Genomic DNA, 266608 nt, shown 5'->3' with positions numbered 1-266608 from the left:
CGGTTCCTGGCACGTACTGAGTACTTCCAAAGTATTAGCTGTTTTTATTATTAAATCTAATACATTATCATCATCATTGTCAATCATCATCCATCTAGATCTACCAAGCACTATGCTGAACCTGGCTTGGGGCTGTGGGGTTATAGGTAGCTTGGCTGAGGGAAGACGGCAAACTGGTCTTAACCCAGCCCCTTTGTCAGAGGGAAGATCTTGTAGAGGAGGTGGGAGTTGGGTATTGAAGGAAGGGGGTATGAACAGATGAAAACAGAGGGAGACCTTCAAGGCAGGAGGGTCCCTTAGAGACACACAGCCAGAGGAACAAGTATGGGGCCAGGGGCGGAGACTGGTCTGATGGGGACACGTGATGGGGGTGCAGTGACTGGGAAGGCCCAGCAGAGATGGAGGCAGACAGTGCTGGGCTGAGGCTCTCCTTGGATAACGGGCTTGAAATTATTCATTCTCTCATTTAGAACAACAGATAATAGCAATGCCAATTAAGGTTTGTATGACAGATGGTAACATGCAAAGCTCTTTCACAAACATTTTCTCATTTAATCCTTATAACAACCCCATGAAGGAGGTATTAATAACCTCACTTTACAGATGAGAAAGCTGAGCTCAGAAGCCGATCCTTTGTCCAAGGTCACACAGCTGTCTTTGGCACAGGATGCGTTGCAACCTGATGTCCGCAGCTCCTGCTCCAGATATTTCCCAGGGTACCACTGAAAGGTGAACTGAGCCGAGACCCCCAGGGAGCTGGGATGCCACCCAGGATGCCTTGACTCCAGGAAAATGGTGTTCTAGTCTTTCCATTTTTCTTTTCCCAGTGGATGGATAAAGGGAGGAGCAGAGACAAGCCCAGGACAGAGTTCGGTAGTGACAGCAGGCAGGGGTGGGCCACTCAGCCACAGAGGGCTCCTTGGATGACCTACAGGATTCTCCTTCTCTACTCAAGTCTGAGTCTGTATCAATAGTGGGCAAATGTGCTTACCCGGGGCACAACGACCATATTTTTGCATTTACTAAGTGTGGTTGAGAGGGCCACTGAAGGTGCTTATTTTTAAGAAAACTCTGAGAGGTTGACACCCTGGGAATGTCCTGGAAGTGAAAACTGATCAAAGGTGCCAGCCAGATGTGCAGAGTCTGAAGGAAAGGCCTTTACAGAGAAATAGCATCCCTCTAGCCTAGACCCGTCATTCTCAATCTGGTGCTTCTGCCCCCAGAGAACGTTTAGCAATGTCTAGAGACATTTCTGGTTGCAACAATGAGGGAAGAGTGGGTAGAGGTTAGTAATACCACTAAACATCCCATAATGCACAGGGCAGCCTCCTCAGCAAAGAGTTACCTGTTTCAACATATCCGTAGTGCTGAGGTTGAGGCACCATGACCTAGCTAGGGCAATAAATCGGTACCATGGACAGCAGAAATCCAGGCTTTCCATGGGGCTTTGATGCAAACCTAGATTTTCTATTCTACCTGCAAATCACGGAAAATCAAGAGCTCTCCACTCTACATGTCCTGAACACCATCATTTCCAAAACACAGAGGCCTCAGGGAAGCCACTAGGGTAACACCAATGTGGGGGTGTCCTGCTGGTAGTTGGTAGAGCCAGGACTTGAGGACCCTGGGGTCTTCTATGAACATTCCTCATTCCCCCCTCCCCCAAGGCAAGCACTCAGCCCTCCCCCTCCTCCCTTTGTATAGATATAGTTTGTCCCTTTTCTGCTGGTCTGGTTGGTAGGTGCTATTGTTTCCCTTTTCCAGGTGGGCACACTGAAGTCTAGAGGTTAAATACACAGTGTGCCTGTCTGTGTCTCCGAATTGCTGCGAGCTGCTCCTGTAGGGCAGAGACTGCTTCCCATTCATCTCAGCGGTCCCAGCCTCTGGGACCAGTCCTGGTCTCAGCAGATGCCAAGTGAAATGTTTGCAGTTCATTTTACCAGTGGATTCAACCCCAGGCTCCTGCCTCCAGGGCTGCGCACTCTGTAGGCACCCATCCTCTTCTGGATCTTTCTCATCACCAGTGAAGCACCTCCCCACTTCTGATGTTTGGCCTCACCCAGCCATGGATGGGACCCGCCCCCCCCCCCCCCAAATAAGCAGTTACAGCTTTTAAAAAAAATATATGTTTTTATTGATTTCAGAGAGGAAGGGAGAGGGAGGGAGAGATAGAAACATCAATGATGAGAGAGAATAATTGATTGGCTGCCTCCTGCATGCCCCACACTGGGGATCGAGCCTACAACCCGGGCATGTGCCCTGATCAGGAATCGAACCCAGACCTCCTGGTTCATAGGTCAATGCTCAACCACTGAGCCTCAGCCCAGTCTTTTCACTCTTTCCTTCCTCTTCCCTCTGGCATTCAAAAAGACTCAGGGCCGAATGAATTCTCCCTCCAGATTCCTGGCAATGTCTTCACTGCCCCCAGAGAAGCCATGCAAACTGGCACCCCTGAACTTCACTGCCACTTACAATTCACAGATCAAGACAAAGAGAGACAGAGACACATCAACCAGCAGCAATTTAAAGAAACCCAAACACCAAACCTGTAAATAAACAGTTGGAAATATGAATTATGATTAGATATTTAAAAGTGTGATGATGGCATTGCGGTGACGTATTTAAAATGAGTCCTCACCTTTTAGAGACACAAACTGAATGTTTACCGATGAAGTGACGTGGTGCTGGGATTTGCTTTGACATAATATGGGAAGGGGGGAAGAGAGTAGGAATATCAATGAAAGAAGATTGGCCATGACTTGTTAACTGAATCTGGGTGATGGGTACATGGGGGTTTATGGTAACATTTTATCTATTATTGTGCATTTAAAAATTCATAGCATATGAATGCTGCCTGGACCACTTAGGAAGCACATAGGCCAGGGTTTTATTGTATGTGAGACCCCAAGGTTCCAAAGAGACACCTCAGGGATTGAAGCTAGAGGTGGAGGAGGACATAGTGATGAGGAGACTGAGGAGGGAGCTCTGGTTTGTGTGAACCAGTTTTACAGATTGGAGTTCTAGAGAAGCTCTCATTTTGGGATCTCATCTTCCAGAAGAGGAAGCAATTTTTCCAAGAGCAGGTGGGTAGACTCTGCACTGCACTGAACTGCCTTCCTCAGGCCTAGCAAGGCCCTGCAGTCACTGCAAGACTCAGTGGACCTGAGGCCTAGGTCCCATGAGCCACAGTGGGGTTGGGGACTGGGCCGTGCTATCCCTGCCTTGAAGTGCCTGTGGATATGCTGCCTCCCATGGGCCACTCATTGCCTAATTTCCAAAGCCAGGCCTGTGGCTCAGAGCCAGCTTTGCCCGCTGCCATCTGGTCAGCCCCCAGTGGCTCAGCTGGATGGGGGCCAGCACCTCTAGGCATGCCTGAGCCGTAGAAGTGCTGACCAGGCTCGGCCCACTGGCCACAGACCGGCAGCTCATTTCAGAAGAGGAAGGCCTCATGCTTGCCCCTTCCTGAGTCCCTTCTGCATGACAAGACAGGTCTGAGACTGGCCACATGGCTCCATCCCCATGTGGTCGGGCAAGGGGGTGACAAGGGCTGAAGTTATGAGTCCCACCTGCAGGCCTGGTTGGGGAGGAGCACAGAGGGCCCCTGGGTCATGGGGCAGAGGAGGGGAGAGAGAGGGGGAATACCTGTGAGACAGTTGGGGGATCCATTCGCAGGATATCGAGCCTAGTAACACTCATGAGGGCACAAGGGAGAGAGGCATGTCATTAATGAAGGAGGTCATTATGGCTGTGTAGGGGACCTCCCATTTGCCCTCCACATCTACCCTCCATCTTTCCCTACCTGCTCTGTGCCCCAGGGCTGACCTGTGTGATTGCACGAATGGGCTTCCTCACCCTCCCACTTCCTGTCCAGCCAATAGGAAGACCCAGCTGTAGATCAGCAGAAGGGAGGAGAGTGAGTTGGGGAACTTATCCCACCAGCTCTTTCTCTTTCTCTCTGAGGGGTGGCCATGGGCTGGCTGTGTCCCTGATGCTCTCATGGCAACCTCTCTCCATGACTGTCCTTCAGGGTTTTGCTAACTTCCTTCTCCCTGGTCCCCTTGGCTCTAAAAACAGCTTCCACTGGCCTCAGAATACTGCATGACACCTTGTGGTCTCCTCAGTCTGTATAAACCTTTATAAACAGTCCCTTTAGTAAACCCTTCTCAAATGATTGGATTCAAGTGGGCCATCTGTTTCCTGTGAAGACCTTGGTTGATGCAGGCTGCTCAGAGCTGAGCTTACAAATGCGAGTACACAATGAATCTTTTCTTGCGTGTGACCCCAGTGAACTAGAGGGACATGAGGCCTCCCCAGGGAGCCTGGCTAAACAGACAGGACAAGGGGTGAAGGCAGGATGCGAGGCAACCCGAAACAAATGAGCAGAGACCCCGACGGAGGGCAGCCTGCTAGACCCATGGCTGGTAGAGGTGTCAGGAGGACCCCTGGGGGTCTCCCCAAACCTCACTAGAAGGATACGGTTATGGGGCAGGGGAGAGCAGGAGGCAGAGGGCTCCAAGGCAAAGCAGCAATGCCAAGCTCTGCCTGCGCCTCTCCAGCTATGAACTGCATGACTCCAGGGGTGCCCTGGGGCCTTGACCTGTGGCTGCTAAGCTCCCAAGGATGGGCTCCATTGGCTGGACAAGAACCTCCTGCCAACATACCTTGCCTGCCTTTCTCTGTGTTCTCTGTGTAAACATCCGGTGGAAGCCAGAATGAGTCCTGGACACCCCCAGCTCCTTGCCATGGAGCCTTCCTGCAGCTCTGCCGGCTGCCTGGTGCCTGCCCTTCTCCAAAGCAGCTAGACCCCCTCTCTGGACTCCAGGCCCACTTCTTCCCTGCATCAGGCCCCACCTTATGTAGGGCTGTGTCCCCAAACCTGCCTTCCAGTCCTGGCCCAGCTGTCCACTCCCTGTGTGACTTTGGGCAGGTTGCATCTTCTCTCCATCTCAGTTATTCCATCTGTGAAATGGTAGTGGTGGTGGGTGACATATCAGGGAACTCTCCCGTCCCTTTTAGATGTGCATAAATTCACGGACCTCTGTCCTTTGTCCCACTGATAGATGATGCAAGAGAAGATAGCATGCTTCATTCATTCATCTTGTATTCCCCACGGCACCTGGCAGAGGGCCCCACCATAAGGGCTGGCTGGCTGGCTGGCTGGCTGGCTGGCTGGGTGGGTGGGTAGGTGGGTGGGTGGGTGATAAATCTCCCTGGAATGGAGAAAGGCAATTGATTCCATGGCCCTACGTTGATAGAAATGTCCCCTGGGAACTGCCCAGTGTCCGCCCACTTCCTGACTAATCCCGAATATCCTCATTTATAACCTGGTCTCCTGAGCAGACTATGCCCTGAAAGGTGCACCAGGAGCCAGCAATAACAGTTCTCCTTAAAGGAACAGAGAAACCATCGACCACAGTTACCTCCGGCTGTGAGCCTGCAGGCTCAGGAGCAAGAGCAAGTGTTCATTGTATTTCTTTTGTTGTCTTTGGATTTTTTTTCACATAAGTTACTTTTATAATATAAAGAAGTCTTTTTGGGGAAGAAGTCGTAATTCTTTTATAACAAAACATTTTTAAAGTCATGATATTTACTTATTTATTCCAAGAAAGGGAACATAAAGGACACTCCCTTGTCAATTTATATCCTTTGATGCATTTGGAATTTTGCACCATGGGAGTTCATCATCTATTACAAAATAAATGCAAATGTAAGACATCACTAACCGGTGTATAGATATTCTTATAGAGAAATGAGGCACTTTTACATGCAGTAGCTCACTTCATCCTCATCACAACCCTCAGGAGTGACGATGATCCCGATTCTCAGAGGAGGAAAGCAAGACTCATAGAGGAATAAAGGTTTGCTCCAGGTCCCTTCACTGGTGTGACGTGGCATTGAGATCCACACCCAGGGTTTCTAATCCTGAAGCAAGTTGCCAAATACGCTTCCATTAGAGAAAAGCAAATTGGCATTTTGATGTATGACTCAGTCTCTGGAAGGTTGGTTTATTGTGAGTCAGCGTTGCCGAGCTCCATCCCATTGGAGGCAGCTGGAATAACATAATTCCCGATGCTGCAGAGCTGGGGCCGAGACACCCCGCCCCCCCAGCCCCCCGAACTGCAGACACGAGGGCTCCTCGCCTGGACCCTAGACGCCTCAACTTTGTCTTTGGAAATTTTACCTTAAATCTCACTTCCTCTAGGAAGCCTTCAACAGTGCCTCAGGTGGCCCTGTGGGCTTCCCCTTGCCACTCGAAACAGCCTGCCCAAAGTCTGCTTTCCCCGCTACACGCTAAGCACGGTGTCTTGTTCACCACTGCAATCCAGCACACCTGGCCCTGAGCCTGGCACATAGCAGGAGCTCGATAGATACTTAGCAAATGAATAAATAAACCGATGCCCAGGCTCCTGCTCCTGCCAGGACACCCTACTTGTACTCCTGGTGACATCCTGCATCTGTGCCAATCACGGTGCACAGGGGGTGCGTGTAGGGGGTACCTATCAGGGATGGCCAACCTGAGGAGTCTGTGCTTGCCAACTCCAAGTCCCTCTCATCTGACGACATGCTGTGGGCAAAGTAGCTGCTCATCTTGTCCCCCCAGGCTGCCCACCCCCAGTTCTAATTTCCCACATGGGGGTTCTGGTGGGCAGAGGAGACACTGTCCCTCTCTGAGGTGCCGCTCCCAGGGGGGAGTGGAGGTGGCAGTGGAGGGGAGAGGGCTGTGGAGGCCCCAAGTGGCTTCCGGCCTCCCCTGAGCAGCGTGGCGTCTGGCATTAACTCGCAGAGCTATGTCCACTTTGCTCATTGCTACGCTTCCACCATCTCTCACCTCTCCCTGTGCACATCCCTGCCTCACCCCGCCCACCTCCTGAGCTGCTTCTCCCAGAATGACAGGAGGAGACCAAAGGACACCCCGGTTCCATTCTCTCTGGAGCTTGTTCAGATTTTCAGTGAGCTGCAGCCCTACTCACCCCCTGAGCCCCACCCCAGGCACCGCTGCCCCTGCCCGCCTTCCCTCCAACATCCCCTCCCTGACAGCCCCACCTCTCTTCCACCATCCCTCATTCTTCCTCTGCCCCTCCCCCCACTCAGCAGCAGGATTTTTGCTCCACTGGCAATTTCAGCATTTCTAAACCCTGGGAAAGCCCGGGCCCACTAATGAGCTACAGCAGGGTCTCCAGGCCGTGGTGCTGCATTTATTAATCTTTCACTCTGGCAGGTCCGTCATTGACTTCCCAAACCCTTTCTCATCATCATTTCGGCAATCCGATGGAGCCATTTATTGGGCCCCCGTGTGGGCCAGGCTTCACGGGAGGGGTGGTGGTGCTGGGGATGTGGCCCTTTTTGTGTGGAGCTGTAATCTTGCAAGAGCAGCTGCAATGTAAAGGTCTCCAGGTATGAGAGGAGAGGTGGCTACTGTGTAGCCAGCACAGCTGGAGAACGGTCTGGGTCATGCCACCAGCCAGCTGTGTGACCTTGGGCTAGTGCCTCCGTCTCTCTGGACCTTGGTACTTGTATTTGAAAAATAAGGGGTTGAATGAGGTCAGCATTTTCCAAACTGCAGTTTTATAATCCATTACAAGATGGTGAAATGGGTTTAGTGAGTCAGAAGCAGAATTCAGAAAAGCCACAGATCAGAATCAGCGCACTGCACACAGGAGAGGTGAGACAGTATTACATAGACAAACTTCTTCCAGTTGTGGGGACATGTGTACATGTGTGTTTGCATGTGGGTGCACATGTAGATAGAGTCCTGTGTGTGGTTGAGTGTGTATGTGTATGCATGTGTGTTTATGTGTGTTTTATGCATCTGTGTGTCTCTTTGTGTGTGTGGGGGGGGTCACAATATAGAGTGGATTTCTTACCAGGGGTCACAGTCAAATATTTTGGGAAACGCTGGTGTAGATGGTCCCGACGGCTCTTCTGGCTTTGACGCTGCGTGATTCCAAATGCTGTGAGACGAGGGGAGGGACCCTGAGGGACTCATTCTAGCCACGGGAGAGGAGAGGCTTCACAAATAGACAGTGGAATTTGTGCTTTCAAAGATGAGTAGAATTTCAACCAACAGAGAAACGTGGCGTGGGGACGGAGCAGGGAAGGGGAAACTGCATTCCAGACAGAGGCACCCCTGAGCGAAGGACCGGAGATGGGACTGTGCTTGGTCTGCTCGGAGAACAGCGAGTCCTGCGAGCCTGGAGCAGGACATGCCGGGAGGTTCGGAGGCTGGAAAGGTGGGCAGGGCCACAGTTTATGGGGGCCCTTGACTTCCACGTGGGGGCTCCTCATAGGGGTGGTAGGGAGCCAGGTAAGGCTTTCAACACCCTAACATAGTAGGCCCCTCATGAGGGACCCTAGACTCCATGCTCCTCCACCTCCAGGAAAGGGCTTTGTAGTCTCATTTATACTAAGGTGTGGCTGACTGGCAAGACTTCACGAACGACCTGTTTTATAGGAATGGTTGGTGTTTTGCTGTTGGAAAGTGGCTCTAAAATAGGAATTTTGGAATTTTTCGAGCTGGACTGGACCTTAAAAATAACTTAAAAGTGATTTTTTTCCAGGGGAATAATTAGCACTTAGGATCTGACACAGGATTGCGGCTCTGGATGTGCTGTCTGATGGTCCGTGAGGAGGGGTTGTGCATTCATGTGTTGGCATTTCAGGGACCTTGATGTGTGTGAGGACATTTGGGACAAAATACTGGAAGTTGAGTCCACATGTCTGAGAATCTAATACATAAACAGATGGACTCATGGATGGCTCCTTCTGCAGACGAGGAAGCTATAAACCAGGGAGAAGTGACCAGCCCAAGGTGACAAGTGGGCTGGCACCCATTCCTAGCCCATTGTACTCCCGAATGATGGTGTGCTGCTGGGGGGTCGGTGGGAGAAGGGATGGTATTCTGGGAGACCAGCCAGAGAGATCGCTGGAAGGTGGCTTCCTGCTCAAAAAACAGGTAGGATTAAAATAAAACAGTTCAGCCTGGCTCCCCTCCCCCACAGAAGGCAGCCCCACTCCACGCTGCTGGATAATCCCTTGACTGTCTTATTAATTAAAGCTAGGTTAACCCTGACATTCACCCCAGCACCCAGGCAGGACCTGGACCCCAGACTCATTTCCTTCCCGGCACCAGCGGAGACTGGACGCTGAGCAGGGAGAGGTGAACCCAACTATTTTTAGCCCAAGAATTGGTTGCCAGGGATATAAGCTAGTTCCCTGCCTGATATCAGGGACGTGCCCGTGATGCTGTTTGCAGGGCCTAATTGTGGGGTTTGTTGTAAAAGGCAACTTGTCAGCACTGCCAGGCCGGGGTTCAGTCACCCTGTCATCGGAATTGAGCTATCTGCCAATTCCTTGACGCAGGGGAAGGGAGTGGGGTGGAGAGGGGTGGGCCCTGTGCCCTGGGGCTGTGCACTATCCCCCTGACATTGCATTGAGAGTCCTTGAGCCCTGGATGGGGGCAGAGAGGATAAGAGGGCTGGAGGCTGGACTGAGGACCTAGCAGGAGGGGCTGGAGCTGCTGGGCCCACAGTTTTCAAGACTTTCTTGTGTCGGGAAGATGGAGGAAGCTTCTGGTATCCCGGGAAAGGGGTTGGGGAAGGATGGCTTGGACTCGTGGCATCTTAGGGGAAGGCTGGACTCAGGCCTACTTTCCTTATTTAGAAACCTGGAGTAATGATGCAGAACCACCTTATGGGAATGCTAAATGAGCAAAGGAAGGTTGAATGCCGCCGGCCATGGGTTCAACTTTCCTGAGACGAGCTAAAATCGGCTTGATCGTTAAAGCAAAACTCTGTGATCAGGCACCTAGGTCTATGTTATCCTTTACAATTATTTTTTTAAGTTATATTTATATATTTTTAATAGATGCCACAGAACTTGCACATGATGCAAAAGTCAAAAAGGGCTCAGGATACATCCTGAAAACGTCCCTCCCTGCCCTGCTCTCACCGCCTCATTCCTCTCTCCAGAGGCTCCAAGGTTGTCTGTTTCTTGGTGCCCTCCCAGAGTCTGTTTAGTCACATAAACAAGCCATCTTGGCTGCATATTCTTTTTGTTTTGTACAAACATGCTTATATAATCGATGGCTACTCTCCCCTCCAGGACACTAGTAGTCAACTCCCAACACAAAAGAACAACAGGAAACACAGTCCTCTACCCACCAGGCTCAGGGCAGGACCCTGGTCTGGGGCATCAGCCCTTTCACCAAACCTGCAGCCATCAGTGACATCAACAAGGTGGTCAGGTGGGAACAGAAGTGACCACCCTGACATCTGCTGAGCCAAAGGGATGGATTAGCTATGGCCTCTCGCCACCTGAGCCCTTTCCCTGCTTGACTGTGAACACAAATGCAGAGAGAAAACCCAGCACTCATGACAACTGGCGTGGTGTTGAGGAAGAGACAGAGGACAGGTTCAGGGGGACCTGGAAGCCTGGTGACACCCTCCCACCCGGACAAGCCCAGCTGCTGAACACTGGGCAGGGCCCCTCCCTAGATCCCAGCTTACTTCTCTGTAAAATGAAGGTGCTGTACTAAATTCCGTTGGTGAATGTGCACTGAGCACTTATTACATGCCACGTGGTAGGGAAACGAACTTGAGCAACACAAGGTTCCTGCCCTCAAGGAGCTACCTGTGTAGCGGGACACAGGCACAACCAACTCCACGCAGACAGGACAGAATAGAGTGGTGTGTGAGGTCCACGGGGCAGATGAACAACTGGTTAATTCTCCCTGAGGCGGGTAGGGAAACACCACGGAGAGCCTGAGGGCATCTGAAGTGGGCTTCAAAGGATGGGTAGGAGTTTTCAGAGGGAACTCGGTGACCCTGCCAGTATCTCCAGTGCCGAAATTCTATTCCCTCATCCATCTCGGCATTTCCAAACTGCATCCTACAACACACTCTAGTATCCTCAAGATGTGAATTAAATGCCCTCAAGAAAAAGTTTGCCTGATGGAAGAGGTTTGGGAAGCAATGAGTTCAAATGAAACAGGTTTCCTTGCTGCAGGACTCCGCAGAGCCTCACTGTGCTCATTGCATTGTGAATGTCTAGGAAGGGGCCAGACACTAAGGGTCTCCCTTCCTCCCTCTTCTCATCTTGAAGAGTTCAGAGGAGTCTAGCTGAGAAAGGCTCTCCGGGGGCAGGTCTAGGTGAGTGCGGGCTCTGGCATCTCCACAAAGGCCTGGGCTGCCTCCCAGCTCCCTGCCTGCCAGGCAGCTGCAGCAGCTGACTATCCATCCACCCAGGAGGCCTATAGGAGCCCAGTGATCCCTAGAGGGCTCTTGTCCTGCTTCCCTCCCACCTATACCCAGGCTGGAGGCCCCAGGCATGCCAAACAGACCTGCCCCTCAGCAAGGCCCAGGCTGGAGAGCTGGGGGCTAGATGGAAACCCCAGGAAGGTGAATGCGTCTTTCATTCTGGCCATATGTAGCTGCCTGCGTCAGGACAGGCTGCCTCTGCTGTCCCTGCCCCCATGCTGCACCTGCCAGGGTGGGCATTTGTGGGCAGCCCGGATGGGGCCTCTGCAACCAAGGTTCTTACCTGGAAGCCCCATCGCACCTCAAGAGAGAGCAGAGTTGGACAGGAAGGGAAGTCCAGACCAGGGAACCTAGACTGACGCCTCATTTCCCTCCCTTCCTTCTTTCTCTCCCCCGTACTCCTCTCCTCTCCCTTCCCCTCCCTCCCTCCCTGTCTGTTCCCACCTTCCTTGGACATGCACCAAGTGCTCATTACATACAGAATTCCGCTCTGTCCCTCCAGACTGGAACGTGATGCCCACCACACTGGATGCACTAGTAGAGGAGAGAGGGGCAGGCTGCTCTGCTCCTAGGATAAACTAGCTGGCATTTAAGTGCCCAGAGAGGAGGCATGAAGGAGCAGGGCCCAGGTGGGCCCAGAGAACGGAAGCAAACATTACTCAGAGCTTACTAGCACTGCGCATGTGCTAGGGGCTGTTACATGCACTACGTAATTTCCTTGGCCCCAAAATGCAGTGAACGTAGTGTCATTATCCACGTTTTTACCCACAAGGGACCCGAGGCTCAGAGGGGTTATGCAGGGTGCCCAGGGTCACACGGGAGTGAGAGGAGACCAGAGGCTTTTGATCCAAAGTGCCTGCTTGGAGGAGAGACATGGGAACAGGTGTTGAAGGAACTCATGGGCCTGCCTGCGAGAGAGGCTGGTGAACTGGGGCTGAGGGGCAAGAGGGAGTCTGTGGGCACTGGCCTGGTTGGAGCTGGCAGAGGTGAACTGGGAGGAGAGAAGGGGTGCTGAGCAAAGCTGCTGGCAAGAGGAGAGTGTGGGACTGGCTTCCCAGAAGTGGCTCCTCAAAGACCCCATGACAGAAAGATTTCTGGCCACGGGAGTGGAAGGGACGCTGAGGAATCCTTAAAAAAGGCACTGAGACCACAAGCTTCTCTGATTTATCTGCTGCACGTTATGTAGTGGGTATTGATTTTTTTCTTAATACAATTTCATTCTGATGTTTTAAAAAAGAAAGATGAGAACAAATGTGTGTGGAGACAGGGAGCTCAGCAGCAAAAGGTTCTCCCGGGCCACCCAGGGGTCGCTCCTGGAGGAGGGGGTAGGGCCTGCACTGGGGGCGGGAGGGGGCTGGGCATGAGGAAGATATGGTGTTAGAAAGTTCCCCATCTGTCCCCGCCTGCTCCCTTCCCTCCCATAATCCCCTCTGGGTTGGAGCAGACACCACTTCCATCGGGCGTGCCTCTGCTCAGACACCTGCACCCACGTTCCACTTGACCTTGGAGGCCTTTCCTGCACTTCCTGACCACTGACTGCCTGGGTTTCCACATCACCTCTCTGAGGCTCAGCTTTACTGCAAACGGGATGATGCCACTCTGTGAATGCTCTGCCTACTCCACCTGAACGCTGTGATTACAGAAAGCAAAAGCACTTTGCAAAACCTAGAAGTTCCGCCCCGCCCCCCGCCCCCGCAAAGGCAAGGGGGGGCTGTTGATTCCCAGCCCTCTGCTGGGCAGGCCTTCTCCCCAGTCGCATGCCTCCCTCACTTGCACTGTCCTGTTCCCCTGCCCACATCTTCCCCATTTTCTGTTCCTGAAATCAGGTGGCATCAGGGAGGCAGGTGCCCTGGAGATTGGTTTCTCTTTGACCACATGTCCCCAAGTCAGATAGCTGTCCCCACAGCGCCTACGTCAGAAGGGGAGTTGATTTCTCAGGAACTGCCACACTCGGGACATTTCTATTTTATAAAAAAATTTAAATTGTGGTAATAGATACATAACAAAATTTGCCATCTAACTACCTTTAAGTGTACAGCTTAGTAGTAATAAATACATTCATGATGTTGTGCAACCATCACCACCATCCACTCCGGAACCCTTTTTCATCTTACAAAACTGAAGTTCTGTCCCCATTAAGCAATAACTCCCCATTCCGCTCCTCCCCATGCCCCCCTACCCCCAACCCAGGCACTGGCAACCACTATTCTACTTTCTGTCTTTTTGAATTTGATTACTCGAGGTTGCTCTTAAGAGTTGAATCAGACAATTTTTGTTTTTGTGTGACTGGCTTATTTCACTTTGCATATTGTCCTTGAGGTCTATCCGTTCTATTGTATCTGTTAACACTGCATTTGTACCAGGATAGTCCCAATAGTCATTTCTGTTGTTCCTTGACTTGACCTTCCTAGAGTTGAAGGTCTTCATTCATTTGACAAAATTGTGATACAGGATTAACACATGCTGACGAGAATGCCAGGTGCTGGGATGGGGGCTTGGGGCAAGGACACAGTTTATGCTCCTCTCTGCCCTACAATGCCTTTCCAGGGCAGTGGTAGTTCATACTCTGCTTAATAAGTAGTTATTCAGTGATCGAAGAGTCATGCTAGTCTACCATCTTCAGTGTTCTAATTTGTGAACACCCCACCAATCACCCAGCCCACCTTCTCTCATGCCTTTCACCTGGCTGGCTTCCAACTGCAGACACTTTGTCCCCAAGCCCCTCCTGTGTCCCCTGAAAGGCCTTTCACTCAGTTTGTTCTCAACCCTGTTTTCTTGCTGTTCTGCACTGCAGGAGGAAGACAAGAGCTGGAGAAGGGGGGTCAGGGTTCGGCTTTTGGCTCTTGATTGGGGTTGGGAAAGGATAGGTGAGGGTGGGGGTGGGGATCAGAGAGTCAGATGTGCTATTCTGGGAGACCTCCTTTCCACCAAACCACCTCCTCTCTGCCTTCTGCTCCTGAAGACTGAGTGTACTCCTATAGAAAGTGTACCTAAATATACCTGGCCGTGTCTCTGAATCTCCTAAGGGAACCTGTTAAAGTAGAAATATTATTGATGGCAAGTAAATCATGTTTGTAGCATTTTTATCATATAGTAGATTCCATCCATTCACTATACTTTTCTAACTTAGTTGTCCTACATGCAAGTACATGTTTTTAATATTGTCTGTCTTCTGTGCTGTTCCTGTAAGTTTGCTATTAAAATACATTAAACTAAAAAAAAAAAAAATAGAAATAAACTTTAAAAAACACACAGATTCCTGGTCCCCTCCCCCCCCCCCCCAAATTTACAGAATCAGAATTTCTAAGGATGAGGAATCAGAACTCTTAATTGTTAATAAGCTCCCCTGATAATTCTGATATAACTAGCTTGGAGCTGGGGACCACCAGCATAAAGAGGAAAAAGTCCATGGAGGTGGACAGCCCTAGATCTAATGTCAGTTCTACCACTTATTTACTGTGCAACCTTACAAAATTAATTAACCTCTCTGAGCCTCATATCAACACCTACCTTATAAGGTGGTGGTAAGAAATACATAAAATGGGGGCACTGTGCCTGGAATTCCCAGGACCCTAATAAATGGGGAGTTGATTTTACAGCTACTATTAGATAATTAATTTGTTATTGTTGTTATTGTTATTGCTACTCAAACACCTCGCAAGCCCAGGCTGAAGTTCTAAAGAGTGCTGTTGCCAGGCAAGGCCCCTGGAGAGAGTGTCTCTAGTTGAAAGCCAAACAGATAAAAGGCAGCAATGGAGCTATTTGCTAGATGCTGGGCTCAATGACAGTAAAAGCTCCAGGGAGAGCAGAGAGATGAAAGGAAGGGACTCGCCATGTTGGTGATATTACCCTGTGCAGTGACATCTGCCAAGTGCACTCACCCCAGGTAACTCTAGGCGCTGCTACCCAGCAGCTTTTGTGGCAGCAGCAGAGGCTTCGAGAAGCTTCAGGGCAGGAGAATCACTTGGGGGACGTTCGTCTGGGCCGGAGCAGGGTGCAGCTGGCACCACTCCAGAGCCCCTGCTCCTGGCAGGGAAAGGAGGGAGTCTTGGAGCAAAGCCCATGGTGACAGAAGGACAGGAGGCCATACCGGACTGAAGAGAGATTTTTAAGTACAAGTCTCAAGACTTGGCTGCCAATGTAGCCTCTTCCAGACCGGGCTTAGGGCTTCCCCACGTTTCCATCTCTGTTGCAGCATTTACCACTCTGCTCTGATTGTTGGCTTGTTTGCCTCTCCCACGGGGTGGGAGTGACTTGTCAAACCTCATCTTGCATTGTTGTCGCTTCAGGCCTGCACTCCTGCTGCACTGGCCTCCTTTCTGTTCCTCAAACCCACTGAGCTGCTTCTAGCCCCAGGGCATTTGCACTTGCTATGCTCTCTCTCTTCAGTCTCCAGGTCCTAGAGGGCCCTCCCTACTACCCCGTATCCGCAGTAGGCCACCCAGCTGCTCTGCATGACAACACCTGCATATTTTCTTTAGAGCACCTATAAATCTAGAATCATCTTGCTTATTGACTACGTACTTGATTATTGTCTATCTCCTGTGGAGGGGAACATATAAGCTCTGTGGAGGTAGGACTATCTGCCCTATTCACTCTTGATGTCCAGAATCCAGACCCCAGTGCCTGATACAGAGTGGAAGGTCGATGCATATTGTTGAATAGTCTCATTATCTAGTTGAATAGTCTCATTGCAAGTCTTAACACCTAGCACAGTGCCAGGAACCAAGAGCTGCCTAACAAATGATCGCTAAATAAATAGATGACACCCTCAGCCGTTTCTGAATTGGATTATTACCAAGAATTCTTCTAGGAGTGATCCTAGGACTAGAAATCTACTTATTCAACAGTGTTTATTGAACAATTACTATATACCAGGCACTGAGCTAGGCTCAGGGGACACAGCAGAAATCAGAATCCCTTAATGGTCTACCTTATAGAGGAGAGGAGGTAAGTTGGGGAGAGGGATTTTCTGGGAGGTGCACAGAGATGCTCTCAATATTCACGTTTCTTCCCATCCTTATATCTGCCTCCTGGGATGTTCCAACATGCCAACACCATTGTGATTTGCTTTGCAGCTTGGGGTTTGCTGGATTTAAGTGGTGGAGAAGCAGGATTCGTAGGCAGGGTCAAAGCAGCCAAAGCTCAGCCACAGAGCTTCTCCCCTCCCCCTGTCCCTGTCTCTCTGCTTCAGCCCATCTACAACCTAGACAGCCTGCAATCAGGCACCTTCACTATGAAGACTGATGGTACACGAAAGGGGATGGAGAAAGCTTCTGCTATGCCTGACTCTTGTGGTAGGAATTTAGAGCCCTCGGTAACTAGATCAGCACAGCTCTGTTACGCTACGCCCATCAGCCAGGCTGAGGCAAAGACTCCTAGGAGGGCCTGGAGTGGGTCCTGGGGGCCTAGGACAGCCAGCTGGATGAGGTGCCCCGGAGCCCTAGGGGTGGGCTTTCCAGCCAACGTGCTGTTGTTGAAATTGGGTTTTCCAGGTTCTCACTTTATATTCTACACTGTGCCCAGCACACGGGAGGTGCTCAGTATAGACTGGCTGAAGGACTGAAGGACTCAATGAATGGATGAATGGATTGATGGGTTGTTTTATATATTTGGAGGGGAAAAAACAAAGACATCCTCCTGATTTCCTGTGGTGTGGTTAGTTTCACAGATCAGACCTCAGAAATTTATTAATAAACCAAATGATCAATAAGACACCACCCAGAAGTACATAACACACTACCGAGCAGTGACCAAATTGGCTTTGGGAACAGCAAACTGTACCAGACAAATTTAATTTCCTCTGCAGTGATAGAGTGACAGGCCTCATTGGTGAGGGTGAGAAGGAGCTGTCATCTGTCTTGATTTCAGGGCAGCTGTTGGTTCAATCTTACATGACATTCCCGTCAACTTGCCAAGGAAACACTGCCTGTTTCAGCTCCCCCCGGGGGTGGACAACCAGCCTGAGGCTTCCCGCCCAAGGCCCTGTCCCCACGTCAACTCCACATGGGCTCTGGGCTATGCATGTCTTTACACAGGAGACCTTCCCGGGTGCTCACACACTGAAAACATAGAGAGGTTCAGATGCAGACATGCATGCACACGTACGTGGGTAAGAACGTATGTGCACAAGGCCACATGAATACACACATGTACTTGCAAGCATGCGTGTATCATATGGAGATCAGCATGCCAGGTATGGGTCATATGTAAGCCTCAGCACTTGAGTCTGAGAACAGGGTGGGCTGAATTGTCAATCATGTGTTAGATGACTGATCTACCTAAGTGCTGCCTGATAGAAACAGAATTCAAGCCACATACATAATTTTAAATGTTCTAGCAGCCACATCTAAAAAGTAAAAGAAACAAATGAAATTGATTTTAGACATATTTTTGCTCATGGCTGTCTGTATTAACTCAGTATATCCTAAACATGGTCATTTCAACATGTAATCAATAAAAACTTATTGAGATATTTCATTCTTTTTTATTTTGTACAAAGTCTTCAAAATCCAGTGTGTGCTTAACACTTACAGCACATCTCAATGTGGATGTTAAATTCAGACACAAGTATTTTTCATGGAAAAAGGTAGATTCACATATCCAAATGGTCCCAAGCATATTTAAAAGTTTTCAATAATTGAATTGAGTGTCAGTGCCACATTCCAAGTGCTCCATAGCCATGGGGGCAATTGGCTACCAGGCTGGATAGCAGGCTTGAAGCCCCAGCAAGCTTAGGAGCAGCAAAGGTGGTTCGGGGTAGGGGGGAGCATGAGTCTCCAGGATGTGAGCAGGGCTGTTGAGGACAAGGACATGGTGGACTCATTCATAGGGTCGCCAGGAGTTGGAGCCAATTCAATGGCACTTAACACCGAGGTAATGGCTCATCTCTGCTCCAGGATGTTTGTGGCTGCGGTTCAGATGACTACGGTGGCTGGGAGCTGAAACCGATTGGAGGGTAGCCTGGCATGTCTCTCTCTGCTCAGTCTCTCCACGTGGCACCTTGGGCTTCCTGATGGCATGATAGCCCCAGGGTAGTTGTCTCACATGGCAGCTGAAGGGCCCACGGCCCTAGGCTCAGGAACTGCAAGGTTGTTGTGATCTTGCCTTAGAAGTCCCAAGCATTGCTTCAGTCACATTTTACAAGTCAAGCAAATTCACTTAGGAAAGCTCAGATTCAAGGGGAGGGAGGGACGGAGTTTATCTCTCTATGGGAGAAGAGTGTGCGTTCATAGAAAAGGAGGGAGTGGACAGCAGTCCCCTTGGGATCAAGCTAACCCTGCCCACCACCTGGGGCCAGCAGCTGTGTGTTTTATCAGCTCTCCCACGTTTGTCAGCCCAACAACCTTTCCTTCTGCAGAGGCCACAGCCTCAGTGACATGCTGAAATGCTTGTCTTACCTATTTAGCCAGAACAAAAACCCCTCAAGAGTTGAGACTATCTCTCTTATGCCTCATGCCCCGGGCCTTGACATTTTGGGTTCTTAGTTTCCTAAATCGGTGGCCCTCACCTGATTCCATTGACCTTCCACTGCTGGCCACCCACTGCTCCTAGAAACATCTTGATTGAGTATCCTGGTCCCTGGGGTAGAAAGATAACTCATGGACTCACCGCCACAGCTCGAGTGCTGAGACAGACAGAAGAGGAAGACGATGTGTGGGGTGGACAGAGTGGGAGGAGAATGACTGTGGGAAATGTGACCATGGTAGGTCTGAGCTGCTGGTGGCCATCTGAATTTATGCTCTTGACGCGGACACTTGCCATCTCTGCCTACAAGGCCCCAATTCCTGCATTTCCATTCAATGTTGCCCTTGCCTTACAATACAAACTGTGTTAGAGAATTACATTGCTCCTGGGAAGTGTGTGTGTGTGTGTGGGGGGGGGGGGGGGGGGGCAGAGAGGGAGAGATAAACAACATAAATGGAGATGGAAATAGCAGTATCTTTAGAGAAACTATTTGTCAAAATATTTCTAAATAACGATGGCTGGAATAGGTCTACGTTCAAGTCCTTGTGTAGAAATACAGGCCCTTGTGCTGAGAAGGCGATGTATCCGATGTATTCTTCTGGCCCCTGGCGGAATGCAGAGGCACAATGAGACTGGCCATGCAGAGCAGAAACTGCTGATGGAAAAGACGATTTCTGCTCGGGAGGGCAGGGGCTTGCCTCTATCTGGATCTCTTTCATTGCTCCACAAAGAGCCCTTTCTTCTTCCCAGGCCGCACCAAATAATCACAGCCAGGGACTTCTTCTCGCCCGTTTCTGAGCCTCTTCAAGTGTCACCTGGTTAGTAATAAAATTCATACCTGGAATAGTGTCTTTGACCTTGGCCCAGCCTGCACGTTGCCTGCATTTTGGTGGGATTCTGGGAGGAATAGCTTGGTTTGGAAATGTGATGGAGATTGAGGGCTCCCTGAAATGTTGGCAGGCCGTACCTAGAGGTTGGATTTTTGTAATGTGTGTAGTTTTTACTATCAGGTGTTGTTAGATTGGGAAAGTGTATTGTCCAGAAGGAATTGCATAAGCTCCCCTCCCTGCACATCCACCCACCACCGTGTTTCTCTGGCATTTCTCGCTTCCACCATCAGAACCGTACCCTGGGGAGCGAGTTTGCTTGGGGTTCTGCCTGCCCGTCTCCCCACTGCCAGGTCTTGGGTCCCCAGGGCCGTTTGCCTTGTTCTTGGTCTCTGTGTTCATCTGAGTATGCCTCGCTGCCCTGGCCTTGACATTTTGGGTCCTTTGCTTCTAGAATCAGCGCTCCTGCCCTGGTCCCCATCAGCCTTTGGCCACCCATTGCCCGAGTGACGCCGTGTCTCACAGAGCGGGTGGTGAAAAGATCCCAGCAAGCTTGGGAATGGGGGCTGGATTCAAATCCAGGCTCCATCACTCAGTAGATATGGGACCGGGCAGGGTATTTAAGAAGCTAGAACTTGTGTTTCCTCATCTCTGAAACAGGATTCAGAAAACCTCCTTGCAAGGTTAATGTGAGGATTACCACTTTTGCAGGCCCAGGGTCTGGCCTTGGGAAAGCATTCAATCAGCGGCAGCTCCCGTTACCCCCTCACCTTTACTGCTGATGGTGGCCGTGGGGAGTCGCTCCGTGTGCCTTAGCTGTGGGCTGCTGGCCAAGGCCTTGTAAACGAGCTCACTCAGCCGTACAACCCGAGGGAGCCGACCGAGAGGGGTCTGGGAGAAGCCATCTAAGTTATGGAGCTCCTACCACCTTTGGGAATTTTGCTGGGAACTCACTGAATCCTCAGAGATGCCTGGGAGGGAGGCCCGATTATGGTGCTCATTTTACAGAAGATGGAGTAGGGACTCAGGCAGAAGGAAGGTGTAGGCTAAAAAGCTGGGACCCACACCCACGACTGGGCCTGGGCCCAGGTAAAGGCTGGATTCCCACAGAACCAAGAAGATAACAGGTGACTTGATGCTGAATCTATAAACCCCTGAAATCCTCAGCCTGGGAACAGATCAGAAGCAGAGTCTGGGGAGGGGACGACCCTGCAGGTGGAGGCTGCCCAGCGCCCCCTGTCGGGTAGGGAAGCATCAGGGGTGCAGAGAGATGGGCAGGCCTATTTCACTGTGACTGGCACAAGTCTCGATACACATCAACACGTTACCCCACCTGCCAACTCAGCACGGGTTCCCTGAACAGGGCACCCAGGCAGGAGAAGGGAGCGGAAGACAGTGGTGCAGGCCAGTAGAAAGGGGCCCTCGGCCTCTAAGAACAGCACACTGGAGTCTGTCCAGTCTCTCAGCACCTGCTTCCCAACCCCCCTTCCTTCTTCCTTCCACTTGCAGCCACCTCCCCAGTAACTCTGACTTCTCTCATTAACTCTCAGTGTCCTCATCTTCTGAAATCACTCCTTCCCTCCTTCCACTGGGATCCAAGACCCAGAGGGGTGACTCATTGTCCTGGGCACCCACAGCAAGTCCACTGCCAGGCCCTGTCTCCGGCATCCTGAGTTCTGTTCCCTGCCCCACCATGCTGGTCGGGCTGCTGACTCCTCCGTCTGAGGGCAGGAGTCAAGGACTGTTCTTTCCCCTCCCCCAGAGGGGAGATGGTAGCCCCTTAAATGACAATGTTTGTCCTCCCAGTTTTAGGCAAGAGTCCCATGACTGGCTTTCATAGGACCTTTCACAGCCCGGCCACTCAGGGGAATGCGCACTATCTCCAATCTCCCCGAGCTGTGAAACCAAAATACAGAAACAAAGGCCCGTCCTCAGGGGCCCTTAATCTCTCGGCCAATCATGGTCAAGGAACCCTCTTTCCCTGATCACACATGCCAGGCTCAGGTTTAAAGCTGAGGGCACAGCAGACAAAGAGGGCAGCAGAGCAGGTGGAGACAGAGCTATTGTGTTGCCTATTTAGTCTTGCGGTCCCAGCCCGGCCTGCTGGGAGGGGCAGGGGGCCTATTTTACTGGGGTTGGCAGAAGTTCTACACATCCAGACTTGTTAATCCACCAGCCAACTCAGCCCGGGTCTCCCAGGCCAGGGGCACCCATGCTAGGAGGAAGGAGCAGGAGACAGTGGAGGTGGTGGGAGGGTAACACAACAGAATAACAGAGGGGTAAACATCCGGGTTTCACACCCAATGATACCTCCCCCATATCCTGAGATGGTGGTGGGGCTAGGTGATGGGTAGAGATGCCATAGTCTCTGCCCCCTGCTCCACAAAAGCAGACCCCAAGCCCTGGCTCTCCCGTCCCACTGCCCTGTGACTGGGCAGGCTGCTCAGGGAGACCCCTGGGAGTTCCCTGGTGAGCACCTGGTCTCCTGGTTTGGGATTAGGTGCTCTGCTCTGACATTTGCTGTTGACGAGGATGTCACCATAGGAGACCCATCCTTGGTGCTGAATAAGTCTCAGACATGATGACACTCACTCATCACCCTCATTAACCAGTGACACCTGGTCTCATGCAGCTGCATGTGACAATATGCTGGGTACACCCACCCAAACCCCTGGACAAGGAGCTTCCGTGGGGAAGAGGAGAGGGAGAGGCCAGACTTCTGGCAGAACGAGGTCTCATCCAGCCCTGCCGTCCCTCTTGGCCAGCAGTTGCTAGAAGAACAGGTAGAGAGACAATATAACTGACAGGCTGACACTGGGCTTTCGTATTGGGTGACTTTGGGTTCAAATCCTGGCTCTGCCACTTGCTGCGGCTAACCTGACCCCTCTGAGCTGCCACATCTCTGTCTGTAGGAAGGTGAGAATAAGAACGGGGTCATAGAGTTTTCAGTAGATCAAGTGAGGTCCAGCCGAACAGCCATCACACAGGGATGTAACAGGGTATTACTAAGTGGGAATTACTAAGAAGGCACATGGGGCGGAGCACAGAGAGTGTCAGGCAAATGCTGCCTCGTGAGGATGAGAACATTCTGGGCTGATGGCACTGCTTCCGACAACCAGGGAAGCCTCTCCCTTCATTGCTGTCCTTGGAAAGACCCTCAGAGTGTCTCTGGAGTTGCGGGCACCTCACCTGCCTGCAGAGAAAGGGAGCCGGGGAAGGGACTTGCTCATGCGCCCAGGACCCGGCTCCCAGCAGGCCCCCAGCAGCAGCAGTGCAGTCCCCTGCTGTGCCCAAGGCAGGACACGTTCCCTCGGAGGAGCTGGAAACTGCTGGGTGCCTCTCCCAGACTCTGTAATGACGTCTGGAGCAGATGGCAGGGGTGGGTGTTCCTGGCTGGGCTGACAGAGCCTCGTTTGCCTGGAAATTCCCTCCAGTTCCAGGGAATCCCTTCCAGATGTTCTCACCCACAGCCCTGCTGAGCAGGAGCAGTGGGGAGGTGAAGAGTCAGAGATGGAAAGCTGAGCCGGGCTATACATAGACAAAGAAATAAGCCACCATAGGGCCAGTCCAATAGCCTTATTGCGCTCAAGTACCTGCTCACCACCACTTATACTAATCCATGGCTCCACTATTAGTAGCCATTCCTTTGGATGAGTCATTCCATCTCAGGGAGTTCTCTTTCAGACCGTAATTTCCCTGGGAGGGACAACACATAAACCTTCACCACTCAAACTGTGGTCCAGCAACACCAGCATCACTTACTAGATTCTCAGCCCCCCCCCCCCCCCCCACGTCTAATAAATGAGAACCTGCACTTTAACAAGATGCTGCACTAAATCACTGTTGCCCCTTAATTTCTAGAATAGCTGCATGAGGGCAGGGGCTTCTGTTTGCTTTGTTCACTACTCTGTCATCAGTGCTTAAATAGTTGAGTTCTTTCCCAGAAGGTTGGTGTGAAGTTCTGGCACAGAACTCATTAAAAGCTTTTTGAATAAATGAATTAACACTAATTAGAGCCTAGTTCCTTACAGCCCCGAGGGAAAGCAAGGAACACAGGAGAGGCAAGCTTTGATATGGGAGGAAGGAGAACACTACCAGGGCCCAAAGTAATCAGAGGAGAGGAGGGCTGGGAAGGAGGAGAGGGTGTGCAAAAAGTGTGGTGGCCCCAAAATAAGCTGTATAGTTACTCCCTGAATTAGAAGTGAACGGGACTTGGGAGGAGATGAGACAAGGCCCTTCTCTGAGAGGTCCTCTTCCTCTCCTTCCAACCTGACCCCTCCTTCAGCAGCCCCCTCACATCCCTGGTGCCTCGGATGCCTGCAGGGCCCCTGAGCTGCATGCGTTCTCTCTGCTTGTTTGGCCCCCTACCCCAAGATACAGGCTGCTCCCGCCATGTCCTCCACAGGGGGCTTGGGCTTGGCTAATGCGGGTGAGTCCTTGGAGGTGGCAGGCCCAGGCACTGACCATGTTCCTTCCCAGACCACTTGGGCTTCTGGCCAGCCCCACTCCCAGCAGAGCATTCAGTCAAGCAGGCAGGCCCAGGTCTCCGTGGCTCGGGTCACCTGGAGCCACAGGTGACTGCTCGAGTTGTACCCCGGTCTCTACCCAGTGGCTCAGCAGGAGAATCATAGCGATTGTCAAGCTGATCCCTCCAACAACAGTTGGAGAAACTAAGGCCCAAAGAGATAAAGGAACACAGCCAAGTTCACACAGGTGGGAATGGCAGCCAATGCCCAAGGCTCCGTCTCTTGCACTGGTTGGCGTCCTCTCCATCCCCCCCCTGTGGACAGCTCACATGTTCCTCCTCTGGGTGCCCTAGCATCTGTGCCTGGCAACTAGTAGGTAGAATCACTGTGGAATGAATGAGTGAGAAGCAGAGAGCCCCACGGGCACCAAGAGAATGACAAGGGGAGTAAAGGCCACCATTTCTCCAGCTCTTCCTCCCTGCGAGGCGCTGGGCTGGGCACTTTTCACTGGTTATTTCTTTTCATCTTTACATCAACCCTATGGGAAAGGCTCTACAGTCATCCCCGTTTACAGATGAAGAAACCGGGGCTCAGTGTGACTAAGAAATAAACCTTAGTTCTGCTGGAGCGGGGATCTCAACACACTTCTGCCTGAACCTCGAAAGCCCCCGTGCCCAGCAGGGTGCTTCGCTGCTCTTTTCTTTGAAAGAGGCCTCTGCTGCCCAGATGAGTCTGGCACAGGCTCCGAGCCAGGTGAGTTTTTAATTCACTTCGATGGCAAGCAGAGTGTGTCCGCACTGGCTCATGGAGGAGCCTGAGACTTCAAGGAATTCTCTCCGAATCCTCCTCCCCACCTGGGATGCCCCAGGTCCCCTGGTTTACTCTCAGTGGCAGCTTCTATGCAAATGCCAGCTCTTCTGCAGGGCTCGGTGGACCCTCCAGTCCCTCTCCATCCTCTCTCCTGCTTTGTTTTTCTCCATAGCAGAAAGGATTGCCTGACATTATGGTACAGCTGTGAGCTGTGTTTGCTCTTCAATGTCTCCCGCTAGGATGTGATCTTCATGAGAGCAGGGACCCTGGCTAGTTTCCTGCTCCGCCCGCAGGGCCCAGCACGGAGTAGGTACTCGGTGCATATTGGCAGAATGAATGGATCCTCACAATGTGGTGCCTAAAACAGAGTTTTTCTAAATCACTACCTACAAGTTCATAGCATTTCAGTGACAGATGTGCCTCTAGGAATTTGTTAATGAGAGTAAAAGGTCAACATTTGTCAGAGGTTTACTTTATTTTTATTTTATAAATCGTTATTGTTGAAAGTCTTACATATGTCCCCTATTCCTCCCATTGACCCCCTCGGGCCTGCCCCCGCCCCCCACTTCAAGCCTTCACCACCCTATTGTCTGTGTCCATACAAGGACATACATGCATACAAGGTCTTTGGTTGATTACCTCCCAGCCACCCACCCTCCCCCGCCTTCCCTCGGAGATTCTGCACTCTGTCCCATGCTCCCATGTCTGTCAGAGGTTTACTTGAAAGAATTCACAGTGGATCCATTGCTCATCTGTGGACCACTTACTAAGCCCCTTCCTGGGTGCTAGGTAGTATGCTAGGTCCCGGGCTTACATCAGATGAGCCATGCCTCACCCCATCCCAGGAGTTGTATTTAGTAAGGGGAGATAGACACTAAATAATTACCACAAATAAATACTGAGACTGCATTGTAAACTGATCAGGGCCATGACCTGGTCTGCTGGGGTGAGCGCAGATTTGAGGATTGTCCCCTGGCAAAGGTCACTCGCATTTATCTGCATTCTTGTGGGTCTTCCTGGGTGGCAGTGAGGGGGGTGGGCTTAGCAAGGACAACATCTATCAAGTCAGCTCCGGGGAGAGCAGGCTAGTAAGTGCTGACCGGGTGACTTCCTCTGGGGAAGGATGGACCCCACCCCCTGGGCTGGAGGCTCAGCCTCACAGCATTAGGGGGTTTTATTAGTCACTTAAAAGGCCCCTCTGATTCCCAGCTCCAGGAGCCTTCTGCTCCAACTCTAAACATGATAACAAGACCTGCTTGCCTGTAGGTGAAGGACTGAGCAAGAAGTCACATGTGAGCGATGCAGGTCAGCGCCTGGCATGCAGGAGTGACCTGTGAGGGTCTTGAAATGTGGGACAAGGCGGAGATTCCTGGAGGAGGGGGTGCAGTGAAGGCCACATAGGGGAAAGCACAGATAGAGACTGGGATTGTCCCATCTGGAGGGCAGATGGCTCAGGTGCCTCCGTTTTCAATCTATAAAAGGGGTCACTGGCTCGTCGTTTTCACACGAAGGGCTGGACAAGGAGAAATGGGCTTCAAATAAAGCAGAGAGATTTGCAATCAGGCAGGAAGAAGAACTTCTTGAGTCCCAGAGCAAATAAATAATGGACTAAGCCAGTGAGAGGGAGGAGTAAACTGTGTTAGAAACAGGGCTACTCCACCACAGGACAACCACCGAGGTTTCTCTGGCAGCAGGGACCTCGGCTCCCTTCCCTGGGATGAGGGGGATTCCACCCCTTCTTTCACTCCGATTTTCCCTGACAGAGGTGAACAGTCAGTTCGTATTCTCTCTCCCCCTCTCTCTCCTGGCTGTACATGAACCGTGCGGCCAGGCAGAAAGGATGCGCCCTCCAGGCTCAGAGGCGTGACTCCTCTGGGACTCACCCTCTGGCTTCCTCGATAGCCTCTGGCTTCTTACTGACTGCTGGACTTGTGGTCCAAAGGAGCCAGTTGGCTCCCTGGGACAAGGAAAGGCACAAGGACGCTCGGCAACAGGGCAACAGTAGCAACATCAGGCCAAACCGATGACGTGTGTTCGAGAGACGCGGTAGAACACTGCACAGCAGATAACAAGGTGACCTACTTAGATCTCTAACATAAAATCTTGGGTTCAAAAAAAAGCTTTTTGCTGAATGTTGGGTTACTGTGATACCCTTTATGTCACAGCAACCTAGCATTACTATATACACACTCACAAAATGCTATATCTTTTTCAAAGACCCATGCATGTATGTGAAAACAATATTTAAGTGTGGACAGATGACATCAACTTCATGTAACAGTTGTTACTTCTGAAAGCGAGGTGGGTGTGACTGTGTAACAATTTAGAAGGAGAATGGCCCGTGTGGTTTAAAATAAAGCGCAGGGCCGAAACCGGTTTGGCTCAGTGGATAGAGCGTCGGCCTGTGGACTGAAAGGTCCCAGGTTCGATTCCGGTCAAGGGCATGTACCTGGGTTGCGGGCACATCCCCAGTGGGAGATGTGCAGGAGGCAGCTGATCGATGTTTCTCTCCCATCGATGTTTCTGACTATCTATCTCTCTCCCTTCCTCTCTGTGAAAAATCAATAAAATATATTTAAAAAATAAAAATAAAATAAAATAAAATAAAATAAAGCGCAGGCACTCCAACTGTAGGGCAGAAAAGCAAGGCCAACCTCCTCCTGCCGGGGCGCCCTTGGTGCCCACTCCCACCTGACTGCACAGCTCGCTGCAGGTGGCAAGCACTGCCCCCTCCCTCATCTTCGGTGTTGCCCACGTAATGCCGTGACGGGCAGGGCAGGTGTGATTATTATCCTCATTTTGCAGAGGCCACAGGATTAAAAAGGTTAAGGGACTTGCCCATGGTCGCAAAGCCAAGAATCGGCAAACTGGGACCCTTTGGCCTTCCAAACTGACCAAGCACAGTGGGGTGGATGGCCAGGGTCCAGGCGGCCATCTATTCCCCAGGAGCTCGTCAGAGTTGGCAGGGTTTGCATATGGTGTTCTTCTGGGCAGACAGCTTCTCCTCAGCCTGCTCCGAGTTTCCAAGCAGACATGGGATATGCTCCTTATTCCCTTCCTTTGCTCTCACCTTCTCCTCCTGAACCCCAGAGGTGATGCCCTTCTAACTGTCTCATGGTACTAGATGCCGCACCCAGACAGCAGTAACCCAAGTGCTTTGGCTTCTCTTCTCAGAGCTTTCTCTTCCTGGGCTGCCAGCCCGGCTGTCTCCCTGTCCATCCAGCCTCAATCTTCCTTTTCCCTCACCCGATGAATCTCAGTCCTGCTGCACCTGCTTCTCTCTCTCTTTTTTAAAAATATTTCATTGATTTTTTACAGAGAGGAAGGGAGAGGGATAGAGAGTCAGAAACATCAATGAGAGAGAAACATCGATCAGCTGCCTCCTGCACACCCCCTACTGGGGATGTGCCCGCAACCAAGGTACATGCCCCGGACCGGAATCGAACCTGGGATCCTTGAGTACGCAGGTCGACACTCTATCCACTGAGCCAAACCGGTCAGGGCTGCTCCTGCTTCTCTTAATTGGTCTCCCCGATCACTGATTGGCTCCCCCTTTCGGACTCCTCCCACATCTCTGGACCCTCCTACCCAACTTCCGCCAGAGGCTGCCTCAGGTTGTCCTTAGCAAACTTCTAGGTCATGGTTCTCCAGATGTCAGCGCTCTGCTGATGACACAAAAACCCTCCTGAGGAGCCCGTTAAACACCCAGATGCCAGGGCCCCGGCCCAGAGATGCTGATTCAGTAGGCCTGTGGTGGGGCCTAGGAATTGGTAGTTTATGAAAACAAGTCTTAGGTGATGCTGATATTCAGCGAAATTTGAAAATCACTCGAGTCTAAACCTTTGAGTCAAAAATCAGGAAAACCAAGGCCCAAAGAGGCCAAGTTACATGTCCAAGGTCACACAGTTAATAAGCTGAAAGCAAATATTTCGAAGCTGCTGGTCCCCACCCCCACCCCCACCCCCGTGACACGCTCCCTATGCTGAAGACACGCATGACACAGAGGCACACACACCCCCCACATACACCCTCCTGAGCTAACTCTAGGCTCCCTGGGGTTGACTACAATCTGGCCCCTTTGCTTCTAGGCCACAGAGCCTGGTCTGGGACAGAGTAGTCCCTGTGGAGTGGGGGAAGGACGGCTGTTCCTTGATGAAAGCTAGTGCCCCGCCGGGGCCAGGGCCTGGCATCATTCTGCTGCCCAGTCAGAGCCCAGGTCACACACCAGGCGGTGATGCAACTTGAGCTGCCCCTCCCTGTCCCAGCTGTCCCAGGAGGTTCCAGGGGCCTGGCCTCACAGCCACCCTCCCCAAGATTCAGGTGTCACACAGCTGGGCACCACGCCAGGCTCCTGGTTCCCAGGCTCCCTCTCCCTCCCTCGAGGCTGTGGGAATCCCAGGAGATTGCAGGTGTCTCTCATGGAAGGCTCGGACGGCTGTGAGGGGTGCTGAGGCAGTGGGGCCTCCTCTGGTCCCTGAGAGACCCTTTCTCTCTACGAGCAAGCCCTGAGTGGGCAGGCCAGGTCTTCCAGGCCCTGCCATTCTGGATGGCCTGCCATCCCCAGGCTCTTCGCTGCCAACCCTGTGCCCCTTCTGCCTCTGCCCTTGTCCTGATTCATCTTGACACATCTGCTGACAGTCACCCCTTCCTAAAAACTGCAGTTCTGAAGTTTCTAGTATCCAGGGGAATTCTGGGAGCCAGTCCCTCTGCTTCTGATTGGGATCACATCCCCACTTCACTGGTACCCACGGGGGAGTGGTGAGGGAGGATCAACAGAGATAGAAATGAGGGCATTTCTGACACTCACACCAAGAAGAATGGATAAAATACCAAGCACTGGCTGAGGGAAGCAACTGGAACTCACCTGCATTGCTTCTTGGGAATGCAAAAGGGTTTGGCCACTTTAGAAAAACGGTTTGGCCAAAAAGTCATCAGGGGCTATAACGAAGCTCGGAAACCCTGCATGCTGGAGAAGAGGCTGGGGAAGCAATAGGACAGGCCACAGCAGAGGTATCATTAGTCCAGTTACAGAGGAGGCCATTGAGGCTCACGGAAGTTGCTCAAGGTGACACAGTGGTAAGAGACAGAGCCTGGGTTGGGACTCTAGTATTTCTGACTTGCTAGTAGTTTCTCTCTAATTTGCCCCACTATGTGATAGGAGCACAAGGACTTCTCTCTTAGCAAGTCTCATCTGCTTAGATAAAGCTTTTTATGGTCTCAGACATCTCCTTTGCTCTGCACCTCAAAACCATGGGGGTACTGATAGCCTTAGGGGTTCAGATTTGCTGTCAGACGGATGTGGGACAGCGTCCAGGCTGGAGAGGGGACCCTGGGACTGTTACTCTATCTCCCTGAATCTCAGTTTCCCCATCTTCCATGTGAGTTGATAATGGTAACGATCTCCTAGGGTTGTTTGTGTGGATTACACGAGACGATGAATGGAAGGTGCTTAGTGTATAGCAGGGGCTCTGGCAGAACTCAGGGAGCAACCTCCGATCTTGATGAAAGACGAACCCAGGGCCAGGCATCTTCTGTCACCATGTCAGCCGTCTGATGTCCCCAATCTCCCAGGCTCTGACCTTCTCCCTCCTCCCAAGCTCAGTTCTGCCCACGCCATTCTTGTCTAAACTTTCGCAAATGTCACTCTTTGGTGGTTGTTTTTTCAGGCTCTGTGTCTTTATCTAGGTGACATTTTTCTTTCCTTCCACAGGGACTGTTATGAGAACAGGAGTGAAAATAACAACAGGGCCTCTGGTCAGGCTTCCCCGAAAAGCAGGAGGATGTTTTGGCCTAGAGGCACCCAGAGGGAGACCTACCTGGATAGAGGGTTAGGGAGGGGGAGGGATTGAGCTATGGCCAGTTCTGCAGCTGAGTCAAAGGAGGCCTCCCTCTCTAGGAAGAACTCCACTGAGTTTTGAATCTCACATGCGATGAGTCAATGAAACCCAGCTCTGGTACTCCTGACAAATCCCAAGCCTTCCACATAGGAACTCGGGGAGCAGGTTAAAACACCTTCTAGCATTTTGTGTCCACATGGGCCTGTGCTGACAGACTCAGTCAGATCAACCCTAAGCATCCGCTGGCTGGGTGAAGAGACCAACCACCAAGCTGACAGCAAAGGGTCCCCCCACAGCCAGGCTCTCCTGAGGCTCCAGGCCCTCAGCCTTGCGTTGCTGTGGTTGGTGGGCTCGCTTGTCTTCACAAGGCCTGTGGGGATTGTCTCCATGGAACCTGGTGCCTGTGATACATCAATTAGTGCCTTAGTGAGGGTCGAGTGAAGGGACAGAGACCCCTGCTCTCTTGAGAAATGAAGGGTAGGACTTCTGAGAGGAGGTGAGATGAGGGCAGAAGACATCTCTATTTAAAACTTGACTCCCCCAGTCTGCCCAGCTCACCACACCCTCCCCGTTCTCCAGGAACTGGCCATCACCAGGCATGCGCACCAGGGTGCTCCCAGCTCACCTCCCCCCCCCCCCCGACACCCACCCCCCCATCAGTGAACTGGAGCAAAGAGCACCTGTTAGCCAGTCAGATTCTTTCTGCCAGGAATTTGAACTTTTTACCTGAGAGAACAGCAGGTGAGAGGAAAAGTGGTGACCTGTCTTTTTACACTGTCCACAGTGAGTCCTCAGGGGGCTCAGTTTCCAGTTATCCTCCCCACAAGGCCTGGGATGATAGAACAGCCACTCTCTGGGAAATGGCCAGTGGGTTGGTCAGTGGGTTGTCATGACAGTGGAAGGGGGAACAAGGCTGTCCAGAAACAGACCCAGAAACAATGGTGCAAGAGCAAATAGTTTACCCAGGAGGTGCAGGGTAAGGAGTGGGTAAATGCAACAGGGAAGGAAGGCAGGTGATAACGGATGCGTCTTATGCCAGCTGCCTCTGGGAGGAGGAACGCAATCCTACAGGAAGTCCCAGTGAACTGGTGGGGAAGACCTGAGGGGTGAGAGAGCTGGGGTATTAATATCTCAACTCCCCAGTAATTGATGAGGGCCGATGGGATGATGGTGTGCCACTCCCTGCCATGTCTAGCCTGTCTTTTGTGGTCTGGAAAAGTGCTCAGGGACAGAAATGCAGACACTGTAGGTAGAAGTGAGCCCGGAAGATCGAAGGGGATAGGTGGGCACTGACGGAGTCCACCCAGTGGTGGGTCACACACGGCTCTTCAGGCTTCCACTTGGAAGTGACCTTGTCACTTCCACTCACATGTCACTGGCCAAAGCAATTCATAGCTGCCGTGTACCTAGATAGGGAGACACTAGAATACTTGTGCACAGCCCACTGCCAGCCACAGGGACCCAGTCCAGACTCTCACTGCTCATGTAGAGAGCAGCTGAACTGAACCTAACATGAGACACCACAAATCTTGTCCCCTGGCCACATCTGGTCTCCTCCGGAAACACTTCTAGCTCCTTCCCTCCCCTCACTTCTCCTGTGGTCCATTTTGGGTTTCCTCTCTCTTCTCTCTCTCTTCTCAGTAACAGTCATTTCCCAGTGTACCCTCAGCCTCCCATCATAGCTGCCCCGGGGGGGTTCCTTAGTTATTCTTGTTCACCTCTCAGTCTAAATAACTGAACACTTTGTCATTTGCTAACTGCACAGGCAGCTGTCAGTTCTTCTCACTTCATGTGATGGGCACTCTCTTCAGTTCCACAGATGAGGAAACTGAGGCACAGAGGAAATAGATGGCCTGCTCAAGGATTCACAGTTCATGGCAGACCTGGGATTTGAAAGTCAGGTCTCCTGGCTCTGAGTCCAGTGCTCAATCTTCCCCAACATGTGGCTTTTCTGAGGTCGACTCCCGGCTCGACCCTACCATCCTAGGGCCACCAATGCCACCTCCCTCTCACCAGCTTAACTGGCAAACACTGTTATTTCACAACTCCACGCCTTTGCATGAGCTGCTCTGTCTTCCTTGAAAGCCCTCCTCCATCTCCACCAGCCAGAGGGCCCCCCAGAAGCTGTCCCTCTTCACCAGGCAGGAAGTGTTGGCCGGTGAATGTCCTCTACCTGTGGCTGCAGTCACTTAGATGCCAATTCCATGGCTCACCGCCTAAAATGCAGCCTAAACCTCCTTCCTTCTCCCCATCAGCTCACTCCATTAGTTCCAGTACCTGCACCGGTGAAGCTCCACGTGGCTGTCAATGCTGGCAGCTGGCAGCCAACTGAAGGAGGCAGGCTCCTCCCTGGAACCCCCACATCTAGCTGGCAGATGGGGAAAGAGTAGGGAGAAGGCACACCCTCTCAACTGCCTCAGCCTGGGATGACAGTCACCTCCGCTACTACTCCACTGGCAAGAACCAGTGGTATCCTCCCCCCCCCCCCCCATGCAGGAATGCTACAGCAGTGAGCCAGGGACCAAGAGGAGGTTTTAGGAAGCGCTCTGCCATGCGGCTCAGTGAGGCACTTGGGTTTTATTCTAGAAGTGACTAGATAAGAAGCTACTGGAAAGGTTGAAAACAGAGAAGTGAAATGATCTGTGGCTTCAGAAAGGAGAGGCTAGGGGTGGGGCTAGAGGGAAGAATCACCCAATCACTGGGCTAGTTCAGTGCTACAGGTGGAATTTGAGCTCAACCGGTCTGACGCCAGAGTGTCACCCCTGGGACTGCCGCCTCCTGAAGGCATCACGGATGTCAGCCCTGACCCGACAATGAAGTGGGCACCTGCCCACCCATCTCCTGGCCTCCTGGAGACAGTACAGCAACGGAGGCAGAGAACAGGCTTCAGAGTAAGTCAGGCCTGGGGTTGAACCCTGGCTCTGCACTTAGCCTCAGTTTCCTACAAAATGGTGATAATCGTGTCACGTAGCTCGTAGAGTGGCGTGAGCCTTCCACGAGACACTGCATATGAAGTGTGGGGTTGGGGCACAGTGACTCTCTGCACTGGAGAATCCAGGAGCATCCTGCTAGGTGTAGTTCTAGTTGCCTTGGGAAGGGGATCCCTGATCCCTACTGTTTGGCTTTCCTTTTCCTAGAGGTCTGGGATCCTGTCTCCTGGGCTTAAGGCTTTGCTTCCTGAGACCATGCAGAGTCCCCTAAGAGAGGCAGCACGTTTCACAGTCCCTGTCAATGCCCTCTGGGGAAAGAGCTTCAGTGAACCCTCCCCAGAGCCCTGCTTGAATGAGGGTCTCAGGGCCCAGTCCACCGGGAGAGGACTGCCAACCAGAAGAAAAATTACTGTCAAATGAGGGCCAAAGACCCTTTTCCCTTCTTGGACAATTGTGCTGCTCTTCCAGCCCAGAATCCTCTCACATTCCTTAAGTCCAGTTGGGAAGGAGAAGTTGGCCAAAATCTGGCCCTTCCGAGCTCACATTTGGAGCTCCCAGGCTAGGACCTGGCCAATGTGAGGAGCTGGGAGTGAAGGCTTGGCATTGACGTTTGAATCTCTGAGGATCAAAACTTTAGAGTTTTCCTGATGCCAGTGTTCACATTGATTCCAAGGTGGAAAGCTCCAAAGAGGGTATACAAAGCTCTGACCTAAACCTGCTCCTGGCGGAGCACATTTTGACAGGTTGAAGAGTGATGGGTTGAAGGGCTCTGAAAGAAGAAAGAGGGATCGTGACAAATCTGTGCAGGAGATCGTGACAGATCTGTGCCTGGGGTGCAGACTTGGGGGTAGAGTGCCTGGGGTTGCTCACTGGCCACATAAAGGGCTGGAACTAGAGAACCAAAGGGAGGAGCTGGGGAGGGTCCACCTGAAGGGTCCAGTGAAGGAAACTTGCAGAATGTTCCCTCAGCCTCCATTTCCTCCAAAGTGGTGATAATCGTGTCACGTGTCACGTAGCTTATAGAGTGGTTGTGAGCTTTACATGAGGTGCTTTGTTACGCGAAGCTCACAGTTGAGATCTAGTAGATAAGTGTGGCTTCAGTGTGGAGAGGAGTGAACTAGGGGGAAGACAAGAGAGAAGGGGAGAAAGAGGGGGAGGAGAAGGGGTTAAAAAAGATGTGAAAGACATGGGGTTTCAAAGTCCACTGGCCATCCTGAACCCTCTCCCACTACATAAATAACACCTGGAAATCCTGGGCAAAATACAACAAACACCCTTCCAATGAAGCACTGAATTCTCGGGCAGGTGAGGGCAATCCTCAGGGGCCCCAGATGAAGAGAGAACCAAGAATGCTAAGATGATATTGAGGGTGGCAGATTCTCTCAGGGTATCAGCCTACCTCATTAACATAGGATCTTAAGTTGTAAAATCCACCCAAGCAAGATAGGAAGTTGGAATTGAGATCCAAGCATAAAACCTAGATCCCTGAAGGCTAAATCTGGAGTGAAAAGATGGCCCATCAGCTAAGAGATGGAAAGAAACACATCTGTCTTGGCCTGCGCTCTGTGTTGAAAAAAGTCAGTCTCTCCTAAGAACTTGGAATCAATGGCTCCTCCCATCTGCCGGTTGGGGTTCAAGTGTACACAGCTTATGTGGTTTGGAAAACCCCAAACCAAGAAATGTATTTAAAGTGAGGCCAGATTCTTAGCACCTCGGGTACTAATGCTAATCCTCTTTGGAGCTGACACTCTTAACCCAGGCCTCACAGGATTCCCACAGATAAGGAAAATCAACTTTTGGGTTGACAGTTTTCAAAGACTAGAGACTGCTCGTGATCCATCAAATTTTATATCTCCTCCTTTCTCAGTAGTAATAAAGTTGAATCTGAATTCATGAGAGCCTATCTGGGGATCACATTAACCAGGCTCCCTTGCAGTGAGCTCCTGCCGCCTTCTTTGGTCTAGAGAATTTACAACTTCTAATAAAACTGCAACACCCCCTCGATGTGCTTCTGGTTGTAGCCCAGAATGCACAGCCACAGCCAAGCTCTCCAGACAGGCTTCTGATTCCTGTCCATGAGCATATTACTCACTTAATCACAGCAGTCAAGTCAAAACCCATGGTTCCCCTGGAAGGAGGGACCCTTTGTCACCAAAAGGAATAGGAAATGGGCCCTGTGGGACCCAGCTGGCCCCGGAGAGGGTCATTGGTGTTTCTGCCTGTGGTTCTATTTCTGCCTGTCTTCGCTCAGCTGGGGCAGCTCCTCACCGAAGTCCTGCAGACATGAGTCAGGCTAACCGCCTCTCTAACCACGGCATCTTTCATCAATTCCAGGCCTCCCAGCTGGCCTCCACCTCCTCACCCACCCACTCCTTTCCAATCTCTGGAAGGAAACCTCCCTGTAGCTTTGATATTGGCTCCTCTTCCTAAAAGCCTCATCTCGCTGTCTTTTCTGTTCCGGAGAGTGGAGTCTTTAATCCTCGCTGCCAGGAGGACTCTGGTTTTCCTTGCTCCGAGATTCTCGTCCACCTGTCCTTTTCCTCTGGCTCCTTCTCCCCCTTCTCTGCCTTCTTCACCCCCTCTTCTTCCTCTTCCAGAAAGCCCTTGATTAAGGGGGAGTGGAGGGAGAACATCCCTGCCCAGCACCATCTTGCCTTCTCGTCTTCTCTGCTGGACCAAAGAAGGCAAGCAGTGTGTCCCGCCCATGCATGCCACCCCCAACACGTCTTTCTTTTTGGAATTAGTCAAGCTCATTCCAAAGTTCAGAGAGAAAAATAACCAAGCAAGAAGAGGCAAAAACCTAAAAAGGAATAGCAAGGGATCCCAGAGTTACCGGATATTTAAAATAGTAGAAAGCTATGGCGATTAAAACAACAGGAATAGACAGTTCAGTGGAACAGGAAAAACAACAACCCTCTGGAATGAAAACAAAGAGCAACAGCAATTCAGTATGTGGTAATATCGTGTTTCAAATCACTGGTGATAAGGTGGGTTGTTTATTAAATGGCATGAAACACCTGGAGAAAAGTTGGAGCCCTGTCTCACAGCTTACACGAAAATAAATCTCAGAAGCATCAAAAATGAAGCCATACAAATACGATGAAAAGATTTTAAAAGTTAATTTGGAGATAGGAAGACCTTTTAAAATCTGATACAAAACATAGAAGTCATAAAAAAAAGTTAATAAATTTTACTACATATAAGTCAAGGTTCTCTCCATGGAAAAAATACCCCAAGCAAACAATAAACTGGCATCTCTTAGCACGGGCAAAGGGGTTGTTTTCTTAATATGTAAAGATTCCTCCAGATCCGTAAGAAACAGGAACAATCCAGATGCAAAACTAGCAAGAAGATGAGCAGACAGTCCCGAGGCAAGAAGAACAAATGGTTCTCAGACACGTGAAAAGACACTCAGCCTCTCTCATAGAAGAAATGTAAAGTAGGCTACAAGGAGATGGTACTTTTTCACCTACCACATCAGCAAAAATAAGAAAATAATGGCTAACAACTTTTATGTATTGTTGGTGAGAGCGTAAATTGGTCCCATCTCTGAAGAAAGCAATTTGGTCCTATCGAAATAAAAAAATTCATATGCCCTCTGGTCCAGAAATGTTACTCCTAGATATTTATCCTACAGATTAAGCAGAAAAGTGCATACTTGCAGGCCTATTGTATTGAAACAACTCTTCTAAAAAGGTTGGGAAATGACCTAAATGGCAAATAGAGGATGAACGGAATGCATTGTTCGAAAAATGAAATACCAACAATTGTCTAAAAAATGGGCCTACTCTCTTTGTGCTGATATGGAAAGATCTTCAAGTAAGTAAAGTGGGAAAATTCAGGGGAAAGTGTATGTGTAGTATGTTACCTTTTCGGGGAAAACAAAAGTGTGTATTTATCGACACAGACTGTCCCTGGAAGGATCTGTGAGAAGGTTAGTGGTTGCCTCATTTATAGATGAGAAAACTGAGATTCAGAGAGGTAATTTGTCCAAGTTCACACAGAGGTGCTGGGACCCAAACCCAGAACCAGATCACTTAACCACCACCCTTAGTGTCACACCTAGCACAAATGAACGCTCAGCCAATCCCAGCTGTCAGTACGATCCTGCCACTGTTCTCAGAACAGAGAGCAAAGTCCAGGCCAAAAGGATCCAGGCAAAGCACGGCAGGGGAGAGCACATTCTTGCCCCCAGGAGTCTGATGCAGGTCACTGTGGCCCAGTTACTGATGGAAAAATAGGAGGTCTGTGCTAAAAAAGAAGAAAAAATGGTGTGGTCCTTACTGCAGCCAAATGCTGAGGCCTTGTTTTTCCCCTGCCTGGTGGGATCTTATTTCTAGTTCCACTATGAGGAGTCACTTAGGTGAGAGCCTGGCCACATTAGGAACACCAGGTGTTGACAGGCTGACCAGCCTGGCCTTGGGTAGTGCAGGCAAGTGTGAAACTGACAGAGGCCTGAGAAATCCAGACTGTCACTCAAGGTCTTGCACTAATTGGTTTAATTAAGGTGCAAGCCTGTAGGTCACAGGAGCACATGATCACGTTCAAGGAGTGTAAACAGGATCTTAAATGAATTTGTGATTAGGTCTTCTCTGTTACTGACGTCAGCTGTCAGGTCTTTAGCTTGTGATAAATACATTCCTGGGCAAGAGCTTTCTCCTAAAGGGGGCTCCTGAGCAGAGCGGGGGCCTTGGGAAAGCTGTTTGGAGAAGATGTGACTTGCATATGGTCATGAAAAAAGATAAGTGGGGATAGTGGAGAAGAAAGAAAGGGGAAAACTGTTTTTATTGCCAACTGTGCACTATGTTCAATCACCCTCAGAACTCTGGATCACCCCCCACAATGCTTTGAGATAAGAATTGTGCTCCCATTCTGTAGATGAGGAAACTGAGGCTGAGAGTCAGCTCTAAATCAGGGCTGAGGTCACAGCTAAGTAAGCAGCAAAGACAGAACAGAAAGAAGGCTAAGATTAGCCAAACGCTTTCCACGTATGGCAGGTGCTTACCATTCGTGTTTTTACTTTGATACTGCTCAAAACCCAGTAGCTTAAGTGTGTTTATCATCATTTTATAGAAGAGAAAACTGAGGTCCAGAGAGCTTAACTGGCTTGCTGGCGAGTGGTCTGTCTTACAACATGATTCATGCTCTTTCTCCCCAGTACCTCAGAGTCTTGCATGGCAAGGAATCCTCACATCGGTAGTGAATCAAACAAACAGTGATGGCATACATACCAGATGTTTTACGATTGTGTGCTGCTTTCCAAATGTTCGTCCACTGCTGCTATATTGGTTAAAATATACATTACAATATATCAGTGTTAAAGGGTAATTAATTCATAGTTACTTTTAAAAAATATTGTGTCCCTCCCCACAACCTGGTCCCAATCAATGGCTACAAAATACAACCATTGAACCTCAGGGGTCTGAGACTTGGGTCAAGGCTGTAAAAGGGCTTTCATCATGAAAAAAGTTGGGGAAGCTTGCTCTCCCTCCCTGGTGGAAGCAGGTTTGGGAGGAAAGTGGGTACTTTTCAAAGGGAATGAGTTTGACCATGGCAAGGTGGAGGGAGGGTCTGGCTAAGGAGGCTTCTCCAATAAGGTTCAGAGGCAGAAAGGACCAGGAGGGGATAGTCACTTTTCTGTGATGATGCTGTGTGGCAAAAGAGCCCCAAACCTCGGTGTCTTATAACGATGAGCTCACGAGTCTGCAGTGGGCTGTGGTGACTGCTCCTGGCTGTGGGTGGGACTTAAGCTCTGTCCCCATGTCTGTCATCCCTGGACCCAGGTTGAAGGAGCAGTGGCTACACAGGCCCGCTCTTCTCAGGGTGCAAGGCTGGAGCTCAAGAGGCCCAGCCATCCACACAAGCACGATGGGCTGTAAGTCATGTCTACTTCCATTCCACTAGCAAAGCCAAAGTCAGCGGGGCAGGACAGTATCCCCTGCTACACAGCAAGGAGAGGAGAATGCATATTTGCTGAACAGTAACAAATCTACCACCGAGGCTGCCTGCAGCCACCTGGGCCTAGAGGACCACTCTAGGGGAGTAGGTCCCCAAAGGCCCAGATTTAAAACCTACCGTAGCCTTAGACCTGGGCACACATGGCCATCACCTAACAAGCATCAGCAACGGAGGCCCTTCAAAGCCCTTTGCTGAGTCTGATTCTGCACCCGCTCGGCTCGGCCCAGTATACATACCCTTAGGCAGTGGTTCTCAACCTTCTGGCCCTTTAAATACAGTTCCTCATGTTGTGACCCAACCATAAAATTATTTTTGTTGCTACTTCATAACTGTAATGTTGCTACTGTCATGAATCGTCATGTAAATATCTGATATGCAGGATGGTCTTAGGCGACCCCTGTGAAAGGGTCGTTCGACCGCCAAAGGTGTTGTGACCCACAGGTTGAGAACCACTGCCTTAGAGCTACGGTAGCTTTAGGACAGTTGAGTCAGCCCCAATGCAAGGCTCTCTCCTGCCTCCCCAGCAGCCACCCCTGCCCATCTCAGGCGATCGCTCCCCCACTAACTCATAAAACATTCACTTCTCCTAATTCAAATATTTTCACCCTTTAGAAGACTTGTTAATACTGTATTTTAAGAAGCATTTTAAAAAATCATTGTCTGCTCTGGCTGGAACAGTAGCTCATAAATGATTGATTTCTGCTGGCAGGAGATGAGGATTCTCTTTCTTTTGGAGCAGAAAAGACACGGCCCTGGCTGGGATCTCAGAAGGACAGGCAAGTGTCAGGGACCGGGGTGGGGGGAGCGTAGGAAGAGGGTCTTCACCCACCCAGGGCAAGAGGAGAAGAAACAGGGCCCCCTTTTGTCCACCCCTAAATGGGGTTCCTATTCCTGGGCTTCCTCACCCTGGTTGGGACCATGGGCCCAGTGGAATTCCTGCTCTGCCTCCTGCCAGCTGGGTTACCCTAGGCCAGTTGCTTGGTCTCTCTGAGTTGCAGTCTCTGTGCCTATAAATCAAGTAGTGCTGTTGGGAAGTGAAGAATAAATGAGATGATGACTGAAGAACCATCACCTACCAGGTTCAATAAGTGGTCATTTTCCTCTGTTTTCAAATTCCTTCAGAACAGGGCACCCTGAACCTGCATTCAGACTCTGAACTTAGTGCTGGAATGGGCCTCGGGCAAGAAGAACTTCCATCCCGGGTTCCCGGGGAGGCCCTCTGTGCTTCCTGGAGGACCCTGGAGGGCAATCCAGCGGTGCCCTTGAGCCCAACTTGTCCCCTGGAGGCAGGAGTGACCTAGATCAGAGAGGCTCAGTGGCGTCTCGGAGCCACCGCAGGCCGCAGTGCTCAGTGCTCCGTGCTCCGGTGGGAGCTGCCAATGCAATCTGCCTTCCCAGTGCCAGCCTCATCCCCAGGGGATCTATTAGCATCTCACACTTGTGCACAGCTTGGTAAATCAGCCTCCTTGTGCAGGGTATTCTGTGTGGCAGTATTCACTGGAGATACAGAGAAAGGGACTCGGAGGTGTGGAAAAGGCTGCTCAGAGCCCCAGGGAGCGGGGCCGGGGTGCACCAAGCCGGAGCTGCCTAAGCCCATTGAGGATTTGACCCGCTTTCCCAGCCATATCTGGTGTCCATGGGAGGGGAGGTGGTGATGGGGGCCACAGCAGCCCCTGATCACTGAGGGGCAGGGATGCTGGGTACCCCATCCTGACTCCGCTTTGCCTCCCGCTGTGCTTGAGTCCGTAGGCACACCCAGAAACCCAGAACCAGGACAGCCCCTGAGCGGAGGGCCATGAGGAGGCTGGAGTTTTCTCAGGACAGTGACCCAGGTGCTGGTTCATCCCTAAACAGCAAGTGCAAAAGCTTTGAGTTTTTTTCTATAACTAAGGTGCAAGGGTATGACTGCACTGGCATGCTTGTCATTGTTCTGATGAAGTTTTTGGAAAGTGAGGATAAGGCCCTGGCTGGTTTGGCTCAGTGGATAGATCATCAGCCTGCAGACTGAAGGATCCTGCGTTCGATTCTGGTCAGGGGTATATGTCCAGGTTGCGGGCTCTGTCCCCAGTGGGGGATGTGCGGAAGGCGGCCAATCGGTGATTCTCTCATCATTGATGTTTGTATCTCTCTCTCTCCCTTCCTCTCTGAAATAAATTTTAAAAATATTTTAAAAAAAGAAAGCGAGGATAAGGGTTTTCATGATCGCAGCCCCTGGAGTGGTGCTGAAGAGACTGTGGAGGGGCGAGCATGTGCACGAATGAATGGAAAAAAATAGTCTGAGTCATTGATGGGGTGTAACCTTCACCACTGAGTAAAGAAATTCAGAAAAGATAAAAGCTTAGCTAAAATAAAAAAGCCAGTTAGGGTGATGCCTGAACCAGGGCTCAAATCCCAATTCAGTTTCTTTTCTTTTTCCACATTTTCTCCACAGCCACTTAGCCACTGTGGGTCGCACTCTTCCCACCTGCAAAATGGGGGTAATCATACATCCCATCCCACCCGCCAGGTCTTCCTGGGAGCTCTCCACAGGGAGCATATGAAACAGGTGAAACTGAACAGGGTCACTGCTGGGCCCGAGCCCCTAGGCCAGTGATGGCGAACCTTTTGAGCTCAGCGTGTCAGCATTTTGAAAAATCCTAACTTAACTCTGGTGCCGTGTCACATCTAGAAATTTTTTGATATTTGCAACCATAGTAAAACAAAGATTTATATTTTTGATATTTATTTTATATATTTAAATGCCATTTAACAGAGAAAAATCAACCCAAAAAAATGAGTTCACGTGTCACCTCTGACACGCGTGTCATAGGTTTGCCATCACTGCCCTAGGCTGCAATCCCCAGGCCCTGAAGCTCAGACCTCCCCGGGAGCTGGGAGAGCTCAGCCCCCACGCAGCCTGCTGTTTGTCAGCTTAACCTGCTTCTGCCTCACAGAGCAGCAGAACCTTGAGAATACACATTTCACTGCAACTTATTCTCCCTAGCTCCCCGGTCTGGGTTTTATTCAGCTCACCTGTCAGTCGGGAAACACACGTGTGGCCATGGCCAGAGCCAGGTTGAGAAAGAGGTGGACTCGTAAGCCCTCTTCAGCCCATCTCTCAGGGGTCTGCATTTTACAAAGGAAATGGGGAAATACCTGTCCCCAAAGGTACAGAGGACAGTTGAGGTACCAGCTTCTTGGCTCCTGTGGGCAGGAGTGGGGTTCGGGTGTCTCTGCACCAGCCCAGGTGGGCAGCCACTTTCTCCCTGATGCATGAGGCCTCCCTACCTGCCACTGGCCACCTTGAGTTTGGTTTACCTTGTAGTCTTGTGATACCAACTTCACAGCCACGGTCCCTTTCTTCTTCTCCTTCTCTCCTGGGCAAAGAGCCAAGAGACCTGAGTTCCAATCCTAGCTCTGACCCTGACTATGTGATTTGGGGCAAAACATTCTTATTCTCTGGACATCATTTTCCTCATCTCAAAAATGGGGAGGTTTGACCGGAGGATGGTTAAAACCCTTCAGCCCTGAAGGTAAATGACTGTGTTGTTCTCTGAGGATCTGTGTGCCCAGCAAAAGCCCGGGGGGTGCCTGATGTTTGTGCTGTTGGCAATTGGAAAGACAAGGCATGAAAAGTTACCAGAACTAAACAGCAATCCGAGACAACCTTACAAAGTCCATCTGTCACCAGAAAGTTCACACTAAGGGCTAATTGGGCTGGGGATGACCTTGAAGAAATGTAAGAAAGAGAGGTTGGCAAGGAGGGAGAGATCAAGGGACTGACATGGTTAAGGAAGTATTCTGGCAGGGAATGGTGGGGCAGAGCTGAGCTCAAAAGGATGGGTGGGGTTTGAGTCAATGGAGAAGAGCCAGGCAGGGAGACAGCATGGGCACAGGTGGGCACTGGGGGTTGGTGAGTGAGTTGAAGGGACAATGAAGGTGAAGTTAAAGTTCAGGCAGGGTCACTATGGGTGGGAACAGCCCTTCTTCTTTCTCAGAATCCACCCTGGGAGCCCCAGCCTACAAGATAGTATTGAAAACTTGAACTCAACCACATTTGGCTTTCCCAACTGCCTTTCTAGATCCATCTTCCCTGCCCCCGCCCCCTCCCCAGCCTAAAGGGCGAATCCTTGTACCTTCCTACCATGTGCCATGCGATTTTGTCCCCCTCCAGGCTACATGGGCCTGGATGAGAGGTGGGCAAGTGACTGCTCCATTCATAGACCGATTCAAGGGCATCAGAAATGCTCTCTTGAGAATGTCACTAATACACACAGAAACTATAGTCCTCAATGGGGACTGAAACCAAAAGCTGTAACATGGAGAAGCAGGGGCAGCTAAGTTGGTCCTTGTGCAAAGTGAGTCCCTGACTTTTCAAGAGAAGGGCCGGAGTCCCTGACCTTCCAGCTCCAGCCCCTGAGGCCCCCTGTACTTCCCTGAGGCCAACCAACAACCAGGGCTATGCAGTGGGACCCAGTGCCTGGTAACAAGCATGCCTTACGTAGAACACAGCACAGCCCGGGCAACTAGCCTGAGAAGTCCTGGTCACAGCCCTGGTCCCTATGTCTTTAACTAACATCAGAAATGATATTTTCAGATGTCTGTTGGCCATGTGTATGTCTTCTTTAAGAGATGTATTTTCATGTTCTCTGCCCATTTTTAAATTTTTTTTTTAAAAAAACACCAATTCTAAAAGAAATAGTTACCCCTATGTTCACTGCAACATAAGTTACAATAGTCAAGATATGGAAGTAACCTAAGTGTCCATCAATAGATGAATAGATAAAGAAGCTGTGGAATATATGTGTGTGTGTGTGTGTGTGTGTGTGTGTGTGTAATACGTGGCCATAAAATAAAAGGAAATATTGCCATTTGCAACATGGATGGACCTTGAGGATATTATGCTAAATAAAATAAGTCAGAGAAAGATTAAAAAAAAAAAAAGGCCCAGTCTCTCAACACAACCACTCCCACGCCAAGGCCCCCGAGTTTCCATATTTCCTTGGGCAGGTAAAGATGGACAAACCTCTTGCCTTCGCCCACATTGTATTCCCTTCACTGATTCATATTCTCTCTGTCATCTACTCCCACTCTGAGTGACTCACTCATTCAACAGACCCAACATCTTTCCTACCCTTCCCCAGGCTCCCAAGACTGATTCCTGGTGCAGATGGGGATAGCGGGGGCAGCGAGTGATAAACTCCAGCAATTTTGCTTCCGTGTTGATGCTACTGGGGAGGGAGCGGCAGGGGAGGCCCTGAAAGAAAAGGCACTTGGATTTCTGCTAAAGGCAATATAACATCTGGAAAGGAAGGAAGACATGGGGCTGGAGGGAAGGGTTGAGAGATGTCTGGATCCACATGGCTGGTGCAGTCCCACTGCCCATCCAGATATGGCTGAACATCCTTCTGAAGAGGGCCCCAGACTCTCCCCTAGGTACTGCCTGCCTCCGCCTCCCAAATACCCTCTCCTGTCCCAGCCCTGCCAGATGTGCCAGAATGTTCAGGGTTGTGCGGGGGATGGAGGATCCACTGGGACAGCAATAGAGAATAATAAAATTGATGGACGGAACAGAAAAAAAATCATTTCTCTTCCTCAACCCAGTATTTACCACACATTGAAGCCTTGTTCTCCCTTCTCCTAGCAGGGAAGCGATTACACAACCTGACAGCCAGTCCCTGGGGCCCGGGCTGCGTTGGAGCTAATTACCAATTACTAATAAACATTGAATTAACACTCTGGACCAAATTAAAACTAATTTGGATCAAACTATAATGACCCAGATGAATTCCATTTCTATTGTCTCCTCCACACATATTCACACACTCCCACTAATTTATATCTGAGCCTAAAGTCTCCTCAAGTTTGGGAGTCCCAGGACAAAAACCCAACCCACAGAGACCCACCATCAGGACCACCAACTCTCTTGTTCAAATTGAAGCAACTCTAGATTCCAACGTGCAAGGCCCTGGTCATCTTCCCACTCCACAGTCTGACATCTCACCAAACGCATCTCACACTCCCTTCACCTGGCCCCCTGGCGCCCACTGAGCTCTGCTGCTCCCCAAGCACATTCGACTTGCCAATTATTGCTTCTGTCTTTACAACACATTGTTACTCCCATCTCTGCAAATTCAGACTCAATGCCTCTTCTAAAAGCTTCTCTGGAGAAACCTTCTTGGGTAATCTTTATCACACACAGAATTGGGGATTATGTCTTATCCCCACTTTCCCATCTGTACCAAACTCCTCTAGGTATCACACAGCCCTTCCTGAAGCCTTGAGAGCGAAGCCTTTAAAAGTCTATCCTTTCTTCTCACTTTTTATTTCTCCTTCCAAGGTGGTGAGGCTTTGGGCTGGTCATGCCCCCTGCCTTTTCTCTTGAGAGTTATGAAAAGTAAAGAAGGTGCTTGCTAATGAGGCTGGCTCTGGTTAAGGTCTCAGGGAAGAGACGGATGAAGGGTTTCTTAAGGGTCCATGTGATCTAGTCCAGCTCCATGGACAGGAAACCAAATAAAACAAAGCAGCTGTCCCACATGAGAATGAAGAATGTGCCCACGGATGGAGAATTCCCTGAGGATTAGCTCTCAGGGAATTCAGACCAGGAAGTGAGGAGATGGATGGGGTGCACATGTGCCCATGGTAAATAAGGACCCAGCCATTACCTTCTGACTCAAACAGAAGGAACCCATCCAGTCAACTCCTCTTGTTTTAAAGGAGAAACTGAGACCAATAGAGAGGTGCCCTGCCCCTCATACAGCAGGTGAGTCAGGGATCAGTGCATTGGTCTGATGAAATATTAATTTTTCCAGTTCCGATGCTAGAGCTGAAGCAGTTCCTTTCCTCTGTGAGTATGGACCTTCACAAAGATACAGCCTGAATAAAGGTGCAGGCAAGCTGCCTCCTCCTGTCCCTTCTGGGACCCAGTGGGCAAGGCAGGGAGGTTCTCCTTAGCTAAACAGGGAGTCCACGGCTGTAGCCTCTCCCCTTTCAAGGTAAGGAAGGGCTCGTGCTGAGAGTGGAGACGGGAAGTGGGCAGAGTCTCAACAGGCTCAGGTCCTGCGAATGCTGAGGGCAGAAGAGGAGCTGAGGAGGGACAGCGCTCCCTCAGCTGGGAGCCTCCGGGCCTCCCGCCTACAGGGTCAGCTGGGTGTGACTGTAACAAGCAGGGGCTGAGAGACCAGGGCCTATGGCTGGGGATAGGCACGCAGACGAAAATGACTCGCCAATCCTTTTAAGAGGCGTAACTAAAAAGCCAACCACATGCTTACATTTCAAACATAACACCAGCACCGAAATTTAAGTGACTGCACTGCTGCAATTACATGGACTAGTTTTACATCCAAGACTTTGAGGCTTTAAACACTCTATGGAATGGTATGGTGACTAAAGAAAGAACATTTCATTACGAAGTGGTTTTTTTTTTTTCTTTAAAGGGCAGAGACCCTAAAATGTGGCTTTCCTCAGGGACCCTTTCTCCAGTTAGCCGGAGCCCTTCCCCGCCCTCCCTGGGCTGCTTTCTGAGACCAGTCATTATGTGAACTGCTTAGGATTCTTCCCACGTGTTCACACGTGGGTGTTTTACTGTCTCTGGATTGATTAAATGACCTTTTATGACTGGAACTGGGTTTCCTTTGGGCTCTTCAAAGTGCATGGCCAAGTGCTGAGCCTGGATTAGAAACGCAGCAACTGGGTAATTCTGAGATTGTTGTTCAGCACCGTGGACAAGACCTCTTCTCTGTCTCCTCCCAGGCTGCTTTCTATTTCTCATGTCTCCCTTCTAATTTCCTTCAAGAAGCATCCAGCTGTTTCACTAAGGGCTCAGATCCACTCACATCTGTCTTTCTCCCGGGGTGACTGCGCTGGGAGCCAGAAGCCACACCATGTCAGGTGGGAGCAGAGATGAAGGACCCTGGAAAGGACACCATTTGTACTCCAGATCAGGAAGATTGGCATAAAGAGGAAGAGGCATTGGCCTGCAGAAGCCTCTCCCCACAGCTTTTCTTGCTGTGCTTAGACCCCCTCATTGTGCCCCAACCAGAACCATAGTCCACAACTTCCCCCAAGAGCTTCAGATACCCTTCCCAATGATGCTGAACTTGGTCTGTGGTCAGGGGGTTTAAGACTTGCAGAACACCTGGCCACCTGGGGCAATGCTGAGATCCCCTGTAATGAGCAAAGCCTAGCACCTACCTGGTCCAGAGAAGATGGGGATATGTTGGGGGTGGAGGTTGGGAGGAGGCATGTGTGTTAATAAATGCATGCAGGATTGAATTGGTGTTTTTTTTTTTCAAGCAGTTATCATGTGTAGACATGGCCTTTGTGCTGAGTATACATGACTTAACCTGATGAGCAAATCCCCTGGTTCTTAATTAACCTTTTCATTTGAACCCCTTGACCAAGCAGCAAATGGAGGCTGGTGAATTAGAAGTGATAGCCTTACCTCCCTGGTGCCCCAGCCCAGCCAGCCACCTAGGCTGGTAATTACCTCAGCGAAGGCTGGGAACTTTGCACAGGCTGATGGGCAAATAATCTCCACTAATAGCTGTGGTGACCACAGAGCCCACTTCACCCCTCATCTCCTTCCTGATTACCTTCTGTGAAACCAGAGGGCAGGTTGTGATAACATTCTTCTCTCTCTCCCTCCGTTTACTAAAAAGGACACCATTTGGACTAAAGATCGGGAAATTGGCATAAGGCGGAAGAGGCATTGGCTTGCAGAAGCCTCTCCCCCCAGGACAAGCCAGATGCTCTGACCATGTCCTTTAGCAGACCTGGTGGACAGCTGATATTTCTGGAACGTGCTCCTCAGCGGATGTCAAAGCAATTTAGAAGGCTGGCTCTTGGCCCACAGGCACATGGAGGAGGTGTGGAGGTGTCAGCAAAGTCTTTAGCCCCCAGGGCTCCCAGCTGAGCTGAGTAAGGAGCAGCAGAGAAGAAAGGGAACAATTAATGGGACAAAAGGGAGAGGAATAGGAGGATGGGAGAAGGATGCAGGAGAAGAAGCAAAGACTGCTTTCTGTGAATTTGCTACTTGTGGTAGTCTAGCTTATCCCAGTATTTGCTGTCCTCTTCTTGAAAAACAGCTTCTTAGTTTTAGCTGGGCGCATGGCCACTCAAGACTAAGACTGATTTTCATAGCTTTCTTTGCTGCCAGGTATGGAGCCAGTTTCTAAGAAACTTTCTTAAAAGGCTGCTGGTGTGTGTCCTTTAGCCCCCTCTTCCTTCCTCCTTTCACATGCCTGGAATGTAGATAGAATGGCTGGAGGTTTAGCAGCCATTTTGGACCTTGAAATGACCTTGTGGAATGAGAGCTACATGCAAGGATGATGGAGCGAAGGAGAAGTATAGAGTGTCCCAAAATTCACGCAAGATTTGAATTTTGCGTGAGCATTAACAACAACAACAAAAAAAGCCTAATTTTACTTCGTTTATTGAATCAGATTCTAATATCTGTTGCCCTTTGATTTCAATCCCTTCAATTTGATAAGCATTACCAAGTACCAATTATGGCCCAGGAGCAGGGACAATGAAGACCACGGCTTTGCATATGTGCCAGCAAAGCCATGGAGGCCATTTACCCGATGTCCTAGTCCATATATAACCCTATACTATATATTTTATGAATCAATAAAAAAATTTACAATTTTTAATTATAAACCTGTGTTTTCTATCAAAATTACTTCTTGCGTGAATTTTGGGACACCCTATAGCTTGCTTGCTTAGCATGTAAGACTACCCTGCAAGTTCTGGATTGTATACCTTCGCGTTTTGAATGAGAGAGAGAGACATGCTTCTATCTTGTTTAGGACACTATTACTTTGGGTTTCCTGTAGGAAGCAGCCAAACCTAATCCTAATTGATACGCCACCTAAATTGTTCACGGGTTAACACTGGTGAAAGCACCCGGCATAGTAACTCCCATATGACAACATCTCAATCAATCTCTCTTCTCTCCTAACATAGGACATGCTCCTAATGAGCTCTGGTATTATAGCTTTATACAGTCTTTATACTGTCAGTTACCTATTCATGGTTATGCATAACCCCACCTCTCTAAATATAGCTCCTATTATATATGCTTTTCAAGATTATTTTACTCCTAAGCTTATTTAATTCTACAAAAAATAATGCATTATTGTCCCCATTTTATAGATGTGGTTCTGCAGGCTCCTAGGGGACGAAAGTACGCCAGGTACCCAGGGCTTCTTGCTCCAGGTCCACACTGTTCCTCCTACCTCCCACCCACAGCAAGTAGAACCAAGCGTCTTGATTTATCTTCATGTTCTTTCCATTGTAAACAGCATGAATGTTCTTTGGCATGAAAGCCTGCACACAGTAGGCGCTCAATGAATACATTACATGAAGTTAAGCATTCATCCAAGCTACTCTTCAAGATACACCTAGACCAGGGATTGACAAAATACGGTCCACGGTCCATGTTTGTATAACCCATGAGCATAGAATGGTTTTTATATTTTCAAATGGTTATGGAAGAAGGAGAAGGAGACAAAGAAGAGGAAAGAGAACGGGGAGGGGAAGGATAGGGCGATGTGACAAAAGCCTAAAATTATCCGTCCCTTAACAAGGAAAGTTTGCAGCCCTGGGTTAGACCATCCTCATGCAGGTGTGTGTTTAATCCGCCAGCAATGCCTTCACCAGCTGCTGTCCCCTAAGAGAGCACTGGCTGATCCCCAGAGAGCTTGGGGATCCTGCCGCTGAAGGCCTGCAGGCTTGATCTGCCCTCTTGCTCCAGACCCCAGGGGAGTCCCCAGACCCTCACTCCCTGTGGCACTTCTTCTGGGCAGATGGACATGAATATTTCTATCCCCGTATCCGCCACCATCCTATGACTTAGAAGCCTTTCTGAGTCACTGGCCAAATAATCAAGCTCAATTTGATTAAAAATTCATTGGCTTTTTTCCCTGTAAAAAAAGAATAAATAAGTGAGCAAACATCAGTGGCTGAGGCTGTAAACTGAAGTGTGAAAGCCCAAACAGGCTGAAGCCATGACCAGAAAAGCCATCAGCTCCAGGGCATTTTTATTTCCTCAAATACCTCCCAGAGGAGAGGCTGAGTGGGTTCCCCTGTCCAGTGCCGCTGACAGCATGTCCCCCCATAGGCGCTCTGTTATTCACTCGGTGGATATTTGAGTAATTATGGGAATGGGGTTTAAAGTCAGACTGAATTTTACCAGCCGTGTGTCCTTAGCTGAAGCACTTAACCTCTCTGAGCTCAGTTTCCCCATCTGCAAAATAAAAAAATTAAGATTTACCTTGTAGGATATGCACAGTGCTCAGCACAGTGCCCAGCCCTGAAGTGCTCACTAAATGGAAGATATATATTTGGTATTATTATACTGGCCAGCCTTCTTTTTCCCCTCCTCTTTTTGTCTTCTTTTTTTCCTCCCTCTTAATCGCTCTTCAGTTGCTCACTAAACCACATCCTTGAAGCAGTCCAACCCACCTCTAACTTGGCTCTCTCCTTTCTGGCCAAGCCACTCAGCATTGCCATCAAATCTCCCTCGAGGGGAGTTGCCGAGGAGTGACACTGCCATCTGGTAAGGCCACAAGGAGGGTCTGGGCCTCCCATGTGTTGACCCCAGAGCTGGGGAGGCAGGAAGTACCTCCTCTCAGAGCTGAAGACCCAGAAGGGCCTGACCCTGCCAGGACACTCCTGTGCGCCCCAGTACTGCCCCTTCCCTCACTCAGAGCCTCAGGGCCAGTCTTCCTACTGGAGGAGGGAGTGGCCAGTTAAACTTCAGGTTTGGGAGTAACAAGTAACATAACGGAAAGCGAGGCGAAGGGAGCAGAGCAGGCTGGGGTGACAGAGCATATTTTAAAGGAAGGTGGTTTAGCCCTTTCACACCTTCAATAAGCACCCAGTGCTAAAATGATGATGATGATGATGATGATGATGATGATGATGACTAATATTGATTGAGTGAGCATTTACTATCTGCCAGGCATCATACTGAGCATTTACATGTACTGACTTACTTAATCTTCACTAAGATCCTAGGAGGCAGGGACTCTGTTAATCCCATTTTACAGATGAGAAGATTGAGGCAGAGACATTTCAAGTAATTTGCCCAAGGTTGCCCAGCTAGAAATGACTGAACAGGATTTGAACCCTGCAGTCGGGCTCTACTGCCTGTGTGCTTATCTACTCTGTTAGACGGTGTGTAAACCCTACAGGCTGCACACAATGGAAGGCCAAGGTTATTACTAAGACTTCTTCATTCCCTCTGCCCCTGCTCAGGAAATAGGTCTCAAACTTCACCAACCATCAGAGCCATCTGGGAGGCATGTGAAAAATACGGAGTCCTGGGCTCCACCAAGCCTGGGAGGCCCAGGAATCTCCATTTGTGACCAGTATCCAAGGCTGTTCAGAACATACTTGGAGACACTTGGCCTCCCTGAGTCAAGACCCAACTTCTGGGCCTGGCCAACTGGATCTGCCCCATGAGGTGGACTCTCCCTGCTCAGTCCACACCACACTTACCCCGACTCACTGTCCTAATCCAAGAAACGCCTGCACACCCCCTCGCCCCCTTTAAAGGCCCAGTGTAGTTCTGAATAGTCTCTTATGCCCTCCACAGGACTAGCAGTCCACTCTGGTTTTCACGTTTCTAAACCCCATGCCCTCGTAGAGAAGCCGCTCTGCTTCAGAACCTCATTATAAGCTGCCTGGTATTCCTACATCCATGTCCTGTGGCTGCAGTCCTTTTCTGAGGAACTTAAATGTAGAAGCTTTCTTTTCTGTTCCCCATGTATGTCCCCCACAGCTCATGGTAGGTTAGCATTCAATGGAGACCTGTGGATTTGGTTGCAGACCTCACGTGCCAACACCCCTATTTCAGTGATCCACTTGGCCACTATGCACAACTGGCCTATTCAGTGTCTGCTGCCCACGGGTACAGTCCAAGGGTCTGGGGTCTTCCTCCACAGAATGCCGGTGCCTTCTCTATGCGAGGCACCGTTCCAGCACGGAGGGTCCAGAGGATGACCCTCTCTGAGGGCTGACACCCAGATAGCTCATTCCAATGCAGTGTCCTTGGGTGCAGTTTTGCCCTCCAGGGGACATTTGACAATGACCGGAGACATTTTCAGTTGTCACAGCTGGGAGGATGGGAGCCACTGGCGTCCAGTGGGTAGAGGTGAGGGATGCTGCTACACCTCCTGCCACGCACAGGACAGCCCCCTCCCCAACAGCAAAGCAGCACCCAGACCCAAACCACAGCTGCAAGGTGGAGAAAGCCTGCTCCAGTGGAATGTGCTGAGACTTCTAGTGACAACCGGTGACAGTGACAGAATGGTTAATAACCCCCGGGGAGTAGGGGCTTGGTGAACAGGATTCGCAGGGGAGATGCTTAATACGTATGAGCTGATAGATGAATGACAGGAAGGAAGGGTTTTCCCCGCAGAGGCAGGGGAGGAAAGAGGAGGTGTTCCTGGCCCCGAGGTGTGAGTCCCCCACAGCTCATGGTAGGTTAGCTTGGCAGGTTTGGGAAGCTAGTGCTGGGTACCATTTGGCCGGACAGCCTAGTGTTTGTTGTTCTCATTCATTCAACACGTCTGCTGCCATCTTATTTTCATCACTCATTTGATCAGCAAACTCTGTCACCGGGCGGAGTGGCCTGGTCAGCTCTGGCTCTGGGTGAATCAACCCCAATTCAGAATTGTTGATCTCTGAACAAACGAGGCTTACTTCATTCCGGGGGCCCGGGGGGTGGGGGGGGTGGGTGTCATACAGGATTAAGCTGAATGTGATCATCAGGAAAGTGCAAAGCTTTGAGAGACCCCTCCCCCACCCCGTACTTTACAGGTTTTCAGTGGCACCTTTGGGGAAAGGCACCACACCAGGCGAGATGTCTTCCTTCCCAGGACTAACTGAGGGGTCTTCTGCCAGCCAATAAGGAGGGTGTGTGTCTCAAAGATAGATAGGAACGAACCCGCATTACAAAGTAATTCTGAAAAAAAGAGGCAATTCTGGCAATGTTCGTCTCTTGGAATAAAAACAACCAACCTTGATGGCCCGTTGTTTATTATTTTAAATCGCTATTTTCCTGGATGAGCTCAGTCTTTGCCCGCCTCCTCCTACCCGTCCTTGCATGTCTCTTCCACTTGCTCTGGCCTCTCCATGTCCATCTCTCTTCACATGGAGTGTCTGTGTCTGTGTTGTGTGTGAGTGCTTCTCCTTTATGTCTCCTTTTCTGTGTTTCTTTGATGGTGGATCGGTTGCTCGCATTCTCTCTCTCTCTCTCTCCCTCTCCCCCCACCCCCACCTTTATTTTTTCCTCACTTCTAGTCGCCTGTTTCTGAGTCTGCTTCTCTCCCTCTCCCCCATTCCTTGAACCTCTCCCCGCCCCCCTTCTACCCGTCTCTCTTCAATAACTGGCCACAATATATGGCTGAAGTGAATTTTTATTACTGGTTGTCCTTCCCAAATAGAATTACATGGTCCCCATACTTGATTTTTAAAAGCTGAAACATTTTCTATTTCTCTCACCCTACAGCTCCCTGAATGAAGCTGCACTTTATTTTCATCTCCCTCCATTGATTGATTTTTCCATTCTGTGGGTCATGTCCTTGAAAGAAAACAAATAAGTTCTCCGGCCTCATTTTACTGTATTTCAGAGAAGAGCTGGCCCAGGGGGTGTGCAGGGCGCCGTGGCCACTCGTGCTGCTGGAGGCTGCCGCTCGGCTCTGGGGTGGGCGACCCCAGCGTTCTGCCATCGAGGACTTTTCTTGGTTCATCTGATTTCAGCAGAGCCAAGACCTGCTTGGGGTTTAACATGCAGCTCTGGAGAAATAGCTATAGATTCCTAATTCATCACCACAGATTCCCTCCCTTCAATGCGGCCTGTAGTGGCTGGAAAGAAACAGAAAATGATTGAAGACAAGTCTCAGGGAGCAAATTTTTTACCTCCTAAAAGGAGAGCGATTTTCAGCCTGGCAGGAACATTCCCGTAGACTCGGGGCTCTCAAAGCTTTGCACTTGCCTGATTTTGCTTGAGCCTTTGCTATGCCGGCTGCAGTTAGCTCGGTTAGCAGGTCCAGTATCTTAATCTCTTGCGGGAGTTGACTCTCCATCTTTTGGCCTTGGTCCTCATCTTGCTACTCTTAGGCCTGCCAGGAGTCATTATAAACAGAGTCATAGGACCTGGGGCACTGGGGATAAAAAGGTCCAATGAAATTGCCTCATCTGATAGAGGAGCAAATGAATCTCAGAGGGTGGAAGTGATTTGCCCAAAAGCACAAGGCTACCTGGAAGGGCATGTCCCCAGTCCCCCCTTCAAGCCCGTCTGCACATCGATGAAAGGTAATGCTACCTGGCCAGGGTCTGTGGGCTAGATCCCTATCTCTGCTGATAAGTCTAGGATCTGGGACACAGGGCAGCCTGGCAGCCCTCAGGGACCATCCCATGGCACATATGACGCACATCCCCAGATCACAGATGACCGCCTGCCAGAGTGAAAGGGAACGAGGAGGAGAAGCTCCCGAAGCAATCACACCTGTGTCTACATTCAGCCTCATTGAATTCAACATCATTTATTAGCTACCTAGTTGTAAGCAGGCCCTTTGCTAGAACTGGGGGTACAGCATGAAGTTTAGAGCCTTAACATTTAATACTGAGGTATGTATAGAGTGGCAAAGGGGCAGAGAACCAACCCTCCCTTGCAACTAGCCTGGTGGGGGGGAAGGTCCAGGAAGGCTTCCTGGAGGAGGTGATATCACGAGAAACACTAATGTTCTGTTGAATGTTTCCTCAGTAAGCTCCCAGTCAGGAGCCTCTGAGGAATGCCATTAGAATAAAATGCATTTTAATATATTAGCAATTCTGATCAAAGCACTTTGTGTTTCAGTCTTGGCCTCTACACTCACTCACTAGCTGTGTGACTATAGGCAAGTCACAAGACCTTCTGAGTCTTCCATGCATGCTCAGGGGGCTGGGGTGAGTGTCCAGGAGGATGTGATCTGGAAGTGCATTTTGCACATTTTAAAGTGCTCCGACATTGTGGCCCATTATAACCCTTAGGGTTCCATTGAAATCCTCTGACCGTGGAGTGCAGCTGAAACCAAAGCCATATCTCCTCCCTAGAGGGTGCAGCAAAGGAGCAAAGAAGTAGGGCCTCAGAACTGTGTCCTCTGACTCTCCCTGAGCCTCTCCGGGCTGAGTTTCCTGACCTGAGAAACGAGAGTGTTGGCCTATTCCTCTAAGTTTTCCTCCTGCCTGTGATTGTAGGACAGCAGCCAAAAGGCAGAGGCTGGGCCCTCGAATGGCCAGTGCTCTGCTCGAGCAGGCGCTGTCTTTGCCTGGCCCCAGGCAGGGGCCTGCACCACCTCTGACCCGGCTACCACCTCAAGATAAACCTCTAGCTCTGTCACTCTGGGCCACTACCCTTAAAATTGGGGCCCTGCTCCACACAAGAACCCAGATGCTGGAAATGAGCTCCATCCCAAATAAGAGGGAGCTGAGGGAAAAAGAGATCTGCCATCTTCCTCAAAATAAAAACAGAAGCAGATGGCTGGGAGGGTTTCCATGGTTAATTAAACATGCTTTAAGTCTCTAAGTTAATTATAAAATGATTCCTGTAGGGGGAAGCTCTGCTTTGCATGCAGTGGGTTCAGGTAAATATCACAGGGAGGCCGCAGGGCCCTCCCCCTTTGCATTGCTCACACGCAGTCCAGGCCTCAGAGGCAGCAAAGGCCACCCCCTTGGGGCTGAGGGAGGGGGGTTGCGGGGATGGACAGGAGCCACTCACCTCCTCAGGCAACTGCGAGGAGAGAGGTAGCACACCGCGGATCTGAGACTCTGTAATTTCCCTTCTGAGAATTTCTCCTACGGAAATTATCAGAAACCCAGATAAAGATTTCCTGGACAAGAATATTCACTGCAGCATCATTTATAATCATGAAAAATAGGAAACTGCCTAGATGCCTGCAAATAGGGAACTGGCTAAGTAAATTCTGGTACAACCAGACAATGAAATATTATATAGTCATTAAAATGGTGCTTTTGAAAACCAACTAATGACCTGGGGAAATGCTCCAGTTGTTTAAAGTGAAAAAAGCAAGAAGCAAAAGCCTGTGTAAAGCACAACTAATTTTATAAACAGTGTGCACAGAGAAAAATTGGGGACACATTCAAATGCTAATAATTATTTCTGAGAGGTCAGATTCTGGGAGATTTTCTTTCTATGTGCCTTTCTGTATCTTATTAATCCTTTGCAATGAATATGTTTACTCATTAATCAAGAAAATAATAAATAAATATAACTGCCAGAACCCCACATAATGGATTTCTGAGTAGGCCTGAATAATTTGAGTACACCTTCTTTGAAGTAAATTAACTTGACTAAAATAGGAGCTTCTGGGATTGATAAAGGTAGGCAGTAGCTTACTTTCTAGAACTCTGGAGTTAAGGTACTTTCAAAGGGAAGCACTGAGCATGTTATGTCCACTCCCACTGGTGCCGTGTGACATGGCAGCTTGCTCTGTCAGCTGTGACACCCACACTGGACTCTGGGAGAGAGTAGGTGGCATGGGTACCTGGGACCACCTAATCTGAGAACTTGATGAGACCTTAACGAGAGATGTGAGGACACAGCGAAGTCTTCCAAAGTCGGAGAAACCCTATAGCCTGGAGAAACAATGGGATGACAAGATCAATGGTGAGATCCCAGTCTAGCCAGGACCACAGGACTAGACAGACTCTCCTTGGTCTCTGGAGCTCCTTGGAGTCTCCGGAATCGTGCAGGACAGTGGCTGCCAGGCTGACCTGTAGAAAGTTAGAAGGCATTCTTGACCTCCCATGCTCACTGGCTTGACCGGAGTAAGGGATGGAATAGAAAAAAAATTCACAAATGTTTATATGATCAAAACACTACAGGACATGATAACAGGCTTCATCTCTTATCAATGTAGCAAGCTCCATCACCAAAACAGCCCACATCCCAAAATTAAAAAGCAGTGGGGCCATAGCCGGGTTGAATCAGTGGATAGAGAATCGGCCTGTGGACTGAAGGGTCCCAGGTTCGATTCTGGTCAAGGGCACATGCCTGAGTTGCGGGCTAGGTCCCTGGTAGGGGGCATGCAGGAGGCAGCCGATCAATGACTCTCATCATTGATGTTTCTATCTCTCTCTCCCTCTCCCTTCCTCTCTGAAAGCAATAAAAATATATATTTTTTAAAAAATAATAATAAAAAGCAGTGGGCATAACCATGAGAGAAGGAAGGAATTCAGTGTTTTGTCCTTAGGAAGTGCTATCTGGTGATGGTACCCCTCCCCCTGGGGCCCTTGGTTGCTTCTATATACAGGCCATCTAACTGTCAATGTGTGAAAGTTTGCCCCATCAGCACCAGGCCTCTCTGTGTTTTACCAGTAGTGTCAGACATGCTGCCCAGACATCAAACAAAGAACAGTAACAAGATTACATAAGCCCTCATTGCAAAGAGAGGGAGAAACTCCAACCCTGCCTAACCCACCCCAATCACAAAAGGAGATAAAAAAAAAGTGTGGGCTAAAGAAATGGAGATGTTAGTGAGAGTTATTAGCTGTAATGTAAGACACTCTCCAAGAGAACAGAAGAGGGAAGGGGTCCAGGCAGCCGTGAGGAAGCAGCCTTGAGTATCAGCCGTTCCTTGGAACCTCTGAAGCAGAGTACACACCAGAACTCCCCATAATTCCACTTAAGAACCCCCCCCTTTTCAAGCTTCTGCTACAGGAAGGAACCGCAATTATTCCAAGTGCTCTCAAATCTCTCTTACCACATGACATAGACCTGGCCCTATCACCAAAACTTTTCAAAGCCATTCATTTTCTTGTGGAAGACCAGCTTAATTTCATAATAGAATTTTAAAAATATTTATGACTCATGAAGGGTTGCTTTATAGCCAGCTCTCTTGGAATGGGCCCGCTATTAAAGTGAAGGATGCCTGTGTCCAACTTCATGGTGACAAATTGTCCTTTCAACAAGCAGTTCATGACTTGAACCCAGAAATATGTCCCAGCCTCAGTGGTCTTTGGCTTTCAAGCCAAAGTGTATGGCTGAAAGACCTCTCTGTACCTCAAGAGAGGTCTTTTACCACCATCACCACCACCATCATACATTGGTCGTTGGCACTCCTACATTGATTTTCCTCCACCAAATGTGGACTTTTGCACAACCACTGGCAAACATGTTGAGGCGCCACAAGACTACAGTCCCGTTCTTGAGGTATTGCCATTCCATTTGGCCTGTACCATGCAACATGTTGGTGCAACTGGTTTGAATACGTTGTTGTGTTTATTGATATAAAAAAAAATGAGCAAAAACAGGAAGATAAAAGTGCAGCTATTTCTAATAAATGAAAGTTTTACAAACTTAATACAATGGAAACTAAGATGAAAATCGTTAGGATGCTAAAGGCAGCAAATCTTTGGCTTCAATCAAGTGTTCGTTGGCTTTGAGCCACTTGACCAGATTCATTCACGAGGGAAAGAAAACAAAGTCTCAGAAATAGATTTTCACTCATTGTGTCTTAGAGGCAAAATATAATTCGGGAGTCAATTATTCTCTTCAGTTCCCTGCATCTAGAATCCACCTTAAACCGTACAATGGTCATTAAATAATGCTGTAGATATCTTAAAACACTTAATTTTCATGAGAATCCTATGAGGTAGTTACTATAATAAAACCCATTTTCGCTGAAACCGGTTTGGCTCAGTGGATAGAGCATCGGCCTGCGGACTGAAAGGTCCCAGGTTCCATTCCAGTCAAGGGCATGTACCTTGGTTGCGGGCATATCCCCAGTAGGAGATGTGCAAGAGGCAGCTGATCGATGTTTCTCTCTCATCGATGTTTCTAACTCTCTATCTCTCTCCCTTCCTCTCTGTAAGAAATCAATAAAATATATTTTTAAAAAACCCATTTTCAAAAACTTGAGGTACAGAGAGGTCTTTCAGCCATACACCAAGAAGTGGCAGGTTTATATCCATGCCACCAGGGTCATTGTCCATACTCTTAACCACCAGGCAACACTGCCTCTTGCATGGCGTAAGATCATCATCCCACTTTGATTCATTTGATCGTCAGAGATAGTTTTAGCATCTTATTACTTGTGAAGAGATAAGGTCAGGGTCTACTGGGACAGGGCAATCCTGAGGGAACCTCCTCCTTTGCTGCTCTTGCCTTTCATGAGTGAGCTGTGGTCAGCTTTCAGACTCAGGTTAAAGCAGGGTTGAGGAGGAATTTAGACAAGACCGAGACAGAAGTCATTTTTGACACGATCAAGGCCATTAGCACGTGAACAACCCTGTGTGTACTTTATGTTAAGAATCCAAGTCCACATAGTGTAAGACTCACAGAAAAACTCCTTTCCAAGACAGAAACCCATGCATTTAAATTAAAAATTTGAAAAGCCTTTGGGAAGGGGCCGCTGAAAGCAGATGTCTGCGTGGGCCGAATGATTTCCCTGTCTCTGGGAACGTCACCTGTAGCCTGGAGTGTGGCTGTCCACGGGGCTGGTCCACTTTTAGGTGCAAGGAAGCTGAGGTCTGCCTGGGAGAAAGGAAAGGACAGAGGATGCACCTTTGGGCAGGTCTCGTCTCAAACCTCCCGAGGCAGGTTCAGTGTTAGGGTTTCAAAGTGAAGAGGCGAGCACTTCCAGGGAGCTTCCTCGAAGCCTTTGAATTTGGGAACCAGATTTTTTGGGAGTAAGTAAGCATCCCTGTGAGCCCAGTCTGTACAACCTGTTATTCCCTTTTATGGGTCCCAGACCCCTTTGAGAAGCTGCAGACACTCCAGGGAAGAGCAATGTACGTGTACACAAACCCACATGATTTGACATACACAGTACATTCAAGAGCCCCTTCCAGACAAATCCATGTCCCCTCCCCAGATTACAGAGTGCCTGCCGAGTGCAGGGGCATTTGGGATGTAAGCCAGAGGCTAAAAGAGCAGAGCACCTTAGGTCACATGACCTGTCCTCTGGTTCAGTGCCAGGTCCAGAAGGTTACAAAAGGTCTCTTCACCAGTGCCCTTCAGAGCCCCTCGCAAGCTGTTCTCATTCACACTCTCAGCATCTCTGCGAGAGGCATGGGGCGGCGACCTTATCCCTCCCGTGGCCATTCAGGAGAGGGGAAAGCTGGATGTCGTGCCCATCTGTCCATCCTAGGGCCTGCCCTATTTGCCTGTCCCCACACCCTGCCCCTCAAGCTGTGCAGACACCCCTATTCCATCTGCCTCTCTTTCTAGTGTGGGAGATGGTGCAGGGCGGGGGGGCGTGTCCACAGAAGGGGCTGTTGAAGGGGACAGTGCCGTACATGGCCCAGGGAAGAGCTTGGAGGCCTTGAGTCACAAGAGAAGAAGACCTGGAATGAATGGCTTCTTGGGGTTCCTTCAGCTCTAGACCGGGGCAGAGAGGAGGTAAGAGAGAGATTTCAGCAAACTCCTTGGGGGACAGAGATTGTTGTTAAGGCAGGTCAAGCAGGCATGCCCGTCTGTCCCTTGGGTGCTGAGATTCATCTGAGAAGTTGATGTCATGGGGCCCCCTGGGGCTGCCCACCCACTCTGCAGCTTTGGCAGGGAAAAGCGTGTCAGCTGGGTTTAGCAACTTTCCCAACACCAACCCAAGATGGCTCAGAACAGAAATACAGGCTGCCTTCTCACTCCGGAGGATGGGTTCTCCTACTCCCTGTGACTCAGCCACACACATGCAAGCTTAGAATATGCCGGGTGAACAGATGGAGGAAAGATGAGAGGAGAACCCAAACCAGGCCGTGGGGCAAACCATGACCCTTGGGCCAAATCCAGTCTCTGGCCTATATTTGTAAATAAAGTTTTATTGAAACAGAGCCACGCCCATTCATTGGCATATGGTCGATGGCTGTTTTCTGATACAACGGAGTTGCATAGGAAGGACAGAGACACATGCCTGGCATACTCTAAAATGCTCACTATCTGGCTCTTTACAGAAAAAGTTTTCCAACCCTACAGCATGGGGAGGGAAAGGAACTGGGCTTCACTGAAGGGACCTGTGAAGACACAGAGGGTAGGACCCTGTTCCCCTGACTAACTCCCTGCAGCAGAGCTTTCCTACTGGCCTAGGGCTGTTATATGAGAATGAAATAAACATCAGCATTCTTTCATATATATATGATTGACTTCAGAGAGGAAGGGAGAGAGAGAGATAGAAACATCAATGATAAGAGAGAATCATTGATCGGCTGCCTCCTGCATGCCCCCTACTGGGAACCTGGCCATGTGCCCTAACAGGGAATTGAACCTCGACCTCCTGGTTCATACATAGGCTGATGCTCCACCACTGAGCCATGCCAGCTGGGTAACATCAGCATTCTTTAAGCCACCGTATGTTGAGACTTTATTATAGTAGCTCAGCTTTAGCTACATTTTAAATCCTGGCTCCAGCACTTCCCAGCTTTAGGTAACCCCTCTGAGCCTCAGTTTCTCCATCTGTAAAATATAAGTAGACCTTATAGGTTATTGGAAGGATTAAATAAAATATAAAACCCTGTCACTGAGTAGGGGCTCAAGAGATCTTAGCTCTCTTCCTCACTCCCCTCTTTGGGTGCCCACAGTTTGAGGAAGAACATCATTTCTGCCCCTTAAGAATGCCATCTGCCCAGGGAAAGCAGTTCACGATCTGACATGCCAGAAGAAGTTGCTAAGACGTCTAGATGCTTATTTTTCTTAAAACAAAACACTTCCATTTCCCCGCTCCCACCCCCTGCTGCACATGACCACAGTTTTCTTTAATTTGGAGGCTGGCCCAGCTGTTCACTTGCAGAGTATCCTCCTCAACTCCAATGAGCCGGTCTTAGAGCTACTTTGCAATAACCATCTCTCCAGGTGGAGAACCCTCTGGCTGGGCTGGAGGCTGCGGAGACTGGCTTAAGTGGCCACCCACGGCTCGGAGGGGCTGAACAGGAGCACTTCACACCAAGGCCAGCAATTACAGGGTTTCTACTTGGCTTCATTTAGTGCCAGCTGTGGAGTGGGGCTGCCTCTCCCCCCTACTGGCAAAGAGTAGTTCAGAAGCATGTCTGGGTCATCTGCTGAATGTTGGATACTGTGCTGAGGAGCTGGGGAGGAAGGAGGAGAGTGGACACAATGAATAACGGACTAAGAAATGCCACCAGCAGCAGCACTTTGTAGGGCTCAGCTACAAGCCTGGAGATAACCAGCTCTGAAGGTTCAGGGCTGCCAGGGGCCCTGCATTAAAGCCCTTTCCACAGCTGGCCGGTCACCTAGTCACCTGGGGAGTTTTTACATATACAGGGCCCACTGCAGCAGATTCCCAGGGTGGGGACTCAGCACTCTGTATTTTCAGCATATTCCCCGAGTAACTCTGGGGGGTACCTGCCTGGCACTAGTCTAAGGATAGAGTTTGAGCAAACACGACTATGAGTAATAAGAGGAAGGACTGTGGTGCCCACAAATCTGGGTTCAAATTCTACGTCCAAGGCACGAAAAAAAACTAAGCATAAAAGAAAACAGTGGTACGTTGAACAATATCAAAATGAAAAACTTCTGCTCTTCAAGAGATACTATTATGAAAATGAAGAGACAAGCCACAGATTTACAGAAAATACCCGCCAAGCATACATCTGATAAAGGACGGGTATCCAGAACATAAAAGAGCCCTCAGAACTCAATAACAAAGCAATAAAAAACAGTTCACCCAACAGACAGTGAATTTTTTTAAATGGACAAAAAATGCACCAAAGAGGAGATACAGGTGGCAATCCGACAGGCCATGTGGACCACGCCACAGGATTGACCCCTGAAGGACAGGAGGTTGAAGTGGTTGAGCATTGCCCCTTCCCTGCCCCTACCTTTCCAGGCTGCCCCACGCAGGAGCTGAGCCTGCTTCCCAGGCTTCAAGGCCTGGTGGCAGCCACTGGAGATGGAGGGAACTGTTCAACACGGCTGCGGCTGAAGTGGGTCAAAGGGATGAGATGGGCCAAAGGGATGAGAGGGGAGGCACAAGGACATGCGCTCTGGAGGCCAGGAGAGCAACATCTGGTCAATGAAGAAGGGGTTGGGAAGGCTTTAGGGGCAGATCCAATCCATTTCCCCACTGTCTAGCACATCCCTCCACCAACAGTTACAATACAGCAAATAAGATGATAGTGCAAGGTAACCGGAGGGAGAGCTCTGCCTGGGTGCAGGGCCACTCAGATTGCCCTTACAGAGCTAGTGCCCAGGCCAGGGTCAGCGCAACCCAAATCACATTCAGAACCTCTCCTCAAAACACTCCACCCCTACCTGCCCCTCCTCCCACCACCCCTCCAGCAGCTGCCTGACTAGTTAGTGTCTCCTCACCTTCAGCTGCCTGCGCCCAGGAGGCGAGGGTTTCCCCATGAGCTCTGAGGCCCCCTGTGCATTCTGCCATCAGCACAAGCATCCCATGTTTAGTCTCTGCCATGCTTCCCAAGGGGAGGGGGTGCCATTTCTGGATCTCCAGGCACAGGGCCTCGCACAGGGCTGGAGCAGTGACTGAGCTGACCAGATGTGCTGAGAGTCAGGGGTGGCAAAGAGGAGACCACCCAGCTCAAATAGAGGATGAACCAAGAGGTGCCATTCATGGTGGAGGGGGCTGGAGGATGCATATGAGTCAGCTGGGGGGGGGGGGGGGGAGGTCAGGCCCCTAATGGCCGTCCTGATTCAGATCAAAGTCAAGTGCCTCTGGGGAGTGGAAGGGGCCCTGAGACCTGTCACCCGTGAGTCTGGCTCCAGATACAGGCCCTGTCTGCTCAGATGAGAATCCCCTCACAGCAAGCCAACAGATGTCTCCTCGAGGAGACAAATTGCAGAGAGATTACAACCCCTTGTTGTGATTTCTCCCAGGCACTAAAAACAGCACATCAGCCCCACGCTCTCTGTATCCAGATGGATCCCACAGCTTCTCCACCCCAAGGGGGTCTGAGGGTGGAGCAGAGTAGCCTGGGAACGAGGCCTTGGGGGAGGGCAAGCCTCAAAGCTGGAGAATGAGTGGGACCTCCAGGCTGGGTTGCAGCCCTGCAGATAAAACCCACAGTGTGCTCCCTGTGCCACCCCTACGACACCCCAATCCCAGGGAGAGCCAGGAGGCAGGGGCCCCTCTGCCCCTTTACCTCGCTGGGGAAGGTCAAGCAGGGTAGATTAGGGCACGGCGGCACCAGCTGAAAGCCAACACCTTTCCCCCAGGAGGCCCACCCAGGAAAAGATGCCTGCGCCCTGAGGAAGGAGGCAGAGAGGCTAAGAGCACGGCTTGAGAAGCCTAACTGGATATGCCCCTGGGAGGCACTTTGTCAGCACTATGACGCTTCCTTATTACAGATGGAAAGGCTGGCATCAGGGCCCTGAATGCAGATTCTGTGGCCTAGATGGGTGGACCCCAACGCGACTGCACCCAGTCTCTTTCTTCACCCACTGGCTCTCCCATTGCCGAGACCAACATGCAAGGACACCGAGAAGCCCTTGCCTCTCCCTAGCCTGTCCCTCCTCCTCACCCCCTCCCTGGGCCGCGGGCAGGCTGCCCAGCATCTGTCAGGCAGAGTAGAGTGGCTGCCACACGCTCAGACACCTTAGGCCCAGGGTTGACAGTAGGGGGAAGATGGATTGCAAGCTCTGGGAATATGCTGCTGCGTGCAAGATCACGTGGGAGGGTGACAGTGATGGCCAGGGGAGCACTCCCATCCCAGCCACACTGAGACACCGCTCCTCCCAGAGCAGCTGGCCTCCGGGCAGAGCAGTGCAGGGTTCCCAGGAACCCCTAGGAGGCCCTTATTCACAAGCCCCAGCTTAGCCTTCCTGCCATGCCCCCCACCCCGACCCCTGCCCTGTCTCTCTTACTTGAGTGTTTATTAGAAGTCACTTTCTTTCCAGCCTGACTGGCTGTACCTATTGTGTGCCACCCGGGGTCCGAGGCATCTTGGAGGTTGCCAACCTAGACGGCATGCCTGCCCTCAGACTAAGGCTGTTTTCCCCAAACCAACAGGATGCATTGAAAACTACGGGCAGAGGAGCAGAGCCCAGGAGCCGGGGTAGGGGAGAGGTTCTGGGAGGCAGAGTCTGGAGATGGGCAGATGTGGTAACATTTGAGTGGGTCTTCATCACAGCTCAGTCCTTCCCACCTCAGGGCCTTTCCTCCACCATTCCCTGTGCCTAGAATGCCCTCTATCTTCCAGTTGGGTTCCTGCCTCTCCCTTTGCTAAGCGTGCCACGCAGAACACTGTGGGAGACACAGAAGCGGATCTAATATCAGAATGCAAGAGAAAGACTGTAATAGCTTCTGCTTCATAGAACTAATTCTGTGCCAGGAATAATGCTAAACATTTCATATGCATAATCTCTTCTAATTCTTACAACACTCGCACGAGACAGGTATTAGTGTCCCTATTCTTAGAAATGAAGAAACTGAGTCTCAGATAGGGTAACTCGCTCAAAGTCACCCAGCTAGTAAATGGCGCTCTGATGCTCTCTGAAGCCTGCATTGACAGCTGCCCTCTATGCTGCCTCCAAATGGGTAAGCCCCCAAATCTGCCCTTCCACAGGGCCCCGAGGGTGCCCTCAGCAGCAGGTCCTCAGCTTAGCTCATAGAGCAGGCCACCTACATCTTAATGGGGGGTGAGGGGGAGGGAAAATCACCTGTTGGAAGGAAAGAGCATTACAGACAAAGATGACAGACAGCAGGCACCTTCCTTCCAGCTTCGAGAGGACGCTTGGGTCATGGGTAGAGGGCTGGCTAGAGTTAAACAATCAGATCCGATGCCACTTTGCCACCTTGGATGAGTCTCAAACTCTGACTGTGTGAACTTGGAGAACTTGTTTACAGCCCTGGGCTCCAGTTCCCTGGTGTATAAAAGGATGCAGTTGGATTGGGCCAGTGGTTCTCAATCCAGATTGCTCATTGGAACCACCTAGGGAACTTGAATAACTACTTAGGCCCCACCCCCAGAAAGTCTGATGAAATTGGATTGCGGTGGAGCCCAGACATGGGTATTGTTGAAAAACTTCTCCAGTGATTTTAGCATGTGCAGCCATGGCTGAAAACCACTGGAATCCGAGGCCCTTCCCAGCTCTGCGCTTCTCCAGGAGTCTGCCCCCAGCTGGCCTGATTTTGTCAATATAGTTATATTAGAACACAGCCACGCACATTATTTACATATGTCTGGGACTGCTCTCAGGCTACACTGGCAGAGTTGAGTAGTATTTGAGACCTCAGGGTTCTCGAGCTTAAAATATTACTATCTGGCTCTTTATAGTTGCAACAGCAATGCCAGTTCTCCTTTCCCAGCAGGGAAAGGAGGGAGCAGGAAGGCCCAGGATCTGCTGGCTGGGAGAGCCAGGTCTTTCTTACTGCTGTTTCCTCAGTGCCTGGTACAGTGTCTGGTACACAGGAGACTCACAAAGTATCTGTTCAATGAACAGATGGGTGGGTGGATAAATAATGCGAGGGTGGGTGAGTAGAAGGATGAATGGATGAATGGATGAATGGATGGGTGGGTGAATAGATGGGTGGGTAGGTGGATAGATGATAGGTGGGTGGGTGGATGAATGCACTCAGATCAACCTTACCTGGAACAACTCATCTGCAGAACCATCCTAGTCATTCCTCTGCTCAGAGCAACCAGAAGCACAGCACAGAAGGCTGAGTAGAAGCAAGACTGCCTCGCCTTGGCTGGTTTGGCTCAGTGGATAGAGCGTTGGCCTGTGGACTGAGAGGTCCCGGGTTCGGTTCCAACCAAGGGCGCATGCCTGGGTTGGGGGCTCGATCCCCAGACGGGATGTGCAGCCGATCAATGATTCTCTCTCATTATTGATGTTTCGCTCTCTCTCTTCCTCTCCCTTCCTCTCTGAAATCAATAAAGAAATTAAAAGAAAAAAAAAGACTGCCTCACTCCCTGTTGAGGCCCAGGACCTAGCAAGGTACTTCAACCTCCAGGTCCTCCTCCCTCCAGTCCCCAGCATCCCTCACTCCCAGCAGCCCTTTCTGCAAAAGCATGAAAATGTGAGCAATTCTCCCAACCAGGCATTTCCCTCTGCCCCCTGATACCTTTGGGACTGCACTGCAGGCCGCCTGTTTCTCCCTTGCCTGGCACTCCCTTCCCACACGATCCTGTCACACCACTCTCTTTCTTCCTTCCTCCCCTTGAGCACTTGCAGTGCCTCTAGAGTGGCCATGGTCCCACAATTTATGGCACGCCACAGGAGGTGCTCCCAACTCCGTAATACATTCCAGCCGGAGACGCCTCCAGTGGTGGCTTCAGGGTCTGTAAAATGATTTAGAGGCCTCCCTCTCTCACACTGTAAATCCAGAAGCCTGTGCATCACCTATCCCGGAACAAGGACAGGTGTACCACAGCCTGATCACACATTGCCCCATCTGCCCACCCCAACCCCCTCACTTGATCATCAGTACCCACAAATGTTGAAATTGCTGATCATCAAATAAAGAACTGCTGAGTCATTGAATCCACCCGCTGCTGGACCATTAAAAGCGAGTCTCTCCAAGTCACAGCGCAGAAGCATTGCTGAGTCGGCACAAAGGACCCTCCTGAGCCATGCCTCTGCTCATGCAGGTCCTAGATCTTCCTGGAAGCCAAATCCCACTTTCACATCCCATCCATGATGTGCTGTGTGAACGGGATTTTAGCTGACTCTCCCAACAACTCTATGAATAGTTATCATTATATTGTACCAAAAAGGAGACTGAGGTACTCAAGGGTCTCATAGCCTGGACTCACACCCCAGTCTTTTTGACCAAAAGGCCCATAAATACACCCTCTGGGACTGAGCCAATCTTTTCTCTATCCCAGACCTTCCCTTTACCTTCCTTTATAGCACAGATCACTTGGTATTGGAATCTCTCTGGGCACCTAATCCCCTAGAGTAGGAATTCCACAGACTGATAAGAACTGTGTCAAATCTCCCTCATGTCCCCTGCACCCAGCACAGTGCCAGTCCCACCTGGGGTGCCAAATGGGGGCTTTGAATGCGTCCATCCATAAAAGCTTCTCACTACTTGTCAGGGAGCGTGGCCACCACAGGGGCAGATCTCATGAAGGCAAATGCGCTCTGAGGGTTCCATTTTCCATTTTCCTTTGGGTGTCTAACTCACTCTAAAGTTAGGAATGGCCCACGTTCCCCATCCTCCCAATGATTTCGCTGGTGTCACGTGCTGCCCGCCTTATCCTGCCCCCAGCATGGTCTAGAGCAGAGAATTTTTGTTCTGGGTCCTGAACCCATCAGAGAATCACATGGAAACTCAGGCCCTTCTTCCCAGGGACACTGAAGCCCGGGCACATGAAGTTTTTTTTTACACATATCAATGAATTTGATATCTCCTGAAGTCCATCTATAAAACCCCCAAAGGCAGTTAGACCCCACATTAGAGGATGGTCTGAGAAGTTTGGGAAGCTACTAGTGTAAATAGCAGAGAGCAGGGAACAGAGGTTTCTGGGTAGGAATGGAGTCACAGTGAACACCAGAGAGGAGGCCAGACCAGCCCTCCCAGGCTTTCTCTGGCCACACTGGCTCCCTTGGCACACCTTCTCTGGCCGAGAAAGCCTCCGTCCTCCCTGCCAATCGTGCTCTGCCAAGGAGGTTTATCCAACGTGAGTTGTTTTGCATTTGCTTCATTAGAAAGCCTCTTAAAATTCATCTTCAGGTCTGTGTGTTCAGTACAATGTGTGTCTATGAAAAAATTTTCAAACAAATCACTTTAAGGAGGTTGGTTTTTTTATTCCTTCCGCCCGGGCTTGCCACCCCCAGACAGTGCAAGCCCTGGGAGACCATCCTAAACCATAAAGCAAAGTCAGGGCTTTCAAGACCCCAGTCCTGCCTAATTCTCCCCATTGCACCTGATTGGTTGGGACCCCTGGCTAGTACCTGTGTAGCTGTGTCCTCTCCCACTCTGACCCATCCCATGTTGACCTTGACCACAGAGACAAAAAGTCACCCTTCATAGGGGTTATTTTCTCAGTTTTCCAGATGAGGGAAAAGAAGCCCAGCAAGATGAAGGTGTCCTGCAAAGTCCCCCAGCGGATCCGCGGCCTGGTCTTCCGACCAGACGAGGGATGAGAGGGCCTCGGAAACCTCTGCAGGTTTGTGATCTGCTGCTGCTTAAAAATTCTAGGAGAAAAGAAAGCTGTCAGAGGTGGGATCCAGGACCTAGCATTGGTCTGGAGGTTCCCAGACACTGCAGTTCAATCAGCTCCAAAAGGCCCAGACGGTGCTGGGGACAACGGTGGGGACAAGGTTGACAGCTGGGCTCCAGACCAAGTATTCAAGTGCAAGCTGCTGACTCTGCATAATGACACTACACCAGCCCCAGGAGAGGAGCGATGTGTCTGACAGAGGGACCGCAGCAAACAGCAGAGCCTTCTGCTCCCCAGCAGGCTCCTGAGGCCTCTGTGCAGTCTCTGCAGGAAGACAGAGAGCAGCATGGATTTGTCCTCTGAGCACAGGAGCCTGACGCCCACAGACGACCACCTGTGTCTTCAGGTCACACCTGGCCCTGTGCTCCCCTCTGGCTTCCTATTCCCATTCTCCCTCTCCTTCGCCCTGACGCTGCCTATATGGGCTCAGGAGCTGCCGGGTCAGGACCACTGCTCCCTGGTCTGATACCCACCTTAGCCGGTGACATGGTAGCCACTCAACAACTTTCTGCTGAGCTAAAGAATAGGAAAAAATCAGGAGCGTGATCTAGGATCTGGAAGAGCAAGTCTGTTGGGGAAGATGCTTTGGAATCTACTGGTTCCAAAGGCTCAATGGGCCTGTCCTGGCCGGAGGAGCAAAGTTGTAAGTTTATGTTTGAGGTTTCCCACTCGCAGGGCCCCTTTTAAGCCCTGGATCTAACTTTGTATCCGTAAGTTGGAATTATTTTTTCTTACAGAAGGTACCCAAAGTAGTATAAGCTTCAGGCTTCACAAAATCTGAGTCCCCACCTGGTCCTAACCCACCAGCTTTGCAAACTATGAGGCCTGCATATTGGAGAGTAGAATCCCGGGATTAGGGGATCTCAATGATTATGTGGTTCATCCCTCAAACAGGTAGATCCATCAGTTCCCAGGAACTCTTCCTTAGGGATATGCAAGGATAGATGTCGCCTCTCAAATACTCTGTGCTAATGTTTGACTTCCTTAGAGTCAATAAATTTCTCTTTATGTCCAACTGCTGTTTCCTACGTTAGTTGAATATTATTTCCTCTTGACCAGGCATTGTGCACACCGAGACCATATCTCCCCTTCCTCTAGGAACATTGCCATCTCTCTCAGAATACCTTGGCTGAGACAATGCAACATCCTTACCTCCCCGGATTCTCCTCCAGGCCTCACAGGAAGACCACATGTTGCATCCTCCCTTGCAGGTAATTTGGGACCATGTGACAAAGTTCTGGCCAATGGATGTGGGTAGAAGTGATATAAACCACTTCCTATGTTGGCCTTAGACCTTGCATGACCTTCCAGTTCTCTCTCCCCTTTGGCAGAACCTTGGAAAGTTTTGTGTTTCAGATAGAATAGCTATGAGGTCGACATAGCCTGGGTCCTGTGGCCACCTCTTAGAGGGAGCTACCAAGCAGCAGTAAGATGGTGAGAGGAGGGAGGAAGGAACCTTTACTGTATATAGACACTGACGTTTCAGCATTTGTTTGTTACGGCAGCATAGCCTAACCGCACCCCCCCCGGGTTGAATATAGTCTTAGTCTCTCCCACCCCTCCTCTCTCTCATTTTGGATACCATCTCTATGGCAACTTAGAAGTTCATACCAACACAAAATAGGACAGTGGGGGATGTATCAGTACAGAAGTCACTTTATGGAAAACGAATTCATTCAAATGCATAACTAAACCCATCCTGAGCCCCTCTCCCAGTTGAGTAGCATGGACACCTTCAAACTTCCCCCAGGACCCAAGGTCTATCCCTTTGATCATCTCAGGCTTCTTTCTCAGGATTTTCTTCATTTCCCACGTCTTTTTTAAGAACCAGTGGCCCAGATTAGAAAGATTTCTCTGATAAGAAGATCCATAACATATTTAGTATAGAATACAGGAGACCTCCTCTGGTTTCTTATGTCGGTTGTTGCAAAAACACAGTATAGTGTGAAAAGCCACATTTCAGGTTAAACCTGGCAAATTGAGTACATGGTTTTCTCATTGTTTCTTTCTTCTTAAAAGTGTTTTTTTTTAAATTACAGTTTACATTCATTATTTTGTATTAGTTTCAGGTGTACAGCACAGCACTTAGACAATCATAGAGTTTACAAAGCATTCCCGGATATCTCCAGGACCCACCTGGCACCATACATAGTTATTATAATGTTACTGACTGTATTCCCTCTGCTGTACTTTACATCCCCATGACGGTTTTGTAACTACCAATCGGTACTTCTCAGCCCCTTCACTCTTTTCATCCAGTCCCCCAACCCCCCCCGCCCCACCTCTGACAACTATCAATCTATTCTCTGTATCAATGAGTCTGTTTCTGTTTTGTTTGTTTATGTTGTTCTTTAGATTCCACTTTTAAGTGAAGTCCTATCATTGCTTCTTTCTGAAACTCCACTAAAATGTGAGTTAAGGAATAGAAAAGGTATAAGCCCACAAGAATGAAAAGAACGAGGGGGGAGGGAAGCAGCATAAGACAAAAGGCGTCAACAGATTTTTGGAAGATGAAAAGCTGGTGGAGGAATTATCAGAGCTGAGAAAGCCGAATACCATGTGCCTGCACAGGAGGATGCTCATGAGAACAGAGCCAATTCAAGCTGCGGACTCTTGGCAAGACACCGGGGACTGCAAAGACAAGAATGAACTGGAAACTGGCAGCTTCAGCCCAACTGGAAACTGGGGATCCGTAGAAAAATGCCCCAAGTTCCTGCCTCAGTTCAGTACAGTCAGGTGAACACCATTCCTCTACCCCAGCAGGGGATGTATTCAGTAGAGAAATTGAGGGTCCAAGCCCAGATCAACAGGAACAGTAGATAAGCGTCATCAGAGGGAGAATTAAATGAGTGTCTATCTTCAAATGGTTGTACCCCCAGCCTCCTATGCTATACATCTATCTCCAAGGACCTTAGTAACCAGATTTGTACTATCCCACCCCTGTCATCCACCCCACCCCAGAGAGGAGGTTGGTGGATTCTTCTCTGAAGAAACTGGCCCCTGAAAGACCCCATGCTACTGACATTGTGGGAATCCTACATATATGGCCCTCATATCACTCCTATGGTGAAACTGATTGATTAATAAATGACACCTAGGCGCAGAAAGTGTCCAGAAGATGGCTTTTTAATAATATTTTACTCTTAAATATTTGTGGAGTGCAAAGGATAACCAAGAACTCAAGTAAAGTCTCCAACGAGAAAGACAGAAACTGAAACCGACAACCAAAGAGAGGACCTTGGAGGAAAGAAAACATCAAATGGTCATTAATATCTGCAGGGAGATAAGGGAAGATATTTCACCTGTGAAACTTAAACGAAGGAGCATACAAGAAGGACCTATCCAAACTGGATTGTGATGATGGTTGCACATCTCTTCAAATTTACTAAAAAGCATTGAATCATACACTTAAGGTGGATAAATTTTAAGGTCTGTAAATTGTACCCAATTGTTTTTTAAAAAAGAGAAGAATTAGAAGAAAAAGGAACAGGCCCTTGGCTATTGAAAATATGATAGCAGAAATAAATAGTCAATAGAAGGATTTGGAAGATAAGGTCAAGGAAATTTTTCAGAAAGTGGGAAAAAATAAAGGCATGGAAAGTATGAGATGGGAAAAATAGGGTAAGTAGAAAATTCATGTTGACGGCCCAACAAAGGAAATAGAGAATAGAGAAAATGTAAGGGAGTCCATTCTCAATGAAGTAATACGAAAGTATTTTTTAGAACTGAAGGACCTGCATTTCCAGATTTTAAAAGCCTATTGAGCACCAAATGCAGTGAATGAATAAAAGCCCACACTAATTTCATGGTGAGGGGTATGAAAAATGAAGATCTTAAAAGTTTGTAGAGGGGAAAAATAGATTGTAAAAAAAAAAAAAGAATTATCAACTAAGAATGACAGAAAACAACTGAGAAACGAGTTGAAAATTGCCCCCTTAGCATGATAAAAACAACAACAAATAAACAAATACAAAATTTTAAACACAAGTCTTTGATGAGATCAAAACGTGTGTGTGTGTGTTTCTTTGTTCATCTCTCCCATGTTATCGTTTCTGTATCCTGCTCTCCTTCCTTTCTCTTTCCACTTCCTGTCCTCTCTTCCCTGTTGGTTGTCTCTTCCTTAACTGCCATATGCCAGGCCCTGGGGAGGTGGGGAGGGTATTGGGGACACAGGACTCTCCCAGGCTCTTCATCACATAGAAGAAAAATAATATTTTTCTAATTGCTTCCTTCATTTGTTAAGTCATTTTTGTGTTCTCAGTTCTTCATTTTAAAAGCAAACACATGGAACACTTCATGTTTCTGCATCACAAAATCGAATTTAAACTCGATTTTTGTTTTCCCCCTCTGTGGTCTGGGAGGCATCTCCCTGGATTTCTGCCTGGGAAGCCCTGTCTCACTTCCGCCTCCCGTGGGTGCAGTTCACGTTGTATGGCTCACCTCAGATGGGAATAAGAGGCTTAACTAGTTCTCAGCTCAAACACATCGTATACGTATAGAGACAACTCCAAACTGGTCTCTCCTAGTTCATTGGGGGAAATGAGCTGAGATTTGGTTCTCCATAGGAAAAGGCCTCCTCATTCTAGATCCTTCTACCCAGCTGGCCTTCCAAACCCCAACCTCTCACTAAAGCAGGCCTGTTGCTCCAGGCCAGGCATCAGCAGGGATTGGATCCTGCTCAGTGTCAAGACTTGGGTTGAGGTGGCTGGTGACAGCAGAGACAACCCAGTCCTCGGCACACCGTTGCTGAGGGCCAACTATGTGCTCGGCCCTAGGATACAGAGAAAGCTGAGACCTGGCCTTTAGTCTCAAGAATTCACTGTCTGTGGCAGAGGGAACAAGCACCTAAACAAATCCATAGTAAAAGTATGAGCACGGCCTCAGAGCAGCGTGGGCAGAGGGGTGGCTGGCTTCCTTCCATCCTGGAGCACTGAAGAAGGCTTCCTCTCAGAGGAGGGGACCTGAGAGTTGAGCCTTGAAGTATACATGAGCCATTGTCAGATGAAAGAAAGCCTGAGGGGGGGAGGGCAGGCTCTCCAGAAGGGGTGGCCTGTGCAAAGGCAGTAAGGTATGTGAGAGCATTTCTATATGACCCTGGTGGGTGTGAAATGATGGGGGGAGAGGATATCTCAACTCTCCCCTCAGAGCCCCCCAGCCCCCCGTGACTTCTGTCACCTTGTATGGGGCAAGACAGCAAGTGTCTGGTCCTGCACGATTCCACGGCGAGTGACAGCTCTGTCATTAGCAGGGCAGAGGCACAATCTCCCTGAATGAGGAGCTCCTGGGTGGTGAGAAGCCCCTTCACTCTCAGCCAGACTCTGACCTCTGCTGCCCCTGTCTCAGGAAGGAAGACCCCCTCCCTCAGAATCGACAGCGCTCTGTTTTTTGTGGGGACTGGGCTGGATCAGACTGTGGGGCCCGGGAGACCAGCTCCATTGTAGCTACGGCAAAGCAGCAGCTGTGAGAATAGATCACAGCACTGACAAGCTGTGGAGCCGGGGAGAGTCCTGTGTCCCCAATACCCTCCCCACCTCCCCAGGGCCCGGCATATGGCAGGCACTTCATACATGCGTGTTGAATAAATTCTGTGCTTAGAAAAAGAAAAAAGGAAAGTAAGAGAACGAGACGGAGAGATTGATTGATTTTTAAAAAGGAGAGAAAGAGATGAGATGTTGGGGCACCAGGCACACAGCACTAGCAGGCCACACCCGAGGGGCCCGTGTTAAATTCAGGCCCTGTTGCAAGCTCCACGCATGCATTAACTTGCTGAACCCCTGCAAGAACTCCATTTGGCAGTTGAGGAAACTGAAGCCAAGTGGGGCTAAGTAACTTGCCCACGGTCACAGTCTCAGGCCTCCGCACTGGCTCCCTGGAGACCAGCCCCTGCCCTCACTGGCTACTGCAGGTGGCTGGCCTGAAAACTGCTGAGCAGGAGTATGGCAGTGTCCAGTGTGGCCTCCACTGCCAGTTGAGGGTCAAAGAAGCGTGGTTCTCAGAGCCTCTGACTCCATCTATTTTTGTTGCGAAACAGTTGGCCAGATGGTCGGCCCACTTCGCCCTGTGCCCAGATCCCTAACAGGGCTCAGCAGCGTAAGGGTGGGTTCCCACAGGGTTTTCACCAAGGAACCCTTCTCTGTAGAGCCCACTATCACTTCCCTCCCTCAGCCCTCCCTCACTAGCCGTCCTAGTCTCCCTGGTCAGATACCTGCCACCCCATTGAATATCACCGTCTGCCAGGCACTCTGCCAAGCCTATTGCATGACTCATCTCGTACAGTCTCCACTTCTGTGTCCCAGAGGGCAGGTATCATTCTCTTCTCTTTGCAGGGTGGGAAGGGAGGCTTAGGGCACATCTCCCCGCAACTGCCATCGCCCCCCTCCCCCCCACCCCACAACTTGTCACAACAGAGCTGGAGGTGGGGCTGGGTTCCGACCTGGCTGTGAGGGGGTCAAGCTCTGCCCGTTAGCCTGGGCCTTTGTCTTCTGAGAGCCACCAGGGGGTCCTGGGGCCTACTGTCTTTTAGCACTGGCTTAGGTCCTTTCTCAGCACCTCACTTCATCCTGGATGGAGCAAAGTTAGAACAAGGATGGATGGAGCCCAGGGGAGTCATTTAAATGCTAAGATGCTCCAAAGGGATTGAAGGGGCTGCAGACACACCTCCTGCTGCAGTGGTTCCCAGAAGTCAGAGGTCATGGTCAGACAGGAGAGGCCTGGGTAGAGGAGGCCAGTGAGACCCACTGCTCTCTCCAATGGAGAGGGTAGAAAAGGAGAAATAGAGGATCACTGATTTAGCAGGTAACTGGCCCTATGAGAAACCAAATGTGACAGAGGGGGACCTTTTGGGGGCATACATCCAGGACGTACAGGAAGTGGAAACCCAGGTTAGACCCACCTATTGCCAAACTCTTAAGTGCTGTCCCACCTGCCAGGGTCAGCCCCTAGGAACATGCTCTGTGCCACAGTGCCATCTGCAGGACAGCCCCCCACAACACGGAGGCTACTGGGGCTGGCCCTATGAGCTGTTGATCAGCCTTCCCGATACTGGTTGTGGATGACAAAACCAGCACTCATACATACTGTTATTTAACACTTAGGGCAGTCAATGTAGGCACCCCTTTCCAGCAGCCTTCTAAATGATTCGGGTTGATATGATTGTACCCATTTTGTAGATGGAGAAACTGGGCCTCAGAAAGTTAGCATCACCTAACTAGTTGGTAGAGCCTGGCAGGATTCCAGTCCCTACTATAGCAGACGAAAGAAAAGTGTGGATGGTGGAAGATGAAGCACAAATCTGCTGGTTGGAGAGGTCAGAGAGACAGGATTTGTGTCTTGGTTCTGTCACACCGGCCCTCAGAGAGGCCTCTCCCCACCCCAGCCAGGGAGAGGAAACAGCCCCAGATAACCCATCTCTTGGGTCTGTCAGCAGAAAATTGAATTGCTTAAAGGGGATTCTCTAGGGCAGTGGTTGGCAAACTCATTAGTCAACAGAGCCAAATATCAACAGTGCAACCTTTGAACTTTCTTTTGGGAGCCAAATTTTTTAAACTTAAACTATATAGGTAGATACATTGTTATTAACTTAATTAGGGTACTCCTAAGCTGGCCTTTGCTAAAAACATCTTCCTCTCCCCCTCATCTTCCTCTCCCCTCATCTTCCTCTCCCCCTCATCTTCCTCTCCCCCTCATCTTCCTCTCCCCCTCGTCTTCCTCTCCCCCTCGTCTTCCTCTCCCCCTCATCTTCCTCTCCCCCTCATCTTCCTCTCCCCCTCATCTTCCTCTCCCCCTCATCTTCCTCTCCCCCTCATCTTCCTCTCCCCCTCATCTTCCTCTCCCCCTCATCTTCCTCTCCCCTCATCTTCCTCTCCCCTCATCTTCCTCTCCCCCTCGTCTTCCTCTCCCCCTCATCTTCCTCTCCCCCTCATCTTCCTCTCCCCCTCATCTTCCTGGGTGAGGGGCTGATGGCTGTTTGCAGGCTGGGCACAGCCCCTTCAGTGTGGGGGTCCCCCCTGGGGTGCCTGGCCAGCCTGGGTGAGGGGCTGAGGGCCGTTTGCAGGCTGGCCACAGCCCCTTCAGGATGGGGAGTCCTGCTGGGGTGCCTGGCCAGTCTGGGTGAGGGGCTGAGGGCCATTTTTAGGCTGGCTAAGCCCCAGCGGGGACCCTTACCCCATGAGGGTGTGGCCAGCCTGGGTGAGGGGCTGATGGCTGTTTTCAGGCTGGCCACAACCCCCAGCCACCCAAGCTCCCAGTGGAGGCCGGCTGGAAGCAGGTATCTGGGATTTATTTAGCTTCTATAATTGAAACTTTGTTGCCATGAGCGGAGGCCACAGCCGGCTCAGAGCAGGTGGGAAGCTTGGCTTCCTCCATCGCCCAGGCAACCAAGCCTCCTGCTTGCTCCAGCTCCATGGCTGCCAGCTGCCATCTTGATTGGGTTAATTTGCATATAGTCACTCTGATTGGCTGGTGGGCATGGCTTAGGGCGTAGTGAAGGTACGATCAATTAGCATATTTGTCTTTTATTAGTGTAGATTAGGGTACTCCTAAGCTGGCCTTTGCTAAAAAACGTCCCCTCTACTTCCTCTCGCCCTCATCTTCCTCTCACCCTCATCCTCGTTTTTCCCTCATCCTCCTCGCCAAAAGGCTCACCTCCTCCCTGGCCAAAAAGCTCCTCTCTCTCACCCTCTGCCTCCTGAAAAAAAGGTAAAGCCTTCTCTTTCTTATGTTCTTCCACTTCCTTTGTTAAAGAGAATGATTGTCAACCTGGAAAGGTTAATAAGCATGATTATGGGGGAATGAGGACCCAAGATAGATGATGGCAGTGCTCAAGGAGAGCCGTGCTGCTGTGCATGAGCTCAGCGCTGCTGGTTCCAACTAAATATATCCAAGGACTTCCCAGTGTGACCTCGGAACCCCTACTGGTAAATATCCTGAGAAATCAGGACGCTGAGAGGTAGGGGGGAGGGAATTGGAGATGGGGACATGTTGTCCAACTTTGAGGACGTAGATTCCTGAAATGACGGACTGGTATGTCTGATGTTGACCTGTGGTCAAATTTTCAGCTCAGAGTCCAAGGCAGCACTTTGTCCTGGAAGGATCTGGGCCCCAGGGCCCCAGACCTGCATTTGAATCATGGCCACGTGGCCCTTGGCAAGTGACTTTACCTTCGTGAACCTTGCTTTCCCCTTTCTGCAAAGCAGATGTAATACACATGCCTTCCAGGGGTGAAGGTTAGCGATGATCTGTGTAAAGTGCCTAGAACAGTGTCCAGGATGCTCAATCAATAGTCACAATGACTGCGTTGTGGAGATGATTATTGCTGCCTGTTTTATTATTGGCACTCACAAGTCCTCTGCTCTGGGTACCTACTTTGCCTTTCTCTTCCAGGCATATCCTTGGCTGTAGTCCCTGTTTCCTAAGTCGCTCCCGGTGTCCAGGCAAAATGATGGATTCTCCTACACTTGGGAATCCCCGTGGCCCACCCCAGCCAGGGCTGCGTGTAGGTGAGTGGCATGGAGCAGTAAGTAGCACCACCCAGTGGCAATCTATTTACCAGCCACATTAGCAGCTGGCCTAAAGATTGAACACCTTGGAGGGTCACCGACTTCCGTGGTTTGTCCAATGCTTGTGTGGTCCATCCAGTGCTTGCGTGTGCCACAGCATCCTCCCAGAGGCTTTCCCACGCCATGCGTTAGAGTAAACGAATGAAAATCAAAATAGACAAGTTCTTCGTGTACTGCTCCTCAGAGACCACAAGGTGGCGCAAAAGCAAAGTTTTTTCAAAGCGTCCCACCAAATCCGCAGAGACAGAAAGGAGATTGATCCATGGTTAGTGGTTGCCTAAGGCTGGCGGGTATGAAAGAAACTGGGAGTGACTGCTAAAGGGCCTGGGGTTTATTTTCAGGGTGATGAAAATGTTCTCAAAATTGATTGCGGTGACGGTTGCACAAATCTATGAGTATACTAAAAACCACTGTGTTGTATACACTTTTAAATGGGTGGACTGTATGGTATGCGAGTTATAATTCAGTAAAGCTAATACCAAAAAAAAGGTGAAAAGAATATAAAAATTTTTAAGGAAAAAGTATCTCCAAAGCATATCATCAGATTTTATGTGTGCTATTTGACAACTTCTACCACCTGCCTGTGGACCGAGGACTCGGGTTATGAGAGGGTATCTGTCATACCTCACTTGAGACCTACTTCTACAGGAAAAATGTAAACCCTCATGTCCTGAGCAGCTCACATGCAAATATTCTCAGCCCTGTGAATGCATTATTCAAAATAGATCAAAGTACATGATCTGCAATATATAGGATTGATGCATGGAGCCCCCCATTAGCCCATATTCTTGGTATTCACAGAGCTGTACCCCAGGTAAGCCTGGGAACTTCCTTTCTAGGCATGGAAATCAAGGGTCAGAGGTTCAGTAGCCCAATTGAAACCAGCAAGTGGGTGGGTGGAGCTCTAATCTCAGCCTCAGCCTTTGATTCCACACTCAGAGCTCTGGCCATTTCAATAGGGGACCGTACATCTCACTTTACACCTGTTGTCCCTGTGAAATTATTAGTGTCTTATTAGTCACACTCCTTTCCCTCTCCAGGTAATAAATCTCACAGCTGCCTAACTATGGGGCAGTCTTTTCCCTGGGACTCTGCCTCCTCTGTAACTAAGATTGAGGCCTCAGAACTGATGCTGTGGTCAGGCCAACAGCACCTCAGCACTTCCTAAAGCACCCAGCAAACCCCTCCCCTGCCCAGAACAGGAAAATCCATAGACACAGAGTAGATTAGTGGTTGCTGGGGACCTAGGGGAAGAGAGGAATGGGTTTCTTTTGGAGGATGATAAAAATAATTGAAAATTAGTTGTAGCGGTTGTACAACTCTGTGAATATACTAAACACAGAATTTTAAAAAGGAAAAAAGGTGAGGGTGGGACACAGCAATGGGCTTTCCTAAACACGCATCCCAGCTGGCCTTAGCACTTAGCATGGTTAGAATAGGACAGCAGCGAGCAGGATTAGGTGAATAGAGCAGGAGAGATTACGCATAGTCCCCACCCCACTCCACTTTTCCTATAAATGAGGCTGATTACTTTGTGGCCAGCACTGCTGTTTACACTCGGGCATCAAGATAGCCCCAGTGAAACACCAGAGCAAGGCACACAAAGGCCTGAGACATTTAATCGCCACAACCCTTTGAAACAGGTATTATCCCCATTTAACAGTTAAGCAAACTGAGGCTCAGAGACAAGGAGACTGAGAGTAACTGGCCTGAGGCCAGCAGCTAGTGAGGGACACCTCTGGGATGTGAATATGGCTATCAGGGGCCCAAGTGTCTGCTCAAAGCCACTGTACTAATGTGTCCCCACTTACCCCAACTCACCAAAATCACTGAAAGACAAAGACTGCAGTTGGAATTGTCATGAAAGTACCAGTACTGCTAAAGGCCCAGGGCCAGGAGAGTACCCCTGTGGTTGTCTTTTGTACAAGTGCCCTGTGAGTTTTCAATAAAAAGTCAGCTAAGATAGAAAAGGAGGGATTTGCCGAAACCGGTTTGGCTCAGTGGATAGAGCGTCGGCCTGCAGACTGAAAGGTCCCAGGTTCGATTCCGGTCAAGGGCATGTACCTGGGTTGCGGGCACATCCCCAGTGGGGGATGTGCAGGAGGCAGCTGATCGATGTTTCTCTCTCATCGATGTTTCTAACTCTCTCTCTCCCTTCCTCTCTGTAAAAAATCAATAAAATATATTAAAAAAAAAAAAGAAAAAAAAAAGAAAAGGAGGGATTTTAAAGTAGTTCAAGACATTCAGAAGTACATGGCCGCCTTCTCTTCCTTCCAAAGCAAGCTTTTTATTGTTTAATCGACAGTGTTCAGTGAAGCCTAGCACTGTACTAAGAACACTGTACTAAGCATAAATACACAAGTGTAAGACACAGTCCTAGCCAATTTAAACATAGAATCTAAACATTTCTCAGGAATTACTCCGTGGCTAAACAAGCAAAACTGGACTTAGTTGACAATATTGCAATGAACAGTCTTTAAAGCCAACATTTTAAAGAAAAACATTACACCTACACTTGTTATGGTATGCAAGTTCTCCCCAGTAATATCAACTTCATTGTTATCAATAAACAAGGTTTACTTTTCTTAAAATTCACCTTTATTAAAATTCACCCCTGTAATCTCAATAGATTTTTTTTTTAAAGGAACTTTGAAAGGTAAAGTAGTGGAAACGTGTACAAATTTGGCCAACAGATGTCTGAGCAAAAGAGCTCGAGACTACTGAGAGAACCTAGCCCATCTCCAGGCCATTTTCATTAACATTTTGACAACATAAAGCATGTTCCCATGTAAGACATTACCACCATCCAGAAGAGGGAGTCAGTACCATGGACAGCGGTGTAGGCCAGCCATTACCAGAAGGGCGAAATTTTGCACTAACAAAGAGGCAATAGATACCAGGGGTTGAGGGGAATATTGTCCCCCAAATTAACCTCTTGATTCTCTCACAAACTCTCATAACTCACAGGTGTTAGCCCAAACCGGAAGTTGGATTGAGGTACTGTACATGGTGATGATTCATTCATAACCTCCTGCGTTGAGAGCGTAGAACATTCAGCACAGAGCAGAGAAGCGAGAGCAGCAGCCTCAGGAGCCTGAAACCTGAGAGGGTGATGCAAGGACACAAACATGACTGTCACCTTGCTTTCTTTTCCAGACCCTTCACTCAACTGTGGCCCCAGAAAAGAGCTTTAGCCTCATGCTGGGTTACTACCCAAAATGGTCTCCATTTTGGCCAAAAAAAAAAAAAAAAAAAAAGCAAATCAAGGAAGGAACTAGCACAAGGGGAGGACTGGATAATTCTCTAGTGTTCATGTAGTTTGGATACTCTAGTGAAAAAGATCACTGACTCCTTGAAATAAAGTACGTTACACCGGGAAGTCTGGGCTAGGCTGCAGCTGAAGGGAAAAGTTCCAATCTGAACTTCAAACCTGTGGTAAGCAAGAGCCTTTTGCTTGAAAGCACTGAATAGTGAGCATCTAGCTCTGGCAGGGATGGGAAAGAATGCCAGTTCCTTCCTTTTTGTAGACTCTAAAGTCTAACAGGGTGCTGGGTATGCAGAGACGCCGGGTCCAGGGCTTCACAAATGACCTTGGTCCTCATGCCAGCAACCCTTCTCCTTTCTACCATGAAGGTCACTCTGGCTCCTGTGCACCCAACAGCCCTCAGGATTCCTCCATCAACTGTAGAGATGATCATCAAGGCTACTGAAATAGGAGGTAGTGTACAAAATGTAACGCTGGTTTTTCTTAAAATGTAACACTGGATTTCTTATAGCAGATACAAGGCACAGTGTGAGAAAGCCGCCCCACGCCCAGCCACACATCCACACTTGCTCCTTGCACACACACAAGCAGCTGGTTTCGCCATGATGCACAGGAATGAATTGCTTCCAGTCACTTCTGGTTCTTAAGCTGGTTGGAGAGCCAGTCCAGGCCTTTGTAAAGCCCGTCTCCACTGGTGGCGCTGGTAGCCTGCATGTGCCAGTTTCTCCGGCGGACGGACTGTAAGCCAAGCTTGTCTGTTATTTCTGCTGTGCTCATAGCATTGGGAACATCCTTGAAAGAGAATATTCAAAAGTCAGTTTATAATGTTGCGTTCATATCATGAAATACCATGCTCTTAAAAATATATATATCATGCTCTTCTCCCCAAACCTGCCCCAACCCACAGACTTATCTCAGCTGATGGCAACTCTAGCCTTCCAGCTGCTCAGGCCCAAAACCTTCAAATCATCCTTAATTTTTTTTCTCTCTCTCACTCTCACAACTCCACATTAGGAAATCCTACAGACTCTATCATCTAAATATATTCAGCGTCTGACCATTTCTCACCTCACCTTCACAGCTACACCCTAACCCAGCCGTGGGCAAACTACGGCCCGCGGGCCGGATCCGGCCCATTTGAAATGAATAAAACTAAAAAAAAAAAAGACCGTACCCTTTTATGTAATGATGTTTACTTTGAATTTATATTAGTTCACACAAACACTCCATCCATGCTTTTGTTCCAGCCCTTCGGTCCAGTTTAAGAACCCATTGTGGCCCTCGAGTCAAAAAGTTTGCCTACCCCTGCCCTAACCCCACCACCATCATTTCTCACTTGGATTACTTACATAACTTCCTTATTGGTCTCCTTGCTCCCCTCAAGTCTATTCTTAACAGTCAATTAAAATCAGATCAAGTCATTCTTCTATCAGAATCCTGCAACAGCTCACTCTCTCTGGGGATCAGAGTCCTTCTGATGGTCTATAAGGCCTTCATGACCTGAGCCCCCATGACTTCTCCAAACAGTCCTGCTTAGTCTTTTTAAATACAACACTCAGCACATGTTACTATATTATAACACTTACTTACTTAGTATGGTTTTTCTTATCCATCTCCCCTAACTAGGATGTAAGCTTCACAAAGGCAGGACTCTATCTCTTTCTCTGATGTATACCAAGTGCATAGAACTGTGCCTGGCACATGGCAAGCTCAAACTAAATTTGAATAAATTAGCACTAAAGAACAAGGTAGATCCGTTGTATTGATATGGAAGGTTGGTCAAAGATATGCTAACTGAAAAAGGCAGGTTGCCAAACAGAATGCAGACTATGATCTCCACAATTTCAATGTGAATATAATAATTTAACTGCTTATATAGCAGTGATGGCGAACCTATGACAAGTGAACTCATTTTTTTGGTTGATTTTTCTTTGTTAAATGGCATTTAAATATATAAAATAAATATCAAAAATATACATCTTTGTTTTACTATGGTTGCAAATATCAAAAAATTTCTATATGTGACACGGCACCAGAGTTAAATTAGGGTTTTTCAAAATACTGACACGCCGAGCTCAAAAGGTTTGCCATCACTGTTATATAGGCATAGAAAGTTCTACCTCTGGAAAGAGGTAAGGAATGTAACAATGTTTTACCCTGAGGAGTGGGGCTAAGTATTTCACTTCACTTGATATTCTGAACTCTTTGCATACTTATATCATGAACATATTCTGCTCTTATAATTAAAACAATAAATCAGTTCTTTTTTTTTTTTTTTTTTTGAAAGTCCACTATGTTCACTAGTGAAATTCTGGACTGACATCGAACCTAACAGTAAGGTCCCGGTTGAGTAAATGATGACCTATTTGCCCTTTAAAATCATGTTTACAAAGAGATGAATGACAAGAGAAAATGCTTTTGATAAATCTGAAGTGACAAAACAGTATGCAACACTGTCAAAACAGTACGATTTCAATTTTAAAATGAATATATTCATAGAGGAGAGACTGGGAGGAAACATACCCAAAGGTAACTGTCGTTATCTCAGGCTGGTACATTCCACATGATTCCACCTTCTTTCCCATACTTAGTTCAGCTTCAAGTCCTGTTCTACACCGGGCCCTCCTCCCACTCTTTTACAGCTTATATTACCTCTCCTCCTCAGTGAGAGCCCCATGAGATCTAATCATTCCCTCCCTTGTCCACCCCCAACTCTGCTCCAGTGTCCCTGGCTGCCTTGCTGTTCCTGGAACCCTGGAGCGCCCTTCCTGCTGGACTTCAGGTCTCTGCTCAGATGTCATCTTATCAGAGAGGCATCCTGGCCCCTCCCCATATCCATTCTGCACCTTCTCTGCGTTACCTTCCTCCACAACACGTCCCCCAGACACATCACACACTGTGTACTCACTGACTCTCCTCCCGCTGGGATGTAAACTCCATCAACACAGAGACTTTTGTCTGTCTTGTTCACTGATATTATCGCCAATCCCTAAAACAATGACTGGAACTTTGATGCTCAATGAATATTTGTTGAGTGGATGAATGAATGAATATAAGACATATGCTATAAAGGAGGTGGAGGGAGAGGTTATGGTAGGGACTGGAGAGAGAGAGGCAGACATCTAATTTAAATATCTATTATTTTTAAGTGATCAACTAGCAGTAAATTCCAGTTCCAGTATTCAGAAAGCCAACAACATACCTGTTTATTTGCAAACACCAACAAGACTGCACCCATGAGCTCATCCTCCGTTAACAATCTGGTTAGTTCTTCTTGGGCCTCACTGATCCGTTCTCTGTCGTTACTATCGACCACAAAAATCACACCTGGAGAGAAATCACCAGCATGTTAGTCATCTGAACCCGGAAATGGCAGCTGTTTATATCTCCTTACAGCTTCTCCCTGCTCACATGTGTGTTTTCACGGAAAGCAATCCTATGGAAGAATCTATAATCCCGAGAGTTAGGAAGTGTACTGTACACCAACTAACCTATCTTTTTCAGAAGCATCATAGCCCTTCACCAGATTATACAAAATATACAGAGAAATATACAAAGAAAAGGTTTTTAATCTCTCATTTTTAAAAAATACGTTTTTTTGTTTATTTTAGAAAGAGAGGAAGGGAAAGAGATGGAAATATCAATGTGAGAGAGAAGAGAAACATTGGTTGACTGGCTCCTGCATTCCCCGTACTGGGGATTGAGCCCACAACCCGGGCATGTGCCCTGACTGAGAATCGAACCTGCAACCTCTTGGTGCACAGGACGACGCTCAACCAACTGAGCCACACTAGCTAGGGCAATCACTCATTTTTAATCACTTCATTTCTGCATCAAACCTACATAATAAAGTTCCAGTAAAATTCTGGATATCAACATTCAGGTAAGTTTCCCTGGTTTGGCAATACTCTGCATATATCACACATCAATGTGCCGGAAGGGTAATGCATTCCTAACTCTCAGGATTATATACAGGGTGGGGCATAAGTAGGTTTGCAGTGGCTTGTGTGGGAAAAAAACATGCAGATTATGATTATTACAATAGCTTTATTAGCCCTAGCTAGTTTTGCTCAGTGGATAGAGCGTCGGCCTGCAGATCAAAGGGTCCCGGGTTTGATTCCGATCAAGGGCACGTACCTTAGTTGCAGGCTCTGCCCCAGCCTGGGCCCTGGTTAGGGCTCATACAGGAGGCAACCAATCAATGTGTTTCTCTCACATCGATATTTCTCTCTGTCTTTCCCTCTCTCTTCCACTCTTCCTAGAAATCAATGGAAAAATATCCTCGGGTGAGGATTAACAACAACCCCCCCCCCCCCCCCCCGCCCAAAACACACACACACACCAATAGTTTTATTAACACTGTGTTTTATGTTCTCACAACTGTAAACCTACTTTTGCCCCACCCTGTATCCTTCCGTCTGATTGCTTTTAGTGAAACCACACATGTGAGCAGGGAGAGAACAATGGAAGCTGTGTGTTGGTACCACCGGGATCTCTCCCTTCGGTTCATTTGTGTCCTTGTAATAAAACTGTAATGGTAAGTATAGCCCTTTCCTGTGTCCTGGAAGTCATTCCGATGCACCTGAGGGGGTAGTGGGAACCCCAAACTTGCAGCTGGTGCCTGAAGTAAAGGAGCCTTGTGCACGTGACCCATGAAGTTTGGCACAACTCCAGATAGCTGGTGTCAGAAGTCTTTGCGGCATCCCAGAAAAATCCCAGGAAGCCAGAGACAGGTTGAAGAAAGGTGCTGCCACACTGTATCTGAGCAAATATCGTTGACCTGGTGACTGCCACATTGGCTGGGGAAAGAGGTGGTACAAGGATCTCCCAAAGGCGGTGCCCACGAGGAATCCAACACACCATCCAAATACAGGATCGGGGAGACTTTCTTAGCAGCAGTCCATGTGGCAATAACGGTAATGACCACATGGGGTTCAGGTGACAGTAAGCCCTCTCTCAGACAAGAATGTGGTTGCCAAAAGAACAAATTTGATCCTCAGCTGTGTCAACAGCAGTGAAGGTAGCTTAGTTTTTAGGACATGGGTGATAAAAAGCCCACTCTATTGTATGTCGGTCAGAATATCCTGGGAATGTTGTGGTCAGTGCTGGACCCCACATCCTAAAGCACAGGCAAACTGGAGGGGTTAGGAGAATGACTAGGATGGAAAAGGAATCAGATACCATGTCATCTGAAAAATAACTGCTATAACTGGTGATATTTTACCTGGAGAAAAGACTCATTGCGGGGACTGCTGATCGCTGTCTTCAGATATTTAAAGGGCTATGGCATAAAGAGAGATTTAACTTGTTTTATATAGTAGATGGAAGGTCAGTGGGTAAAATCTACAGTAAGTCAACATGATAACGAGTCAACAGAACTGAAGCAATGAGCTACTGAGGAGGCCCTCCTGTGACTGGAGGTATTCATGCCCAGCTTAAGCCACAACTTGTGGGGACACTGCAAAAGGGACCCTGCTGGGAAGGAGAGGGTAGTGAGATGAGATGTCCTCTAGGTTCCTTCTATGAGGTTTCATGACTATATCTAGGAGGGAAAGCCAGTGCTGGCGCTCTGACCCATCCCTCCATGCTTCCCAGTCCTGCCACCCCCTCCAACAGCTGCCGGGCCAGCCGCTCTGGACCAGCCCACTCCGGGAGACAGCTTGACAGCTGCTGAAGGTTTGGGGCTTGCACGTATCCTTGTCTGTTATAGCACATCAGATTTTAAAAGTGCAAAACATTCAAAACTCCCCCCCAAAATATGAATGCTGCCAGCAGTTCTGGACTGTGATCATCACTAAGCAAACCAGGTTATCCAGAAATTTGAAGAGATCCTTAGAATCATTAGTTTCTAATGCAAAACAGACAAGGGGGAAGCCGGCATAGTACTAATATCTCTTTGCCATTCCTAATAAAAATAAAGGTTTATAAATATTAGGTACCCTTTTCATATTCTATTTTTATAGGGATCTTTATCTGAGAAACAAAGAACCTCGCATCAGACTGACTACACTTTTGCACTAAAAGAATCTAGAAAAGGTAAATTGACACATGAGTAGCATACTGTAATTTGTTTTGTAAATGGGGGAGGAATATGTAATTATAGCATAATTATACTGCATAAAATACCTTTGGGCAGATATACAAAAAATAAAAATTGTTGCCTACAGGAAGGGAACTGGATGGTTAAGGGACAGTGATGAGCTGATGACTTTTTATTATAGACTTTTATTTCTTTTTGAATTCTGAACCATATAAGTACACTGCCATTTAACAAGTTAAAATTACCTGCAATCAAAGAAAAATCTTTTCATGTGAGAACTAATAGACCATTTTATGCATTATGTATGATATAGCCCCATCTTTAAGAAACCAATGATAAGGAAATACAGTAACAATCTGGGATATTCATGCCTATACATGTACTTGTAGAATACTAGTATAGGACAGCAGGGAGGGACTGTGACCACACAAGAGGCTGGAATTTGGGATTTGGGGATTCAGCCCTCTCTGTTCATCTCTTTCTCTCCAGAGGCATGATTTTTAGATATTCTCACTAGGTTTAAAAATGTTTAGTGAATTCAAATTCTTCAAAAACCGGTACCTCATCCAAGGGCACCTATGAAATTCATCAGGATAACCATTTTCTAACCATTACTTGATTAAAAGGAGTTTCCTATATTGGGCATTAAAGCCCAAGTACTTTTTCGAGGAATGCAGGGACCATTTCTCAAAAAGAAATCTCCCCAGTAAGCATAAGTGAGCCATCAGAAGAGAAGGGACGACTGACAGTCCAAATAAAGCAGAGCACCACCAAGGGCTTCAAGCATGTGTCTTTTTAAGAAATATATATTGTTATTGATTTCAGAGACGAAGGGAGAGGGAGAGAGAGATAGAAACATCAGTGATGAGAGGGGATCATTGATCGATTGCCTCCTGCACGCCCAACACTGGGGATCCAGCCCACAACCCGGGCATGTGCCCTGACCAGGAATCGAACCGTGACCTCCTGGTTCATAGGTTGACACTCAACCACTGAGCCACACCAGCTGGGTTCAAGCATGCATCTTTAGATACATTTAATATAAACGGCTCCAAGGCTGTGGACTGGATAACCCTTACCTTTGGTGTCCTTGAAATAATGTCTCCACATAGGTCTGTGTTTACAATGGCTATTGACATCCCATATGGTGAGGCTGATATTGTTATATTCCACCGTCTCCACATTGAAACCTAAATTGAAACGATGGAGACAAATTTTAATGATGACTCTTGCTGGTGGAACAATTCCAAATAATTTGAACTGACATTTGGCCAGCTTTAACATTTGGACTTTTAATTTACAAAGCAGCTTGCTAGTCAAAGATTTATAACTTACAAAACAGAATGTTAGTCAGCTTGCTCTCCCATTCAGCATGAAGGTGTCTCAAAACCTTCCCGACTCTCTCCAACCTCCCCCCTCCCACTTCCCCCTTTCCCGCAGCAAAAAGATCTTAACAGTGTACTTGAGAGCAAACAGAAGCCATTAATGGGACTGACTTCCACTTTCCGCCACACAGTGTAGAAACTTTCCTCCCTCCCTCTTAGAGCCTTTCTCACCCAGGAATTTGGATCTAGAGGCAGTTCTCCAGGCAAAGATGAAGTTCTATCAAAACCGCCTTTGCAAAACCCTTAAATAGCCCATAAGACACAGTGCTGGTTCATAGGAAGGCTGGTCTACAGCTTTGGAACAAATCAGATTCTTCAGTTGGACACCAGCTCAAGTAGTTGGCTCCAACCAGAGTGAAGAAAAAATAATCACACTGCATCTTTAAACACTAGGAGGTACTTGGAGTGGAAAGATGCTTCCACTGAGGACGGCCAGCTGGAAGGAAGACTGGCTGAGGAGGGAACAGCAGATTTTCAGCTTCCCTCTCAGGCCGAGGCTGGGACACATCCTAACTGAGAGGAACGGAGGGCGTAACTGCCCTCACTGTTTAGTCATTATTATCTTTTACTTTTTTGCCTAGCAGCTAAGGATAAATTTGCTTAATCTAAATGTGTTTGTATGACTCCCCTGTAAATCTAGGAATTGGAGAGCAATTTGTTAAGTATATATTACCTGGTTTTGGCATCAAAAAGTGTACATTCTTGGGACAAACAAGATTTTCGAAAAGAAATATTCAGTAATATAAGCAGCATGTTAAGAGTTTAACAGACTAAATTGTAACTTGGTGTGGCCACAGGTTGTTAACATACCTACTGTAGGGACGGTAGCCACAACCCTTCCCAGCTTCAATTTATACAACATGGTGGTTTTTCCTACTCCATCCAAACCCAACATAAGAATCCGCACCTCCTTTTTCCCAAACAGACTTTCAAACAGTTTTTCAAAAACATTCCCCATGGTAATTGAATTTGGTTACCTGGGTGAAAAGAAAGGCAAGTCAAATATCTTTGCAGAGATATGCAAGCATGCATAAAATATAAGTCTCTATTAACGGTGGGTCCTAGTAAAACTTTTTAAAATCATTTTTCATTTTTCAATGACAGTTGACATGCAATATTATATTATATTAGTTTCAGTGATTAGACATTATATAACTTACTAAGTGATCCTCCCAATAAATCTTGTACCATCTGACCCCATACATAGTTATTAGAATATTGTTGACTATAGCCCCTAACTCTATTTTACATACCCACAACTATTCTGTAACAACCATTTGTACTTCTTAATCCTTTCACCTTTTTCACCTTTTCACCCATTCCCCCAACCCCCCCTCCCATCTGGCAACTATCAAAATGCTTTCTGTATCTATGAGTCTGTTCTGCTTATTTGTTTATTTTGCTTAGTTTATTTTCCTTAATTTAACTTATTGATTTGAGAGAGACAAATACAGAGACAGGGGGTGGGGGTGTGGCAGGGGGACATCAACTTGTTATTCCACTTAGCTGTGCATCCATTGGTTGATTCTTGTATGTGTCCTAACTGGAGATGGAATGCGCAGTTTTGCCATATCAGGACGACGCTCTAACCAACTGAGCTACCTGGCCAGGGCCGGCTTTTTAGTTGTTTTTTAAATTCAATTTAAACCATCTTAAGTACACTTTTGTCAATAAGGAGTAGTATGTCTTTTTTCAAAGGCAAACTCAATTAAGCCTTTTGATACCTTACTGAAAAATTATCTTTTCCACTGCAGCATCTAAGTGGGATGGGTAGAAGCCCAGTCTCAATGCCACCACTGTGATGGCAGGCTTTAGCCACCTTAAGTCGGGAAGCAGTGCTACAATCAATATATCTAAACGCTCTTGAAATGAGAACTTAGAGAACCAGTTTACTTTACACATGTGAAGCAAAGTGCTTAAGGCAGGTTCAATATCAACATATCTTCGAAATTTAGTTAGCTGCCTGTGGCTAGCAGACCATATCAATACCCAGAAAATAACCTAACATTTTTCAGTGGTGCAGAAATACCTACAGCATTGGGAAACCGCCCTGGAATCAGTGAAATTAACTGAGTTGAGGCCATACCATAGCATCCAATATTGACTATCACCTTATTCTCCATCAATCTTTAAAACTATTTATTGGAATATAATTTACATACAGATATAAACATTCATGATAACTGTACAGTTTAATGAAATGTCATGAACCAGATCAAAAGAGATGATTGCCAGTGACCTAGAACTCTTTGTACCCCCTTCCAGTCATTATCCTCCAAAAAGGTCATCACTATACTGACTTCGAACATCAAAAATGTTCAATGTTTTATTTTTCAGTAGAATACAGGATAGATTCTATACAGGAAGGCAATAGTAAAGACAGACTGGTTTTGCAGAAACTTACAGTCTTTTAACAAATCAGCCTATTAGTAGTGTGAGCTTGAGATTCTAATTAAAAACTTGAAACTAGTACTGTGTTCATGCCTCTAACCAAGCTCCTGGAAGGGAACAAAGATTCTTCAATCAGAAAAACACACACACACACACACACACACACACACACACCAAACATCCTTATTCTGCATGACTTTCCTAACCAAAGGAAAGCTTTACTCCTGGGAAGAGGCAACCAGGACAGCCAATCTCCCATGCATCCTGCCCTCAGCGACCTCAGAGGGGAGGTCACCCTGTTCCAGAGGTCCTACCTGAAAGCAAAGGCTTCCTACAGTAGCTTAACGTCCTGGATGATGTCCGGCACAGGCCATTCTATGCTACAACCAGAGAAAAGGAGCACAGCACTTATCCTGTATAAAAATGGGGTACAGGCTGCTACAGCCAAAGAATGCATGCTCCAATCCTTCATAGAAGGTCCACATAGGAAGTACATGAAAGTCCAGGGCGTCGCAGCACTTGAAATCCTGTTGGGCGACAAAATAGAGATTTGTCTTTGTTTCTCACAACAACAACAAAATCTCAGTTAAGAAAAAACATAAGCAGCTTGCTGTGAGAAGGAAGGTACCTCTAAGTATCCTGGGAGGCTCCATCTCCTCTCCCAACCACCCCTGGCACACCTCCTAGGTTCCCCCTCCCGCTTCTCCTTGTCTCTTCCTACTCCTCTTCCAGAGGCGCCCAGACCTCGGGAGGAAGGCGGTGGCGACCCCAGTGCCTCTCTGGCACATTCACAACCACAAGAACGAATGGCCCAACAGGGCACGAGGTGCCCCCGCTCCCCCCGGGAAGGCCTACGAATGCCCTTTCTGCCCAGCCACCAAGCCGCTGCCTCTCCACCCGACGGCCGCCGGGAAAGCTTAGGGCCCGGCCACAGCCGCGCCAGGGCTCTCGGAGCCCCGCAGCCCCGCGCTGCGGAGGACGGAGAGGGGCCGGAGCCCCCGCCCTGAGCGCAGGCCGCGCGCTGCCCTCTAGGTCCCTCCCTCCCGCAGGCGGCGTGGAAACAGGAGGCGGCCTTGCGTGCTGTGGTCCCTTCTCCCCCGCCCGCGACTCGGCCGCCCTCACTGGTCACGGCCACCCTCACCGCGGCTTTCGGAATGTCCGCTGCGCTCAGGTAGGCGGTGGGTGAGTGGAGCGGGGACGGGACCTGTTGAAACTTTCGTACCAATGAGCCCGAACTTCCGTGATTGACGACATGTCTGGCCAATGCCAGGGACACTAAGATCCTGGCTGAAGGAGGCCCGCCCTTTGCGACCGGAGCCGAGTCGCGAAGCTTTGTAAATACCGGGTTCACCGACCAGTGACAGCTCAGCGCGTCGCTGTGAGACACGCCCAGTACCCCGCCCCAATGCTGTGTGCAACCAATCAGAAGGGCCAAAGGATTACTGGGTATTCTGCCAAAGACTCGGAAAAATCCCCAGGATTGAAGAACCCTAGGACAGAGGTTCTCAACCTTCCTAATGCCACGACCCTTTAATACAGTTCCTCCTGTTGTGGCGACCCCCAACCATAAAGTTATTTTCGTTGCTACTTCATATCTGTAATTTTGCTACTGTTATGAATTGTAAAGTAAATATCTGATGTGCAGGATGTATTTTCATTGTTACAAATTGAACATAATTAAAGCATAGTGATTAATCACAAAAACAATATGTAATTATATATGTGTTTTCTGATGTTCTTAAGCAACCCCTGTGAAAGGGTCGTTTGACATCCAAAGGGATCAGGACCCACAGGTTGAGAACCGCTGCCCTAGGAGGATTTGGACCTACCCTGTGGGGACGTGGGGACGGGGCCAAGTTCATAGTGCTATTTAAGGAACGTTGCTGGGATGCGGCTAAAAGCGGAAACTAGTCTGGGACTGATGTTCTGTGCAGGAAACACCCTGACCCTGACCCCAAAGGTAAGCATAAGGAAGCCTTCCTATTCAATCCGAAGCTAGACTGCAACCCTGCCTCTAAACAGATTTCAACAGCTGGGGAAAATACTAGCCACCTGCACCTTCCTTCAAATGTCATAGGACCTGCCCTAGCTGGTTTGGCTCAGTGGATAGAGCTTCGGCCTGCGGACTTAAGGGTCCCGGGTTCAATTATGGTCAAGGGCACATGCCCGGGGTTGCTGGCTCATCCCCAGTAGGGGGCGTGCAGGAAGCAGCCGATAATTCTCTCTCATCCTTGATGTTTCTATCTCTCTCTCCCTCTCTGAAATCAATAAAAATGTATATTTTTAAAAATGTAGTATGATCACAGTCCTACAACTCTCAATCACTCAGCCCCTTAAAGGGCAACTTGGTTAGCTAAAGAGGTTACAAACTCCTGCAAATGGTACATGCGAATGGAAAAGGGGTGACACACTGCAATTGACAAGCTATGGGGGCAGAGGGGAGAGGAGTGCACTAAACTCAGAGACCAAAATTAACCACACAGGATGGTGTGAACATAAAAATTCTTAATTAAAAGCAGGTCATGGAGGTCAGTAATGTCCTAGGCCGGTAGCTTCCTTGACAGACGTCAATCTTTACCGTAAGTGAGCCTGTCTATTGTCTTTGTGCATCTGGGATTACATACCTTTGCAATGTCAGAGTCATTTTAGTTCTAGTACTCCTGGTAGTTAGTGGTAATCAGTATTTGCTGTGTAACTTGCTGGGTCCGATTTTGAGTGTATTAGGTACTCGGTGATAATTATCTAATTCTCACATGAAATCTTTAAGTTTAGAGAGTTTAAATGTCACACAGTGTACCCAGACCACCTTCACCCAAGTATTTCTAAATGTATCCCTCTATTCTGGTCATGCTTCCGGTCAAAGAATGTCTTCTCCCTCTCTTAGAAAACCCTGCTGTACCTATTCCTTGCCCTAGACCAGCCGTGGGCAAACTATGGCCCGCGGGCCGGAGCCGGCCCGTTTGAAATGAATAAAACTAAAAAAAAAAAAAAAGACCGTACCCTTTTATGTAAGGATGTTTACTTTGAATTTATATTAGTTCACACAAACACTCCATCCATGCTTTTGTTCCAGCCCTCCGGTCCAGTTTAAGAACCCATTGTGGCCCTCGAGTCAAAAAGTTTGCCCACCCCTGCCCTAGACACAGTCCTCCCGTAAACTCACCCTTAGAAGAAACCTGAAGACACACTTTTACTTTTTCTCAGGAGCCCTCCAGAGAACTGTGACAGGTATGGTCATCTCAGTCAACTATGGTTTGTGGACCTCTAGTGCCTTTAGGTTCTACGAAATGCAGCTCCTCCCAGGAGACGAGAACTTCCTTTTCTCTAAAGTCATAAAGTTTCATCAGATCAATATCTGAATAGTGCCTTTTAAAAGAGATTGGGTCCATAATGTTAATATACCGGCAGTTCTCTGGATCCACAAGGTTAATATGCAGGGTTAGGCAGCCTGGCAAGTGCATTGGGGCTTACACTAAAGGGTAGCCTGGTTTCCATAGCAACATTCATTCCCTTGCATGGAGGATTCTATCATCTCTCCTGCCCACTCAGACTTCCCAGAACGAATTGATTCTCGTGACTATAGGTATTTGTCCTTGATCTTCCAAAGCGAAAGGACATGTTCATCCAAAAACAACAACAACAACAAACAATAAAAAAAACAAAACCCACCTGACTGCAGCTAGACTGCTGCATTGCATCAGCTGGTCTTTCTTTCTTTTAAAATTCCATATCCTTTCTCCATTTTACTCTGTTCTCTAGTGTGGACTAAAGGGGCCACATGCTGACCTGACAAGCTCAGGAGAGGCCTGCATGGCAGTTTTGCAGACTTGGAGACCTAAAGTAACCACAAAGGATGGTCTGAAATTAAACCTTAACTAAAAGCAGTTATGGTGGGTAGTTACGTCCTAAGCCGATATCTTCACTGACAAGGTCAACCTTTACCTTAACTAAGCCTCTCTGTCTTTTTGCATCTATGATAACATGCCCTTGAAATTTCTGGGTAACTTGTGACTTCCCTGTATCTGGAGCCCCTAGGGCACCGCCAGGTGTGTCGGGCCCAGGACAGATGCAGCAGATTCTTTCATTTATCATGTTAATTGTTCCTGCACCCACATAAGTACGTGTCCATCATTTTACTTTTTATCCTATCCTAGAGGTTTCCCCGCTTCGCTTAATCCCACCTCCTTAAATCTGTCACCAATGAATTTCCTATGTTCCTCCTTTGATTGCAATGTATAAATACGAATGTAACCCCGCCATTCTCCTGAGAATTATCTCAATTCCTTGAGGTTCTGCTTCCCGGCATATGTTGACAGTTTGGCTCAAATAAACTCACAAAAATTCTTTACAGGTTTCAATGGTTTTTTACGTTGACACTAGCCTTATCCATCATTTTGGGAAATAGGTTTCTCTGACAGAAAACAAACACATGGCAACTCTATTTCCTAAAACTGGCTATGATGGGGCTGTAAAATGAAGTTTTCTCTACCTGAAAGCCTGGCTTAGGCCGGGCTATCTAACCTGTGGGTATGATTGGAGGGGCAAAGACATGAACTGCTTTCCACATTTACTTCCCAGTAGAGCAGTCACAGTCTCCCACATTTTGCCCTTAGAGACTTGTTTCTGTAGGTTAGGGCTGAAGTATGGTACCTATTTGCTTTGTTTAACAATGGACAGGTTATTTTGATTTTCTGAATTGTATAAATCATCCCATTCGATTGAATGACTATCCCATTGATTGTGATCTTACTGGTTATTGTCTGTACCTGGGAAACAGGACAGCACAGTTATCCTAAATTGTTATAGTGGCCACAGATGGTGCGTGAAAGGGTGAGGACTACGCCCTCCATCTTACCCTGTGTCCTCCATTTTTGAGCAGCCATGTGCTCAGCGGGGCTTCTTCCCGGAAGTCCAAGCCTCTGCTAGCCACACCCAGGATTTCTTTGAACTAACCAATGACAGTCGAGGGACGTGCGCGCCATAGACATTACCGCATCCTGTGTAACAAGACCCAGCTTGTGCCTGGCCAATCGGCAAGGGCCACAGTCAGCTCTCCTCCCCTCACTCCACCCCTGTAACAACCCTGTTTTTTCCCACGGCGGCCTCTCTGTCCTCTTGCTGTTGCGTTGGAAGAGGCTGGGAGCCAGACCCGGGTCTGTAATAATAATAAAGGACTCTCTGCTTTTGCATTGGACTGGCTGGCTCCCTGATGGTCTATTGGGGATCTTGAAATCTGGGCATAACAGTGCATTCCAGTTGACTCAGTGGTCCTAAGACCAGGACAGTGCAATGGCTCTAGATAATGACTTCCTGCCAACTCAGTGGTTCGAGACCCGAGGGCTCCAGATAATGTGTTCCTGTCAACCCAGTGGTCCCAGATGATGTGTTTCTGTCAACTCAGTGATCCTGAGGCCCAAAACTGTAATTAACATGCTTAATTCTGCTTCTGTAAACTGCTTTTTTTGTGAGCCAGGTTCCAAATTCCAAACCCTGAGATGTAATCAATACCTTTGTGTTGGGAGCCATTAGAAATTACATATACATCTCCAGCTTACAACAATAGGTTTCTGGCTCCTCCAAGCCAACTCCCGGTTTGGCCTGGAGTTAAAAGACAACCTTGCAGTTTGGCCTGGAGTTAAAAGATAACCTACCCTCACCCTCAGCACACAGCTGCTACGTCTCCGCTGATAAGCTCACAGCTGCGACATTCCAGAGCCTGCTACATCCCTAGTGATAGGCTACACCCATGGACCCCCTTGCCCACCCCTCTCCTCTAGAACAACATAAATTCTACCCACTGTAAAAATAAAATTGAGGCTTGATCAGAACTTTGTCTTGCCTCCATTTCTTCGAGTCTCCTATCCTCTCATTCCTTTGCAGGATTTGGTGCGGAGTACCCACGATGCATGCCCTGCAGGTCGGGGCACCTTTGTGATTTTTTTGCCTATATAAACCTGAAGTTACGACCATCTGATCACTATGAGATTTGGGAATGGCCCCTCATAGTCCCGGGTTGCGATAAATGTGACTCTTTAATTCGACTTCTTGAGGCATCCTTCTGTGATTTGCAGGGTACATTACAACAAGGCATTGCTCTCCCAGGCAGTATTTCTTAAATTGCATGTACTCCTGGGAAAACTAATCTATTAGATTATGAATACTGAAAGAACTTAGCAAAGAGAAGAGGTGGTACAGAGGGAAGGGTATAAAAGGGGCTCTGAAGACCACTTTTGTCTGCTTCACAATGACATCTTCTGCAAGAGAGGCAGTGCAGGTCCTTGCCTGGGTTCTGTGCTCCCTCCTGGGCCAGGGTACCTTGTCTGATGCTGGAAGCCGATCCACCCTTGCTGCTTGACGCAGTCGCTGCAGGGATATTTCAAGGGACCTGGCGTATATGGCATACTGTTCTTAATATGTTTGCTCCCCTTCCTAAGTGCTATGTGTTTTAACCAAGGTCACCTCTCCAAGAAAGGTTGTTTCCCCAGGTGAGAATTTTTATCAGTAAACCCTTTAACTAAGTGCCAGAGGGGTAGTTAATCACTTTAACTTCGAACAATCACGCTTAAGCTGCATCATCTTTACATAGAATAACCTCCTCCAGTTCCTTCCTTGTAGCTTAATAGAGTAACCTTGGAATGGAGAGAAGAAACCTAACCTTTGGAATAGAATGGATGGGATTAAGATCAAATAGTATAAATACAAATGTAAGAGGACAATAAAGGGAGGAACCTGGCCATGATGATCACCTGAAAGCTGCCTCGTGTCCTTCATTCTTCGCCCACTACGTCCGCACCTTTGGGAACCCCTGGACCCGCTGGGGCTGGACCCCAGCAGTCTGACAATGCTTGCAAGGCTGCCTGACCTGGGAGAGCTGTGACCAGGAAAAGGGGAACAGCAAAAATGCTTGTTTATCAACTGTCCTCCAGCGATTACTCAGAGGTGATGGCAAATCAGCTCTATTCTACGATGACCTTGAAAATCAGAGCACAGCACAGATGGGATGTGTAGACAAGTGACAACCTGGAGCAGTTTCTCAGACTCTTCCTGGAGCTGGATGCTAAGTGCTTTAGGGACCAGAGCTCATGTCTGCCTACAGTTTCATGGGTAGACCCTGCAGGGCTATGCACATCATTCTGTTGCATTTGTAAGACTGGTGAGAGGCTACAAAGGCTCCTTTTATGGGTCGATATGCTCATAAACTGACATGCTGGCACCTCTCCAACAGAGAGGTCTTCCTGGGTGCAAAACATTCCTCCTGCCTGGAGAGATGACATTCCCCCGCAAATAGCCTACCGATTGAACCCTGACCCACCAGTGACTAGGGTAGCATCTGCTTTGCCCAGCACAGCACTCTGGTTCTCAGCTACAGTGTGAGAGTTCATGAAACTGGCCTGAATTTTTCTTCGGTCCCTTGCCCATCTTCAGGTCACTTACTGATTTTCTTAATTTTCTTAATTTTAAATTGCTAAGCATGCCCAGGTCTTCTCATTCTTTTTCTCTCTCCTTTCCTCGTGTTGGAAAAAACGATTTTTTCCTAATTAACTATGAGAAATGGAAGATAACAAATCCTATCATTTATTACCTTTTATAAATATAAAGAGAAAAATAAGATGGGGGGGGGGGGGGGAATAAAGGCATCAGAGAACCTTTTGGGCAGAAACAGCCTTCTTGCAGGATCCTATTGTTACTATCTCTCCTGATGATGATGTATTCTGAGATCCCAGTGAGGAAATGGAACTACACAAAAGAAACAACATCAAGGGTTTTTGTTGTGAATTTAGGGCATATGACATTCAAATTCCACCACATACACTATCTACAATGAAAGAACACTGGGGAATGGCAAAGGTTGGTAAAGGCACAAGTTACTTTTATAAACAAAAACAAATATAACATAGTTAATAAATATGGAAATAATCATAATTCACTTTTAAATTAGAAGACAATATTAACTTTAGTTTTCCAGGCTACACATAAGCTAAACATAAATGCCAACTCCCAGGAGCGAGGAAAGCAAGGACGCCTACAGAGAAAAGCCTGGATTCACGCAGAACTTGAACTCGGAACCACCACTCGTGACTGATCTTCCTTGGGGCAGGCCAGTCCCCGCCCAGGGTGCTCTTACTGTACATTTGCACATGTCAGTGGGTCTTTCTGGAAGATTCAAGCTAAAGGCTATGAAAGGGCAAAGGGCAGCTGGCAAAGAGGAAAGCAAGGGCTCGGTGACTCAGGCCTCGCTACAAAGTGCGGTGCCAACGGCCAGCTGTGCAGAGATTCGAGAGAGGAGCCCTAGAGAAAGCCGCGGGCGGACACGTAGGCTCTAAGAAATACGGAGTCACCGCACCCGCCACGTCCCTCAGCGCCTTCCTGCTCAAAATGGCGCCGACGCCCCGCCCGCCCCCGGCGGCCGCCCAGCGGGCGCGCGCCCGGCGAGAATGGGGAGCCGGGGACGCGGCTGGACGCATGCGCAGCCTCACGGTGGTAGCGCGCATGCGCGAGGGCCGGGGGCGGGTGCGGGCGCGCGCGCGGCGGGGGCGGACTCGACTAAAAGCAGAGCTGCAGCTGCGGAGCCGGACGTGTCCGCGAAGATGGCGGGTCGGGTAAGTGCTGCCACGGGAGCTGCGGCTTAAGGCGGGGGTGCCGGGCTTGCGGGCACCCCGAGGTCCGGACAGCCCCAGGGGAAGGAGAAGGGGTCTGAGCAAACGGGGCGCTGGAGCGGGGGCCAACAGGCCAGAAAAGGGCTTGAGGGTGAGTCGGGGGAGCGGTGGCTTGGACAGAGCCCTCCTCACAAACTCCATCCTCCTATGAAAGCTCTCGGGGAGGAGGACCCCTCGCTACCTGGGCCTCCTGCGTCTCTATTAATTGCCCCTGTCCCTCCCTTGCTGCTGCTCCCCTTGCCCCTCAAGGCAGCCGCAGGGTTGTGGCCACCGTTCCATCCCTGTCTGACGGACTCCGGGGGGGGGGGGGGGGCGTTCCCCGCACCCCCTTTCGAGGGCTTATTAGGTGCAGCCTCTGGAATAAACTGCGGAGGATCCGTCTGCTGCGTTAGGGCGAGGGCTGTGGGAAGGATCATCGGGAACCTGTTTCTGGTTCTTGACAATGAAAGGTCTCGGGAAAGGAGGAGGAAGTGCCCGTGACTTAGCGTGAAAGCCCGGCTCTCGGGGGACCTGTCACTGTCGGATCGCGCAGGAATGCCTTTAGCTTGGCCTGGGGATTTGGCGTGTCGCCTTTTGCTCTTATGAATGACAGTCGCTTTCGAATGCAGCAGTCTGCGTTGTAGCTTCGGGGTTTTATATTTTACGTGCTCCCCTGGCCTCTGAGATCGCGGCGTAGTGTGGTTTGTCGAGGGGAGATAGGCTGGTGGTTCTGTGCTGTATTGCGGTGTGCGTTGAGCTATGCGCTCGGGGGGGGGGGCGGGGGGTGGAGGTTCTTGCCCAGAGATTACATTGGTCATAAACCCCGGGAGATTAACTGCGTCATGAGGGAATCAGGATGTGCTTGACTATTTATCCCAGAATATTTGAATACGTTTGCATAGATGTATGCATGCATGCAAATGTCCCACCTGAAAGAAATTGTCATGGGATTCCAGAGTGAGAAGAGACCTTAAAGGTCATTTAATTTGGCCTCTTTCTGCTCTTCCTTTGCTGCTTTTCCTCTCCTTTTTATCTGTGGCTACTTTGTCCACCTGTTTCAGATTCTGGTTTTCGCACCTTCTCGGGAATCTCCCCTCCCCCCATCCACCTGCTCCATCTTAACATGCGCAGGCTACCCCCCTCTTAAGACAAACCCTCCCTCCACCTCCACAGCTGTCACCGTTTCTCTTCCCAGTTACAGCCAGACATCGTAATAGGATTGTCACCCATTTGTTTGCCACCTACTCACCCCTCAACCCATTGCAGTCTGATTTGGGGCCCTGTCATCCCGCTGAAATGTGCCCCTAAATTGTTCGATGCAGATATTCGTCAAGGCTTTCTTCTCTCTCTGTTTTCTCCCTGGGCAGTTTCTTTTAATGCCACCGCTTCAAATAGTATCCATGTGTCAATGATTTTCAATATTTTACTCCCAGTAAAGACCTATCCTTTAAGTTCCAGATCAATGTATCAAATTACCTTTTCAAAACTGGGCACCTCAGTCCTAGCCGGTTTGGTTCCATGGACAGAGCATCTGCCTGCGGACTAAAGAGTCCCAGGTTCAATTCCATTCAAGGGCAGGTGCCTCCAGTTGCAGGCTTTATCCCTGGCCCTGGTCAGGGTACATACCGGAAGCAAGTAATCCATATTTCAACGAATGGTACCACCATCCATCCATTTATAAAGGCTAGAAACCTCGAGTAGGGGTGGGGATGTCATTCTTTATATCTCTTCTCTTTCACCACATCCCCCAATACTGACTGAGTTCTCTCCGCTCCCTTCTACCCCCCCCCCCAAAAAAAAAACAACCAAAAAAAGCCAAAAACGTTTTAGGGCCAAAGAATCTGTCTTGGGGCATTGTTGCTTTAAACTGCACCCAAATCACCCACTGGACTGGTCACTTGGGTTCTGTCATTTTAACTTCCTAAAAATCTCTCCTATCTGCCCACCTCTCTAACATCTTCATTTTCACCTCCTTTTCCCCAACCACTGTCATTTCTGGTCTGTCTGAACTGTTGCAGGAAGCTGGGAAGTAGACTGTTTACACCATTGTCCACATTGATTGCTCCCTCCCCTACCCATTAAACCCCGCCCTTGATTGCATCCCATTACTTTTGGGAGAAGACCAAATCTGTAAGGAGGCCTGTAAGGTCCTTTGTGGTTCTGCTCTTGCTTCTTTCCACTCCCCCACTTACTCTCTATGCTCAGGTTATATATAAGCCTTGAACCTACAGTGGTTTCTCTTACCACAAGGTCTTTGCTTGTGCTTTCTTTGTAATGTTTTACTCCCAACCATTCCCCTCTTACTCAGATCGCTCAACTTCCCAAAGGAAGCCTTTTCTAATACACACTTTCAGTCAGAATCTGTGGTTATATGTTCCTGAAGAACTGTATTGCTTTCCTTAGAGATTTATCTGTCATTTTAAATTTATTAATGTGATTATTTGCCTCTACTGTTATATTTTATCTTCCATTCCAGTGGTTCTCAACCTTCCTAATGCTGCGACCCTTTAATACAGTTCCTCATGTTGTGGTGACCCCCAATTTCATTGTTACAAATTGAACATAATTAAAGCATAGTGATTAATCACAAAACAATATGTAATTATATATGTGTTTTCCGATGGTCTTAGGCAACCCCTGTGAAAGGGTCGTTCGACCCCCAAAGGGGTTGCGACCCACAGGTTGAGAACTGCTGGTCTATATGTACATCAATGCCACTGTTTTAATTACCAAAGCTTAAAATTTTTTTTCAGTTACAGTTCACATTCATTGTTATTTTGTATTAGTTTCGGGTGTACAGCATAGAGATGAGACAATCATATACTTTACAAAGTGTTGCCCTGGATATTTTCCGTACCCAACTTGTACCATACATAGCTTTTACAATACTAAAGGCCCGGTGCACAAAATTCGTGTACAGTTGGGGTCCCTAGGCCTGGCCCGCGATCAGGGCCTATCGGGGCCATCTCGCCCAGTCCCAATTGGGGCTGGGCCAGCCGAGGCCTGCTGGCCACGGGGCCTGCCAGCTGCCAGAGGGGGCCTGCTGGACAGGGTGAGGGACCACAGGAAGTTTCCTGGCCTGGGGGAGGAGGGACCAGGGGAAGTTGGCTGGCTGTGGGAACGCACTGACCACCAGGACGCAGCTCCTGCCTCGGGTGTCTGGTGGTCAGTGCACATCATAGTACTGGTTGACTGGTCCTTTCGGAGCAGTCACTAGTATATATATACTAGTGGCCTGGTGCACAAAAATTTGTGCACTCAGTGGTGGTGGTGGGGGAGTGTCCCTCAGCCTGGCCTCCACCCTCTCCAATCTGGGACCCCTGGAAGGATGTCCTACTGCCGGTTTACAGGGATCGGGCCTAAACTGGCAGTCAGACATCCCTCTTACAATCTTGGACTGCTGTCTCCTAACCACTCACCTGCCTGCCTGCCTGATTGTCCCCAACTTCCCCCCGCCGCCAGCCTATTCGCCCCCAAATGCCCCCCGCCAGCCTGATCACCCCTAACTGCCCACCGTACCAGTGTGCTCACCCCAACTACCCCCCCTGCTGGCCTGCTCCAAATGGCTCCATCTTCTATTCCATTTGTGTCCTTTCCACCCCTAAGTTAATGTCGTGTCCTTAATATGTGGTTATGAGATGTCTCTGTGACTGAGCTGGGAAACCTTTCATGTTTCTCTTTCCTTTCCTTTCATCTCAGGATAACTGAGTTCTGCGGTTTGTGTGGGACCAAAGGCCCTGGGAATACAATGCTGAGCCCTCTGAACTCATTTTATTCTTTTTTGTATTATTTGATTCCTGGGTCTGAATTAAACATGAAAACAGAAGAAAATATACCCTTAGATATAGAATCTGAGTCATTACCCAGAGATTTCTGTGGGAGTTGACACTGAGGCATGAGACATGTGTTTATTGGTCAGTTTCCTCAACTATGGAATGAAGGTTGATCCTGCCCCTCACATCCTTTGAAGGTTGGATATGATGCATCCAGAGGGATTAACTGGCAGCTCGGAGAGTAAGATCAGAAGTCAACAGACACTTGTTTCTTTACCCAGACAGAGTTAGGAAAGCACAACTCCTTTTATCATAACAGCAGCAAGGGCCATGCCTGTGGGAGGAGGAGCAGGGAGCCAGGGCTTCCCCCTTGCTCCTTCCCCACCGTTCCTCCCTCCATCCCTGCACTGGTCCAGCAGCTATCGCTATCCTGGAACTGCTCAACTCAGGCTCTGGCCCTGCCCATCTCACAGGGAGGAGCATGCGCACTTTCTTGCAGACACAGGAGCAGCTGTGGAGTAGGGAGGTGGCGGTTTTTCCCCTGAGCAGGCGCTGAAGTCCTTGTTGAAGTCTCCACTCCGGAACCTGCGAGTCCGAGTCCTGGGAGGCTGCGCAGTGGAGGTGCCACATTCCTTTCAGTAGAAACAAGATTGATAGGAGCCTGCTGGCTGGGGGGAAGGACCAGGAGGTCTGCCTTGCGCCCATTCGCCAATCCCCAGTCCCGCTTCGCTGATCGCGCCACCTGAACCCCCGGGGCGCCACCCGCCAGAGCACCGCCAGCAGGGGCCACACATGGTGCGGGGGCCCCCGCGATCACTGTGCCCGCCCAAGCCTCACCGCCCGGGGCACACACAGGGGCCTGGATGGCAGCTCCTGCTGTCCCACCCTGCCTGCAGTATGCAAATTAGCCACCATCTTTGTTGGTGGTTAATTTGCATATCGCTCTGATTGGCTGGTGGATGTAGAGAAGGTACAGTCAATTTGCATCTTTGTCTTTTATGAGATAGGATAGCTTATTGACTATATTGTCCTTCTCTACACTTACATAGCTTTAAAATTATTCTTGCTGTCTGGTAGGGTAAGTCTGCTCTTTATTTTTCTTCATTTGGCATTTCTTGGTCTTTTTCTTTTTCTTATTTAAGTAAATTTTAGAAAAAGAGGAAGGGTGGGATTGAACCCACAACCCAGGTATGTGCCCATTACCTTTCTGGTACCTGGGATGACACTTCAACCAATTAAGCCACACAGACCAGGGCTCTTGGCCCTTTTTTTTTTTTTTTTTTTTTAAATTTTTCGCTAAAAGTATTACAAAGGGTATTACATAAGTGTCCTTTGTTCCCCCCCACCCTTGACAAGCCCCTGCCCTCCCTTACCCCCAGTGTCTTATGTCCATTAGTTATGGTTATATGGATGCATACAAGTCCTTCGGTTGATCTCTTACTCCCCTCCCTCCTGTCCCCCAACCCTCCCTGGCCTTACCACTGAAGTCCGACAATCGGTTTGAGGCAGCTCTGCCACTGTATTTATTATTGTTCAAAAGTTTGTAATGGTCTTAATTATCCATGAAAGAGTGAGATCATGTGGTATTTTTCCTTCATTGACTGGCTTGTTTCACTTAGCATAATGCTCTCCAGTTCCATCCATGCTGTTGCAAATGGTAAGAGTTCCTTCTTTTTAACAGCAGCATAGTATTCCATCGTGTAGATGTACCACAGTTTTCTAATCCATTCATCTACTGATGGGCACTTAGGCTGTTTCCAGATCTTAGCTATGGTGAATTGTGCTGCTATGAACATCTGGGTGCATATATCCTTTCTGATTGGTGTTTCTGGTTTCTTGGGATATATTCCTAGAAGTGGGATCACAGGGTCAAATGGGAGTTCCATTTCCAATTTTTTGAGGAACCTCCATACTGCCTTCCATAGTGGCTGCACCAGTCTGCATTCCCACCAGCAGTGCACAAGTGTTCCTTTTTCTCCACATCCTCTCCAGCACTTGTCGTTTGTTGATTTGTTGATGATGGCCATTCTGACAGGTGTGAGATGGTACCTCATTGTTGTTTTGATTTGCATCTCTCGGATGATTAGTGACTTTGAGCATGTTTTCATATGTCTCTTGGCTTTCTGAATGTCCTCTTTTGAAAGGTGTCTATTTAGATCCTTTGCCCATTTTTTGATTGGATTGTTTATCTTCATTTTGTTAAGTTGTATGAGTTCCCTATAAATTTTGGAGATTAAGCCCTTATCAGATATGACGTTGGCAAATATGTTTTCCCACGAGGTGGGTTTTCTTGTTGTTTTGTTGATGGTTTCTTTTGCTGTGCAGAAGCTTTTTATTTTGATGTAGTCCCATTTGTTCATTTTCTCTTTAGTTTCAACTGTCTTGGCCCTTTTTTTAAAAATAAATTTTAGGAGCCACTTAATCCTTCTTCATTGAAAACATTTTTATCTTTAAATTTAAGTTATCTTTATCTGTTGCTATTGATTTTGATTTACTTTTTTATTGAAAAATATATTTTTATTGATTTCAGAGAGTAAGAGGGAGAGAGAGAAACATCAATGATGAGAGAGAATCATTGATTGGCTGCTTCCTGCACGCCCCACACTGGGGGTCGAGCCTGAAACCCTGGCATGTGCCCTGACTGGGAATCGAGCCGTGACTTTGTGGTTCAAAGGTTGACGGTCAACCACTGAGCTACACCGGCTGGGCTGATTTTTCATTTTGACGTTAAGCCAAAAAGTGACAACTTTGTGCTCTACAGTTTTGAAACCAAATGAATTTGCATCAGCTGTTTATGAGTAATGCAGGGTATTTTGGTGCTTTGCTAAATTTAGAATGAAGTGCTAAAGTTCTGATGTATTTTGCACTAACCATATAGATCTTTGGTAATAAAATGGGAAAATGATTAATTTAAAATAAAAACCTATTGGCAGCTGCTCTACAGAGCCTGCCCACACCTTTCCTCGCCCGCTTTCCCCCAGATGAGTTTTCCTTGCTCTTCCTCTTTCTCCTAAGCTCCAAAGGCCTTTCTTTTGCCTCTGTAACTTGTTTCCTGAGCCCACGCCCAGCTGACTCACTTTTCCTACCTCTGTGACTCTAAATTTTTGCTTATAAAAAGAAAAAGAAATAACATCATTTTTAAAATCTAATATTTATTTTTAAAATTACTAAATAACAAAGTATTTAGGGTTTCACTGGTGAATTTTTTAAATTGTAAGGTGTTTTTAGTGTTAGGTGCATGTGAACATTTTCCTACTTGGTTAGACAAGTAATGAATATAGTAATTATCACTAATTCTGGGTCTTCCAAAGAACATCTGTGTTAGGGGATTTTAAAATGTTAGTTATCCTAGTTACTTTTCTCCTAGAGAATAATATTAACAAAATTTTGTGAGAGGATAAAGACAGTTCCCACTGTTTAGAACAGAGGCTGGCATGAAAGTATTGATGATCTTTTAGTGAATGAATGAATATGTATTTCTGAATACCTTAATAAATAATCATTTTGGACAGTGTCTTCAGTTTGAATTTTAATGTTATGTTCTCTGCCAAGCTATTGAATATTCCACTGTTGTTTATTCTGTTATCTACATCATTAATAAGATAGTATAGATATAACTTTAATAGCTGCTTGACTCCAATACAGTCTTTTCTTCACCTGCAGATATTGAGCCTGATAACTGCTTTTTGTATATATACCCTTCTAATCAATTTACTACTAATTAAGAATCAAAATAAACTTAATTATATTTACCAAGTTAAATGATGAAATGGACTAAGAGCATTACTGAAGCCTCTTTTCCACATTTTTCTCTTCTATTGTAGAAGGAAATGAAGCTGTCCGTATTTGTTTTTTTATGAAGTTTATTTCTCCTTAATACAATGATTCTCAAAGTGGAGAAAAAAGCATCAATAGGTTGCCTTTCATATCTGCCCCTACTGGGGATTGAACCCACAACCTAGGTATGTGTCCTAACCAGGAATTGGACCAGCACCTTTTGGTGCACAGGATGACGTTCTAGCCAACTGAGCCACACCAGCCAGGACCCCTGCAATCTCTTTTAAGTGTTCTCTAGGTGATTCTGATGTATGCTAAAATTGAGAACCATTAATAACATTTTGAGCTCTCCCATTTAGTTCCTTATAACTTGTTGAAGATGTTGTTTTCCAGATTTCTTCCCAAATGTTTACTCAACCTTGTTATTTCCAGATTTTCATTTAATGCCTTTTCTTCCTTTTAATACCTTCACCTATATCCAATTTTCAGACATTTAAGAAAGCGTAGTTATTTTTTGCATATAGTAGATTTGGTACCCTGACTAAACCGGCCTTAGAAACAATTGAAATGCTAGATAGTATGGTAACTATAGTTAATAACATATTGTATACTTGAAATTTGCTGAAAGAATAGATATTAAGTGTTCTCACCATGCACATGTGGGCACACACACACACACACACACACACACAATGGTAACTATGTAACTTCATTGTGGTAATCATTGCACAAGGTATACTTATATCAAAACACCACATTGTATACCTTAGACAAAACTCCTTAGGCTGAACATATGGATGTTTATGACCCAGCTGTTCTACTGGGTGGGGTGAGGTGGGAATATATTGAATAGAAATGCATACAGATATCATTCAAAAGACATGTACAAACATGTTAATAGCAACAGGATTCATAATTAAAAACTAGAAACAACTTAAATGGATACATAATGGTGGTATGTTACTATAATTATATATTATAAGATAAATGAAAATGAGTGAACTATTGCCACAACATGGATGAGTCTCACAATCATAATATTGAAGGGTAGAAGTCAGACAGGAATAATACATGACGTATGATTCCACTTTATATATAAAATTTTCAACGGCAGGCAAAACTCATCTAAGGTTTTTATCTGGTGATAGAAACCAGATAGTAGTTATCTGTGGTTGGGGCCAAAAATCTAGTGATGGTGGTGGGGGAGAGCTGGGCAATATGGAATGCTGGTAATGTCTTTCTTCAACTGGGTGTTGGTTACCTTGGGTGTGTTCACTTTGTAGAAATCCATTAAACCAAACATTTACAATGTATGTATTTTTCTGTATGTATGTTTTTCTTCAATAAAATGTTGATTTAAAGAAATGGTAATGTCTTGTAGGTGAAAGAGACCCCAGGGTAGGTGGGAAACTAAAAGGCTGGGTATATTTTTGTCGGATGACTGGTCAAATTGTGTCCGTGGACAAAAATACTGTCTCATTCAGAAATCAAACTTATGACCTAGACTTTATTCATCTCATGTTCTAAATTAGTGATTTCCAAACAGTTTATCATGAATCCCGTAAGTAAAAAATGTATTGATCATTTATATGTGCATATATATTTATAACTTATCCTCTAATAGTATATATATATATATATAACACATATCAAAATAAAAAGGATGAGCTAAAGATGAAAAATATATTCTCAATTTTCTTTTATTTATTAATAATACAGAAAGTAAAGTGATAGCTTCATTATTCTTTAAATTCTTGGTTTAATATTTTGTGATACACCTATTCAGTTTGTTTTGATACTTGGATTACCAGACAAACTTGAGGTACATATATCCCACTTTAGAGACCACTGCTCTAGACAACTGGGATAACTATCGAAACTAGCCTTTAGTTAAAACAAAAGTGAAGCAAAAAGTAATTTGTTTTCCTCTATAAATTTGTGTTTGGGAGACAAAGTTAAGAAGAATCAGCTTTGGCTTGAGTTTTGAAGAATGGGCACTGTAGTTATAAAAGACTGACTACGAGTGCCATATTTCACTAACTAGGAAACCTGAGAGAATGGTGGAGGGTTATAAATACATTATATATAGTGTATATATAATGTATATATACATTACATATATATAATGGTTAATAAATAAATTATATGGAGGAATGTTTTGCTAGTCACTGTTGATCAAAAGATTGTTATGCCCTGTTTTTAAAAAATGTAACCCTGTAATTTATCTTTGTTGGGAGATATTTGGAATTTGGTTTTTCTCAATCTGTAAGAGACATGGCTTAGAGCCACTTGGGATCTCTTATAAAACTACTAGAGTTCTGGTGCACAAAATTCTGGTGCATGAGGGTTGGGGGGGTCCCTCAATCCGGCCTAAACCCTCTCCAATCCAGGACCCCTCGGGGGATGTCCTACTGCCGGTTTAGGCCCAATCCCGCTAAACCTGCAGTCGGACATCCCTCTAGTAATCTGTGACTGCTGGCTCCTAACCGCTTACCTGCCTGCCTGCCTGATTGCCCCTAACCGCCTCTGCCTGCCTGCCGGATTGCCCCTAACTGCTCCCCTGCTAGCCTGATTGCCCCTAACTGCCTCTGCCTGCCAGCCTGATCTTCCCTAACCACCTCTGCCTGCCAGCCTGATTGCCCCTAACTGCCCTCCCCTGCCCGCCTGATCGCCCCTAACCGCCTCTGCCTGCCTCTCCAATCCGGGACCCCTCAGGGGATGTCCGACTGCCGGTTTAGGCCCAATCCCACTAAACAGGCAGTCGGACATCCCTCTCCTAATCCGGGACTGCTGGCTCCTAACTGCCTGGTCGCCCTTAACTGCCCTCCCCTGCCGGCCTGGTCGCCCCTAACGGCTTCTGCCTTGGCCCCCGCCACCGTGGCTTTGTCTGAAAGGATGTCCAGATGGATGTCCGGAAGATGTCTGGTCTAATTAGCATATTACCCTTTTATTAGTATAGATACTTTTCATGATACACTTTATCAAACTTATTGAATCTACTTCATTGTGTTTGAATCAGTTAAAATTCTTCTCTTTGAAGAGGTGGAAAACCAATTCAAATAAGCTTGAGCAAAAAAGAGAATTTATTGGCTTATAACCAACATTCAGGACTCAAGGACTTTAACTTGGTTGTCAGGTCTCTGTTTCAAGGTGTTTGTGTCTCTGTTACCTTTGCTTTCTTTGTGATAGGTTTATTCTTAGAGCAGAAAGTCCTCCTCCGTGTGGTGGTGAGACAAGGGAGAATTCCTTTCTTTTATTCCAGGTCTACATAAGGCCCCATGGGTGGAATAGGACTCTATGTGGCCCTATGTGTGCTGTGATTGGAACACCCACAAAAGCATATGGAATGAGGAAGGAACAGTTTTTCAAAGGAAGGGTTTGCTATTATCACAAAGGAAGGGGTGCTGGGAGTAAAAACAATAGGTGTTTACAACAGGTGATGAGGAATAGAGGGCAGGAAGGCATAAACTATCTCTAAGACTATAAAAGATAATTTCATTTTCCTAATCATTTCTTTTTATAGAGTATGCAAGCTGCGAGATGTCCTACAGATGAATTATCTTTAACCAACTGTGCAGTTGTGAATGAAAAAGATTTCCAGTCTGGCCAGTGAGTACCTAACTTTCTTTTTCTTCTAGCCTGCTAGAAGAAATACCTGCTAGATGGTATTTTAGAAAGTTCTAGAGAGCATTTATTTTTTAGTTAACTTGAGAATAATTTTTTATTCCTCTTGCTGAGTTAGAAAATGGAAGAGATGAGAAAGTTATGTATTTCAGTCTTAACTGTGTTAAACTTTCATAACTATAACATTTTTAAGAGCATATATTGCTTTTTATAACTTTTTTAAAAATCAATTTTCCTAGCAGAACTAAACATACTGGTCATATGAATCATATATAGCATTGCCATTAGGTTTTTTGGCTCCAAAGTCAGGTTGTCTGAGTTTAGATTCTGACTCTGCCAATTATGAACTTGGTGACCATGGGTAAGTTACCATCTTTGTGTCTCTGTCCCAATCTGTAAAAAGGGAATGATGATAATTGTAAAGATTGCGTTATACAAATAAAGCACTTAGGATAGTGCCTAGCACATTAATAAGTCCTCAATAAATATTAGCCATTTTGATCAGTGATGCTAAGATATTTAAAAGGCATGAAAATTAGAAGATGCACAGCCAATATAGAATCTTTATAAGCATTTTAAATTGTCATTTATTTTAACTGATTCATGTCACCCCACTGCCAGAACTTCTACAGGCCCTGCTACCAAGTTCAGTGCCCTCCATGTTTCTCAGGTTGACAGAGGTAAGGGGCTGTACGAGAAGGCAGCCTAGGGAGATAAGGAATAAAGAAGCAGGATTTTTTTTTTTTTAATATATTTTATTGATTTTTTACAGAGAGGAAGGGAGAGAGATAGTTAGAAACATCGATGAGAGAGAAACATCGATCAGCTGCCTCCTGCACACCTCCTACTGGGGATGTGCCCGCAACCCAGGTACATGCCCTTGACCGGAATCGAACCCGGGACCCTTCAGTCCGCAGGCCGACCCTCTATCCACTGAGCCAAACCGATCAGGGCAAGAAGCAGGATTTTAACTGAGCCTTTATTTGTTTGTTTTTAATTTTTCTGTGAAATACATGAGTTTCCCAGAGTTAGAATTGGTAATAATCTGTGGTTTTTTCAGCTTCAGAATAAGGATCTGTAGTACATGATTATATTAATACTAGAGGCCCGGTGCACAAAAATTTGTGCACTCGGGGGGAGGGGCCCTCAGCCCGGCCTGTGCCCTCTCGCAGCCTGGGACCCCTCGGGAGATAATGACCTGCTGGCTTAGGCCTGCTCCCGGTGGCAGAGGGCAGGCCCAATCCCTAGGTGCAGCCCCTGGTCAGGCTAAGAGCAGGGCTGATTGGGGAGTTGGGGCGCCGCCCCCTGTCATGCACAGAGCAGGGCGGATAGGGAGGTTGCGATGCCACCCTCAGTCACGCTCAGGTAGGGCCGATTGGGGGGTTGGGGCACCGCCCCTGTCACACTCAAGGCAGGGTTGATGGGGAGGTTGCGGCGCCACCCTCTGTCACGCACAGAGCAGGGCCAATCAGTGGGTTGGGGCGCCGCACCCTGTCACACTCAGGGCAGGGACAATGGGGAGGTTATGGCTCTACCCCGTCACACACAGAGCAGGGCCCGTGCGGGGGAGGGGGGGGGGGTTTGGGGCGCCGCCCTCTATCACCCACAGAGCAGGGTCGATCAGGGGGTTCAGGAGCTCCCCCCGTCACACACAGAGCAGGGCCGATCAGGGGGTTCAGGAGCTCCCCCCTGTCACTCATAGAGTAGGGCTGATAGGGGAGTTGAGGCACACACAGAGCAGGGCGGATCAGGGGGTTGGGGCGCCGCACCCTGTCACACTCAGAACAGGGCCCGTGGGGGGGGGGGGGGCAGGGGTTGGGGCACCGCCCTCTATCACCCACAGAGCAGGGCCGATCAGGGGGTTGGGGTGCCTCCACTGTCACACACTGAGCCACAGGGCGATCAGGGGGTTGGGGAGCTCCCTCCTATCAGGCACAGAGCAGGGCTGATCAGGAAGTTGGGGCGCCTTCCCCTGTCAGGAACAGAGCAGGGCAGATAGGGAGGTTGTGGCCCTGCCCCCGTCACACACAGAGCCGCAGGGCGATCATGGGGTTTGGTCGCTGCCCTCTGTCACGCTGATCCTGGTGCCTTGAGGCCTCGCAGCTCCACTGATCCCAGTGCTGGGAGGCATATTACCCTTTTACTATATAGGATAGAGGCCTGATGCATGGGTGGGGGCCGGCTGGTTTGCCTTGAAGGGTGTCCTGGATCAGGGTGGGGGTCCCGCTTGGGTGCCTGGCCAGCCTGGGTGAGGGGATGATGGCTGTTTGCAGTTGGTCACACCCCCTTCAGTGTGGGGGTCCCCACTGGGGTGCCTGGCCAGTCTGGGTGAGGGGCTGAGAACTGTTTTCAGGCTGGCGGGTGACTAAAGCTCCCAACCGCTCCTTTTTTACTTTTTCTTTTTATTCTGGGCCAGCTTTAGCTCTGAGGCTTGGCTCCAGCTCTGAAAGCAGGTATCTGGTTTGTTTGGGTTCTGTAATCGAAGCACTGTTTCAACTCCAGCTCTGAGATCCCGGCTGGCTGAAAGCCAGTTTCTGGGGTTTTGTTTAGCTTCTATATTTGTAACAATGTTTCAAATTGCAAGCTCAGAGGCCAGCAGCGGCAGGCGGGGAACATTAACTTCCTCCGTCACTGAAGCAAGCAAGCCTCCTGTTAGTTTCAAGCTGCCTGGCTGCCGGCCGCCATCTTGGCTGGCAGTTAATTTGCATATCGCCCTGATTAGCCAATGGGAAGGGTAGCGGAGGTATGGCTAATTACCATGTTTCTCTTTTATTAGATAGGATTGTTTTCAGTCCTAAAATTCTATGATGCTCAGTTGAACACAGAACTCTCCACATATAAACTGCAGTATGGATAATCAGTGTGAGAATTTTTTTTATGGAATTCTTTTATATATGTCAAATGTTCTCTGTGCTCATGAAGGAGGTATTTAAAATATAGTAGTTATAAGGAACTTGTGTTTTAGTGGCAAACTGATATGTATGGAAACATTAACCATTAATATTAAAAAATATAGCTTTCTCAAAGGTAATTTAAAAAAGATAGCACATAACAGTTTGAAGCTTCTATCTCATAAACAGTTCTTGGTAGTTTCTTGGTATAAAAGATTATCATGAAAGGACTATATTTTATCTGTTTATAGGTAACTTCTGAGCAGGGTGAATTAACAAAAAATGCTTTGAAATAGTAAATATTAATATCTATATGAAAGCTGATATACTTTGTAAAAATTTTTTACCATCTTTTTAGGTTATTTCTTCTTCAACCTATTGTGAAAGTCTGCAAAGAGATTTAAACACTTGTCCTGAAAACTAACTTTTTTTTACTGCCATATCCGGTTCTATCTTTGGTTCTCCTCCCTTTATTCTATTTTGAGGTGAAATAATTCTCAGGAGAGGAAATTCATATAGTTTTTTTTTACTTAATATTAAAGACTAAATCACTGTTATCAGTTTTAAGTAAACTAAAAAAAAACAGTTATCAGTTTATGTAAACTGGAAATGTAATGAAGTTTATATTTTTAGTGATATATACTCTCTTGAACTTGGTCCTCATTCTGCTTGATGTGTGTTTGGCTCAAGGTGTTCCTTATGCCTGGATAACATTTTTACTGGCTCACATTTTGTAGAAATGAAATTTGTGCTCTTAGTCTTTCAGGACTGTCATATAATGCCATTTTCCCACCTGGTACTCATCAAGTCTCAGTTGTTGGAAATGAACACATTTGGAAATGGTATTCTTCATCTCCTGTGTTTCTGTCTTTTAGGCATGTGATTGTGAGGACCTCTCCCAGCCACAGGTACACATTTACACTGAGGACCCATCCATCAGTGGTTCCAGGGAGCATTGCATTCAGCTTACCTCAGGTAACTCAGGTGTTAATTTATTGTCTCCCATTCCTGCAGGTTGTGGAGGCAGCAATCCATTTAAAGCAAGCATCACTCTTCCTACAACTATTGTTCCACGCTGAAGAAAAACATCTAGATAATATACTAGGAATTTAAAGATATATCCTTAATTTCCAATTTTACTGTGTCTGCCTTTTATTACCTTGATTTTTTTCCTAATTTAAAAAAATTCTGCAGTATTATCAGTTAGCTGTCAGATAAGGTGCTAAGTTATTTTAATGTTAACTTCCAGGGTAACAGAGAAGATATAAAAATAGCATTTACTCCGAAACTGGTTTGGCTCAGTTGATAGAGTGTCGGCCTGCGGACTGAAGGGTCCCGGGTTCGATTCCGGTCAAGGGCATGTGCCTGGGTTGCGGGCACATCCCCAGTGGGGGATGTGCAGGAGGCAGGTGATCGATGTTTCTCTCTCATCGATGTTTCTGGCTCTCTGTCTCTCTCCCTTCCTCTCTGTAAAAAAAAAAAAAAAAAAATCAATAAAATATATTAAAAAAATAGCATTTACTTAAAAAATTGACATCTATTAATAGTGATTTTTAAATGCACTGATGTCAGACTAAAGAATATGATATGAGAAATTGTTATCTCAAATTACAACCTAACTTGCTGGGCTCCAGTAATGACTGGAAGGATAGCGATCACATTTGTAACTGTTGGTGGATTCTGCAGAGGGAAAATTGCCTAGCACTGTTCCAGACATATAATCCATAATCTAGGAGCACCACAGGTACTAGTCTGTGTTCTATTGTTCCTTATTACCTTGCTTATGCTGCTGATCTCACAGTCTTAAGCATTGTAAATACTACCCCTCCTCTTTCTAATAAGCAGTGATTTACTCATGATTTCTGACTTTTCTCCTTGTCATTTTGGTGTTAAAAAGAATTTCCCTCCAACATTTACTGTAGGCCAGATATCATTCTAAGTAACTTTTGCATGTATTTGCTCATTTACTTCTAAAACAACCCTATACTATAGATACTGTTATTATCATGCTTTGAGGCTGTCTTTGGAATTGAAGTACAGAACCTAAATATGGCTTCTCTGTGACCCCAAGTCTGGGCTTAACCAGCATGCTGCTAAATTTCAGGTTGGCTGTGTGTGAGATGGGATATTACAGAAGACGGGTGTGAAGGGCAGAGATGAGGGAGAGTGACCTATGATGTAAGGGAGAGCACTTAATGTTGTACACATTTAAAATTCAGCATCCTGTTAGCTATCCACCACAAAATCCACAATGTTCAGATGAGTAGACAAACTATTGATTTTCAGCCCAAAATTATTTTTCTCACTGTTCTTTGGAGTGTTATCAGTGGTTACTAATTTTGAATCTATACCAAGCCAGTCCCGAATTCCTGCCTAAACACAATCTGGGTCTGCCTCCATACATTATTGCCATTGTAACCATTCTCGACCTGGAGAGAAGCTGAAGTCTGGCTGCAAATGCCTGAGAATCCTTTGGCTGGTACACACAGACCGGCTGTGGCCATCTAACGATTTGAATCCCTGCTTGGGTTTCAGTATACATTGTCTGACCAGTTTTAATTTGGTTTTTATGAACTGAATGTTTTTCTTTCTGTGATACAAACAGTGTAACTAACCCCAGTGCGTTTAGATACTGAACTATCTGATACTACAAAGAGCTTCGGGAGAGTTATACTACGCAAATGAGCATCTACTCAGTGGTACTGGCTTTACTGTAAAAAGGCAAGCTTTGTGTGTTTTGGGATGGATGTGCATAAGTTTCCTAGACTGCTGTCACAAGTTATACCAACAACTGGGTGGCTGACAACAGCCGAAATTTCTTCTCACGGTTCTGGAGGCGGGAAGTCTGAAATCAGTGTGTCAGCATGCCACACTCTCTCTGAAGGCCCTCGGGAAAATCTGTTCCATCCTTAGCTGCTGGTGTTGCTGACCATCCTTGTTGTCCTTTGACTGGTAGATGTATCACTTCATTCTCTGCCTTCTTCGCCTCATGACTTTCTACCCATGTATCTGTGTGTCTTCTCTTCTTGTAAGGACAACAGTTATTTTGGCTTAGAACCCATTCTAATTTGATATAACCTCATCTTAACTTGATTCCATGTCAAAGAGCTTATTTTCAAATACAGTCACATTCACAGGTGCCAGGACGAAGACTTCAACATATCTGTTTGTGGGACAATTCAACATAAAAGAGTATACCATGTTTTGGTCTTTGAATGTATTCCTGAAATTCAGGGAAATTCCTCATTTATCTAATTTTGATTGATTTGACTTTAAGTGTCTATTTTTTTCTCTTTTATTTTACAGCGAAAATGGGCTGGACTTTCTATTGGGCAAGAAATAGAAGGTAGGTAAATATTTTAGCTACCTGAGGGAGATTTTCTTTATGATTTTCTCATAGTTCTGGAGATCTGTACAATTTCCTGTTACTGGTTGTTAGGTCATTGCACATTCATTACAATCATACTAGAGGCCCAGCACATGAAATCGTGTGTGGTTAGGGTCCCTAGGCCTAGCCTGCGATCAGGGCCATGTTCTGCCCGTTTGCCAGTCCCCAGTTTCGCCCCGCCCCCACCACCTATCAATTGGAGCCTGAGGGCGGGGAGGAGGGACCAAGAGGTCTGCCTTCCACCAGCTCGCCAGTCCCCGCTGTGCCACTCAACCTGTTTTCCCTGTTAGCCATCCCTGATCAATCAGAGCCTGAGGGCCGGCGGGAGGAGAGACCAAGAGGTCTGCCTTCCACCTGCTCGCCAGTCACCACTGCCACCCATTGATTGGAGCCTGGCCGCCCTGATCAGGGTGTTGGGGGCAAACCTGCCTAGATCAGGCCCGTTCGCTGGCTGCAGTGGGTGTCATAGCGACCAGTTGTTAGGTCATTATGTTCGTGATGGCATTACTGTCTCTGGCTTTTTATATATATATAGATTATTGGTTAGATCTATGAAACTGTTGTTTGGAGGAAGATTCAGAGGCTTTTTGGAAGTGCCGGGGGGCTGTGATTTCCCCACAAGAGTTGGGTGAGGGAGGAATAAAATAGAGAGTGTTGTTCAGTATGTTGGAATTGATTCGGATGGGGAAGAACATCTCTAGTGATTATTACTATGTTTTAAAATCTGTGCCTGTGTCTCTTAATGAAAGCCATGTAAAGCCCCTCTCTTTACATGGGAGAGATAGAAACATAAATGATGAGGGAGATTCTTCTATTGGCTGCCTCCTGCACGGCCCCCACCTGGGATCGAGCCCACAACCTGGGCACATGCCTCTGACTGGAATCGAACCCGGGACCCTTCAGCCCACAGGGCTCTATCCACTGAGCCAAACCGGCTAGGGCTGTAAAGCCCCCTTTTGGTTAAGTTCTGTTAGGATTCATTTTGGCGAAACTTTTAGTTACTTGGAACACAGCAAGTATCTGGTGTCCCTGTGATTTTTAAAAATGCTTACTTTTTTTACCCTAGTGTCCTTATATACGTTTGACAAGACCAAACAATGTGTTGGCACAATGACCATCGAGATTGATTTCCTGCAGAAAAAAAGCATCGACTCCAATCCTTATGATACCGACAAGATGGCAGGAGAATTTATTCAACAGTTCAACAACCAGGCATTCTCAGTGGGACAACAGGTAGCTTGAAATTTTCTTTCCTTGCTTTCTCTTTATAGGCATTCTAATCCCTGCAGTTGTCCAAAAATTATTCTACTTTTAAAAAACTGAGAGGAGCTTTACATATGAACAGGTGTATCTAAGATGAGTGTAACAAGTGAGGGAAATGTTTAGAAAAATTCTAAAGACGCTTTAGGTTACAATATGATGTATAATTACAGCAGCTTTTCCATTTGTAAATTGGGAACATACATGTCTCAAATTTCTTATTTGCTTATTGTGGGGCATTTGTTTAGTCTTTGGGTGCCTTTCTCTTTAATGATATATTTCTGTAGACAAGTAGTTCTTAACTTTTTTTGGTTATAAACCTCTTTGAGAATCTTAAGGAAATTATGTATGTATATTTTCAGGTTTTTCATAGAACCTCTGAAGCCCTGATTTTCTCTTTTTTAAAATGGTATTGCTGATGATGGCTGTTTGTTTGGACTTCACTTAATATCATATCGTTAACTTCCTAGGAAGAAATCTGTCCTTTTAAAATTGTACTCTTAAAAAATATGTGAATTTATAAATTGCTCTTTGTTTGTACACATCCTGTATAATAAAGAGCTAATATGCTAATTAGACGGAACAGCAGAAGGACCGTCTGGACAACCATCCGGATGACCTTCGGAAAAGCTGGGGCTGTGAGGGTCGAGGCAGCCGGGGCTGTGAGGGCTGAGCCTCTTGCATGAATTTCATGCATCAGGCCTCTAGTAAATACAGAAGTAATTATTGCTCCTTTGCCCTTACATTTGTTCCCTTCTTTGCGACTTTTCCTAACCATTCCTAATTCCTTCCTCCTATCATAGCTCCATAGCCATAGTCCTCAAAGTGTGGTCCTAAGGACCCTGAGGGTCCCTGAGGCTCTTTCAGGGGGTGTGTAAAGTCAACAGCTATTTTCATATTAATACTAAGATATATTTGTCTTTTTCCTCTTATTCTGTTTGGCCTAATTAGCATATTAGCTCTTTATTATACAGGATGAGCAAATGGTGCAGTTTTGTAGATATGTGCTAGTGCAGCACATCAGCTGCTAACACAGTCATGGGGGCCAGCTGTCTTCCATTAGAGAGATTAGTGAAAAAGTGACTGTCACTCTTCCAACTTGTGTGTTTTTTATTTTGGACAGTAGAGAGTATTTTATAAACTAAAAATGTTATTTTTGTTAACACATCATGGGTTTATTAGTTAATTTTAGATTAATAAATAAAATTAAGTTCTTTTGTTCTAATTTCTAATATAGTAAATACCAATAGGTAGACTCTATATAAACAAAGGCTTTTGGGGGGTCCTCAAAAATTTTTATTCTTTTTATTTTAACATTTTTATTGATTTCAGAAAGGAAGGGAGAGGGAGAGATAGAAACATCAATGATGAGAGAGAATCACCGGTCAGCTGACTCCTGCACGCCCCACGATGGGGATCGAGCCCACAACGCCTGTATATGCCCTGACTGGGAATTGAACTGTGACCTCCTTCCTGGTTTATAGGTCGACGCTCAACTGCTTAGCCACGCCGGCTGGGCAAAAATTTTTATTCTTATAAAGGATCCTGAGACTGAAATATTTGAGAATCCTTGCTTATAGCATTCTGATCTCTATGACTTAACCTTGACTCCCTTGCAGTCTCTCACATGGGAAGGTATGTAAGATGTGGAACAAGAGAAGCGGTAGAAGGAAAGAGTTGTTGGAGTGAAAGAGTGTTATTTATTTTCATCCTCTTTTTCGAAGGCATAGATCTGGAACAAGACTAAGAATTTGATAGCCCATACATTATAATATTAAACCTTTGTGAGTAGAAAATTAATGATAGACAGGAAAAGGATACAGTACATTTATTATTATTTTTAAGAATACTAGAATTGGTATGAACCTCAGAATTTATCTTATCTAACCTCCTCATTTTGCAAATGAGGACTTTTTGGTCCAGAGAAGGTAAATTACATACCCCTGGCTACACATCCAGGGGCATAACTGAGACAAGAACCCATTCATTAGTCAAGTGATCAGTTAATTAAACAAATATATATATTGAATACCTGATATGTTCCAGCCACCATTTTAGGCACTGCAGATCAGCAGTGAACAAAATACACATAATCCCCACCCTCATAGAACTTACTTTCTAGTTTGGGAAGACAGGAAATAAGAAAGAAATGCCATGAACTTGAAGTACTTTGGTGTAAATTGGATGATGCACTAGGGAGCCACTGTGGAGCTACTTTGATCCAGGAAGGCTCTCCAAGAGGATCTTTAGTGAAAATTTGTTGACTACCTATCCATTGTATTTGAGGCTATACTATATTCCTCTGGATTCCTATACTTTTGGGCTGATCGTTCAGCTCAAGTCATCTTGCTAAACTTCATTGATGTGGGCTTTTTAAAATATATTTTTATTGATTTCAGAGAGGAAGGGATAGGGAGAGAGAGATAGAAACATTAATGATAAGAGAGAATCATCGATCCACTGTCTCCTGCATAACCTCTATTGGGGATCAAGCCTGCAACCCAGGCATGTGCCCTGACTGGGAATCAAACCATAACTTCCTGGTTCCTAGGTTGATGCTCAACCACTGAGCCACACTGGCTGAGCTAAACTTCATTGTTTTTACCTTCTCCTTTAGCTTTAGTATTTTAATAGAAAATGCTTGGAAGAATGTTTAATAGAAAATGCTTTGGTATTTGTAATAATTTAAACCTAATAACTTGTGGATGTCTGTAAACCCATGAAATAAAATCCTCCATAACACAGAGAAGAAATAAATATCTTACCCCAAATCACTGTTCTTAGTATTTATTCCCTTTCAAAGTAAGTAATAGTAGCAGGATTGATAGTCAACTTTGCCTGTTACGTTTATTGTTATACCCCAGCATGTGAAGAGGGCCTAGCATGTGAAAGGCACTCAGTACATACTTGGCAAATGGATGCATCAGACGCTGTCTCTGCACTCGTGTGGCAGGCATTTGGTATTGGTTTTAGAAAAGCATGGATATCAGCGTCTCAGACCCAGGCTGACTCATGGCACTGTCAGTTACTGTGACTCTGGGTCACATTGCTCAGCCCATCTCTGGATCTCAGCTTCCTCACTAGTTAAAACTGAGGAATAATTTCTGTTTCCAGAAGAGTTTGTGAATATTAATTACATAACCTCCTGTGGTGATTGTTAGGTACACAGCAAATAACTCAATAAATGTTAGTTCCCTTTTCCTCTCATTGGCTAGTGGGTAGTTTGTCCAAGGAGCAGATATAAGAGGAATACATAGGACAAAGCTGCTTTCCTGCATTTAGAGAACATTGCTGATGATATAAGAGTGAAGTCATTGTATCATAAAAGGATTTTTCTGCCCTTTCCTCTTTTCTACACAGCTTGTATTTAGCTTCAATGAAAAGCTTTTTAGCTTAGTAGTAAAGGATATTGAAGCCATGGATCCCAGCATCCTGAAGGGAGAGCAGGGGACAGGTAAAAGACAAAAGGTATGTTTTATTTATAATTTTTTATTTGGTAATCTCTATGATGTGAATTGTGCAGATTAATAGAATTTTCCTACCCATTCTCTTGCTCAGTGATTTCTCTCATATATGCACTCTTTCTTTTATGATAGTGGGGAGAAAAAATTGCTTTTATAGCAAGCATTATTACTATTTTTTTTATTAACCTGTTTCAAACTTTATTCCCAAGCTTCTTCAGCTTAATTAGCTGCAAAGAATGATTTATATATAAGCAAAAACTGAAAAGAGCTGCAATGTCCAGGGGCATTGGGCTAAAAAATATTAGAGATCTAGATTTTATCAGATCCATAAACAAAATTTGAAAAAGCAGTCATAATATAAAATAGCAGCTCCCAGAAACTTCTTCAAGTTTATCTTCTTCAGAAGTTGACTCAATTCAGTTTGCTTCATTCTTGGAAGCCTCATCAAAATTCTCCACAAGATCTGGAACTTCATCATCATCATCCTCTCCAGTAGCAAGTGGCACTTTTCCATCCACAGATTGTTTGGGCAGAGTTTCAGCCAGCCTGCTTAAACTAGTAAGACTGTCTGCACCAAGCTGGTTTAAGATGCTGGGTAGCATTTCTGTCAGTTGCTTTGTCTCAGCATGGCCTGTAATGGTGAAAGTGTTCGCTGCCAGAGATGCCTGAACTTTAGGGTTGTTAAAGTGGATCACTGTCCATTGGTTTGTAAACATATTTACCTCTTCAATACCAGAGATATTGTTTACCCCTAACTTCTTTAAGGAGACTGAAGTTTTTTATCATCTGCTGTATCTGTTCTGTGAACCACCTTCTTCTTTCTACCAGCAGTTCCTTTCCCACCAACACGCACTTGTGCCTGCAGTTTGGCGAGTTTATCTTGGTTCATGATAGTTTCTTTCATCTTGTTGGAGAGGAAACGGGGCCGCGCGGGGGACTAGGACTGATGCTCAGGGGGTCTAGGGCAGACCAGCTGAGAATAAGCGCACACACGTGGGGATGCAAGATGGCAGCTCAGCAAGCATTATTATTAAAATACTAGGGGCCCCGTGCACGAATTCGGGGATCCCTTGGCCTGGCCAGAGATCGGGGCTAATCAGGGCCTTGTCTCCTAGTCAGCCCTCCCTGCGGGAGGTTGGCTGGCTGGCCGGGGGGAGGGACCGCTGGAGGTTGGCCGGCCGCAGGACATTGGCTGTGGGAGTGCACTGACCACCAGGGGCAGCTCCTACATTGAGCATCTGCTCCCTGGTGGTCAGTGCACGTCATAGTGACCGGTCATTACGGCGAACCAGTCGTCACGGTTGCTTAGGTTTTTATATATATAGATGGCATAAAATACACTTATTTGCAAACCTACTAGTAATTTGAAATTTGTAATCCTGGTTGAATAATATGTATTGATAATATGTATTGTAAATAAATAATAATAAGACAGGCATTATGAAAAGACATATGCATTGAAATAAAGAAAACTGGAATAATTGTAAGATAGTTATGACAAAAGTAAATGTAACTTAAATGATAGTTTGAATATTTGCTCTGCTCAGAGAGACATCATTTCCTCTTTGTTTTTGACTTTGCTTTAAGAAGTCCAGAAGTCTGCTATTAGACTACTAATTATTGTCTTTCGGTACAGATTGAACTAGGACTGGTTCTTGGAAATAGTCAAGTTGCATTTGAAAAAGCAGAAAATTCATCACTCAATCTTATTGGTAAGACTTATAGTTTTTAGAAGAATCTGAATAACTCTGTTATATGTGATTCAACTACAGTGATTTTCAAGTGGTAAAGAGAATAGGGCCATCGCCCTTGAGAAAGCTTTTCACAAAATCACAATGAGCTAATGTAGTAAAAGTTTAAAACCTTCACTAGATCAGCATTGTCTAATAAAAATATAATGGGAGCCACATATGTAATTTTTAATTTCCTAGTAACCACACTATAAATAAGGAAAAAGATACAGATAAAGTTAATTTTTAAAGTTTTTCTATTGAGATAAGTTTAGGCTTACAGAAGTTTTGCAAAAGTAGTTCAGAGTTTTTCTGTATGCCCTTTACCAGCATCCTCTGATGTTACATGTTAAATAACCATAGTACGGTTACCAAAGCTAAATTATCATGGTTACATTGCTGCTAACTAGAGACTTCACCAGTTCACCAGTTTTTTATTATGTCCTTTTTCTCTTTCAGGATCTAATTCAGGACCCACATTACATTTAGTTGTTTAGTCTCCATAATCTTCTCCAGTCTCTGACAGTTCCTCAGACTTTCATGGTCTTGTATGACCTTGAGAACTGGTCAATTATTTTGTAGACTGTCCCTCACCTGGTTGTATGTTAAATGCAATACTAGTGTCACTTTTGTTAGTGATGGAGTTAAATGATGAATGTGCAGGTAAAGAAAGTCTTTCCAACAGATTCATTGTGTAGTCCTATTCTTTTATATTAGCCCCACTTTGAAAAGCAGATTGAGCTTTAAGAAGAGGAACTCACCAGAATAATAATGCCATTAACTTTACAGCAGTTATTATTTTTTATTAATTTAATAACTAAGTTAATGTTTACTCCAGTAGAAAGTAGAGAATTTTCTTTGGTTGCATACTATCATATCTAAGGTCATTTAATTTTCTTGGAATGTATAGCCTTTTTAAATTCATAAATTATTATTCCCTGTTATTGTTTTTTCTTAATTATAAAATAAAATGTTTATTTTATAAAATATGAATAGACACCCAAACACAACTCACACTTAAACATTTTTTAATTTGATTCTGTTTTCATACTGTTTTATAATTCTTTCTTTTTTTTTTTTTTAAATATATTTTATTGATTTTTTACAGAGAGGAAGGGAGAGAGATAGAGAGTTAGAAACATCGATGAGAGAGAAACATCGATCAGCTGCCTCCTGCACATCTCCCACTGGGGATGTGCCCGCAACCCAGGTACATGCCCTTGACCGGAATTGAACCTGGGACCTTTCAGTCCGCAGGCCAACGCTCTATCCACTGAGCCAAACCGGTTTTGGCTTATAATTCTTTCTGATTAATGTATTGCAACCATCTTAAATACACCTTTCAACATTAATTTTAATAACTGTATGTCATATTATGGGTGTGGGATATATCAAAATCTGTTTTCAGAAAGGAAGGGAGAGGGAGAGAGAGAGAGAAACATTAATGATAAGAGAGTATCATTGACCAGTTGCCTCCTGCATGCTCCTTACCCGATATTGAGCCCACAACTCAGGCATGTGCCCTGACGGGGAGTCAAACAGTGACCTCCTGGTTTAGCCACCCTGGCTGGACTCAAAATCTCCTGTTACTGATCAAATATATTTCTACAGTGTATTTTATGTCTTGTACACTTTTGTTATCTCAGAGGAATTGTGTGACTTTCATACAGTGTGGGTATTTCTAAGTAATTTTTGTGAAGGTGTGATTGATAGGTTTTTCCCTGTGGAAAATAAAATTGTGGTGATTTAGCATACAGTAAGTTCGGCCACAAGAGGGCAGTAGAGTGTAAGAAAAATATTTTCCGTAGCTTTGTAAAGGAAATGTTAAGTCCACAAAACTCTAACCATAAAACTACCATTTAAGATAAATTTTTTCTAATGCAACCTTTTCTTCCCTAATTTAATAAAACCTATGAAATTACTTTTTTATTTATAGTAGTGTATTCCAAGGCACTTTTATTCTTTGTATTTGTGATAGTTAATGTGGTTCTCTGGAGTTACTTTAGGTGGCACTATGACATTTAAGTGAAATAATTTGTGTCTGAAAGAATTTGAAAACACCAATTTTGAAATCATTAAAGACATTAGGATGATTTTAGACTTTGATGTACAAGTGAAGGAAAGCAAATAAGACACCAAACTTAGTGCATCTTCTCAGGCTGAGGGGTTCCTGTACTCAATTATAAATTTAATCTAGATAAATACATGTATTTTTAAATACACTTGCCTTAGGAGCCTTGAGGGACTGCTAGATTTCAGTTACGTTTCTGGCAGCTGGTGTTGTCTTCATCAGATATGCACATGGTGTTTCTTCTAATCAACCAAATTAGTTAACTTGGTTAGGATTCCATGGATTGATTACAAATGGACTACAGCATGAGTTTAGCTAGTCATTTTGAAAGTTTTTTACTGACCCTAAAGGGGGACCAGACAAAATAGTTAACATAGCAAAACTCATTCTTCTTAGAAAAGCAGCTAAGAGCATGTTGTTCATCTTTGTACAAGGGTAGCCTCTCTTTGTTCATTGAGGATGCCCCATGAGCTCTGTCTGTCTGTCTTTTTACACTTACTGATGAAGTTCTTGTTTCACATTTGATTATCTTTGTTTAACATAGGCAAAGCTAAAACCAAGGAAAATCGCCAGTCTATCATCAATCCTGACTGGAACTTTGAAAAAATGGGAATAGGAGGTCTGGACAAAGAATTTTCAGATATTTTTCGACGAGCATTTGCTTCCCGAGTGTTTCCGCCAGAGATTGTGGAACAGATGGGTGAGTTTAAAAAGGAGAACTTGATAAAACCTTATATTGTTTTTAAAAAATAAATGTCATGAAGTCTCTTTTCAGTAATGTTTTAAAATTATTCTTCAGACCTTCCAAAGTATTTTTCTCTTTTAACTTCTTCTAAAAAAATTTTTTCCCTAAAAAAAATCTTTGACAAGTTAGAAGTTTAAAATTACATTTTAAATGTATGGAGAAATCATAGAAATATTTGTGGTTTTGCTCCGTTTTTTAAATTAATTTATTTACTCATTTATTTACTTATTCAGGTCTGTTTTTCTACTGTACATATTTAGACATACCATTTTATTTAGTTACTTTAATGTTTAATTAGGGAATATTTAAAAATTTCACCCAACTCTAAAGATACACTATGGGTCAGATCTTGCCTGCTGGATAATTATTATCTATTAGACTGTGGGCATTTTCTAATATTAGCTGCTGCTTCTTTGTAGTGTGCTATTGCATTACTTAATTAGTACATCTTCATACCTAGTAAATGGATACTTGGTATTTTTTTAAGTTTGTTAAGTTTGATCCAATAAGACAAATGCAAGGTATACATAGGCATTTCCATATTACATACAAAAAATGCACTATTCATTTATCACTTTCTTCTTGAAGGTTTATTTAACTTATCTGTGTGAAGTGGCGTTATTTGCCCTAGTGGAAATGCTGTCATGACTGTTTTCATATCCATATTATAAGTTGGATTGGAATGTGAGCCACAGAATATCTCAGAAAGGAATTTATAACATAACAGCTTCTGGCAGACTGTTAGTATAAAAACAGTATCCAAAAAAACCCTGAAGGAATACGAATATATTACTCCTCTCACCCCCATCATTCTTTATCTTTCAATTGCTACTGGGAGATAAAAGTATATTCATAATGGTGGGGATAAGAACTGCTTTCTAGGCACTAAGGGCTTGGTTCTATTAGCCTCCTATTGTTGGTAGCTTTTCTGCCTGGACGCTCACTCTGATAAATTACAGGCATAGCACACACCTGTTCACTGGGTAAAGGTCGAATTTGGAATTGGATTAAGAGAAAATGACAGAGAACCTCATCACCTGAGTTTTATACACCTTGAAATGGCAATAACATACTTTTTTATCTGAAAGATACAAAGGCCAAGTCCATAAAAAACAATTTTAATTTGGAAAATAGTAAAAAGCATGATAGTTCACTATCTTGGCAATGTATATTTTGAGGCATAATAAATCCATAAGGCTTTTTTGATCAAGATATGAAAATATTAAGTATATTGTAAGTATAGGCAGAGATAAAAGGATTTCAAATGTTGTAATTTATTCTTGTAGAATATTTTTTCTGCATTTTAAGAGCAAGCTCTGATATAGAAAGAATCTAATGATTCTGCTTCTGTAAAGCCATGCTTTTAAACTATATTATGAATATTTTCTCACCATTGGACACTGTGGAGGATTCAGCTATTCAGACACTAGTTTTGTGTTTGTGCATTGTTTAAACCAGCCGTGGGCAAACTACGGCCCGCGGGCCGGATCCGGCCCGTTTGAAATGAATAAAACTAAAAAAAAAAAAGACCGTACCCTTTTATGTAATGATGTTTACTTTGAATTTATATTAGTTCACACAAACACTCCATCCATGCTTTTGTTCCGGCCCTCCGGTCCAGTTTAAGAACCCATTGTGGCCCTTGAGTCAAAAAGTTTGCCCACCCCTGGTCTAAACCCTGCTCATTAGGGCCTCTGTCTGAGTTAGGTAGTTCATAAAGGAGTAAAACTCATATTGGTTGATTTGTGATTTTGCCAGCTGTCAAAGAATTTGAAATTAAACCAGAACAGAGACAGCATTCTGAGTGACTTTAGTCTGTGTTGAAAATAATTAAATTATAATAGTATGCTTTTATTTTTATTAACATGCCTTTTGACTAAGGACCATTGATTTGAATTTTGTTTGTCAGTGCTACTACCCAGAACTCTTTTTATGTACTTATTTTTCTAATATTTTTACACTAATTTAATTAGACAAAAAAGAGTTCCGTCATGTTTTTTGTTTGTTTGTTTTTGTAAGTGATATATCTTTTCTCTTCATGGTTTTTTCCCATCAAGAAGCATGTGCTATAAATTTGATTTAAAAGAAAGTAAATATAAAGCTACCTTGGCTTTTGAGTTGGATTGAAAGACATTGTCTTTATTCAGAATAAAGATTCTCAGTGTCCTAAAGCTACTTATTTTAATGTTAAAATGGCTGTGAACTAATTCTCTTGCTATGCATGTGTCATTCCCTATTTTCCAATAGAGGCTTCTTTTTTACTTTTAATTTTGAGGACTTATTGCACTCCAAGAATAGTGTGGTTATAAAGTTCTCATTAGGCAGTGGTAAAGATATATAAAAAATACAAATTGCTACTTTTAGATAGAATATAAAATAATGCTATATAAGTCCTTCTTATATATATCTTGTGTTCTTTTACCCTGCCAGGTAGAAACAAAATTGGTTGATAATTTTGCTTACTCTTGGTTAACTAAATAGATAAACCTGTATGGTTGTGGGATCCAGTTGGACACTGGGAATGATTAGTTAAATCAATTCAAATGAAAAAAAAAAGATTAGAAAAGAATAATTATGGGGCTGTTTTGTTTTGATTTAAGCAGAGAACTTTTTTATTTTTGGCTTGAGACCAAATCATTATCTTTACCATGAAGTCTAGAGTTATGTCTACTTTGCAAACAGGAATCTTAACTAAATGGATCTTTTTGCTTGTACATCAAAGCTTGAAGCTCAAAAAGTGATAAATTTAGAATTCTATTGTGTCATGTTTATGAGACTGATAATTATGCTTCTAGGTAATATAGTTCTTTCTTTTTTGCTTGTAAAACTTCATGTTTCTTTTAAAATTGAAAATATAGTTTAGATACATGCAGAATGTTGCTGATGAGATGTAGGAAGACAAAAGGACTAACCAGAGAAAGGCACACAGTTATGAACAAAATTGGGGATCAGATGAGGTAATAATATACATGAAATAAGTGTCCTATACAGGATGGGGCAAAAGTAGGTTTATAGTTATGAGTATGCAAAACAGAGTTTATTCTTGCATTATTATTTATTAATTATTTTTCATATGAGCAGCTGCAAACCTACTGTTATGTTAGTTTCCAATCTTTTAGTTTCTCTCTTGAAGTATTTTCAATTATGTAATATATACCTTGCTGTTTTTGTTATAATATTTTTATAGAATTCTAATTAAGGGAAGCCTTAAATGGGAAAGGAAGTCACATACCGTCCTACAGACAGAGGAAGAAAGGCCATGTGTAGAAATAGGAAAAGAGATCACTTAGGGGGAATATCCGTTTTGTTTTTGTTGTTGTTTTCATCAGTGTAACTATGTACATTTTCCTTGTCTGTAGTAGTTGGACTCACCCAAACCCCCGTAGGGCAGTTCTTCCTTGGAAGTATATAAAAGCATTCACAAAGAAAACTAGTTTTATACCTTGCATTTAGTGAATACCAAATAACTATTTAGTCAGAATGTCCTCCGGGCCCTTTAATGATGGGTGTTTAGTTACAAATGACCTGAAGTCCTACTTTGTGGGATAATAGAAACACCTTTTGAGTGCCAGGGTAGAAATATGGGCACCAAGAACCAGTATCTGGAAGTACAGGTGAATAAACTCAACAGCTGACTGCCGTCCTTGAGAATACTTAGATGTCGATTGAACATATACGTTTGCCACATTTAGTCCTTTGCATGCAGCTTTGGAGAGTGCTCAGGATAAACGATTGATTTCCTCAGTTCTCATTGTAGCTCTTTTGTTGGCAAAGAGGTTTTGCAAAGAAACTTCATTTTTCAGCACCCCTGGCAATTACCTCTAAACTGTAAATGTCACAGAGGAAAAAAACACACATACAAATCCTGTTCAAAGAACAGTGGAATAATTGTTAAAGAATTAGCATCCCTTAATGTAATTTTAGGACTAGGTTCACATGTATCCGAGGAAAGGGGCTTTGGTAGAAGTTATCCATTTTAGAGCTAGAAGGAAAGGGTGTAGAGACACTAAGTCTTCAAGCCTCATACTGTCCTTTGGTAGATCTATACCTTGTAGATATCCAGGCCACCAAGTGGGAGGAAAAGCCACTTGTTATGATCTTGTGCCCCATTCTTCCAAACAGACAGTGTGTTCTTTTTGGTGCCCTTTCCTCTGTGCCTCCCTCTCTAAGCCCATTTTCAATCTGTATTTTTAAGGTTTCTTTTGAAATTCTAGAGGAAAGCAACTCTTTTCTGCTATCATATGTGAGACTGCAGTTACTCTATAAAGTAGAACTGCTGAGAGATAAGGACCCTTTCAATCACATGCAGACATCTTTCAGATGCTAAGAACAGTGCAAATAAAATAGAGTGGAAGAAAGAGCGCTAAGGTTTTGAACATGCCATATTAGGGAGAGAGGGAGTTCTTGCTAAGATTAACATAAACACTGACACTCTTAAAATGCATTTTCACACCCCCACTCATGAGCAGAGATTGCAATTTAAATGGGGGTTAAGACAGCTAGCCGAACTCCAGGGCTCTGTAAAAGGAACCCTAAGGCTAAAGAGCTTATCTGAAATTTGAAAAAAAGAAGAAAAAATGAAGCTTTCTGACATTCATCTTTTTCCCTTGTATTAGTCATAACTTGCTTTTTCGGCTATATTTTAGATTTTGAATGCCAACCTGACATCTGTTCAAGTCTGCCTGTAATTTATTAGGAAAGCAAAAGAAAGCAATTGCTCACTGGTTAGAGATGCAAAACTTCCCCTGTCTGATTTTCCACAAAGTACTTAGAGATGATAGTTGGATATGAGGAATGTAACAGTTTAATAATTTACTAATTCTAACTTCAGGTTAGGAACTGTATAAAGTTTTTTTTTTAATTAGAAGAAAATGGCTTATGATCATGTGACTTCCAAAATCTCTACAGCAGAATTTAGAGATCAAGCATACATTCTAAAAAAATAAAATACTATTGGTATAAATTGAAATTTTTAACCTTGAATTAATTTTACCATTGGTTTTAATTTTAAAAGTTGAATTTACTTACACTTGAATAGAAATCATGTGGCTGTGCCTATATCTCAGAGTCAAACTATATGCAAATTCAGCTGGCATTTTTTATTTATAGACAAATTTTAGAGAGAAAAATCTTTTGGGGATGCAGAATTGTCTATAATGTCACCAATGGATTAGTCACCAATGGTAACTATAGTTGAGTTATGTATAGACCAATAATTTGGTCACTATAAAGTTGAAGTCTAAGTTTGAACCTAGTAAAGAAATGATTAAATAAACTGTGCTACGTTCTCCTATCCTCATTGTGGAATACAGTGGAGCAAATCTTAAAGTGATATAGCTCTAAATTTGTTTTATGAAAAAAACCATAAAAGTAAATGCATTATAAAAGTCTCTACAGACACAGGCTGAATTGAAAAAAAATTGTTTACTCCTGTGAAAAGGAAGTTAGGGTGGGAAATAAAGGGGAGATTTTTGTTCTTTTACTCTGGGTACCTCTGAGTGATTTACTATGATATAGATTTCTACTTGTGTAATTAAAAACACAAACAAAAAGATATTATCTCAGGCTATTTCTCTCTCATTGTAGCTCCACTGTCAGCATAGCAAGGGAGCAGGGGAATAGGTGTGTCTCATTCCCTTCATGAAGTTTCCTTGGAAGAGAATAGCACAGGGGAAAAGCATTCCCAGGGCATTGATGGCAATTCCTTACAGATGCAGAAAACTATGGCCCAAGGTCACTAAGCAAATCACAGGCAGAACTGGTACTAGAACTTGGTTCTCCTGGCTCAGGAACCCTGAAGCAGGAGAAGGAAATTATTTACTAAGTTTGTACAGTAATAAGTTACCAGAGCTGGGACTGGAAAGCAGGAATGTGTGGTTCCAGAGTCTGTATTCTGAACTGCCTCTCCAGATACAGAAAGATGAAGCTAAGAATCAAGTAGTCAGGAAAGCCTTGAATTTTATGACAAAGAATAGCCTATGATGAGTAAAGAGTTCCACCTTTGCCTTTCCTCCCGAATTATCAGATATTTATAAAGCTTTTCATATATAAAGGTTCTGAGAACTTAGCCATGATAGGTTTGGGGTATGAAAAGGAAGAGAGGAATTATGAAACCACTGAAGGTCTATAGTTCTGGCCTCACCCCCTACCATTTCCTATATGCATTTATAAATGACAACCTTAGCATTCAGAAGTTATTCAGTACTTTACATAGTGAGTGTACATACAGGTAGTTATAACTACAGAAATCTGATCTTTATATTTAGATGTCAGAGAAGACCATTATTTTAACTTTCCTCTGCTAAATAGTTAAACCACCTCCTCCTTCTTTACTTCTTTACTCTTCCTTTCTTCTTCTTTTTAAGATTAGAGGTATTTTCCAAAACCTCAGATTTTTGCCAAGGCAGTGAGAACATTGATTGAAAGCATAAAGATCTCTTTATCTGTTCAGGTTTTAAAGTTTGAGTAGAGAAACTGTCTCAATTGGGATTTCTTAATTTTCTTATTTCTGGCAGGTTTTCTGGAACTTGAATGTGGCAAAAATCAGTACGTTGGCCTTGAGTAAGAAGCCTAAGTACTCAATATATGAGAGTGAATGAACTCTCTAAGGCACTAAGGTTTTCTAAATTAGCTACTTTTCTAGTAATCTGATATATTCAAATTGTCATGAGTTCAAGAGACATGAAGAGTTGGTGGTAGGACTGTAATATAAGTAATAACTCTAGCCCACTTTCTTCAAGTGCTTTTTGATACCTCTCAGAAGCTCTGTTTTAAGTGAACTGTCAACTTAGAGATGGAACATACATGTTAAAATACAATAATCATTGGAGAAAACAGGAGGAGATTGCTAAAGTAACCCATCCTGCAGGATGACACTGAACATTGATCGTCTGTTGCTCTAAGACGATTATTTTGTAAAAGACTTTCTAGTGTACAAGACGCAACTGTGTCCAACTGTATGTAGCCACCGATTAGTTTTGTTTTTACTTTGTTTTTGCTATCTGTATTATAATTCAATGTGGACTTGTGTTTATACAAATTTTATTTGTATGATTTCATATTAAACCTCAAATAAATGCATATATATATATATATATATATATATATATATATATATATATACTGTTGACCACTCTTGAAATTTCCTCTTTACTTGGTTTCTCTCACTGTAGGGATTTCAGATTTTCCTTTACCTCTCTGGCTGTCCCTTCTCAGTCTCTTTTGTGTCTGTTACCATGTTGGAGTTCCTCAGGAGTCTCTCTAAGACCTATTCTTCCTCACTCTAATTATTTTCTCCAAAATTGATCACATGTATCTGTAGCTTCAATTAGTATCTTTATGTCATTCACTCTCAAAGATGCATATTATATCTCAGTCTCGGTTTAGAGCTCTGGCTATTTATCAGCATATGGTCTCATGATCACAAAGGGAGTTCAAAATTAAACTCATTCAACTGCCCCCATCCATCTTCCCTAAACATGCTTCTACCTCTGTGTTGTCTATCTCAGGCAGTGCTCTAGCCGAAAACTTTCCGTAACTCCTCTCTTGCCCTCACCTCCCATTTCCAGTCACTCACACAATAGACTGTCAGTGCTGCAGTCCCCTCAGTATCTCCAATCTGCCCCATTCTCTCCATCTCCCCCACCACTACCTTCCTTCAGGACACCATTATCTCTTGCCTGAATTGCTCCCTAAGCCTTCAGCCTTGCCCTTCTCTAATCCATTCTCCACACTGTAACTGGAGCGATTTTTATAAAAAGGCAAATCTGATCCTGTCACTCCACTGGTTAAAACTCTTTAGTAGCTCTCCTTAACTCCTTCCATGGCTTACAAGCTCTATGTGGTATGGCCCCTGCCAAACTTTCCCGCCTGTCAGCCTGTGCCCCTCCCCATGCTCTGGGTTCAGCCACTGCTCTGGGTCCCAGCCAGCCTGTGCTATTTTCAGGTCCTCTAATTTGCCATGCTACTGTCTCTTACCTGCTTTATATCCAAGGTTGTTTTGTTCACCATCTTTTTATCTAACTCCTCCCTTTAGGCTGCAACTTTTTTCAGGGTGTTTTTGGCTTTAGTGTTGCTCCTCTGTGTTCCAATAATCCCATATGTTCTTTTATGCATCATTACATTGTAATATAATTGCTCATTATATGTCTATATTCCAGACTTTTCTCCCCATGTCTGTACCCCCAGAGGAAGAAACCTTGCTCATTTTGACACTAGTATATTTTCTGCTCCTGGCATGGTGGCTGCTCATATGAATTTTTAAGAAATGAATAAATGCCAAGAACTTGATTAACCTCAGTTGTAGAACACTTCGACAGTTAGACCCACCTCCTGCCCTCAATATGCTTCCAGTGTATTTGGGAACAACACTATTATTTGCACATCCCAAAGTAGTATCTTATAAAACAAGGCACATTGTGAACCAAAGTAGGCAATATGGGGAAGCAGCAGATACGTTGAAGCAGTAAAGACTTGAGGCACATCCTTTATTTAGTTATTTATTTTAAATATATATATATATTTTTTTAATAATTTCAGAGAGGAAGGGAGAGGGAGAGAGAGAGAGAGAAACATCCATGATGAGAGAGAATCATTGATTGGCTGCCTCCTGCACGCTCCCTACTGGGGATCGAGCCCACAACCCTGACCGGAATCAAACGTGGGACCCTTCAGTCTGCAAGCTGACGCTCTATCCATTGAACCAAACCAGCTAGGGCAAGGCACATCCTTTAAAAGTCACAGCAGATATTTATAATTCATTACTAAATCTATGTAGGTCCTTTAAGATTCCTTCTTAATCTAGGAAAGACCTCTTGCACTGATTTGAAATAGAGCTAAACTCCAGAAATAAGGGGAAAAGTATTTGCTTAGGTTCTTGTCACCTACTATCTGCCTCAGTGGGAAATGCCATTTTTATGTATGTGTGCTGTAAAAACAGTGTTCAAAATTAAAAGCATCAGGTCAATATAGTGTGTATTGTGTGTGTGTGTGTGTGTGTGTGTGTGTGTGAGCATGCATGCACATGTGTGTTTTCTATTTCACACATAAGAGTTATGCATCCTCATAAAATGACACAGATATGCAGAGTGAAAATTGATATCTCCCTTCATTTTATCCACCCCAATTTTACTCCCTCTCCTAGAGGGAATTGCTGGAAAGAGTTTGGCAGGAATCTTTTCAGACCTCTTTCTAAGTATTTATAACCCTATGTGTTTTTGACTCTGTGAGCTCTATAATGTATAGATTTATTTTTCTGTTTATAGAGAATAACACAGTCACCATTCTGTGACTTTTTTCTTAATGTATCATGAAAGAATATATTGATAACATTTTATCTTTCAAAAAGATAAATAGCATTAGCAAAATTCTATCTAAATAAGCCCTGTAATAGTAAATTAGTATCTCTTCCTCAGCAGTAAGAAGACTCTTGGGCACAACAAACAAAGCTGGCTTTGAGTCGGCCATTACCACTTTGTCACTTGTATACTTAGGGCCTTGGACCCTAAATTTTGTGAGCCTTGGTACCCCAACCTGCAAAGTTATTTACTTTAAAAGTTTATTGTCAAGATAGCATTAATGTGTATACATTTTCTAACACAGTACCTGGCTCACTATCAAGCACTTTCTAGATGGTATGTGATTGGTATTGTTATATTGCCAAAAGGCGCTTTTATAGCTCTGTAGAAGGCAGAAATCTTTAATCCATTTACTTTAATTAAATGTTTAAATATATTCTCTTATCTTAAACTTTTATTGCTGTTGAAAATAGTTAACACGCCTTATATTATGCTGTTTTGTAATTACCCATTTTGAACAGTGTTTGTTGATAAGGTAGTCAAGGGGACACTTGGAAATATTTTTTTTTAATTTGTGAACTCATACCTTGGCTGATTTATATTTACTTTTTATCACATTCCATCAGAGAGGAGCTGATAAATGTTCCACCACTTCTATAAATCTTGTCAGTTTCTTATATGTGATATACTGACTTGGAAAAACAACAACCATTTTGATAGACAAAATAGAGAATAGGATGTTGGAGGAAGGGAAGTGAAAGAAAGAATGAGCAATAGTGTTAGCAAAATGCTGCCCAGAACGTAACAAAAATTATTTAGGAGAGTACTTCTACCATGATTCAACAAGACTTTTCTCAGAGTTCAATCTGATTTGTTACTTGGAGCAATCTACCTTTAATAATATGTCCATAATTTAAATTAAATAAAACCGACCAAAACCCTGCAAGAAACTTTTTAATAATTAACATGATATTCTTTCAGATTTTACAAAGAAGTTAGAGTAGACAGCAATAAATTCCTTCTATACCCTTTTACTAATAGTGTGAAATTTGAGATTGAAAGTTATTATAGATAATGTATTCATTACTCAAGAGATTTATATGTGACTTTGAGTTCTTCACTAATACCTCTGGCTTTAACACAGTATCTTTTCTCTGGGCAAGTAATAGTTTTGAGTCCTATTTTTATTCCAGAGTGACTGAAAACTGATATATAAAGACACACACATCTGTACCTTCTATACTGTCTATACATGTATTTACTCAAATTTATCCATAATGATATAATTTTTTAGAAGTGCTTTGATTTTAAAAAATCTATCTAGAATCCTGTCATGAGAAAACTTAGCACGACTTAAATGCCTTTTGGTAATGAATGGTTACGATAGGATAAACCTGTAATTAGTATGCTGCTAATCCACACATCAGATAGATTCAGTCAAATCTCAAATATACATAGGAGAATTATCCAAATTGCAGATTACTAGTGCATTCCAGGGACATTTCCATAGTAATCCACAACAACTTTTTTGCCTGACACTTTTTTCTTTTACTGGACTTTTCTTTCCATGAAACTTCTCTTTATTGGCTCTTACTTTTCTGTCTGCTACCTGATTACTTTGGCTTCTTCTGCAACTCTTCATTTAGGCAACCGATTGTGGCTGTAATGAGCTTAGAAAAAGATAGGGAAGACTCACTTTACTTAGTTACAGATTTTCTGTGGTCTGATTTTTCTTTATCTGGCTAAAGAAAACTGACCATATATGATAGTAAATGACATAGAACACAGCCGTTCAAAATTCAGATTTGTCTTGTAAGTGGTAATGGCTCCAGTAGATACTGTGTCAACATAGGAGAGAAAGATGATAGTTTATTATCACAGTCTAAACTAAAGATTGAATCAGTTGACCAAATTATATTTCTCATATATATTTGGTTTTCATCCACAGGTTCTGACTCACAGCTCCCAATACACATAGAACTTCCTAAGTGTTGAGAGTGATAGTGGTGGTGTTGTGTTAATAATATGTCCATTGGCCCTGGCCGGTTTTCTCAGTGGTTGGCTCATCGGCCTGTGGACTGAAGTATCAAGGGTTCAATCCTGGTCAAGGGCACGTACCTCAGTTGCAGGCTCAATCCCTGGCCCTGGTCAGGGCGCATATGGGAGACAACCAATGGATATGTGTCTCTCACATTGAAATTTCTCTCTCTCTATCTCTATCCCTCCCTTCCACTCTCCCTAAAAATCAATGGAAAAAAATATTCTTGGGTGAGGATTAACAAACAAACAAAATAATAATAAGTCTATAGGAAAGCACCTAAGGATGGGGGCTGGTTGCCAGTGGAGCCATTTCTGTGATTAGAACTTTTAGTCCCACTCCCTGACCTCTGAGGAAGGGAGAGGGGCTAAGGATTGCCTTCAATCCCTTATGGCCAACGATTTCATTACTCATGCTTGTGTAAAACAGCCTTCAGAAAAAAACAAAAGGACTGGGTTCAGCGAGCTTCTGGATTGAACACGTGAAGGTGCAGGGAGGATGGTGCTTGGAGAGGGCATGGAGCTCTGCACCCTTTTCCTGTACCTTGCCCTATGCGTCTGTCATCTGGCTGTTCCTGAGTTATTTTATAATAAACCAGTCTTTCTCTGAGTTCTGTGAGCCGAGTTAGCAAGTTAATGGGAACCTCTGATTCATAGCAAGTTGATCAGAAGTACAGGTAACAATGTGACTGACATCTGAATTGAGTTGCTAAGGAGGAGGTTATTGGAACCTCCAATCTATAGCCAGTCAATCAGAAGTACAGGTAATAAATAGTCTGACATCTGAAGTTGGAGGCGGGGGATATATTTTGTCTTGTAGGATTGAGCCCACAATCTATGGAATCTGATGCTACCTCCAGGTAGATATTATCAGAATTAAGTTGAATTATCAGACACCCAGCTGGTGTTCCAAGAATTGCCTATTGGAGTGATTTGAGAATTCTCAAATCTCAACAATTACTTGTTGGAGAATTGCTAATTGGAACACTAAATTAGTGATGTATGTAAGATCTGTGTCTAGATTAATATTTTTTTTGTCATGTGGGTGTCAAGTTCTGCCAGTAACCACTTTTTTTAAATTCCTATCTGAGGATATATATGTGTGTTTTTTAAAGTGATTTTAGAGAGAGGAAGGGAGAGTGAGAGAGAAAGAGAAACATTGATGTGAGATAGAAACATCGATTGGCTGCCTCCTGTTAACGCCTCAACCATGTATTGACTAGAAACCTGGGTATGTGCTCTGACTGGGAATCAAACCCACAACCCTTCGGTGCACTGGACAATGCTCCAACCAACTGATCCTCGCCAGCCAGGGCGCCAGTAACCATTTGTTGAAAAGACTGTCTTTGCTCCATTGTACTGCCTTTGCTCCTTTGACCAAGATCAGTTGGCTGTATTTATGTGTGCTTGTGTTTTTCAAATGCAGTCTTGAATACTCCTAATTTTCTTTGTTTTGTTCTTTGGATCATTCCTTTTTTCTTTTTCATAGCCTCAGTAAATTATACTTAAACAATAGCAATAGCCTCCTTATTATCTTACTAGTCTTCAGTCTCCTTTCTTCCCATACTGGACTATTTCAAAGCTCACTTTGCAAAACTATCTGGTTCAGTCAGAGAATATCAGAAGAATTGTAGAATCTCAGTAGTGTAAGGGATCATAAAAGTCATTTAGTTCACATACTTGTCTTTCATTTGAATTTCCTCTCCATATCTGACGAATAACTTCTGCCAAGTTGATTAGGCTAAGCTTGAATTCCTCCAGTGACAGGAAAATCATTCTCTCTGAATTCTGCAGTCTAATTCTTTGGACAACTGGAGGTTTAAGTTGAATCTTCCTTAGTTAAGGTAGGATGAATATACTTATAGCTTCTACTACACACTCAAGTTCTCCCCCTAAGACCATACAGAACAAGGATTACCCTACTTCCCTATGAAAGCCCTTTAGGTTTGGGAAGATATTATTTTGTCCAGAATAAACTCCCTGTAGATTCATCTTTTCTCTAAACTAAATCTCCAACTTGGTTGGTTCCTCCAGCCAATCTTTTTGTAACTTGAATTTTAGTCCTTTACCATTCTATTCACATTTCTCTGAACTTTAACATTTGTTTATATTCACCTTAAGTTGTGAAACCCAGGAAATCAGTTTGAGTACTGTAAGTGAGGTCCCTGTTTAAAATAGACCAGAAATATTCATTCTTTTTTCAAAACATCAGTCTTCTCTTAACGCAGACTGAAGTTGCATTAACATTTTTGACATCTACATTCTATCTTGACTCATATTGAATTTACTGTTGAGTAACTCACAAAGCCATATCTCGCCCAGTTGTACTCAAGTACAGGAATCTTACATTTACTCTTGGTAACTTTTATCTTGTTAGAATAGCTCGTTGCTGTTTTACAACTACAACTTGTCGAGGAATAAAAAAAATGTTTTCTTACCAGCTTATGATTTGAGACTATAAAACATATACACTAAATAGAATAAAAACCTAAGGACGCTTAGAAAGCAATTTAATATAGTGTGAGTTGTAACTATGAATGATGTTTTCCAAGGTGTCCTCTGGCCTGCATTAGAATCACCTAGGGATGGGCTTATTAAATATTCAGGTTCTTCAGCTCCACTATAGACTTAATGAATTTGAATTTCTAGGAGTGATGCCTGGAAATCTGCATTTTAACAAGCTCCATTGGATGTTGGTGCTTGTTAAAGTTTGACAACTATTACTGTAAGTATTAAAGAAGAGAACTCAAAAGTGTGATCAGAGCTAGGTGGTATTAACAGTCAGATGTGTTCAGAATTAGGTGCCATTCATTAAGGAGCCGATTCCTGAGGAACAGAAGAACATGAACTGATAGATGACAAGATGTTGGTTAGTCTGAAGCAGAGGTCTTGTAGAACACCAAGTAAAATGAGCTTAAACCTAAGGGATGGACGGAAAAAAAGAAGAAAGGAAAAGCTGTAAAATTCTGAAACCAATGAATATACATGCTGCCAGGTGGCAGCAAGGCAAGACCTGCTAATAGAAGCATGATCTTTGTCATCAAGAATTCACAAAATACCAGGCCACACCCTAGGAGGGAGTGTAAAAGGGTGGGGGTGTCAGCAAAGATTAGTTTGGAGAGTTGCTACACATACCCCATCTTTAGTTCTAGACTATCTAATGAGAAGATCTATATTAAATCTCAGTTGACTAATTTGGGTATAGACCAGTCAGGTGGTAGACATCTTGCACAGCTGCTTGGAGCTCCAGGCATAGGCCCTTCTCACTTTATTGTAACGGAACTCAAAGCACTCTTGGTAATTTACAGTTGGTGGGGCAACAGCAAGTCTCTACTAGACAAAATGATACCTAGTCAGGCTTATCAAAGATCTGACTGCTCAAATGAGGTCAGAAGTTGTGTTTTTAGTCTTAAGTGTTTCCTTTCCCTAAAGATTCGATAAGTGCACAGCTATGCAAATGTAGATAATAACCTGTTTTAGATGATGATTGACTGTCTTTGAAACAAACAAACATTATGAGTTGATGGAAGTTATGCTCCAAGTCTTCATTGCTTGGCTGGAAAATTCTAAGCTGTTTCTTAAATAATCATATCATAGTACCAAAATGATAAGTTGAATAGAACTAAATCATAGGAGAAATTAGAATTAGGCAAACTTTAAAATGAAAGATCAAATATTAATATTAATTTGTGATGGTATTTTCTTCAAGTGCATGCACTACTTAAAAAAGAAGCATTCAAATCTGGTTTGCATAACTGCAGAGAGAAGCTTGCAAGACTTGTGAATATGTCCTGACTTGCCACTAGCGTCGCTCTTTGGCAAACATAGTGAATCTCTGCATTTGAACTGGAAGCTATTTGGGATTTCCCTTTAAACATCAGTTATCATTGCCCTAGCTCAGTGGTCGGCAAACTGCGGCTTGGCAAACCGCAGCTCGCGAGCCACATGCGGCTCTTTGGCCCCTTGAGTGTGGCTCTTCCACAAAATACCGGCTCTTCCACAAAATACCGACTTCTGCGCATGGGCCACGAAGTTTCAATCGCACTGTATGTGCGTGCCTGCACGTGGTATTTTGTGAAAGAGCCACACTCAAGGGGCCAAAGAGCCACATGTGGCTCGAGAGCCGCAGTTTGCCAACCACAGCCCTAGCTGGTTTGGCTCAGTGGATAGAGCGTCGGCCTGCGGACTGAAAGATCCGGGTTCAATTCCAGTCAAGGGCACATGACTGGGTTGTGGGCTCGATCCCCAGTAGGGGGTGTGCAGGAGGCAGCCGATCAATGATTCTCTCATCATTCATGTTCTCTCTCTCTCTCCCCCCCTTCCTCTCTGAAATCAATAAAAATATATTTTAAAAAATTTTTAAACATCAGTTATCATTCAAAACCCACTTCATACTTTTCTCTCTCTTCATAGATCATGCTGCCTACAAAAATGAACTAAACACTCCTTATCCTGATGCTAATTTGAGATCAACTTCTGACTTATTATTCTGCTCACTATTGTGTAAAACTAGCGTTTGCTCTCATTATTCCACTTTTGGATAAATAAAAGTTGACTGACAGTTTTTCATCATTGCAGCTGTCCTCTGATAAAGTCTCAAGGAAAGAAAATTTCACTGCTTTCTAAGATACAAATGTCACTTTTTGGATAGTGTCTGAAAGATTGCAAATAGTAAAGATTACTGTTTATTTATTTTATTACAGAAGTAAGGCTGTGTATTTTTCATGGAGCTATTTTAAGAAAAGAGTTTACAAGTAGTGTATTAGATAACAAATATTTTCATGTATCATTTTCATCAGAGGGGCTGGGTAAGTCTTATTATATTAGGTAAGGCCTTATTCCATTTAGACTTTTAGATCAGAAATCATTTCAAGCTATTTGTAGCACACACCTTACAACCTCTTGAAGTTTTCCTCACCAAAATTTGTATGATTATAACCCCTGGATATCAACACCTGAGGCTCAAAACAGTAGTACACATTTTGTACATTGTTGGGAGAACTGCTGATTCAGGTGAGAGAGTGGTAGCTAGAAGTGAGATAAGAAGGCATCTTATACTAATCTATCTCAAAGTAAGAGGCAAGGATGGGCTGTGGTAATCTAGCATTGCAAATACCCTTTTGGATGACATACCCAGAAATAGCCCCAGTTCATCCCGGTAGAACCAAGTCATCCCTGGTGAGTGCCAACAGAACAGGGTGTGTGCTCCCTAAGAAAGGGGAGTGGCAGCTTTCTAATATCTGGCAGTTGGGGACTCTGAGAATGGTTGCAATGGGGGAAATAAGGAGAACTTTGGAAAAGAAACATACATATTATGATAAGACAGGCAAGGGGAAGATGATAGAAGGATGTGTACATGTGGAACTGATAATCATGATAACCTGGCTTTTATGAATGAGCTACATATTGACCATAAATGAGCTTGGAAAGCTTGAGAAATAATTATGAATTGACTGCCTACAGCACAAGAGAAGCAGGCAGGATTGAGACAGATAGTAATCTACCCAGAGGAAAGAGGGTAACCATGGAGAATTCCCGGCTTACCAAACACTAGTGGAGTCTTTGTGAAAATGATGTGATCCATATCTTTTCCTGCTCATTTAATTTGGAGCTAGATGTTCATCAATGGAATGGGTACTATAGTTTGCAATATTTAAGTGACAGTAGAATTAAAATATTAAATGGCCATAGTAGTCACTCTCAGAAAAAATTTTGTAAGCAAAATTGTTTTTTTCAAGTTTTACAATCACTTAATAGTTCTAATTCTCCCATGCCAGTTGGGAGTCTGGCATCACTCCTTTACAGCAGGATAATAAATATAAGCTAATATTATTTAATAGCCAATATTTATGAGCTCTTACTAGGTGCCAGGAAGAATGCTAAGTACTGTATGTTTAATCCTTGTAATAACCTTTTGGGGTTGTTGCTGTTGTTACTCCTAGCTCGTAAATAGAAGAACCAGGATTTGAATCCAGGCAAGCTGACTTAAAAAGCCTTTACTATTAACAATGTACATAAAACCAAGTTTATTTAATACAAAAGAATGTCCTTTATTTTGAGATTATGTCCTTCTACCTTTTAGTATTAAATACATTTTATATGAAATGGTGGAGATAGATGTCAGGTTTGATTTGTTTGTTTAAGAAATCTTTGCAAAATAAAAACTGAGCAACTTAATGACAGCATGTCTCCCTAGGTTTTTTATTTTGTTTTAAGTTCTTTTGCTAGTTTTTGATATCCAAGTTTGAGAATCATTGGTCAGAAAAGTTGGGCTATTAGTAATTTTTAATGTTCTCTGGAGTTTTTCACTTGATTTATTTCTTAATACATTTAATCCAGTCAATCCTCCCTTATTTGGCACCTGACCACAAATCATACTTTCTTCCTTTTGACAGGTATCTATTGTAAAGCATAGTTAAAATGCAGCTTTGTGGTTCATATCCCATGGAATCATTAAACCTAATTTATGACAAGGAGTCTAGAATGAGATACAAGCCTTATATTAAGTTCTTTACAGAATGTAGTCTTATCATGAGGTTCCAGTGTCTCATTAACTTAAATCTTTAGTAAACAATGGCATTACCATTTGCTATGCTTATTTCTTTAGCATTTTATATTATTTGTGCCTTTAGTAATAGATATTACTTAATGATGTAGTAATAAACATTAATACTTTTCACTGTCAGTACCATTTGGAGAACAAAATGAAAGAGAACAAGAGTAGCCCTGCTACTAGCGAGGAATGAACAAGGGAGCCAGATAAAGAAATTGGCTCACTTGCTTTTCTTAACTGTAATCTTCCCTGTATGATTTATTTGTATGTTGGGTGACTTTAGTGTCCTTGTTGATCATTTGTTCAGCAATCTATCTTTACACTTTTTTTACTTCCTCATTTCTTTCACTCCTTCTCAGCTACCCACTGTTTGGTCAGACCCAAGACTCTGCCATTACCAATAACCACTCCTGGAATCTCAGTTTTAAGCATCCTGCTCTCTAGCCACCTTCCATTTGGTCCTTGCTTACTTCTAGCATTCTTCCCATGCCAAGTCCAGCAACTTTGATCCCATGGGATCCTCCAGTTAATTTGCTCTGTCACTTCCCAACCGTTTCGTCCTCTCTTCCCTCTTTACCCAGCTTAGATTCCATGGTCTATCACGTTTATATCTTCCTTGCACACACCCTTACTGGCCTTACCCTTCGTCTTCTGTGTGTGTCAAAGCCCCAAGGTGTCTCAGCTACTGCCTACTCTGTATCAGTACCCAGACTATTAAATATAGCTTAAGAAAAACACAAAACCATGGTGTCTGATCTCATTTTAAATTTAAGAACCAAATCTCAGGTGGGCCATTAGTATGTCTTGGAAGCAGTAGTTTCTGGTATTTCTTCTGTATTTCTCTAGTCTAGTCAGTTTAATCTCCTACTCTTTGAGATATCTAGTTTCTCTCCTTCTCCTCAAACCTTTGACACTACCTCTTCCCTTCTTCCATCTTCACCAGCAGCCAGTCACTTGGAATCGTTATTTCACTGAGAAAATAGAAGTAATCATCTTCCCACCGCCAAATGTAGCATTTGTTGGGTGAATGAAATAATATGATATTCCAGGATTTCATTTATTCCTATATTCAAATGTAATTAGCAACTTAAATTCCAAAACTTAAATCTATTTTTGACCATTTTGGATAATGCTTTTCACTACCACCTTCCTTTATGTTGTTATAACCAAGAATTGTTAATATGTTTGTGCCTCATTCAAGTAAAATTAGTTATTATTTTTAAGAAGATGATTAACAGGAGTAGTTAGTAGAACAAGCAGTTAAGTAATTGAACACAGGAAATTAAAGAAGTAATACATTGTAACTATATTTGATTATACTATTAGCCCACAATGGTTCTTACTTATGTAAGCTGTTGTGGAAGAAGAAAAGATGGAAATGACTTAGAAATGAAAGTGAAAGCCCCAAACTTTGTGGAAAATGGAGGAAAAATGTTGCCTACAAATTATGTGATAGTTTTGACCTCACACTTTGAATGAGATAATTAGATAACAGAATTGAGCTATAAATATGTTGATTTCAAATTAAATTAACTGAATATTGTTATTTATCTCATGTTACCAAACTTTAAGATTCCATTTTGAAAAAAGGAAATAAGCAGTCAATCAATTATTCTCTCTCATCATGATGTTTCTATCTCTTTCTCTCCCTTCTTCTCTGAAATCAATAGAAGTATTTATGCCCTGGCTGGTTTGGCTCAGTGAATAAAGCGCCTGCGTGGGGACTAAAGGGTCCCGGGTTTGATTCCAGTCAAGGTCACATGCCCAGATTTCGGGCTTGATCCCCAGTAGGGGGTGTGCAGGAGGCAGCGATCCATGATTCTCTCTCATCACTGATGTTTCTATCTCTCTCTCTCTCACTTCCTCTCTGAAATCAATAAAAATATATTTAAAAAAGAAAAAAGGTGATGAGATGGTTAAAACCAAAAAAGTCGAGATTCTTATACCAGCTTTGATGACATTTATATTTGTAGAGTTGAATAAGAATCTATACCTTACCTAAAAGTGTGAGTTGCTTATATACTAGTAATTACAATAAAGAGGAGAATCCCTCAGTGACCTGAATTTCATATGCTGAATTCAGTTGCCTAATGGCATCTGTCTGCTCAGGCACGTTTCCCCACACATCTTCCCAATTCCCCAATTCTTTCCAAACCTTTACCATTGTTTCCCAATATCATCTTCTCATCCCTCATTTTGCAGATGATCTAAGCCCCTACTTTACATAGTAAACAGAACCGCACAGGCATACCTCAGCTTATTTACTTCTTCTCCAGTTTACTTAACTTGTCCCAGAAGAAGAGGTTCCCTTGCACTCTGTCTCCCTAAATCTGCCCTCTCTTTTGCCGGAGTTCCTGAAAGTGCTGTTTGTTCCTGCTTATGCTTCTCAGCTTCTTTCTCATACCCATCCTAAAATGGTCTGACCCGATCTAAGGCTCTTTGGCCAGATCAGCATGAACTTCCTGATTTTCAAATGCAGTGTTCTTTTCCCAGTCTTCACCCTCTCTATCCGCAGCACATGGCCCTGCTGTCACGTTACTACCCTACCATTTCTTGTGCCTTTTCACGTGCCCAGAGGAGACATTCAAAAATATTGAACCAGTAGTTCTGACATATTTTCTGAGTTTTCAGCCTACATTTTTAATGGACAATACTGCCTGCATCTCAAAATGCCTTATAGCCAAAAACAAAGTTACGATTTTCTCTGCCCTCCTCTTTTCATCCATGTGAAGGTTACATACCTTAAGGTCACATCCTTTATGCCTCCTCTTTCTCTTATTTTCGTTTGCACCTATGGATGAGAATATTTTACTTTACCCACAAAGTCTGTAATATCCATCTGGATTCTATAGATTGCTCTATACCAGCGGTTCTCAACCTGTGGGTCGCGACCCCTTTGGGGGTCAAATGACCCTTTCCCAGGGGTCACCTAAGACCATCGGAAAACACATATATAATTACATATTGTTTTTGTGATTAATCATTATGCTTTAATTATGTTCAATTCGTAACAACGAAATTTGGGGTCACCACAACATGAGGAACTGTATTAAAGGGTCGTGGCATTAGGAAGGTTGAGAACCACTGCTCTATACCATCCAACTCATACATGTTTGCCCTTTCTGCAAATGCTTGTATTGACAGGTAAACCTATAATTTCTGTGACTAAGATGGAGTTTCCATAGAATACTGTATCATAGAGATTTGTGTTAGGTTAAATTTACCAAAAAAAAACAAACAAACAAACAACAACACACCAGATTTCTCCACCCCCCCCCCCCCCCCACCCCCCGTCCCGACTTTAAAGTAAAGAATAATGAAAAATAGCCCTAGCCGGTTTGGCTCAATGGATAGAGTGTTGGCTTGTGAACTGAAGGGTCCCAGGTTTGATTCTGGTCAAGGGCACATTCCTGGATTGCAGGCTCTATCCCCAGCAGGGGGCATACAGGAGGCAGCTGATCATTGATGTTTCTCTCTCTCTCTTTCTCCCTTCCTCTCTGAAATCAATAAAAATATTTTTTTAAAAGCATAATGAAAAATAAGTAATAGTTCCTAATTATGTATTTAGTTTAAAGAGATAGAGTTAAAAGTATTTGTCCTAAATGATAGTTCAAATATACTTTTCCAAAGACCTTTAATTTGCAGCTTTCCCCGCAAATATTGGTACTGGTGTAGGAATTGTTTCTGAATTTGAAAAAAAAAGAGCTTCACTTGTTCATTCTTGTTCTGTTCATGACACCTGGCTATTAATGTATGTTAAGGGAATCACTGTACTTTTTATTACGTGCATATGAAGAAGAAAGAAAATTTTCCTTTGGATGTCTTACTTGGATTTTAGTTAGTTGACGTAAGATTGTTTTCTTTTCCTTTTTAGGTTGCAAACATGTTAAAGGCATCCTGTTATATGGGCCCCCGGGTTGTGGTAAGACTCTCTTGGCTCGACAGATTGGCAAGATGTTGAATGCAAGAGAGCCCAAAGTGGTCAATGGGCCAGAAATTCTTAACAAATATGTGGGAGAATCAGAAGCTAACATTCGTAAACTCTTTGCTGATGCTGAAGAGGAGCAAAGGAGGGTAATGTTAATATAAGTGTATTTCCGTAAAAGTTTATCATTTATAGGATGAATGAAATTCAGCATTATGGTGGAAAACTTGTTAGAACAATCTATATTTTTAAAAACTTGAGGGTAAAATTTATTTAATACCAAGTTATGTCACTCAACCAGGATTATGGGGGATTTACATGATGTCATTACCCACATGTTCATAATACAAAGATAGATGATTGTATAAGCCAAAAGTTTTACAAAAACAAATCATGAATATATTTTCAGGTGACACTTTTATTCCACATTACTTCCAGAGACTTGAACTGATCCTTTGGAAAGGGAGGAATTAAATCTATAAAGGGACTTGTAGAATTATGTGTATGTTAGATCCATGTGCAGAAAGCTAGCTTTACTTACCAATGAGTCTACTCAATTGTAGAGTGACAGGTATGAGCTGTTAGGTCCCAAGCTTGATTTGAGTCTTAGAAAAATAATAAAATTAATTAAAAATAAAACCAGAGTTTATGTGGTGGTTAATTTTATGTGTCAATTTGTCTAGGCCTCTGGGTGTGGAGACATTTGGTTAAACATTATTCTGAATGTGTTTGTGGGGATATTTTTGGATGAGATTATCATTTGAATCAGTAGACTGAGTAAAGCAATTGCCCTCTCTAATATGGGTGGGTTCCACCCAATCAGTTGAAGGCCTGAATAGGACAGAAAGATCTTTACATCTTGGGACTTGTCAGCCACCATAATTGTATTATAATTCCTTATAATTAATCTCTCTATAGCTAGCTAGCTAGCTGGATTGATAAACAGAGATCTAGATCTCTATCTAGATATAGAGATCTACATATATATCTGTATATTTTCAGGTGACTAATAGGGTGGATCTTGGTTCTGTTACACTGGAAAACCCAAACTAATCCACTAATATTATATTTGTTTCATTGACAGAGTGTTTAAAAAATAATGCCATGGGATTTTGTTTCTGGCAATATAGTAGACTAGGCAACTTGAAACCTTCCTTCTACAAACACCTTCATATGCGGGGTAAAATATAAAAAATCATTTTAAATGCATAATTGTGCTCTCAGGAAAGAAAATGAAATCTTCAGAAATGTAAAGAAAACTCTGAAAATTTGAATGATAAAGATATGAGCTGAAGGTTTGCATGAGTTTAGGTGTTAGCACCCACTGAGGGTAGAAAATGAGTCCTTGAACCCACTTAAGGTATGGACTAGGAACTGGAACCTTCAAAGAGGTTGTGTCCTCAATGAAAAGAATGGACTTAAAGATATCTGTCTACCAGCACAGAGAAATATCAAAAACATTTAACAACCTAGGTTCTGAAGTAGGAGCTAAGAAATCTCTAATGGCCATTCTAAACTGTGGATCCTTGACTCATGCTTAGGATTTAAAAGCAAAACAGCAACAACAACAACAGAAACCATTCCATCTATGGTCTGGGTTCCCCAAGCAGAGAAAATAATTTTAAAATGAATCTTTGGCTAATGATACCATAGGGTTGTTAGATATGAGCAAACCCCAAGGAATCCTCCCACAGCCCAGGCCACACAAGCTTCTCATAGGGGAAGCTAAAATAGTTTCAATAAATGGAAAATGTTATCATCAAAATTTAAAGCTCAGCAACCAGGTTAAACATAAGCCAGTAGTTTCAACTGAAAAAGAAGTGACAAACAGGAGAATAGATCTAAAGAAATCATCCAGAATATAGCGTAGAGAGATAAAGGGAAAATATGAAAGAGAAGTTGAGATAACAAAGTTAGAGTGAAAAGTCCAAATGAAGTAGTATAGAAGCAACATTCAAAGATAGAATCACTGAGAATTTTCTAGATTTGATAAAACACATAAATACTCAGATTTACATAGCCCCATGAGCCCAAATAGGATAAATAAGAAATAGGTTATTTTTAGATCCATTGTAGTGAAACTGGAGAATGTCAAAGAAAAAAAGAGAAGCATCTTAATATAAACAAAAAAGAAATGACAGTGACATACAAAGGGAGATCCATTATGTTGACAACAAACTTTTCAATGACAGCAACAGATCAGAAAATAGTGGAACAGTATCTTCACAGAGCTAAGTGAAAATAATTGTCAACTTACAATTTTATACACAGCTTAATTCTCATTCAGGAATAAAAGGGAAATAAATATGTTTTTTTCAAGCAAAGACGAATAGAATTAACTAATCACAGAAGCTTGCTGGAGGAATATGAAGGATGATGTACTTTAGAATTAAGGAAATTGAATCCAGAAGGAAGCAGTGGATGCAAGAAATAATGATGAGTAATGAAATTAGTGAAAATGTGGATAAAATCTGGCATTTCTACTTCTGGTAGTGACAGATTAGGTAATTTGAATCATGCTTGGCACTGAAGACTATCAGAAAAGCTCAACAAAAGATTTAATTATATTTTGCTTGAAGGCATCAAAGAACAATGGCCCAAATAAAAAGGCCCTGATTTTTTAAAAAATAATAATAATAATAAGGCCCTGATATATGGAGGCTCAGAGGGAAAAGGTCACTGCTTTTCTAGAGCTATTAGTCAGTGCTGGAATTTGCTAGGCTAGTGAGAGTAATGGGCAGAGATTAGCAGCTATGGCCCACAACGAGGGAACACCTGATGAACATGCCTCATTTTGAGTTGGGACCTTGAAGGGCTATACCATAGAATTAAGGCTTAACTAGAAATAGAAGAACATTCTCAAAGAGGCTGTAGATCAGCTTTTAATCATGACATTCTCTAAAATTAGACTGAGGGTTCCTAAACCACTAGTGCCCCCAGGTATCTGGCAGAATTGTAGATACTTCCTGGAGGAAGGCCTCAAATTATTTCTGTCATTTACAAATGAAATGTATGGTGTATAATCAAAAGGAATCAGACACACAGAGACAACAAAAGATGATAGAAATTGGGCCTCTGGATATTGGAATTCTCAGATACAGACTTTTAAAAACAATTCTTACCACATTCAAAGAGAAACAAAATTGAGAATTTTGGCTGAGCACTGGAAACTAAAAAAAAAGTCAAATGGCAATGCTGGGAATGAGAAATCAGTAACTGAAAGTAACCCAAGTAGATAGGTTTACATGGATTAGACACATCTAAAAAGAGAATTAGTGAACTGAAAGATATTAGACAAAAATAACCAGAGACAAATGAAGAAAGATAGAAAATAACATAACAATGTCTTTAAAGTTTCAGGAAGGAAAAGACAATGGGGCAAAAGCAATATTTGAAGAGAAAATGGTTTAGAACTTTCTTAAACTAATGAGCGTCCATCCATAGATCCCAAAAGTGATATGAACCTCAAGCAAGGGAAATACTAAAGAAGTTGACAGCTATAGTTAATCATTATTAAACTTCTTGAGAGAGAGAGAGAGAGAGAAATCTTAAAAGCAGAGAATAAAGAAAGATTACCTTCAAATACCAACAATTACTTGGCAGTTATCTTCTCAACAAAAATGATGGAAACGGTATCAGTTCAATACCGTTTTTAAGAAACAGAATAAACCAGCCGTGGGCAAACTACAGCCCGCGGACCGGATCCGGCCCGTTTGAAATGAATAAAACTAAAAAAAAAAAAAAAAGACCGCACCCTTTTATGTAATGATGTTTACTTTGAATTTATATTAGTTCACACAAACACTCCATCCATGCTTTTGTTCCGGCCCTCCGGTCCAGTTTAAGAACCCATTGTGACCCTCGAGTCAAAAAGTTTGCCCACCCCTGGAATAAACTGTCAACTTAGAATTTTTATAGCTAGTAAATGGATAAATTGTCATATATGTATACAATGAAGTACTACATAGTAATAAAAATAGACTGTGGCTATACACAGTTTTGAATTTCACAAGTAAATGTTAAACAAAAGAAACCAGACAAGAAGGATGATTCCATTGATATAAAGCTCAAAGTATAGTATTTAATGATGCATGCTTAGGTGGTAAAAGTATAAAGGAAACTGAGAAATAATTGCCATAAAAATCAGATTGTGTTTGCCTATGTGAGATGGTGGTGGAAGGCTTTTTCTTGTTATGGCTATGTGGATGTTCATTTTGTGACAGTTCATTGAGACATACGTTCACATTTTGTGAACTTTCCCTCTATGCCATACTTCATAATAAAAAAGTTTAAAAGAGGTAAATTTAAGAAGCATTCACTATATAAAACAGTAATAATAATGATCAATATGTTTTTTAAGAACTAAAATATGGAATAAAATATATGGGAATTGGAATAAATCATGTAAAATCCTTGTATCATTAGAGAAGAAGATAGTAATGTTAATTAACATAAAACTTTAGTCAATGTGTATGTGAAAATATATATACATTACTAGTCATAGTAAAATTAGAAGAATATACCAAGTGGGTAATATCTTGCAGATTAATTTGACAACATCTTATAAAAATGAAAATGCTGTACATGACCTATGGGTTCTATCTCAAGACAGCTATTCTAGAGAAACATTCTTGAATGTGTGCACAAAATAACATGTATCAAGATGTTAATTGCTGCACTATTTGTAATGGGAGAAAAAGTAGAAACGTCTTGATTTTTCCTCAGTAGGAAATGGAATATCATATAAATATTTTTTGATTTAATTAAATCTTTATTGTTCAGATTATTACAGTTGTTCCTCTTTTTTAAACCCATAGCTCTCCTCCACCCAGTTCCCACCCCACCCTCTGCCCTTACCCTTCCCACTGTCCTCATCCATAGATGTCTCATTTTTGCCCAGTCTCTTTCTATACCCCCACACCCCTTTCCCCCCAAGAATTGTCAGTCCACTCCCTTTCTATGCCCCTGATTCTATTATATTCACCAGTTTACTCTGTTCATCAGATTTTTTATTCACTTGATTTTTAGATTTACTTGTTGGTAGATATGTATTTGCTGTTCATAATTTTTATCTTTACCTTTTTCTTCTTCTTCCTCTTCTTAAAGGATACCTTTCAGCATTTCATTTAATACTGGTTTGGTGGTGATGAACTCCTTTAGCTTTTTCTTATCTGTGAAGCTAAAGATCTGACCTTCACTTCTGAATGATAGCTCTGGATAAAGTAATCTTGGTTGTAGGTTCTTGGTATTCATCACTTTGAATATTTCTTGCCACTCCCTTCTGGCCTGCATAGTTTCTGTTGACAAATCAGCTGACAATCTTATGGGTACTCCCTTGTAGGTAACTGACTGTTTTTCTCTTGCTGCTTTTAAGATTCTCTCTTTGTCTTTTGCTCTTGGCATTTTAATTATGATGTGTCTTGGTGTGGTCCTCTTTGGATTCCTTTTGTTTGGGGTTCTCTGTGCATCCTGGAGTTGTAAGTCTATTTCTTTCACCAGGAAGGGGAAGTTTTCTGTCATTATTTCTTCAAATAGGTTTTCAATTTCTTGCTCTCTCTTCTTCTGGCACCCCCATAATTCGGATGTTGGTACGCTTGAAGTTGTCCCAGAGGCTCCTTACACTATCTTCATATTTTTGGATTCTTTTTTCTATTTGCTTTTCTGGTTGGGTATTTTTTGCTTCTTTGTATTTCAAATCTTTGACTTGATTCTTGGGATCCTCTTGTCTGCTGTTGGATCTCTGTATATTATTCTTTATTTCAGTCAGTGTATGCTTAATTTCTAGTTGGTCTTTTTTCATATCCTCCAGGGTCTCACTAAATTTATTGGCGGTTTCTAGAAAATTCTTGAAAATCCTTATAACCGTGGTCTTGAACTCTATATCCAGTAGTTTGCTTTCCTCCATTTCTGTCATTTGTGACCTGTTTCTTTGTCTCCGCATTTTTTATGCTTCCCTGTGTTGGTAGAATGGCTTTGTGTGCTAGGTGTCCTATAGGGCCCAGTGGCTCAGCCTCCCCAGTTACCTGAGGTGGACACTCTTGGTGCACCCCTTTTTGGGCTTTGTGCACAGTCTTGTTGTAGTTAAGCCTTGATTGTTGTAGGTATCACTGGGAGGAATTGACCTCCAGGCCAATTGTCTGTGAGAATCAGCTGTGTCTACAGTGGGAGAACTTCTGTACTGAAGAGACACCTTTCTGGGGCAAGACTTGCTTCAGTGGGGCTTTGGTGCTCACTGAGTCTGCCCTCTGAGTGTGTCCCTTATGGATCTGAGGAGTTGTAATCTGGATGGTCCCACTCTGACCACTGGGTACACTGGCTCTTGGATCTCTAAGGAGGTGCTAATTTAGACTCTGCCTGAGGCTACCCAGCAGGAGCTACGAAGAGATCTGCAGATTCCCCTTTCTTGTTTGGGGTTTGGAGGTGCCCAGATGAGGCCCAGCTGTGAAGCAATGCAAGCTGCTGTGGGGTCTTGGGCCTTCTCTTGGAAGTTCTGGGTCTGTCTGGCCCAGCTGCAGTTTGTTAGGTAATTTTCAGATTGCAAAGGGCCAGGGCATTCATATGCAAAAGCCTCTGTGTGCAGCTTGGGTGGGGCGGGGTCTCAGGGAATCAACAGGGCGGAGCAAACAGCTATGGCTGATCCTCAGCCCTGCCCTAAGAGGCCCCGAGTCTCAGTGTCCCAGTAACCTCTGAGAGAAGGCCGCCCTCGAGTTCCGAGTTCTGCCTGCTGCCAGACAGTCCAGTTTCTCCCCGTATGAGTCTGGGTCCCCAGAGACTTCCCGGAACTGGAGTTCAGAGCAGTCGGGGGCTTGTGACTCCCTCCCGATTAAAAAAGACAGCCGCGTCCTCCTCTGAGTCTCAGTGTGCTTTTCTCTTTCCTTCTAGTTGTAGAATTTCCACTCAGCCAGCCTTCCTGTAGTTCTGGATGATGTCCGTTTTGTCTTTTCGTTGTATTTTTGAAGTTGTTGTCGGAGGCAGCAATTTCCTGTGTTTACCTATGCCGCCATCTTGGTTCTCCTCCTCATGTAAATATTTAAATGAATAATATACATGGATCAGTATGAATAATCCTCAAAGGCATAATAACGAATTTTTTTAATTTAGTAAACTTTACTAAGTCTAACATGCCCTGTTATTTCCTACTTATTCTTGGTTTTGTTGTTGATAAAAATCAGTTTTAAATATTTTCTTTATAACAACCCTTTAATGCTTCAAGTCTCCTTGTTGAGCACTTAATTATTTTTGCTTTACACAGGAGGTTTTCATTAAATTCTTGTTCATGTTCAGGTCTCCAGTCATTTCAGCCCCATTGGTTCTAGCAGGCATGGGTCCTGGTGGATGGTGCAAGTTCAGTCACTGATCTCAACTCTTCAGACAGTCCCAGAACAAATTCAGGTTTAAAGTTCATCCCTAGTACTAACAATATGTTCTGCTTCAAATATCTTTTCAACACTCTGTATACCAAGAAAAATAGTCATAACCATTTATTATCTGGTTTGAAATAACTACTTTTTCTAAAAGTTATTTTAAGTTATTTTATAAATAATTCACAAATGTAAAATTAAAGAGAAGGGAAAGACTATTAAGATACTTAATAAGAACATAAATATAACAAACCAAATTTTTAGTCCATGTTTTCCTGATTTTGAAGACATATTATATGTATCCAAAATGGGCAGGAGCATCTGAATATAACTGTCCATCAGTTGTTATACATGAACTTGTGTATACTGCTTATAAATTTCAAATACATCTCTAATAGATTCTGGCTTATATGACTTCTGGTTCTCTTGCACTGGCATCACTAAGACACAATACTTGAAGATTTTTTTTTTTACTCTTTGGCTCATAATTTAGTTGAAGAGAGGATGGCCATCTGATGCTCCATACTTGCAAAACATTTTTTTTTTTAGATTGTATATACCTTTTATAATGGTCAATCCAATATTTTTATGTTTATGTCATATATTTCTTCTGGTCTCTCTATAATGCCTACCTTCAAATTTGTCTACTTAGAAACCATATCAAGGAAATTTTTATGCACCGATGAAAAAAAGGTGGAGGAATACTGTCATGTGTTCTTTTAGAAAAATGAGATGGCCTAGTTTCTTGTCACAAAATACAGCATACTGAAAACTTTTTGTTCAATAAATAACTGGATGAAAATGTCATATTTTCTTTTTGTCCTTACAAATATATTTACTCATTCTTGAGTTTGAGAAAATATCTTCTGAAAGCACATAGTCTGAGATTTTACTTTAATGATCAATTTCACCATCTTCATTAGAGTCTCAAGTGCTTCTGTCTCTGTATTAACTTTCAGATTCATATAATTGTGAAATATCTTTCTCTATAAATTTTCTTTTTCTTTCTTTTTTTTTTTTTTTTTTTTTGCCCTTATGGCCAGAGAATTTAAAACATCTGAGTTCTCAACTGTGTTCCATTAAAACTAAAATCAGGCAACAAAAATAGTGAATGCTATATCTAGATTTCTCTTATACTAGCAGTCACCAACCCGTAGTCCGAAGACCACTTGTGGTCCATGGGTCCGAAAGGTTGGCAACTGCTGCCTTATACCGTCTTGAAAGATGATACAATACTTTGGACAACATTAAGAAACCCGAAGGATGATGTCATAGCGATATTTATTTCACTATTGCATATTTTTAAGCAATTTCATCATTCTTTCATCTTATTATCTTAATCATTTTTTTAGCATAGCTGATAATTGATTAGTAATGATGACATGATTTCTAGGATGTTGAAATAGCATAATATAGCTTAGATTTATAAAAAGATCCAGTGGACCCATATGGTAATTGCCAAATAGAATGAGTGTTACTTTATTATTTAAAATATATTTCCCTTTTTTGTCTGTGAAAGACTTCTAAGAAAAAAAGTCATGAGATATCAATCTTTATAAATAAACTTGCAGACAGTTTAAATATGACACAATCAATGATAAAGCTGAGTTGGCAGAGAATTTCTAAGAAGAGAATTTCATAGCCAGCCTTTTCAGTTATAACTTTCTCAAGTCTTACATCCAAAAATGGCTTGGTACACTCAGCTAATGAACCCATGGACGATATATGTGTGTTACATAATAAAGAAAAGCATCACCTCTGTGATTCTGGCCAGTCCAGGCTGGCGGAGATGAGCACTTGCATATAGGTCAAACTAGTTAAATATAGAACTGTGGTTTTCGAAGCTGTTGCCAGGAGCTCAATAGCAGCAGCTCTGTTTCTATGGGGGAATACTTTTCAGATGGTAAGAACAGAGCTAAAAGCCAGCAAGTTGAAGAGGATTGCATTGTGGAAATTTAAACTCTTTGGTAAAGGGTTATTGATGATTCAGCTACATTAATCTGTGAACATTGATTTTGACATCTTCCTTACCTGACTCCTAATTTATTGCAATAAGAATTTGGCTTTATTTAAGTAACACACCTGTAAAAATTGATGTTATTATACTGACTAGGTTGGGGGAAGGGACCTGATGACAGGTCACAAGATTAGTAAGGTTCTGAAAAGGTCAGAATTGTACTGAATTATGTTTAGGACAGATTGCTTCTGTGATCATTTAATCAAACACAGTGTTCTTATTGTCTCTGGCTTCCCTTCCACAGATTTGATATTTGAGGTTGGCCTGAGAAGGAAGTCATGATTCCAGTGGCAACATAAGGCACATTGACAGCAAAATTCATACATGATAGCAGCTGTTTGTTTCCTGCTCTATTAGCAGACAACCTTGAATAAAAATGTCTTATAAAAATAATGTAGAATCACAGTTTTTCAGTCATAAACAGGAATGTCCTTGTTTTGTATCAAAGACAGCAAGAATTAATACCCTACTATATAGAAGTGTTTGGCAAAGCTAAGATTGTAGTTCCAATTCCTCCTTCTCAGTCCTATCTACAGATGGAAAGATGAATAGTTTTTGGTGTTTAATTTTTTTAAACAGCAAGCTATCATTTATCATCAGACATCTGTTCAATAAATATGATATTAAGAAATTAATTTTTCAGATTTGAATTTAGTTTTTAAAACATTTGTGGAAGGAGAACAATTTGTGAGAAATGCGTTTCTATTTATAATTCTGAAGTAGTATTGACTTTCTTCTGGTATACAGTTTTATGAATTTTAGCACATGTATAGTTTTATGTAACCACCACTAAAATCTAGATAACAGAACATTTACATCACCCCAAAATAATTCCCTCAGGTTGTCCCTTCATGGTCACTCTCCCTGTGTTACCAGCTCCTGGTAACTATTGATCTGTTCTCCATCCCTATAGTTTTGTCTTTTCAAGAATGTTATATAAATAGGATCATAGTATGTAACCTTTTGAGACTTGCTTCTTTCACTTGGCATATTTCCTTTGAGACTCATCCAAGTTGTAGCATGAATCAACCATCTCTTTTTATTGTTGAGAAGTATTCCATTGTATGTGGATGTACTACAGTTTGTTTATCCATTCACCAACTAAAGGGCATTTAGGTTGTTTCCAGTTTAGGGCACTTATGAGCAGAGCTGCTATAAGCCAAGGGGTGGAATTGCTGGATCAAACAGTGTTTTATTTGGTTTTCATTTTTTAAAACAACTTAGACCCAGTCTAATTTCCTTCGGGTCATTTTTTGCCTGGCTGGTGTGGCTCAGTGGTTGAGCATTCACCCATGACCCAGGAGGTCACTGGTTTGAGTTTCAGTCAAGGCACATGCCCAGGTTGCAGGCTCGATTCCCAGTAGAGGGAATGCAGTAGTAAACCAATCGATGATGTTTCTCTCCCATCAATGTTTCTATCTCTACCCTTCTCTTTTTCTCTCTCTCTCTTTAAAAAAAAAATCAATAAAAACATTTTTAAGCTTTAAACCTATTTTTTAAATTATATACTTGCCAGAGTTTTAATGAATATCAACCATATCTAATCCTTAATCTCATTATGCCCATCTTAATATTATCCATATGTTGTCATATTGAGGTTTTGTTCATTCTCACCTGTTTCATTTTATTAATCCCTAATGTTTTTGTTTTTTAAAAAAGAAAATTTCTAAAGCATACTTCTCCCTTTAGTTACTTAAATATAAATTGTGAGAAGGTCCACTTAACTTAATCTAACCAATTATTAGCATTTATAAGTTTTTGCATCTATTAAAGTTTTAAAATATATAAACTATTTTAACAATGACTATATCCAATAAACTAAAACAGAAATCACTATGCAGAAGAAACAGCATCCCCTTGACTATTCTTTTTATAAATTGTGTCTCTGTTCTCACTTTACTGTTAGGAGAAAATAATCTGTTTTCATGTGGCATGGCTGAATGTGAATCATGTTCATTTCCTTCCCCTGTTCCCCCAATTCCCAGTGGACCTCTGGGTAGAGTTACCACTTAGCAATATAAGGTGACAAGCAAATGGGCATTAAACCTACTGTTTCTGGGACAATTCCTTCACCAAAAGTCAGGGGAAATGGGAGGGAATTGTCACTCACTGACTTAAGAATGCACCTGGTAAGTAAAAGAATTCATTTAAATAGTGAGATAAGAAATGAGTGTAAGTGAACAGTTATATGATGGACTATTCACTTGCATCAGTATATAATGTGTATGTTTGTTTTATGGCTATTAAATAAGAGGTTCTAGTATCGTTGCAGTTTGCAGACTTCTGAGAATGTAGTTCTAACACCTTTGTAAGGTTACAACCATGATTAGACTTGCTGTATTTATTAGTCAATATGGAGCGAAGTCCATCTATGGCAAGTTTTGCTTTGCCTTTTGGATTAGTTTGTTTAATATATTCATATTATTTGAATTATTTGTTCTATAATATACTTTCTTATCTTACTAGCTTGGTGCTAACAGTGGTTTGCACATCATCATCTTTGATGAAATTGATGCCATCTGCAAGCAGAGAGGGAGCATGGCTGGTAGCACAGGAGTCCATGACACTGTCGTCAACCAATTGCTGTCCAAAATTGACGGGGTAGAACAGCTGAACAACATCTTAGTCATTGGTATGTTTGCTTAAAAAAAAAGTGCTGTGGAAAAAAAAATGCTGTGATTTCAAAAACATTAGACACATGTGTTCGGAATTAAGTTCTGTATAGATTGTAATTATACTACTTTGCCAATGTTTCCAAATTAGAATCAAGTGTTATTGAAGAATTTGACTATTTTAATGTTGAGCCTTAACAGGACAAATGTAAGGTGGGTTTTAGTGACTCATGGTTTAAGCATATAACTCACCCATTTAAAAGGCAGCACAATGTAATGCAATGGTTTTCAAAGTGGGTCTTGTAGGCCCCCGTGGGTCCTCAGAAGGGCTTCAAGGTCTGCGAGGCCCAGGGAATGAGCTTCAGCTCATGCATCTCTATCATAACTTCATGCATCTCTATCAAAACAGTCTTTTAACTGTTTTAGGTACTGAGGTTCTTCTTAAGGTGACTTTTGTGGGGGGAGGGAGAAGTCTGTTGTTTATGAAGGTTGAAAACCATTGGCCTACAAAAAAGGGAAGGGACTTTGGGTCAAAAATGTTCATATGGCCCTTCTCTCACTTTGACAGGTTACTTGCCCTCTTTGAATCTTAATTTTTCCTTTTTAAATATTTGAAGTTTTTATTGTATTTATATTCCATTGGCTTGTACAGTAGTGAAATAACTAAATTTATAACGAAATAATTTATAACTAAAGCAAAGTCTCCAGGTATTTTCATTAGAACATGTCAAGAACAAGTGATATTTTTATTTGAGAATAATTTGGTTTTCTGTTTGACTTATAAAATGTCCTCTTAGCTTCTGAGGTAAATTACTAATCTTACATATTCTGAAGGGACATTTTATCTTACTTTTGAACTGTGATAATTTGTATGTTTTAACATCTATGTTCAGGAATGACCAACAGACCAGATCTGATAGATGAAGCTCTCCTTCGACCTGGAAGACTGGAAGTTAAAATGGAAATAGGTAAGTAGACCTGTCACTGATGGCAGGGGAGTGGGAGAATATATTTAGAGTTCATTAGCAGGAGCGACGTCATGTAACTCAATGGTTTAATGTTTGTTAGAGAAGTTGTATATCATGAGAAGCAGATGTTTTCATGCTTGAGTACCTATAAGAAAGCATTAGGAATAAAATAATATCTGCCTTATTTTTAATTTTATCAGGTTTACCAGATGAAAAAGGTCGACTACAAATCCTTCACATCCACACAGCAAGGATGAGAGGGCATCAGTTACTCTCTGCAGACGTAGATATTAAAGAACTGGCCACAGAGACCAAGAATTTCAGCGGTGCTGAATTGGAGGGTCTGGTGCGAGCGGCACAATCCACTGCTATGAACAGACACATAAAGGTCAGTCAACTAATAGATTAGGAGTCTACAGCCCTGTAAATACCGAGCCAGGGTTCTTTCTCTTTCCTTTCAAGCATACCAAGGGCTAGGGGTGATGCTGACTTTTGGTAGAGAAAATTCATGATAAAAGGAATAGTAATTAACTGTCCACTGCTAAATCTTCAGAGTAACTGGAAAAATAACGGTAGTATCTGCCCCATATTAACCACTGACTCATCTCCCTTCGGTTGTCTCCATCTGATACATGTGCAGATGAAGATTTTGAACAATATTTTTAATCTTTGTGCTGTGTTGAGTTGTAACATGTCATATGAAGTTAGATTTTCTATATTTTAGAATTATGAGGGCTGCTTCTTTCAGCAAATATACTGCATAATTGCTGTTTTTGAGGTATTAAACTGTAGACATGAAGATAATAAAGCATGGCCTCTCTCCTCAAGGAATTCAAAGTCAGGGGAATGGACATGTTTGCAAATTAGTACAAAAAGGTATTGTACTTTGGTAGAAATATATGCAAGGATACTTTTATTTTGATAAAGTTATCACCTGTAGATAAGTGACTCCCAGGTTTATGTCTTATCTCTTGAAAGTATATCTCCCACTTTCAATTTATAATTAAATAATTCTACCTGGATGTTTTGTTTATTTTAAATATACTTTTATTGATTTCAGAGAGGAAGAGAGAAGGAGAGAGAGAAACATCAATGATGAGAGAGAATCATTGATCTGCCACTGTCTTTTTTTTTATTGCTTTCCTTTTTGCTCCTATTTTGCTGATATCTCAATTTCTCAGGCTTGAAACTTCACAGTTATCTTTGATTCCTGTCACTCTACTGTATCCCACATTAACTCATTTGCCAAATTTTGTCAGTTCTACCTTGGCAGTATCTTTCAGTTCTCATTGTCACTGTCCACCTTCTATTTGATTAATCTTCCTACTTCATATCAGTCTACCCTTTAGAAACTTTTAGTGAGGCACCTTTGTCTACAGAACAAAGTACAGACTTCTTAGCCTTGTCTTTAAGGTCCTCTAGACCTTCTTCTAAGCTAGCCTTTCCGGATGTGTTCCCAGTTATTCTCTGCACACTTTAGTCAAATTGAAATGCTCACTGATCATCAGACATTAATTTATTTTTCCACTTCTCTGCTTTTTTTTTTTTCTTCACTTGAGAGTCTTTACCATCTCTTTTTATTTATCTTTTCAATACCTGGTTCATATGCCACAATTTTCTTCAAATCTTTTCTGATTCTTTCTTTCAAGAATAATGTGTTATTGTCCTTCCTGAAATAAGTGTATCATTTATGGTACCTTCGGTTTACTTTGGTTCAAAACAGATTTATTCAGCACCTATTGTATGCCAGACACTGTGCTAGGGGTTAATACTACAACTGCAAAGAGGTAAATCATCTACCTTTGAGCAGCTCACAGTCTGTCCTCCACATAGAAAGTACATGGAAGGTGAGGAAGAGAAAGGTGGCAGATGTGGTCAGTTCATGGGGTGAGAACTTTCACAGAGAAACTTCTGTGTCTATTAGTGGGGTAGGTCATTTAGGTAGAAGGAACAACATATGCAAAGTAACAGAGACACAGAATAGCATGATATGCTAGGGTAATTCAGTATTACTTCAGCATGAAAAGCAGGGAAAGGGTGGTAGTGAGGGATATTGTGAGGAGACTAAAGCAGGGGATGGAGCACAAAGAGCCTTTTATACTGTGCTAAGAAGTATGCACTTTTTTCCTGTGAGTAGTGCTAAGCCATTGAAGAGTTTAAAGAATAGCAGTGACATAGTGTTAAAACATAAGATCACTCTGGCAGCTGTATCGAGTGGAGTATTTAGGGGAGTATTTAGGGAGCTGGCAACACAGACGAGAGAGGGGAACTTTTATAACAGTTCTTGCAATAAATAATAAAAGCCTGAACAGCTAGGTTGAGTATGTTCTAGTTATTTGGGAAAATTCTAGCAATGGTTCTAAACCAAGGGTCAACAAACTATGGCCCATGGGCCATATCTAACCAGTCACCAGTTTTTATAAGTAAAGTTTTTTTAGAACACAACTACACCCATTCATTTATGTATTGTCTGCATCTGCTTCCATTCTACCATGGCAGGGTTGAGTATTTGCAACGGAGACTGCATGGCCCACACAGCTTAAAATATTGACTATCTGGCTCTTTACAGAAAAAGTTTGTCAACCCCTGTTCTAAACTTTAAGTCCGTATCTTATTCATCTCTGAATCTCCCACAATATTTCAAATAGGTCTAAATACTGAGAACATAGTAGGTATTTAGTAAATATTTTTTAATTTAGTAAACATGTATGTATTCTGAATCAAACTATCTATAAGTCATAATTTTCCTACATAATAGAAATGACTGTTCTAGATCAAGAATGCCATACTGGAGAAAGACACTTTATTTATTTTTTTAAAATATATTTTTATTGATTTCATAGAGGAAGTAAGGGAGAGAGAGATAGAAACATCAATGATGAGGGAATCATTGATCAGCTGCCTCCTGCACGCTCCTTACTAGGGATGGAGCCCGCAACCCAGGCATGTGCCCTTGATTGGAATCGAACCCGGGACCCTTCAGTCCACATGCCAATGCTCTGCCCACTGAGCCAAACCAGCTAGGGCGAGAAAGACACTTTAGACAGATAAGAAAAACCTCTTTAAAATACTGGAGACAGCGGGAGGAAGATACTAGTATCATTGCATTTTTAAATGCCAATGATCTAGACAATGTGGGAATGTAATATTGGGTCCTTTATAAAGTGGATTTTTCCTTTTTCTTTTTCTTTCTCTCCTTGCCATAAGAAATGTCTTGATAAGAAGTGATAGTAACTTCAAGAAACATTGAGTAAATGATGTAAAAATTGTTTCCCACCTTACTGATCCTTCACCTCAGACCACATTAATGTTTCTTGATATAATCCACAATAACTAGTTTATTAGTTATCAGATTTTTCCTATGCATTAGCCACCGGATTTTTCTCTTACTTAGTTATTTGCCATTTTTACCACAATAATCTTATCCCAAAATGTTTCTAAGCCATCATCTCATTAAGAAACATATTTCCTTTAAGCTACATTAGTTTTATACATGAAGCAATAAGATACGGTGGGAAGAAAATATATTTTATAGTCCTTACATTACACTTCTTTCACTTTTTTATTTTTGCTCTGTCAAAGGGCAATAACTACATATTTCATCTGGATTTTTGTGAAAATGAAATCAAATACTATATTTGGAAGTGCCTTATAAACTACATATCAATGTTAGTTCTTTACAGTTTTGTTATTATTGGCTGATTTGAGAGGATACCATATACATCCTTTTCAATATCTGAGTTTCTGGGTTTTATTGACTATTTGCAGTTATCACTTTTCTAATTGTAAAGTTAATATGTTAGTTAAGACTATATAGAATACATTATCCTTCAGATTTACAACTAAGAAGTAGTGCAAATAGTGGACATTATTTCCCTCACTTTTTCCACATGGTTGAATTATCTTTAAACTTCAGGTGATGCATATTGACTTGTGATCAACACCTTTGATACCAAAGAGCTTCTAATTTTTTACAGTATCTATGGAATATTTACTACAAGGGACCTGTAGGCACTTCAAGGAAAGAGGGAAGGATATGTAAGACACTAACCACACCCCCCAAAATAAATAGTACCAACATTTCCTTTTCTGCATTTAAAAAAATCTATATTGCCAAAAGTTCTTTCAATGCTGTTTTCCTAACAAGACTCCTCCTCGGCCGAACAAAAGGCATACAGTTTTAGTATTCCCATTGCTGTAAATGTTCATAGCTTTACTAGTAATGATTGATGAATAAATAATTTGAAACTTATGATTTAAAGTTGGTATAAAACTTAGATACAACATTCAACTGTTTGTTATGATGTTCTTCCTGTGTATTATAAAAAGCCATTATTAGTGGGGTTTTTGCTTTCTTTGCAAAAGATTTGGGTTTAAACAAAATCTGGTGGACTAAACTAAACAGGTCTTCCCTGTTAAATTGTTCTTTCAGATTTTCTGAAACAAGTAGAAAATCCCATTTTAAACACCTCGATGTTCATGTCATTTGTAGTTGAACCCATGTTTGTGGTCAACTAAAATTCATGTGACATTAGGTTGTTTTTATCTTGAAAGGAATTTCTGCTTCAGGTAGAGAAGATTCATAATCCAAATTTCTTCTGCTCTGATCTGCTGTAAGGAAGTAAATTGAGGACACACACACACACACACACACACACACACTTTACAACTGAATCGAAGCTCTGATTTATGTTTGCAGAACTTCAATAAAATTCTTATTTTCTGTAGAATTTTGATTGATTAAGGTCATTCTACCCTTAATTTAACAGGAATGATAAGAACTTTGAAAGGTCAGATTTAAAAGGTTATGAAATTTAAGGGTGACCACTTGATATTTGCTAGTGTTGAAATACAAGTTTATTAGTTTCAGCAGGTAAAAGCTGAAAGACGTTGCTTCTTCTATATTGATTAGCTGTTATAAAGAAAATGCAGGAGAAAATCACACTAATTAAGACAAATGAGAAAAGGTTTTCTGAATGAGTAAAAATTCAGAATTGTAGCATTTTGAAAATAAGGTTTTACTAATTTGATAAAATAGTAAAAAATTAGCTAAGAGAATGCTTTAGAAAAATTATTTAAATGAAGTCAGGAATAATTCACAATTGTATTATTATTGGTTATTTATAACTAGTTAACTTTTGAAGTTCAAGGAGTATCTAAAAACAACTTGTCCTAACATAACTCTCCTCCACCCATCTGAATTGACTTTTAACTCATTGAGTGAGTTCTTTCTTAGTAGTAAAAAGACAAGTTGCACACCAGCTTCAGTACTGAAATCTATCATATTTTTTGGCAAATGTTGAAAGATAGACAAGATTTTCCCTTCATATTGCTATATGTTTCTGTCTTTCTGGTTTCACTATAAGAGGAGATCAACATACAAAACATTTTAGTAAAAACTTAGGGCTGTATAGGGAAAGGATATTTAAAATTAGTCTGGTAGCTTCATTGGGATTTTAATGTGATTCTGTCAGAACTGGTTTCTACACTTTCACTTTAAAGTTTACAGTTTGTAAAATTCTTTTAGATGTGTCAAAAAGACTTAATCTGAGTCTGAAACCTTTATAGAAGGTTACCTTTACCCTCAATTTAAGAAACCTTTCAAGCTTATATAAGGACAACATGAGATGAAATGAGATAATGTATATGAATATACTTAATAAACTATAAAGCTAAAAGATATTTATATAATATAAACATAATTCTTTCAGGAAAATAAACTTAGAGATGTCAGAAAATGTGATCAATATTTATTGAATATCTAATATGTGTCAATGAAAATCCTATTAACACTTTAAATGCTAATTATTCTCTTTATTTAAGTAGAATATTTGTGCATCTACTTAAATGTTGCTTGATACCTGCTCTCTTTTTTAAAATATAGAAGTCATATATGAATATATTCTCTTTGTAGAAGACTCAAGGATGCCAAAGTATAGGGGAAGAGTCAGACAGGCCATCTCTAACACCCAGAGGTAGTCAGCATTTGGGCTATGCCTTTGTAGTCCATTTTCTTTATATTTGCACTCATATACATATGCACTTTAAAAAAACAAATGGAATTGTACTGCAGCTCATATTTTTTACTTGACAATATGTCTCGGCTAGCTTTCCATGTCAGTATATGTAAGTCATTATTTTGGACAAATGCTCAATATTCTAGGCTATTACAACACAATTTAAAATATAAGATCCACAAGGGCAGGAACTTGTGGCCTTACTGCTATTCTGTAGAGCAGCAATTTTCAACCAGTGTGCCGCAAGAATTTTGAAAACATGCAATACCTGACTAGTCAGGGGCACTGACCTCTTTTCCTTTAAGATTGTCAAATAAAATGAGAACACAACAATAGCTATCTGGTGTGAATGAATCAAACTTATACTTTTTTGGTGTGTCAGATCGGCAAAAATATATTTTTTGGTGTGCCGCAGGATTTTAGTAATTTGTTTGTGTACCATCAGATGAAAAATTGAGAATCACTGCTCTAGTGCCTAGAACAGTGCATAATACTGTTATGAAAATTCTTGCCTGTGTCTCCCTGTGTACATGTGGAAATCATTTTTTAGGGGAAATAGCCAGATTTATTTTTTAAATGTGATTGATTATAGTGTCTTCTAGTTTCTACTGTTGCGAGATTCCATTGCAGGTAACCTGTTTTTGTCTCTCATAAAGGTTCTAGGACTTTCTCTTCACCTTTAGTGCTCTGAAACTACACAACACTGTCTAGACAGATGTAGGTTTGTTTTCATTTATCCTGATCAGCACTCATTGAACCCTTTAAACTGCAAAAACAGAGCTCTCTTCAGCTGTGGAAATTTTTTTTCTTCTATCTTTTTTTTCTCTTTTCTCCTTCTCAGATTCCTCTGGCTCAGTGTTAAAAATTCTGTATATACCATGCTTTTTAACCTTTCTCTCTTAACTTTCTTGCATTTCATGGGTTTGGGGCAGGAAGGTAGATAAGTAAATGTGTTCTGTTTGCCATCTTGATCCAGTTTCCTGACATAGTTCTTGTTATCCCATGAAGCTTACTTTTTTTTAAAAAAATGTCGGTCACCCTAGTTGGGTAATTCAGTTGGTTGGAGTGTCATCCCAGTACGCCAAGGTTGTGGAATCAATCCCCGGTGGGGGCACATGCAGAAATCAACCAATGGCTGCATAGATGGATGGAACAGATCGATGTGTTCTCTCTTTCTCTCTCTCTCTCTCTCTCTCTCTCTCTCTCTCTCTCTCTCTCTTTCTCTCATTCATTCTCGCCCTTCCTTTCTCTCTCTAAAATAAATAAGTGAACAAATGTCTGTCATTTTATTTGTCTCAGCAGTCTATTCCTAAAGGAACATGACTCATATTTTATAATAATGAATGGAAGGTTGATATTGTTTAACAAACTTTTGTTTTATAATCAGATTTTTTGAAGATAACTTTTTAAAAATCATAGTACCATTTTAAATGTTAGACTCACTTGCCTGTTGCTATTGGGAGTGAGCCCAGTCACATTAAAAATTGTGTTGGTATCTCAATCACTCATCAGGTCCAGGCAGCTCCAAGTGCTGATAAAGGCCTTGATGCCTCTCCAGATGTCTGTGCTAAGTGTCAGCTCCAGGTGCAGGGAGCAGAATACTTGGAGCTGGCACATAGATTCTCAAGCACAAAGTATGAGTACAAATCGAAGTTGTAGGTCCTTGGTCTCCTAGAAAAATGGTTTACAAACCTGTGGAACTTTATCAAAATTAAATGCCTGGACCTTCTTAAATAAAATCCTGAAGAGGCTGGGGCTGAGTATCTGTGTATCTGTAAAGCTTTAGAGGTTATTCTAAGAATGATAGCTAGAGTTCTTAGAGACCCTCCGTATATATTTTCTCCTCCTTATGCCTCATTTATAAAGAATTGGCTATCCAGTGTTCTTTGGTACAGATGTGTCATAATTTACTTAACTGGTACCTGCTTGGTGGACATTTAATTTGCTTCTAGTCTTCTGCTATTATAAGTCACTGGAGTAGATGTCCTTGTAATATAACATTGCACACATCTGTGAATATACCTATGGGATAAATTTCTACACGTGGAATTGTTCAGGCAAAGGTATATATATTTGTGAATTTGAGAGAGATGCTATTTGCCTGTGAAAGTATGCTTTTCAAAATCTTTAGGTGTTACATTCTTAGGCTGAAAATATTCTTAAATCTTAGAAGTCCTTACATTGTGTTTTCATTTCTAACTAGGCCACTACTAAAGTTGAAGTGGACATGGAAAAAGCAGAGAGCCTGCAGGTGACAAGAGGAGATTTCCTCGCTTCTTTGGAGAATGATATCAAACCAGTGAGTATGAATATTGAGTGATGGATAAGCCCAAAAATGATAATAATTCAGGAGAAAAAGATCTGCTATTTTACCAATATTGTGGGAGGTTATATCATATGAAGTTTTTAAAAATCAAAAAATCTTATTAGAAGTGTTCAATATAAGAAACATTCAAACAATAACTCTGATAGCTGGGTAATTAGCCAGTACTTACTGAAATATTTCTCATGATAGGGAGCTCACCATCTGTTAGACCAACCATCCCATTTTGAGGCTTTCTAATTATTAATTCTTTATATTGAACTATAAATAGTTTTCTCATTGGTTCTTATACAATCTGAAGCTACTGAAACCAAAATTCATCTTAATTCATCCATCCTCCATATGTTAGTTACATTTAAAATTAGCTCTCATATTCTCCTCTCTCTACCTTTCTCTAACCTCCTCCAAGGCATTCCTTTTTCTTACTCAATACCTTTTGGTCCTTAACTGCTACAGTTTCTAAAGACTCTTAACCATTCTAAGTGCCCTTTTAAAAAAAGGTGTCAGGTTTTTTTTTAATGCACTCACTAATCACAGTTGGAGCTTTAGAATACAGTATGAGATCATTAACCCATCCTATCCTCCTATTTAATAAAAGCCTAATATGCTAAGTGTCTGGTCGTCCATTCAACCAATCAAAGCATAATATGCAAATGATATGCTAAGTCGACTCAACCGCTCGCTATGATGTGCACTGACCACCAGGGGGCAGACGCTCCAACTGGTGGGTTAGCTTGCTGCTGGGGTCCAGCCAGTCAGGACTGAGCAAGACAGGTTGGACACACCCTGGAGCCCTCCCGCGGTCCCTCCCTGGCTGGCCAACCTCCTGAGTCCTTCTCTGGCCCCGATTGTGCACCAGTGGGGCCCCTTGGCCTGGCCTGCGCCCCTCTCACAATCTGGGACCCCTCGGGGGATCTCAGAGAGCCAGTTTCGGTCTGATCCTGCACACCAGGCCAAGGGACCCCACTGGTGCACAAATTCATGCATCAGGCCTCTAGTTTTTCTATAAAATAACCACTAATGTTTGTTTACTCTTCACTGAGTAGCCATTGTTTGGAGTCCTATATTAGTACAAAAAACAAAGTGCAGAAAGGCCTCTTAAAGAGGTGTGTATGTTTGGTTTTCTTTTAAAAATGGATCTCAGGTGCACAGAATTGGATTAATCTTAATCTTTAGTTTGTGACACACTGTTGTCATTAGTCTACATGGGGTATAAAATAAAGTACAGTGGGTGCATGTAATTTTGGGGGAATTGCTATTTTATTGCATATTTTATAACCAAGAATCATCCATATGATTTTCTGTAGCTATACATCATTCATTTTATTTTTTTCAATTAAAAACAATTTTCCAATTACAGATGTTATAAAATATTATATTAGTTTCATATGTATATTGTAGTGATTAGACATTTTCATTCCTGAAGAGCATTGCATTGTGTGACTACCACAATTTATCTATTTTCTTGTCAATGAGCATTTGGGACATTACCAGGTTTTTATATTACTAGCAAGTGCTGCTATGAGCATTGAACAAGTTTCTCTTAGATATATATTAAGGAATAAAATTCCTGGTTTGTTGGGTATATGAATGTCCAACTTCAAATGTAAGAATTTTAAACTTTTTCCAGTGGTTGAACCAATAAGTACTTTCCCCAATATTTTAAAAGAGATCCTGTCACTCTATATCCTCTACAACACTTGGTATGGTCAGTCTTAAGTTTTGCCATTCAGTTGGCTTTAAGATGGGATTTCATTTTGGTCTTAATTTGCATTTCACTGATTACTTACAAAGGTAAGCATTTCTCCATGTACTTACTGGCCATATGAGTGTCTTTTGAGAGATGCTATTCATGCCTTTGCCTATTTTTCTATTGATTTTATCTGTATAAGTTCTTTATATATTTTTGACAATAATTATTTGTTGCAAGTATTTCTTTTAAAGACAAAAATCAATTTGTTTTATTAGCTCTATTTTTTATTACTATTGTGACTTTTAAATATATTTACTTTCAAAAGTTACTGAGCAATAGAAATGGTTAAGCTTTTGCTTTTGTCATTTGTAATAGATACCAAAGATATTAGAACCCAGCCTAACTGATCTATTTCAAGATTTTTTATAATTTGACTACAAGAAAGGGGAAACTAAGATAACTAAGTTAAGTAGGTAGTAAGTTTCTTAAAATTATTCCATGAGTCTGGGAGACAAAACAAAAATGAAGTGGCGGGATAAGAAAGGAAGACTCATACATATTGTGTAGCTTCGGGGGGAGGGGGAGTCCCTGTTTCCTGGTTCAGGTATCTTAAAGCTGCTGCTGTAAGACTTAGAGTGTATACTTGGAATAATTAAAGATAAAAGTCAGCCAATCTACATATTTCCTATAGTGGTATTTATTAGGCTCTCCCTTTATAACTTTTTAGAGGGCCACTGAATGCACCATATCCAGACCAGGCAATGAGGACTTCCCTTTGTACTCAGGAATCAAAGGACTAGTGTATGCAAGGACCAAAGAGAAGTCTGAGAAATGATTGAGTAGCAAAGAAATAGAGTAATGAGACTGTTGTATACTGTTTAGAGACACTATTACAAAGAATAATTTTCTGTGAGGTGCAAGTTCTAAAGAAGAGTTAAAATTGTTTTATACGTCGGAGTAGTGAAAAATTAACTTGTTGAAGGATATAATAGCTTAAAATTCTCATGACATAGGACCTTTACATTACATTGGGTTATGTCTTCCTACTCATTTCTTTTCCTTTTAACCTTATGAAAATTCAATTAAGTAACTAAATACTAAAGTTATTGACTACTTTTGGCAACTGGTTTGATAGGAGTTCCAATATTAGATTAGAAGTTGAAAATGAAGAGAAATGTGATTTAAACTCCAATATGTAGTGAGAACAATTAAAATTATTACATATAATAATTGCTTTTATTTTATTTTCCTAACCCCTCAATCTTTCATTATAACTGCTCATTCCTATCTCATTTAAAATCTTATATTTACACATACACACTTACCTTGGTGCCATTTAACTTGTAACCCCTTCCACCAAACTCATGTGGACAGGATCTCCTCATTACCATTTTACATTCCCATTTTAATCCATGACACTGCGGTCAGAGTTAGGATAGTGTCTTTGTTTGCTGAGACAAGTGTTTCTAATTTCTGAGTTCATAATCTCTTTTTCTCTTTGTTCTGAACAGAAGGCAACAGCCATGTACTCCTTATAGAACTAACTAAGCACATAGGGACATACCCTTTCTCGGGGGTTATGACAGCTTGGGCTCTGGTAGAATCTGAGCCTAGAATCTATTGTTTCTCCATTAAGTCACCCAAAGCAGCTCCTCCCCTCCCCAGTTTGATAAAAAGTAAAATGCAAAATTATAAAACAATGGAGGTCTTTTGGTGTGATTTTCAGGCTTTTTATACTGATACTAGAGGCCCGGTGCACAAAAATTTGTGCACTCGTGGGGGAAGGGGGGTCCCTCAGCCCGGCCTGTGCCCTCTCACAGTCTGGGACCCCTCGGGAGATAACAACCTGCTGGCTTAGCCCTGCTCCCGGTGGGATGAGGGCAGGCCCAATCCCTAGGTGCAGCCCCAGGTCGGGCTCAGAGCAGGACCAATTGGGGAGTTGGGGCGCCGCCCCTTGGCATGCACAGAGCAGGGCGGATAGGGAGGTTGCGATGCCACCCCTAGTCACGCTCAGGGTAGGGCCGATTGGGGGTTTGGGGCACCGCCCCGTCACACTCAAGGCAGGGTCGATGGGGAGGTTGCGGCGCCACCCCCTGTCATGCACAAAGCAGGGCCGATCAGGGGGTTGGGGCGCTGCCCCCTGTCACTCACAGAGCAGGGCCCATCAGGGGGGTTGGGGCTCCATACCCTGTCACGCACAGAGCAGGGCGGATCAGGGGGTTGGGGCACCGCCCTCTATCTCCCACAGAGCAGGGCCGATCAGGGGGTTGGAGCGCCGCCACTGTCACACTCAGGGCAGGGCTGATGGGGAGGTTATGGCTCTACCCCGTCACACACAGAGCAGGGCCCATGGGGGAGGGGGGTAGTTGGGGCTCCGTACTCTGTCACGCACAGAGCAGGGCAGATCAGGGGGTTGGGGAGCTCCCCCCTGTCACACACAGAGTAGGGCCTATCAGGGGATTGTGGAGCTTCCCCCTGTCACGCACAGAGTAGGGCCGATAGGGGAGTTGGGGCACCGCCCCCTGTCACACACACAGCAGGGCCGATCAGGGGGTTGGGGCGCCACCGCTGTCACACTCAGGGCAGGACCGATGGGGAGGTTATGGCTCTACCCTGTCACACTCAGAGCCGCAGGGCGATCAGGGGGTTGGGGAGCTCCCCCCTATCAGGCACAGAGCAGGGCTGATCAGGGGGTTGGGGCGCCTTCCCCTGTCACGAACAGAGCAGGGCAGATAGGAAGGTTGTGGCCCGCCCCCTGTCACACACAGAGCCGCAGGGCGATCAGGGGGTTTGGGCTCTGCCCCCTGTCATGCTGATCCCGGTGCTGGGAGGCATAATACCCTTTTACTATATAGGATAGAGACCTGGTGCACGGGTGGGGGCCGGCTGGTTTGCCCTGAAGGGTGTCCTGGATCAGGGTGGGGGTCCCCACTGGGGTGCCTGGACAGCCTGGGTGAGGGGATGATGGCTGTTTCCATCTGGTCACACCCCCTTCAGGGTGGGGGTCCCCACTGGGGTGCCTGGCCAGTCTGGGTGAGGGGCTGAGGGCTGTTTTCAGGCTGGCGGGTGACTGAAGCTCCCAATCTGTTCTTTTTTCCTTTTTTTTTTTTAATTCTGGGCCAGCTTTAGCTCTGAGGCTCGGCTCCAGCTATGAGACCTCCGCTGCTGAAAGCAGGTTTCTGGCCTTTGTTTACCTTCTGTATTTGAAACAATGTTGCGATCCTGCTGGCTGAAGCCTGGCTGACTGACGCAGGTTTCTGGGGTTTTGTTTAGCTTCTATATTTGTTACAATGTTGCTTAGAGTTGCAGCTGAGAGGCTGGCAAGGCAGGCGGGGAACCTTGGCTTCCTCCTCACTGGAGCAAGCAAGTCTCCCTGTTCGCATCAGCTGCCTGGCTGCCGGCCACCATCTTGGTTGGCAGTTAATTTGCATATTTCAGTAATTAGCCAATGGGAAGGGTAGCGGCTGTACAGCTAATTACCATGTTTCTCTTTTATTAGATAGGATGGGATATTGCTCAACATTTTTGTGTAGGAATAAAGTATTTTGGGCATTTTTTATATGCTCAAAATGTTTTAAACTGTCCTTTTCTTCCATAGGCATTTGGCACAAATCAAGAGGATTATGCAAGTTACATTATGAATGGTATTATCAAATGGGGTGATCCAGTTACTCGAGTTCTAGATGATGGAGAGCTGTTGGTCCAGCAGACGAAAAACAGTGACCGCACACCATTGGTTAGCGTCTTGTTGGAAGGTGAGAAGAAATGATGAGATGGCATTAAAAGTTAAACAAAACAGTACTTTTATAAAGCCATTTAGGACATTCCAGAAAAATGAATTATTTTCATTTCTAGTACTGTTCATCATCTGCAAATAGTAATCCAGTATATGTGTACCAATAATTGTGCAATTCAAGTCCTACTGAGGACAGAATGTTACTGATGAATGATAGCAACTCATTTTCTTATAGGATTGTATCTAAATTTCTATGTTACTTAATAGACTGTAATACCAAATAGCGCTGAATTCAGTTAAATAAATTTTCACTGAGTACTTGACTAGTTGCTGGAAGGGCAAAAAAAGACACAGGAGAGACCAATGGTTAGAATCAGTTGCATTAGCCTTAGTTGTAATTTGATTGTAGTTTGAAGTAATAATGGTAGTGGAGATGGAGATAAGTAAACCATTTTGAAAAATATTTAGAAGGTAGAATAAAAGAGACCATATTATTATAATTATTAATTATTAATCATAATTAAACTATAATTCTTTGAACTCTTTCTTTTGCCAGTCACTCTACCAGCACTTTACACATATTACCTCATTTAAACCCACTTCAGTCCTGAGGATAGATGCTGCTGTTATCCCTATTTGTAGAGAAGCTGAGGCTTAGAAATATTAAGTAACTAGATGTACTATGGGAAAGATATCAAATACAATCCCCAGGTTTCTAGTATACATGCCTGTTTCTAAGATTGGGAGTATTAGTGGAAAGATTTGGGAAAGAAGATCATGAGTTCAGTTCAGGGCATGTTGAGTTTGAGGTTCCTACAGAATAATTGAATCGGAAATGTTAAGTAGCCTATTATATGTAGGTCTGGTGCTCCAAAGAGAAGTCTGGCTACAGTATACATTCATGAGTTGTCAGTATATTGACTGTTGCTGAATCCATGGGAGTGGAAGAAGTCACTTACAGAAAGAGTATAGATTGAGAAGAAAAGTGGGCCTAGAACTGATCTCTGAAGTGTGTCAACATTTAAGGACAAAGTTGACAAAGGAGACTGAGCAAGAGTAACCAGAGAGGTAGGAGGAGGGGTAAAGAGAATGTGCTATCATAGAATCCAAGAAAAGTATTTAAAGAAAGAGGAGAGTTATCAATTGTATCAATTAGTCTTAAGAGGCCAACAGATAAAGTATCTGTTAGATTTGGTGACATGGAAGTCATCGGTGATCCTGATGAGAGCCTTTCCATGTAATGGGAATGGAAGCCATAGCATTTGTTTGAGAGTGGATGGAAGGTGAAGAGTGAAGGCAGCCAGAGCAGATAATTATTTAGGGAAGTTCCATTTTGAAGGAAGAAGAGAGTGTTGAGGGGTGTGAAGAGGAAGAGATGGAACATATGGGGGAGAGGGTACTATCAATAACGTTGGGTTTCTGAAAAGATGGGAAGGAAGAATTGGTTGGTTTATGGGTGGAAGAGGGACACATCTTTCATTACACAGAAGGGAAGAAGAAGGAGATGTCTAAATTCAGGTAAGTTTGTAGATTTGGTGGCCTGAGTCTTTAGAATTCTAGCTTTTTAAGTCACATTTGCTTCTAATAAGGCAGTTTTCCCTGTCCCCACAATCATCTCCTAAAATTGTATTGTTTTCTTAGACAAATAATTTGGTAGAACTAAACATAAATACTGATATGTATTTGAATGCACTCCTTTTTTTAGAAGCAAAACCCTTGTTTTATATATTTAGGCAGAAGTTTGAAAGATTAAGACTGTGAGAAAGAGAGAAGGAGCGTATTTCATCATACTTTTGAGAAATGCTAATCAGTTCATTAAGTTTAGTTGCTAATAAATAAGAGAAAACATGTCTGCCATGAAATTGTGTCAGGATATGTTAATGAGCAACTAGTTGAGACCTCAGTACCTTGTGGATAAAAGTTTAAACTTGTTTTATTTCCCTTTGCTTAGGTTGGCTTTTTCCCCTGACTTGCTCATATCTTTATGCAGGCCCTCCTCACAGTGGGAAGACTGCGTTAGCTGCAAAGATTGCAGAGGAATCCAACTTCCCCTTCATCAAGATCTGTTCTCCTGATAAGATGATTGGCTTTTCTGAGACAGCCAAGTGTCAGGCCATGAAGAAGGTATTAAGATTTTTACTTTCATTTTAACTTCATATCTCTTAGATGTGTGTGTACATATGTACATATATATCTATCTTTGTACGTGTATGTTTGTGTGTGTGTATATATATGCCATAGCAACTATGTTCTTTTCGAGTGGAACTAGATTATCAGCAAAATTTGGGAAGAAACAGCAATTATATTAGATATTTAACTTTGTGATACATTTTTATTTTATCTTTCAGATTATGCTTTGTTTTACACATATAATGGTTAATTTTCATTTCTTAAGTTTGTATTGACTTGATTGAAAGGAAAGATACTAGTTAAGAGTGTTTGAGTAGAGTAGCCCAAATTCTTAACTTCTTTCATCAATATGCAAAAGTCAAACTATTTGAGGTCAATTAAGTTAACTGTGTACCATTGGAAAGATATTTTCAACCTCCCCCCCGCCCCCCGCCCCAAAGGGATGGCAGTGTATTAGATAATCAAATCTACTTGACAACTTAATGCCGTCCTCATCCTTCTTCCTTTCTCCACGTGCCATTTGTCATCTTCTCAATATGGCTGCTTTGAGCCATCAGTTGCAACATAGAATAGACTTCTAGAGCTGAAAGGACCATCTGGTCCATCTCTCGTACATTCAAGCAAGTGTCATGTGAGACATCTGGGATAGTAGGTGACTGCTTTTTAAAAAACAACAAAAAGCAACGATGAAGACTCTTAATGACTGTTTAATCTCACTTAGTAGCCAGTGTTTCCATTGATATTCTGATTATGTATGCTCCCAGATAGTGAAGAAATTTTATTTTGTATCTAATTGAAGTATTTATTTACTTCTATCCTTTTTTTCATTCTTGATCTTTTCAAGATAAGAACTGACTCTAAGTTAGATGTGGGAAAATCAGAGTCAAGGAAAGGATTCTTGAGAATGGAAGTGCTACCTAGTGAAGACAGCTCAGGTGTTCTTTTACGGTGCTCAGAGGCCCTCACTTTATAAAGACATAGGATAGAATTACTTCAGTTTTTCTTTAGGAAAGAGACAAGCAGATTTAAAAAAAATGTTTGAAAAGTTAGTGTCTTGTTAGTGCAGGAGGCAGAAAATTATTTGTGTAGGGTGCCTGAAATGGATAGAGAAAACAGAACTTGGAGCAGGATTCCAGTTCTATACACTGAAATGTGAAGATAAGTATTCTATATAAAGAGCCCTGGCCAGGTCATTCAGTTGGTTAGAGCATCATCCTGATACACCAAGGTTGTGGGTTCCATCTCCAGTCAGGGCACATATAAGAAGCAACCAATGAATGCATGACTAAGTGGAAAAACAAATAGATGTTTTTCTCCCTCTCTTCCCCTTCCTCTTTCTCTCTAAAATCGATAAATTAAAAATATCCTATATAAAGATATTTGAAACTGAGTATGAAAGAGAAGGAAATGTTTTCAGATACCAAAAGAACTTAAGTACCATAGTCAATTTATTCTGTCTGAGGTGAAACCAGTAGTATATATTCTCAAGAACATCTGGACAAAATCATGAGACCAGTCATTTCCTTGATGTAAATAGGGGTTAGTTTTCTTTGTGTTTTTTTTTTTGTTAGTGTTTTTTTTTCCACCCTCTAAAGGGAACCCTTAAGCCATATTCTTTGGTGAAAATTTAAATAATAGCGCTTGGAATCTGTGGTCATTTAATTTTCCTTTTAATTGAACAGCTAATTCTACTGGCATGTCTCTAACTCCATCTATTCCTTATACTTGGCAAAAGTAGTCATCTTCTGCCCTGGCTGGTGTAGCTCAGTTGGTTGAACATCATCCTGTGCACAGAAAGGTTGCTGGTTTGATTTTTGGTCAGGGCACATGCCCGTTTTCCGGCTTGATCCTCGGTAGGGGGAGTGCAGGAGGCAGCCAATCTATGTTTTGCTCTCACATCGGTTTTTCTCTCCCTCTCCCTCCCTCTGTCTGTATAAATAAATTTAAAACTATTTTTTTTAAGTAAAAAAATTAAAAAATAGTCATCTTCTGTACAAATTATAAATTACTCCATTGCTTTTCACCAGCTGCCAGGCTCTGCCTCAGATGTGAGTGGATGGTCCTAGTTTTTCTATAAAAGTTTTTAAAAAGTACTTTAGACTCCTGCAGATCAAAGCTGCTTTGTAAGTGTGAGATATTATCATTTTTATTATTTTAATCTCTTGCAAATTGACTTGAGGGGGGGAAGGTAATAATGTGCTGATTTTAGAGGCTTAAATGGTTAAATTAATGGCTTAATAACTTATGATTTAATCTTTAAATTGTTGAAGCCTTTCAAGGCAGAGTTTTAAATGAGTAGAAGTCTAAGGAATATGAAAATAAGTGTCTATACAAGCTTATTCCACATGGTTTCAGTTCATGATTCACTGTCTGGATCATCCATGCACCCTTACAATCACACAAATGTTTTGTTTCAGCAGTATAATATATACATATTCAACTTTTTGACTTTCCTTGGGGAAAAGATATTATTCCCTGAACCTAAAGAACAGAACAGTGAAAGAATGAAGCAGATGTGTCTTGGAACTATATTGGAAATATTGCAGAATCTTTCTCTGCAAATAATTTTCACATTGTTGCCTAATGATAGGTTGACAAAAGCCTGAGGGCTCAAACCAGTCTAAAGGTGCTAAGTTTTTCAGGTTGCTTCTAAAAATGAAATATAAATGCCATTCTTAAGTAGTTCTAGTCTACCTCCCACCACTGTTGTCTTCCCTTCATTTGTAGTGTGAGGATGGGAAGATTTTTAATTCTTTTTTCAGAGCACAAATAATTTATAATGTTTTTATCATTCTGGAGAGGCCTGTTCTTTCTTTGTAAGTGCTCCTCCCCACCACACACACACACACACACACACCCTCAAATTAGGAGAAAATAAAAATGAGTTCATGTTTGTCCTTCAGTTTTCTTCTCTGCTCAGACACACTTACACACACATTATGTATTGGGGATCACACTGGATGTACTGTTTTAAACTGTCTTGTTTCACTTAATATATTGTGAACTTTTGTGTTTTGTGTTTTGTTTTTTCTTATCTGGGTTTTATTTTTAATTTTTATTTATTTTTTAGTTTTTTTCTCTTTTGCTCAGTCCCTCCACCTGCCCCTCCATTGTGAACTTTTTTCAGTGCCATAGAAATTTATCTCACTATTATGTTAAATTAATAGCTATGTAATAACCATTTAAGCATTCCGTTTTTATTGAACATTTAGGTTGTTTCCAGTTTTTTCCCCCCAATTATAAATGATATTCTGTGGAACTACCAAACTAGGGAAATTACTGTCCCCATTATCTTATTAGATTTTCCTTAGAGTAGCATTATATTTTACTGGCTGAGAACTTGGGCTTAGGTTTCAAATAGATATGAATTTGAATCCCAGCTCCACCACATTTCTTGACTATAAGCCTCTGTTTTCTCATCTATAAAATTAAGATAATAGTAATAGCTGCCTTATGGGTTATTATGAGAATTAAATGAAATGGTAATCTATGTAAAGTATCACACAATGCCTTGTGATATACTAGTAATAGATGCTTGATAAGAGTGTGGTGGTTATTTTTACTTATCATTATGATTGTACATATACTTTTGGTTATTTCCTTAAGATAAATTCTCAGAATCAGGATTGCTAAGGTAAAAATATGAATAATTAAAATATTTTTAATAATACTGCTACCAAAACTCTTATGCCAAAATAATAATGATTTATAGAATCCCACCTCTTTAGAAAGTTGAACCAATTTATGCTAGCAGCCCCATCATTTTAGTGTCAGTTTCCTGGGACTCTCAACCACACTTAATGTTATAAAAATATTTTTTTTGCCAATTTCATAAGTAGAAGATTGGCATTTAACTATTTCTTCAGCCACATTTTCATGACTAAATGCTCAGTTTTAAAGACTTTTCAAAATGTTTTGCAACAGAATAGTTTGTGAAACTGGGAAATATTATAACATTAATTTTTGTTAAAGAATGATGGTTTGAATAGTTAATTCATAGAATATCTTTGTATACCATTTTATTACTTAAACTAAGAGATAAGAGTTTTTGTTAATAAAGAGGGCCATTAGACTTGTTTTACAGAGAAGAAGGGAGAGGGATAGAGAGTTAGAAACATCAATGAGAGAGAAATATGGATCAGCTGCCTCCTGCAGATCCCCTACTGGGGATGTGCCCGCAACCAAGGTACATGCCCTTGACCGGAATCGAACCTGGGACCCTTCAGTCCACAGGCCGATGCTCTATTCACTGAGCCAAACTGGTTAGGGCTAGACTTGTTTTAATGAACAGCTAAGATTTCACTGTAATTAAGCTATTGCTTTTTGTTCACATATGGATGGTATTATAATGTATGAAAGTAGTTTATTCTCAATTATTTTAACATTTACCTTGCACTGCTCTTAATTTGCTTAATGAGTTCTTTCTCCATAGGTCAACTTCTCACCACTGCCAGTATGTATGAGGTATTATCCTCATTCTGGGGGGTACCATATGTTCCTTTCAGATATTTGAAATATTTGCAGATCTTTCCCCCGTTTATGTTTGTTTTCCCAACTTCATTCTATTTTAAAATTTTAATTCCAGTATCTATTGTTGCATCTATACTTTTTAAGAAATTTGTTGTAGTAGTTCTATTAGTGTCATTAAATGAACAAAAGGACAAAGCAATAAATTTTGATTTTAACTCATTACCTAATCTTGATGCTTTTCGAGTATACAAAAAACAATCTGATGTGACTAAATTACTTAAATAAAATTAAGTAAAAATATGAGTGATTTATAAAACTATGCCCATTAATAACATATAATATAGTCTTGCTTTTAAAGAGTTGAAAATTAATGGAAGACATTTTCCTTTCCACTAGCTTTGCATGAAAGAAATAATCTTCTTTGAATATCCTCCTCCTGTAAATCCCACTGCAAATTGTAGTCTTCACAGAACAGAATCATAGTGCCTAATCCTCCCCTTTTCGGGGGTTAGTCCATACAAAGAGCAGAGCTGGAAATTGGATCTTTTGACAGCAGTTACTAAGCAACAGAATTTGGATGTTTTTGGTTAACATCCTAATATATCATGTAACTGGTTTGTCGAAGTTTGTGCATGTATTAACTGAGAGAAGTGGGACACTCGGGAAGTGATTACAGGTCCCTGCATGGCTGGGGGGAGCGGGCGCTTGTTGTTGTTTTGTTTAATACACTTTGTCTTTTGGCGTTTGTATCTGTTTGGCACACAAAAAAAGATGGAACAGATCTTTAGTAGAACTTTCAGACTTTGTGGCTTTTTATATTACTAAAGAATACCTCACTCTGTGGCTCGCGTTATGTGAAAATGTAAAAATTTTTCCTGAAAAGCAGGGAGAACAAATAAAGGATTTTAAGGTCATTCCAGGAATCTTTAGTGCTTTGCCAAAAGTTTAGGTCCACTTCCTGAGGCAGTTTCATTAGAAGACAGCTAATGTTTGCTTGGTTTACTCCCCAGTTATTTTTAGAAACTAGAGATTATTACTGATAGCACTGATTTGAATTTGCTCATTTACGTTTTTATATGCTACCAAATATGATTAGAGTATGCTTTCAGCTAATTGTTGACAGATTTACTGCATTAGGGATTTTCTAAGTCATCAGATTCCTACTAACTAGGTACTTCACGCCAACCACTTCAGAATTAAGATGAACTCTTTCAGCCCCCAAAGGAGCAGAGAATTTGGCTTCACTTGCCTCAGAGCAATGAAGAGGTTATAGAAAATAGAGGACAGTCTACTTAGAACACACTTTGCTGTGGTTGTGATTCTGAAAGGCTGAGATTAACATGGAACTAATACTGGTGTGTTCCCATCTATATTCATGTGGACTCCAGGGTCTGCAGCTGCTGCATTCCCCTGCACACGGGTGGCTCCCAACTGGTCAGAAGATTCCGGAGTGTGCTGTGTGCCTTGGGAGCTTGCAGTGTCCTTGAGGACCATATTCAGACCTGTCCCTCTCCCTTGTGCATCAGGAGCCCTACACCTCCTTTTCCTCAGGCCTTAGAGTGCAGCCAGCCTGCTCTTGCCTCAAGCCCAGGCTCCCCACATTCTAGGTTGTCTCTTAGGATCACTATCTACCTTTGCACATGAGAGAGGTGGTACCAGAGAGTTTAATGATAATCTCGTTATATCCACATCTAGAAATAGACTCTGTAACTCTGTTTTCTAGAGACATTCTTCATCTTCTAGAATAGTCCTCATTATTTCCTTGTTGACTGATGCCACACCCTTCCTTCCTCTTTCTTTCTTTCTTTCTTTCTTTCTTTCTTTCTTTCTTTCTTTCTTTCTTTCTCTCTCTCTCTCTCTCTCTCTCTCTCTCTCTCCCTCCCTCCCTCCCTCCCTCCCTCCCTCCCTCCCTCCCTCTTTCTTTCTTTCTTTCTTTCTTTCTTTCTTTCTTTCTTTCTTTCTTTCTTTCTTTCTTTCTTTTCTTCTTTCTTTCTTTCTTATCTTATCTTATCTTAGAAAGGAGGGGAGAGAGAGAAATCAATTTGTTGTTCCACTTCTTACTTATGCATTCATTGGTTGCTTCTTGTATGTGCCCTGATCCAGGATTGAACCCAAAATCTTGGCATATCAGGATGACTGACGCTTTAACCACCTGAGCTACCTGGCCAGGGCCACACTTTTTCTTTCTTCAATTCTTTCCTTTTTTTCGCTTTCACTTTTTCTTTCAGACTTCTCACTCAACTTTAAGACTATATTTATAAATATGTATACATACTTATATCTACACACTGATAATTTTACTTGCTCTACAGGAAACTCCCTGATAAAACTAGGATGATCATACACTACAGTTTGCTTTGAGCAATCCTGGTTTTTACCTGTTGTTCCAGTGTGATTATTAACATCTCTCCCCTTTCAAGTGTCCTGGTTTGCATGATAACTTATGTGATCCCCTAGTGATAACCTCTCTAGCAAGAAAAGGCTTGAGTATCATACTTTCATCTTACTAAATGAGAGGATCAGAATTTAAATTATTTTTTTAAAGAGTCTGTCAGATACAGCCATTAGCCTCAGCTTCAGCCCACCAGGCTAACTGTTGTGATGGCATCATTTGATCTGGAGCAAGCACTGTGTATCTGCTGTATGCTGGTACTGGTGAGAAGTTTGGCACTTCCAGTTGTACTATTCTAGCTGGGCAGTTTGTACAGCTTTACCTTTTTTGCATCTTTTCTTCTAGTATTTCTCCTCCTTTTTGGATTTATCTACATAAAGTTGCAATAGAACATCCCGGCTTAGTATGTAAATGTCTCACTTATATTTAAGTCTGGCAGCTAATCCCAAATACTTGCCAGTTGAATCTGAGTATCTTCTTAGTGAATGCTCTGCTGGGGCCTGGACCAGGAATCTGAGAATGGAAGCAGCTGGGAAAATTAGGCAGAAAACATGAATCCAGGGGAAAAGTGGTGACCTTATATTACACTAGTGACTAGATAATGAAAACAGTATGTATGAAGTGAATGGGGTGTGTATATTTAAATTAGAGCAGAGTTGCTACCTGAAGGAGTTTCAGTTGACTGGTCAACTGAAACTGGTCAAGTTACAACTGAAATTGCACTGCCTTTGTCATGGTTAGAATGTTGTTAAGAGTCACCTGTGAGTGCTCCTCTCCCCGTGATACTAATTAGTGCATTAAGAGCTGTCTGTAAAAAAAAAAACTACTTTAGCCCTGGCTGGTGTTGCTCAATGGTAAGAGTGTTGGCCCATGCACCAAAGGGTCTTGGTTTTGATTCCCAGTCAAGGGCACGTACCTGGGTTCACTCCCTATCCCTGGTTGGGGTGCATGCAGGATGCAACCAGTTGATGTGTCTCTCTCACATGGAAGTTTTTTTGGTTTTTGTTTTGTTCTCTCTCTCTCTCTCTCTCTCTTGCTTCCTCCCACTCTCTTTGAAAAGCAATGGAAAAAAATATCAGGTGATGATTAACAAAAACAAGCGAAAAAAATCCCTACTTTGCATTGAATGACTGCTGTAGGTATTTTCTTTCCTAAAATGTCATAGGTAGCCCATGCAGTCAACTGTGAAGTGATGTGTAATGCTTCATGAGTCACAGTATCTAAGTTGGTGAGACTACCTAGCAATTTATCATCAGTTTAGACCCAAGCAGTGTTCTCAGTAAGGTCCCTGTAGCCACGTAAACTCTACATTGTTTTTGAGAAGGGAGAAGGCTGATTTTGGGAAAATGTAGAATGTAGTGTCTTAGGCTCCTGTGGCTCTAATCCATGATATTACAGCTTGACAGATAGAATGAAATACGTGCATCAGAGCCTTTAGTAGAATTCTGAAAAAAAATATTTTGAAGAAGAAAGCATTATTTTCAGTGACTCCTTGAAATCACCTGAGTTTATAGGATACCACATTGGCTGCTGTATTGGTTCAGTCTTCAAAAAATAGCAAAGAACCACAGGGGAACTGCTTCCAAACTTTTCTATTGTCTCTTCCATTTCTCTTCTGCTTCATCTCTCACCCACCACTCCCCATACACACCAACACTGACCCCTTCATTTTAATTCTTATTGACTATGTCAGTTCCTGCAGTGCTCCTGCATTTTCTCACTTCTGCCTCCTAATACCCAGCATACTCTTCTTAGAACATTTTCTTCCCTGTTTTCCACTGGTTGTTCATCCTTCAGTTCTCAACTTAATTGTCACTTGCTAAATTTAGGAACACAGCATTGACTCCATAAGCCTCTGTATCAGTCAGGCTAGGCTAAGTTATGCTGCAATAATGAACAACCCCAAAATCTCAGTGGCTTAATACAACAGAGTTTATTTCTTGCTCACAGTACTTGTCCATCATGGTTCAGAGGCAGAGCTCTGTTCATTGTAGTTTCTCAGAGACTCAAGCTAGTAACAGAGGCTCCATCTCACATGTGATTCCATGATAGCCAATTAGGATAGAAGGAGTATAGTTAATCATACAGTGACTCTTATGAAAGCTCCTTCCAGAAAATGATACATTTTATCATTTTTTTTTAATCTTTATTGTTCAGATTATTACATTTGTTCCTCTTTTTTCCCCCATAACTCCCCTCCTTCCAGCTCCCACCCCACCCTCCACCCTCACTCCCCACCCACTGTGTTCATCCATAGGTGCATGATTTTTGTCCAGTCACTTCCCGCATCTCCCACACCCCTTTTCCCCCCAAGAATAGTCAGTCTATTCCCTTTCTATGTCCCTGATTCTATTATAATCACCAGTTCATTCTGTACATCAGGTTATTTATTCACTGGATTCTTAGATTCATTTGTTGATAGATGCATGTTTGTTGTTCATAATTTGTATCTTTACCTTTTTCTTCTTCTTCCTCTTCTTAAAGGATACCTTTCAGCATTTCATATAATACTGGTTTGGCGGTGATGAACTCCTTTAGCTTTTCCTTATCTGTGAAGCTCTTTATCTGACCTTCAATTCTGAATGATAGCTTTGCTGGATAAAGTAATCTTGGTTGTAGGTTCTTGGTATTCAGCACTTTGAATATTTCTTGCCATTCCCTTCTGGCCTGCAAAGTTTCTGTTGAGAAATCAGCTGACAGTCGTATGGGTATTTCCTTGTAGGTAATTGAGCCTCTTTCTCTTGCTGCTTTTAAGATTCTCTCTTTGTCTTTTGCTCTTGGCATTTTAATGATGATGTGTCTTGGTGTGGTCCTCTTTGGATTCCTTTTGTTTGGGGTTCTCTGCGCTTCTTGGACCTGTAAGTCCATTTCTTTCTCCAGATGGGGGAAGTTTTCTGCCATTATTTCTTGAAATAGGTTTTCAATATCTTGCTGTCTCTCATCTTCTGGCACTCCAATAATTCTGATATTAGTCCGCTTAAAGCTGTCCCAGAGGCTCCTTACACTATCTTCACACTTTCGGATTCTTTTTTCATTTTGCTTTTCCAATTGGGTGTTTTTTGTCGAATCTTTGGTTTGATTCTTGTGCTCCTCTGGTCTTCTATTGGGTATAATATTCTTTATTTCAGTCCGTGTATGCTTACTTTTTAATTTCTTTATCGTAGCATCGAGGGTCTCATTAGTTTTCGTGAGGCTCTGCACAAATTTATGGCAAGCCCTCAAAATTGCGATTCTTAGCTCCATATCCTCCATTTCTGTCATGTTTTTTTGTCTCCACATCTTTTATGCTTTCTTGGTGCACCCCCTTGTGGTCTCTGTGCGCAGTCTTGTTCTAGCCAAGCCTTAATTGTTGTAGTTAACACTAGAGGGATTTGACCACCAGGCCGACTGGCTGTAGGAATCAGCTGTTTGGAAAGCGTCTGTCTTCTGGGGAGGCGCTAGTCCAGCCCTTGCCTGAGGCGATCGGCAAACGGCTGTGCGCAGAGCTTGGGCGGGGCGGGATCCACAGGGCGGGGGGAGGGAGCAGTTATGGCCGCTCTCAGTCCGTCCCCAGGGGCTCTGCCTCTCTGTCCCGGCAACCCGGCAACCGCTGCAAACCTCGGAGGGGCCGTAGCCAGACAGTCCTGCTTCTCCCGTTTGAGTCTGGGTCCCTAGAGACTCGCCCGGATCTGTAGCCCAGAGTCTGAGATTCACTCCTGATTGAAAACGACAACCGCGCCCTCAGCCACCAGCTTGCTTTGCGCGCGCACCACCTCACCACCGCACCACCGTACCTTTAAATTTTCCACACTGCGCCTCCTCTGTGCGTCGGAATGCTGTTGTTTTTGCTTCTAGTTGAAGAGTCTCTCCTCAGCCAGCCTTCCTGTGGTTCTGGTTGATGTCCATTCCGACTTTTAGTTGTATTTTTGAAGTGGTTGTTTACGGCGGCAGTCTCCGGTGTTTACCTATGCCGCCATCTTCGATTCCTCTCCATTTTATCATTTTTATCCACCTCACAATCCAATGGGAAGACAGCTAAGAAAGAGAGGGTAGAAGGGATTGTGACAGTGTGGGAGAATGACTGAGGGGTGTAGGGAATGGTGCAAAGTAAAGCAACAGAGCTATTCTTTCAAGCATGCTTTCTTTTATGCATGCATGCAGCAGACATGGATTAAGTACCAGTGAGGTATCAAACCTTGGAAACATAATATTTGGGAAGACAGTGTCTACCTTACAGAATATAGTGTGCTGGGGAGGATCTTACCATCTCTAGATGGTCAACATGAGTTGTTTTTTGCTTTTTTTAAATTTGGGGTTGTTTTTTTTTAAGGGGGGAGGGGTTTGGGTGTTTTTTTGTTTGTTTTTTTCATCTTTGAGAGTGACTTTTGAGCATAGAAAAGACCATAGGTAGCCCTGGCCACTATGGCTCAGTTGGTTGGATAGTAGTTCTGTACACCAAAAGTTGGCAGGTTTGATGCCCAGTCAAGGCATATATCCAGGTTTTGTTTGATCTCTACCCCAGTTGGGGCACATATTCCCATCAATTACCTACAGAAAGAAACATCTGTAGCTAATTTGTGGCCTAAAAAATTTAAAATGCAACATCTCAAAATTATATCATGTAAGAGTTTTTAAAACAAAAGTAAGCAAACTTTTAAAAAGTCTACTTACATCTCTTATTCTATTTGTAAGTCTAGAAAAATTTAGTAATTACTTAAAAGGGGACTTTTACAGTTTAATTAAATTTCTTTAAATATCTTAAACTATATTTCCACATTTAAAATATTTTCTTTTCTCTTTGAAGTACTTTAGTTGTTTGTCTAACAAAAAATATTCTAAATTTCAAAGTAAGTAAATAATTACATTTATTTAATAATAAATTAAATCATAAGTATGGTTAATCTTAGATTATCTGTACCATTTGCAAGGCCATTAAAGTTATCTTTTACCTTCCAACATAAAATTAATTATTCAATTGCATATTTTAAATTGAACTAGCAAGGCTAATCTAGTAATCTAATATGGTAAATTCTCTTGATTATTTCAAATATTTTAAAGACCAAGCACACACAGGTTGTCTTCAAACTTAGTATGAAAAATATTAATTTTCTTGGCTTGATTTACTTTATTTGTATACCTAACTCTTAATCTTATATAGTTAAAAGATAGTTGCTAAGGAATATTATGTCACCCAAAACAAGATGGAAGGGAGAGTTACATCTTGGTCACTGAGGTTACTTACCAACCAGAGAGCTTGGGCTGGGATGCAGGAATTAATTGCAGATGACACGAATGGGATGCACTGAGCCCTGGTTATAGTTGCTGGAAAGGAGCCCCGAACATTTATAAAAAAGCTGATCTCAAAGCCTTGGGTGATTATATTCAATTTTTACATAAATGAATTCTCTTATCTGGCTTGTAATTGCTACGTCCTTATCAGGGTATAACTTGTTCACATCTTGGTTTAGTGACCATTTCTTTGGCTATCATAAGACAATGTATTATTATCTTTTGTCAGATTCTAAAGGTAGAACCAAATCTATTTTGTCCTTTATACCCAACTTTCATTCTTTTGTAAACACTGAGCATTATAGTCTGATTTGAGTCGACAAGCTTCTGTTCTTTCAATGTTATTCCTGCTTAAAAGGGTCACAGTTCTTACAGATAATAAAATGACATCCAATTTTATTCTACATATCCCTTGTGGCTTCATCTGTCTTTTGAGTCACAACACTGAAGCCATGCTCCTGACATAGATAGGAGAGACCTCTGTGATAAACTTGACAGGATTTGTCTGTTCTCAGAATTCCAGGTAGAACATAGCCATGATCTAGTATCATTTTGGGCAAGTCATTTAACTGCTTTGTCTCAATGTTTTTCATTCTTAATATGCAAGAACTCTTTTGGTTCTAAAATCCTATTATCTTTTAAATTCTAATTTAATGTAGTCTGAAATATTGGTGTTTTACTGTGCTTTGTTTAGGTATTGCTCAAGAATTAACAATCTTTAATTAATTTTCTTTAAAATTGTCATAATTATGGAGAGCAGTAAGATAATGGTTTTTGCTTTCTTCCAGATCTTCGATGATGCATACAAATCCCAGCTCAGTTGTGTAGTTGTGGATGATATTGAGAGACTGCTTGGTAAGTCATTGCATTTGCTATTGTACTGTCTTTGCCAATGTCTCAGAGATTATAAGAAGAAAAATAACAGGTATTTATAAATTATAAGGCAATAGAAATACCTTTCTTTGTCCTATAAGGAAATATAACATTATCTCTTCTCTCTCTAGTTAATGATGGTATTCATGTTAAGTATGCCTTATGACTATAACTCCGTTGTAAGTTGTTTTCCTGTAAGGACTCCTGCCTCATAATATTTTCTATCTTCTACAGAGTTTCCTGCCCATAATAAATGATTAGTAATTTTTGTTGACCCGATGTATTTACTGCCTGTAGCTCAGAGGTTTCACTTATGAACTTGACAGAGCTAATGAAAGTAGGGTTTACAATTAGAGTGAGATAACACTTGGGGCAGAAGCTGCAAGCTTTCTGTTACCTCAGTTTCTGCTCTTATAAAAGATATATAAAAGGGATATAAAGGACTATATCCCTTCCTTACTTATCCCATAGAGTAATTATGAAAGTTAAAAGTGCTCTGTGGTAATTTTAAAAATATTTATTAAACATTTATATGCATTCTTACATAATACAGAGATGAATAAGTCCCTGCACTCAACTCAAAATGTGTAATCTACAAATAAATTCCAGAAAAGTATTATTCTTACATTTTATTTCATTGCATAAATTAGATAACTCTGGAATAAACTTATAACAGTGGCTCAGGATTTGTAATAAACTGTTGAAATTGAACCCACCTGGTGACTTAATAAACCTCTGAAAATACTATCTAAGACCTAATTAATCCTTTCTTCCTTAAGCTATCCTTAAGCTATGTAGAAATGATTTCAAGTTACCTATGCTGACTACATTTTTCGCATGATTTTCAGACTTGCTTTAGGTCCTCTGTTATTTATTTTTCTGTTTCCTAAGGCAATATTGGTTAAAAAGCAAAACAGGTATATCTGTGAGATCTTTTTGAATTGATAGTTTTATCTAGTGACCTGGGTTTTTGGTCTGCTATTTTTAATAGATTTTAGCCCAGTTTATAGGATTATTTCTTTAAAAGCTTTTAGGCACATACTCATAGATCTGTGTAAATTCCTTTATCTAAACACAATTGAAATGTGTGGTCATAGCAACACTACTATGTCAGGAATGTGTGCCCTCTGAGTATATTTTCACTTGTATGAAGTTATTATCTGTACTTGTTTGTTCATTTATTCACCAAGCATTTGCTGAGTCCTTACTGTGCCATAATTATTAGGTCTTAGAAAAATAAGATGTTGTCTGTCGTTATAACATATATTGGCAAAAATTAATGCAAAGTAGAATGTGCCATTGTTCTGGATAATCAGAAAAGGGAAGGAACACTTTTGACTTCAGAGGGCTGATGCCTGGAGGTAGCTCTAAGCACAGGGCATGGGTGCATGTACAATAGGCAGAGAAAGCCAAGGAGCTGGCATTGGTGCAAAATCTTGGAGTGGTAGAAATTTAACAGGTAAAAAGTTCTTTTAGCAGGTTCTTTGTTCTTTACCATCTGAGGACCAATCTTAGTGGCTCTAACACAGTGGTTCTCAACCTTCTGGCCCTTTAAATACAGTTCCTCATGTTGTGACCCAACCATAAAATTATTTTCATTGCTACTTCATAACTGTAATGTTGCTACTGTTATGAATCATAATGTAAATATCTGATATGCAGGATGGTCTTAGGCGACCCCTGTGAAAGGGTCGTTCGACCACCAAAGTGGTCACGACCCACAGGTTGAGAACCGCTGCACACCTTTTCAGTTACATTGAAGTACCTTTCTTACATTATTATTACGTACCATTGCCCCCTCTACCCATTTTCTAGTATGGTGTTTTGTTGCCTGTGTACTTACCGTATTGCCATAGTTTGCAGTAATTTCTTGGAAATGCTTAGTAAATACATTTGAGGGTTTTTCTCCCTTAAATAAACCTGTCTCTGAATATGTCTATATGAACTCAAAATGTATATTTAGAAGCTTTTAAAAAAATGTACAGATAAAAGTTGTTATATAATATTTTATGCATTCAAATTATCCAGATATTTGTTTTTTAATATCATTAGTTGCATGACTGTTTCTAGAACTGTGTTTGCTCTTGATGTAGAAAAATATGAATGTTTGGAATATGTGCGTATGTGCATCAAATCCCTAAGCATAGTAATATTTCTCTTTCAGATTATGTCCCTATTGGCCCTCGATTTTCTAATCTGGTATTACAGGCTCTTCTTGTGTTACTGAAAAAGGCTCCCCCTCAGGTAAAAATAATATAAGGAACATCTTCAGAGTTTTTCCAGTAAATTGCATATAATGGTACACTCTCTCTAAATACGCAGGTTATAATAAATGCATAAAATTCTTTTGAGGGATTTTGAAAGGTCATCTGGTCTGGCCTTCTGTCTTAAGGTAAATGATTTTCTTAACAATCAGAGAAGTTTTTCATTCCTTTTCTGAAGGTTTCAAAATCCCATAGTTTCAATTAGTATTCTGTTTTGTTTTTTAAGTTCCCCATCATACAACACATCTTTATTCCCTTTCGTTTCCTATGAGAGTTTATGATATTAATGTGGAAGGGTTTAAATACATGTTCTCATTTGTTTCCTTTATCATTTCATAGGTTTTCTGAGAATTTTTATTTGGGGAAATGTATTTCCTATAGGCAGATTTTTTTTTTCAGTTTTACAGATGCATTTGAGTTCTTTTTCTTGTGGCATGTGGCATATTTAAAGAGTGAGTTTATAGCCAGGATCTTGGTTCATGTGGTTACATTTTTACTGATGTGGCTATTGGAGACTGGTGATTTGATAGCTTAACACATTTAAAACTAACCTATGAGGGCTGGTTAAATATGTTAATTATGTAGAGGCTGCCAGAGCATGTTTGGCTATGACACGAATTCTCTTGATTGATTCTGTGTGCTGCAACCTCGAAGAAATGCCAATCAAAGGCAGATACAAAGGGATTAAGTACTAACTTGAAAAATATCTTAATGTCTCTATGGGAATCTCATATTTGAAGTTAGAGACATAGACTATATGGAAAATATTTAATATTAAGCTGGTAAATCTAATTTAAATTGTGTGTGTGTGTGTGTGTGTGTTTTGTATGGGTGTGTTACTCCTAGAGGAAAGGACTTGTCTTGATTTTTTTAGTGTTTTTTTTTTTAAGTTTATAGAATAGTGAAAATAAACATAACCTACAACAACCTTGAAATTTTATTACATATTTGCATTGTGAAAGGATTTTTTAATCATCTTTCCATAAACTATTATTCCCAGTAATTAGAGTTAGTACTTAGACTGAAGTAAGAATATTTTTTCCTTCTCTGATTCTTCAGTAAATATATAAATAGATATATTCAAAGTTGCTAGAATGAAAAGAAATAACCTCAGTATATACCAAAAAAATCCTTTTTTATGAAATCAGCATTTTAAAAATTATGAGATTGGGAGAATTTTTCCAGGCACTTAAGTTTATTTCTTGTAATACTTAATTTTTTTTTATCTAAAATGAATGTATGGTAAAAATCATTTGGGAGGGAGAAGAAGAATTTTTCAATGGTATTTTTCAAACTGCCCATCCTTTGCATTGTTAAATACTATACACCTAGCTGAGAATTAGCTAATCCAAAATAGATACTAATAGAAATAAACAGAACATATTAACAAATGACCTGCAACTTTTTTTTTAATCCTCACCCAAAGACATGCTTAGAGAGAGGAAGGGTGGGAGAGAGAGAGAGAAGAAAGAGAACCAATAACTGGTTACCTTCCATACATACTGCAACTGGGGATTGAACCCACAACCCAGGTATGTGCCCTGATCAGGAATCGAACTAGCATCCTTTCCATGCACAGGACAATGCTCAACCAACTGAGCCACTCTGGCTGGGCACCTGCAACATTTTAATTAAACACTCAGGAATAACTGTTTCTATTTGGTAAAAATAATTGTAAGATTCTTGAAGAAAGAAACGTTATCTTATACTCTTCAAAAAAAATTTTTTAGTGTACCCTTATTTTGGTGGGATTAATTATTTTACTGTTGCTGTAGTTTATATTTAGCAAGGCATGATTTAAGTGAAAAGATTAAAAAATAAGTAAAGTTCAAATGTCCAATAAGTACATGAAAAGATATTCAGCATCATTAGCCATCAGGAAAATGCAAGTAAGTCAGGTAAGAACAAGTGCATATAGAGAAATTTGAAACCTTGTACACTGCTGGTGGGATTATAAAATCATGTGGCCTTTGGAAACTGTCTAGCAGTTGTTCAGGAGGTAAAACATAGTTACCATATGACCCAGCAATTCTACTTCTAAGGATATACCCCAAAGAAATGAAAATATATGCCTACCCAAAAGCTTATACATGAATGTTCATAGCAGCATTATTCATAACAGTCAAAAAGTGGAAACAACCCAAATGTTCATCAAATAGAATAAAATGTGATATATACAGTGGACTATTATTCATCAATACAGAGAAATGAGTCCTGATACATGTCACAACATGGCTGAGCCTTGAAAACATTATGCTAAGTGAAAGAAACCAGTCACAAAAGACCACATATTGTATTATTCCATTTATATGAAATGTCCAGAATTGGCAAATCCATAGGGACAGAAAGTAGATTTGTGAGTGGTTTTCTAGGCCTGGGAGGGGTGGCTAGGGAGAATGAGAAATGACTGCTAATTGGTATAGGCTTTCTTTTTGTGTGATGAAAATGTTCTAAAATTGATTGTGGTAATGATTTCACATATCTGTGTGTATACCAAAAACCATTGAATTGTACACTTTAAATCAGTGAATTGTGTTTTATATAAAATATATCTCAATAAAATGGTTACCGAAAAAAGAAAGCAGTTTCAGAAACTACTTAAGTGATGAAAGGAGGATTATATAAAGAGCTAGAAGTAAGGAGTGAGCACCCAGTGCACCTGGGCCAGCTTGGGAGAAATCCTAGAAACGGGAACTGGATCATTAAAAAGGGACGTGGAACGTATTTCTCTAGGAATGAAAAGGGTATAGGAATACATAGAAATAAAAGATAGATCTGGTCGCTTTAGTGATTGGAAATGGCAGGGAATCTCATTTAAGGGAATACCAGCCTGTCATTAATCAGAATTTGGTGGCTCTGACCGGACTGCTAGATGACCTCCTGTATAAGTGAATCAGTGGCCAAAGAAATTAATGTTTGAAATATTTCTTGTTGGCATATATTTAACAAAATGAAAATGTGCTTTCTCTGTATCACTTGCTTTTTAAAATTAGTTTGCATTCTCTCAGGAAAATAGGAGAAATTTTTCAAGCTGATCCAGTTTCAAGAATATTTGTCATTCTAGAGTAGAAGCATTTGGGTTTTTTAGATATTTTTAATTAAATATTAAAGTACATAAATTTGAATGTTGTAGAAATGCATAGGCTGGTAGAAAGCTATTATTTTAACACTGTCAAGAAAACAGAAAGGTTGCGGGCATTTTTCTTTAAAAAAAGGAACTGTAAATGTATACAATAGAGTAATCATATCAGCCACAGAATCCTTAACTTTGCATTTGTTATAATTCCTGCTTTCACACAGAAAGATTGTGTGCATGTTTGCACATGCTCAAATAAAAGAATCCCTTCAGGGGCACTATGTTGTTATGTATCAAGATATTCTCTTTTCTACTTCTTCCCCTCCCCCATTCCCTTGCCTCCTTGTAAATTGGCTTATTAAAACTGGTTCACAAGCCTTCCTTTTTTCCCTTTGTGATTGCTTTGGTCTTGGATTTTCAGTGTAGGACTAAAAATTCAAGTCAGATTTCAGTTACTAGAATAATTTTCTTTGAATTTAAAATTTTTCTAAGTAAATGCAAAGATTTTTAATGATCTGGTATTCAGTGGATTTGCTTTAAATTTAGCTGGAGAGTTAATTTCATGATTGATTTATAAGCCCTTTGAAAGTATAAAAAGTGGTATCCGTAGTTCATGAAGACTGAAAAACATCATCACATTTTGTTTAGCATCTTTTTAAAACCAATTAAAAGCTTTTCTAAAATGGATTGAACAGGAGAAAATAAAACATGTTCCCTAGGTTTTTATTTCAATCAAGTTTCCCTGTGTTCTGCAGGAGAAGAGATCGAGGGGGGATAGAAAAATTGAAAAGGGCTGTCCCAGCAGGGAGCCACGCCAGAGAAAAGGGCTGCTCTGAGAACTCAGCAGCAGCAGCTAAGAAAGCTCCCAGCCTGCTTCATCTACATGCAGAGTCACACAAGGCATGGGGGTGCTCACCCTCACCACAGAGGTTTCACATGTGCTTCCCTGCTGATTCCTGTGAAAAGCTAACAATTGGCTTGGAGGGTAAAGACCACTGCAGTTCACCCTCCCTGAGCTGGACGTACAATTTGTCCAGTGTTAGGAAATGTCCGGCTTAACAGTGAGAGGCTTGAAGACACCCCTCCTCCATGGAGAGTCCTAAAGCCAGCTCTTTTACTTGATGACATTGGGCTCTTTTCAAGTTTCACAGATTTATGGAAGTTGAGGGGAATGTGCTTTTCACAATCAGGAGGATGAAAGCTTTAGTCTTAATGTCAAGGAAGCTGCAGGAGTGAAGCGGGAAGGCCAGGTAAACCTTCCCGCAACCTGCAGCCTCAGCGACGTTATTATTTTCCTCACAGATTGCTTCTGGTGCCTTCTTTTTTGAGTGTGGGTGGGAGAGACAGAATAAAGTGCCTAAAAAGGAACTCCTCAGGCTGTAAAATGACATGATTTCCCAGTTTCCTCAACAAGTATGAGAGTAGGTAAGCCCATTGACTTGACTGCTTTAACACTAGGTTTACTTGACACTTTCAGGAATCAAATGGGAAGACCACCAGAATAGCCTTGTAATTTATGGAGAACCATTCCTTGTTCATTTCAGTGCTTCCCTACCTTTTTCAGATCACGGCATACAGAAAATGGTAACATTTGATGTTGTGCTTGAGTAAAGGTATGAGGCCACTCACTGGCCAGAGATGCAGCCACCCCAGCCTTCCCAAGTGCACATGAGACTTGATATCTTAGTCCATCTGTAACTCATATAGGCAGCATACCAGTTAGATAACTTTTAAGAAAATGTAAACTTTTACAAAAAAAGATCACTCTAAATTCATAGCACTATTACTGAAGAGCTCAGACCTAACAGAATTTTAGCTAAAGTATAAAGTTGTTTTTTAAAAAAAATAACTTCCTCGCTGCTCTGGCACCTAGGAATATTACTTAATAAGAAAGAAGTAAAGTTTAGAGCTAGGACGGGCATAATGTGTGAACCAAAAAAAAACTGTTAATAAACCCCCAGTGGGAACTCGGGCAGACATACTTGTTTCTCCATGCTTTCATTTTAACATTCTGGTCTCTAGACAAGATTGCTTTTTATGTAACCCTTATGACATCTCCGTACCCTCTTACTTCAGAGATGTTATTAGGAAGTCTTGGTAACGTGAAGCAACTCTTCAAGCTTAGGGTTGCTTTAGCAAAATAAGCAGATAATGGAAGAGACTCCAAATTGTGCAGGCCTAAACATGAGTATCTCCCCATCTATCTGTTCAAAATTAACTCTGGCTAATGACTACAATATGACTCAAGAAGATATATAACCACTTTAGGAAAGAGGTTTAGTCATTTTGCCAGACACATTAATCGCAATCACTGATGTAGTGGTGACTTTTGCATTGGACTTATTTATTGGAAAAAAAAAATGTAGGATGCCTGACAATTTAGTGGCCTGATTTTTTCATTTACTAAGTCAATGACATGATATGGCTGCTATATTTTATATAATTCTTTATAAATATACCTTGCTTAGTAGTAGATTGTCTTACAAAGTTCTGTGTAAATCGAACTCATATATAATATACAGTCATGCACCGCATAACAACTTTTTGGTCTATGATGGACCACATATACCACAGTGGTCCCATAAGACTATAATGGAGCTGAAAAATTCCTATTGCCTAGTGACATTTTAGCCATCACATAGTAGCACAACACATTACTCATTTATTTGTCATGATGCTGGTAGAAACAAACCTACCATGCTGCTAGTTGTATAAAAGTGTAGCACATATAATTATAGTTGTGGGCTTTACCACCTAGGTTTGTGTCAGTATACTCTGTAATGTTCATGCAGTGACAGAATTGCTTAATAATACTTTTCTCAGAACATATCCCCATCGTTAAGTGACACATGACTGTATATGTAGAATAATTTCAAATACATTAAAAAACAGTAAAAGAAATGTGGTGAATGCTTTTATAAAACATGGCAACAGATACTTGCCAAACAAAAAGCATGCTTTTAAAATAGGGTTTGGTTGTTAGAGCACATCTATAATTGTTATTAATGAATTATAAGAAAATTATAAGACATATGTCATTTTCAGGTAACTCAAAATTAAATACCTAAATTTTAATCATCAGAGAAATGTTAACGGTTCTGAGACAGAATATGCTCTCAGAATGTCTTTATCTAGCGCCATTGCCTTACATTTATTACTGTGACATGACATCAGTGTGAGGAAAGTGTTGATAATAGTACTCCATGGGGCCATGAGTCTAGTTATGAGTACCATCTCTGCAGAACTTACTCTTTGTATTCGAGTTGGAGTCAGAAAACCTGAGTTTGAGTCTTAGCTCAGTCATTTTCTGGCTATATAACCTTGACCTTTGTGTCCATTTCTTCATCGAAAAAGTGGATATAATTCTCCTGCCTCACCTACCCCATTGTAGACTGAGATACTATAGAGTGAAATACTCTGTAAACCTGTGGACTACACAGACGTAAGGTATAAAGTTGCTGAAAAGTAGGAGTATGCCCTTGTCCATAGAGAATGCCATTTATAAACAACTGGCTTATAGTCTTATCGCAAGATCTTCAAAAAGGGAATGGATGTTTGCCCTGCTTGATTTGAATAGTCCCATTGCTTGGGCCCAGTGGTTGACATCTAAGATTCTATTTCTTCCTCTCTTGTTGCTGTTTCAAAGTTCTTCGCCCTAACTGGTTTGGCTCAGTGGATAGAGCATCAGCCTGTGGACTGAAGGGTCCCCGGTTCGATTCCAGTCAAGGGCATGTACCTTGGTTGCGGGCACATCCCCAGTAGGGGGCGTGCAGGAGGCAGCTGATCGAGGTTTCTCTCTCATCGATGTTTCTAACTCTCTATCCCTCTCCCTACCTCTCTGTAAAAAATCAATAAAATATATATTATTTTTCTAACTCTCTATCCCTCTCCCTTCCTCTCTGTAAAAAATCAATAAAATATATATTATTTTTCTAACTCTCTATCCCTCTCCCTTCCTCTCTGTAAAAAATCAATAAAATATATATTATTTTTTAAATATATATTTTAGAAACATCGATCAGCTGCCTCCTGCACGCCCCCTACTGGGGATGTGCCCGCAACCAAGGTACATGCCCTTGACCGGAATCGAACCCGGGACCCTTCAGTCCACAGGCTGACGCTCTATCCACTGAGCCAAACTGGTCATGACAATACAATATATTTTTTTTTTTTAAAAAAGTTCTTAGAGGGTCTAGTATTTTGTTAAGGCTGTTGTATGAAACTAGAAATGTATTTTCCTGTTTTTGTTTTTTGTTTTGGTGTGTTGTTGGTTTTTTAAGAAAAGAGGTGCCTTTAGATAGTCCACAGAACCTAAAGGATGTAACAACTATATACAGCAAATTTTTCATGGAAAGTTAAGTTCACAGTTCCAGCTTGGAGTGCCCAGACACAACTTAACTCATATGCAATACTGGAAAAAGAAATAGGGACACCCTGCTTCTCCATCTCTCATTGCTGAAATTTAGAAGACAAATATTCTGACCTGGGGATTGGGAATCCCAGTTATAAAAGGAAAAATGAAATAGAGACAAATTTCAGAGCTCATCAGGTAAGAAGTGCAGGGCCGGCCCACATTGTGAGATTTCTGAGGACACTACCCATTGCACTTGTCCTCAGCCTCCAGGGACTGGCCTACCTACTTGCTTTATCCCTGCAACCACCTGTTCCTTGTAACTGACCCCTTTCTTCTAACTCAAGGTGGAACAGAATAACATTTCACAGCTTCTTTCCTACCCTCCTGTCCTCAAGTACACAGATCTTTGGAGATTCCCTAGGGGTTTATGCTACATGGCATGACAGCTGTTGGCTAAGAAGAACCAATAAGAGGAACCTTACAAAGGGTCCAGAACAATCCATCAGTATTCCTGATAGTTATTGAATAAAGATGGAATCAGTCCTTGATCTCTTTAAGTCACTACTTGGTCTAGATTCTAGAACCACTTCATCTACGTTCTCCTCACATTGGGAAATGGAAACCCTCTGTTTTCCTCTCTCTCCCTCCCTCTCTCCTTCTCTCCCTCTCTCCCTCCCTCTCTCTCTCTCCCTCCCGCTCTCTCTCTCTTCCCCTCTCTCTTTCCTTCCTCCCTCTCTCTTTCTCAACCTAGTTGGGCTATGTAGATTATATCTGTTGATGGATATTCTGAAGATGGTGGTTCTTAACTACACGTAGAACTGGCATTGGCAGTATAGATGGCACAGCAGTTAGAATGCAAAGACTTGAATTCGAATCCAGTTTCTTAATTTCTGAGCCTCACTTTTCTCATTTGTAAAGTAGGAACAATAGTGATATTTAAGTTGGGAGAATTAAATAAGATAAATGTTTATTATAGTTCTTTGTAAACTGCAAAGCACAACTCAGTTATTAGTTTATTATTCACTTCAAAGAAAACTCTGTCTTTCCTCACACACACAAAAATATCTAAAACCAACAAAGTGGCCAACCTGATCAAAGGAGCTAATACATGGCCTACTGCTAAAGAAGCAAGTCCTAAAAATGTCAGCAAGAAAGAGCATAGTAGCTTTCTTTTTTTCCTCTAGCTGCCAGCCATCTTGCTCCTACAGACCCTGCCTTAGCCAGCTCTGGAGCAAGTGGAAGAATGGGCAAGTTTCTGGAAGAAGAGGGGTAATGATAGGAAGGGAGGATAGGGAGAAATACCAAGTGACAGCAGTCAGATGAAAAGCTCTGGCCACCCAGCTAGTGACCTGTTATCTATGTCAGCAACTGCCTGCACAGCTATCAGATCACCTTGCACTTCATCCTCAGTTATTCCTATAGTGTGATTTCAGTTATAAAGAAAAAAAGATTTCAGTTATAAAAAGAAAAGCAAGTATTCCATAATTGTATGTTTTGATTGCCTTTATATTAATGGCCTCCAAACTTTCAGAGCACATACCCTAATAGTAAAAGAGATTTGAATTCATCATCTCAATAGTTTAATACATCTACTAGTATTATTTTATAAGATGATGTTTATTTTAAAACATACACAAAAAAGGAAATTTTTTCAAGAATGAAAATAAAAGGCAGTTCTAGTATTTCTCCATCTTAAAGACAACTGCTATGACTTAGACAGTAGAATTGTAGGTGATTTTTTTCTACTTTATTTCCTGTATTTTATAAATTTTCTACAATAAGAATTTATTACTTTATAATCAGGAAAAATAAAAACAATGTTATTATTTTCATTTTTAACTTAGCATAACTGTCAAAATTCTTTCATTCCAACCCTTCCAACTAATTTGCTGTGTGACTAACAGAGTTAAGTAACTCTACCTTTGTCTCTAAACTTGTTTATTATATAATATTTTTTAACCTTATTTTTTTTTTAAGGCTGATTTAATTTAAGGTCTGGCCTGTAAGACACCCTGTGGTCCTGAGAGTAAAGTATGAAAGTGCCTAATGGCTCTCACAGTTGTCCTTGGAAACGCACCTGGCATTCAGCTCAGTGCTGTGCTTCTAGTCTGAACTCATGACAGTTGAATGCCGTGTGACTAAGATAGATGGTAATAGTTATATTAAGTTTCATGGAAGGGAGATAGGAAATTTCTTTTCCATCCAAAAATATTTCTTTTGACAGGCAAGTCTGAAATATTACTTTAAGGAATATATGCTTTTACTAGGATATGCATTTGTTCCACACTACAGAAATATGAAGATGAATAAGACATTTACCTGCCCTCAAAGAGCTCATAATCCAGGACCACATGTTCAGTTGTGCAGTTTGTGCACAAGGTCAAGTGGCAGGATGGGGTAAACATGCAGCCCACACCCTGCTCACCAAGCTGTCCACTCTGGTGTGGGGCTGAATCTGCCCGGAATAGGGTTGCCAGACTTAGTAGATATGAATATAGGATGCCCAGTTAAATTCAAGTTTCAGAAAGACATTCAATAATTTAGCACAACCCATTCAGTGTTTGGGACATATACTCTTATAAAATATAAGTATAAAGGCAAGCATGGTCCATTATACCTGAGAAAATCTACAAACATTTCACAAATAGTAGTTCTTGATCTTGGTCTTGAACAATGAGTAAGAGGGAGATTTCTCAGGGCCACTGTGCCATGCTAAGGAATTCCTGCTCTGCAGCAGTGGGGAGGGATGGCAAAGGGTGTGCTGTGTCAGAATCAGCAGACTGGTTATTTATATGCTGACTGATTCTTGGGAACTTAAGGATATGTGTCATGTACAGTTACTTATCTTAGACTTCATATGGCATACTCAGTTTCACTGGAGGCAAGAATAGTAATTCATAAGAAATCAAAGGCTTCATTTTCTCCAAGTGATGGAATCTTAACCTCTTTAAATATCAAGTGTTATACTTTAGCCTTATTTTATTTTATTTCTTATTGAATTTATTGGGGTGGCATTGGTTAATAAAATTATACATTTCAGGTGTACGGCTCTATACTACATCTGTATGGTGTATTGTGTATTCACCACCACTTTAGCCTTTTATAAAAGGAAAAAATTGCTACATATATCTTTCTAAAGCAAAGTATTATAAACGCTATGTCATTGCATACCATAATCACATGGGTCAGTAATATGAGTAACAGCAAGAACTATTAGAATGTATAAGATTCCACAGTAGGCATTAAGTACGCCCAATGTGCCTTGTTTTTGAATTTTTGTACCTGTTCTTGTTTTTAATTATTTTGCTATCAGCTGTTACTTGCAGAATCCAATTGAGTTGTATCAGTTCCTGCCTCTGACAGTTCCCCCTCTTCTAATTTGTTGCTTCTGGTCATCTGTGAACTAGATAGGCAACCACTAGGACTCACGAGTTGTTTGTAAAGTAAGAGTAAGTAGGCTATGGTGAAAGCTGGGGGAGCTTTCCTGTAAGCAGGGCCATGTTATGCCTTCTGTAGGTACCTTCCTTCAGTTAAAAAAATGTATATTTTTTTTAACTGTTGGTATTTAAAACATTTTCTTCAACCTGAAAGTTCTTTTTCTTCTGATTTTAAAAGAAAGAATACTTTTGTGGGTCTCTCATAGTTTTATGGGCCCTTGCACTGTGCCCACTGTGCCTAATGATAAGTTGGTGCCACCTGTGAATAAAGTCACTTGTGTTTTGTCTTCCATCCTAGAAGTTAGAGGACTTGTGCTGTTTTCTTGTTTCTTGACTGTCTGTGTTCAGGATAGCTGATACTGTCCAGCAAATTGGTCTCCAGATAAGTGAGATATTATTACTGGGCATGTTGAATCCATGTTCTGAAAGGTGGGGCCTAAAGGAGTAAACTGGATTGTGTGGGATTATATGAGGGCAGGTTTTGAAATATTTTGAACATGAGAGATAATTACAAACTGTAAGAAAACTTTGGAAAGCATTTTAATAAAGAGGAATTTTATGGATAAAAATCACAGAGGTAGCCCTGTCCCATGTGGTTCAGTTGGTTAGGCATTGTCCTCTGCAGGTTCAATTCCCAGTCAGGCACATGACTGGGTAGGGGTGTACACGAGGCAGCCAATCGAAGTTTCATTTGCACATTGATGTTTCTCTCTCTCCCGTCCTCTCACACACAAAAAAAAACTCCACAAAACAATAAAAATATTTATTTTAATCACAGAGATAGAAATTAAATAAAAGAAAAAGAAAATTTACCTGATAGAGCAGAGGGGTCATTTTAGGGTGTATGCAGCTAAATGCTGAGAGAAGTAGGAAAAATGTACTGTGGGTGCAAAGCTCAAGGAGTTTGGATTAATCAGTGGTCATCTTAGTTAAGTTTCTAATGAGAGAACACATCTATTCCTTTGGTACAAGAATACTAAGAGTATAACTTTATTTTCTTTAACCTTTCTCCTAAGAGCTCAGAGGTCAGAATGTCTAGGTAATATATCTAACCTAACTAACTCATAATTAAGGATCAGCTATTGCTGAAATGAGTTTAAAATTACACAAATAAGAACAGTGGACAGCAAAGCCTAGTGGATTATCAATGAGGCCTGAGCTCAGTTTCAGCTCCCTCCTGGATATAAAAGCTTCAGACAGATTCCTTCACCTCTTACCCCAGGTTTCTCGGCTACAAAATAACCAGAAGAGGGAGAAGGCAAGGATTAGGTAATCTTTAAGAGTTACTCCAAGGGTAAAATCTGATGACTCAGTGTCTTTTTCACAAACTGGTACTAAAATATTCTTTAATATTACAAAGTGGGCTGTTCGCCTACAGTAATTATTTGGGGTGAAATTTCTCAGTTCATATCCAATCTGCATCATGAATTCCCCTCCTTATTGTCCTCAGCCCTACTTGGAATAGTTACAAAAACAGTAGACTAAGAATTTGCTTCAGGGTAAAATCTAATGGAGAGTTTAACTATAGTTGTCTGCCTAGTTGTAGCATGATTTATTTGAAACATCCTCCTTTGGTATTCAACATAAACATTTAACTACCTACCCCCCCCCCCCCAAAAAAAAAAAATAGAAGAAGTTGCAGACATTTGAGCATGAGAAATCAGAAATGCATGCAGGATATGCAAAGAGGCCCCATTCCTCTCCTTTCACTGTCCAGAGATTCCTGGTTGTTTTTATTGGTAGTCAATTTTTCCCATTGGCTTGGGAGAACCAAGAATTGCAATAGATGTTTACTAATACTTGTTATCTCACTAGCTTAAATTAATGGCTTCTAATGAATTTTATCTTTTCTCTGTTAGAGAAGTCTGTATTATCTAATCAATAGCTTGATCATTAATTGATCAATTAATTAGCTAAAAGAAAGAGCTATGACGGCCTTTGCATCTACTTATATTGTAAATGAATCATACATGCCATTCATTTTAGATTATTTTCTTTATTTTTTAAAAAAATATTTTTATTGATTTCAGAGAGGAAAGGAGAGGGAGGGAGAGAGAGAGAGAAACATCAATGATGAGAGAGAATCATTGATCAGCTGCCTCCTGCACATTTCCAACCAGGGATCGAGCACACAACCCGGGCATGTGCCCTTGACTAGAATCTAACCTGGGACCCTTCAGTCCCCAAGCCAGTGCTCTATCCACTGAGCCAAACCAGCCAGGGCAGATTATTTTCTTTAAAACTTATTATCATAGCATTCAACACTTGCAGCTCAGAATATATTTTCCTATTGAACACTTGGAATAATGTGCATTTTTCCAGAACCAGGAGAGAGAACATAACAAAGAATGATCTTCTAGAAAGCTACACTGAGATCACCATTGATTCATTCAACACAAATTTATTAACTTCTGTCTACAAGACTAGCCCTGAATACATTAATAAAACCAAATAGGAGTCCCATCCTTATGAAGGAAGACCAGTAATAAATACAATAAATAAGTAAATGTAGTAAATGAGTAAGTATTTAGTATGTTAAAAGGTGATTCATGGCCGAAACCGGTTTGGCTCAGTGGATAGAGCGTCGGCCTGCGGACTGAAAGGTCCCAGGTTCGATTCCGGTCAAGGGCATGTACCTGGGTTGCGGGCACATCCCCAGTGGGAGATGTGCAGGAGGCAGCTGGTCGATGTTTCTCTCTCATCGATGTTTCTAACTCTCTATCTCTCTCCCTTCCTCTCTGTAAAAAATCAATAAAATATATTTTTTTTTAAAAAAAAAAAAGGTGATTCATGCTGTGGGGGAACATCAGGAAAAAGGAAGGAGAGGAAGTGGGGATTGCAGTTTTAAATGGGGTGTAGGGGTGGTTTTGTGTAGGGCCTTATGGGAAAGGTGACATTCAAGCAATGCCTTGACTTTGAGGGAGAGAACCATGTGGATATATAAGGGAAGAGCATTCTAGGCAGAGGGAGCATAGGAGTCTTCTGTGCTAGGCTTGCTGGGCTAAGAACTACCAGGAGAAGATAGGTGAATAAAACATGGCTCCTTCCCCTAGGGAGGACAGGCTAGAAACAAGATTCAGATTTGCAAATAAATGCAACAATAAAGGCATACAAGCACTATGTTAGGTATAATTTTTTTAAAATATCTCTATTGGATAAGACAAACTAAGTAAAATAAAAGAAATTATTTCCATTTCAAGAATGAAGCTAGGATAAGCGATGGACTAAAGCCCCTCTTACCAGGAAAGGGTTTTCACATCCTCTGCCCTGAACTGATTGTTCCCTCAGAAGCCCCTGCCTCTTACTGAGGCCCCTCATTCTCACAGCTGCCCTGACTCTTCTGAGGGGGTGTTTGATCTTTCGCTTCAGGCCTCGTCTGGGCCTCACCGTAACCCTAGTTAAGCTGAAGATTGGTGCTCTCATCTTCCCCTAACACAGTGAATCTTGGCCCTGTGGGAGAATGTGCTCTTGGTATCTTTTGCTGCTGGTGCCCTGTGTTGTTGGAAAAAGGAATTCTCAGGTGCCCCCTGCTCGCCCACCCGACCTACTGCTGTAGATTCCTGACGTCCTAGGCAGAGGATGATTTTTCAGGTTACCCTCAAAACCATTCAAGTTCTCACTTCCTTTCATTCTTGCTCTACTCTGACAGGTAGGTATGATTTTTAATCCCATTTTTATGGTTGGGGAGGAGACAAGTCCTGAGAAGTGAAATAATCTAGCCAGGATCACACAGCTATGAACAATGGAGACTGTACTTGCCTCTCCTCCCTTGCTTTCTGCCAGCCCTGGGCTTGCATTAAAAAGGATGCCACCATATACCTGAGGTATGCAGACGTCCCTCCTGGCATGCTTGCTTTTAGAACTGGCATGCGATTAGTGCAGCAGCTTTCTCACTGGCCATGAGGATCATCTGTCTCTTCATCACAGTTCTTCCTCCCTGAGAACCTTCTTTAGTTTCCTGTTGCTTTTTATACCAAATCTCCTTCCTTAGTGTGGCATTCTGAGTTTTCCTTTTATTGGCTGCCCACTCCCCATCTCTCCAAGGAGACTTTGTTACCAGCCCTTCGCACTCTGGCTCAGCTGCCCCCACCACCCACATAGGATTTAGTAGCATTAGAGACTCAACCTTCTCCTCAGGCGCCTCCTTTGTCATGTCTCCACAGTGCTACAGGAATCTTCCTGGATGACCCCAATGAAACTGTCCCCATATGCTGTGCTCCCTCTGCCATTATTAGTTTATATTTACTGATGTGTTACTTGGTAGTGGTCCCTGAATATTTATTTGCTCTTTCCGGCTAAATTATAATCACTTTGAAGGCACAAACCAAATCACATAATTCCCTAAGTACCTGAACAGAAAAAATTCTTGTTAATGGTCTAATCAACTCATTTATTGTATCTTTTGGTTACTGGGTTTATAAATTCTTAATATCCTGAAATGTTTCATTTGTGTTTACAAAAACCTCAACTTCTAACAATCAGAAAATAAAATTTAAGGCCCCCAGCACACAGCAGTTTAGAGTTGCACTTTTAAACTTCTTAATCCATTTCAGAGTCTCCAATTGTTCACAGTTAATTCTTCTTACCAAGGATGTATTACACTTGCTCAGCATTGAATGATATGGAAAGAATGGCCTTTCTTTACTGCATAACTGACTTTACTTTTGTTCACAGGTTAAAATCAGCCCTTCCATTTCACTGCAGTATTATATCGGTGGCATTTTTATTTAAGAAGAAAAAAAGCTTTCTTCCATATGAACTTTTGTTACAAATCAGTTTATTGGGGCCAATCAATGGGCAAGACCTATGAAAGGGTGTGGATTATCTGGTTAGGCCTTTGTGTGGCAAAAGGCTTAGATACTGCTTAGTACTTGGCTCATTCTTCATCATGTAAAGAAGTGTTTTTTGAAGGATCAACACCTGACTGAGCCCTGCCTTTTTCATGGTAATGTTTTCACCTGAGTTGCTTCTTATGGCACTAAGAATTAGTTAACTAATACTTACTTAACCTTGGAACAATGTTTATCATAATCCGATTGGCAGATAGTCATTTTATTTAGGCCTTTTCTTTATTGCAACAGGACCAACAAATCTCAGTAAAGAGTATGCTGGGAACATTTTTTTTTTCTTTCCATCAAGGAGCATGTTTTGGCTCTGTGAGCTTGAGACTAGTAGCCACATACTAACACGTTAGATTAGCTCTACTTTTATTTTTAAAGCTGGCCTTCCTGTTTTATGCTGCTGTCAGCTTTTTCTCCAAAACATTCTCCAATGTGATTTATTATATTAATACATTCAGAGCTGCTTTTTCATGGTAAAGCTTCCTCGTGAGCATTACTCCACTAATTAATATACAAAATGACCCGGCACAATTTAATTATTTCGTAATGTGGTGTTGTGTGTTTTTTGTGTGGTGTTTTTTTGTGTGTGGTTTGTTTTTTTTTGGTGTTTTCGTAAAGATGATGCTTTACAAGTCAAGGCCTGAACTTGCCTGGGTCGTGACCTCTGTTCAGTGTTTGCAGTCTTGTTAAACAAGAAGAAAAGCAAAACATAAATTAGCATCTCTATTATAAGTTGCTCTACATTTCCCAGTCTTTCAACACTGAGTTTCTGTGAGACTCCGTAGTTACTGTGAGCCTAAGAAAAAGGCTCACTGGGAAAATGGCAGCTCCAGCTTTCTGGAATGAGTAAGAAGCTTCTTCCTCAGTGCCATCTTCTAGGGCCAGCATTGTTGTCTGTGAGAGAGGAGCAAGGTGAGGGAGTTTGAATTACAGGCTATGGAACATTAAAAAACTAAGGAAAAAAGAGAAGAACCACTTAATCTTTAAATGTAATAAGGATATTCCAGCCTGTGTGGCCTTTGACATCTCTTAGCCTTCAGAAATATGTTTCTAAGTTTACCACTAGAATTTAGTGTTGAGAAATACCTGCAATGTAGTGTAAATGCACCACTTTTCTGTTACAGTAGATATTTATAAGTCTTTATGCATTTGTAATTACCCCAGCACCTCAGTTTTTGTTTGTTATTTTGCCTTTGGACTTACATATTTCAGCTCCTTCTGGTTTGAGATGACCTTCCCCTTCATCGTCCTAACCAACCTACTCATTCCTTACAACTCAACTCAGGAATTACCTCTTCCGAAAAAAGGAGATGTTTCTCTGGTTCATGCTTCTTCCCTCCACCATGACAGACTGTGACATCTCTACCTTTCCATGTTGTATTATAATGATCCCTGTATCCATCCATAGATACAAGGTCTGTTCCATATTCACCTAGGAGCTTGGTAAAGCTCTGTTGATAAATGTGTTTGATTTGTAGCTACTTGATTTCTTCACTAATAATAATGATTATCTTTTCATCTGTGTACATCACAGGTATAAGTTTATCCCATAGTCCTTGCACAGTCATCTGATATGCTAATCACTTATTCTACCAGAAGGGTTCCGTTTTGTTTCTTTGACATGCCTTTGTTTGTTTGTTTTTTGTTTGTTTTGTTTTTTGTTTTTTTCTGTTCATCAGATTATTTATTCACTTGATTCTTAGATTCACTTGTTGATAGATGCGTATTTGTTGTTCATAATTTGTATCTTTACCTTTTTCTTCTTCTTCCTCTTCTTAAAGGATACCTTTCAGCATTTCATATAATACTGGTTTGGTGGTGATGAACTCCTTTAGCTTTTCCTTATCTGTGAAGCTCTTTATCTGACCTTCAATTCTGAATGATAGCTTTGCTGGATAAAGTAGTCTTGGTTGTAGGTTCTTGGTATTCAGCACTTTGAATATTTCTTGCCACTCCCTTCTGGCCTGCAAAGTTTCTGTTGAGAAATCAGCTGACAGTCGTATGGATATTCCCTTGTAGGTAACTGAGTTTCTTTCTCTTGCTGCTTTTAAGATTCTCTCTTTGTCTTTTGCTCTTGGCATTTTAATTATGATGTGTCTTGGTGTGGTCCTCTTTGGATTCCTTTTGTTTGGGGTTCTCTGCGCTTCCTGGACTTGTAAATCTATTTCTTTCACCAAGTAGGGGAAGTTTTCTGCCATTATTTCTTCAAATAGGTTTTCAATATCTTGCTGTCTCTCATCTTCTGGCACCCCTATTATTCTGATGTTGGTACGCTTGTAGCTGTCCCAGAGGCTCCTTACACTATCTTCACACTTTCGGATTCTTTTTTCATTTTGTTTTTCCGGTTGGGTGTTTTTTGCTTCCTCGCATTTCAAATCTTTGACTTGATTCTTGTGCTCCTCTGGTCTGCTGTTGGGAGTCTGTATAATATTCTTTATTTCAGTCAGTATATGCTTACTTTCTAGTTGGTCCTTTATCACACCATCGAGGGTCTCATTAGATTTCCTGTACATTTCATCAAGTTTATCGACAGCCTCTAGAAGCCTCTTGAGAGACCTCAAAAGTGTGGTTTTGAATTCTATATCCAGTAGCCTGCTTTCCTCCGGTTCTGTCCTTTGTGGCCTGTTTCTTTGTCTTGGCATTTTTTTATGCTTCGCTGTGTCGATAGAGTAGCTTTCTGTGTTAAGTGTCCCAATTACCTGAGGTAGACACTCTTGGTGCACCCCCTTGTGGTCTCTGTGAGCAGTCTTGTAGTCAAGCCTTGATTGTTGTAGGTAATTACTACTTGACCTCCGGGCCAACTGGCTGTGAGAATCTTGACATGCCTTTGTTTATAGTGACGCTTTATCTATTCTTAGAACAGTAGATGGACAAAAACAATGAATAAGACTGAGACAGGCTAGTATGTCTTATTGGCAGTAGCATGCCTTATTGAAATTGTTTTTGCATCTGTTCTTCAACTTCTTAAAATCTTTTCCTATATTTATTTTAATTCACATAATTATTTATTTGCATATTTGTTTTAAAACGCTGAATTTCTAAGATCTGTGAATAGGTTTAATAATTGTGTTAAAGGTTTGTCTGTGGAATGAGTGTATATAAATACAGTGACATAAGTTAAAAATGTATTCCATTTTCCAAGTAAGTTTTTTTTTTTAATGTGTTGTTCATGAATAAAGGCAGCATACAGTTTTGGATTCTGGATCTGGTTTTCATTCCTGGCTTCATCTTTTTTTAGTTTTTGACCTTGAACAAATTACTTATTTCTGTGAGACTCAATAGTTTCATCAGTAAAATAGAGATAATGCTAATACTTAATTCTCAGGATTATAATGAACATTAAGTGAGAGTGTGCTCTAAAGAAGTGCCATACTGCAAATAGGAGTAAATGGAGGTCTCCATATTGAACAGCGAGATACTCAGACACCTTTCCCCATCTGCTTCCAGTATGCTGGAAAGTAGGTTTCAGAGCCCTCAGGAAGGAGATTGGAAGAGTCTTCTCTGGGAAAAAATTTATACATCCTGACCTTTTGAGGGACCCCTAATCATCAGCCAAGTCTTATCTGATGATCCTCACCCTGTAGTGAAGCCCTCATACTCAGAGCTCCCAGATATTAATTTAACTCTTAATTGTGATTAGTCATCAAATAATGACCACACTCTTGCGAAAGCCTCCAATGAACAAATAGGAAAAAACAAACTCAGAGGAAACAGAGACAAAGAAGAAAACATTTTAAAAATCTGTAGAATTCACAGAAATCTAGAATTAAGTATTGTATCCATGAAATATAACAGGATGCAATAAAAAAAAAGATTCAAGAAATAAGAAAGAGCTCTTAGAAATAAAAAATATATATATAGACAGAGATTAATGTTAAGGTTGGTAGATAAAGTTGATGCTAACCTAAAAAGTATTAGAGAAAGAAATAAAAACCAAGAGCAAAAAATAGAAAAGAAAAAGATTAGTATTAGTAGACCAGTATCCAACTAATAGAAATTTTGGGGTGGGGTTAGGCAGAGCACAAACGAAAGAAAATGAACAGAAGAAAACCTCAAAGAAATTTCCTAGGACTGAATGATAATTTCCAGTTTAGAAAGGACCCATCTAATCCCAGTAAAATGAGTAAAGAAAGACTTGATCTCAAGGTACATAATTTTGAAATTACATAACATAGGGATAAAGAAAGGATTCCTTTAAAATTATATTTTTAAGATATAATTTTAAAATACAAGTTAGAAACAAAGAGTCAGAAAATCAGAATGGCATCAGTCGTCCAGCCAACAGTACTGAAAATTAAATGATAATAGAGTGCCTTCAAAATTCTGAGGGGAAAATTATTTCCAACCTTGTTCTCTATATCTAGCCAAACTGTCAATTATGAATAGTGTGCACAATATTAAGGGTAGAATAAAGGCATTTCCAGACATTCAAAGAAATGTTTAAGTTTTTACTCCCATACACCAAAGCTTCTTAGGAAGCTTTTGGAGTATATGCACCACAGGGAAGAGAGAATAAATGAAGGAAAGGGAAGGCTAGGAAATGGGTTATAACAGAGGGGAGTGGAATGTTCTAGAACTGCAGCTGCAGAGCAGGCCTAGAGAGCAGTCATTTCAGACTGAGCTCTAAGAACAGGAGACTTCAGGAGGGAGATGTCTTTAAAAAAAGAACTTTAGAATTTCCTAACATGTTTGAATATATTGAAAAGAATATTCATGGTTGTGTTTGTTTGGAGAGGAACTTGTGATAAGTACCTGGTAAACTAAGCAAAGGAGGAAAATGACAATTATTAACTCCACTAAAAACAAAATGTCGTCCAAGAAAGGAAATTAATATGGCTTAGCTGTAAGTCGCATTTATATAATCATAATAAATATAGATTTATTATGAATATAGATTTAATCAAAGACTGTGAAATAACTGTATTAGAAGGATGAGAAAGGATATAGGAGGGAGATGCAAAATTAATATTAAATAACCATCTTCCATAATAGTAAGTCAGTAAAGAATATTTAAAGCTAAAAACAAAATTCTTAAAATAGTAGTATAACCTTGTTATTTAAAGATAAGAAAGTAAGTACCAGAAAAAAAGCTAAGAAAGTGGCTGCCTCTGTAGACAGGCAATAGGAATAGTGGCATAAGCCTGGTACAGTTTTTAAACATATTTTTGGGGTTGGAAATAAAAATGAAATTTAAAAATATTAAATGACACAATTATGTACAGTACTTAGCACCATGCCTTTCACAATTAAGCTACATAACGTAAAATATTTGTACCCTACTCCTTCTAAAAATCATAATAAAGCTTTGCTAAGTGGATGATACAGACTTCATTCATTCATTCATTTTTTTCCAGTTCCCACTATACATATACCATGTTGGCTATGAAAAATGAATTACAAACATGGACTGAAGTGTCTTGGCTTGTATGTCCTCCTGATTTACTAAGCCACTATTTTATTGATGTGAATGAGGAGAAAGAGTTGTTGCCTCTTTCTGAATCCTGTCCTGAAGAAAGTGTTGCTCTTTCTGAATCATGGTGTTGATTATTCTTTTTTAATTTCAAGAGAAAAATTCTGATTTTTTTATTGCCTAATCATTTGCATTTCTGCGATTAAAGAAATGGGTATTGTCCAGGCTTACTCTAATTTTTGAATCATCTTATGCTGTGCATTTTAACATATTTTCTCTCTGTGGTCAGGGCCGCAAGCTTCTTATTATTGGGACCACTAGCCGCAAAGATGTCCTTCAGGAGATGGAAATGCTTAGCGCTTTCAGCACCACCATCCACGTGCCCAACATTGCCACAGGAGAGCAGCTGTTGGAAGCTTTGGAGGTGAAAATGAGTCAATGGATTGCTCACCGTTTATAAGAAAGGAGTTGGGGCTGGGAATAATGCTAGGGGTGCCAGACTTTGCACCTGGCGTTGAGTTTCTATGTTAGCCTAGAATATGGGACCGGGGCTCTCCCTTCAGTTGTTTTCATGATTTAGGGGAACGAGAGATGAATATAAAGTAGAGTGAATTTCCCTCTTCTCGGTGTGCGCAGCACACGAACTGCCAGGAATGAGGCACTCCGTGTTCAGCATGAGTGACGCACCTAGATTACAAGGACCAGAAACGTGGGGTGAGGGCAGGGACGGTAATCAATATAGAAAATGCAGTTATTCATAGTAGCTTTCAGCCCATTTACTTGTATTTATTTAATAAATTGGAATAATGATTAAAATCTTAGGAACTTCATGAAAGTTACAGAAGTAAAAGGAATTGTTTTATAATCAAGTTCATAATACGAAAATGTTTTCTTCAATCTTTTTGAGAATGACAAAGTTTTTAATTTAAAAAATAAATCCTTCATTAAACTTTTTATTAATATCAATGTGTACAAGTGACTTGATGAGATCTGTTAGAAAATATTATCTATGACTTGTTCGAGTGTGAAGGCTCCTTAAAATCCTCAAGACCCATAAAATTGGGGCATACCCCCAACAAAATAGAAATTATTTATATAATAAATGTCTCCAGGTTATCTTCTTGAGCAGCGTTTGTTGGATATGAGAATTAAATTTAGTCTGCTTTGACACATAGATTTGTTTCTAGAAAGGAATGTTAAAAATTTTAACTGATATTTCTTAATGATGGAGCATTTCTTAATGGTGGAGCTATTTTTCCCCCAGCAAATATACCTCTAAATTATAATAGAGGTCTATAGGAAAACAGGATTTAGGGTACCAATTTTCAATTTCATTATTACACCTAATGGGTTTAGAAAGGTCAGGTTAGATTTTTTTAAAATAGGAGAGAATCCTGTCAACTTGAACCAGTCAACTGGCCCTTATCATTGTTCTTTTAAGCATAAATGTGAGAATTAACTAATACTGTCAATTCACTGTAATAGTGCTTTCATTACTTTTATTGTTTTCATAGCTTTTGGGCAACTTCAAGGATAAAGAACGTACCACAATTGCACAGCAAGTAAAAGATAAGAAGGTCTGGATAGGAATCAAGAAGCTGCTAATGTTGATCGAGATGTCCCTACAGGTAAGTCGCGTCCTTCCCCATACAATTCAGACATAGAAACTTCATATGCCTTTTTGTTTGCTAAAGTTTTAATTTGTTATAATTTCCTTATATTATTTCTGAACTCAAGTTGATATTAGTAGCCTGAGATCAAACAATAATTTATTGGTACTTTTCTTTACCACTTCTTAAAATTCAAAAATAGAAGAAAAGGTTATAAAGTTATTTTAAGTTGTTTTTTCAATATTTTTATTGATTTCAGAGAGGGAGAGAGAGAGAGAGAGAGAAACATCAATGATGAGAAGGAATCATTGATCGGCTGCCTTCTTCTGCACACCCCGTACAGGGGATCAAGCCTGCAGCCCGGGCATGTGCCCTTGACTGAAATCGAACCCGGGGCCCTTCAGTCTACAGGCCGATGTCCTATCCACTGAGCCAAACCAGCTAGGGCTATTTGGAGTTTTAACATTGGGTGGGAGTCACTAGATTGTAGAATTAGAAAGAACTTCAAAGAGCAATTGTTCTGCTGCCCTTCATGTTAGAGATGATGGTACCGAATGCCCCACAGGTGGTCAGTGAGTTATCCAGGGTCACAGGCAGTTAGGTGATGGAGGGGGGGTGATGTTGTCCATAGTGGTCAGGCAGCTACCACACATACACCAACAGGGGCCTGTGAAGCTGTTTTAAGAGACAAAGTTATTGAGTTGTGCAGACTGGACTTGGGCTCTATTTTCCCCTGGCCTGCGCTCCTGAAAATGTCATGCAAACTACTGTATAGTTAAGCACCCACAGGAAAACTGAGCTCCAGGCTATTGCTCGGGCAAAGATGAAACTTCTTTGGGCCTTTCTCACGTCTACTGGCAACTTGCCTTTTCTCTTTTTTGGGGAACTCTACCCCTCCACATACCCATCCTGTGTCTTATGCTTATCTAGTTAGATAATAAATGTATCCTTACCAAGCTCTGTGAGTGAGTTCAGGGACCTTGGCTGTCACTCACTATTGAATCCAGCCCCTGGAACAGAGGCAGACACATAGTAGGCTGCTCAGTAAACTTGCATTGAATTTACTGAGGTCCTAGGCTACATTCTAAGCATATGTATTACTGCTCAGCCCTGCTTGATCAGTGTGAGCAGTGGGTGGCGGTGGTGGTGTCAGTTACAACTGAAATGGGCTCTTGGACCACTAACAGATTGGAAAGACAAAATGAATGCTTTTTAATCTTTGCTGGTAAATTTATTTTAAAATAAAATTGTGGTTTTCGGGAACCTAAAGTTTAATCTATTGAACTGTCAGCCAGACTACTTTTAAGCCGATTTATTTATTTCCCATTTTGAGCAGTAAGTTAAAGTTACAGACTAATCACTTTGCTTAGGATTTTTCTTGGTAAAAGTGCATATACAGATGTATTGGCTCTTTCCTTGGAAAAAGATAAACCTGTCAGATAATCAGCTCTTCATTTTTTTACTTTCAACACACTTTTTTTCAGTAATTGCATAGAAGAAACTATGCGGGTTTTTTCTCCCCAATCCCTACCCCTTCCTCTTGCTTTCATGCCTGCAGGTCAGTGATCAAGTTAATGTCTCTTGTGTATGTGGGGTAGAAAGTGAGAGTGGGGCACTCAGGCCTAATCTTCAGCGACTGACACTTCATAGGCCTCTGAGTTTGAACCCCTTCATGTCAAATGGATTTCGTGCAGCTGAGTGAATTCTCTTTAGATCTGCCTTAGAGAGACTGAGCCTAAGTGAAGAGGCACGTAGTCTAGCAGAATATAAGTCATGTTACCTCTCTGTTCACTATACACAATTCTGTTAAAACTTGCACAGTGCCGAGGATCTGCTCTGACTGGATGTCACCTGAGGGAATAAAGTCATTTATCTAGATTACTTTTTTCCTCCCTTTCTCTTGACTTTTAATTCCATAGCTACAGGCAAGTCAGTAAGTCGTTGCTCACACATATTAAATATATTTAATGGGCAAAGACCTGCAAGTACTGACTACAACTGAGCTCCAGCCAGTTCCATTTTTTTTAAAGAAGTTGACAATTGATTCATATGTAATTCTATTCCCAAAGAAGAAAAATGTTTCTTTTGTTAGCTATTCACACTTTTTTTTAGTCCTTTGTAGTCTGACCTCTTAACTTTGATACATTTGAAACTTCTATACTTCTGGGATAGAAGAGATCTTTAAAAAAAAAAAAAGAAAGGTAGTTAGAGGGGAAATCCAATTGCACATTTACCCACAGCTGCACTGAGCATTTGAAAGCTATTCCTGGAGGGCAGGGAGTTCCCTCTTGGGAAACAGACTCCTGCCTGGAACATTTTTTAAAAGTTAGGTGTGTTTCTTACAATAAAAATTCATCTCAAGGAATTAAAGATGTTTTAATGAGCATTTTTTAGATAACTTCACATCTCTGGTGGACCAATGAAAATTGAATATAGTTAAATAAATTAGTTAAATATGAATATAAAATGAAACTTAATAATTAATTATAATGACCTGAACCTAGAGCCTGAACCAGAACTCCTCCATCTTTTCTTAGATTCATGACACCATTCTTATCACAGTAGGCTTGGATTATCCTGGGTTAGAGGAGTCAGTCCCACTCTTAATTTTTTTAGTTTTAGCATAAGTTTTTTTTTTTAATATGTTTTATTGATTTTTTACAGAGAGGAAGGGAGAGAGACAGAGAGTTAGAAACATCGATGAGAGAGAAACATCGATCAGCTGCCTCCTGCACATCTCCTACTGGGGATGTGCCCGCAACCAAGGTACATGCCCTTGACCGGAATTGAACCTGGGACCCTTCAGTCCACAGGCTGACGCTCTATCCACTGAGCCAAACCGGTTTCAGCAAGTTTTTTTTATTAATTACAACAGCAGTTGGTTTCTTCAAGTTTGGTCTCACTTTTATGCTTTAGATGAGTCCTATGAATTGGACGCCATTTAAGCCCCCATGAATGGCCGCCGTCTGCTCTCACACTAGTCTTCTTGGGCATGCTGTCTCCTCACATAACTCTCCCTAAGGGAGCATGCAGCTGAGGTGCCTGTGAATGACTAGCTGGGTCACTTGGAACCTCGAATAGAATAATTCTCTATGCTAGGAAATCCTATTCACTTCTCTTGAATGATGCAATCTGCTTCCTGTGTATCAGAATACTGGTCAAGGAACAGGTAGCACATTTCAGTGACTCAGCAGAGCACTGATGGGAGTCTGAAGCTCAGGATTTCCTTGGCATGAAGTAAGTGCATAGTTATTAGAAGGCACCATTAACCCATCGTCTTTATTTCTTCTGATGTATTTAGATGGATCCTGAATACCGTGTGAGAAAATTCTTGGCTCTCTTAAGAGAAGAAGGAGCGTAAGTATGTATATACAACACTTAAGACTGTCAACCAGACTTACCACTCTTTTAAATCCCAGTGCCTGTTCTACAAGTTGCTTGCTCTACAGTGCATATAAATTTCAAATCTCAGCCTTTCTTGGACAACTCTTTCCACTTATAGAATTCTTCACTGTGTTGTAGGTCTGAGAGACCAAGCAAGGAAATTGGTTGTTGTACTGTTGGTTTGCTTTCCCTGCCCTGCTTCACAAACCTCCTTGTCACAAGGCAGGAAAAATTCAATGGTACATATTTGTTGGAACCTGCTTCTAAATGCATGGAGCTGGGACCATGTCCCTTTGTGACATGCTCATCTCATAGCAAGTGCATAGTGGGAAGTTTAAAAAAGCCTTCAAGAAGCTCTTAGTGATTTTGTGATGAATGACTTTTTGCAGACCCTCATCTGTTTTTTGTGTTTGGGGTATTTCTTTTTCAGTCGCTCCCGTGACTTTGAAAATGGACTATTTGCAAACACATAGTGACCAAGGTAACGATGGCCTGGGATCGTCACTGGATTTACTCAAGACCCTAAATGAAGTGAATTGTTCCCTGCCTTCAACACGTGCTCACTCTGCATGATCAGTGCAATAAAAGTCCCCTCCTTGTGCTTATCGAGATAGTCCAGTATTTTGTGGAAGGTACAGACCTGCTTTAGAATGCTGTGCTTACCTTTCCCTGCAAGCTAAGATGATTCCTTCTTCCTCAATCTTTAAGTGTGGGAGATATACTGTACTTGTGAACACTACTCATTTTAAGCCCCATACTCCCCCCTCCACCCAAAAGCTCTAAATAAATGTAATGATGTTGCAGGACAACGTTTGGCCTGTTAGTAGGAAGACTTTCTACAGGTAAACCAGGAACAGGGAGGGCTCACAGGGATTATTTTACAACTTCCCTGTGCATTTGGTTAAAGTTCTCCCAGAAAGCTGGTTGTTACCTTTGCCTGAAGAAATCGGGCAGGCTTTGGATTTCTAAGATGCTGTTCTCAATCATTTTCAGAGATGTTTCCAAGCTGAATCAGGAGATCTTTCTTAATAGAAAGAGTATTGGTGTGTGGGCTATGACATCCCCTGAATGTAACTGATTTCCTCTGTGGTAAGAGATATGCTAATCATTACCACCTGGTAGGTGTTGTTATAAACTTGTGAAAGATGTATGGGAAAAGCCTATACCCCTATAAAGAAAGGAGTCGTTAAAATAATTTACAAGCTTCTCAGCATTGATTAGGGTCCAACTCTAAATGGGTCAGTTCCTTAGTATAATACTAAAGGCTTATTAGCATCACCACTTTTCTTTTTGCCTTAGCTTAATGACTTACTTAGAATGTATCCTTCCTTTATTTTAGTTATCTGTACTGTCTAGCATCTAAATAGAACACTCTTCTCCAGAAGAAAAAAATATCACTTTATAGCTCTCTCCCCTCAGTCCTTTAACGTCCATTCCAATACACTTAATACATTTCCCTTACCCTCTTCTCATTTCTTCCAAAGGCTTTATCTTATAACTGAGTTAGAAGGAATTTAAATAGGTCCTCATATTTGGTGATGAGACCTATGGAGCATGCTACTCTCTCCCATTGCTGCTTAAAATGTGAGGACAAGCAATCAGAAGCCATCTGCAACCGCCCATGAAGCTCGCTGCCACCGTGGCACTTGGGTATAACTCCGTTAGCTGTCCCCATGGTACAAGGCAAATTATCTCCAGATCTTACTATCTGCATATTTTTGGTAGACTTGTATGTCATGTCTACTTTGTTTCAACTTTTCATTCCTAGCTTCTTTGTGGCTTTTCAAAAAGTGGACTGTATTGTGAAATTCTGTGATTCCTGGTAGCCAGTATCCTGGGTTCCCTTATCTGTTTTAGTTCTTTCTTGCCTCTTTTCTTTTCCCATGAAGACAACATGCATTGTACTAACTTATGTCTCTTATTCAGTGAGGTTCATGTCTTTGTGTTTTGTCCAAAACTATATTGAAAATATAAATATCATATTGTTTAATGCAAATGAAGGAATGCAATAAAGAGTATATATACTTGAAAACATCCTGTAGACCAATATTTTATATAAAACAATATATGTAACTAATATGTATGAAGAAGAGGGCTCAGAAAAGACCTTCTTGCTGTTTTGTTATAACTATCATAAGGAGATGAATAATTTTTATTTAAAAATCTCTGATTTGGCCAAAGCCAGTTTGGCTCAGTGGATGGAGCATCGGCCTGCGGACTGGGGGGTTCCGGGTTCGATTCCGGTCGAGGGCGTGTGCCTGGGTTGCGGGCACATCCCCAGTGGGAGATGTGCAGGAGGCAGCTGATTGATGTTTCTCTCTCATCAATGTTTCTGGCTCTCTGTCTCTCTCCCTTCCCCTCTGTGAAAAATCAATAGAATATATTAAAAAAAAAAAAAAATCTCTGATTTGGGTCCTGGCTGGGCAGCTCAGTTGGTTAGAGCATCATCCCGATACACCAATGCTGTGGATTTGATCCCTGATCAGGGCACATATAAGAATCAACCAATGAATGCATAAATAAGTGGAACAACAAATGAATCTCTCTCTCTCTCTCTCTCTCTCTCTCTCTCTCTCTCTTAAAAAAAAAGGAATCTCTGATTTTAATTATTTTGAAAATATAGTCATTAAAAAAACATCAATAGCATTTTTAAAAGTTAATTCACAACAAGAATCTTTATACTTATTTTACCTTATTTAAAAAAAAAACTGAAGTGTGCCCAAGTCATAATTGGGTTAAACCAGAAAGTAAAATTGTTTCTCAAGTTGAATTACTCCTTTCTATGAAATGTACAAACCAAGGGGCTCAAACGCTCTTAGTGAGATTTCTTCCCATGGTTCATTTCACATCCTTCATCCTTTTTACATGTTTCTGAATTATCAGATCTCTTAGCCCAAATAAAAACCTGGCCCGTGGAGTTGGTTCAAGTTAGGACTAAAGGCAGCCCAGAAAGTCAGCAAGGGTCTGTGGGAAGAGGCCAACTTCAGAGCTTCTCTGAGAGCAGAGTCAGCTCCTTGGGAGCTGTCCACACCCTCCTGGGAGGAGGGCCTTGAGACCCCCTGGTCCCTGGAGAGCCTTGAACAGGTAGAGTCTGGAAGCTCTCCAAGGTCGATGCTGGGCAGAGAGCATATGAGGTTGCAGCCAGCCTGCTGATGAAGCAGAGGTGCCTCCAGCTAGCTGCTGCCTTGCTCCTCATCTGCGGATGAACTGTTAACAGGCTATTTCTTTTTTGTCAAAGGATGTCATTAAAGCCTAAAAAAGAGGTTTATCCTTTTTTAAAATTCTTGCTAAATTTGTACATCTTCACTGAAACACTTTTTAAATGTAACACAGAAAACTGTATACTGGTAGTTAAAACCTGAAATATGTTTTGCTTTAAGTCTGTTTTTTCATATCCTAAAAACTTCCCCTTGAAGTTTCAGCAACAAGCCATGGAGTAGATTCAAGTGTGTATAATAATCAAATCTTGCTAAACACACTTGGGGAAGCATTGAGTCAGCTATAAACAGCCAACCCAGCCCAAACACAGAAGGTAAAAGCAAGATTTCATTTTTCCTTGCCTGGCAACTTGATCCATAAGCCTTTTCAAAGTAGTGACAGGGAAAGGTGGGTAAGAGTTCAAAAAAGCATGTAAATTTCAGAAGTTATTGCAAAATGATCTGAAGTTTCTCATCAGCTGGCAAGCAGCGCTGAGACGAGAGCCTGGAGCAGGGCCTCGGGCTGTGTGTGTATGGATACCATGGCGTTGAGATGCAGGAGATAGTGCCGTGATCGGCAAGGTTCCCAAGTAGTGAAGACAGGATTTGCAAGGACTCATGTTCAAAAATTTCCCAGTATACAGTCACCACAACTGCCTTTGTCTCACTATTTGGGGAGTTTACGACTTACGGGTAGATAATTTTTTTGCATCCTAGAAAGTTCTCTGTTAAGCTAGGAGAAATGATGGCAGTGTGGTGGCCCATCATTTTGCTGAAATAACTTCACTGTGTGTGTATGTGTATGTCAGCCACGCATGTACAGTCCTTAGACCCAAGACTGGCAGGGATACCCCACTGAAACATTGGATATATCACTGGATACAGCTAGACTAATCTCACCACCCATCACCTCTTTCCTTGCTTTTCTCTGATTTTTCCTTACCCTCTTTCTTTTGCCTTAATTTTACCTTATCCCATCATCCTTGAACATGCTCACACTTTCCCCCTCCTTTCTTTGTAAAATAATACTGCTTTGAAAGATATCTTCTCATTATATTGTCTTTTTTCTTTCTTTTGGATCTTTTTTTAAAACTTCCTCATGTTTTTAGATGTTTATTAGTATTTATGTTTACAGAGATGCTAAATGTTCAGGCGCTGCTATAAACTGTATTCTCTTTAATCATAGAATATGATTAATCATAGAAAGGTTACAAATGGTCTTGGTAAGTATGAGTAGGGACCATTTAAATATTTGGCAATCTTAAACATACCCAGAACACTGGGGTAGACGAGTACTAACTTTACATAAAAGCTGAATACAAAGCTAAGCAGCGCTTTAGAGCGTGGAGGGGATCTGTCTATTTTCCATGTCCGAAGCCTCGCACGGCTGAAACAACCATTTTTGTGGTTTAAGCTTTTCAGGGACTAAATAAAATGCATGAATTTCTAGTAGCCATTCCCAATCTAAGGTTATTGGTCTGGCAACCCATCTCCACTGCACAAGGCAGACTGCTTTATTTTCCTGTTGTTGTCTTCTGTGAAATTAGATGAATAGAATTTGTTCCTAATAAAGGTAAATCAAGAGGGAGGGAAGGAAGAGAGGGAGGGGGGAGGGAGGGAGGAAAGATGGAACGATTTTTACTGTGCCAAATAAACTGAAGATGACTTTATGGGTCGTCTGAAGACATTTTATATCTGTTGTCATAAAACCAAGTTATGGCATCTCATTGCTAAGAAGGTGTTACTTGTGGGCCTCAGGTGAGTCCTTTGAAACTGCAATCCAAGGAGAGGATGCCTTTACCTAGAGCAGTGGTCGGCAAACCGCCGCTCGAGAGCCACATGCGCCTCTTTGGCCCCGTGGCATGGGCCACGAAGTTTCAATCGCACTGTACGTGCGCGCCCGCAGGTGGTATTTTGTGGAAGAGCCACACTCAAGGGGCCAGTTTGCCGACCACTGACCTAGAGCATGCCCACTGGGGGTCCTTTCTGCCCAGACCAGTCTAAAACTTTAAACGACACTTGTTCCAGACAATCCAGAGCTCAGGGGACACCATGTCTTCTTCCTGACAACCCTGGCCCTTGTGTGGCTTAGCTCTCCAGCAGAGCTAGCAGGGCAGAGCCATTTCCAGTCAAGTTTCATTTTCAGTAGAGCAAATGCTATGTTCCCAGTAAATGGAGTTGAAAACATGGGTGAGGAAAGGATTGAGTCACTGGCCAACATCGTGGTCTGCTGGCCTTGAGCCACATCTTTGAGTGTCTGTGACATTAATTTGTGTATTGGGAGTGCTGGAGTCTATGAAATGAATTACTGCCCAAATTACTTATTTCTAAAACTGGAAATTCTTTGTTAGAAGCTGTTTTAGAACAAAGTAAGCCTGTAAGAAAGTCCTAGAGTAGATCAGGCCTACTGTCCATGACGTGTCAGATTATCTTGCTTGGAGAACAGAGGAAATGAACTTAATTTGGGCCACTAATTTAAGAGTGAGAGTTGAAGCTACCACATTCAGATCTTGATATTCTTGACCTCCTGAGGATTAATCTGAAAACTCCACACATTGTACAATGTATCCATTTTAAGTTGACCTTCTCTTTAATGACTTAACAGAAAAAAACTGCATGATGAAATATATTTTCTCCAAATATATATATATTTATATAATATATAATCTTAGTTAACTCAAAGGTATATACATTGTATAATAAATAATATTTATAAAAAGAGACTTTTTGAATATAAAATCAAAAAGATCAACAACTTCTACAACTTTTTACAAAACTTTGGATACAGCAGGTTGGTAGGAAATTTCCGTTGGATACTATTACCTGACTACATACGGCAAGAATAATTACAATGCACTCAATGTACTATTATTAAATAATTACTTGTCAGCTACTTGAATACGCCCCAGAAACATGACTTTATCACTTTTAATATAGAATACATAGATATGAAAAGACTGGTTTGAAAATTTGTATCCATTCTGCTGAAATAATTTTCACATAAAGCAAGCATTATCCGGTTGACATGATTTAAAACTTTTTAGCCTAAGATGAGATGAGGAGGGGCATTAGAGATTCTACAGAGGGGATGGGGTGTGTATCTTAGGGCTCGTGGCCAGCAGATTCAGGAGTGCAGGCCTGGCTTCTAGACGGCATCTTGGCAAACCTGTCTGAGCAAGCGTGGAGATCGTCTGACCACGGTTTCGTAGGCCAGTGGTAGGTAGACCAAAGAGAGAAGGGAGAAAAGGAAGAGAAAACTTTTCTGCACTCTACCTAGGCTGCACCTCCTTCTGGTTCTCCTTAAGACCGAGCTGTTGGATTGGTCCCTACTATCAGCTCCGTTTTGCTAGCTTCCTCTAGGATACAGAGGACCACTGTGGACCACGGAGAACTCAGCTGGGAGGTGCTTTTCCCAAAGGAGCAGGTGACTGCTTGCCCCCTTTGAACACCTAATCCTCACCAGCAGTAGCTGCATGGATTGATGCTTATCAGCATGCAGGTGAGGCCAGAAGCTCTGCCTTAGAGAACTCAGAACTCGCTCGGGCCAAAGAAAGGAAAGGATGCAGGAAGACATGTCCTTACTGGAGGGAAATGAGGACTCGTTTCTACCCTCCCCATCTACTGGTCTCCAAACTGGAACTTCAGGAAGAGACTGCTCCTCTCTCACTGGCCCTTTGTCTCATTTATACTGAGGTGGCCAACTGCTCACCTGGCGTTGTTTTGATGGAGAATCTGCAGGTGAGCAGGACTGGAGGGGATTGAGCGGCGTCTTCCAAAGATACCACTCCTTTCTCTAGGAAGCCATTCGGGCTGGAGAAGGCTTGTTCCCCCCCTCCTCCCATACACAACCTATTTACAACATCCACTATCAAAAAAAAAAAAAAAGGTACTGCATTCATGGTGGAAACTGCAGAAAGGTAGAAAAGATTTTGAGATCTGACTGCAGTTCACAAGAGCCTCTGGTGCAGGACAGGGGTGCAGAGAAAACGAGGCTGAGAACACACTGCTGCTCTTCAAACAGCCGACCAGGGCTAGAACTAGTTCTTCAAAACGAAACACACACACCCCCCCCCCCCCCCCCCCCCCCCCGCTCTCACAATTGCCTCGGGCCTCCCTACCACTTCATCCTCGCTAGACCTATGGCTTTTATCAGCTCGTGAAAGTGTATCAGATTTGAATGGGAGTAGGCAGAGGAAAGGAGGCTGCAGGGGTCTGTCCTACTCCGTAACTCCCACCTCCCAGCATCCTGGGACGTCCCCATGAGAAGCAGTCTGCAAACAGTCTTGCCCACGCTGATGTCTTTATCACCAGGCAAAGAGCTCACATTAGCCCAGCCTGTTGCATTGGAGTAGAAATTGTTTTCCATTTATTTTCTTTAACATGTGCAAAGATAAGCCTCGGATCTGTTCCTATCAGACCCCAGAGAACTAAAAAGAAAGCCCCTTCTTTAAACACCACACACCATCCAGAGTCGGGTGAGAAACTTAAGATGAGAGAGGGAGGGAGGCCTCCCAGTCAGCGGGCGGTTGGGTCCAGGTAATTTACCACACGTGCATCTGGCAACAGTCCGGATTCCTTGCTGTCGGATGCTGAGGGCTGAGCTGGCTTAGGTCCTGCTCAGGAAGGACTTCAGTGAATCTGCCCAGTGCCCTTTGGGAAATAAAGAGGAAGAATTAGAAACATAATTGCTTTCCCAGGGAGACCACCCATAAGGGTGCAAAGATCACAGGCTGATGACAGGAGAGCTCAACATTTTTCTTGTACTTGGAGGTAATGGGGACCTTGAGTGGCTTTGCCCTGCTCCCGCCTATACTTGGGGTCCACCACTGAGGAAGGGAGTGTGGTCTACAGGAACAGTAAGGCTTTTAGTATCCGCTGACTGGATCCAGATCCTATCTCCCTCGCCTTCTAGCTGGGGCCTGGAAGACAGGAAGCCTGTAGCAGGTAACTACCCTAATGCAGAACCTGTCTTGTATAGAGACTGGGGGGAACCTGGCAGGTGCAACCCCCTCTGTGAATGCCAGAGCCATGTCCTGATGGGCAATGGGGACACTGTGCTGCCTCTGGCCGTAGTGGACATCAGAGGAGGGTAGCCACTGTGCTTTCAAACATTCCTTCGACCTTGGCAGGCCACAGTGAGCCTGTGAGTTCTTTCTCGTTTGCTGACTTTTCTTCTATCATTTGGAAAGGCAGTAAATGGACTTGCCCAAGTGATGACACCATTTCACTGCTCAGTGACCACTCTCATGTCACAGCTCCCTGATGGCTTTTAGCACACTTTCTATTAGTAAGTGGTCACACCTCTTAGCTCATTTGAGCCTCATAAAACCTCTGCCTAGATGAGGAAACTGGAGTGGAAGGTTCCACGGCTGCTAAGCAGTGGAATGGGAACCACCCTTCTAGTCAGTCCCTGACTTCAGCTACACAGAGGGGCTTCCCAGATGGACTGGATAAGTCACCCCTCAACCAGAACTCTCCCCATGAGGTCAGGCCCCCCCCCCAACAGTCCCATCAGCACAAGCCAGCACCCCAGCTCCGAGGAGCCCTGTGTAGAACTGCAGGGCCCAGTGGAGTGCCCTTCCTTGACACAGCCCCAGCCAGCAATGACCCAGGCAGGCAAGTCCTCTGCCGTGAACCAATCACTGTTCCCAGTGTTCTTCCTGTGCTCCTCGGCACCTCTAGGGAGGATGACAGATGAGGAGACAGGCGTGTAAGGACAATCTTGTCTGGGTCCCACAATTGGCAAGTGGCAGGAGCCACCCCAGGGTTCATGCCTTTGTATATTAGGCTCCTTCTCAGGGCAGAGAAAAGGGAGAAAGAGCATACTGGCCTCAAACGTTCCACCTACAGGACTCTAGGACCACCCTGCACCCATCAGGACCTATCTAGGGACTATGGATCTGAGAGCCAGGCACACCGTCTCCCACGCCGGCCACCTCTGGGAAGCTTGGCAGCATAATCCACCAGCCTTTGATCCTTTGATTACTCACCACCGTCACTCTGAACTTGACTCTTTCCTCCTCCCCATCCCCATCCATAAACTTCGTGAGAGTGCACCCACTCCACCCAAGCTTCAGATGTGTCAGGATATGGGCTTATACACAGCTTCCCCCCACCCACCTCCCTGAGGTGGGTAGGGTTTACGCTTGTGCAAAAACTTGCCCTCGAAGTTCAAGGTGGGTGCAGAATGACTCTGCCCCAGGGTTTGCAGAGGAGACTTTTCGGCCTACTGTTTCAAGTATTTTAACGTCCTTCTTTTACAGCAAGAAAACAGGCCCAGAGAAGTGACAGCACAGGAAGTTAGGGGCAAAGTTGGCCCCAGAGGTCAGGTCTCCAGCTTCCAACCCGTGTGCCTCCTCTGTCTCCACAGATGCTCAGCAATGAGAGCCAGTGGCTGGACACAAATGTGGCCTGGCTCATAATTAACTAACAGGTACAAGAATTTTAATCAACTGCTCACAGCCTCACTTGGGGACGTGTGACTCCGGTAGCTGAGAACTAGAACAGGGTCGGCAGGAAAAGCAGATGGGCAAAGCCAGGTCCCGGCAGCAAGGCCCCCCTCACCTCCTCTCCCCGCCACCCTACCTGGCTCCCTACTTGCAGGTGTGCACGTCGTAGATGCGAATGCACTCCTGGCAGCTCACGTAGCAGCACCAGTGGAAGATGCAGTGGCATTTCTCCTTCCGCTTCTCCGTCCTCGTGTTGTGGCCGCGGCCGCAGCAGAGCAAGTCGCAGCCATCGATGCCATGGGAGGTGACGTTGCAAGTCCTGTCCCTGGTGCCAAAGGAGCCCGTCTCGGGGTTGGGCTCGCAGAAGTTGGGCGAGTTCTCGTAGTAGACCAGGTCCCTCTCGGTGGGCGGCTTGAAGAGCGCGTACTTGGCGCGCAGGGTCTCCACCCAGCCGCGCGACTCGCGGTGCTTCTCCACCACCATCTCCGAGGCGCTGTCGTACTTGTCCTTGAGGAAGTCGCCGATGGCGCGGAAGTCGGGCTGCGCCCACCAGCAGGTCTTCACCTCGCAGCTGCCCGACAGCCCGTGGCACTTGCACTTGAGGTGCATGTGGTCCAGGATGGTCTGGGGAAGAGAAGCAGCCGCTGGCCCCCGGACAGACGCCCCTGGGAGCCACCGAGACCCGCCTGCTCTGCCGCCAGCCCAGCCCTGGATGGAGCCTTCTCCCTCCCTCCCCTGGACCGGGCTGAGCGCTGGTGGAAGACCAAGGCCCGGAACCAAGGAAAGGTGACTGTTGATGGTTCCCTCCCCTTCGCACCCCACACCTCGGCAGAATCACATTCCTTTCCCAAAGCTGTAATAAATAGGGTTTTCCACATGTAACAGATAGGGAAACCGAGGCCGGCAACTTAAATGCCTCGCCCCAAGTCAAACCACCACAGGAAGGGATGGAAGCTGAGTGCCAAGCCAGGCCCACAGGCCCACAGGCTGCCCAAACGCACAGCATGGGGGGCAGGACCCGCGCCAGGGGCCACCACGCTCCCCGCGCGCATCCCCAGGCGGGCGGAGACCTGAGCCAGACCAAGGCTACAGGAGGGTGAACAGAAGGGGTGGCTGTGGGGTGCGGGCGGGGGCCAAGCCTGGCCCAGCGGAAGGGGCAGAGCGGGAGGGGTAGAGGCAGGCGGGGCGGGACAGGGCTGGGAAGGAGTCCCGGGAAGGGTCGCCACCAGGGCAGCTGCGGCTCACCGTGCGGCCCGCCTCGTTGTTGTGCTTGTTCATGGCCGAGCGCGCGTCCGGTCTGTTCTCGCGGGCGTCCGCGAACTCCCGGGACACGAGCACCCCAAAGTCGGCGTCCTCGCTGCAGCCGCCCCACTTCCAGCCCTCGCCGGGTGGCCCCTTGTGGTGGGAGTCGCAGCCACAGATGGTGGAGGTGCCCTCTGCGCAGGAGCGCGTGACGGCGAAGGCCACGCCAGCGGAGGCAATGGCGTGGACGAAGGCCGATTCGCGGGTGGCTGCGGGGGGTGGGGGGGGATTGGGAAGCATCGCTTAGGCCAGTCCTGGGACTCAGCTGCCCTGCCTCAACCTCCCCAGCCAGGCCAGCGGGGGTGGGGGGTCCGGGGGGAAGAGGGTATCCCCACTTTATGGATGAGCAAACTGAGGGCAGGGCCACTGGCTGATTAAACCAGAAGGGAGCCTGTTAGAAACGGGTGGAAACATAGCTCTGGGGGGTTGCTTAAGAGATTAGGTGGCCCTGATCTGTCCTAGCCCCAAACTCCAGAGACGCCAGCACAGTCCTGAGAGCCTGCAGCCTGACCTACCCAAGGCCGCCCGTTCCCCACTGGATGCGCTGGGCAGGCCCTTTCCTTTTCTGAGCCTCGGTTTCCCTGGTCACAGACCCGGCCGCCAGCGTTCCTGACCGGGAGGGGGCGGGGGGAGCTGGCATCTCAGTCTCCCTCTCCCTCCCCTTCTCCACCCAGACGAGGCCAAGGTTCTGGGCTGAGAAGGTCAAGTCCCTCCTGGGAGGAGAGGACAGGGTCCAGCAAAGAAAGAGATTCTCGGGGATGTTCCCCCAACCTCGTCACACAGTAATGACCACCTGTGGGTGCTCAACAGGCACCAGATTCTCCCTCAGGGCCTACATCCCATTCAATCCTTTTCACCCGAGAGGCAGGAAGTCTGATGGGCCCATCCTGCAGATGCGGACTAACGATCAGAGGCCAAGGCCGGAAAGGCACGCCGTCCGACCATCTCCTTCCGGCGAAGAACCCCGAGCAGGGACGTGACCTGTGCACGGCCTCGCTGGGCGAAGGGCTGGCCTAGGAGCCAGGCTCCCGTCCCGATGCTGCGGAAGAACGCAGCTCGGCAGACGAGGGAGCCGCGTGTCCCCTGGGCGCCCTCGCAGCCACCTGCACGGGAAGGCCCCCCCCCCCCGCCCCCGGGTGGGGACGTGCAGCCAGGGCGGACTGCGGACAGGGGGCGTCCTCGGCCTGTGGCTCTGCGCCCTGGTTCCAACCCGATCCCCCGCCCCCGCCCCCACCCCAGCCTCCTCCCATCCATCAGCGCCCGGGTCCGGGGGGCGCCGAGAGCCGGGGCCTCGCTTCCGGCGGGGCTCGCGGCCTCTCGCGGCGGCGGCGGCGCCCAGACCCCGGGCCGCGCTCGGTTCCCAGCCGCGGGGGCGCGGGGGCGCGGGGGCGGGGCGGGGATTAGCCTGGGAGCGGCGCTGGCAGCCCCGCTGTGCCGGTCCCCGTCCGGCGGGGCCCGCTGGGCCGCTCAATCCGCCTTTGTTCGCGCGGTGTCACACCGCATTACCCGCATAATACGGCCGCCGGGCCCGGGCCGCCGGGCCGGCCGCCACCGCGTAGCAACGGGCGGCTCCCGCGGCCGGGCCGCGCCCCCAGCCCCGGCGCCAGCCCGCGAAATCCCCATTGAAGCGGCGCCCCCCGCCCCCGCGCCGCGCCGAATGGCCAGAGGGCGTGTGAATGGCGCGGCGGCCGCAGCAGGCGCGGGGCCGGGCCGCGCGGTGGGGGGCGGCGCTCGGCCCTTTTCCAGCCGCCTCACCCCTCGGGGCGCCCGCCCTCGGCCCCGCCCGGGGGGAGCGCGCTCCGGCGGGCCTGGCCGCCGCGTCCTCCGCCTTCCGGCCGGCGACCCCGGCGGCCCCGCCCCGCCCAGGTCCCCGCTCCCAGGACCCCGCCCTGGGGCGCCCGGCTCCGCGGAAGGTGCGCGCCCGGGGCCGACCGCCTCCCTGCGCCCTGGGCGCCCAGCGGCCGCGGAGGTCGACCCCCGGCGGCCCACCCAGCGGGGCGCGGGCAGCCCGGCTCCGGACACGGGCGCGTGTGCGTGCGGGGCCTTCCTCCCCGAGACTCCTGAGCCTTCATCGAAGGCCCAGGGTCTGGCTGACTCCCCCTCCCTAACACCAAGCTGCCCTCCTGCCATTTCCAGGCGAAGGCACGTCCTGGAACCCAACATGGTGACTTAAACCCTGAAACAGCGGCGTGCGCGGTGCTGAGCCCGGGTGTGCGCCGCGAGCACCCCGAGCGGCCGAGGGCCCTCCGCGGGGAGCCCCGTTCGGGGAGCGTCTAGACGCCGGGCCGTGTGATCCGGCGCTGCCTGGCCCGAGGTGGGGCACCGGAAGGCGGACAGACTGACACGCCAGCGCGATCAGGTTTGAAATGAAAACCGCCGCCACTGGGCCCCAATTAGAGGCCAAACCTTGTGTGTAAACAAGCAATAATTAGCTTTGGTAACAGAAGCGTAAACAGCATCATCATCCATTGATTCGCTAATTGCCCTGCGGTCCCATGACAATAGCCTGTGGATCGGTCTGACTCTGCGAACCCGAGGCACAGGTTAAGGGGACCGCGCTCTGAAATGGGGTGGGGTGGTCAGCCCCCCCCCCGCAATTCCCTGCCAACACCCGCCCCCCAAGACCCTCCAGGCTTTCAGATTCCTTTTCTCTTTTTTCTTTTCTTTCTTTCTTTTTTAGATTCCTTTTCTTTCTGGCTGTAAATTCAGCTCCCCTAAAAGGAGTGAGGGCCGGGCTCACGTTAGGGTGGCAAAGGCCTGTTGGTGACGGGAGGATTCAGGTTGCTGTGAAAGGGGTGGTGGCCCCCAAGGCCAGCCGGGAGCATTAAATCCCCAGATCTGCAGTTTCTCAGAGAGCCACCCACCTTCAGGCCAGAACTCACCCGGCCCGAAGTCCCCTTCTTCTAGGGGGGCAGTTGTCCCCTGATCCCTCCCATCAGTCACTTCCTGTTCTAAGGCCAGTTGAAGTGCAGCCAGTTAGACTCCCAGGTTGCAAGGGGGCTGGGCAGTCGCCCAGAAGCCAGCACTGGCTCGGGCCCCTCCACAGTCCAAGGGCATGTCCAGCTTGCAGGGGCGGGTCCAGCAGAAGGTTCTCACGGAAGCACGCGGGAGCTATGCAGTGCCACCGGTACCAGGCAGCTTTCTCAGCTCTGGAATTTTCTAAATGGGAGGGGTATAGGGGTGACAATGCCCCGGCCCTATCCCACCCCAAAGCTACATTTGCATAGCACTTAACACAGCCTTGGGGAAATGTCACAAATGTCCACATCAAAGCTAAGCCCACAGTGGAGGCCGAGGGGGAAGGAAGGCGGGACCCTAGAGCATCTCAAGGCTGCCCAGCCCCCAGCAGCACCTGGGAAGGTGTGGCCGCCATGGTGACCGCTTGGGTCGGTCCAGAGAAGGTCTTGACCCATTTTCTGTGGAGGCCCCAGGTCGTGACCAGCTTTATCACTCTCCCCTGGGGACCCTGAGCTCAGGGCTAAGTCACCCTGAGAAGGAAGAGTCACTTCATCCTGATGGTGTCCCCCACCTCACCCCCCACCCACTTCCTAGTGGGCCCAGAGACAATACCTTTGTCAAGGACGGGCCCAAAGATGGCCAGGCTGTCGTCTATGGTGGTGCAGTTCCAGCGGCGGCCCCGGAACTGGTGCTGGCACTCCTGGATGCCCAGCTTCACGCCCTCCGCCACGCTGGGCATGATCTCGATGTAATTGCGACAGAAGCGCAGTTGCTTGGGGACCAGGCCTGGGATGGAGCCGCAGAGCAGAGGCTGGGAGCCCAGGGACGTGTACTGCTGGCCCAGGGCCAGGGACCTGTGGGCACACGGAGGACAGTGGCACTGCCGGCACAAAGCACAGAGCCCATCACGGGCATCGTTTCTTCCTCAGTAGCCCTCCAGGGTAGGTAGAGCAGCACAGGGCCCGTGAGCCCGAGCCCAGGCCCCGGGAAACCCGGCACCCGAATGCTGCCCTCGGTGGCAGGGCTCTGATCCAGGCCAGGTCAGCCCTCTAACGTGGACGTCTCCAACGTGCAGGGGCCGTGGGGGGAGGGGGCAGCAGAAACCTCCAGTGGGCACCCTTGGGGACCACTGCGATTCCATGAATGAGCCAGGGACTAGGAGGATGGTATTGGGGCCCAGGTCAGGCCCTCCCAGACGCTGGGCTAGTTTCCCTGAGGGGCATTGAAAGGATTGGTCTGGGCCACCTCCCAGGGAGTCTAGGTTTTGGGGGCCACATGAAACTGTCGATGACCCATGGGAAGGAACCAAACCTAATAGAAGGAGGACCCCCAGCCCCAGCTCAGAAAAAAAAGCAGGGAAGCCTCCGTCCCCACAGGGAGTTGCCACACAAAGGGGTGGTGGATGCCTTGGGAAGAGGGTGCAGAAGACCCCGGGCAGATCGGGAAATACCACAAAAAATGAACCAAGCGCCGGCCATTTAAGAGCTCTTACCATGGGCTCGTGATGGGCACCATGGAGGGGCGTGGTGCCCATCCTCCTTAGGCTGGCTCTGGGCTCCGTTTTCAGAGGGAGGAGGCGGCCCCCACTGCGCTGTTTTTTAATTAATTCTGGGTGAGAGACTGGGGAACCAGGTCTGGAGTTTGGATGGTAACATTTATGAGACATTTCTAGATCTTGAACATCAAGCTCTTTTAAAGAGAAGGGAGGGCGGCCTACAGGGCTGACTTACCACAGAGAATGGCTATTCCTAAATTCCTCCGTGCGGGGCACTGGGCCGAGTCTTTTCCTTGGCTCTGCCTGACTAAACCCTGATAATTACCCTCTGACAGAGGAGGGGCGGTCACAGCAGCCCCGTGTCAGATGGCTCAGCCTTGCAGGTTGAGAACCGAGCCCGGGCCACAGAACTGCTAAGGAGTTGCTCACTGGACCCCATGCCTTCCGACTCCAGTGCCCATGGAACAATCCAGTTGTGCCAACCTTCCTTCTGGGCAATGCCTGCCTCGGTCCCCACGGGTGGGGTGGCTGCAGGCCTGCCCCAATGCACTCTGGGCCTCAACACTGAGCCCACCCATGCCTGGGTGGGATGGAGCGCGTCAGCCCAGAGGCCTCTGATGGGCACATGCCCACAGAACCGGACAGGGCCCTGCAGGTTGTCCTCTCCTGCCCTGCCTTCTTTATAGTTATAAGCAGGTTAGCGTGCTAACAGCGGTGATCGAATCCCTGCTGCTTATTATGTGCCGGGCTGGTTCTGACTGTTCCCATTATGTAATCCTCACATTGTCATCGTCCCATTTCATAGATGAGGAAACTTGAGGCCAGGGAGCTAAGTGAGCTGCCCATCTGCAGAACTGCAGAGTGTGAGAGTCGAGCCTCCCTCCCAGCTCAGGCTGCCTCTCCGTGTGCATTTAACCAGCGCGTCCAGCCCTGGCCCAGCAGCCCTGCAATCACTGGGGAGGGTAACTGAGCCAGGGTTCCGTGCAGGTGGCTCAGCAGAGCGACTTCCTGAGGGAGGCTCAGGAGCAAGACCCCCTGGGAAGAAGCCCAGGCGTTTCCCACTCCCCCTTAGGACCCAAAGCCCTGTATGGGGACAGCTGGAGAGGGAGGCTGAGGCAGGACAGAGGGCGCTGCCACCCACGGCCACAGCTGTGTTTGGTCATGAGTGTGGTGGCGATTGCCCGCCCTTCCCCATGGCCTGGCCCAGTCCCTGACTATCTCAGAGCAGCACAGGGAGACCTGGCACCCAATTCCCAGCCTCGATGTCCCTCCTCTTTGGCCAGAGCACTCCCCGGTCTCCCCCCGCAGGTGCCTCGGTCCCTGCCTGTCCCTGGAGTGTGGACTGCTGGACTGGCCCTGCAGTGCCCACGCTCTCCATGAGCCTGGCCTCCCATCCCCTCTGCACACTCCAACCTGGGCCGGCCTGTCCCACATCACCTCTGGCACCAGGAGAGTTGCCCAGCGTCACTCCCCATTTATTGGTCTGCTCACCAGCCACGCTGGGTTCCCAAGGCTCCAGCCTGCCTTTACCCAGAGAGATGAAAGCGGGGCCCGAGGGGCACTCAGGGATCCTTCCTCCTCCTCCCCCCATTACTTTTCTTCCTCCTCCTCCTCCCAGCCTTTGCCTTGCACCTGTCGGCACCTCTGCAGGCCTGGGTACCCTCAAACCAAGTGGGAGGCTGAGCCTGGATCAGAATCAGAACCTACGAGAGAAGGTCGAGGAGAGGGTGAAGCCCATTGTACAGATGAGAAAGCAGAGGCCCCAGAGAGAAGTGACTTGCCCCAGGCCATACACCCAGATGTATGGAGCCTGGTTAGCTGGCTACCACTGCACAGAAGCGGGGCTGAGGGGTGGGGAAGCCCCTGCTGGCGCTTCATTTCCAGTTGGTGAAGCTGGCCCTCACCCCAACCCTCCAAGGGGCTCCCTGCTTCCTGGTTTCACTCCCACAGGGTCCTAGGCAGCCTGCCCAGCCCAGCAGAACCCCAGCACTGGGCACGGGGACTGGCATCGCTCGGAGATGCCATGGTCCCTTTCACTCCCCCAAGAGTCACCAAGCCCTTGCTGGCTGAGTCCTTCCTACAGCCCAAGCGGATTTTCATATCCAACACTAGCGATAAGAATGGCAACCACTTACATGCCAGGCATTTCTCTCATTTAATCCTCACAATAGTTCTGTGAGGTGGTGCTGTCATCCCATTTTACAGATGAGGAAACTGAGGCTCAGAGAAGTCAGGTGACTTACAGAAGGAAGTTGCCAGAATTCAGACCCTGGGTTTGTCTGACTCCCAGTGCAATGTCCTCTGAGAATAACGCCCCGTCTCAGAGACGATGAGTTCATTTCCCCCGCCCCCCAAACCCCGTCTCCTTCGTGCTGCCCCTATCCAACCGATTGTGCCGCTGGGAGCCAGGCTGCCTTGGTTCGAATCCAGCTCTGCCATTTCCTAGCTGTTGATCTCTAGTGATTTACTTGACCTCTCCGTGCCTCCGTGCCTTCGTTTGTAAAGTAGACATAGCGGGAAGCATCGGCCGTATGAAACACTGGGCACGCAGAGAGCGCTCAGTAAATGGTGTTCGTTGTGGTCACCGTGTGTTTGGGGGCTGTCCCCAGCACTTGGTCTGTCCCCGGCCGGTCATGGACTTCATTCCTCCTGCCCGCCCACCCCTGACTTCAGAGAACACATTGCATTGCCAGGGCCCCTTCCCATCCATCTCTTGGAAGGGTGCTTGGAACAGAGCAAAGCTGGCCCCTTCTCACTGGGGTGGCTAAGCAGGCGTGCGATCTGGCTGCCCCGTAAAGGTGACCCGGAGGGCAAGGGAGGGCATAACGATGTTCCCACTAAGCTCCATTCAAGGTGTCAGCTCCGATCTGGACATCCTGCCAGTAATTAGCCAGGGCCTCTGGGGCGGGGGTTAGCTCCACGGGCTGGTGCTGGGCTAACGAGGCTGTGGCCGCGGGATTGATTTCCGCAGGATGGCTGCCCTGTCCCAGACGTGCCCTGCCACCCCTCACTCAGCCAGCTGCCCACACGGGACTCCTGTCTGCGATTCCACCACCACAGATTCAGGCTAATTGAACTCACAGCTCCTTGTCCCGTTACTGAAGGGCACGATCGCGTGGGGGAGGTCACACAGAGAGTGAGCCTCGTTCTCCTCAATTCTTTGCACCAAAGTGAGTGTGAGTGGCTTTGATCCGATTTGTCCCGGCCGTTGTGAGTGGCTGGCAGCCCGGCTGTTTCATGCCCGCCTGCCTTCGCACACCCTGAGCCCTCCACCTGGAGCGCCTGCCCACGGCCCAAGCCCGGCAAGCATCTTACCCATCCTTCAACCTCCCAGTCCGGAGTCGCCTCCATTCCAAAGACTTTCATGGGCTCCACACAAAAGTAGCCTCTCCTCTCTCTGGATTTTGCCTCTACCCTTTTCCAACCTTCTTATCTCAGAGTGCTGTTTTGTTTCCAATTCCCTCTGGCTGCGCTAGTGTAAGTTTCTTGAGGCTGGAGGCTGTGTTTCCATTCTCCCTCAACATCTCCTCCATAACACACACACACACACGCACGCACACACGCACACGCACACACATGCACACGCACGTGCACACACACACAGACGTGAGCACGTTTGGTCTACCAAATAGCCAGGCACATGGTAGGAACATGCTGATTCTCAAGGGGAGGGGGGATGAAGGAGCAAGCCCTTCCCCAGGCCAGTCTGCTCACCCCCATCTTGCAGCCTCACCCCCACTCCCCAGGCCTCCAGGCATCCGGAGGTTCCACCTCCACACAGAACAAGACTCCTCGGTTCCGCTGAGGAAGTTCCTACAGTCGGGACCTGAGACAATGGCAAGGCTCCCAAGGGAGCTAGGGGCCCGCCTGGCGCTGGCAGCTGGTGAGGGGGAGGGCAGGGGGCACTGCCAGGCCTTCCCAGCTGGGCAGGGGCTATTTATACCCAGCTCCTGGCCCTGCCCTGCCCAAGCGCACTGCCACCCTCCCCTAAAGACAGCTCATCCTCCACCCCCACCACCCACCGTGTAGCCGGGCTAAGGACAGACACAGGCGGCCCGGCGGGTGGGCAGCAGGTGCCAGCAAGCATCAGGCTGCTTGGGAGGCCTCCATGTCAACCTCTCAGACAAAATCCCCTCTCCTCACAGGCTGGACTTAATGAAATATTGTGCACAACTCATCAGGCTCCTCCCAGGTTATTCACCTGGACCCTACACCTCCCGTCCCCAGAGGCTGAAGGTGGGCCTGCATGGTGAGCACAGAGCAGAGATAAAACTTTTAACCAAGGAATTCAGGCCAGCGTAGGTGCTGAACTGACTTGGGCACATAACGGACGGTGAGACTCCACCAAGTGCCCCTGCAGTGTGTCCTGTGCCGAGACGCTGGCAGTGTTGACCCCCAGATTCTGTCATCCACCCAGCAGGGACCCGCCTGCTGCTGGCTGGCCGGGAGCTGTGCCTGGGGGGCGGGGAGGGGGGGTGCCCACGGGGCTGTCCCCACCATCTTTCCTTTAAGGAACTATTCAGGTTGGAGTCCTGCAACCGATAAGATAGCCTCCCCTGCACCCAAATGTGTCTTTATTTTTACCTCGGACCCTCCCAACATTGTAGGATTTTAGAGATTGGGTGGGCCTTAGGCATCATCTAGGATGTTTCTTAATTGTTAATCATTTATTCCAAATGCACACACCCCTTCTCTCCTATAGCTACTTCGTCAAACAGACCAAAAGAGCAACCTGTTCTTCAAAAGGCTAAACACAGAATTACCGCATGACCCAGGAATTCTCCTCCTCGGTATCGACCCGAGAGAATTCCAAGTAGGGACTCAAACAGATACCTGTACACCAGTGTTCACGGCCACATCACTCACAGTGGCCCAAAGGTGGAAGCAACGCAAGAGTCCATCAACAGATGAATAAGACACAAATGTAGTGTATCCGTACCGTGGAATATTCGTCAGCCATAACAAGGAATGAAGTTCTGATACATGCTGCAACATAGGTGAACCTTGACAACATGGTGCTACGTGAAATAAGCCAGTCACCAAAGGACAAATGTTGTATGATTCCACTCATGTGAGGTACCTGGAATGGGCAAATTGGTAATGACAGAAAATAGACTAGACGTTACCAGAGGCTGGGGAAGAGGTGGGAAATTTATTGACTGAGTATAAAGTTTCTGTCTGGTATGATGAAAAGTTCTGGAAATAGTGTTGATGACTGGACAACATTGCAAATGTACTTGATGCCACTGAATTGTACACTTAAATATAGTTAAATGGGCAGCGGGGGGGAGGCAAAGGCCTAGAGCCCCATTCCTCAACCTTACCTTTGCCCTCACCATGGCCCCTCTGCAGAGAGAACCACGGGTCTAATCCCTTCCTTCTCTAGATGGGAAGACTGAGGCCCAGAAAGGGTCTGTCATCCTCGCCCCCCCCCCCCCCCCCACACCCTCCCACCAGCTTCGGGACTCCTCCCTCCAGTCTCGGGGTGAGCTCCACGGTCAAGACTCCCCGATCGTGTCTTTCATGGAGTCATAGTTCCCTTGCCCTCACCTTTCCCTATGGTGAGGCATAACCTCACCTGGTCCCAGTCAGGGCACCTTAAAATTCTAGCCCAAAGAGCTAGTGTCTCTTAAAATGACTGCCCTGGGGGCTGGGAAGGAGGGAGGGAGAGAACTGGGGAAGGAGTTGGAAACCACCTCCTTTGTGGTCATTTGTCTCTCTCCCCCAGAGTGGCCATCATGTTTCTGGAAACCTTAAAATGGCCCAGTGTTTGGTGCTCTGCCTGCTGGCTCCTGGGCAGTACTGGACAGGTGTCCTTCCCATTCCTGGGTTCAGAGGGGTCCCACATTGGCCAAAGGCAAGATAGAAATTTACAAAAGGGGAAGAACGGGCTTGAAAAAATGTGCAGGAAGTAAAGAGCCAAGCATTGGCCTTAGACTTAAGGCTACTACCTTTCCATTTAGATAAAGAGGCCACTCAGGGCTGATGGGTGTTAAGGGGGACCTGACTAGTTCAGGGGCATGTGCCCAGTAGGGCAGGCCAGGGGAAGGGCCTGATGGGCCCTGAGGCACCCAAATCCTGGAACTTCCAAAGAGCGGAGACCTAGAGTGTCGAGGCAATCACTGCTCCTGACAGGTCAGGACCTGTGGCCACTCACCCTGGTGTCTCCACAGGGTGCCTGTGATGCAGCAAGAGAGGAGGGACTTGCTCTTGAGGAGGGATCATGACTCACAGGCTACCAACTTTCGTTGCTTGTCCACTGGTCCTTCCTGGAGCACACATGGGCCCCATGGGTGCTGAGCACAGCTCTGTGACTTCCCAACCCCACCCTGCACCCGGCTCAGTGCAGGCCACGGGTAGGGAAATGCTTCTGAGCCCAAAGGAGCTCATGTGGTCCCATGGTCCACTGAGCAGGTCTAGGTACCCCAGAAGAGGCCTTTCATCAAAGGAGCAGGCAGATCTCTATGGACCTTTCTCATCAGCCACTGGGTCATTCACTCAGCAGGCATGGATGGGCCACCTGGTTCTCATGGGTCTCCAGCCAGGCTAGGGGCACCCTTGCTTATGTATGAGAAGGGAAGAGAATGGAAGAATAGGGTGAGGTGGAAGGGGTCCACGTGCTGAGCTGGGACCCAGGGTCCAGACAGGAGTCAGTGGAGAAGCAACTGTGGGAACGTCTGAACCCAGGGTGGCTCAGGCCTGCTGCTGGACTTGCCGTCTTGATTCAGCCCCAGCCATGCAGACGGGGGCCCCACGAGGGCAACAATCATGTGGAGTGACTGGAAGTGCCTGCCCTTGGGAGAGCAGGTTGAAATCTTTCCCGGGAAACAGATTCATTCCCTGCCGATTCACTCAACACACATTTGAGTGATGACTGAGTTGGGCCAGGCCTGGGAACATGGAGGTGGATTAAGCCGCACCCATGGAGCACCCAGCTCAGGAGGCATCTGTCAGTACCAGACCAGCCAGCCCTTTTGCAGCACCTATGAGGTCTGAGTGCCGTGGGTGCCATGAATGAGTGACAGAGGGTCCTGAGGGCCTTGTCACTTAAAACCCAAATGACCACCAGGCCAGAGAGCCCTGGAGACCACCGGCTGGGAAAGCAGTGGGGAGGCCAGTGTGACAGTTTAGGCTAAGGTGTCTCAGGCCTGGCTGACATCACAAGCCCCCGGGCGACAGGTTCCACTGGTCTGGGGTGAGCCTAGTGGGCAGCTGGGGCTGAGCACCACCCACCTGGGTCATCAGCCTCTGTGACAATAGGCCTCGGGCAGAGGCATTGGGAGCGGAGAGGAGGCAGTGAATAAGGATGGGCAGCTATTGGCCACATGAGACCAAGAAAGGGAATGTAAGAGGCGACACAGGTTTGGGAACAAAGAGAAGGAATTTTGTGGGACCAGTGAGCCCTCCAGGCACCATGAGCTGGAGCCCCAGAGAAAGAGGCGGGAAGTTCAGATTTGGGAACCTCTGTCCTGGAGCCAATAGAAGGACACTTGAGGCCTCATCTCCCGCAGCGGGCACACGGGAAAGGGTGAGACAACCCGGAGCCTCGGGGTGGAATGCTGGCGGCCATGTGCCAAGGGAGGGACCCCGGTGGCTCCAGGAATGCAGGGCTCCCCTGGGAGGGAGGGCACAGGATGGGGGCCAAGACCTCACACCCGCAGGCTAGAACTTCAGGCCAAGAGGTGGGGAGGGCTCCCCTGAAACCCTGCAGGAGGAGGTTGGTCGGCCCGGCTCTGCCAACGCTGGCATTAGGCGCCCGGGTTTGGCTGCTGGTTCCCGATATTCTCATCAGGTCCCACCGAGGCGTGTGGCCAACACACTTGGGCACAGTGAGTCACCTCGCTCTTCCTCGGCGCCTTCCCTCCTCCACTCTTGTCCTCACCCTCCTCCCTGCACCCTGGACCTCAGTCCCCAGCCGTGTCCCCCTGTGCACAGGGGTGGTCCTCCCAGCCTGACCAGCCTCCCCCACCCAGCAGCGGCTGAGGCCACTCTTCCCTGTCACCTGTACTGTGTGGCCAAGGCCACCATGAGCGTGGCAGGAAAGGAAGGCTGGGGTGACTGTGAAGGAAAGGGGGGTATCACAGGCCAGGGGCCCACAGCGCCAAGGGAGAGAAAAACCCACACATCTGAAAAAAACGAAACCGAAGTAAAAAGCCATTCCCTCCGCTTGGGCAGCAGCCCCTGAGGACTGGCCATGGGGGTGGGGGGCCCCCTCTTTCTCTCCCTCCCTAAAAACCTCCAACACAACTCGCTGGCCCTGCTGGCCAAGTGGCCGCTTCTATATTGTGAGTGGCTCTGCCCCTCCTCCCCCGACTCCCAGGTTACCTCTCAGGGCTCTCAGAGGTGAATTACGGCCACCTGAGAGCCGAGAGGGGCCGCAAGAGAAGGGGTGGGCGGACTCTCAAAGCTGAAGGGTCGGCAAAGGCAAAGACTGAGGAGTTCCCTGCGCTCCATCCTGGGGAGCCCTGTGGGATGTTTCTTTGGGGAGAAGAAGGGAGGGCGGGGAGGGGAGCGGAGGGCGGGGCAGAGCCTGGCTGGAATGTTACAGCTTCTGTTCTCCAAAGCGGCTCCCAGAGCGCCTGGCCTGCGGCTCCCGGCTGATCTGATAAGATGTGACAAGGCGGCCTGAAAAATGTTGAAACCTGTAAAATGTTTAAACCTGTTTTTGTTGTGTTGTGAGCACGAGGGGTTTTTTTTCCGCTTTCAATTTCATAGGAAAGTGGAGCTGATCAGAGTGGAGCAGGGCAGGGGGCGGGAGAGAGGGGTTGTCCCCTTCAGCCAAATTGGGAGGCGGGTGCAGAGCAGGATGGTCAGACCTGGGGAGGAGGAAGGGAGGATGATAACTGGGAGGAAGAAAGGGGTGGGGGTGGGGGGACTGAGAGAAGGGGCGGAGAAGGAGGAGAAGGAGGGAGGGAGGGGGCTCTGCGCTCTGGCCTGTGAGGACAGGACACAGTGAGCTGTGGTCATCTTCAGCGGGTACTGGCCCAGGCAGACTCACCAGGGGGCACAGAAGGGCCTGAGCCCAGGGGGGTGTCAGAGAGAAGTAAAAGGGGGCTAGTAAAACTGTGGGCCCCTGGAACCTCACTCCCGAGACCTCCGAAGGCTGCTGCGAGGCCCCGAGCCCACAGGTGGACAGAGGTAGGAGAGGTGGAGACCGCTCCAGGTGCACTTGCTTTGCCGAGCAGTTGAGAGCTCACGGGTGAGCTCAAAAGAGCCCTGCCCTTTCGGAGCTAGAAGCTGCGGCCCAGCTCTGCCTCGGCCACGTGCGGCCTGGCTGACTGACAGGTGACCTCGTCAAGGGTTGATATGCTCTGTTTCACAGATGAGGCAACTGAGGCCCAAAGGCGTCCAGTGACTGGCCTGGGGTCACAACGCTCCTGCCCATCTGTTCCCAGCGACTTTATCAAAATCCCCTCCAAATGGGTCCAGTCTTTCCAAGTGAGGGACAATGAGCGTCTAGAAACCAGGGGACCAGGTGTGCCGGGCGTGTTCCTTGGATACAAGGTAGAGGCTTAACAAAGGCCTGTTGCACAAACGGCTCTGCTGGTCTCTAGGTGGAGGGTTGGGGGGGGGGGGGGGGGAGCGGCAAGAGTGCCTTAGAGAGGCTGTAGCATTCTGTAAACCGCCACACGCGTTGCTCATTCTATCGCAGTATCAGGCTATAGATCATCAAAGTTGGGTGGAAACTTGGGCATCATCCAGTCCAGCGCCTCAGGCAAACTGAAGCTCAGAGAAACAGTGAGCCGTGCCCAGGGCTCCTCCACTGGTTGGAGGCAGCGGGAGGAGTACAGCCAGACCCCTGACCCCCCAGCCAGAGCCCTGTCTCCCTCACACACGTGCAATTCCTTCTCCGAGCCTCGTGGCTGTGGCTGAGGCTGAGGCTCCATTCAGTGCAGGTGAATTGCATGCCCTGTGTGTGTAAGACTAGCCCCCTCCCCAGGCCCCGCCCTCCTGAGGGAGAGGCACTGTGCAGGTGACCACTGGCAGGGGCGGGGTGTGAGCAATCCCATTTGGGGTGGAACCAGGGGGCCTGGGGTGCTGAGGGGCAGAGGGACTGAACAGCCAGGAAGACGTCTATGAGGTCACATTGGAGCTGGGCCTGGAAGGTGGGTTCAGGCTGCACATCTTTTACCCGGGAGCTCTGCCTTCTGTTTCTTTGCTTCCCGCTCCCCCAGTCCTTCTCATGGAAACGTCCCCGAAGCCACGTGTGCACCTTTAGCTCGTTTCAGCCTATGGCCCTTCTCCCCTTCCCACGCCCCCGGCCCTGAGCTCCAGGAGGCAGGGACAGGTCTCCCATTGGGCGGGTGAGGAACCGAGGGCCTTCCAGGGCTCGGTTGCGGGTTCTGAGGAACCAAGCCTGCCGGTTCCCCGGCCTGGATTTGGGGGGGCCCGAGGGGGGAGAGTGGAGGAATGAATGTGGCAAATGCTACAGCAGCTGAACTCGGAGAAATGTATCCTGTAGGTAGAGTCGTGCTATATATTTTTTGTTTTTCTGATTGACGATTTTCGTAAAACTTTGAAGGAACAGTAAGAACCGTGCGCGGGGCGGGGCGGGGCTGCGGGCCAGGGAGACGCGGCCGCTGCCGGGCGCTCAGGGCGACGCGCGGCCGCCTTCCTGCCCAGGTGGGTATTTCCCCGCATCCCCGGGAGCGCGCGCAGGTGAGCGCAGCCCTGCCCGGCACCTGGGCTTCCCCCGCTCGGCTTAGGGAGGCTCCCCGCCAGTTCAAAGCCGTGGCTGCCTCTCCCGCCCCCTCCCCATCCGCGGGCGAGGCAGCCCAAGCGAGCCTCAACACCTTCCTTTGCGCACCCCCCCCCCCCTCGCCCCCAATCCATCAGGCCGAGTCCCGCCTGCTGCCCGGCCCTCCTCGGCAGGGTCGCCGCCTCGCTTCCCTCGGTCCTTTCTTCCAAGGGCTCATTACCCGGGCGCCTGGGTTTTGCCAGCATTTACTCAGTACCTATTAGGAGCTGCATTCCGGGTCCACGCAGGACCTCACTGAATGTTCTGGCACTCAAAGGGCTAGGTCACTGGTGTTCAACCCTGGCTGCACGGCAGATGGCGCGCGGGGGGACTTGAAACTACGGGTGCCTGGGCCCCAACCCCAGAGAAACAGATTTAATTGGTCTGCGTGCTCCCTCCTGTCTGTGATATTCTTCTGTCCCCGGTTTAAGAGGAGGCAAGGTGGGGAAGCACTGTCCCAGGTCCCAGGCAAAGCTCAGAGCCTGTCTGCGGTCACACGCGAGGGAGGACAGGGGGGAAAAGGCAGGGAGACAGGGGTCTCCTCAGGTGGGGCGGGGGGGGTGCAGCATCAGTCCATCCTTTCCAACCCAGGTTTTGTCCGTTCCCTCATCCTCTCTCCTGCCCCCTCAGCAAGTCTCCATCTTTACAGCAATGGGGTGAAGCATTTTGACCCAGTCAAGTGTTGGGCCCCTCCATTGCACAGCTTAGTTCTGAATCACATGCCAGTCAGCGGCGCACTCATGTTTTCTGTGATTACAAAACACACGCTACCATGCATTGGAAAAGACAAGATAAAAGGTCTCTTTCAAAAGAAATCGTTTCCTCCTACAACCTAATGCTTTATCTGGTGACGCCCTGACCCCCCCAGCCCCAGCTGTCAACCCTCCCATGCCTCCCCTGGTTTTCTGCCCTGATTTCCCTACTCCCTGGGGGCCAGCTCACTTTTCTTAGCCCCGCAAATAAGCAAATATGTTTGGGAGTGAGTGGAAGTTCTCTCTCGCAGAGACGCAGGCCGCCAACAAACACTCTTGGGGTTCAAGGTACCAAGGCCTTTCTCCTCCTGGGATTGCTCATCTTCCTGGGTTCTTGTCCACAGTACTGTGTGTGTGTGTGTGTGTGTAGGATTCCGGGTTCTCCACTCATCTCTTCACTGGAAATACTTTCTCTCCACAAGTCCATAGTAGAGCCCTCCTGTCCACTCACCTCCTCTTGGGCTGTCTTCACTGCCTGCTCCCTCCCCTCCCCTCACTGTGCCCAGCACCCTGTCATCCCACCAGACCAGGCTGGTCCCCAGGAGAGCACAGGTACGGATCCCTCAGGAATCACCTGGCCTAAGAGAAGGCCAGAGTCACCACAGACAGGAGGAGGGGCCCACAAGGCTCTGGGGAGATGAGGTCATGGGCCTCAGAGCTGTAAGTGAGGTAAGGGGATGCTTTTATAGGTGTATACCCGGTGGTGAATAATACCATGCGGGGTGCATTTATTTGCGTAGAGGGTGGTTAATAAGGTTATGAGGAAATAATTTCTGAACTCTGCTATAAGGAAGGTGGCGAGGCACTGGGAATGGTTGTCATTAGTAATTCTAATAGCTAACATTTACTGAGCCCCGACTAGTGCCAGGAGCCATGGAAAGCCCTTTACACAGAATATATCTTTTAATTTGCCAAAGAACCCTATGAGGTTATTATTATCCACATTGGACAGGTGATGACATGGGTTCAGAGAGGCTAAGGAACTTGTCTGGGGTCACACAGCGAGGCAAGGGAGGTGCTGACAGGCTAATAAAGCCATAAGGGGAGGCATTTATTAGGACAAGGTCTCTAAGGAGCAGGCTGAGGACGGGCTGAAGGAGGAGGGGAAGGAGACTCAGGTCTGTCCTGCTCCCCGGGCTGCCGTCTGGGTTTACAGTCCCATAAACTCCAACACGAGGGCCTGGCCTATTGATCTTCTTTCTTTTGAATGTTGTCATGGACCTTCTCCACCTGAGGTCTGTTCCACTGCATGTCAGACAAGGCCAGACCTCCACTCGAGGAGGGATTTGTGTGTGAGGCGGGACATGTGGTTTCAGGACCTCTTCCAAGAAGCCAAACCCAACAGACGCTAACAAATGTGGGCATCGATTTCCCAAGAGAGGTCGGGGTCAATGACACACGTTCTAGCACCTTCCAGTTTGCACAGCGTTTCCCCAAAGAGCACCGTGGCTAATCCCCATCGCCAATGAGGAAACTGAGGCTCAGACAGAGGACCATCAGCCAGGAAGTGGGGGGCGGGGGGGTCCCTGCTCCCTGTCTGTCTGACTCAAATCCCTACTGCTGTTATTATGCTCTCTGTCGATTCATTCCAGCAGAACGCACTTATTCAGCGCCCCCCACCCTACCCCGGGTGCTCTGCCCTGAATGGGCACCTGGTGGAGGGTACAATCTAATGGGCAGGCCGCATCACAGGGACAGAAGGCAGGAACAAGGAGGCCAGCCAGCTCACAAACCGTCCTGGTGGCCACAGGGAGACCAAGGGAAGGCTATGGGGAACAGATAGCCCATGAGACCTCAGCAGTGGTTTTGTGCCCTGAGAGAAAAGGAAGAGGAAGGGTGATTACTGGCGAGACACAAAACACCAAAAGTCAAGGAGCCAAGGGGGAAGGAGGCAGGGCCCGAGTTGGAATCCCACATGCAGTGAAGTGGGGACGGCCTGAAAGATGCCCGGGCCCCCGCAGGGCCGGTCCCCCTGGAAGGGGCCTGTCCCAGCTGGAAGGAACACCGCGGCATCGGGCCCCAGGTTGGGAGTTCAGTTGGGATCCCGTGGGGCTGAGGAGCCAAAGCCCTCCATCAGCTGTGAGGAAGGGCTCTGCCAAGTCTTTCTGGAACTCGGATCCTCCTTTGTTCACAGAACATTCGGACCGGACCGTGGAGAGGATAGGAATCTAAAATGCAGCACCTTCCCAGATTCTCACAGTAGGCAAGCCTTGCATGCTAGAGCAGCCTATGCATTCCTGGGACCCCCCCTCTTCAGGCCGGAGAGGTCTCGGCCCCTTTGCTCACTCCCTCTGCCAGCTGCACCGGCTGCTTCCACTCCTGCCTCTGCCTTGTGACACCTGGTGGGAAGGCTGACCCAGCCACCTGCTCTGTCCCTCTGAGCCACCACGTTGACTCTGTCCTCAGGTGCCGAGGGAGTAGCTGCTCCCCTGCACGGAATGAAGTCCCCCAACTTTCTCTGCTCCAAGAAAAACAGCCTCCTATGTTCACCACATTCTCCCCTCTTCCCCACACCTCTGTTGTGCGCCCAGACCGGGGACGGTGCTGGAATACAGCCCTGCCCAGTGTGGACAGAGGAGAACGCTGGGCCCTGTGACTTCTGGGGTTCTCCGCCCAAGCGGAGAAGAATAGGGTCAGCCTGTGGAGTCCGAGAAGGCCGGCTGGTCCCTGGGGAAGGGATTCCAGCATGCTCGCCTCAGGAGTCAGGGATGGCCCCCAATCCTGAGGCCCCTGTGCCCATCCCCAAGCCATGGTTGCTAGCCCTCAGGAAGTTTTCCGACTTTCACCTGGATAACTGGCCACAGGTGTCTTGCCTCAAGCATTTCCTGGGCATGCGCAGGGCCCTGGGTGCTGGGGCGGTGATGCCAAGCTGAATGCCAGGGCTTCTTGGCCCGGCCTGCAGCACTGTGGATTCCCCTGTGACTCTCCCGCCATGTATCTCAGAGGGAGTCCCGCCTCAGTGTCTACCTTATGGGGTCTACCATGAAGGTTCTGGCAACCCCAGACCTCTCGAGTAAACCATTCCCACCTGCCACCACTCTCTCTAATGCACACATGCACATAAGAGCCAATCATGCAGCAACATGGATTTCCATCTTTGGGGGAAGGCTAGAGGATTAAGCACACAACACACACAAAAACCTGAATTGGTTCTCAGTGGGGTGATTATAGGTGAAGAGAAGTAGAGGAGCTACCCAGCCCCCAGTGGTAAGCAGCCATTAGTGCTCACGGGCCAGGGCTGCCCCCTCTGCTGGCCTGAGTCCTGGCCCAAAGCTACCACCGGCTGCCTATCACCTATCCTGTCCCTTTGGGAGGCCTCAGCTTCCTCACTGGGAAAATGTAAACCTCACCTGCTTCAAAGAGGCTGGAGGGAGAAGGCCTTGTAGGTAAAGCTTTTATTACAATCAGCAATGGTGGTTGCTGTTGCTGTGCGTGCTAACACAGGCCAATGCCATTCTGGGTGCCAGGCACTGTTTCGTGTGCTTCACACGTATGAACTCACCTAATCCTCCCCACAACTCTGTGAGGGAGACACTGTTACCATCACCCCCCTTCGGACAGGGAAACTGCAGTGCAGAGATTAAGTCATTTGCCCGAGGTCACCCCGGTAGTTAGACACATCCAGTCTGGCTCCAGAGCCTGCAGGCTTAGCCACAGTGCTCTGCCTGCCTCTGGGAGGAGTCGGGAGCCATCCATCACTCAGCAGCTGGGGACCGCGCTCCGCTTGTGGGAGTGCAGAGGGGAGTGTGACATGGTGCCTGCCCTGCAGGGGCTCCCGTCTCACAGGGAGACAGATGCCCCAAAAGAAAATTACAGGAGGCCTCATGTGGAAGAGTGATTCATGCTGCCGGAGGTGAGGGGGTAGGCTTTGTGGAAATACTGTCGAGGGGTCTGACACTGGCCAGATAGACGGAGTCCCCGGGGTACAAAGACCAGCGAACGGCCTCACAGCAGAGGAGATGCAGCTGGATGACTGACTTGTTGGCTGATTGCTCTATTCGTTCATTCGTTCGCTCGCTCGTTCGTTCGTTCGTTCATGCATTCTACGCAAACCCCTCTGGGATGGGTGCTGTGGGCTGAACTGGTTCACACAGGATGATTTAAAAGTTAGTGGAGTCACAGCCAGATTGCTGAGAAGAATAAGACAACAAGGATAAACGGACATAGGAGAGGGGCAGGTGAATCTTCTAGATTCCATTTTCCAAGTGGGTAATAGCTGTTACTTAAGGTGGGAGGGAGGCTCAGCTCTGAGAGGTTAAATACTTTTGGAAAAGAGATTAAAGCAATGAAAACAAGGGTTATAAAAAGAAAGGAAACAAAGGTCATCCCTGGCCTCTCTGTGTTGCTAATATGCTAATGAGATGCTAATATGCTAATGAGCACCATTAACACCAAGAGGCCAGAAGTAGCAGGTGGCACTTCTCAAACTTATCTGACCCTAGAAGCTCTCATCAGCAGGATTACGTGGGATTGGTGTAAGAAGCACATGTGATGGCCTGCCTTGGCAGCAAAGGTGTACAGATGAGTGGAGGGAGGAAGGGAGAGAGAGAGAAAGTAAATTAGGCTGGAGGATTCCCAGGAATGTGGCAGCTCTAAGCTGGGTTTAGAAAAATCCTGGGAAGGTCATGGGCAGGTGGAGAGGTGATGGGAGAGAGTTTTTCCATAGGGAAAACTATTTATAGTGGAGGCCCAAGGAAGTGGAGTTTTGCCCCAGGGCAGGAAGGGAGGATAAGCAGGGCCCAGCCCTGAAGACAGAGACCCAGCAGGAGCCGGCTGCCACGTCTGCTTTCTGATGTGGGCTGAGGAGCTGCTCGCCTTTCTCCCAGAGGGAAGGAGTCCAGGGTTGGGATAAACTTTAAGGTAGGGATTCACCTTCTGGTCTTCCCTGAAGTGGCTCAGGCAGGGTGGCCCATGGGAACAAAGGGCAGGGGCTGGGCCGAGAGGGAAACTTGCCCTGGTTCTAGTGGGATGGGCCCTCCCAGAAAAAAGTGGCATTATTTCTGGATAATAGTGGACAGGACGTTCACGGCCGTGAGAGTGCATTTGAGGAGCAGAAAGGGAAGAGGTGGAGAAGGTGGAGAGGTGAGGCAGGGGAGACCCGTGTGGGTCTGGAGCTCCCTTAGCTAAGTTTGTCCGTCACCAAATGGCCAGTGATGCCCTCTAGCTCTTAGGCAGACAACATGAGGGACTGGAAGCTGAAGGCAGCGGGGGAGAGGGGATGGATTCACCCAGCCAACCTTACTGTGCTTCACGGGGCTGTCATGGCCAGTGTCTAAGCCATTACAGGACCATAGTAAGCCCACACAGACCTTGGAACCCCAGTAAGAACTCTCACAGACACCACATTTGATCTATTGCAGCCCCCCCCCCCCCCCCGCCCCATTCTCCGGGATACTTGCCAAGACCCCCACTGGACGCGTGAAACTGCCAAGAGTACCAAAACCTATACATACTATGCTTTTTCCTATACACACACATCTATGATAAAGTTTAATTTATAAGTTAGGCACAGTAAGAGATAACAATAAATAATAGTAAATTAATTAGTCTTTTCCCCAAAATATCAATATGCCAAAAATCTTTTGAATCATTTATTTCTGAAGTTTGCCATTTGGTAGTTTTAGACCGCGATTGCTCACCCGTGGAGAGCAGGTAGGAGGGAAAGCTGCAGCCTTCCCTCCCTGAGGACTGGAGTCCTCGTGAGCATTTTGGCCGAACAGGACACCGGGACACAAGGTCCGGCCAGAGTCCACATTCTCTGGGGTCCACCAAGTCACAGAATTCTGCCACACAGCCATCACTCACTTCTTTCTTCACCCAGGCTAGTGAGACAGGACAAACCAAGGTAAAGGGCATGGCTTTCCCTGAGTGTGGCCTTTTCTGTTGGGGAAGGGATTCAGCTCTTTTTGTTCCACAGAAAACTGGCCTGGACTGACTATTCTTGGGGGGAAAAGGGGTGTGGGAGATGCGGGAAGAGACTGGACAAAAATCGTGCACCTATGGATGAGGACAGTGGGTGGGGAGTGAGGGTGGAGGGTGGGGTGGGAGCTGGAAGGAGGGGAGTTATGGGGGGAAAAAAAGAGGAACAAATGTAATAATCTGAACAATAAAGATTTAATAAAAAAAAAGAGAGAGAAAAAAAAAGAAAAATGGCCTGGGATAGAATGTTTTTATAACCCTTGCTACATTAGAATGACCTGCAAAATCTTTTTAAAAACATATTTTTATTGATTTCAGAGAGGAAGGGAGTGGGGGAGAGAGATAGAAACATCAATGATGAGAGAGAATCACTGATCGGCTGCCTCCTATGGGGGATTGATTCCACAACCTGGGCATGTGCCCTTGACCAGAATCAAACCTGGAACCCTCCAGTCCTCAGGCCAACGCTCTATCCACTGAGTCAGACTGGCTAGGGCTGACCTACAGAATTCTTCTTTTAAAAAAAAATCTTCTAAAATTTACTAAGGCTAGTTTTGTGCTCTCTGACCTACAGAATTCTTAATTCATTCAGTGCTGACACACCTTTAACTCAGTTCCTGTTTCTTATTTCATTTCAACCTCACATTTCAACTGCCCTGAGAATAGGATTTTTACCCCCATTTTACAGATGAACAAATTGACATATTAAAGAAACTATCCAGAGTTCCCTAGCTATAAAGTAGCACATCTGAGTTTTACCCCAAGGCCGGTTTAGGCCCAGAATCTCCCCACTTTCCAGAACACCAGGCTGCCTCCCAGTACAGAGGCTAGAAGCTCAAGTCTGGACCCTTTGGGGAATCACAGAATGAGGGAAAGAAAAATGGTCCCAGGGAGCGGGGACCAGCTGAGCCTGGACATGAGCTAGCTTGGGAAGAAGCCAGGCTCACTGGCCAACAACCAGCAGAATGACCAACTGCGCTCCTGCAATATTCAGGCTCACTGGGGATACAAAGACATATAAAGCAGAATCCTGCCCTCAATGGGCTGAGATAAGATGCCCATGAAGAGGTAACTAGTGACAAGAGCCAGTAGGTCTTCCTGGGAGGGCCTCATTGCGGCAATGGGAATCCAGCTGGAATTGGAAGACTGAGCCTGTTATTGGCAGATGGCAGATGACCCTCATCCCACCACCCGCCTTAGAGGACCTACTGTGTGCCTCGTGCTTTGCTTGGTGATGTGGGTACAAAGATAATGGAAACCTGGTCCTGCCCACAGGGGGGCTCACAGTTTAGTCAATAAAGCAGATAGACCGAGTAGGGGTCAGAGCTCGGGCCACGTGCTGAGGGAAAGCTGCCCAGAGGAAATGGAGTCTGAACTGTCCTTTGAAGAAGGAATGGGAGTTCATAGAGGTCGTTCGAAGAGAAGGCAGGGCAAATGCAAAGGTCTGGAGATGGGAGGTACTATAGAAACAACACAAATAGTAAAACGAGATTAACAATGGCAAAACGTATGGGCACCAGACCCTGTGCCAAATCTCACAGTAGCCCTCATTTTACAGAGAGAAAACAGGCTCAGTGAGGTTCAGGTATTAAAGGCAGAACCAGCTAGAACCCAGGACTGATGCCCCCTGCAGCCCATGCTTCTATCCAGACAAGTGAAAGCTGGTCACAGGGTGGGGATGTGGGGATGGGAGATGATTTAGGATGGAGAGTTAGGAAGGGGCTAGATCGAGCAGGGCCTCTGGGCCATGGCTATGCTAAGGAGCGTGGACAACACAGTCAGAGCTCCCAGCTGAATGCTCTTCTGATTGGGCCATTCATTTAAAAAATGACAAGCCCTAGCCTGTTTGGCTCAGTGGCTAGAGCATCGGCCTGCGAACTGAAAGGTTCCAGGTTCGATTCCAGTCAAGGGCACATGCCCGGTTTGTGGGCTCAATCCCCAGTGGGGGACTTGCAGGAGGCAGCCAATCCATGATTCTCTCTCATCATGGATGTTTCTATATCTCTCTCCCTCTTCCTTCCTCTCTGAAATCAATAAGAATATATTTAAAATAAATAAATAATTAAAAATGACAAAACCCACCAAACTCAAAGAAAGATCCTCTGAGGCCAAGAGTGAGGAAGACAAGGACCCAGCTTAACAAATAGAAACTTGAAGTTAAGAGTTGACAACAGACTACAAAGCCGCTTACGTGTTGCTAATGTAGAGGCACTCAACCTGCTAAGGAAGGAACGTAAAGACAACAGATATTTATTGAGCATCTACTACGTACTTGCCAGGCACAGGGAACACAGCAAGACAGTGCCTGCCCTCGAAACACATGGAATTAAATAACAACAACATGACATAGGAAACCAGGATGAAGGTGAAGGAGAAGACAAACATGCCAAGTCAAGGTCAATACAGATGCAAGCGTTGAGCTTCAAGCTTGACTCCGGGTTCCCTAACAGCCAGGAAACTTTATCTGAAAGGAGAAGCTGTGCTAGTTCCTGGGGAGAAATAAAGCTAAATATTACATTGTGAAGGTCAAGTAAAAACTCATCTCTATCAGAGCCACTAACACAAGAATTGCCTGGCCGGTTTGGCTCAGCAGACAGAGCGTCGGCCTGGGGACTCAAGGGTCCCGGGTTCGATTCCGGTCAAGGGCATGTACCTTGGTTGCGGGCACATCCCCAGTGGGGAGTGTGCAGGAGGCAGCTGATCCATGTTCCTCTCTCATCGATGTTTCTAACTCTCTATCCCTCCCTTCCTCTCTGTGAAAAATCAATAAAATATATTAAAAAAAAAAAAAAAAGAATTGGTTTGGGCAGAATCCTCTTTCTGGCGATCGTTCCCTGGTATGTGCATGACACAGACCAGATGCCAAGGAGCAAAAAGGACTAGTAGAATGACAAAGCCTATAGATCAGCGGTTCTCAACCTGTGGGTCGCGACCCCTTTGGCGGTCGAACGACCTTTTCACAGGGGTCGCCTAAGGCCATCCTGCATATCAGATATTTACATGACGATTCATAACAGTAGCAACATTACAGTTATGAAGTAGCAACGAAAGTAATGTTATGGTTGGGTCACAACATGAGGAACTGTATTTAAAGGGCCAGAAGGTTGAGAACCACTGATGGAAGGACCATGAGGGGCCATTTCCTCTCCATCCCTCCTGTTTCACAGGGGAGGAAATGGAGGCCCGGGAAGCAGTGATTTGCCCAAAGCCACCACTCTCCCCTGCAACAAAACCGTCACCGGGCCACTACGGCCGGCTTTGTGCAACCCCAGCTTGAGGACAGGTGGGTAGTGTGCCAGTGACTTATACGTGGTCCCAAATAAGAGCCCTCTCAGAGGTTCAGCCACAGTGTCAATAAGCCCAAGGCAGCAGCTCTCAAGTTGAAGGTCAAATGTAATCACGCCACAAAGCCATCCTTTGAGACACAAGGTAGAACAAGTAAATTCTTGCTCCAAAGAAGAAGTCCACGTCTGAGCCTGATTGGTGGCAGAAGGAACAAGCTTTGAGCCCAGCAGGACATGGGTGCAGAGAGCAGGCTGCAGGACCCGAGTCCGCATCTGTGAAATGGGCAGAGTTTGGTTCTGGATTATGATGTGCGAATTGGGACCAGCCCATAGCCGCCATCAACAAACATGCTGACCTGTTCCTGGGTGGAGAAACAAATCCTGCCAAATGGGATTTTTACACCAAAGACTTGGACAGACACCTGAGTATAGTGTGAGCTGGTGAACCTGGGGGACAGGTAGGATACACTTGCAAATAGAGCTGGGATGGAGAAACCGAGGCTAAGGAGACCGCAGCCTTCTGAGGCCCCTCCACAGCTCTCTGGCTGTGAGCCACGTGGGCCTGAGCTGAGCAGCCAGCACCAGCTTCAGCCGCCTTTCAAAGTCAGCAGAAGCAATGTGCTGAGCCTCGAGTCACTCCTGGGGGGCGGGGGGGGGGGGGGGGGGGGAGTTATTCATTCTGCTTATTCAGTCTGCTCATGACACTGTCATGATTCACATGTGCATCTGACACTCTCAGAAACCACTGCTGTCCATGCGCCTCTGCAGGGGTTTGACACGCAGTACAAGGTTGTGTTCTTACTTACCGAGCCCTACTGTGTGCTGGGCACTGGGAAAGGGGCCCCCAGGTGACTAGAGCTCAGGGTCTCCCTTGGTGGGGGGCAGCTAGTAGGCGAGCAGAGGAAAGTACGACACGCAAAGCCCCTGGTCGAAGGCAGTGGGAATATATGGCAGGTCTGTCCCCGGGGGAGAAAAGGAGGGAGGATGACATCTTCCCTGAGAGGGCAGTGGTTCGGAAATCTAGGTGGGCTTCCCAAAGGAGAAGGGTTTTGATCTGGGTCTTGAAGACAAAATAGAATTTCAGTAGTTGAGTGTGGGGAGGGGAAAAAGGGGTTGGAGAAGTATTTCAATGAACAGGGACAGAGGGATGTGGGGGGACTTATCAGGGTCATGAAATATACCACTGACAGGTGGGTAGAGGCCAATCCTAGGGACCCTTGGTGCCTGACAAGAAGTGGGGAGCCATGGGAGGCTTTATTTATTTATTTAAACATATTTGTATTGATGTCAGAAAGGAAAGGAGAGGCAGAGAGAGAAACATCGATGATGACAGAGAATCATTGATTGGCTGCCTCCTGCACGCCCCCCACTGGGGATCAGATTCAAAACCTGGGCACGTGCCCTTGGTTGGAATCGAACCCAGGACCCTTCAGTCCACAGGCTGACGCTCTATCCACTGAGCCGAACCGGCTAGGGCGCCATGGGAGGTTTTAGAGCAGGGCGGAGACACGCTGAGAAAGCCAGGTTAGGGAGATAAGTGGGCAGGAGCCGGACAGGGGGCAGGACGCTGGTTTGTGCATGGCCACAGCTCCTATTTGCATTCCTAAAGGGCCTGCCAGGAGATTGGTTTTCCTCACTGGCCCAGCTGCTCTGGCAGATAAGTGGGACTCTGTGCCCAGGGCAGGCTTCACAGAGGGCCCCACAGACCGGGGTGTTGGGTCCTGTTGCTCACGCCCCCCTCTCTACCCCCCCTCCCCCCCCCCCCCCCACACACACAGTCCTCCCTGTTTTTCCAGCCAGCTCAAGTGAAGGGTTCTCCCAGTTTGAGTCCTTATCCAGGTGACTAGGGTTTCCTGATGACCACAGACCTCGGAAGAGCCCGACTGCCTCCAGCCCTTTACCCTCAACCCTCGTTCCCTCCACCCACATCTCCCACCGTATGTCCCCGCCTAGAAATCCTACTCTGTGTCTGGCTGAGCCCAGCTCAGGCCTGTGATCTCTGTATGAGGTCGGGAGGGCTCCCAAGCCCCATGCCCTGAGCGGGGAACCTGGGCTGCCCTGTTGCCCACTTGGCCTCAGACCTCTGCTCCCTCCCGTGGGCACTACCCACTGTGCCCCAGAACCCCCACAGGGAGGAGCTGAGAACTCCCCTGTCTGTGCCCCTTTCCGTCCTCCTTTCCTGGAAATCTCAACTCCTCAAGAGAGTCCTGGCGGGTCTGTTCTGAGCACCCTCTGGCCAGGGGCTGGCTCTTACTCCTCTTCTGGTGGGACCAGCGATGGGGTTACCTCCTCTAGGAAGAACTTGCAGCTTCTCTCATAAGGATTATTCCTCCTGAAGCTCTTAGCAGCCCCGCTAGTAGACAGGGCAAATGGTTGTTAATATCATCGCCCATTTTGCAGATGAGAAAATAGAGGCCTGGGGAAGGTAGAGACTCATCCGTGATCTCTCGGCTGTTTGAGTGTAAAGGTTTAGCCCTCCTACCTTGCCCTGAGGCAGCTCTCAGTGACCCCCCGCCCTGCCGCTGCCACCACCAGGCACAGGTGACCCTAATAGCTGGGCGACCAGAATCCAGGCTTGAGATCTCAGAGCTGGAAGCCCAAGGCCAACGGCATGTCCAACTCCTCTAGTTAGTGAGGCCCAGAGCAGGCCTAGTTATTGATCGCCTAATGTTACACCGTAACTAGCGCAGAGCTAGGGCTCAGGTCCCCTCACGCCCCACAATACCCCCTCTCGTCTCCGAGCATCGCTCACAGCTCCATCCTTCCCCTGGATGTGCCTGACATTTCTGGAATTCACTCCATACACGTAACGAGGCCATTTGGAGAAGGCCCGCCTCAGGGGGAACCGGAGCGCTGTCTAGTGTCCCCATCCTGACCCCTGCCAACTCCCCCCGGCTGCACATGCCAATCTGCAAGCAGATAAATAGACTCCATGGGCCCGGGCTTCCCACCCACCCCTGCCCCCCACACACCTTTCTAGCAGCAAGAACTAGAGGCGGAGTCTTAGGGTTTCAAAGCCGCAGCGGAGGCTGCCTGGGAACCGAGAAGCAGTAGAGAGATGTCGGGCTGCTTGCCGCGTGAGTCAGGGAGCCAGATGCCACCACGGCAGGTAGCCGAACAGAATGGGCTGCCTGTCAACAGCGCCGAAGCGACTGTGGCTTTAGCAGTTGAATTGTGGTGACTCCTTGAAACGTTAGTTTAATATGAGGACAGGAAGCTTTCTCTCCCTCGCATGCTCGGCTGACCTGCCTGGAGCACCCTTCTGGCTCTAAGGCAGCCGTGTACCCACATACCACGGGTTGCCTAACAACAAGAATTGACTCTGGCCCTAACCGGTTTGGCTCAGTGGGTAGAGCGTCGGCCTGCGGACTGAAGGGTCCCAGGTTCGATTCTAGTCAAGGGCATGTACCTTGGTTGCAAGCACATCCCCAGTAGGGGGCGTGCAGGAGGCAGCTGATCGATGTTTCTAACTCTCTATCCCTCTCCCTTCCTCTCTGTAAAAAATCAATAAAATAAAATAAAAAAGAATTGACTCTGGGCCCCAGCTGGTTTGGCTCAGTGGATAGAGCATCGGCCTGCGGACTGAAGGGTCCCGGGTTCGATTTGTGCTGGGGTTTCAGGCTCGATCTCCAGTAGGGGGCGTGCAGGAGGCAGCCCATCAGTGATTCTCACTCATCATTGATGTTTCTATCTCTCTCTCCCTCTCCCTTCCACTCTGAAATCAATACAAATATTTTATTTTATTTTTTTAAAAGACTTTGGACTCTTAGCCCAGAGCTTGGTCCCCAGCACCCAGCTGGGGGTGGGGTGGGGGGGCCCATTGAGACCAAACAACAGAAAAGCACACACTTGAAGGAAGGACCCAGAAGCACCAGCTGGATGGGGCACAGAGGGGAAGTGTAGGGTGCCAACCTCCGGAAGATTCTAGAAACCCTCTGCCAGGTGCGTTAGCTATTGACCTTCCCAGAAGCAGGAGTGATCTTTCCCAGGTGGCCCTGTGTCCCAGCGCCCTCTGCCACCCAGACTCCCCTGGAGGAGGAGGCGTCCCAGGAGACAGGACTCTGACCCGCCCCTTTTTCTCCACCCTCAGACCCTCCTTCTCTCCCGACCTAGCCCTAGTCTCTCCTTGAGAACAGGGATGCCCTCTGCAGCAGCAGGAGAAAGAGGGACCCTGCCTGGAGTTGGGACAGTTACAGGGACAGGGCCTGGAGGGGGAGGGTGCAGCAGTGGGTCCCCTGCTGCCGCCCCACTCATACATCCACCCCCCAAAGAATGTAATTAAGCAGCAGGCCTCTGCCAGGAGCCAAGCTTTCTGCCTTCCGTCTATAAATCACCTTCTGAATCATCTCTCAGCTCCTGGAGGAGCAACTTCTGCTCGGGCTGCTCCAGGCGGCCCCAGTGCCACTCCCCCCCTCCCTCCCTCATGAGCTTGCCTCTCCTCCCCCCCCACCCCCCCCACCCCAGCTCCAGGTCCCTGCTGGAAATGGCATGGCTGCAAGAGTCTGGAAAACTGTGTGGTGGAAGGCGGGTTAGGGGAGACTCCAGTGCTCTCTTTCCCTTTCCTTCTCCTTCCTGGGCAGGCAAAGAGCTGAGTTGGGGTAGCTTGGCCTAGCTCCCTCAAGTTAAGAATAAAGCTACAGGCTCATAGTCACCAGTGGGGAGTATAATGGGGCAAGCTGGCTCTGAGGATAAGGAGAAAACTGAGCCAGGTAGTGCCAATCTGGGAGGGCTTCTTGGAGGAGGCAAATTTAGATCCAAGACTTAAAGGACTTATAGTAGTTCCTGTATGTCAGGCATTATTCCGAGAGCTTTGCATGTATTCATTCATTTGCTCTTCCCAACCATCCTTTGAGGTAGAAGCAGTCATTATTCTCATTTTCCACATGGGGAAACTGAGTCTCGGAGAGGTTAACTTGCCCTAGGTAGTACATGAGAAAGCCAGATGTGAACCTGGGAAGGCTCCAGAGGAATGTGAGCATTTGGGGGAAGTGAGGTTTGGAGGTGCAGGCAGGCTGGCTCGGCAGTGGTGGAGCCGCCAGCTTTGGAATTTAGGTCAGATGGGGCTGCAGAAGTCAAAGGCTGGGCTTCCCAAGCCAGGCTCTGAATGTCTGCATGGGCCGCCTGGGAAGGGTGGGGGACACAGACTCACTGGGGGAGTGGCACTGGGGCCACACAGAGCTCCATGCTTCACAGCAATGAATTGGATCCCTGTCACAGTCCTATGGACAAGACCCACCCGTGGGGTCAAGGGAAAGGAAGCCCAGAGGGAGGCAGGGACTTGAGGTGCAGAGAAGGAAAGGGACTCATCCTCGGTCAGTGGGTGGGAAGCTCAGAACTCAGACTCCTGGCTGTCAGCACTTCCTGGCACACAGGCTAACGTGAATGTATCGGTGGAGTATCCGGATGGCCTTAACCTTTGAAAGGGCATACCACCTCCCCGAACCAGGGACAAGGGGTAGAGAGTGCCTGTCCCTCGTGGTGGCTTTAGAAGGATTCTGTGGCTCACAGCAGCGTGGGTAGAAAAGATTGGAAGACCAGGCCCCCCTCAACGCATGGCTCACCCCATGCTGAGGCCAGAAAGATCTTCCTTCCCCCCACTCTCCTCAGAAGGATCTGTGGCTGCTTTCTCCTTGGAAAGAGTCACCTCTCCTTCCCCAGCCTCAGTCTCCTTGCCTTTTGCCCAGACCAAGGAGGGACCTATTCAAAGTCTAGAGAAAGCCCCAGGGTCATAGCTCCCCTCCCACCTTCCCTCCCCCTGTGCCCATGTCACCTTTTCAATTCTACAGCTGCCCAAGCGCCCTGCAGGTGTACCAGCATGACGCTCTGGGATGGGAGATACTTGGTTGGCTGAGTCTATTCATTGGGGATTTCCACCGAGGGCCCTTTCTATCTTCACCAGTGACTGAGCGTGCACCCGGCTGCCAGAGCGTGTGGGTGCCAGCGGGCTCTGCTGGGTTTGCCACTGGGGAAACTGCAGGGAGGGAGGAGAGAGTGCCCGCTGGAGGACTGGGCACCATGGTCTAGCGCTCCTGCCTCTTTTGACCTTTCCCACAAAGGTCTTCCCATTGGGCAGGTGCCCCACACCCAAGGTCCTCAGGATCCCTGGGGCGGGGTGATGTCAGGACCAGACTCCATCCATGGCTCACCTCTTAGCCCCAGAGCTGTTGACCAAATGCTACGAAATTCTAGCAGAACTTTCCCTGACAGCTGCCCCTTCCCCCATGCCTTCCCCACATTAAAGCAGGATCTTCTAAGGACATAACTCAGCACCATGCTCCTGGTATTATTACAACGTTTGACCTGTTTCATTTTTGTTTTTTTTGTTTTGTTTTTCTAAGCAAAATGTGGTCCCATCAGAAGAATACAAACAAATCAGCCACCCCGTTTACTTCCTTTGGACACCAAGCTCCGCCCACAACGGGTGTCGGGTGGTCAGGAGGGCTGTTCATTCACTTCCAAGAGACCTGGATTAATTTCCCTGCCACATCCCCCCAGGGAAAGGCCTGCCCTGGAAGAGAGACCACCCGCTTAAAGCCTGGCCATTCGATCTGGTATCTGCTCATCTGTCTGTCTGTCTGTCTGTGAGATCAACAGCCTCCAGCCAGCTCAGCTCCTCGCCAGCCCCAGCCCCAGCCAGCTGTAATTCCTGCCTGTTACAAGTGTTAACACCTGGCCCGGGGGCCTTCCTCCCCCGCAGTCTCCAGGTGCCTCCCTGGGCCCAGCCCACTGACCCCCACGGGGTTTGACTGAACATGTTCACAAGCCTCTGAAAGGCGGGTGGAGGTGGGAGTGGGGAGGAGGGGAGGGCAGGCAGAGGGATATCTGACAGATGGGGAAACTGAGGCAGGGCTTAGGGCAAGCGCTTGAGTGGGGTAATGGATCTCAGGATGGTGGAAAGAGAATTCAGGTGTATTTCCCAGCTCACTGCCCTTGACTTCTGCAGGACACTTTCCACCCCAACCCCATCTGTGGGGCAGTGCAGGCTGGTGATCGCTGGGTGAAGGGTGGGGGGGAAACAGGCTCAGAGATGTGGGTCACACAGAAGTGAGGTGCCCTCCCAACCCCTAGCACAGAACCCCTCAATCAGGGCCTCTGCCTCTGGAATGTAGTAGGCACTAGGCCGGGCCCTAATAAGATAGTTCATTTTCCCCCAAGAAGGAGAAGAAAGACAAGTTCCTCCACCAGGCAGGCATTCACTGCGACTGACAAGAAGAATTATAGAAACCAGTGCTTGCTCTCACCTCTTCCTGTCCCAGCTCTGCCACTATTTGGCTGCAGGGCCCTGGAACCCATCATCTTCCAGAGCCCTCTCTGTCTGAGGCCCTCATAGCTCTACCTTCTGGTCTACCATCTCTCGGGGCTGAGGCCTGCCATACAGGATGTGGGGACTCGGGGTGCCTTCTGGGAGGTGGCACAGGTAGGAAGCCCAGCTAAATGGTTTCCCCTGTAAGTCCCTCCTGGGGAATGTGGGAGCTGGGCAGGGGCAGCTGTAATGAGCTGAGATGCTAAAAGGCCTGGAATCTGAAGCCTGGGGGCAGAGTGGGAACAGGAATCTGAGGCCCATCCACTCTACTGTCCCTGTCCCAGCCCGGGCCCTGACCTTGGCCCCAACCCTGAGAAGGTGACTCACCCCCTATCCCAGCTCCAACACCAAAGACAGTCGGCCTAAGAGGGGAAGGCTGCTGACCACAGTCTTCAGGCAGACAGGATCAGCTTGTGGCGAGGGAGGCTCGGCCCCCCACACCCCACACTGCCCAGCCCAGGTCCCAGGCCAGCCATGCCCCTGGCAGCTTCCTTGTTAGACCTTTGTCTCCCGCTGAACTGTCCCACCAGGACCATGAATGCCCACCAAACACCCAATCTCAGGATGTCACTCACACCCATAGGTCATATGTGTGCAAACATATCCATAGCCACAGGCCAGCCATGGTCCCTGGCACTCGAAGACAGGGTCATAGGCAGACCCAGACACAACCCTCACATTCATATTTCCAAGCACAATCAGGCCATGGCCGTGAGCACTGATATCCATGCACAAAGACATCTGTGGGGCTTTCCCCTTACACTGTCATGAAGACATGTGCACACATGCACACACACACACACGCACACAACACTCACATGCCCAGTCATGATCACAGTCATGCAGTGTCATAAGCAGACACAGGTGCTGACCTTCACATGGGCATAGATACTTCTAGACTTTCTCTCTCTCTCCCTCTGACACATACACACACCACACATATCACAGAATCAGCCCACTTGCTGGCACTTGTATGCAGACACAGTGGCACACCCTGTCACGGGCCATGGATCCCCCAGGCGTATCTCACATGAGTTCACATCCGTGATCACCCAGTTACAGGCACAGACACTCCTATTCACAGAAACACACTGGGTCATAGACCTAGAACACACACACACACACACACACACACACACACAGGTCTCTGCTCAGACAAAGCAGCATCCTGTCCCCCCAACCCCCAAACAATCCATGTGTCCAGTATGGCTTTCCAGGTTTTCCCAACATCTTTCTACTGGGTGGTTCCTATCTAGATGCTACCCATACACCATTACTCACCAGACCCCAGCCCTCCCACAGGCACTGCCCAGGGAAGTGCCTCCTCCAGTTCCTAGAGCAGGAGAACCTGGTCTCTCCAGCTCATCCCTGCAGCCTGTGGGGCTCCACACCCTCTCCTTCTGCCCTCCCCCTGGCCAGGGTCCCTGTGAAGGCAAAGAACAGCATGGCCTTAGCAGGGGGACAGGAGGGGGACCGGAGGGGGTCGGGAAGGGCCTTAGAGACACCGGTGGTTTCCGCAGCGGCCTTCCCTGCAATGGGCACGGCCCCCAGCCTGGAATCTCCGGCCGCCCAGGCCACCCCCACAGATTTCTTTATGTACAGGCGGCCTGGGGCCAGCCCAGTGCCAAGGGAAGGAGGGGCTGGGCAGAAGAAAGACTTCCCCTTGGGTGTCTGTCCTGGGAGCAACTCTCAGCACCTTCTAAACAGAGACCCTCGGCCATGCCTCCGTCCCAGCCCTCAAACACCAGAGATAAACACCGCCACCCCCAAGCACCTGGAGGCAGACTCGGGCTGTGGCCCCCACTCTCCTGGCTCTGCTCCCCCTATTCCTGGCTAGAAAAGGGGTGGCAAGACAGGGAAAGGGGGACACGCAGGTGGCACCACACCCTGGTGGCTCTCCTCTCTGACTTTCACCCCAGGGACCACAGCCCCTCTTCTTATGCCCAGATCCCAAATTCTCACCCCTCACCTCCCACCCCCAAGCCCAAGCTGTCCTATGTCCAGGAGGGGAAGATGCTTTAATTAAAGTTTTCCGGATGCAGGGGCTGGAGACTGAGGAGAGGCGGGTGTAATTTAGAGAACTGGTTTCTGTGTCTCTCCCCTCTGGCCTCCGGGACCTGCCGGGGGGCAATGAGGCCGCTTGGAAAACAAGGGGACTCCCTGGAATTGAGGCTCCCAGGGGCTGTTTGTTCCTCGGTTGGCTCCCCCATCCACGCACATCTCCCCCAAACACCGCGCCTGGTTTCCCAGCCTTCTTTACTAAAAATGTCTTTTGTATCCGCATTTCTCAGGGATGGAATTCTCCTCTCCCTCTCTCCCTTTCTCCTCGGTCCTCGGTTTTCCAAAACGAACGAATTTAACATGGAGAACTGGGGTTTTGGTCGGAGAACAAACCCACCCCCCTTCCGAACAACCACATGTTCAAGGAGCCCCCCTTTTGCCAGGATGGACACGCAAGAAATGAATAAAACGCGAATTCAATGGCATCTCGGATCAGCAAATACCACATTCACTTCTGAGGCTCAAGATTAATCTAGAGCAGAGTGGGGAGAGTCTGATGAAATGCCCCCTTCCCCCTGCCCCGGGGTCCCTGAAGCCACTGGGGTCTGAAATAGGAAGGCAAAGAGGGGCTATTGTGGGGATATCTCTTGATGGAGGCGCCGGCAGAGGTGGGGGCGGCAAGGAAGGAACAGGAGGATTTTGCCCATGGAAGACCCCAAAATGGAGAAGAGGAGTGGCTGGGCCCCAGGGTCAGCGTTGGATTTCCACAAACCCAACTGCGAGCAAATGGAGGGTATTGGGGAGGGGGTCCCCAGATTGGGATGGGTGGAGGGTGAGGATCTAAGATCAAGAGACCTTCTGAGACCGGGCAAGTCCTCCACTCCAGCCTCTGCAGCGAGTAGCAGGGAAAATGGTGATTATCAGGGAAGCCAGGAGTTGGATTCTGAAGGCGACACCAGCAGAAAATCCAGGGGTGAGGGGTGGGGGGTGGGGGGCTGCAAGGAGGCAGGGAGAATGGAGCCCCAGCCCGGGCCGAGCCCACCCCCAGCCGGCGCCCCCCACCTCCCCGGGACTCGGCGAAGAAATCGGGCCGCGGGCAGACAAGAGGCGAGTCTTACCACCAAATTGGGTAGCCGGCGAGGACCCTGGTGCCACCGAGCAGGAGGCCGAGGAGCAGCCCGAGCAGGTGGGGCTCCATTAGAAGCGGCGCCGAGGAGGAAGTTTGCCCCCGACCATGAAGAGGGGGAGCGACGCCCCCAATAGTTGGAACAAAGTCCACTTGAGATTGGAAATGACTTTCGGGCTTGTCAGAAGCGCACCTCCACCCGCAGCCGCCCCCTCCGAGCCCAGCGCGGAGCAGCCGGGTTTGAGGATGTCAGCGAGCAGCCAATCAGCGCCCGCGGCCTAAGGTAAGAGATGAGTCTGTAGTTCAGCCTGTCAATCACGCGCCCCTCCCGCCCGGCCCACGAGTCGGGCTCGGGGAAGGG

General features: G+C 45.1%; 3 protein-coding genes and 1 pseudogene across 7 annotated transcripts; 1 reads left to right on the top strand and 3 right to left on the bottom strand.

Annotated features, from left to right (window-relative positions):
• Positions 1-81501: 81501 nt before the first annotated feature.
• LOC138994129 (ADP-ribosylation factor 2-like) lies at positions 81502-93613 on the bottom strand. Of its 4 annotated transcripts, none has more exons than XM_070393806.1 (6): positions 93540-93613; positions 92632-92844; positions 90737-90903; positions 89621-89731; positions 85704-85828; positions 81502-83293 (listed from the first exon to the last, which is right to left on the bottom strand). In XM_070393806.1, exons 3-6 carry the CDS (start codon positions 90882-90884, stop codon positions 83132-83134), a joined length of 546 nt encoding a protein of 181 aa, XP_070249907.1. In that variant the 5' UTR covers positions 90885-90903; positions 92632-92844; positions 93540-93613; the 3' UTR covers positions 81502-83131. The 4 variants fall into 4 exon arrangements, with proteins under 4 accessions (XP_070249907.1, XP_070249905.1, XP_070249906.1 ...); XM_070393804.1 differs by lacking the exon at positions 93540-93613 and adding an exon at positions 93459-93504; XM_070393805.1 differs by lacking the exon at positions 93540-93613 and adding an exon at positions 92946-93451.
• Positions 93614-100834: 7221 nt separating this feature from the next.
• On the top strand, positions 100835-220330 carry NSF (N-ethylmaleimide sensitive factor, vesicle fusing ATPase). 2 transcript variants are annotated; one of them, XM_070395203.1, is made up of 21 exons: positions 100835-100917; positions 112027-112112; positions 115894-115993; positions 118325-118364; positions 119473-119639; positions 123027-123134; positions 124767-124842; positions 127476-127631; positions 149437-149636; positions 161332-161497; positions 162371-162445; positions 162646-162833; positions 170666-170761; positions 176077-176233; positions 178205-178338; positions 191263-191329; positions 193512-193591; positions 215019-215153; positions 216244-216357; positions 219641-219696; positions 220154-220330. In XM_070395203.1, the coding sequence occupies exons 1-21, from the start codon at positions 100906-100908 to the stop codon at positions 220194-220196; spliced, it is 2256 nt and encodes a 751-aa protein (XP_070251304.1). In that variant the 5' UTR covers positions 100835-100905; the 3' UTR covers positions 220197-220330. The 2 variants fall into 2 exon arrangements, with proteins under 2 accessions (XP_070251304.1, XP_070251305.1); XM_070395204.1 differs by having other exon boundaries at positions 219641-219700.
• LOC138993897 (transcription factor BTF3 pseudogene) lies at positions 123327-124139 on the bottom strand (annotated as a pseudogene).
• A 6697-nt stretch (positions 220331-227027) lies between the features above and the next one.
• WNT3 (Wnt family member 3) lies at positions 227028-266348 on the bottom strand. The gene is made up of 5 exons (XM_070393012.1): positions 266240-266348; positions 234242-234483; positions 230615-230880; positions 229506-229993; positions 227028-227570 (listed from the first exon to the last, which is right to left on the bottom strand). The coding sequence occupies exons 1-4, from the start codon at positions 266317-266319 to the stop codon at positions 229514-229516; spliced, it is 1068 nt and encodes a 355-aa protein (XP_070249113.1). The 5' UTR covers positions 266320-266348; the 3' UTR covers positions 227028-227570; positions 229506-229513.
• Between the last annotated feature and the right edge of the window lie 260 nt (positions 266349-266608).

This window comes from Myotis yumanensis, unplaced genomic scaffold (genome assembly GCF_028538775.1).
Source record: "Myotis yumanensis isolate MYYU_CA2020_CCGP unplaced genomic scaffold, mMyoYum1.0.hap1 SCAF_16, whole genome shotgun sequence".
NCBI lineage: Eukaryota > Metazoa > Chordata > Mammalia > Chiroptera > Vespertilionidae > Myotis > Myotis yumanensis.
Note: the sequence above shows the minus strand (reverse complement) of the source record. Positions and strands in the feature narration are given on the sequence as shown.

What these genes read in the sequence shown, in the direction of transcription:
- LOC138994129 (XM_070393806.1), bottom strand. Translation starts at nt 90,884, where the DNA reads ATGGGGAATGTTTTTGAAAAACTGTTTGAAAGTCTGTTTGGGAAAAAG. An exon ending in GGCTACCGTCCCTACAGTAG is followed by an intron (nt 89,732 to 90,736) that starts GTATGTTAACAA and finishes GTTTCAATTTAG; the next exon opens with GTTTCAATGTGGAGACGGTG. An exon ending in TTATTTCAAGGACACCAAAG is followed by an intron (nt 85,829 to 89,620) that starts GTAAGGGTTATC and finishes ATTTCTCTCCAG; the next exon opens with GTGTGATTTTTGTGGTCGAT.
- NSF (XM_070395203.1), top strand. An exon ending in GAACAACATCTTAGTCATTG is followed by an intron (nt 161,498 to 162,370) that starts GTATGTTTGCTT and finishes ATCTATGTTCAG; the next exon opens with GAATGACCAACAGACCAGAT. An exon ending in CTCTTAAGAGAAGAAGGAGC is followed by an intron (nt 219,697 to 220,153) that starts GTAAGTATGTAT and finishes TTTCTTTTTCAG; the next exon opens with TCGCTCCCGTGACTTTGAAA.
- WNT3 (XM_070393012.1), bottom strand. Translation starts at nt 266,319, where the DNA reads ATGGAGCCCCACCTGCTCGGGCTGCTCCTCGGCCTCCTGCTCGGTGGC. An exon ending in GCCGGCTACCCAATTTGGTG is followed by an intron (nt 234,484 to 266,239) that starts GTAAGACTCGCC and finishes GTGTGCCCACAG; the next exon opens with GTCCCTGGCCCTGGGCCAGC. An exon ending in ACAACGAGGCGGGCCGCACG is followed by an intron (nt 229,994 to 230,614) that starts GTGAGCCGCAGC and finishes TCTCTTCCCCAG; the next exon opens with ACCATCCTGGACCACATGCA.